The sequence below is a fragment of the Hypanus sabinus genome, chromosome 3 (assembly GCF_030144855.1).
Source record: "Hypanus sabinus isolate sHypSab1 chromosome 3, sHypSab1.hap1, whole genome shotgun sequence".
NCBI classification, from domain to species: domain Eukaryota; kingdom Metazoa; phylum Chordata; class Chondrichthyes; order Myliobatiformes; family Dasyatidae; genus Hypanus; species Hypanus sabinus.
The window spans coordinates 162,257,875-162,519,427 of record NC_082708.1 but is presented as its reverse complement, the minus strand read 5'-3'; the positions used below and the strand labels follow the sequence as shown (position 1 = coordinate 162,519,427).

At 41.9% G+C, this 261,553-nt stretch overlaps 2 protein-coding genes across 12 annotated transcripts; one reads left to right on the top strand and one right to left on the bottom strand.

Moving 5' to 3' along the window:
• Positions 1 to 18,675: 18,675 nt before the first annotated feature.
• bdh2 (3-hydroxybutyrate dehydrogenase, type 2) lies at positions 18,676 to 78,635 on the bottom strand. The gene is made up of 10 exons (XM_059965540.1): positions 78,475 to 78,635; positions 70,670 to 70,744; positions 70,118 to 70,196; positions 46,616 to 46,712; positions 43,596 to 43,704; positions 37,894 to 37,954; positions 35,301 to 35,414; positions 28,022 to 28,080; positions 24,693 to 24,785; positions 18,676 to 20,983 (listed from the first exon to the last, which is right to left on the bottom strand). Exons 2-10 carry the CDS (start codon positions 70,739 to 70,741, stop codon positions 20,930 to 20,932), a joined length of 738 nt encoding a protein of 245 aa, XP_059821523.1. The 5' UTR covers positions 70,742 to 70,744; positions 78,475 to 78,635; the 3' UTR covers positions 18,676 to 20,929.
• LOC132391847 (sodium/hydrogen exchanger 9B2-like) lies at positions 51,969 to 256,919 on the top strand. Of its 11 annotated transcripts, none has more exons than XM_059965529.1 (15): positions 119,898 to 120,098; positions 131,993 to 132,058; positions 134,660 to 134,778; positions 170,485 to 170,581; positions 181,818 to 181,989; positions 189,223 to 189,393; positions 190,449 to 190,591; positions 195,081 to 195,208; positions 197,486 to 197,661; positions 210,945 to 211,051; positions 232,023 to 232,172; positions 233,608 to 233,716; positions 241,094 to 241,230; positions 251,390 to 251,582; positions 255,138 to 256,919. In XM_059965529.1, the coding sequence occupies exons 4-15, from the start codon at positions 170,495 to 170,497 to the stop codon at positions 255,197 to 255,199; spliced, it is 1,635 nt and encodes a 544-aa protein (XP_059821512.1). In that variant the 5' UTR covers positions 119,898 to 120,098; positions 131,993 to 132,058; positions 134,660 to 134,778; positions 170,485 to 170,494; the 3' UTR covers positions 255,200 to 256,919. The 11 variants fall into 11 exon arrangements, with proteins under 11 accessions (XP_059821521.1, XP_059821517.1, XP_059821518.1 ...); XM_059965533.1 differs by lacking the exon at positions 134,660 to 134,778 and adding an exon at positions 133,331 to 133,379; XM_059965530.1 differs by having other exon boundaries at positions 131,993 to 132,062.
• Positions 256,920 to 261,553: the final 4,634 nt, after the last annotated feature.

Below are 261,553 nucleotides of genomic sequence, written 5' to 3'. Positions count from 1 at the left end.
TCCTGAGGAGAGAAGATTCTCAATGGTTGAGATTTTTCAGGAAAAATGATCAGCTTTGCTGGAAAGCGAAGGGAGGGATTTAAATCTAATTTATACATTTTACTCATAACTTCTCGATATTTCTTTCTTTTGGCAAAGATTTCAGGGGGATAATCTTCAACTATACGAATGTGTGTTGAATTAAAGAGTTAACTCAACCTCTTTATGTGCCCACCACTGCCTGTTACAATTCAAGGTCGTACACAGGGCCCATATGTCTAAAACTAAATTATCTTGCATTTACTCAGATATTTGTTGCGACAAATGCAAAAGGGGCGAGGCTTCCCTTATTCACATGTACTAGACATGCCCTGGCTTGGAAAAATACTGGAGAGATGTTTTCCAAACTCTATCCCAAATACTTAATTACAATGTGGAAACTAACCCTTTGATTGCTCTTTTTGGCACCTCTGGAGAGGGGGGACACGCACCTGAGTCCAACCAAACATTGCACACTGTCTTTTGCCTCTCTGTTGGCCAAGCACGCAGTTTTACTCAGGTGGAGGGATGCTGCCCCGCCCACCCACACTCAGTGGCTCAGGGACATCATGTCCAGTCTACACCTTGAGAAGATCCACTACTCATTTTCATTTCATTTTTTCAATCATTTTTATTGATTTTCAAATAAAGAATATACTAATACAAATGGAAAGAGTTTAACAAGTAGATAATATAAAAGACATATAAACAGCAATATTAAAGACAAAAATTATATAATATCAAACTCAAATAGGTAATATATTATGCTGTCATATATACAATGGTCAGAGAGAAATTACAACTCCTCATAGCAATCGTAAAAAAAAAGATTGGAAATTCTATTGATAGAGAAAGAAAAACACCATTAACTAAACTAAAACAAAAAAGAGAGAAAGAAAAAAAAAGAAAGATTGGGCAATCCAAATGAGGATAAACTTAAAAAAGAAAGAGAGAAAAAAAAACACATCCTTCCAGTCATCTCCGAACCTTCATGGACAAGGATATTCTCCAAAGAGAATAAAGAAAAATAAATAAATAAATAAAGATGTTAAATCATGTGAAAATATTAGATAAAGGGTCACCAGACTTGTTCAAAATCAAATGATGTATCAAATGTCCGGCTTCTAATTTTCTCCAAGCTTAAACATGACATGATGGAGGAGAGCCAATAGAAAACAGTAGGTGAGTTAGATTCTTTCCAATGTAGCAAATTAGCTCTCCTAGTCAGTAAAGTTGAAAAGGCTATCACATGTTGGGCAGAGGCAGACACTTTGCTTGCTTCCTCTGGGAAAATCCCAAAAATTGCTCTGTGGATTAGGTTGAACATCCATATCTATAACTTTAGATAATATTCCAAACACATCCCTCCCAAAAATTATTCAAACTTACACATGACCAAAACATATGGGTTAGAGTAGCCACTTCTGCATTACATCTGTCACACTAACTAAACTAATATATTAAAAGAGAGAGAGAGCCACTAGAAACACAACCTACTCCATATGCTGCAAAGATGGAGAATCCGATCCACTACTCAATCCTCAATTCAGACATAAATTTCCAAAAGGTGTGGGGACCCTTTCTTGAATATTTTCAGAATTCCCAGCCAAACTAAAGGTTCATCCCTTCTTCCTTTCTTCTGCACATAACTCCCTGACTTTCAGCATTCTCCGGTAAAATTCTCCGAACTCAGACGGGTAAATATACAACAGTTCATGTTAGGAAAACACACCTTCTTTATACCAATGCAGCTCTGTGGGGATATAGGTTCTGTTTAACCCTTTTTGCAAATGTAATGATGGCTTGGAGATGGGGATTGGGAGGGGTAGGTCGGGGCAGGGAGGCAACCAAAGCATGATTGTACTATGGGTGCATCTCTTCCATGGATGTGAATTGTACATTTGTCATGTACTGCACAAATCTCCTTTGTACTATGCTTTCTTGATTAAAAAAAACAATAAAAATGTTGCTGAGAAAAAACAACTTCACATAACATTCTTTGGCATCCCATGGTCAGTATATGATCAATCGCTTAAAAGACATGTCAATCATCTCTCAGAGCTAGTCTAACAGTACATCCTGCTTTCTGTTATCAGGACTCGTATTTTACCACCGAATGCATCCTCCCTCCTGGTTCCTGGTACTGTGCTTATCACCCAAGGCTATCTCGACACACATCAGCAGACTTCAACCCAGCTGCTCCAGACTGATCAAGTATCCCATCATACACTAGTTTTAACCATTCCTACCACAAACACTAAATGTTGGCTTTGCATTAGTCTTTAATATCTTGTCTCTGAGACTGAAAATTGCTAGCTCATGACATCATGAATTGTTAGAGCACAGAAGACTGCTTATCCCACCAAACCTATGCTGGTTCCTGCAGAACCATGCCAATGGTCATCTTTCCTCAGAGCCCTAATAATCATTCTTTTTTATGAACAATTCCTCTCCCCTCTTCTATGACATACTGGACAAACAGACCTTTCATAACAGACTGATTCCGCCGAGGTGCACCACAAAATTCCAGAGAAGATCCTTTCTTCCTGTGGCTAGAAGACTCCCTCTCCCTTTATGGTTTCATTGCACATCTGTATTTTCACTGTTACTTTTTAATACACTTTTGGTATTTTTTCATACCTCTATGATTACATTAATAAAAAGAAACATAGAAAAAACCTACAGCACAATACAGGCCCTTCGGCCCACAATGTTGTGCCGAACATGTACTTAGTTTAGAAATTACCCAGGGTTACCCATAGCCCTCTATTTTCCTGAGTTCCATCTACCTGTCCAGGAGCCTCTTAAAACACTGTATCGTATCCACCTCCACCACCGTTGCCAGCAGCCCATTTCATGCACTCACCAATTTCTGTGTTTAAAAAAAAACTTACCTTTGATGTCTCCCCTGTGTTATGAAGCCCCGTAACTGGGTCACTTACCAGCAAAGATAGAGAGGTCTGTTGAAGTCTGATGGTACTATTTTTAAAAGTATTTATTGATAAATGGGCACAAGAGTAAGATTAATGCAAACATACAGATAATATATGTCATCAATACTAAATCTAAAAGCGCGGGTATAATAATAACCAATAAGAAATAGCTCTATCGTTGTCTAGGGGATAATGCATTGTCTGATGGAAATATAAAAGTCACTGTTAGTTCGTTCAAGCTGCAGCGTTTTGGGTTTAAGAGAGAGACGGTTTAAACTTGCCCAGATCTTTTATGATGCCAATCCTTTGAGTCGGGGGGAGTTGGTTTCCTTGTTGCTAGCTAAAAGCCATTTTCCGTGGTACCAGCCACCAGTCCCAGGCAACGGAACTGAATGCACGTGGCCTCCTTCAAATGGCTTCCCGCTATTACGGGAGCAATAGTGTTTCTTCTGGGGCATCTGAGGGGCTGTTCCCACAGACCCTCTTTTATCCTGACTCACAGGGTCGCAGATGTCATTCAGGTTGGGGGTGAAGCAATCCCTCCCTCAACCAGCCCACTTTGCTTGAGGGCATTCACATAGCATAGTATCTCAATCCCCAAATTCGTCTCCAAGAGACAATGGCCGTGTCCTGTAGCTTTATGTTGCCGGGGGAATGAGACATTCTGCATGTCTCTCTCTCATTTCCTGGGTCTCCTGACTCAACCCAATAGTGATCTTGCGATTCTCCCAAAGGAGGGGGCTGCGGGCATAACACCTGTTGCTACCCCCGAGCAACTTAAAGCACCTTAAAGCTGTGCCCTCTCGTGTTAGTCATTTCAGCCCTGGGAAAAAGCCCTGTAAACGTTCCAGACCACAACTTGATGTTCAATGGCCCAATCCTCACTTGTAGGCACAGTAGGCGATCTCCACTTCCTCATTAACACGCCATCCTACTGACTCTCTCTGAACCTCCTCTTCTGTGAGAGCTAGCTGTCTCCTTTAATGCAGCAATTTCAGACTCTTGACTTTGTTCTGCTATTGTTACGAAACCCCGTAACTGGGCACTTACCAGCAAAGATAGAGAGGTCCGTTGAAGTCTGATGGTGCTATTTTTAAAAGTATTTATTGATAAAGGGCACAAAAATAAGATTAATGCAAACATACAGATAATATACGTCGTCAATACTAAATCTAAAGCGCAGGTATAATAATAACCAATAAGAAATAGCTCTATCGTTGTCTAGGGGATAATGTATTGTCCGATGGAAAGTTAACAGTCACTGTTAGTTCGTTCAAGCTGCAGCGTTTTTGGGTTTAAGAGCGAGGCGGTTTAAACTTGCCCAGGTCTTTTATGATGCCATTCCGTTGAGTCAGGGGTGTGGGTTTCCCCGTTGTTAGCTAAAAGCCGTTTTCCGTGGTTCCAGCCACGGAACTGAACGCACGTGGCCTCCTTCGGATGACTTCCTGCTGTTACGTGGTCGCTTAACGTTTCTTCTGGTGCGTCTGAGGGGCTGTTCCTACAGACCCTCTTTTATCCTGACTCGCAGGGTCGTAGATGTCAATCAGGTTTGGGGTGTGCAACCTTTCCCTCAACCAGCCCACTTTGCCTGAGGGCGTTCACGTAGCAGAGTCTTCAATCCACAACTTTGTCTACCGGAGACAATGGCCATGTCCCATAGCTTTACATCGCCAGGAAAACGAGGCATTCTGCACGTCTCTCTCTCATTTCCTGGGCCCCTTGACCCAACCCAACAGTGATCTTGCAATTCTCACAAAGGAGGGGGCTACGAATGTAACACTATAAATTCATCCCTGGACAAGGACAAACTTTTCTCATCCTCCTTACTACCCAGATCCTGATGTAACATGGAAGGTAGAAAAGTCCCTGACAAATTCTCATAAGTTAAACCCCTGTCTTTGCTATCTGCATCAGCAGCCTTTTTTGACATGCTTCGGGTCAATGCACATGCGGTGTACGCATCAGTATCTCTGTGTGTCATCAGCCACAAGCTTGCTTGTTAGCTGTACTGCTGAATAAACTTCACCCTGGGTAGGTGCTAGCCTATCACCTATGTTTACCAAACTCAGTACCATCACTAAGCTTATGAAAACCATGGTTACATTATGAAAATTTCTGAACAATCCATCTATTCTGTTCCTACAACTTTAGTTCGACTTGTCTGCATAGAAATGCAAACAGGTGGCTTCTAAAAACCAAAACAATCCTTTTCCCCCACATTACAATCGTGAAAAACAGCTCCACAACCTTGAAGTGGTTTACTTCCTACTGTGAAAACAAAATTCAGAGTTTCACGTACTTCTGCAGGCCATTTTCCTGAAAGCCGGGTCAAAGGTCACAAAACCAGTCCAAACTTCACAAGTTCTTTACTTAACAATTCAGAAACAGCACCTTTCTCAATATTTTCAATAAAATTCACATCACCAGCTTTCAACTAATCACCAACTTTTAGAACACCGTCTAACGCAAGTGACTGGGAATCCTCAATTTCCACTGGCACCAAGGTTAACCCTTTATTCACTGAACCAAGTCCATCTGACTCAAAAAGACTGCATTCCTTTTCAACCGAGTCAGACAGCTCAGACCTTAACTGAGTTTCAACACAAGGTTCAACACCCTGGAAATTCACAGGTGCTTCAACAACCTGAACACAGGCCATTGGGACAGCTGCCTCTTCTAGGCTTTCAATATCTGTCCCAGTTTCAAATTCCAGGTTACCCTGATCCTCCTAGCTACTCTCTGGGAAACTCTCATCCAGAGCAAACTCAACCTCGTGGGTTAAAACAACCTTTTCTGCTAATCTAGCAGATTGCCACAAGGTAGTGGCAACCTTTTCATCTCCATATGCCCTTATATCAATGGAAGCACACTTCTGAAAGTCTTCAATCACAACCAACTCTTTCAAGCTGTAAAAATCATCAGCGTCCAAACTGTCAGTTACCCCTTCCGAGGTATACCAGCGATTGAAATACATAAATTTCTCCCTCTCAAAGTGTCTCTGTCTTCCTGCTTCGTCCCTCTGCTTATCTGCCTCACTTGCCTCATGTATCCTCCACTTTCCTGCTTCATCAGCCTCAAGCCGTTCTAATTGCAACTCATACTCGTACTTCAGTTTTGCTAACTGAAGCTGTACCTCAGCCTCAGTAAGTACTTTACCTTCAGCAAACATTTCCAACACCTCCTCTTCAAACTTCCCCTCAGCTGCATAATGCCATGCTATTAACAGCTGTATCTGAGCCTTCTTCATGCAAGTGTTCACCTTAACTTTTAACTTACAAGCAATTCCCAACAGTACATCCCTCTTAGCATCATCCAACACCTCCGGGGTTGGATCTGCCACAAACTTACTAACCTCAAACTCCATTTCTGCTGATAATCCACTCACACAAATCAAAAGGGAATTTCCCCAATCAAATCAACTAGTCAATCAAACCCCCAACAAATTTTAGAATGGCTCCAAATTGTTCATATCCCAGATGGACCCCCAATTTTGTTACATACCCCATAACAGGTTAAAAAGAACCTGCAGAAAAGGGCACACCTGGAGTCTGAGTCTTCTGTTATGAACACTAGTTTATTAGTAACTACTTGAATAAAGTAATATAAAACAAGATAAAGTAAACAGATTAGAAAAGTATATGCATATATATTAGGTAAATAAGGTTCCCAAGCTATCCTGGCTCAGGTGGTTAGGTGATACAGTCTTACGGTGGGATGGTAAGTTATCAGTTCAATTCTGGAATTTGATTTGAGTAGATTTAGAGAGAGAGAGAGTCGGTTTGTTTTGCCAATGCCTATCTGCCACGTCGTCCTCCTGCTCCCGAAACTTATCAAAAGTCACCAACTGTGACCACAGAAAGAGGATGCCATCTTCTGTGGTTGAGTTATCAACCCAGGCCAGGGTTAAACACACCGATAGCTTCCCACTGGTCACCCCTTGGTCCACACTGTGAGCAAAACTCCACGCTTGTCGTGGGTACACAAAGCTCACCAGTGTCCTCCTTGCCTCTGGCGTCGTGTGTCTCTGGTGGTCTGTCTGATTAAAAAGTCGACTGACCTTGCATATATCTCCAAGTGCTGAACACGAGCTGTCCATCATATAGCTCCACCCTTCAGTTTCCAAGGCAACTCAGACTTTCTCTCCCTGCTGCTGAAATAGCACGCAAGCTCTCTCTCTTGTTTGAAGGAACAGTCCACTTTAGAATAATCCTTCAGATCTCGTCACAACCAGCTCCTGGATTGTTTGCTTTTAACTGTTTTTCTGTCCAAGGGGCTCCAGAACCCGTGGCCCAAAAACACAGAACATCATCTGCTTAATTGCAACAATAAACTAGTTTTGATTACGATGCTCCCCACTATAAAGTGTTTTAATTACCTTATTGAAAAGACTGGAAATCATTAAACAAAAATTGCGGAAAGATTTGCTTCAGTATTCTCTGATCAATCTGTTGAATTAGTTATTATGGCATACCTAAGTACAGTGGAAGCAGCGTCGGAGGCGAGGGAGAAGGGCCGGCGAGGTTGAGACGGTGTGCTAATCAGCAGCTGCTCCTGGCTAACATTCAGGAAACAAAGGATGCAACGTTTTGTGCTTCGTGGACACCTGGCTGACGGAGGAGATACCGGATCATGACATTGAACCCTCTGGGTTCTCCCTGTTCTGGGCAGACAGGTGTAAAATCCTCTCCGGGAAGAGTAAAGGAGGAGGGGTATGCTTCATGCTCAATAATGCCTGGTGTGACCCCGGAATGTATGTGCCCTGAAATCCTTTTGTTCCCCGGATCTGGAGTACCTGGTGCTGCTCTGTAGACCGTTCTGTCTGCCTGGGGAGTTCAGGGCTGTTATTATCACAGCTGTGTGTATTCCGGCTGCAGGCTGATACTGACCTGGCTCTCAAGGAACTGTACGAGACCATCAGCACCCGGAGACTACCCACCTGGAGGCTGCCTTCATCGTCACTGGTGACTTTCATAGAGCATCGCTGTCTGAAGTCTCTTCCAAGTTTTGTCAACACATCCAGGTGAGCACGGAGAGATAGCATACTCAACCACTGCTCCTCTCCCTTCTGCAGTGCTTACAAAGTGCTCCTCTACCCCACCATTTGGAAAATCAGATCAATAAAGTCAATTCAATTCAATTCCACTTCACTCCCATCTGCTCTCACCCCAGACTCCTGCTACCCTACCAGGGATAGGGTTCATCTTATCCTCAACTACCATCCCACCAACATCCGTGTCCAGCACATAATTCTCTGCAACTTCTGCTATCTCCATTGGGAACCCACGCCAAGCACATGTATCCCCCGTCCTCCCCCCCAAACACATTCTGCTTTCCGCAGGGATCACTCACTAAGCGACTCCCTTGTCCATTCATCCCTCCCTACTGATCTCCCTCCTGGCACATCCTTGCACACAGCATGGGTGCTTCACCTGCCCTGACACCTCCTCCCTCACTACCATTCAGCACCCTTCCAGGTGAGGCAACACTTTACCTGTGAATCTATTGGTGTCTTATTCTGTGGCCTGTACTCCCAGTATGGCCTCCTGTATACTGGTGAGACCCGATGTAGATTGAGAGACCACTTCACTGAGCACCTATGCTCCATTGCCAAAACAAACAGGGTCTCACAGTGGCCATCCGTTTTCAGATTCAGATTCAGTTTATTGTCATTTAGAGACCACAAATGCAATGCAGTTAAAAAATGAGACAACGTTCCTCCAGAATGATATCACAAAAGCACGTGACAAAACAGACTACACCAGAAAATCCACATAATGTTTGGCAATCCCCAATCCAGTGTCCGGAGAGGCTGCTGCGTATTTATATCATGCTACCATCTTAGCGCATCCCCAGAAAGGAGCGCCAATACCACCAGACAAAACAAGACCAAAAACTAAAGCTACAAGACCTGCACAAAACCATATAGTTACAACAGTGCAAACAATAGCATAATTGATTAAAAAAAAACCATGGGCACAGTAAAAATAGTCCAAAGATGTTAAAAGACTGTAAGTTCAAAAGAAACCACCACACAGTTTCCAAAAGTCATCAGGGTCCTGATAGACTCGTCATCCCATGCAGGCGGCAGAAGGGAATACCCCTATGTTGAAGGTGACATATTGATGGGAGATTTCTTCAAGCTACGCTAGGTAAAGTCTCCAACGATGATGAGAAAGGAGTTATGGTACATTGTTTTATCCTCATTTCCACAGTTGATAGCCTTACATCTGCTTGAGGTAATATGTAGACTGAAGTCAGAATGACAGTGTAGAACTCTCATAGTAGGTACAACAGTTGGCACTGTTACGTATCCCGTAACTGGATCACTTACCAGCAAAGATAGAGAGGTCCGTTGAAGTCTGATGGCACTATTTTCAAAAGATTTTATTTATAAAGGGGCACAAAAATAAGGTTAATGCAAACATTCAGATAGTATACGTCGTCAATACTCAATCTAAAGCGCAGGTATAGTAATAATCAATAAGAAATAAGCTCTATCGTTATCTAGGGGTAATAATTTGTCCAATGGAAATATAAAAGTCTCTCGAGGTCATGCAGACTTTCTGCCTTTGTGGGGGGGGGGGGCGCTGAGTTTCACGTGTCGGAGAGAGAAAGAGGTTGGTGGTCAGAAAAGAAACTTGCCCTTCCTTTTTGCCACAAACCGTTGAATTGGGAACGTGGGTTCCCCGTTGTCAATTCAAAGTCCTTTTCGATGTTATCAGCCACTCGTTTCCCAGGCAAAAGGGGAACGAAACCACACGTGGCTTCTGAATAGCTTTCCGGTATCACGGGTGCGATGAGCGATGGTGTCTCCTCCTGTTGCGTCGCTGAGGGCCTGCCCCCTTCAGTCCACCTTTTTATCCTTGCTCACGGGGTCTCAAATATCAATCAGGTTGGGATGATGCAATCTCTCTCCGTCACTCCACCCATGTTGCCCTGAGGGTATACACATAGTACAGTTCTCCATTCACAAAGGTGTCTCCAAGAGACAATGACCACAGTCGCCAGCTTTTGCCTCGCTGTGAAACGAGGGACACCGCACGTATCTTTCTTTTCTCTTGGGTCATTGAGCCCCCCTTCACTAGGGCTCTTGCGATTCTCACAAAGGAGGGGGCTGGGATCATAACAGCACTTTACCATTGACATCGCACATTGGGAGAGCAAAAATGGGACAAGAGCACTACCATTTTATTGACCATTTGATACTGCCATCCAGTTCACACAGTGGCACTGAGAAGTCCAGAAGAGGTTTATGAGAATTATTCTAGGAATAAAAGAGTTAATATATGAGGAGCATTTGATGTCTCTGGGCCCGGATTCACTGGAGTTTAGAAAAATGAGGGGAGATCTCATTGAAAACTATCAAATATTGACGAAGGGTCTAGGCCCGAAACATTGACTGCTCATTTCAATGGATGCTGCCCAACCTGCTGAGTTCATCCAGCTTTTGTACGTGTTAATTTGACCACAGCATCTGAAGTATACTTTGTGTTGAATATTGAAAGGCCTTGATAGAGTGGATATGGAGAGCATGCTCCCTATAGCAGGGAAGTCTAGGACCAGAGGGCACAGCCCCAGAATAGCAGGACATCCCTTTAGAACAGAGACGAGAAGGAATTCCTTTAACCAGAGGATGGTAGATCTGTGGAATACTTCGGCACAATAAACTGTGGAGTGCAAGTCATTGAGTATATTTAAAGCAGAGGTTGATAGCTTCTTGATTCGTGGCAATTGTGCTGTGTATATGCATGTGTCAGCTAATTATTATTTCACACACAAAATGCTGGTGGAACACAGCAGGCCAGGCCAAGAAACGTCCCGAAGGGGCTCGGCCCGAAACGTCGACAATGCTTTTCTCTATAGATGCTGCCTGGCCTGCTGTGTTCCACCAGCATTTTGTGTGTGTTGTTTGAATTTCCAGCATCTGCAGATTTCCTCGTGTTTGCTAATTATTATTTCATTGTGATAGTATTTAACTCCATACTTGTTGTTGTAGTGCTTGTGGAGACCTGGACAGAGCACACCAATGCTTTGCTGCCTGTTTGCTTTTGGCCTTCCCTGAGAAATCGGACTTTCAAGTGGACTGACTCTGAAGACTAGCGGCATTCATTTTATACTTTAGTTGTTCTTTTCAGCTACAGTTTAGGCTTCGTTTTTCCATTTGAGAGTATTAGTTAACAGCCCTGTTTAGCCTAGCATTTTTTGTTTTCTTTCCCCTTTAACACTGCTCATATTAAAGTCTGTGAACTAATCAACCCACTGCAGTGTCTCTCACTCCGCACTTGGGCCATGTCACCATTGGTGACATAAGGATTATGGGGAGAAAGCAGGAGAATGGGGTTGAGGGGGATTATAAATCAACTCTGGTGGAATGGTGGAGCAGACTCAATAGGCTGATTGGCCTAATTCTGCTCCTATCTCTTATGGTTTTATGGTCTAATGGCTGGAACACTGAGTTGGAGGAGTTGGGGTAAGGCATGTCTCCCTGAAACAGACAACACAGCTGTCCCTTATGTCCCTCCAATATAGCACTGTTGCTCTTTAGTCTTTTACTTAAGACCATAAGACATGGGAGCAGAATTAGGGCATCTGGCTCATTGAGTCTGCTCCACTGTTCAATCATAGCTGATCCTTTTTTTCTATCTCTTCCTCGACCCCAGTTCCCAGCCTTCTCCCTGTAACCTTTGTTGGCATGTCCAATCAAGAACCTATCAATCTCTGCCCTAAATACACTCAACGACCTGGCCTCCACAGCTCAGCTGCAGGTGGCAACAAATTCCACAAATTCACTATCCTTTGGCTAAAGAAATTTATCCGCATCTCTGTTTTGAAAGGGCGCCCCTCTGTCCTGAGGCTGTGCCCTCTTGTCCTAGACTCTCACACCATGGGAAATATCCTTTCCACATCTACTCTATCTAGGCCTTTCAACATAGGAAAGGTTTCAATGTGATCCCCTACCCCCCACAATTCTTCTGAATTCCAGTGAGTACAGACCCAGAGCCATCAAACATTCCTTGAATGATAACCCTTTCATTTTTGAAATCATTCTTGTGGACCTCCTCTGGACCCTCTCCAATGCTAGCACAACTTTTCTAAGATGAGGGGCCCAAAAAATGTTCACAATACTCAAGGTGAAGCCTCACCAGTGTCTTATAAAGCCTCAGTAATACTGTACATCCTTACTCTGACCCCTCAAAATGAATGCTAACATGGCATTTGCCTTCCTCATCGACTCAACCTGCCAAGTTAACCTTCAGGGTATTCTGCACAAGGACTCCCAAGTCCCTCTGCATCTCAGATTCCTGGATTTTCTCCCCATTTAGAAAATAGTCTGCACATTTATTTCTACTACCAAAGTGCATGACCATGCATTTTCCAACATTGTATTTCACTTACCACTTTCTTGCTCATTCTCCTCATCTAAGTCCTTCTGCATCCTACCTGTTTCCTCAAAACTACCTGCCCCTCCACCTATCTTCATATCATCTGCAAACTTGGCAACAAAAGCCAACTATTCCATCATCTAAATCATTGATATAACAGCATAAAAAGAAGTGGTTCCAACTCCGACCCTTACGGACCACCATTAGTCACTGGCAGCCAACCAGAACAGGAAACTTTTATTCCCACTTGCTGCCTCCTACCAATCAGCCAATGCTCTAACAATGTTAGTAACTTTCCAGTAATACCATGAGCTCTCAACTTGGTAACTAGCCTCATATGTGGCTCCTTTTCAAAGGTCTTCTGAAAGTCCAAATAAACAACATCCACTGCATTGCCTTGATCTATCTTCTTCTCAAGCAATTATACATTGGTCAAAAGAGACAAGGGAGGTCTCAAGCCCCAACACTTCAGTCTTACCAGAAGTTCTCTTCAGCATTGTTTTCTTGGCAGTCTGGAGACCTCACGACGCTGTAGCAACATTCTGGAAGGTCAGCTAAGGTGAGTCATAAGGCAGTCTTTAAGATTGCTATTGCATTTATATGGCTGTGAGCCCATTTGTTACGGCAGTATTTATTCTGCATGTTTGAACTTCAGGAGTTTAGAACATGAATAGAGAAATGTTCTACTGTCTGCATAGTATTGCCTCTCTCTAGCCCCAGATTTTTAGTTGAAACACAGGTGTTGATGAGTCACTGTACAGGGGTGAGACAGATCACCCGGTTGAGTGGTGCCACAATAACCAACTCCACACTTAACATCGACAAAACCAATAAGCTAATCCCACTGTCTTTGGAAAGGAGAAATGAAGAGACTATGTACCAGCTCTCGTTGACGGGCCAGAGGTGGACAGGGTCAGCAGCTTTGAATTCCTGGCTGTTAACAGCTCAGATAACTTGCCCTGGACCCAACCACGTAGATACAATCACAAGGAAGCTACATCAGCCACAGAAAAGAAGCATGAGCCTTTAGAACAGAAATGAGGAAGAATTCCCTTGAGAAAAGAGATGTGGGATTGGAACTCATTGCCACAAGCAGCTGTGCGGGTACTATATATTCAAAACTGAGGTTAGTAGGTTCTTGATTAGTCAGGGTGTTAAAGGTACATGGAGAAGGCAGAAGAATGAGGTTGAAAGGGAAAGTGAATCAGCATGATCAAATGGCAGAACAGATTTGATGGGTGGATTGGCCGCATTCTGTTCTTAGCCAAGAAGGCAGGCATAGCTGAAGCCCTTGGTTACCTCTTGAGTCTGACGGAAGTGAGAGAAGCCAAAGGAACCATTGTTGAGGGTGAGGACAAATTCTGCCAGACAGAGGAGGCTGGTGGTGGAGGGCAGCTGATTAAGCAGCAGAGAGCTTTAAGGCCTTCTTGATGGGGGATAGAAGTGTATAGGAACTGGACATCTGTGGTAAAAATGAGGCAGCCAGGGCCAAAGGACTGAAAATTAGTGAGGATATCAGACAGACAGACAGACAGACATACGTTATTGATCCCGAGGGAAATTGGGTTTCGTTACAATCGCATCAACCAAGTATAGTGTAGAAATATAGCAATATAAAACCATAAATAATTAAATAATAATAAGTAAATTATGCCAAGTGGAATTAAGTCCAGGATCAGCCTATTGGCTCAGGGTGTCTGACACTCCAAGGGAGGAGTTGTAAAGTTTGATGGCCATAGGCAGGAATGTCTTCCTATGACACTCAGTGTTGCATCTCGGTGGTGTTATGAAGGATGAACAGCTCTGACGAGCAGAAGGGTGCAGAGTTGCCCATGTCCCCCCCACCCCCCCGGGAGAGTCACAAACTGTTACTGTTGCTATGCTGCTAATGAGAGAGAGAGAGATGTAAAAGCAAACATGCTGGAACATAAGAGAGAGATAAAGCAGGGGACCGAGACTTGTTGATTTACCGTATTATGACTCCTGAGAGAATTGTGGCTTCTGAGAGGGTTATTTATCTTATACCATTCTGTTCATTAAAATTCCTCAGTGGACAGCCAGAGTGGGCTGGTTTGATGGACACATCCATTCAAAATTGATTGACAACTGAGACCCCGTGAGTAGGGATAAAAGTGAGGTCTGGGGAGACACCCCTCAGACACACCAGGAGACACACTATTGAGCACTGCTTGAGTGTTGGAACCCATGGGAAGGTGTGGGGCATTGGAGACTGAACAAAGAGATCGGTCAGTTAAACTCACAGTGTTATAGCAGGGCAGGTGGGGACTTGTGTGTGTGTCCAGTCATGCCAGAGTGATGAGTCCACCACAGAAGAACGGTCTAGCTGAAGGACAGAGGGGTCATAACTGAATGGCCACAACAACGATACGACGGATCAAGAACGCAAAGGAAGGTTTGCCTGACTGTAGTTGTTACTTCTCTCTCTTTCTCCCCAACGATTACAACACAACAACCAATATCTACCTCAGCATGTATGAACTGAACTGAACTTTATACTTTTATATGACAATTCATTATCCCTGAGACATCGATAGAGCTTGTTTATTATTGCTTATTATTATTCCCACACCTTTAGGTTTATTATTGCTAACATTTATTATTTATCTATTTGAATTATTGATATTGATTTGCTTATTTTACTAATAAACACCTTTGAATATAGTACCACCAGGCTCCAATGGATTCTTTTGTCTTTGCTGGTTAGATACCCAGTTACGGGGTACTTAACAAATTGGGGCCTTGTCTTCCAGGATTTAATTACCAAATGGGGGGGGGGGGGGGCAGTGAAATGGGTTAAAAGTCCCTTATCTGATCTGGTTGCGTGGGTAACCAGACGGGAAACCAGCAGAGATGGAAATAGACAAATTTTTAGAAAACCCAACTTTGAAGGTGCTAGAGGTTGCCACGAAGACGGAATTGGTGAATGTTGCGAAACAATTAGATCTTCCAGAGGTGAAATCGTAGATGAGAAAGGTGGATATACAGAGAGAAATAGCTATGCATTATGTATCCAAGGGTGTGTTCACACCAGATGAATTGGACCTGTTCCCTGGGAGGAAACCAGCCGAGGGGGAGGTTCAGTTAGAGATAGAAAAATTAAAGTTGGCTGAGAAAGAGAAACAGAGGAAGCATGAGCTTCAGATGAGGCAGCTGGAAAGAGGGGAGGAAGAAAGGAAAGCTGAAAGGAAAGAGGCGGCTGAAAGGGAGAAGGAAGAAGCTGAAAGGCAGATGAAGGAAAGGGAGAAAGAGAGGCAGCATGTGCTGGAAATAGAGAGGTTAAAGGTACAGCATGGAAGAGACCGGGTGGCAGACTCAAATGAGGGGTTCAAGATTAGTCAGGAGATCCAGTTGGTACCTCCATTCGAGGAGACAGATGTCGATAAGTTCTTCCTCCATTTTGAGAAAGTGGCTGTGAATCAGAATTGGTCTGAGAGAAAATGGGCTGTTCTGGTACAGAGCGTACTTAGGGGGAAGGCTCAACAAGCGTATTTGGCATTGTCCATAGAGAAGTCTAGGAATTATGAGGAAGTAAAAAGGGCTGTCTTGAGGAGTTACGAGTTGGTGCCAGAGGCATACCGGCAGAAGTTCCGGAATTTGAAGAAGCCCTGGAACCACACGTATTTAGAGTTTGCCCGTGAGATGCAGATGTGTTATGAGCGTTGGTGCGCCTCAAAAGGGGTTGTTGGAGATAATGATAAACTGGTGCAGTTAATGCTGATGGAGCAATTTAAAAGTTGTATCCCTGAAAATATGAAGACGTACTTGGATGAGAAGGAGACGGAGACTCTGTCTGCGACTGCCAAATTAGCAGACGAGTACGCCCTAACCCGCAAGGCAAAGTTTTCCTCAAATAAGAATTACCAGAAAGACCGTAGGGACGGTAGAGAAAGCCCGCCGGCTAAGGTTGAGAATAAGCCGGGAGCTAGTGGTAAAGGTAAGGAGGAGGACAAGCAGGCTGGCAGGAAGGTTCCTGGCTTGACCTGTTATAATTGTGGAAAAGTTGGTCGTATTGCATCTTAGTGCTTTGCTCCGAAGGAGACAGGAAAAGGGAAAACGGCAATCCCTACAGGTTGCATTGAGTCGGTCAGTAGATCGATGAGGGAGGCAAAGGTAGATAGAGTATGAGAGGGGTGTGAGAAATTTATTTTGGAAGGGACGGTGTCTGTGAAAGAAGGAGAAACCCCAGTTCCAGTGAGAATCTGGAGAGATACTGGGGCTGACCAGTTATTGATCCAAACCAGGTTATCCATAAGGCATCTCTCAGACCGATACCCGCTTTTGAGGAGCCCTTTTCACAACAACGACACGACGGATCAAGAACGCAAAGGAAGGTTTGCCTGACTGTAGCTGTTACTGCTCTCTCTCTCTAACAATTACAACACAACCAATATCTACCTCAGCACGTATGAACTGAACTTTATACTTTTATATGACAATTCATTATCCCTAGACATCGATAGAGCTTGTTTATTATTGCTTATTATTATTCCCACACTTTTAGGTTTATTATTGCTAACGTTTATTATCTATCTATTTGCATTATTGATATTGATTTGCTTATTTTACTAATAAACACCTTTGAATATAGTACCACCAGACTCCAACGGATTCTTCTTTCTCTGCTGGTTAGACACTCAGTTACGGGGTATGTAACAGTGGAATGAGTCTCCTGCTGAATGTACTCCTGTGCCTAACCAGTATATTATGGAGTGGATGGGAGACATTGTCCAAGATGGCATGCAACTTGGACAGCATCCTCTTTTCAGACACCACCGTCAGAGAGTCCAGTTCCGCCCCCACGTCACTGGCCTTACGAATGAGTTTGTTGATTCTGTTGGTGTCTGCTACCCTCAGCCTGCTGTCCCAGCACACAACAGCAAACATGATAGCACTGGCCACCACAGACTCATAGAACATCCTCAGCATCGTCCGGCAGATGTTAAAGGACCTCAGTCTCCTCAGGAAGTAGAGGCGGCTCTGTCCCTTCTTGTAGACAGCCTCAGTGTTCTTTGACCAGTCCAGTTTATTGTCAATTCGTATCCCCAGGTATTTGTAATCCTCCACCATGTCCACACTGACCCCTTGAATGGAAACAGGAGTCACCGGTGCCTTAGCCCTTCTCAGGTCCACCACCAGCTCCTTAGTCTTTTTCACATTAAGCTGCAGCTGATTCTGCTCACACCATGTGACAAAGTTTCCCACTGTAGCCCTGTACTCAGCCTCATCCCCCTTGCTGATGCATCTAACTATGGCAGTCATCAGAAAACTTCTGAAGTTAGCAAGACTCTGTGCAGTAGTTGAAGTCCGAGGTGTAGATGGTGAAGAGAAAGGGAGACAGGACAGTCCCCTGTGGAGCCCCAGTGCTGCTGACCACTTTGTCTGACACACAGTGTTGCATGTACTGTGGTCTGCCAGTCAGGTAATCAATAATCCATGACACCAGGGAAGCATTCACCTGCATCACTGTCAGCTTCTCACCCTGCAGAGCAGGGCAGATGGTTTTGAATGCACTGGAGAAGTCAAAAAACATGACCCTCACAGTGTTCGCTGGCTTGTCCAGGTGGGCGTAGACATGTTCTAGCAGGTAGACGATGGCATCCTCAACTCCTAGTCAGGGCTGGTAGGCGAACTGGAGGTGGTCTAAGTGCGGCCTAACCATAGGCCGGAGCTGCTCTAAAACAAGTCTCTCCAGGGTCTTCATGAAGTGGGAGGTCAATGCCATCGGTCTGTAGTCATTGGAGCCACTGGGGCACAGCATCTTCGGTACAGGGATGGGGCAGGACGCCTTCCACAGCACGGGAACCCTCTGGAGACTCAGGCTCAGGCTGAAGACATAGTGAAGTACTCCACATAGCTGGGACACATATTAAGAGCACAAGTGTCATGTACGTAAATGGGAACTTTAAACACCAGCATGGGAAAACTAGGCAGGTTAGCCTGGTGCTGCAGAGTCAGAGTAAAATAATAACCAAGCCTCAACAACTGTAACAGTCAAAAGAAGCAGGTATTAATTTCTTTTCAAATTTCCGTGAGAGGCAGTAAGAGTTTGTGTTATTTATCTTACTGTGTTTTTTTGTGCTACTTTGGATCCAGAGTAAGAATTATTTTGTTCTCCTTTACACTTGTGTACTAGAAATAACATTAAACAATCTTGAAACATCCACTTTGTCATTCATTGGAGAAAGAAATGCTGTTCACATGAACTCTCAGATAAATTCTCATGAACATTAAAAAAAACTTGTTTATTTCATTAGCACACCCTTTAGGAAATTGAGGCCTTTTGAATGCACTAAGCAATGATGTGATCTGTATAAACAGTATTCAAGACTAGGTTTTTATTGTATCTTGATACATATAATAATAATAAATGAATGCCAAACTCATCCAAGCATTTATTTCATCATTCTCGTTACTGTCAAATCACAGGACGTATCACTTTGATCTGCCAGTGACTGGTTTACTTATCTCCTTAAGCAAAATTCCCACTCACAATCTGCACATAGCCTTCTCTCCAAGAACAAGCTAGCCTGCACAATTTCTGATGATTCATGCAGTATCGAGGTCAGGAAACCACTTTATTTCAGTAATAACTTTTATTTACTGTATATCCTGCGGCATTCTCTTGGTGAGGCTGTAAATTGCATTGAAAGGAAATCGTAGTTAAATTAAAGCTTCACAGGGGAGAAAGTGAGTTGGCAGAAGTGGTGGAGCCAATGATATAAAGGAGCAGAAGGCTTAAGCAAGTTGAAGAGATTCACAATGTGCTTTTGGAATGGAATAGTATTTCGTGTCACAGAGAGATGTCAGGTTTCTTGTGGAACACAAGACTGACAACCATCACTGTCCACTTCCTCTCACAATTCAACACATCACTTGTGATATTTCCAGCCAGTTACTTGTGCTGCTTCTGAACAATGGGTGATGGGACGGGCTGTGAGAAAACGCTATGTGGTGTCAAACAGACGGATGGTTGAGACTGTGATGAAGTGGCCACGGGAAGTACAGCACTTAGGTAAGTCTCCGTGCCCACGCCATGGGTGGGTGCTCATTCTCATCTTGCTATCCGCTACTGCTGAAGGATAAATAGCTGAAGCATCCTGTCCCTGTGTGTTGAGTCAGTGACAACATCACTCACCACAAACGCAGGCGAGAGCACTGACCTGAGACACACGGCAGCATGGGTGACGGAGGCAGAGGTTCTTACAACATTTAAAGAATGTCCAGCCAAGCACATGAATCATCAAGGCCCAGATCAGGTGCTGGAAAATGGAATCGGTACATATGAATATTTGATGTTTGGACATGATGGGCATGTTTCTGTGCTGGATGACTCTGTGAGCAGCAGTTCATTACAGAGATAGGGTCGGAGTGGCTGATAAGGCTAGAGACTTGGTGCAGGAGAAGGCTTCAGATTCCTGAGGCCCTGGGATCTATTCTAGGATGGAACGGACCTGTAAAAGTAGACTGGCTATAACTGGGCAGGTCTGGTACCAAGGAGAGTGCTGTGGGTCAAAGTTAAGGTGAATACTGTTATGAAATCCCGTAACTGGATCACTTACTGGCAAACTTACCAACAGAGAGGTCGGTTGAAGTCTGATGGTACTATTTTTAAGAGTCTTTATTTATTAAGGAGCACAAAGATAAGATTAATACAAACATTCAGATAATATACGTCGTCACTACTCAATCTAAAAGCGCAGGTCTAATAATAACCATCAATGAGAAACAGCTCGATCGTTTGTCTAGGGGATAATATATTGTCCGATGGAAATATAAAAGTCACTCAGTTCCTGCAGGCTTCAGCCTTTTGGGGACCGCTGTGTTTTCACTTGTTGGAGAGAGAGAGAGAGTGAGAGCGATTGGTGAGAAAAGAAACTTGCCCGGGTCTTTTATGAAGCAAATCCGTTGAATCAGGGGAGCAGGCTTCCCCATTGTTAGCTAAAAGCTGGTTTCCGTGGTCCCAGTCACCGATTCCAGCCGCGGAATCCAACGCACGTGACTTCCTTCAAATGGCTTCCCGCTACTACGGGATCGTTAGCGTTTCTTCTGGTGCGACTAAAGGGGTTGTTCCCCCAGACCCTCTTTTATACTTCCTCACAGGGTCTCAGATGTCAATCAGGTTGGGATGATGCAATCTCTCTCTCAACCAGCCCACTTTGCCCGAGGGCTTGCACGTCGCATAGTCCCCAATCCACAAATGTTGTCTCCAGGAGACAATGGTCAATGTCGCATTATTTTGCATCGCGGTGGAACAAGGTATTCGGCACGTTTCTCTCTCCCATTTCCTGGGTCTCCTGACCCCCCCTCAACTAGTGCTCTTGTGATTCTCACAAAGGAGGGGGCTGCGGATATAACAATACCTCCTTAGAAGGACATGCATATTAAACTGGAGACATGATCAGGACCAGGAGGAAAAGTGATTCAGTGTCAGGAGGGACACAATATACTGATTTACAATGTAGGAGAGGGGCTACACACAGACAGGAGTCCCATACATAATTAGTTCTCGAATCATGTGGTCAATTAACGATGAATCAGATAATCTGTTATGTGCACCACTTTTACATTCACTAATCACAAGCTCCAGCCTCCATCGATGATAAATTCTTTTCCTGTCACATAGGCAGACTGCAAATACAAATAAACAACGTAAGCATTATGTAAACACCAGAACTGCAGACTCTGAGCATCTGCCCCTCCATATCCATTCTCCATCCTCACCCTCCAGTGTGTTCACTCCTATTCCCAGCTTCTAGCTCCATCATCTCCTAATTTCTTTGTATTTTCACCCTCTATCTGGCCCCATCCCACCAACTAACAGAACATGACAGAACATCAACCCCCATCACCATTCCCTTGCACAATGGGAGGGGTTGTTTGGGGTTCGATGATGCTGTTCTGTTTTGTGCGAGGTGAGGATGGGTTTGATGTTTCTCTCTGAATGACTTTCATGATCTTTCTTTGTTTCATGGCTATCTGAAGAAGACAAATTTCAGAGTTGTATGTGGATACATGCATTGATAATAAATGAATCTTATGATATGAACTGACTCCATTTTCCTGTTCCATGCTGGTAATGTTTGTGTTATCTCAAAGCTCTTTCAATTCTGATTAGTGTATATGAGCAGACAGTCCATACACACAGCCCTTGGGAAGCAGGGGAGACAGATGGTCAGCTAAGCAATTGAAAGCAAATGTCTGATGTGATGAGTGGTATCCATAACGATCAATATTATTGTACAACTGTTAAATGAAGCCAAATGGGGACTGAAGGGAGACTAACATCCTTGCGAGAAGGGTTGCTTGTGCTGCACTGGGGGTTTTAAACTAGGGCTGCAGGGGGTTAGGAACCAAAGTGCCAGCACAAATAGTGGAATGGATATGGAGAAAGATATTGCTAAGCCTAAATATCAGGACTGGAACCAAAATGTTGAATGTGGTGGGAATTATGTTCTGAGTTGCATCTAAAGTGGATTCTAGTTAATCGGGACACATACATTTTGGTCCAATTTAGCGGCTGCTGCAATTTGCTGAAGTTTCATGGAAATAATATAAAACAAGACAAGCTGAGAAACAAATTATATATTTAAATGTAATACAGAACAAATTAGAACACTACCAACAGTACTATAAAACTGTGTATTAATCCCTAATATTTATCCAGTGTAAGCAACAGTGGGGTACAGCATTGTGGCATAAACCTGCTGTAATTGAAAGATGTGGGAGATGGAGAGGGTGGGTGGACAGGATTGATAATCTGGCTGCCACCCGTGGCACTGCCTGTTCATTTCTGGTTTTACAAGTGAAACAACATGATTAGGTGTCATTTAGAAAGATGAGTGTGTAGAGTAACTCTGAGCTGTCATTATAAACATGAGTGGCTAAATTGAAGCCTCAAGAACAGGTTTTGCTGAGCAAAAAATAACAAATTCAAATCTGCCCTGCAACTTTTATTTTAGCCAGGCATGGAACAGAAGACAGAGATGTCAGCTCTCAAGGTGACTGAACATAGAACATAGTAATCTACAGCACATTACAGGCCCTTCGGCCCACAGTGTTGTGCCGACCATGTAACCTGCTCTAGAAACTGCCTAAAATTTCCCTAGCGCATAGCTCCATTACCTATCTAAGAGGCTCTTAAAAGACCCTATCAGGACTGGAACCAAAATGTTGAATGTGGTGGGAGTTATGACCCTAAAGCACTTCCACTGCTGCCAGCAGTACATTCCACGCACCCACCACTCTCTGTGTGAAAAACTTACCCTTGACAACCCCTCGGTACCTATTTCCAAGCATCTTAAAACTATGCCCCCTTGTGTTAGCCATTTCAGCCCTGGGAAAAAGCCTCTGACTATCCACATGATCAATACCCCTCCTCATCTTATATGCCTCTATCAGGTTACCTCTTCTCCTCCGTTGCTCCAAGGAGAAAAGGTCAAGTTCACTCATCCTATTCTCATAAGGCATACACCCCAATCTAGGCAACATCCTTGGAAATCTCCTCTGCGCTCTCTCTATAGTATCTGCATCCTTCCTGCAGTGATGTGACCAGAACTCAACACAGTACTCCAAGTGGGGTCTGACATAGCTGTAGCATTACCTCATGGCTCTTGAATTCAATCCCACAGTTGATTGATGCCTACACACCTTCTTAACAATACTGCCAATCTGCGCAGCAGCTTTGGGTGTCCTATCTACATGGACCCAAGATCTCTCAGATCCTTCACACTGCCAAAGGTCTTCCCATTACTATTATATTCTGTCTTCAAATTTGACCTACCAAAATGAACCACTTCACACTTATCTGTGTTGAAATCCATCTGCCACTTCTCAGCCCACTTCTGCATCCTATCCATGTCCCGCTGTAACCTCTGATGACTCTCCAGACTATCCACAACACCTCCAACCTTTGTGTCTTCAGCAAACTTACTAACCCACCTTCTACTTCTTTGTCCAGGTCATTTATAAAAATCACCAAGACGAGGGGTCCTTCTGTGGGAAGCCGATTCTGGATCCACAAAGCAAGGTCTCCTCGGATCCCATGCCTCCTTACTTTCTGAAGGAGCCTTGCATATGGAACCTTATCAAATGCCTTACTGAAATCCATATACACTACATCCACTGCTCTACCTTCATCAATGTGTTTTGTTACATTCTCAAAGTATCCAATCAGGCTCATAAGGTATGACCTGCCCTTGACAAAGCTATGCTGACTATCCCTAATCAGATTGTGTGTCTCTCCAAATGCTCATAAATCCTGCCTATCAGGATCTTCTCCAACAACTTGCCCATCACTGAAGTGAGACTCACTGGTCAAGAATTTTCTGAGTTATCTCCACTCCCTTTCTTGAAGGGTTATGGGGAGAAGGCAGAAGATGGGGGCTGAGAGGGAAATGGATCAGCCATGATGAAATGGTGGAGCAGACTTGATGGGTTAAATGGCCTAATTCTGCTCCTATATCTTATGCTCTATGGTCTGCTCAGCCACAACCTCCGTCCCAATTAAGCAAAGGGAACCGGCAATTTTCTCAATTTTTTTTGTTCTTTAAGAGTTGTCCTAAATAAGCAGTGCCCCAATTAACCAGAATCTACTGTATTTCAATGCAGAGTACAGAAAGTACAGTGGATGAGCTTAGATTCAAGATTCAAAAACTTTGTCATTCTAACCGTACATCAGCTCTGCAGGGCAGAATGAGATAGCGTTTCCCAGGGGCAGTGCAATCATAACATAACAAATGCAACACTAAATAATTCATGAATAAATAAATCATGAATCAGCACATGAAATTATGACATTATGCCATTATTAAGACTTGGTTGCAGGTGTAGAAATGGCAGATCAACATTCCAGGATTCCTTGGTTTTAGACCTGATAGAGCAGGAGAGGGAAAATGTCACAATAATGCACAGACAGGACAAGACTGGAGAGCTCATCTATTGAGGCTACATGAATGGAACTGAGGAATACGAAAGGCATGACCACATTAATGAGATTATATTATAGACCATACGTTAGTCTGCAGAATTCGGAGGACCAAATTTGTCCACTTTGTCTATGCCTCTTATCATGCTATATAGATGCTACTTACCCTGATGAGTCCTTCCATCTGTTTGTGTATGTTCTAAATGCCCTCCTGATTCTATGTTAACATAAATATATTACATCAGTGTGTAGGAGTCCCCCTGAACTGAGTTGTGAGGGTATTTTTCAGGCTTTAGTCTGAGGGGAAACCTCCCTAACACTGTACACACCCTGGTGACTGTTTACCAGGTGTGATTTTCAGATCAGCATTATCATTGCCTGACACGTTCAGTGTTACGGTGGCCAGCTACTTACTTCATCCGATGCCAAGTACACACAGAGGTGGGCCACCTCCTCAGCAGTAGCCATCCTACCAATTCTCTGTCGCTGCAGGAAACTTTGCAAAGCCTGGAAGGACGGAAAGAATGATTTCCCCATTAATTCAAAACAATATGCATTCCATTAAAATTACTCACAAGGTCTACTGTTACAATGGTGTTGCTAAAGCAGCCAGATGAACCTACTCAGAATGGGAGTACATTCATCTGCAGGATTTAGGCATAAACAATAGACAGTAGGTGCAGGAATAGGCCATTCGGCCCTTCATTCAGCACTGCCATTCACTGTGATCATGGCTGATCATACACAATCAGTACACCGTTCCTGCCCTCTCCCCATATCCTTTGACCCTGCTATCTATAAGAGCTCTATCTAACTCTCTCTTGAATGCATCCAGTGACTTGGCCTCCACTGCCTTCTGGGGCAGAGCATTCCACATACCCACCACTCTCTGGGTGAAAAAGTTTTACCGCATCTCTGTTCTAAATGGCCTACCCCTTATTCTTAAACTGTGGCCTCTAGTTCTGGACTCACCCATCAGCGGGAACATGCTTCCTGCCTCCAGTGTGTCCAATCCCTTAATAATCTTATATGTTTCAATCAGATCCCCTATATGTTTCAAAGCAGAACAGTGGGATTATTTTATCTATGTTCAACACATAGCCACATTGGGCCAAAGGGGATCTACAAGGAGGCAGATTGAACAATTTTCAGAATTAATGTAGATACATACCAGGAGGAACTGCTGGACTCAGTGAAAGATCTGGAGAGTGGGACTAATCAGAGGGCTCTTTCAAAGTCAAGGCACAAGCTCAGTGTGAAGGATGAAAATAAGTACAATAGAATTATATGAAAATGTTAACATAAATAGATAAAGATTGACAAACAACTGTTATGTCCGCAGCCCCCTCCTTTGTGAGAATCGCAAGAGCACTAGTTGAGGGGGGGGGGGTCAGTAGACCCAGGAAGTGGAAGAGAGAGAGACGTGCCGAATAGACACAGGAAATGGGAGAGAGAGAGAGAGACGTGCCGAATACCGCGTTCCACCGCGATGCAAAATAAAGTGACATTGAATATTGTCTCATGGAGACCATGTGTAAAGTCCTTGGGCAAAGTGGGCTGGTTGAGAGAGAGAGATTGCATCATCCCAACCTGATTGACTTTGGAGACCCCGTGAGGAAGTATAAGGGAGGGTCTGGGGGGGAACAACCCCTTCAGACGCACCAGAGGACACTCTAGCGATCCCGTAGTAGCGGGAAGCCATTTTGAAGGAAGACACGTGCGTTAGATTCCGGGCCTGGAATCTGTGGCTGGAATCACGGAAAACCGCTTTTAGCTAACAACGGGGAAGCCCGCTCCCCTGATTCAATGGATTTGCTTCATAAAGACCTGGGCAAGTTTTTCTTTTCTCACCAATCTCTCTTTCTCTCCAACAAGTGAAAACTCAGCGCCCCCCTCCCCCCGAACGCCAGAAGCCTGCAGGAATTTGAGTGACTTTTATATTTCCATCGGACACTATATTATCTCCTAGACAAACGATCGAGCTGTTTCTTATTGATGGTTATTATTAGACCCGCGCTTTTAGATTAAGTAGTGACTCCGTATATTATCTGAGTGTTTGTATTAATCTTACCTTTATGCCCCTTTCATAAATAAAGACTTTTAAAAATAGTACATAAGACTTCAACGGACCTCTCTATCTTTGCTGGTAAGTGATCCAGTTACGGGATTTCGTAACACAACCAACATTTAAAAGATGAACTGTGCAAATTAAAAACAATATTGGAAACAAGAGTTGTAAAGAGCCTTTGAAAGTGAATCTGTAGATAGTCACTCACTCCCATGTCCAGTAAATTCAACTCTTTGGTTTATGTGTCCCTTAAACGCACTGTCGTTGAGACCTTTCATTATTTTGTTGACTGATCAATAATTAGCTGGATTGGAATTTGTTCTGCCATTTTGATCAAGACACAAGATAGGTGCCAATGTGCTATAACCATACTAAAATAACTGACTAAGAATTACTTGCTGGTGCCACAGTGCAGATCTTTAGTACCACAACTGGGATGTTATTTGTTCACCCAGCCTCCATCGTATCCAGTCTCTCAGCAGGAGACAGATTTGGGTGGGATCTTAGGAGGAACCAGGATGGATCATTCCACTCGGCACTTTTGACTGACTGAACGTAGTTGTGAGTGTTACAGCCTCATCCACCTGTCTGTGGTTGAATTGCCCACCACCATTCACAACCAGATGAGGTGGGATATCAAAACTTTGATTTGATCACCTATCGGTGGTGGGGGTCACTTGGTTCCATTTGAGCTGGCAATAGTTCTCTCAGCTACATCCCTGAGTATCACTAGTGCTGCTCCTAGCCCACCCACCTGCCCTCTCGGGTCTCCTGCTTTGACAGCATGGGCATGCCAGGCCACGAGGTGACAAACTGAGGGGTGAACACTTCTGCCAGTGATGGTTCATAGTGCTTCATGGATGTCAGTTTTTGAACTGCCGGGTCTGTCTGAATTTCCTTTGTTTGGTTTGATCGTAGAGTTACACAACGTGATGGTGGGGGGGGGGGGGGGTCCTCCAATCACCTGTTGTGAATATACAGGTGTTATGAGAAGCAGTGGCCATTCTCGTCTCCAGTCATGCCAATAAAATACTTGCTGGACTATGTCCAGATGCTGTCAGTGATCAGTAGATCACTGACACTGTTTTACCCTCTGAACACCACTGACACTGCCCTCCCCACGTTCAGCACTGGCAAACAATATGAGCCATTCTCATCGTCCGCTCTGGGGAAGCCAAGTAAATTGTACAGGAATGTAACCTCAGTTTGAGATCCTCTTCTGATATTTTCATAACTCCTTATTGTACAAGAGAGCCCAATTGAGTCTATGCTGGCTCTGACCGCCACCCCCGTTCTGTTTGTCCACACCTCCCTGTAGTGTACTCTCTCCTACATGTACTAATTTCATGATCTGTTCCTTGATCAAGGGATAACATGGAAACCACCTACATCCCCAATTTGTGTAGATACGTATCTGACCTGCCAGAGGTTGGATCTTGCTTTGTTCCTGCCAACAGGCAGAGTGCAGAATATGCATATTGTATGGGCGAAGCAAACAAATCAACACACAGCAACATCGGCAAAGATTGTGTGTGCACCTGTGCCAAAAATCCTCATTTTCCTTTGACTAAGTCACACCCACCATTAAATATCTCAATGAGGAGTGACTTTTGGTGGTAGTGTGGTTGAAGAGGGGGTAGTAGGAGTCAAGCCTGTAGAGCTGGGATGTACATACCTGTTCAGGGTTTGGCTGGGCTTGAATTCTGCCTCTTAGAGATGGAGTGTCTACTGTACCTGATGGAAGGGAAGATAGAATACAGAATTACTCTCAAGACTCTCTTTTATTAGCCTCTAATGTTGAAAACACACATAATTTGCATGAATTACAGTATGTTTACAACAGAGAAAAGACCTAGTTACCCATCTTCTTACCAATATTCCTTTTCCCTAATGTGCTAATCCAGCCTCTCCTTAAACATCTGCAATTTGCTTTAACTGTTCTCTGTAGTTACAAGCTTCTATGTCAAGAATCAAAACTCAATACTGCCTGCAAATGCTGGAAATTTGATAGAAGACAAAGACAGGACATTGAGCTGAAACATTAGCATTCAGAGTGTCAAAAGCTGAGATGACATGTCCATCCAGTGAAGCCTGTAGTCACTCAGCAATCAGGAGTCCCTGACAATATTCAAGAGTTTGTCATAAGAAACAGAGTGGGGATTCCAGCATGTTCACATGTACAAGATGACGACATTTCTGGGTGAAGTAAGGTAGAAAACACAGAAGTGTCAGCAGCTGCCACACCAATATGACTTTAAATGTAACTATAAATTATAATATACAGTATTTCAATCGTGTTAGTGTTCAGAGTACTTGAGAGATTCAAAATTTTTCCCATAAAGTTACATGCTCTGCCACATTTTCACTTTGCCACTTTGCAAGTGGGGTTTGATGTTCTACCTCCATAGTACTACCTGTGTGTCTATGTACTGACACATCTAGAAGGCTGATCCCTTACCCTGGATCAGCAGACACCTTTGATGACCAAGAAGAATGCAGCAGAATGATCTGTTGACATATCGGAAACTTGCAGCTTATGGAAATGCACCTTCCTCTGCTTCTGGAGAACTGTGAACTCCTCATGTGGATTATCCCTTTGATAATTGGGAACATCTGTCCTGTTCACCACCATAACCCTGGCTCTGAGCCTCTCTCACTTTATTTGCACTTTGCTGCTATTCTTTGGAGAATGCACTGAAGTGAGTAACTTAGGAACAAAGTGCAGTGGCTTGGGACCAGTGAAATATTCAAGAGTGTTGTCAACCTCCAGCTGGATGAGACACCTGTGATTTCTGGAAATGTGTTTTCACTTTTATGGAATACTCCACCAATGCATGTATATTCCCTGTGTGTCCCCATGGTCAGCTGGTGTAATGGCTTAAAATGAACCTCAATTGGAGCCGTAGAACATTTAACTGGCCACTCAGCCCCCAATGCTGTGCTGAGCCAGCTTAAAAGCAAATCAAAAACACCGAAACACAAATCCCTCCTACCTACACCATTTCCATATCCCTCCATCCACCTTATATTAATGTGCCTAGCCAAACATTTCTTAAAAGCCTCTAACGTCTTTCCCTCTACCATCATAACAAGCAGCACATTCTAGCACATAACTCGCTGAGTAAAAACTTAACCCTCACATCCCTTTTGAACTGTTCACATTCAATGCACGTCCTCTGCTATCAGACATTTCAGCCCTGGGAATCAGATACTCTCTGTCCTCTAGATGTAGAAGTCCCAGTATTTCTATGCCTCTCGTAATCCAGTAATCTGTATCGGATCTCCTCTGAGCCTCCAGTACTCCAGAGAAAACAACCTGAGTTTATCCAGCCTCTTGTGGTACATGCCCTCTAAACCAGGAAATGTCCTGATAAATTTCTTTAGCACCCTCTCCAAAGCCTTAACATCCTTCTGACAATGGGGTGACCAGAACTGTATGCAATACTCCAGATTGGCCTAACCAGAGTTTTATAAAGTTTCAACATAACCTGTTGACTTTTGAACTCAATCCCTGGACTAATGAAAGCAAACATTCCATAAGTACTTGGATCACAAGATCTCTCTGCTTGCATTTGCCCTACCAAGGTGCAACAGCTCAGATTTATCTGAGTTAAACTCCACCCATACCTGCAACTGGTCTACATCATGCTGTATTCATTGCCAGTCTTCTACACTATCCACAATTCCACCAATCTTGGGATCATCTGCAAACTTACTAACCCACACATTTACATTTTCATCCAGGTCATTTATATACATTACATACAGGAGAAGTTCCAGTACTGATCCCCGTGGAACTCCACTAATTACAGATCTCCAGCTTGCTTAAGTCCTTTCAACCACTACCCTCTGTCTTCTACACACAAGCCAATTTGCCGCACACCACCATGCATCTTAATCTTCTGGATCCTAGACTTCCTGACTGGGAGACCTCAGTCAGTCTGGATCAGGAGCAGCATCTCAAACACCACCACACTGAGCTCGGGGGACCCCCAGGGCTGTGTGCTCAGTCCACTGCTGTTCACTCTGTTGACCCACGACTGTGCTGCAACACACAGCTCGAACCACATTATCAAGTTCGCTGATGACATGACCATGGTGTGTCTCACCAGCAAGAATGACGAGTCAGCATACAGAGAGGAGGTGCTGCGGCTAACAGACTGGTGCAAAGCCAAAAACCTGTCTCTGAATGTGAACAAAAGAAATGATTGTTGACTTCAGGAGGGCACGGAGCCACCACTCCCCGCTGAACATTGACGGCTTCTCGGTAGAGATCGTTAAGAGCACCAAATTTCTTGGTGTTCACCTGGCGGAGAATCTCACCTGGTCCCTCAACACCAGCTCCATAGCAAAGAAAGCCCAGCAGCATCTCTACTTTCTGCGAAGGCTGAGGAAAGGTAATCTCCCAGCCCCTATCCTCATCACATTCTACAGGGGTTGTATTGAGAGCATCCTGAGCAGCTGCATCACTGCCTGGTTCGGAAATTGTATCATCTTGGATCGCAAGCCCCTGCAGCGGATAGTGAGGTCAGCTGAGAAGATCATTGGGGTCTCTCTTCCTGGCATTACAGACATTTACACTACATGCTGAATCTGCAAGGCAAACAGCATTATGAAGGACCCCACGCACCCCTCATACAAACTCTCCTCCCTCCTGCCATCTGGAAAAAGGCACTGAAGCATTCGGGCTCTCACAACCAGACTACGTAACAGTTTCTTCCCCAAGCTATCAGACTCCTCAATACCCAGAGACTGGACTGAAACCAACTTCCTGTCCTCCACTGTGCCTATTGTCTTGTCTATTATTTATTGTAATGCCTGCACTGTTTTGTGCACTTTATGCAGTCCTGGGTAGGTCTGTAGTCTAGTGTAGTTTATTTTTTTCTGTGTTGTTTTCACGTAGTGCAGTGTAGTTTTTGTATTGTTTCATGTAGCACCATGGTCCTGAAAAACTTTGTCTCATTTTCACTGTGTACTGTACCAGCAATTATGGTCGAAATTACAATAAAAAGTGACTTGACTTGACTTGATTAGCCTTCCTTGAGGGACTTTGTCAAAACGCCGTACTAAAATCAATGTAGACAACATCCACTACCCTACCCTTTTAATCTCTCTCATCACCTTGTCAAAAAACTCAATCAACTTCATAAGGCATGACTTGCCATGCACAAAGCCATGCTGGCTCTCCCTAATTAGGCCATGGGTTTCCAAATGTTCATACATCCCATCCCTAAGAATTTTCTCCAGCAATTTCCCTACAACTGACGTGAGGCTCACCAGTCTGCTGTTCCCAGGATTTTCCTTTGTTCCCTTTTTAAATAGGGGTACAACATTAGCCACTCACTAGACTTCTGGGACCTCGCCTGTGGCTAGGGAGGACACAAAGATACTGGTCAAGGCCCCAGCAATCTCATCTCTCGCCTCCTTCAATAACCTGAAGTAAATCTCATCAGGCCCTGGGGACTTATCCACCTTGATACTCCTTAGGAACTTCCTCCTTCTTGACTTCTAAACACCCTAACGTATTTACACACACAGTACTAATCTCCCAGTCCTCCACATCCTTCTCCTTAGTAAATACTGAAGCAAAGTACTCATTAAGTACCTTACTCACATTCTCTGCATCTAAGCAAATGTTACCCTCTTTATCCTTGAGTGGTCCCACCCTCTCCCTAGTTATCCTTTTATTCTTAATGAATGTATAGAATGTCTTGGGATTCACCTTCATCCTACAGCCAAGGACTTTACTTGGCTCATGCTGGCTTTTCTAATTCCCTTCTTTGGTTCTTTTCTGGTTTGTTTATACTCAACTGCTTTGTTAGATCCCAACTTCCAAAAGCTTTACAAACTATTCCTTTTTCTTCTTGACTAGATATGTAGCCAAGATGTGGGGTTGAGATTGCAAAGGGAGTTGGAAAGGACAGTTGTAATGGGGGACTTCAATATGCAAGGGGATTGGGAAAATCATGTTAGTGTTGAATCTCAAGAGAGGGAATTTGTTGAATGCCTACGAGATGGCTTTGTAGAACAGTTTATGTTTGAGCCTACTCGGGGAAAGGCTATCGTAGATTGGGTGTTGTGTAATAACCCAGATCTTATTAGGGAGCTTAATGTAAAGGAACCCAGAGGAGGCAGTGGTCATAATATGATTGAATTCATACTGCAACTTGAGAGGGAGAAGCATAAATCACATGTATCATTATTGCAATGGAATAAAGGGAAGTACAGAGGCTTGAGAGAGGAGCTTGCCCAGGTGGATTGGAAGCAACTGTGGCTGAAAAGGGTAGTTAATAACTGCATGAAAGCCAAGGAAAGGGTCTATTAGATAGCGAAAGTGGAAGTTGAATGATTGGAAAGCTTTTAAAATCCAACAAAAGACAAATAAAAAAGGAATAAGAGAAAAAATAAAATATGAGGGTAAACTAGCCAATAATATAAAGTAGGATGCTAAAAGTGTTTTCAGTTATGTAAAGAGGAAAAGGGAGGTGAGAGTTGATATTGGACCATTGGAAAATGATGTTGGGGAGGTAGTAATGGGGGACATTGAAATGGCAGATGAACTTCATGGGTACTATGTATCAGTCTTCATTGTGGTGAAAGACACTAGCAGTGTGCCAGAGGTCCATGAGTGTCAGGGAGCAGGAGTGAGTGCCATTGCTATCACAAAGAAAAAAGTGCTAGGCAAGCTTAAAGGTCTTAAGGTGGATAATTCATCTGGACCAGACAGACTACATCTCAGAGTCCCGAGAGAGGTTGCTAAAGAGATACTAGAAGTATTGGACATAATCTTTCACGAATCATTTGATTCTGTCATGGCCCAGGAGGACTGGAAGATTGCAAATGTCACTCCACTCTTTAAGAGGGGAGGTAGGCAAAAGAAAATAAATTATAGCTTAACCTTAATGGTTGGGGAAGTGTTGGAGTCTATTATTAAGTATGAGATTTCTAGATACTTGAAGACTAATGGTAAAATAAGTCAAAGTCAGCATGGTTTCTATAAAGGGAAATCTTGCCCAACAAATCTGTTAGAGTTCTTCGAGGAAGTAAGAAACAGGGTGGACAAAGGAGAGGCAGTAGATTTTCAGAAGGCATTTAATGACGTGCCACATATAAAATCCTATGGTATTACAGGAAAGCTACTGGCTAAGATAGTGGAATGGCTGATATGAAGGAGGTAGCAAGTGGGAATAAAGGGAGCCTTTTCTGGTTGGCTGCTCTTGACTAGTAGTGTTCCACAGGAGTCTGTGTTGGGACCGATTCTTTTTACATTATATGTCAATGATTTAGATGATGGAACTGATGGTTTTGCTGAAAAACTTGTAGACTATATGAAGGTAGGTGGAGGGGTAAGTAGCTTTGGGGAAGTAGAGGCAACTGAAGAATGGGCAAAGAAATAGCAGATGGAATACAGTGTCTGGAAATGTATGGTCATGCACTTTGACAGGAGAAATGAAAGGGTCGACTATTTTCTAAATAGAGAGAAAATGCAAACAAGTCAGACACAAAGGGACTTGGAAGTTCTTGTGCAGAATTCCCTAAAGATTAATTTGCAGGTTAAGTCTGTGGTAAGGAAGGCAAATGTGATGTTAAGAGGACTAGAATATAAAAGCAAGAATGTAATGCTGAGACTTTATAAAGCACAGAGAAAGCCTCACTTGGAGTATTTTGAGCAGTTTTGGGCCCCTCATCTTGGAAAGGATGACTTCACTGAAACCATGTGAATGGTGAAAGGCCTTGATAGAGTGGATTGGAGGGGAGGCTTCCTCTGGTAGGAGTCGAAACCAGAGACTCAAGCCTCAGAATAGAGGAGTGTTATTTTGGAATGGAGATGAGGAAGAATTTCTTTAGCCAGAGAGTGGTGAATCTGTGGAATTCTTTGCTACAGGTAGCTGCGGAAGCTAAATCTTATACATAAATATAAGACTTAAGTATACATAAAGGCAGAGGTTGATAGATTCTTGATTGGTCAGGGCTTGAAGGGATATGGGGAGTAAGCAGGAGATTGGATGAGGTGTGATCAAATGATGGAGCATACTCAATCGACCAAATGGCCTAATTCTGCTCCTATATCTTAGGGTGTGTTTATACATGTACAGTACTTGTGCTTATGACAATAACTCGACTTTGACTTTGCACCTGTGTCTCTAGTGCTCTCTGTTCACTATCTTTATAAACAAAGCACTTCAGATCTACACATTGTGGATCCACTCATGGCATGGGACACAACTGGGCCAGATCATAGTGTCTGGGCATCCCTCAGACAATGCCCATTCCCATCTCTTTGCTAGCCTTTTCTGCAAACATTCTGAGAGTATAAAATTATGATGGGGTATAATTTGCAGGAAACTTTTTCCCTTATCAAAGTTGAATGAAACTGGAGGATATAGTTTTAAAGGGAATCTGAGAAGTCATTCTTTTACCCAGAGAGTGGTAAACATCTGGAACACGCTGTGGAGGAAGCAGAGTCGCTGACAGAAACATCTTAAACACTTAATTTATCTTGGCTTAGATGGCTAAGGGACAAACGTTACAAGATGATTTTAATATGGCTGGGTGTCCATTTGTCAAAGTGGACATGATGGGCCAAATGGCCTGTTTCTCTGCTATAAGATTTGAGGCTCTTCCCAGCAATCGGCATGCAACAATATGATTGCTGTGAGCCATCCATTCAGTTCAAAAAAGTAAACCAGTTTAGTTCTGAAGCGTTTAAATATAGCTCCTTACGTATGGCAATTAATTCAAGAACTGGCACATAAATTTAACTTTATGCAATTAAAAACAGCACTGCGATAAACAGATAAATATAATAATATAGTGTAATTATATCCATACATCAGAGCAAATGTAAGGAATGGAAATATTAAATAACTCTAAGTAAGTGCTCTTGGAGTCTTTTATCAAAGCTTTTAGGAACAGCAATGTCTTTACAAAGTATGCAAAATCATAATGGTTACCAGGGCAGACACAGTTGCATCTTATGCCTTGTTCAATGAAGTCAGCAGCAACAGACTTTGTCAGTCCAATAACAGCTGCCTTGGAGGTACTGTACACACATCTGTTTACAACACCTGAAAGAAAAAGCAATCACAATCAATACATAAATTCTTTCAATTACACACAAAGATTTTTATAAAGTAACCCCTAGACACAGGATCAATGTTACAGAATAGTAAGAAAAAAATAACATTAAAATACAATCCTCAATTAACAGGCGCAATGAACAATCTGCTAGAGGAATTCAGCAGGTTGAGCAGTATCTGTGGGGGAAGAAAGGGAATTGTTAACCTTTCAAATCCAAAAGAGGAGATGGCAGCTATTACAGAGGTATGGCCAGTATAGAGAAGGGGAATGGTGAGGAAAGAACCCCAAGTGGTTAGTGGAGTAAGGAGGAGTGAAAAATGATAACTGGGTTGCACCTGGAAGTGGGAGCTGCAGCCAGGAAATGGTAGGGTAATAAATGGTATGGATGATAAATGGAAAAACATGAGAAGCAGATGGAACAAGGTGGAGAGAGCAGAGAGTGAACACTGGAGACAGCTGCCGGTGAGTGATAAATAGGAATACAAAGAGCTATTGGACTGTGATAATGAAAACCACTGGGGGAAAGATTAATGGCCTGCTGGAACCAGAACTTAATGGAAGGTGGACATGCACAAGATAAGTCCGTAGGTGAACTGTCTAGAGTGGGTAGAACCAGGGGATGGGGAGTGTGGGAAAAGGGGTAAAAATGGAGGATAAGAGGATGACCAGAAAGGAAGGAGAGAAATAAGCAAATGAAGGGGAAGACTACTTAAAACTGGAAAGCTCAATGCGCATGCCATTGGGCTGTAGACTACTCAGGCAGAAAATGAAATGTTGTCCCTTCAATTTGCCTTTGGTCTCACCCTGGCAGTGGAGAAAACTGAGGATAGACAAATCAGTGAGAATGGGAAAGGGAATTGAAATGGGAGCTCAGGCAGGACCGAACACAGGTGTTGTGTGCACTGGCTCCTACGTCTGTAGACTCACCAATGTACTGGAGACCAAATAGGGAATACTGATTGCAAAGGTTTCAGGAGGCCCCACCTGGAAGGTCTCTGGATGGTAGTGAAGGCGGAGTTGGAAATATCCTCTGAGACTGCAGGGAAAGTGTCAGGGGTCAGGGAGAGCTGGGTGGAGAGAAAAATGCATGGACCGGGGAGTCGTGTAGTGTCATAACTCCAATAACATACAGGTGACCCGTGCAATATGGTCATTTAATTCATAGAAATCAACCCTTATAAAATTCACAAATCACCAGCTAAAATTTGAGATGCAGAATAAAATACACTTTCATGGGACTTAAGTCAAAAAAGTAAACCACTAAGATGAATAAAAGTAAACACAATTTCGTTTCAATTCACTTTCCTTGCTGCATATGCAGATGAAGTGGCTTAACTTTATTAAAAATCATGATGTAGCCTATTTTCTGGGAATGCACAATCTCCTCCCAGCCCCACCCCAGTCTGTATTTGCCAAATTATGCAATTGATAACGGACTCTTTTCACCTTGATTTTAAATCTAGGATATACTGTATTTTGCTAGGCTATACTGAAGAATGGAAGACTAATTCATAACTAGAAACACAATGTGTCAGTTCAGCTCTTCCAACCGTACTCTCCTGCACAGAGCCAGAACATGGTTTTAAGCAATAGCCTTTTAGACTGAGTAACAAACAGTTGGTCATGCCTGCTTGGAGACACTAGATTATAGATGTAGAAATCTGGAGCAACGTATAAAATGCTGGAGGAACCCGGCAGGTTAGGCAGCATGTGTAGAGGGAAATGAACGGTGGATGTCTGGATTGAGACCCAGATGAAGGTTCCTTCAGCGTGTTGAGTGTTGGGCATGTAAGGACACTGATCTCGTGAAACTCCTTTTCAGTTTGCTACCTGCAACTTAACTCGTGAAGGCAAAGGAAAAGATTGGGGAGATGAAAAAGATTAAAATGCCCTCATTTAGTTTAGATTGGTTAAATAATCATGAATAATTGACATACAACGATATAATGCATCTTTATATAATTCAAGATGCGTCACAGAGTAAAGTCATGAAAGTACATGCAGAGAAGGAGGCGTGGAGCAGGGAGTAACATAGCGTCATATCTTCAATAACATTCTGGTGACCCATGCAGTATGGTCGTTACACAAGGTAAATTTAGAGGGGCCTTAAGTAAGTTGAAGGATATGAAGAGGTGGAAGTAGATCAATGGCAAGGCTTCCAAAGGAGGTTGCAAAAGAGGTTGATGATAGTGAATTGGAGTGTTCTGAATGAAGAACATAAGTGAGTTAGGCAGGTACTGGGGTGGAGATTACAAGCTTTAGTGCAGTAAATCACGATGGGGTAAACAGATTCTTAAATTTTTAAAAGGTATGAAATGCATCAAGCTTGGCTTGTGATAAATATGGGCAGCAGTTCCATCACTGGGGATCTCAGGCAATAACAGGCAAACGGATTGCATTGAGTGTTTTGTGAGCATGACACTGAAGGAAAGCAAAATAATCTAGGTAAAGAGGTACACCATTCACCTTTGATGCTGGATGCCACAGAGGACATGTTAATGATGTGACCAGACTTCTTTGCAAGCATCTGTATTTCAAAGGAAAATCAATGAAAAGAAAATTACCACGGGATTAGCGTGATTCATGCAGAGTGACTGCTTTAAAATTCAATGTAAATTTATTATGAAAATAAATATGTCACCACTTCCAACCCTGAGACTCATTTTCCTGTGGGCATATTCAATAAATCCATAATACAATAGTAACCAGATTAGAATCAATGAAATATCACACTAAATTGGGGTTCAACCAGTGTGCAAAAGACAACCAACTGTGAAAATACAAAAGGATAAATAATAATAAATATCAAGAACATGAGATGAAGAATCCTTGAGAGTGAGTCCATAGGGTAGTGGCCGAGCAAGTAAAATTGAAACCCTTTTGGTTCATGAGCCTGGTAGTTCCTGTACCACCTTCCTGATGGTAGCAGCAGGAAGAAAGCATGCCCTGGGTGGTGGGAGTCCCTGATGATGGATGCTTCTTTCCTGTGACAACATTTCATGTAGATGTGCTCAATGGTGTGGAGGGCTTTACCCTTGATAGACTGGGCCGTATGTATTACTTTTTGTAGGATTTTCCATTCAAGGGCATTGGTCTTTCCATACCAGGCTGTGACGCAGCCGCTCAATATACTCTTCATTACGCATCTAAAGAGGTTTGTCAGTTTTAGATGTCACGCCGAATCTTCGCAAACTCCTTGGTACAGGTACTTTCCTCATAATTGAAACTGCATGCAGGGCCCAGGACAGGTCCTCTGAAATGGTAACACCGAGGAATTTACAGTTGATGACTCTCTCCACCTCTGATCTCCTAATAAGGACTAGCTCATGGACCTCAGATTTCCTTCTCATGAAGTCACTAATCAGTTCCTTGGTTTTGCTGACATTGAGTGAGCGATTGTTGTCATGGCACTATTTAGCTAGATTTCCGATCTCCCTCCTGTTGACCGATGCATTACTGCCTCTGATACAGTTCACAATATTGGTGTCGTCAGCAAACTCAAGTATGGCATTGTAGTTGTGCTTAACCATGCTTTACATGTAGAGCAGGCAGCTAAGCACAGAGCCTTATGGTGCACTTGTGCTGATGGAGGTCATGGAGGAGATCTTATTGCCAATTCAAACTGAAGTAAGGAAATCGAGAATCCAGTTGCATAAGGAGGTATTGAGGCCAATTAGTTTTGAGGGGATGCTGGTACTGAATGCAGAGCTGCAGTTGATAAGATCATCCTGACGTGTGCACCTTTGTGGTTCAGATGTTCCAGGGTTGAGTGGAGCCAATGAGATGGCATCTGCTTAAAAACAATGGACATTTCCAAATAAAATGCAATCATAATTATATGTGTTGCTGACTCAGCAAGAAATTACCAAGTACTGAAATAAAAACAGTATCTGCTAGAAATACCCTGCATATGAGGTGTGTGCTGAAACAGCACACTGGTAGTGCTCCCAACCCTTTCTGAGCTTGTTAACTTCATCACTTTCATTTGCTTCCAACTTCCACCCTGCCTTTAAATTCACTTGGTCCATTTCTGGTACTTCTCTCCCTTTCTCGACCTCTGTCTTCCTCACTGGAGACAAACTAACTACTGGTATCTTTTATAATCACAAACAAGAGAAAATCTACAGATGCTGGAAATCAAAGTAATACACACAAAATGCCAGAGGAACTCAACAGGCTAGGCAGCATCTATGTAAAAGAGTAAACAGTTGACGTTTCAGGCAGAAAATCTGGACAGAAGAAAAGAACTGGGAATCAGACAGGAGAGAATAGAAGACAATGGAAGAAAGGGAAGGGAAGGAGCACCAGAGGGAGGTGATGGACAGGTAAGAGGATAAGGTGAGGGAGTGAAATGGGAATAGGTAATGGTGAAAGAGAACAGGTGGGGGCATTAACAGAGGTTCAAGAAATCGATGTTTATGCCATTAGGCTGGAGGCTACTGTTCAATTGAAATTATTAACCTGCTCAGTTGAGGAAAAAACACCAGAGACACGAAATTACCTCTGAAGCGGTTTTTATTCAGAGAGGAGTTCGCAGCCCCACGCACTTCGGGCGTAAGGTAGCCAACTCCCAATTTGTCAGTTCACAGAGGTCATACTTATACCCAAAAATGGGGCACTACATTCGCAAATATGGTTACCAATTCAAATTCATCGATTGATTGGCTAACGCTTAGTTAAGCATGCGAGGTACTCGGAATGAGCATAGACGCAAGCGAAATACTTGGAATAAGTATAGACACAAGCAAAACACTCGAAATAGGTATATAGCTCAGATACTTTGCCAGACACATTGTCTTGCGGTGGCAAGGTTCCCCTTTCCTTGTGGTTGCCATATCCGTCTGGCATTCTATTTTAGTTACCTGTTCCCTGTCCTCCTACGCTTCCCCAATTACATACTGTCTCCAGTCCTGTACGCATACTTTGCTACACTTACCTCTTGTCCCCCCCCTTCTACACATACCCCTTACTCTCTTCACATTCTCACTGCCAGCTGGAATATAAGGTGTTGTTCCTCCAACCTGAGTGTGGCCTCACACGGAAGTAGGGGAGGCCATGGACTGTCATGTTGGAATGGGGAAGTTGAATTGAAATGGGTGGCCACTGGGAGATCCCACTTTTTCAGGCAGAACAGAGCATTAGTGCTTGGCAAAGTGGTCTCCCAATCTATGTTGGGTCTCACCAATATACAGGAAGCCACACCAGGAGCACTGGATGCAGTAGATGACCCCAAGTGAAGGGTCGCCTCACCTGGAAGTACCATTTGGGGCCCTGAATGAAGGGTCTCAGCCTGGAAGGTCAACTGTTCACTCTTTTCCAATAGATGCTGCCTGGCCTGCTGAGTTCTTCCAGCACTTTGTGTGTATTTCATTTATAAACCCACCAATTCCCATGCCTGTCTCCTGTAAAAATGTCATTCAATTTTCTCGGTTCTTTTGTCTTGACTGCATCTGTCCCCAGGATGAGGCTTTCCTTGCCAATCAAGAAACTATCAATCTCTGACTTAAATACACCCAACGACCTGGCCTCCACAGCTGCATGTGGCAAAAAAATTCCACAAATTCACCACTCTTTGGCTAAAGAAATTTCTCCACACCTCTGTTTTGAAAGGGTGCCCCACTATCCTGAGGCTATGCCCTCTTGTCCTAGGCTCTCCTACCATGGGAAACACCCTTTCCACATCTACTTTGTCTTGGCCTTTCAACATTTGAAAGGTTTCAATGAGATCCCTCCTCATCCTTCTGAATTCCAGTGAGTACAGACCCAGGGCCATCAAACGTTCCTTGTATGACAACCCTTTCAATCCTGGAATCATTCTTGTAAACCTCCTCTAGACCCTCTCCAATATTAGTGCATCTTTTGGCCCAAAACTGTTCCCAATAATCAAGGTGAGGCCTCACCAGTGCCTTATTAAGCCTCAGCAATACATCATTGCTCTGGTATTCTAGCCGTCTTGAAATGAATGCTAACATGGCATTTGCCTTCCTCACCAACTCAACCTACAAGTTAACCTTCAGGGTGTTCTGCACAAGGACTCCCAAGTCCCTCTACATCTCAGATTCCTGGATTTTCTCCACATTCAGAAAATAGTCCGCACATTTATTTCTACTACCAAAGTGCACAACCATGTATTTTCCAACATTGTAATTCATTTGCCACTTTCTTGCCCATTCTCCTAATCTAAGTCCTTCTGCATCCTACCTGGTTTCTCAACACCATCTGCCCCACCACCAATCTTCATATCATCTGCAAACTTAGCAAAAAAGCCATTATTCCATCATCTAAGTCATTGATATACAGCATAAAAAGAAGTGGTCCCAACACCGACCCCTGTGGAACACCACTAGTCACTGGCAGGCAACCAGAAAAGGATACTTTTATTCCCACTCGTGGCCTCCTACAAATCAGCCAATACTCTAACCATCTTAGTAACTTTCCTGTAAATACCATGGGCTCTTAACTTGGTAAGTAGCCTCATGTGTGGCACCTTGTCAAAGGCCTCCTGAAAGTCCAAATATACAACATCCACTGCATCCCTTTTATCTATCCTCCTTGTAATCTCCTCAAAGAATTTCAACAGGTTCATCAGGCCGGATTACCCCTCAAGGAAACCAAGCTGATTTTGTCCCATCTTGTCCTATGTTACCAAGTACTCCATCACCTCATCCTTAACAATTGACTCCAATATCTTCCCAACCACTGAGGTCAGGCTTACTGGTCTATAATTTCCTTTCTGCTGCCTTCCTCTTTTCTTAAAGAATGGAGTAACATTTGCAATTTTCCAATCCTCTGGCACCATGCCTGAGTCCAAAGATTTTTGAAAGATCATTTCTAATGCCACCACAATCTCTATCGCTACCTCTTTTTGAACCCTAGGGTGCAGTTCCTCTGGTCCATGTGACTTGTGTACCTTTAAGTCTTTCAGCTTTTTGAGCACCTTCTCTCTTGTAACAGTAACTGCACCCACTTCTCTTCTTCACACACTACAACATCAGGCATACTGCTAGTGTCTTCCAGTGAAGAATGACACAAAATACTCATTTAGTTCATCAGCCATCTCCTTGTCCCCTGTTATTATTTCTCCTGCATCATTTTATAGCGGTCCTATATCCACTCTCATAGGCTGTAACCTAGTTGCCCTTGAGAAAGTGGTGGTGAGCTGCCTTCTTGAATCACTGCAAAATCTTGAGGTGTGAGTATACCCACAATGCTGTTAGGGAGAGAATTCCAGGATTTTGTCCTTACAACAGTGAAGGACAGCCATATATTTACAAGTTAGAGTTTGTGTATTTGGAGGATTTTGTCTAAGGAGTTTCAGTGAGTTGCTGCAGTGCATTCTGTAGATGGTATTGTGCATCAGTGGTGGGGTGTGTGAATGTTTGGGGTGGTGTGCCTGTCAAGTGGGCTGCCGTGTCCTATACGGTGCTGTTGAAGCTGCACTTGTCCACACAAGTATCCCTCACCCCGGTCTATCCAGATGCAAACTAAAAACAGAACTGGAAAACTGCTGGATTGTTATTTTTTTTCAAGCAGCATTTAGGTTGAGAAACTCTAAGGTGTTACTTCAGCATAGCTTGTATTATCTATATTGTCTTTCTTCCATTTAAAACCACACAAGTCAGTGGTGTTGAGTTTTTCATTAATTTTTTTCAAAGTGCTTTACTGGTCAACAGGGAATTGGTGAGGTCTTTTCTTTTGGACCCCTTAGCACCTAGTAGAGCATAGCCTAAAAATGACACCCTTTCTCCATCATCCCACAAAGTTGATGGTAAGGTAGAGTTAATCAATGTTTCTATAATCCATTGCATTCACTATATAGGGGATTGGCCTACACAGCTTCATAAGAGCCCTGCTGGCCAGCTATATCCATTTCCACCTTTCACAATGTTGGACTTCGGGCTGGACTTTCAGAGGTGGTGTGGGTCTTTAAGAAAATTAAATTTATGAGGTCACAGAGAAACAGCATTGCTCAACGCTGAATGTTTCTCAACACATAGGCTAAAAAACAGATGTCTCAAAATGATTCTGAGTCCAACCATTCATTAACTGAATTCACACTGTTTGTGTACTCTATTTGTATAGCACTTCATTGTCACTAAGGCGCATAATACATATTTGCATAAATCGCCAGTGCAGGAAGTGTGAACTTCTGAAATTTGTGGGCTTACCTTGGGTAAAAAGGCTTTGATCATCAGGTACATGCTGCGGACATTAAGGTTCATGGTATAATCCCAGTCTTTGTCTTCACAATCCAGAACTGATCCATGATGGACAAAGCTAGACAATAAATGATTTAAAAAAGAAGAAAACTGATTTGAGTTGATCTACAACAGTGAAAAGACAAATAGACAAATAAACAAATGTTAGCAAACACTGGGAACAATGAGCAGCTATGTCACCACATCCAAATTGCTTATATTACTGTACAACAAACTGCAGCTGCAGTTGCAGTGACTCATTTTCTCCTTTTGCACTGTTTGTCCAAGGTGAAATCTGAAGGCCCGGATCACACGTGGTTTAATTCAGTACTGCAGGACATCGGAACTCGGCAAAGCTCCCAACTCTTATCAAGAACAAATGAATTCATCTGGTTTAAATCCCCACATCATGCCTTGCTCAATGTCTCTTTCTTCAGCATGCCTGGCTTTGCTAGTCTAAGGCAGCTCCCACTCAGACAATACCTCACTTTCTTTCTTTCACTTCTCCCCATCTCTTCAACCACTTCACCCCGACAGGACTTAAGATCGCTGCATTTTCAAATTCTGCACTTTGTGTGTTCTCAACTTTAATAGTTTTACTGCAGATAATTTTAGTGCCACAAGTGGCACAGACTAGATGGGCTGAAAGGTCAGCTTCTGTGCTGTACTTTTCTGTGATTCAAAGTGCTGAATGGAGTAAAGGAAGAACCTGATTTACTCATCAATCACAGATACTTTATTCTTCCAAGCAACACACACAAAATGCTAGAGGAACTCAGCAGGCATCTATGGAAGAAGAGTATCAGGCCGAGACCCTTCAGCAGGACTGAAGGAAAAAAACTTCCATCCATGTTTCTGGAAAATGCATTAGTATACGGAAAACCGTATCATAAATCAAAAACAAGATCTCTCTCACTTTTGAATGAATAAATTTTCACACCCTCTTTGTGTTGCTACCACATTCTCATTCTCTTAATTCTGCCTCTCGCAGTTATGCCAGTATTGTTACTTGAGCATTTCTTTTACCCTATTTCACACTGCACAACAGGCTTTGCACCATTCACTGTATGTATTTGTTGTATTTATTTATTACCATGTATGCTCTGTGAGGTTCAGAGTAAGGAATTTCATTGCATCCTGGTGTATATGACAACACACTAATCTGAATTTTAATCTTAATCAAGGACAAGGGTATACAGTCATAGAATACCACAGCACAGATATAGGCCCTTTAGACCATAATACATAGGAGCAAATTTAGGCCATTTGGTCCATCGAGTCTGCTCTGCCATTTCATCTTGGCTCATCCATTTCCCTCTCAGTCCCAATCTCCTGCCTTTCCCCATATCCCTTCATGCCCTGATTAATCAGAATCTATCAACCTCTGCCCCAAATATACCCAATAAGTTGACCTCCAAAGCTACCTGTGTCAATGAATTCCACAGGTTCCCCATTCACTTATAAAGTCAATAAGTCAATAGCATCATAATGTTTTAAGTAACGTTTGGATATTAACCACACAGCACATATTTTCCTCATATAACATAAGAAATCATTGCAATGCACCAGTGAGAGGACAAGGTAAGGGCCAGAGGACCCCGTACCGGGGCCGCAGTCCGGAGAGAGTGACCAACCAAGCAAGGAGTGCGACAGGGCGCGTGTCCACCCCCCCCCCCCCTCCCGGTAGGTAGGATCTATCGTCCGACAAAAGTTTGGTTCGAGGGATGACTTTCAGTAGATCACAGCGAGGTAGCTGCTTTGCTACTTATGAAACCCTGAGCCCGAATTAGGTCATCTGCGAAGATTTTAGTACCACGTTCCCCATGAACATTCAGTTTGCTAAACAGGTTTAGAGGTGGCGCCTATCTGTCCGTGCTCCAGGCCAGTAGCATTGGCACTTCTCGCCAGCCATGCGAGGCCAACCAGTGATCCCTAGCGCTAAGGTATCACTGCGTTTAGGTGACTGATCACCTTGTGTGGGTAATGACTTCGCGCGCATAACGACCTCGTGTGTGTTCAACAGTGGGCGTGACAGGGAATGAGGAAAGGTGCAGCTGACTCATATCGTTTCATATCGACAAATCATATTGTTTCCTTGCGGCCCAGTAGCACATGCTTTGCAGTCTGATGGTTGGGGACCACTGCCTTATAGAGGCCTTTTGATCAGTTTCAATGAGATTTCTTCCCCCCCCCACCCCCATTCTTCTGAATTCCAGTGAGTACAGGCCCAGAGCCATCAAGCACTCCTCATGTGATAAGCCTTTTAATCCCAGAATCATTTTCATGTATCTCCTATGAACCTTTTCCAAGGTCAGCACATTGTTTCTTGGATAAGGGGCCTAAAACTGCTCACAGTACTCCAAGTGCCTTATAAAGCACATTACATCCTTGCTTTAATATTCTAGTCACTATGAAACAAAATGGTCCTTTGGTCCATCTAGTCCATGCTGAACGGTAATTCTGCCTAGCACCTGGACAACAGCCCTCCATACCCCTCTCATCCATATATAGTATTTATCCAAACCTCTTACAAATGTTGCAATCAAACTCTTTGGCTGGCAGTTTGTTCCACAATCTCACCAGAGTGACTTCAGATTCCCCTTAAATATTTTACCTTTCACCCTTAACTTATTACCTCCAGTATGATGATACATTTCAAATATCCTGAATATTTGTCATCAATATTCAGACTAATTAATGCACTCATTCTTCAAGACAGGTACAAACTTAGTGAAAACACAAGTACACCTTCAATGCTTGACCGATGCCATTACTCATTTTTAATACAAACACTGATTTTCATTTTTTAAAATTCCATTAACAAAGTTTAAACAATATTAATGATTTACTGTACAAGCCCATTTTCACTGAAATGGGTTCAATAGTACATCAATGCTATGCAAGAGAATAAGGCTAAGCTGAACTCAAACATCCAATTTCGTCAAAAGAAGCTTCATTGCAAAAATATTTGAAGATTTTATCTTTATTACCCTGCACAGTTGAACAGAACATCAATTCTCTCAGTCTCTCTGGCCAGCTTTTCAATTTGTTCTTTCTGAGTCACATCCAGAACTTTGGTTTGAATACCTATTGGATCACAGAAACATTTGATAGAAATGCAGATTAATGCACACATAGAACATAGAACACTACATCACAACACAGGTCCCTACAGCCCACAAAGTGTGCCGACCTTTTGGTCCACTCTGAGATCAAAGTAACCCTTCCCTCCTACACAGCCCTCTAATGTTCTATCATCCTGCTGCCTATCCTTAAATGCCCCTAATGTGTCTGCCTCTGCCTCTACCACTACCCTTGGCAGGATGTTCCAGACACCCACTACTCTGTGTAAATAAAAAAAAAACTTGCCTCTGACATCCCTCTTACATAATCCTCCAATCACCTTGAAATTATGCCCCCTCATATTGGCCATTTCTACTCTGAGACAAAACCCTGGCTATCTATGTCTCTTATCATATTGAACACCTCTATCAAGTCGTCACTCATCCTTTTTTGGTCCAAAGAGGAAACCCGGTGCAAGAGATGATGCAGAGTAGCTGAGAGAAAATGGAGGAAAAATGGGCTAGAGATTCACTGTAATATTTTCAAGGAAAAACCAGTCTCCCTTAATGTTGCTATACACTCTGCATGAAGAGCCTATTTTCCCAAGATTATTAGAGAAAAGCGGTGATTCAGGAATATTGTTCCCAACTATAATCCAACTGTTGAACCCTGCCCCAACTTAATGCCACAAAATGTGAGGAATTCACAATTTTTTTTTTATCAACAGTTACTTCCACTAGGGAGAATGTAGCTACTGATATTGGTAATCTCTATATCCAATCTCATAAAAAGACAGCAACGTCAACATTTACCAGTACGGTGGATTCCATTTAATTGGGTCACATTGGAACCAGTAAATTTTGACCCAACTAAGCAGCTACCCCGATTAGCCAAAGTTCCATGGAAATGGTTAAAAAGGTATTAAACTCAAACTGAGTAACAGATTATGTATTGAAATGTAGAACAAATTAGAACACCACCAATGTACTTTATAGTACTACAGTCCAATAAAACTGTGCATTTATTCCTAATAGTTTTCAACGGAAGAATTCATCCAGTGTACACAATGAATAAAACACCTAGTGTAGGCAATGCACTGCCTTCATACAATGCTATCGACGATTGCATCCTCCAAATCTTCATTTCATTGTAACATTAAAGATGACTGTCTTGCAACTGCAATACCTTAATTCTTCATAATTCCTAACTTCTTAAAGTAATGAAATTGTTTCATTTTCGCTCCTAGCTGTTTCTGGCATCTCCAAGGATGAATGCTTGAAACCGCAGTGAACAAAACGGTTCTGAATTGTCTCGCTGCTTACTTCTCGCCAACTATCAGTGACAACAGCCACTACTTTTTGAACACAAACACAGGCAACTGACTCTTTAAAAAAACTGTTACTTTAAGCACAGTGTAGCATCTAACAGCTGCACGAGTATGCACATTGGACACTAATTAGAACCTTCTCGGCGAGTCTTCTGCCCCAATTAAGCAGAACAGTGCCTGAAATAAGCAAAGGGAATTGTGCCAATTTTCTCAACTTGTTTTTGTTCTTTAAGAGTTGTCCCCAACAAAGTAGCTATCCTGATTAACCAATGGCCCAATAAACCAGAATCCACTGTATTTCCAATTCAGAACTTCATAAGATTATAATAAAGTGTAAATCGTCTACCTGCTGTCTCAACCATATCCCTACTGCTTTTAATAGCATTTTCAATTCTGTTAGGGAAAGTATTAACACTTTCTTTAAACTGGAATTTTTCCAGATGCCTTCAAAATTGCAGCTGTTAAATACCTACTTAAAAAACCCAAACCCTGAACTATTATGAACTAACTAGACTGACATCAAATCCTCCCTTCCTGGCCAAGATATTGAGAAATTCATTTCGAACCAACTCAACAACTTTCTGAATGAGAACAATATTATGGAAAACTTTCAGTCAGGTTTTAGAGTAAACCACCGAATGCAGATGGCCCTTACAAAATTGTCAGCGACCTTAGGCTCACCACTGATGCCAAGAGTCTCAGTTCTAATTCCTCTAGATCTAGGGAGCTGCCTTCGACACAATTGACCACATTCTCCCAGATCACCTTGCGAACTGGCTTGGCCTCTCGGGTAATGCCCTTAATTAGTTTGGTTTATGCATTTAAGAGAGAATTTTTTTTGTCTGTTTTGGAGACCAATTTTCTAAGAGATATGATGTACCTTTTGGTGTTCCTCAGGGAAACTGTCTTGGTCCCCCATTCATCTCCTTATACATGCTCTCCTTAGGAGACATCATTCGAGAGCATAAACTTCATTTCCACAGTTATGCAGATGACACAAAATTGTATGTCTTGGTTGAGCCTAATGATGATAACACTCTATCTTCTCTGACTTCTGGTATGACAACAATAAACAAATAGATGAGCAATAATTTCCTAAAACTAAATGAAGATAAAACTGAAATACTTCTGGTTAGATCCAAAGCCAGAAGAGATAAACTTGGGAACTTGGCTCCCCTTGTAAATCAGAAGTAACAATTCTGGGTGTTATCCTTGATTCAGATTTGAGTTTTAAGTCCCACATAAAAGTAAGCAGAGCCGCATTTCTACACTTAAGAAATATTGCAATGGTGTGTCCATTTGTCACAAATGACGCTGAAAAACTAATTCAGATCTCTATATCGATTTTACTAGATTACTGCACTCCTCTTCTGAAGCAATCTCTTGACAAACCAGAACTCATTCAGAACTCTGCAACTAGACTTCTAATTAAAACCAGAATGAGGAAACATATCTCTCCTGTTCTAGCTACTCTGCATTGTCTTCCTGTATTTTTTAGAATTAATTTTAAAATTATTTTACTTGTTCTTAAAGCTCTTAATGGTCTGGTACCAGAGTACACCATGGAATCATTTTCTTTTTATAATCCTGCTCGGAGTACATCGCAGAATCATTTTCTCTTTATAGTCCTGCTCAAGCTCACAGGTTTTCTTCCATTAGCCTCTTAAATTTAAATAATCTCCCTTAAAACATACTAAACTGTGGAATTCAATACCTAAAACTATAAGGGATGCAGACTCAGTTGACATTTTTAAACACCAACTCTAAACCTATTTATTTAACCTTGTTTTAACTAACATCTTTTTGGCTTTTATTTTCATGTTTATTTTTATATTTAGTTGTATTCTCATGTTTTCACTTTATCCCATTGTAAAGGATTTGAACTACATGATCTGTATGAAAAGTGCTCTATAAATAAGTTATCATTTAAACTCTGCAAAAATCTTAATGGTTTCACATCACAAATCTTTATGTTTTTATGAAGATTTAAAGAGGAAATGTGAGCAGCTCAGATTCAAACCAGGTAGCAGAAGATGCAGTGGATGTCAATGATGTGGAAGCAGTTGGAATCAGTTGTGAGACAGACTCCGTCTGAGCCAATGCTGTAGAATGGAAGGATATGCAGAATGAGTACAGACACCAGCATGGACGAATGGCCTATTTAACAATCTTCTCTCTCTGGATCCTCTTCAGTTGCTGGTGGGGTGAAGGGCGGGGTTGGGGTTAGTGATTGGAGCTGTGATAGTTGAGGAAGAGATAGTGGCTGATGACTGGGATCAATGACTGGCAAAATTGAAGGTAGGAAGGGGAGTACTGATGCTAAGGTACAGGTACACCCCACATCCAAGCCAGCAACAGTAAGAACTGCTGGGCAGCTGGAAGATTATGTTCATAAAAGCATAATCTACAGCTGACCGAAATCACCCCCCCCCCCAGCTGTTCTGAAGGATTATTTCAATATACAAATCTAATCATGCAAAGGTTTAAATAATACTTATTCATAGAGACAATGCCTTTTAACCATGCTATAGATGAGTTTTATGTATTGTGACAGGACAGGGAACACCCAGAAGACTATTTAACATTCTGGCTCAAAAATAAAATACAAGGTCGATTTTTATGTGCAGGTAAACATCCAGAAATGTCATTAACTGTGCCGCAAGAGAACATGGGTGATAACAGTGTGTCCATGGATGAAAGTCAGGGAAAATGTCGACAAACTTACTACAGGTGATAGCCAGCTGAGGATTGTAGACCCAAAGTTTTAGCTTGAATGGGAAGCTAGATTCACAAGAAACGGCAGTATTGATGATCACAGAGTGTAATGGTGCATTAGATATTGTTAAAGGAGTTGTTAAGCCAAAAGGTGGAACAGAAGCATAAGGGCAGCCTGGTAGTGTATAAGGGCAGCATAATATTACAGCGGTTAGTGCAGCACTTTACGTTAAGGGAAGAAGGTAGAAGCATGGGATTGAGAAGAATAATAAATCAGCTGACTTGATGGGCTAAATGCCTGAATTCTGCTCCTAGCTCTTGTACAATCTCCTTACAAACTATGTGCTCCCCTGGACCTTGTGGGTTTCCTCCGGGTGCTCTGGTTTCCTCCCACATTCCAAGGACGAAAGAGTTAGGGTTAGAAAGTTGTGAGTATTTGGCACCAGAAGCATGGTGACACTTGCAGGCTGCCCCCAGCACATCCTTGGACTGTGATGGTCTTTGATACAAATGGAGAACCTCACTCTATGCTTCAATGTTTTGATATACATCTGACAGATAAAAGTGATCTTTAATTCTTAACCTCAATTATGAAATGACAGAATTTAAATCCAGAATGCCTAATTCCCTCCACACATATCAAACTCAAAGTGCTGAAACAATTTACAAATCTATAGTCAGCAATTGCAAATAATGTAAATTGAAACGGAATTCTGTTAACTCAATCTCAATACAATTCACTGATTCTCACTATGCTAATATGCATTAATTACTTCACTGATTACCACTACAGACTAGCCCATGTCCATTATAATAAAACTGCTTCTTAGGAGTTTAAAAATTGTCAAAATTGGACTTGTTTACAATGTGAAGATCATGGCAGACACTGGCTTACTGATAATTTACTGGTGCACCGGGAGCCACTTACCTGCCCAGGAGATTAATTGTGGAAGAGATACCCTGTGACAATGGACAACCTCTGGCCTGGAGTTGAGTAAAAATTGGATACAGTGCCAGTAGATTAGCAGGTGTCATTGGAATGACCCTGGATAAGACATGTGTTAACTTTTCCTGCCATACTCAGTGCCACTGAAGCCCAACCATGGCTAGGCACCAATAGTCTGTCGGTCCATTTACCTTGTGTATGGTATCTAAGTAAACAAACCTTGCATAAAATGAACCCAAGATGATGTTACCAAGGTGATCTAGTACACACTAGTACACAACCTTCTCAGCAGAGGGGAAGAAAGCACAGAAAATTGAGAACAGAATTGGGATGGAGAGACAAAAAGGAAGAGAACAAGTAAGTGTGTGTGTGTGTGTGTGTGAGAGAGAGAGAGAGAGAGAGAGAGAGAGAGAGCGCGCACAAGCCAACATGAAAAGGGATGATTCCGAGTCTTCTTGCTCAGCACTTTATCCCTCCATCTGACTACCACAGCCGAACTGAATTATAGCTTCCTCACCTTCATTACTTAAACTACAACGCCTTCTAGAGTTAGCATAGGTACTGACAGCTGAAGAAGCATTTGATCATTTGGTGCAGCAAAGCAACTCGTTAAAATAGACTTGATGAAATATTGACTGTTTATTCCCCTCCAGAGATGTTGCCTGACTTGCTTAGTTCCTCCAACGTGTGTGTGTGTGTGTTGTTGAAAATTTCTAGCATCTTATTTTTATAAAGTAGTAATGCAAATTGCCATATAAATCCATAGCAATCATAAAGCCAGGACTACATGGCCTCTTCAGTCGAACATTCTAAGGCACTGCACAAGGAGATTGGCCAATGCAGACCCCAGATTTAGACCAACACTACTCAGAGGCTAATAGATTTGAGATGTCAATTGTATTTCAAGGCACTTACAAATGAGCTCTTTAGACAGAATCATGCAAACCTGGTATACTATATAAATTAAATGAGACATAGAAACAAAATTGGGCCATTTGGCCCATAGAGTCTGGTCTACCGTCTGATCATGGCTGATTTATTTTCCCTCTCAACCTCATTCTGATTTCTTCCTGCAAACTTTGATATCATTACTAATCAAGAACCTATCAATTTCCACTTTAAATATACCCAGTGATGTCAATGGTAATGAATTCCACAGATTCACCACCCTTTGGTAAAGAATTCCCTCCTTATTTCCATTCTACAGGGATGTTTCACTATCCTGTGGCTGTGCCCTCTGGTTCCTACACACTTGTACTACAGGAAACATCCTCTGCATGTACATTCTATCTTGGCCTTTCAATATTTAGCAGGTTAAATGAGAATCTGTGCTTCCCCTCCCCCCTATTCTTTTAAACTTCAGAGAGTACTAGCACGGAGCCATCAAATACTCCTTACCTTTTCATTTCCAGGATCATTCTCGCAAACCTCGTCTAGACCCTCTCCAACTGCAGCGTGTCTACTCTTAGATATGGGGCCTAAAACAGCTCACAATACTCCAAGCAAGGTCTGACCATTGTCTTATCAGGTGTGAAGAAGGAAATGAAGACATTGTACCTGTAGGTAACCAATGGGGAGGTCTTGGGGAAAGTCCGCATTACAGCGAAAAGGTAGTGGATATCTTAAAAGGAATGGAGATAGGCATACCTATCTCTTGGGCCAGATCGGGAATATCCAAGAATACTGGGTGGAGCTAGTAAAGGAATTGTGTGAGACCTGGCTGAGATATCTCATCATTTTTATTCCAGGTGAATCTGGAAGAACGGAGGGTGGCTAATGTTATACCTTTATTTAAGAAAGGTTGCAAAAGAAAACCCTGAGTCCTGATGAAGGGTCTTGGCCCAAAATGTCGAATGGCTATTCCTTTCCATAGATCCTGCCTGACCTGCTGAGTTCCTCCACAATTCTGTGTGTGCTGCCCTGGGAACTATAGAGCAGTAAGGTTAACAAATAAGGTAGAAAGTTACCTGGAGTTTCTGGGGGATAAATTATACATACACTTGGAAAGAAAGGGGTTGAATAGAAAAAGTCAGCACAGCTTTGAACATGAAGATCGCATCTTGCAAATTTGATTTGAGTTCTGTGAAGAGTAACCAAGAAAGTCAAAGAGCAGGGAAGAGTATGTGTTCTAAGTGGACTTTGATAAAGTTCCACATGGTAGAGGTCCATGGAAAGCTAGATTTCTTGAGATCCAGTGAAAGCTAGTTAATTAGACAGAGAATCGGCTTGACTAGGAAAGAGATGATGGTGGAAGGCTGTTCTTTGCAGTGCAGTCCCATAACTAATGGCGTTCCCCAAAACTCAGTACTAGGCCCATTGCGATTTGACATCAATATCAATGACTTGGATGAGATTTAACTAGATATGGTTCATAAATTTACAAATCGCACTAAAATAGGTAATACCATTGACAGTAAGATAGTTTTAGAATTACAAAGGGATCTTGATCCGATAGGAAAATGCACCAAAGAATGGCAAGTGAAGTTTAACTCAGAAAATTGTGAAATATTGCATTTCGGGAAGACAAATGAGGGTAACACTTCCAGAGTACAATAGGATCTTAGGAAGTGTTACAAAACACAGGGACCTAGGAGCACAAGTACATGTTTCCTGCAAGTGGTGTTGCAAATAGAAAGAGTGGTGAAGGTGGCTTTGGGCACCCTGGCTTTCATTAGTCAGGACATTAAGCATAAAAGTTTGGAGGTTGAGGAGCAATTGTACATAATACTGATGAGACCTCAGTGTCGATCAAGCTGTTATAGGAAAGATGTTATTAAACTGGTAAGAGTGCCGAAGAGATTTACAAGAACGTAGGTATTCACTTAAAACCCACCATTTTTTTGAATAAGTATATGGTGAAATGAATGCACTTCATTCTGAGTATGTGCAAATCAACATCTGAGACTTAAAAAAAAGAACAAACAGTCAACATTTCAGGCCAAGATCCTTCTTCAGAACTGGAAAGGAAGGAGGAAGATGCAGAATAAAAAGGTGGAGAGAGAGGAAGGAGGACTAGCTAGAGAGTGATAGGTGAAGCCCGATGGGTAGGAAAGGGCTGGAGAAGAAAGAATCTGTTAGGAGAGGAGAGTGCACCATGGGAGAAAGGGAAGAAAGAGGGGCACTTAGGAAGGTGATGAGAAGATGTAAGAGGCAAGAGTGGGGAAAATAAGAGAGAAGGGAAAGGGTTTTTTTTTAACAGAAGGAGAAATTGATGTTCATGCCATAAAGATGGAGGCTACCCAGACGGAATATGAGGTCTTGTTCCTCCACCCTGGGAGTGAATTCATTGTGGCAAAAAAGGAGGCCAGGGTCTGTCATGTTGAAACGAGCATGGGAATAGGTATTAAAATGGTTGTGCACCATGAAATTCTACTGTTGGCAGATGGAATTTAGATGTTCAACAAAGCAGTTTCCTAATTTTTTCAGGTCACACCAATGTACAGCAGGTCACATTGGACAACCCCAACAGATTGCAGATAAAATGTTGCCTCACCTGTTGAGGCCCTGAATGAATGTAAGGAAGGAGGTAAATGGGCAAGTATTGCTTGCAGGGATGTATGCCAGGAGAAAAATTAGTGGGGAGGGACAAATAGACAAGGGAATCAAAGAGGTCTGTGCTCACCCCATCTTCCCACTGTCTTAACAGGGATATTGTTCCTCTTGTCCTCACCTATAACCCAATAAGCCTCCGCATCCAACACATCATTCTTTGCAACTTCCACCATCTTCAATAGGTTCCCATCACCGAACACATCTTTACCTCCCCCTCCACTCTCCACTTCCCGCAGGGATTGCTCCCTCTGGGATGGGATTCATATGTTTCCATACTGCTTGAGACTAATCACTGCAGTACTTCCCAACTATTGCAGTGGCATCACCTATCCTTACCATCACAGAGATCTGGGCTTGCTTTGGATGGCCACAACAATAACATACAGCATGTTTAATATGATGAAATACCTTAAAGAGCAAAATCTGGCACTGGCCAGCAGAAACAGATGTTAGATAAAGTGATCAAAAACCTGGTCAATGATTGTAGAGTTGAAGATGGCTGCAAAGACAGAGAAAAAGATTATGCAGGAAAATGAAAACAGGGATAAGCATTTTTTTAAACTGCGGCTTTGCTTAATTAGGAACAAAAGAGCAGGATGAACAAAGCGCGCTGAGGCATTGGCTTCAGAATTTGGATTGGCTCATATTTATGTAGTCTGGAAGACAGGAGATTATTCATGGGACTGGAAATAGAGCAGACTAGTTAGGGAACACTTTGGGAAGAATGGGAGGTCAGAAATAGAGGTTCAATGAAAGAAATATCTAGGTGAATTGGAGACGGAGTTAGAGCCCTGCCCGATGAGAAGACTGGCCTCAAGGTTGTCATGGAGATCAGTTATCAATAGAATGGGAGAAGATGGGTGGAAGACATAAGATTGAAGAAAGTTGTGGAGCCCAGCACTTACTTCAGAGCTCCCTAATCCAATAAATAGCTGGCTGGGAGTGGCAGAGAAGCAGTGGACTGGGGAGAACTTGGAGTTTATAGTAAAACCGTTTCAAATGTTGGTAGAGTGGGAACAAGGGGACAGAGACTGAGGATTGCAACTAGAAGATCTGATGGAAAGAGGAATGATTTTGCACAGTGTTATATTTAATTTTTAGGCTTCACTCCCTCTCCTCTGAGACAAAATATGGATGAAGCTCCCTTCCACCCCACTAACCTCTGCATTCGATAGTTCATTCTCCACAACCTCTGTCACCTTCAAAGTGATTCCACTATCACACACATCTTCTTTCAGCAATTTGCAAGGATCATTCTCTCTGGTTCACTTTTCTGTTGCCACAAACCACCCTGTTCTTGCAGCACTAACCATTGCAACTGCAGTTAATGCAACTCTTAACTTTACAGGTTTTTCCTTCTCTCCATTCAGGGACCCAAACTGACTTTACAGATGAACCAGTGGTTCACTCACTCTTCTTCCAATCTAATGTATTGCACCTGGTGTTAACAATTTGGTCTCCCCTACAACAGAGAAACCAAATCAAAAGAAGGTACTGTTTTGTACAATATCTGCATTCAATTCACAGGAGCACTCTAAGCTTCCTGTTGTCAGTCACTTTAATTCTCCATCTCACTCTGACCTCTCTAACTGTGGCCTCCTGCGTTATCACAATAAGGCCCAAGGCAAACTTCAAGAACAGAATCTCATCTTCCATCTGAGCACGTTACAGTCTTCTGGACTTAAGATTCAATTCTACAACTTCAGGTGTCTTGAATTTTCCACCTGTACCAGTCATTCCTGTGATACTGGCTTAGCTTGGTTGTCCCTGCACCTGTCAGCTTTTCGTCACCAAGGTGGAGGTGAGCAGTCTGAATCGGATCAGTCAGATTAGGGTCAAGCAATTTTAAGGGGGGGGGTTGAATAGAGAAGAGTAAAGAGAGACTTGGTAAAAAAACAGAAGGAATAGATCCAAATATTCAATAAGATTACAACTGATCTGATTTTTGTCTTGGCCTCAATTCCTCCTCCTTGATCACCCCCAAAACCCTTCATCAGTGTATCTACACATCTAAACACAAAGTACACTGCAGATGCTGTGGTCAAATCAGGATGTACAAACAAGCTGGATGAACTCAGCAGGTCGGGCAGCATCCGTTGAAAGGAGCAGTCAACGTTTCACAAAATGTTCATCCAGCTTGTATGTACTATCTACACATCTGTTTATCATTATCTTGAAAAAACATTGACTTGACAGAAATGAACATATTCAGAGCTTCCAGAAAGAAGAAATTCCTTTTCATGTTTAATGGTCAATATCTTGATGCTGCCAACAAATGAACTATATTTGAACACAGAAGTCTGCAGGGGCTGGAATCTGGAACAAAAAGTAAATTGTTGGAGAAACTCAATGGGTCAAGCAGCATCTGTGGAGGGAAGTAGATGGTCACTGTTCATACAGATGTTTGCTTTTTACTATAGTACATAAATGATTGTTGTTCAGTTACCATAGTAAATTGCAGGGCCTGTTTCTCTGCTGAAATTTCTGTTCTAAGCATACTGATAATGAGTAAGTACTTGCAATGATTCGTGAGTTGTTTTTTGAAGACAAACAAGAAAGGGAAACTAGCTCCTCTAGTTTGGGAATCAATGGTGGAGGGATTAGAGTGTCATAAGAAATATATTGACAGAAATATTTCAAAAGTCATTACAGACAGAGATGGTGCTGGAGGATTAGCACATTGCTCATGTGGTTCCATTGTTTAAAAAGGGTTCTAAGAGTAAACTTAGCAATTATCGGCCTGTAAGTTTGACATCAGTGAGATGGTGTACAGTATATAATTATCTGGATACACAGGGTCTGATTAGGAACAGTTAACATGGATTTGTGCGTGTAAGGTCATGTTTGACAAACCTTATTGAATTTTTTGAAGAGGTTACTTGGAAAGTTGACGAGGGTAAAGCAGTGGATGTTGTCTATATTGGCTTCAGTAAGGTCTTTGACAAGGTTCCACACGGAAGGTTAATTAGGAAGGTTCAATTGTTAGGTATTAATATTGAAGTAGTAAAATGGATTCAACAGTGGCTGGATGGGATATGCCAGAGAGTAGTAGTTAATAACTGTTTGTCAGGTTGGAGGCCGGTGACTAGTGGTGTGTCTCAGGGATCTGTACTGGGTCCAATGTTGTTTGTCATATACAGGCAGTCCCCGGGTTACGTATGAGTTCCGTTCCTGAATCCATCTTTAAGTCGGATTTGTACAGAAGTCGGAACAAGTACATCCGGTATTATTTAGCTTCAGTTAGTCAAACGTTTGTCTTCATATATAGTATATATTTTACCTTTCTATGCATATAAAACACTTAAGAAACACATGTAGTCTAATAATTAAACCACTGCGTTGCTTAGTAATAATTGTAGCTTTCATCGGGGCAGCGCCTTTCAAATGCTCCATTATTCTCACTTTATCCGTTATCCTTTAAAATTGTTCCGATCGTTGACTGACTGTAGCCTAATGCTTTTCCAATGACCGATGGCATTTCACCTCTTTCCAAACGCTTCATTATTTCCACTTTATTTTCAATCATGATCGCTTCCCATCAATGGAACAGAAACACTGCCGCCGCCAGCTCCTGAGGTCCGCTGGGTCCTAAGGGCCACCGCATTGAGACAGGCTAAATGGGACAAGTGGGGGCTGTGCTGGGTTTCGGTATTTGATCATCCACAATATCCTGCGTGGGAATTTAAACTAGAGGTGGTAGTGTTTTTTTTACGAGGTTGAGTTGCGAGCTGGACATCAACCCAGCGCGGATGGTACGGGGTCACTGGATTGACATCAACCCAACATGGGAATGGTCTATCACTGGATCGAACTCAGGAAACTCCATTCTCCAGCCCGGCACTGATCTTACTGCGCCACCAGCTGACTGGAATGGGGGTGGGGAGGGGCAGGCGGGGTCAGGGTGAATCTTACTAAGAAAAATTTAAGCCAAATATAAAGTTAAAGACTCAACACAGTGTCAACGGCAATGACTTAAAATGGCGGATGGCGTCGCGATCCCACTTAAAATGGTGGACGGCGTTCTCCTTCCTCGGTTCGTAAGTACCAGTTGTCCGTAAGTTGGATGTTCGTAACTTGGGGACTACCTGTACATTAATGATCCGGATTATGGGGTGGTAAATTGGATTAGTAAGTATGCAGATGATACTAAGGTAGGTAGCGTTGTGGATAATGACTGAGGTTTTCAAAGGTTGCAGAGAGATTTAGGCCAGTTAGAAGAGTGGGCTGAAAGATGGCAGATGGAGTTTAATGCTGATAAGTGTCAGGTGCTACATTTTGGTAGGACTAATCAAAATAGGACATACATGGAGTGATCTGGGAATAATGGTGCATAGTTCCCTGAAGGTGGAATCTCATGTGGATAGGGTGGTGAAGAAAGCTTTTGGTCATGCTGGCCTTTATAAATCAGAGCATTGAGTATAGGAGTTGGGATGTAATGTTAAAATTGTACAAGGCATTGGTAAGGCTGAATTTGGAGTATTGTGTACAGTTCTGGTCACCGAATTATAGAAAAGATGTCAACAAAATAGTGAGAGTATAGAGGAGATTTACTAGAATGTTACCTGGGTTTCAGCACCTAAGTTACAGAGAAAGGTCGAACAAGTTAGGTCTTTATTCTTTGGAACGTAGAAGGTTGAGGGGGGACTTGATAGAGGTATTTAAAATTATGAGCAGGATAGATAGAGTTGATGTGGATAGGTTTTTTCCATTGAAAGTACAGGAGATTCAAACAAGAGGACATATGAGTTGAGGGTTAAGGGGCACAAGTTTAAGGGTAAAATGAGGGGGAACTTCTTTACTCAGAGAGTGGTAGCTGTGTGGAACGAGCTTCCAGTAGAAGTGGTACAGGCAGGTTCGATTTTGGTCATTTAAAAGAAAATTGGATAGGTATATGGACAGGAAAGGAATGGAGGGTTATGGGCTGAGTGCAGGTAGGTGGGACTAGGTGAGAGTAAGCTTTTGGCACGGACTAGAAGGGCCCAGGGCCTGTTTCCATACCGTAATGGTTATATGATAAACCTCCTTCCCTACTCAAGGTGCTGGACTTTGTTTGAGAAATATATTCTTCTATTTTTTTACAACATAGGAGTCCATTTGTCCATCGTCCATGTTGGGTCGTAGAGTTATCAATCCCATTCCATCTCTTGCCTCCCTATCACATACCCTCTCTCTGATGCTCCTCAACATTCCTTTGATGCTTTCTCATCATTAAATTAGACTTTCAAAGCTTTTTAACTTGTAGTTCTGCACTCTATTCCCTGTACACTCATGACTTTGTGGTCAGATTCTGGGCTAAATTCATCTACAAAAAATGGGCCATAACTCAAACAGTGATGAGTCGGAGTACAGAAGATAGGGAGCTTAGTTACTTGATGTCATGACAATAACCTTTCCCTCAATGTCAACAAAGCTACAGAGATGGTCAATGACTTCAGAAAGGGAGTGGTGCACGTGTTTCAGTCTTCATCAATGGTGTTGAGGGCAAGAAGCTTGAGAGCTTCAAGTTCCTATAAATGAACATCACAGCCTGTCCTGATCCAACAACACTGATGTCACAGCCAACAAAGCACAATGACTATATTTCTTCAGGAAACTGAAGAAATCTGTTAAGTCCAGTCAATCCTTAGTAATTTTTATTGATAAACTGTAGAAAGCATGCTTGTTAATGCCAAATCTCTGCACATGTTCAAAAGAAATTATAAAGAAATGTGGACACACCTTAGCACATTACAGAATCTATTCTCCAATCAATGGACTGTCTATAACTCTTGCTGCATCGGTAAAGCAGCCAGCATAATCAAAGGCCCACCTACCCTGGACACTTCATATCTTCTATTGAACAGAAGGTACAAAGCCAGAAAGCACATACCACCAGGCTACCCCTCTGTCTTAAGACTATGGAATAGTTCCTAGTACTATAAGATGGGGTCTTGCTCTCGTAATATATATTGTTATGATCTTGTCATTTATTGTCTGTAACTGTAAAACTTTATCCTGCATTCTGCATGCAGCACCTACTCAACAAAAATCTGCTTACGGATGCCCACTTTGGGTTCTGTCAAGGCCACTCAGCTCCTGGCCTCATCACCTCCTTGGTCTAAACATGGACCAAAGAGCTAAATACCAGAGGTGAAGTGAGAGTGATAGCCCTTGACATCAAGGTGGCTTTTGACCGAGTATGGCATCAAGGTGCCCAAGCTAAAATGGAGTTCATGGGAAGGGAATTAGGGCAAAAAACATCCGCTGGTTGGAATCATAACTGACACAAAGGATGATGATTGTGGTGGCTGGAGATCAATCATCTCAACCTTGGGACATCACTGCAGGAGTTCCTCAGGGTGGTGTCCTAAGACCAAACATCTTCAGCTGCTTCATCAATGACCTTTCTTCCCTCATAAAGTCAGAAGTAGGGACGTTTGCAGATGACTGCACAATGTTCTGCACCATTTGTGACTCTTCAGATAGTGATGCAGTTCTAAATGCAGCAGGACCTGGACAATGTCCAGGCTAGGACTGAGAAGTGGCAAGTATCATTCGTGCCACGCAAGTGCCAGGCAATGACCATCTCCAACAAGAGAGGCTCTAACATTCAGTGACATCACTATCACTGAATCCCCTACTGTCAATATCCTGGGGGTGGGGGTTACCATTGATAGGAAACTGAACTGGTCTAGCCATATAAACACTGTGGCTACCAGAGCAGGTCAAAGGCTAGGGATCCTGAAGTTTTTTAACTCACCTCCTGACTCCCCAAAGCCTGTCTACCATCCACAAAGTTCAGATCAGGAGTGTAATGGAATATTCACCACTTGCCTGGATGAGTGCAGCTCTATCAACACTCAAGAAGCTTGACACCATCCAGTACAAGGCAGCCCACTTGGTTTGTATCCCTTCCACAAGAATCCAATCCCTCCACCATCAATGAACATTTACAGCTGTGTGTACTATCTACAAGGTGTACTGCAACAACACACCAAAGTTCCTAAGGCAGCACCTTCCAGACCCACGATCACGACCATCTGGAAGGACGAGTACAGCAGACACCTGGGAACACACCACTTAGAAATCTCCCTCCAAGTCACTCACCACCCTGATCTGGAAACATATCACTGTTCCTTCATTGTTTTTGGGGGGTCAAAATCATGAAATTCCCTCCCTAGCAGCACTGTGGATGTACTTACACCTCAGGGGCTGCAGTGGTTCAAGGAGACAGCTCATCACCACCTTCTCAAGGACAACTAGGGATGGGCAATAAATGCTGGCTTAGCTGGCAATGACCACATGCAGTAAATTAATATTTATTTAATTTTTTTTTTAGGTTGTACCACCTCAATAAACTGTGCAATGAATTGATCTGTATGAACAGTATGCAAAACAAGCTCTTCATTACCACTCTAGGCATAACAATAATAAACCAATTCCCATTCCAATTCCTATATGAGAAATGGCTTGTGGCAGCCAATTAAGCAACCAACCTATCTTTGGGATGACAGCAGAAAGCAGAACTTCTAGAGAATCCCAATGTCACAGGGAAGATGTACAGAACTCCATGGGCATACTCATCATGCTCATACTCAGATCTCTCCATTACCGCCTCTCCTGGTACATGTGCCTATGGCTACCCTAGAAACCTGAGACCAGAGCATCCACTTGGTACCAGTTTCCTGCTAATTCCAGTATAGACTGAACATGGAGAGGAAGTTTCCATTAGTCTATCATCCAAGGGCAAAGCCTCAGAATAATGGGATGAACCTTTAAAACAAAGACAAGGAGGGACCTCTTCAATCAGTGGGTGGTTAATCTGTGGAATTCATTGCAACAGAAGGCTGCAGCTGCTGGTATTGAGTGTATTTAAGGTAGACATTGAAAGCTTCCTGATTAATAAGGACAATTAAGGACTATGGGAAGAAGGTGATGAATAGGATTGAAAAATAATCAGCCATGATTGAATGGTGGAACAGACTCGAGGGGCCAAATAGCCTAATTTTGTTCATATATCTTGTAGTTTTATCTTCCTAGGATCTTAAGAAGTTCAATGAGATAAGTTCTTGTCCTTGTAAAGTCCCAAAGAATATAAACTAAAACAGCTTAATCTACCCTTAAAAGACTGCCTGTTCATACCTGAAATTAATTTAATAAGCCATCTCTTGGCTGCCTCTAACAAAAAAGGAACCTGAGATGATATGCATCTTTGGAGGCTACGTCCACACTAGACTGGATAATTTTGAAAACGCCGCTTTTGCGTAAAAACAATAGATGTCCACAATAGGTGTTTTTGAAAATACCTCCGTCCACATTAAAACTGGTATTTGGGCGAACCTCCTCCTACTGGGCATGCGCAGGACACATCTACAGAAAACAAGCAACATGTTTGGTGTCGAATCTCGCAATGAAAGTGCGCGTTTGTGCAGTTACAGACCAGAAAACTTAAAAGGAAATTGCCAAACAATGGGCAGCTGTACTCTCTCGCGCGGGAGAACTTAAAACTAAAAAAAACAAATACTGGTGTGTATGGAGGCAACCAACAGGGAGTTCATGGACAGTATGACCCAGCTGACGATGAACATTGAAAAATTGACTAACTGTTGCATTAATAAAGTACCTTGTTAAATGTATAAAACATGTCTGCATCAGTGTTATCTTGTATTTCCATACAATGTTACATTAGGCTGTTACACATCTGTTGTCAGAGAAAACCACTTTCATACAAGCAAAGACAAAAAAACAGAGCAAAGTGAGTATACTTATTTATTCAGTAAGTTATGGGTCAAAGAATTTGGTAAGTACATTTCTAACTCTTCTGGCTTCAGTCTCGTTGCTGTTTGTTCTGAAATTGTTAGGTTGTGTGGGGGGTTGCATTCAGGAAAACAATGAAATGCCGCCATCTGTTCCGGCACGTCATGACAGTGTTTCTAGAAATCTCCAGTTACCCCGTCCACACTCCTCTTGCCGAAGTGGCGTTTTCAAATTTATCCACTCTGGAGGGCGTTTTAGAAAAGCTCCATTTTTGGGGGAGGAAAACACCGTTTCAGTGTGGATGGAGGGTCAAAACAAAGAGAAAAAGCTTTGGTTACGGATTTATCCGGTCTAGTGTGGACATTGCCTAAGTGTAACCTTAAAAGATGTAGCAAAACTTCTTTACTTTACTACACCATCCTTGGTGCAATGAAGACCATCAGACCACTCGTCTTACCAATTCAGTGCTATGCCTGTACATTAACTTCCAGTATTTCTTTCATGAAGACTTCAAGGTCTCTCTGAAATATAATTGTGCAGTCGGTCCTCCTTATCCGCGGATTCCACATGCGCGGATTCAACCAACCGCAGATCTGAAAAGCCCAGAAGTTCTCTCTCCAGCACTTGTTGTTTGAGCATTGTTCACCTTGTGCCTTGTTTGGTCACTGTAGTGTTAATGTGACTTGGACACCTCAGTATATTAAACACACACGTTTATTCACCAGACTTCCATTTTACAAAACCCGCGTTCTGACGTCATACGCACTCTGACCTATGAATACTCACATAATACATTACATCCCCCTTCTCAAGTTTTTTTTTACAATACTGTGAATTACCAAAACAATGCCTCTAGGTATGACTTTCTAACATTACAACAGCCATGACATAATCTAATAAAAATCTTAACTTCTTATACTGTATTCTACATTGTATCTTACAATACTAACAGCAGTATATTTTCTTTTACTAACATAGACTAATAAACCTTTTATTTCACACCTTGGAACTTATAACATGTGTGATTTTGTCTCAAACTGTGCGAGACTGTAGTCTCTATCTAGCTGGAAGTTTGACTTGTCTCCCAGACCTTGTGCGATAGAACTGTGACTGTGCTTGTCCTTCAGAGTCAGTCTCTCGAGTAACCTCTGTGTCCACATTTCCACCTTGGTCTGTCTGTGCCGAACTTTCACCGTCATTGCGTCGTGGGGTTTCGTCACACCCCTCACTCTTGGTGTCGTTTGTTTCCATGTCTGTATCCGTGGAAATGTCCTGTGTATCTGTATGTGGAAACACCCTCTCACCTGTCTTCAGCAGATGCTTCCTGTTCCTCCTGTACTCTTCCACCCGGCGTGCGAACTATGAAGGATCTTGGTTGCTGATGCCTGTTCACAACCACAGCTGGCTGCCAAGTGTCTCCTCTCTGTATTCTGACATTTTCACCTATATGCAGATCTGGCAACTGTCTTGTATGTCTGTCATAGTAGCTCTTTTGCTTTATTTGCTTGTACTTTAGCTTGTCATGTACTTGAGCATTACTTTCAGGAGTCAGTAGAGTTGCGGATGTTGGCAGCTTGGACTTCAGACGACGTCCCATCAACAGCTGTGCAGGAGAGAACCCCACACCCTCAATCGGTGTGTTGCGGTATTCAAGCAGAGCAATGTACGGGTCACTGTTGCTGCTTTGAACATTAGTCCTGATGCATAGCTAATTTCCTCTTTAAATGTCCAGGATTTTTGTATTTCTTTTGGAACATCTTTTCTTTCTGTTGACCATCCATTCATTGTTATGTCTCTTAGCATTTGCATTTCAGGATTTTCTGCAGTCGCATTCCTGAACATGTTCAACTTCTCCTCAGAAAGGTAGCTGAGGTGTAACCCAGTTGACCTCCAGCTCTCTTCCTAGCAACTCTTCCTTTTGCTCTTTGAGGTAAGCACGGCTCAAAGCATCAGCGATGTACAGTTCTTTTCCTGGCTTATGGGTAACAGTGAGGGTGTACCTCTGTAGTCTGAGAAGCATCCTTTGCAGCCTCATAGGAGCTTGATGGAGTGGCTTTTTGAAGATGCTCTCAAGTGGTTTGTGATCACTCTCAACCTGGATCTTTGCCATATACATACTGGTGGAACTTCTCACACCCATAAACTATGGCAAGTAATTCCTTCTTGATTTGAGCATATCGGCATGACAGTCTGTAAGTGCTCGTGATCCATACGCCACAGGCCTCCCATCCTGCAGTATAACAGCTCCTATTCCTTCCGAACTGGCATCCACAGACATTGTCACCGGTTTGTTGACATCAGAGAACTTGAGAGCTGGCGCATTGGTAACCAACTGCTTCAATGAGTCAAAACTTTTCTTTTGTTCATCTTCCCAATGCCATTCAGTATTGCTCTCTAGTAACTTTCAAAGTGGAGCACTGATCTCTGATAAGTTGGGAATGAACTTGGCAAGATACTGTATCATGCCCATGAACCTCAAAAGTCCTTGCTTGTCTTCAGGTGGTGGTAACTGTACCACAGCCCTGACCTTTTCATTATCTGGTTTTAGCCCATCAGCGCTGAGTACGTGACCGATGTATTTGATCTCTGTAGTTCTGATCCTACATTTACTTTTGTTCAGTTTTAAGTTGTACTCACCTGCTCTCTCCAGAAGCTTTCTCAATCTCTGATCATGCTCCTCAATGGTGTCACCCCATATCAGCAAATCATCAATGATACTGACCACTCCATCCAGGCCTTCAATCATTTGTGCCACTGACCTCTGGAATACCTCTGATGCAGAAGAAATCCCGAAGGGTAGACACAGGAACGATATCTCCCTATGGGCATGTTGAAAGTGCATAATTTGGAACTTTCCTCATCCAGCTTGATCTGCCAGAAACCTTGATTTGCATCCAATACTGAAAAGTATTTTGCATTAGGCATGCGGGAGACAACCTCTTCAACCGTGAGCAGCGGATAGTGCTCTCTTTTAATGGCTCAGTTGAGATCTTGTGGATTCATGCAAATCCTAATCTTTTGCTCTGTGACCACTGTCACCATACTATTCACCCAGTCAGTCGGTTCTATTTGTCTTGTTATGACTCCCATCTGTTCCATTCTGTGTAGCTCCTCCACTACTTGATCCCTGAGAGCTACTGGAACCTTCCTCGGAGCATGCATGACTGGTGCAACAGTTGGATCAATCTGGATATGGCGTTTCCCTGGTAAACATCCCAGTCCAGAAAACAAGTCAGCAAAGTCTTTGAGAAAGTCATTTTCTTTCTCAACACCATAAATTTGCTTCACCAGGCCTAGCTCTGTGCATGTTGCTCTGCCTAGTATTGCCGAAACATGCTGTTGCACAATTTCACACTCTATCTTGTGTTTCTGTCCTTTATACACACAGGTGAGTGCTTCCTTTCCCAATGATGCTGTCTTGTGGCTGAAATATCCAACAAGCTTGCAGGTGGATTTTCCAAGTTTTCCTCTGATGTCCAGTGAGTTGAATGTTTCTGCTGACATCACATTGCACTTTGCCCCAGTGTCAAGCTTAAATGTCACATTCCTCCTGTTTATTATCAGATCTTGAGTCCATTCATCTTCAACATCCACCTCTGCATTATCAATATTCTTGATGCATACCTCCTGTTCCACTTCAATTGTTTCAATGAACATGTCACTGTTGCACTCACTCTGTTCCACAGCATGCATTTTCCTTGCTTGCTCCTGAGATTTGCACATCTTTGCAAAGTGATTTTTTTCCTGCATAATTTGCATGTCTTACCAAAGGCTGGACATTTTCTGTATCCATGTTTATAACCACATCTGTTGCAGTTAACTTCCTTTTGATTATCCTGTGGAGCTGGCTTTGTCCTACTCTTGTCAGTTTTCACAACTTTTATTTTGTATACTTCAGTCTCTTCATTAAGCATTTTAACCTGACTCGACGTGATCTCGCCAGCACGGCACATATCAATCACTTTTTCCAATGTAAGCTCCGCCTCTCTCAATAGCCTGCCTCTCACATGATCATCTTGTATGCCGCATACAATCCTGTCGCGTATTAAATAATCATGCAGTTGTCCGAACTCAGTTTTTTGCCTTGTTCTTCAAATTTGTTACGTAGGTGTCTATAGTCTCTGTTGGTCCTTGAGCCCTCGTAAAAAATGTGTCGAATGTACGGTAGGTTATTTCTCGGCTCGCAGTAATCTTGAAACTTTTTCTTCAACACTTCAATTTTATCTCGCTCACCCTCTTGGAAGACAAATGTGTTGCAAACCTTTATTAATCTCACTTCTGACACCATGTAGCATTAATGTGACTTGGACACTGCAGTATATTAAACACACACGTTTAGTCACCAGACTTCCACTTTACAAAACCCGCGTTCTGACGTCAAACGCACTCTGACCTACAAATACTCACATAATACATTACAGTCGCTACTTTGCTTCTGTGAAAAAATGGCTCCTAAAAAGCAATTAAGTGGTCAAAGCAATTCCTCAAAGGCTAAGAGGGAGCATAAAGAGCTATCTCTCACCGAAAAAGCAGAAATCTTAGATCTTTTGAAAAGTGGCATGTCGCTTGCCGCAGTGGTTCTCAGCCTTCAACCTCCACAGATCCTAATTAAGTATTATTGATACTCCTCCAAAGCATCCTCATTCCCTAATCAATACAGTGTAACAACTATTTACATAGTATTTCCATTGTATTAGGTATTATAAGTACTGAAATCTAGAGATGATTAAAAGTATTACTTGTTCTTTGATCATTGTTCACCTCGCATCGTGTTCATTTGCTACTTATATTGTGAGTGAGAGGAAGGAGTTTAAAGCTAGTAAGGGAAGGCTGGCTAGTTATGTAAAGTGCTAGAGCCTCAAGAACTTAAAGATCACGGGAGAATCGGGATCAGCTGATGCCAAGGCAGCTTCTGCATTCCCAGAAGAGCTACGATGTACAGACCTTTTTTTCTTGTCATTATTCCCTAAACAACACAGTATAAAAACTATTTACATAACATTTACATTGTATTAGGTATTATAAGTAACCTAGAGATGATTTAAAGTATACGAGAGGATGTGCATGGTGGTGGCATCCTTCGGTCTCGAGAGACCATGGATCTGCACCTGGAGTTTCCAGGGCACGGGCCTGGGCAGGGTTGTATGGGATCTGGCAGTTGCCCAAGCTGCAGGCCTTCCCCTCTCCATGCCACCCATGTTGTCCAAGGGAAGGGCATTATGACCCATGCAGCTTGGCACCAGTGACGTCGCAGAGCAATGTGTTGTTAAGTGCCTTGCTCAAGGACACAAACACGCTGCCTCAGCTGAGGCTTGAACCAGTGACCTTCAGGTTACTAGTCTGATGCCTTGCCCACTAGGTCACGCACCGACACAGGATGTGCGTAGATTATATGCAAATACTACGTCATTTTATATAAGGGACTTGAGCATTCACGTTTTTTTGGTATCCGTGGTGGATCCCGGAACCAAACCCCTGCAGGTAAGGAGGGCAGACTGTGTTACCTTTTGCCCAAATTGAAAATATGAGCATACAGAGACATTTCAGTTGCATTTTTGAAAACTGTTTAGGAATGGAGCAATATTTGGTTACTTAATTATCTCACATTACATCACATAAACATTAGGATGGGAACATAAGTACACTGTTTGGCCTTGCAAGCATGTTTCACCATTCATCAAGTTCTTAAAATATCTTAATATATTTTCTCTGCACTATCTCAATATCTTTCAATTTCCTAATTTTTTTCAGATATATAAAGAGTAAAAGAGAGGCAAGATTGGGTACTAGACCACTGGAAAATGACACTGGAGAGGTAGTAATAGGAGACAAAAAAATGGCAGGCAAACAATAAGTATTTTGCATCATTCTTCTCTGTGGAAGACACCAGCGGTATGGCAGAAATTCAAAATATCAGGAGACAGAAGTGAGTGTAGTTGCTATTACTAGAAAGAAATTACTTGGGAAGCTAAAAGGTATAAAGGCAGATTAGTGACCTGGACCAGATGGACTACACCCTGGGGTTCAGAAAGAGTACGCCAAAGTCAGCATGGTTTTCTTAAGGAGGGTAAAAAAATCAATAATTAGTTCCATTAGGACTATTAACTGTATATTATACAAAACAACATAGTATGGAACAAGTTGCTCAATCACCTGAATATTGCTGCAATTCGATTAATTTCTCTTCATTTATATCTGTAGCAATGACCTTGGCACCTTCCTTACAGAATGCCTCAAAATGTAAAAGAAAATACACATTAATAGAAAAGACATTCTATGCTTTACATAAATTGTAATTGACTTTATGTTGTAACTGCCATACAGAAATAATTTAAATGTATATGCAAAGGAGCTTTGAAAGCAACAGCATTTAATATGCAAACACGAGGAAATCTACAGATGCTGGAAATTCAAGCAACACACACAAAATGCTGGTGGAACACAGCAGGCCAGGCAGCATCTATAGGAAGAAGCACTGTCGATGTCTCCACCCGAAACATCGATGGTGCTTCTTCCTATAGATGCTGCCTGGCCTGCTGCGTTCCACCAGCATTTTGTGTGTGTTGCTCTTAATTTGCTTCATGTCTTCCCTGAGTGGTATTTAATGGATAATTATTTTTTAAACCAAAATCAGACTTAGTGGTTTGAAGTCCCAGTTCAACAGAATAACTTGCTAAATAGTACACATAAAAACTGAGGACTTACGATTGCACACGCTCGTCCAATGCCTTGTGCTGCAGCTGAGAGTATAATGACTTTCCCATCCAGTCGGCCCATCCTCTGTTTGGAGGAAATGAGAAATCACACCCAGGGCAAAACTTACTATTTTCTAAATGGAATAGAGGACTTTTACATTCCATCTAGAGTGTAGACAACAAGTCATTGAAATGAAAGCTGTTTGGGGGGATTCCACAAATATTTATGTTGTTTTGTATTCATATACTGCGGATTCCAATTAATTGGGACATCGGGCAGCTACTTATTTGGGACAAATCTTAAAGAACGATTAAATGAGAAAACAGCCAAGATTCCCTGAGTTTATTTGGGACTCTATGCCACTTAACTGGGACAGAAGATCATGGCCAAGCACAGTTTCTAACTGGTGTCAATCGTGTGAACTTGTGTGGCCATTAGACTCTATACTGTGCCTAGAGCAAACACTCTTTAAGTAGTGCCAGTTATATGTGGTTGTGTTCAAAATGCAATGGTCTTTTGTACTGAATTAATTTTGCTGACCAAATTGTATATGATCCAAGGCAGATCAATAGGTCCCTGAATTTATTCGCCCATTTATTACCATAAATTTGCAGCATATCTAACTGTCTAGTTTTTAGGAGCTAAAAGAATGCTATTGCTTGCTCTAGTGCTGAAGGAAAATCACTCTGTAAGACCATAAGATATAGGAGCAGAATTAGGCCATGAGGCCTAACAATTCTGCTCCGCCATTTCATTATGGCTGATCCATCTCCCTTCTTCCCACCCATATCCCTTCTTGCCCTGACTAATAAAGAAACTATTGGCCTCCGCCTTAAATACATCCAATGACTTGGCCTCCGCGGCCCCTTTTGGCAACAAATTCCACAGATTCACAACACTTTGACTAAAAAAAATTCCTCAACTCCGATCAAAATGGACGTCCCTCTATTCTCAGGCTGTGTCTTAGACTCCTCCATAAGTGGAAGCATGCTCTCCACATCTACTCTATTGAGGCCTTTCAACATTCAATAGGTTTCAATGAGATTCTCCCCCTTTCTTCTGAATTGCAGTGAGAACAAGTTCAGAGCAATCAAATGCTCCTCATAGAATAAGTCTTTCAATCCCAGAATCATTTTCAGGAAGCTCCTTTGAACCCTCTCCGATGTCAGCACAAACTTTCTTATACAAGGGGCCCAAAACTGCTCACAATACTACAAGTGAGTCTCACTAGTGTCTTATAAAATCTCAACATAACATCCTTGCTTTTATATTCTAGTACTCCTGAAACAAATGCTAACATTGTATTTCCCCTCCTCACCACTGACTCAACCTGCAAATTAACATTTAGGAAATCCTACATGAGGGCTCCCAAGTCCCCTTGCAACTCAGATTTTTTAATTTTCTCTTGATTTATAAAATAGTCTATTCTTTTATTTCTTCTACCAAAGTGCATGACCATACACTTCCAGACACTATATACCATCCACAACTTCTTTGTTCATTCTCCGAATCTGTCTTAAGTCATTCTACAGCCTCTCTGCTTCCTCAAAACAACCTGCCCCTCCACCTATCTTTGCATCATCTGCAAAGCCATAAATTCCATCTGCCAAACCATTGACACATAATGTAAAAACAACCATTCCCAACACAACCCTGTTGAACACTACTAGTCACTGGCAGTCAACCAAAAAAGGCTCCCTTTATTCCCATTCTTTGTCTCCTGTCATTATCCACTGCTTTATCCATCCTAGTATCTTTCCTGTAATATCATGGGCTCTTAACTTATTAAGCACCCTCATGTGTGGCACTTCGTCAAGATCTTCTGAAAATACAAGTACACATCCACAGATTCTCCTTTGTCTATCCTGCTTGTTATTTCTTCAAAGAATTCCAACAGAATTGTCAGGCAAGATTTTCCCTAAAGATAACCATGCTGATATTGGCCTATTTTATCATGAGTCTCCTATACCCCAAAACCACATTCTTAACAATCGACTCCAACATCTTCCCAACCGCTGTGCTCAGACTAACTGGCCTATAGTTTCCCTTCTACTGCCTCTCTCTCTTCTTGAAGAGTGGAGTGACATTTGCAATTTTCCAGTCCTTTGGAACCAAGCCAGAAACAATTGATCCTTGGGAAATCATTACTAATGCCTCCACAATTTCCTCAGCCACCTTCATAACCTTTGGGTGTGGACCATCTGGTCCAGATGGTGTATCTTCCTTCAGACCTTTCAGTTTCCCAAGTACCTTCTCCCTAGTAATGGCAACTTCACACACTTCTGCCCCCTGACAGTCTTGGACTCAGGCATACCGTTAGTGAAGACTGATGCAGAATACTTATTCAGTTTGTCCATTATTTCCTTCTCCCCTAATACTACCTCTCCAGTATAATTTCCCAGTGGCCAAATATTTATTCTTGCCTCTCTTTTACACTTCATATATCTAAAGAAACTTCTTCTGTTCTCTTTAATATTATTGGCAAACTTACCTTCTTCATATTCTATCTTTTCCTTCTTTATTACTTTTTTAGTTACCTTCAGTTGGTTTTTAAAAGCTTCCCCATCCTCTAACTTCCCACTAATTTTTGCACTATAATATGCCCTCTCTTTGGCTTTTATGTTGGTTTTGACTTTTCTTGTCAGCCACAGTTGCATCATCTTGTCTTTAGAATATTCCTTCTTTGGGATATATCTATCTTGCACCTTCCCCATTGCTCCCAGAAACTCCAGGCAATGATGCTCTGCCGTCATCCCTGCTAGTGTTCCCTTCCAATCAATTTGGCTAGCTCCTCTCTCATGCCCCTGTAATTCCTTTTACTCCAATGTAATACTGATATATCTGACTTTAGCTTCTCTTCAAACTGCAGGGTGAATTCTATCATATTAGGATCACTGTCCGCTAAGGGTTCCTTTACTTTAAGCTCTCTAATCAATTCCTGTTCATTGCACAACACGCAACCCAGAATAACTGATCATCTAGTGGGCTCAACCACAAGCTGTTCTAAAAAGCATTCTCATAAGGATTCTAGTAATTCCCCCTTGGGATCCAGCACCTACCTGATTTCCCCAATCTACCTGTATATTGAAATTCCCATGACTATCATAACATTGTCCTTTTCTATTTCCTGTTGTAATTTGTAGACCACATCAAAACTACAGTTTGGAGGTCTGTCTATACTGCAACTCCCATCAGCTGTTCCTTAACTCTACCCACAACAATTCAATACCTTCTGATCCTCTTTCTAATGATATGAATTATTTTTTTTAGCAACAGAGCCATGCCACCTATTCTGCCTAACTGCCTGTCCTTCTGAGCCACAGTACCAGACTCAGTGCCAGAGACCCTGGTTGCTATGGGTACCCCCCCCCCCCCCCCGTAGGTAACCCTACACCATTCCTCAACAACATTATCCAAAGCAGTATACTTATTACTGAGGGGAATATCCACAGGAGTACTCTGCACTGGCTGCCCCATTTCCCTTCCTTCTCCCAGTTACCCACCTCCTGGAACCTAAGTGTGATAGCTCGCTGTAGCTCCTATCACATCCTCAGTTTCCCATATGAACTGGAGGTTATCAAGCTACAGCTTCAATTCCTTAATACATTCTCTGAGCAGCTGGAGCTGGTGCAGATGTAGTTATCCAGGGGAACGGAGGTCTTCCAGAATTCCTACATTGGACACACAGTCGTTGATCATTAGCTCGCTAGAAGGCACTTGTTAAGGACTTTGTCAAAACACACTGAGGGCTTTCAGGCTGCATATCCCTGAATAGTTTTTAAAATGCTGTTTTTAGCTCTGGTCTCTCTACTTTGTGCTATTGCACCAGTGTTCTAAAAATGTTGATTTTGAGTTAATCTTTATACAGTCCACAATCAGTTGTTATCTGCAGGCATTTTAGTGATGGCATGGTAGTTTAGTGAATGAAATACGAACAATAATATTTTCTGCACAGCTGATTTAAAAAGAAACTGGAAAAATGTGTCTGGTATGGAAACAGGAACAGGAGGCCTATTTCACCACTCAATCAGATCATTACTGCATCTTAGTTCCACTCTCCACCCTTTTACACAACCCTTGATAACGTAACTCAACAGTAGTCTATCAACCCGGGTTCTGATATCTCTTGTCCGCATACAAGATATCCTCACCCCAGAGGTCCAAACTTTGTCTCAACATATTTTTGGATAAGTAATCTGAGAATCTGATATGGCTGAACAAATTGGACAGGGGAAGGGGCAAATTAGAACGAGGGAAGGGGGCATATTGTTAGGATAAAGACCAAGATTTTCTTCACTGAGCCTGTGGAATACACCACCAAAAATGGCTGTAGAGACCTAGTCACAAAACTTGAGTCTTGACAAGCAGCCAATCCGGACATCAGAAACTTATGAGGAGCGGGACTTCAATCAGGTCCTGTCCAAAGATAAAAAGGCAGCAACACCAGGTTGCGGCAGTGTAATAGAGCTTTGACCAGTAACCAATGGGCGATTGGGATTGATTAGTGAGAGCAAATTAAAGGAAGGCAAGGACAAGCACAGTGGTCATCGTCTGAGTGGACACCGAGTAGTGATCTCAAGGCTTTAACTCTGTGAGGCTTCACTCAGAAAAAGCAAAGGAAAGAAAAGCTCTTTTTTTACATTCTCTTCCTTATATCTGTTCAGCTAGGACAGTAGGGATGACAGGTAGGATAGTGGAATCCTCCTCTTGCAGGATGTGGGAGAGCAGGGAGACCTACACTGTCCTTGACGACTGCAACTGTGAGGAGTGCATCCAGCTACAGCTTCTAACAATTCACATTAAGGGAGTTGGAACTGAATAAACTCTGGATCATTTGGGAGGCTGAAGGGGTGTAGATAGAACATATAAAGAGGTCATTACACCCAAGGTGCAGAACACAGGAACTGGGTGACAGGAAGGGGAAAGGGGTTAAGGAGTCAGTGCAGAGTACCCCCGTGGCATCCCCCTCAAGAGTTATTTCTGGAGGGGATGACCTAACAGAGGAAAGTTGCAGTGGGCGAGTCTCTAGCACTAAATCTGCCTCTGTGACTCAGAAGGGTAGAGAGAAGAAGAGGCATGCTGTGGTAATAGGGACTTTGTTAGTTGGGGGAATGGACAGGAGGTTCTATCGACAAGAACGAGATTCCCAGATGGTATGTTGCCTCCCGGGTGCCAGGGTCCAGGGTATCTCAGAAAGAGCTCTCAGCATTCTTAATCAGAATTAGGTTTATTATCACCAGCATGTGTCATGAAATTTGAATCTCTGAGTATGTACCTTCAGGCTTCTGTACCTCCTAATTGATGGTAACAATGAGAAAAGTCATGCGGGGGGGGGGGGGGGTATGGTCCTTAATAATGGATGCTGCTTTTCTGAGACACTGCTCCTTGAAGATATCCTGGCTACTTTTTAAATTACTACCTAAGATGGAGCCGACTAAATTTACGACCCACTAAATTTAAGTAGGAGGGTGAACAGCCAGAAGTCATGTAGGTCCCAATAACAAACGAGGAAATCTGCAAGATGCTGGAAATTCAAGCAACACACACAAAATACTGGTGGAACACAGCAGGCCAGGCAGCATCTATAAGGAGAAGCACTGTTAACGTTTTGGGCCGAGACCCTTTGTCAGGACGAACTGAAAGGAAAGATAGTAAGAAATTTGAAAGTAGGAGGGGGAGGGGTGAAGCTGACAGCCGGAAAGGTGATTGTCAAAAGGGATACAGAGCTAGAGAAGGGAAAGGATCATGGGATGGGAGGCCTAGGGAGAAAGAAAGGGGGAGGGGAGCATCAGAGGGAGATGGAGAACAGGCAGAGTGATGGGCAGAAAGAAAAAAAAAGGAGGGGGGAAAAAACTAAATATATCAGGGGTGGGGTAAGAAGGGGCATTAATGGAAGTTAGAGAAGTCAATGTTCATGCCATCAGGTTGGAGGCTACCCTGCCGGTATATAAGGTGTTGTTCCTCCAACCTGAGTGTGGCTTCATCTTGACAGTAGAGAAGGCCATGGATAGACACATCAGCACACACAAAATGCTGGTGGAACACAGCAGGCCAGGCAGCATCTATAGGAGAAGCACTGTCGATGTCTCAGCCCAAAACGTTGACAGTGCTTCTCCTATAGATGCTGCCTGGCCTGCTGTGTTCCACCAGCATTTTGTGTGTGTTGTTGTTTGAATTTCCAGCATCTGCAGATTTCCTCGTGTTAGACATATCAGAATGGGAATGGGACGTGAAATTAAAATGTGCGGCCACTGGGAGATCCTGCGTTCTCTGGCGGACAGAGCATAGGTGTTCAGTGAAATGGTCTCCCAGTCTGCGTTGGGTCTCACCAATATATAAAAGGCCACACCGGGAGCACCGGACGCAGTATACCACACCATTTGACTCATGGGTGAAGTGTCACCTCACCTGGAAGGACTGTCTGGGGCCCTGAATGGTGGTGAGGGAGGAAGTGTAAGGCCAGTTGAGGCAGTTGTTCTGCTTACAAGGATGAGTGCCAGGAGGGAGATGGAGGGGGGGGGGAGACGAATGGACAGGGGAGTCGCGTAGGGAGCGATCCCTGCAGAAAGCAGAAAGAGGTGGGGAGGGAAAGATGTGCTTGGTAATGGGATCCTGTTGGAGGTGGCGGAAGTTACGGAGAATTATACGTTGGACCTGGAGGCTGGTGGGGTGGTAGGTGAGGACAAGGGGAATCCTATTCCGAGTGGGGTGGTGGGCAGATGGGGTGAGGGCAGATGTGCAGGAAATGGGAGAGATGCGTTTGAGAGCAGAGTTGATGGTGGAAGAAGGGAAGCCCCTTTGTTTAAAAAAGGAAGACATCTCCTTCATCCTGGAATGAAATAGGTCCCAATAACATGGGTAGGACGAATGACGAGGTTCTGCATAGGGAATTCAGGGAGAGGTGCTAAGTTAAAGGGCAGCACCTCCAGGATTGTGATCTCAGGGTTGCTACCTGTGCCAGGTGCTAGTGAGGTCAGAACTAGGAAGGGTATGCAGTTAAATACGAGGCTAAGGAGTTGGTGTAGGAGGGAGGGCATAAGGTTTCTGGGTCATTGTTCTCTCCTCCAGGGAAGGCGCGACCTGTACAGAAGGGGCAGCTTGCAGCTGAGTAGTACAGCAGATCTGAAGAACCAAGGGATATGCTCCTGCTTCTGTGAGCCATGGTTTAACCCGACTTTTTGATCGCTAACTCAATTCTGGAAATGCCAGTGCTACATATACTAGTAACATTAACGATTGATTTGGAAAATGGCATCCTTATACAATTATAGTCGGCAGGAGCGTGACTGGCCGAAGGGCTTGTTCCGTACTGTACGCCCTAATGTTTCTTTCATACGGAAGCACTCAACGACCGTAATCTTCCGCTCAGCATGTAGGGTTTGCTTCTAGCAGAATCGCTGAAGCAGCCGGAATATGAAATCTAGAGCTATAGGCGAGATAAACACAGCCAAAAACGGAGTGTGCATCCCTAAGGGCCGAGCTGCTGCAAGGAATGCGCGGAGTGGGAACGATGCGGGAGGGAGAGTGGACCACAGGCTCGGACTGTTCCGCCCATTCCACCCCCAATACTTCCTGCGTTAGGGCAGGAGCCAGAAGCATCGGCTCCTGGAAAATAACGCCTCAGGTAACTCTGATCAGTATCAGATTGCGGCAGAAAGGGTGCACCCCGACCACTACCAGGCCGCGCTTTACTCGACTGATTAGTTGGCCAAAAGAGGCCAACAAACATCTGCCAGTGCAATAAGGTGGAGAAATTGCTCTCGTCACGACTACCTTTTCAGACCAACAAAATGAACTGAGTCTCAACAACTTACCGTGCAGGTCTAAAGCTAACTAATATGTCGCGTGCTGCTAGAATGGAGTTTGCTCTGCGTTTATTGAGGGTGTGCGCTGTATAAACTATCCCCGCGGCGAATACGTCGTAGACATTGGTGGCTAGCCTAAAGACTCCACTTGTCAGCAGTCCGGCTCTGCTCAGTTCCGGTTTGGACCCGGGAAGTAAAAGTAAAGGCGGAACTTGGAAAATGAGGCTGGTTTGACAGCTCTTATATACTCCCAATCTCCTTCAGCTTTTGAATGGAGATCCTCGTTGTATCTGAACCTATACCCTCTTATGCTGCATCGAAGTATCGTTTCTACAACTATGTAAGCCTCTATGGACTTTAATGAATGACAGGACAATTTCTCCTAACATGCACTGGACTCTGGTAGTAAAAGTTTTGATAAGATAAGTATGGCTAAGTAACAAAAGAACTTTTAAACAAGAATTTGTAAAAATTAATTAACTTTGTTAAGATTCAGTCCGTAAAATATTTCAATTATCACATGAACTGGAAAAGGATTGTATGATGAGACAATCAGAGATCAAAAACGTAAACATAATAGTGAGGCTAGAAGACATGTCTGAGATGATAAATGAAGACTCACAATTATACTACTCAGAGCCCCTCAGCCCAAAATTCATCTATGCCGACCAAGATCCCAATCTACACAAATCTGTTTCCTGTATTTGGTTTGTATCTCTATTGGGTACCCACCCAAATGAGGTTAAATGTTGTGATTGTATCTGCCTCTACTACCTCTGGCAGCTTGTTCCATACACCCACACCCCTCTCTGTGAAAAACTCAATCCCCTCATGTACCCTTTAAATATTTCCTCTCTCACCTTAAACCTATGTCCTCTAGTTTTAGAGTCCCTTACTTTGAAAAAAGACTATGTATCCTATCGGACTTCTCAATATTTCATAAACCTCTGTAAGGTCACCCTAAAGAAAACCCCAAGGCGTTCTACAAGTATGTGAAGAGCAAGAGGATAAGGTGTGAGAGAAGAGGACCAATCAAGTATGACAGTGGAGAAGTGTGTATAGAACTAGAGAAGATAGCAGAGGTACTTAATGAATACTTTGTTTCAGTATTCACTACAGAAAAGGATTTGGTGATTGTAGGGATGACTTACATTGAATTGAAAAGCTTGAGCATGTAGACACTAAGAAAGAGGATGTGCTGGAGCTTTTGGAAAGCATCAAGTTGGATAAGTCTCTGGGGCCAGACGAGATGTACCCCAGGCTACTGTAGGAGGCAAGGGAGGAAATTGCTGAGCCTCTGGTAATAATCTTTGCATCATCAATGGGGATGGGAGAGGTTCCAGAGGATTGAAGGGTTGCACATGTTGTTCCCTTATTCAAGAAAGGGAGTAGAGATAGCCTAGAAAATTATAGACCAGTGAGTCTTACTTCAATGGTTGGTAAGTTGATAGAAAAGATCCTGAGAGGCAGGACTTATGAACATTTGAAGAGGCTTAATATGATTAGGAATAGTCAGCATGACTTTGTCAAAGGCAGGTCATGCCTTACGAGCCTGAGTGAATTTTTTGAGGATGTAACTAAACATGTTGATGAAGGTAGAGTAGTAGACGTAGTGTCAGGATTTCAGCAAGACATTTGATAAGGTATCCCATGCAAGGCGTATTGAAAAAGTAAGGAGGCATGGGATCCAAGGGGATCTTACTTTGTGGATCCAGAATTGGCTTGCTCACAGAAAGCAAAAGGTGGTTGTAGATGGGCCATATTCTGCATGAAGGTCAGTGACCAGTGGTGTGCTTCAGGGATCTGTTCTGGGACTCCTTCTCTTCGTGGTATTTATAAATGACCTGGATGAGGAAGTGGAGGGATGGGTTAGTAAATTTGCTGATGACACAAAGTTTGGGGGTGTTGTGGATAATGTAGAGGGCTGTCAGAGATTACAGCAGCACATAGATAGGATACAAAACTGGGCTGAGAAGTGGCAGATGGAGTTTGACCCAGATAAGTGAGGTGGTTCATTTTGATCATGTGGATAGTCAGAGGCTTTTTCCCAGGGCTGAAATGGCTAACATGAGAGGGAACAATTTTAAGGTGCTTGGAACTAGGTACAGAGGAAATAGCAGAGATAAGTTTTTTTTACGCAGAGCGTGGTGAGTGTGTGGAATGGGCTGCTGGCAATGGTGGTGGAGGCGAATACGATAGGATCTCTTAAGAGACTCACGTACCTGAAGAGGTACATGAAGCTTAGAAAAATAGTGGGCTATGGGTAACCCCAGGTAATTTCTAAAGTAAGTACATGTTTGGCGCAGCATTGTAGGCCAAAGGGCCTATATTGTGCTGTAGATTTTCTATGTCTGGATATCCTATCTCTAATCGTACACTCTCAGTCTGACTTAGCCTCCTTCAAGTCCTTTTACAATAATCCTATTAACATAAATGTGTGAACTGTTGTACGTGATCCTTCCTGTGGACTGAAACCTTTTTTCATTTCAGGCACATCACGACATATTTCATTTCCTTCTTGAGTGATTCACTTTTTTTCTAGTTAAATTGTACTTCAAAATTTGCCAACCAAATCATGAAACTATTTAAATTGATATAAATGTGAACAGAGGTAATTGAAAACATTTTTTTGTGTGTGGAAAGGTGTTTTTAATGACGTTGACTTTACTAAATTCTAAGGCCAGTCACAAAATCTCCTCCACATGCCATTAAGAGGCACAGAGTTCATTATGCAGGCAGCCATCTAAACTTAATTGATTGTTTCTATGAATTCATTCTCAAGGTTTGGAATCAAGGCAACATTTTCACCAGACATTGTGTTCTTCAAAAAAAAATGCGGCTTGATACTCCATCTTTGCCTGATGTGATAAAAGAGGTTGCTCTGGGCTGGGCATTAGGCTTTCAGTCATGGTTTGCTGTAATCTATGAGGAGCAGGATCCATAAATCCAGAAAATGGAGACAGGCAGAATCAAGATTACTGCAATGTCAGACTAATGTCATCCTTTTCTTATTCATCTTCCTATCTGTAATTATTCAGATACTAATCACACAGGATAGAAAACCAATCCTCTCATTGCATCTGTAACATCTCCAATTAGTCTCATTCCAGTACTCACCACTCAGTCTTAAATCATTTCTTTCTTTCTAAGTATATGTCCAAATATCTTTTGAAATTCATATTTAATCTGCCTTTGTAGAAAAACCAGACTGAGATAAACTTAACTTTGATATTTACATGTTTTATTGCTGTCCCAAGAATATTCTGTTCTAATCCAGACCTCTAGATTCATGGAGAAACTACCTGATAGATGAATGGGATAGAAGGCATTAATGGCACAGGATTGGACATCTGATGTAGCACCAAGATGAGTTTTCAGGCCCAATCTTTCCAACATCAACAATACTAACTTTCACCTCACTCTAACATCATCCGTTTACTCAACCTTTCCTCCTAAAATATAACAGCTTATACTTCTCAGTAAAAAATGTTACATAATAATTATCTGCTGAATCTACAAGCCAGTTTGCAGACTCAGTTCATTCTGGATTCTGGATTTGTAAATCACTATCTGAGTCACTGTACTATCGTTTCTGTATTTGTCTTCTATGCTTTACTTGATCTTTTGATGATCCTGTTATAGCTACTCTATAGATTTGCTGAGTATGTCCACAGGAAAAAAACTCTCAGGGTTGTATGTGGTGATGTATATGTACTCTGATAATAAAATTTACCTTGAATTTTAAGATATTTATAGGGTTTAAGGTCCCAAATCTTTAATGTTTGTTGAACACCTTTCATATATGGTCATATACGATAAAATTTCATATAACAAACACTTCCAGCACACCTTGGGTACTTGATCACAAAACACAAAAAACACTATAAGACATAGGAACAGAATTAGGTCATTCAGCCCATTGAGTCTGCCCTGCCATTCCATCATGGCTGGTCCCGGATCCCACTCAACCCCATACACCTGCCTTCTCGCCATTATCCTTTGATGCCCTGACCAATCAGGAAACAATCAACTTCTGCCTTAAGTATACCCATGGACTTGGCCTCCACCGCAGTTGGTGGCAGAGCATTCCAAAGATTAGCTACAGTCTGGCTAAAAAAAATTCCTCCTTACCTCCGTTCTAAAAGGTCACCCCTCAATTTTGAGGCTGTGCCCTCTAGTTTTGGATACCCCTACCACAGGAAACATCCTCTTCATATCCACCTTATCTAGTCCTTTCAACTTTTGGTAGGTTTCAATGAGATCCCCTTGCATTCTTCTAAATTCCAGTGAGTACAGGCTCAAAGCTGCCAAACGTTCCTCATATGTTAACACTTTCATTCCTGGAATCATCCATGTGAACCTCCTCTGGAGTCTCTCCAATGACAACACATTTTTCTGTTGATAATACTCCAAATATGGCCTGACTAGTGTCTTATAAAGCCTCCGCATTATCTCCTTGCTTTCATATTCTACTCCCCTTGAAATAAATGCCAACATTGCACTTGCCTTCTTTACCACAAACTCAACCTGTAAATTAACCTTATGGGAGTCTTGCATAAGGACTCCTAAGTCTCTCTGTTTGAGTTTTCTCCCCATTTTGATAATAGTCTGCACTCTTGTTCTTTTTACAAAAATGTATTATTGTTGCGGCATGCAACATGCAGTGCTGCAATAAACGACACAAATCGGTGAGATGCAGTTACAAAAGAGGTTTATTCAAACTTCGCAGCCTCGCTTTAAAGCCTTCCTGATCCCGCCCTCTCCGGGCGGGAATACTGTAGGGGGCGCGTATTCACAGTCCCGTCCCACACACGGGCTTTCCCCCTTGCTCATGAAGCAGACTTGGCGCCCTCTTTGGAACCAGCCTCTATGCCGGCATGCGCCACTTTGTGAGCCGGTTCGAGTGCGCTTGGATGTGGGTCGCCGCATAACACCCCCCAGAACCGGCGATACACGGGGTGATGAGTGCCATGTCGTTTTGGGGACATCGTCCGGATGCATCAGGATTTGATGGTATCCCAGGATGAAGTCTACCTTGGAGAAGATTCGTGCGCTGTGCAGGTTTGCTGCAAAGTCCTGAATGTGCGGCACAGAGTAGCGGTCTGGTGTTGTAGCCTCGTTCAGCCTGTGGTAGTCGCCACATGGTCTCCAGCCCCCTGTTGCTTTGGGCACCATGTGCAAGGGGAAGGCCCATGGGCTGTCGGACCGCCCTATGATCCCCAATTCCTCCATCCTCTTGAACTCCTCCTTCGCCAGTCAGAGCTTGTCCGGGGGAAGCCTTCGAGCACAGGCGTGGAGGGGTGGTCCCTGTGTCGGGAGGTGGTGTTGTACGCCGTGTCTGGGCATAGCTGCCGTGAACTGCGGTGCCAGAACTGATGGGAAATCCACCAGGTCTCTGGTGAAGTCGTTGTCGGACAGCGTGATGGAGTCGAGGTGTGGGGCTGGCAACCGGGCTTCACCCAGGGAGAACGTTTGAAAGGTCTTGGCGTGGACCAGTCTCTTGCCTTGCAGGTCGACCGGTAGGCTGTGAGCTCACAAAAAATCCGCACCCAGGAGTGGTTGGGCTACGGCGGCCAGTGAGAGGTCCCATGTGAACTGGCTGGAGCCGAACTGTAGCCATACCATACGGGTGCTGTAGGTCCTTACTGTGCTGCCGTTCGCGGCCCTCAGGGTGGGACCCTGTGCCCTGTTGCGGGTGTCGTAACTCGTCGGAGGTAAGACACTGATCTCGGCTCCGGTGTTGACCAAAAAGCGGCGTCCCGACCACTTGTCCCACACATACATGAGGCTATCCCGATGGCCAGCTGCCACAGCCATCAGTGGTGCTTGGCCCTGGCGTTTCCCGGGAACTTGCAGGGTGGGCTACAGCGGCGGGCTTCTGCGCCCCACCGCTGGTGGTAGAAGCACCATTGTTCATTGGCCTCCTCACCCCTGCCTCTGGGGTTAGCGGGCTCTGCAGTCGGGCCTGGTCTGGTTTGCTGCTGGGAGCGTGGCCTGGTGATCTGTGTGACGGACACCCCACTCTCCTTCTTGGCTTTCCACAGCATGTCTGCCCGGGCCGCCACCTTCCGGGGGTCGCTGAAATCCGCATCGGACAGCAGCAGGCGTATGTCCTCGGGCAGCTGCTCCAGGAATGCCTGCTCAAACATGAGGCAGGGCTTGTGTCCTCCGGCCAGGGACAGCATCTCGTTCATCAAAGCCGACGGTGGCCTGTTCTTCAAACCATCCAGGTGCAGTAAGCGGGCAGCTTGCTCGCGCTGTGAGAGTCCAGAAGTCCTTATGAGCAGGGCTTTGAATTCTGTGTATTTGCCGTCCGCTGGGGGAGACTGTATGAACTCCTCTATCTGGGCCGCTGTTTCCTGGTCGAGGGAGCTCACCACATAGTAGTAACATGTGTCATCCGAGGTTATCTGCCGAATGTGGAATTGGGCTTCTGCTTGCTGGAACCATAGGTGAGATCGCAGCGTCCAGAAGCTTGGCAGTTTTAATGAAACTGCATGAACAGATGCGGCGTCGTTCATCTTCAGCCCAAATATCATTTGGGCCGTCGGGGTCACCAATTGTGGCGGCGTGCTACACGCAGCGCTGAAATAACGACATGAGTCGGTGAGCTGCAGTTGCAAAAGAGGTTTATTCAAACTTTGCGCCTCGCTTTAAAGCCTTCCTGATCCCGCCCTCTCCGGGCAGGAATACTGTAAGGGGCACGTATTCACAGTCCCGTCCTGCGCGCGGGCTTTTCCCCTTGCTCGTGAAGCAGTCTTGGCGCCCTCTTTGGAACCGGCCTCTATGCCAGCGCGTGCCACTTTGTGAGCCGGTTCGAGTGAGCTGGGAAGTGGGTCGCCACATTATCATACATTTGCCAACACTGTATTCCATTTGCCTGGAACGCTGTGTAGAACACTACTCTGAGCTCTACTTGAGGGAAAATGTTGTTGTTAGCTTAGCCATTGATGCCATCGATTGTCTACCAGTCATGGATGAACTCGACTCCATACCAAACATTGAGGACCTCAGGAAGGCAATTGCTGGTTTGCCCCCCAGGAAAGCTCCTGGCAATGATGGGATTCCTCCAGACCTGATCAAACGCTGCAACAGTTCACTCCTCTAACCTTTACACAAGGTCCTCTGTCAGTGCTGGAAGGAAGGAGCCGTACCACAGGATATGCGCGACTCCAAAATCGTCACTTTGTACAAGAACAAGGGTGATAGGAGTGACTACAACCACTACAGGGGTATCTCCCTCCTGAGTATTGTCGGCAAAGTCTTTGCTTGTGTAGCTCTGGATGTCTACAAACTCTGGTAGAACGAGTCTACTGAGTCCCAATGTGGTTTTTGCGCAAGGAGGTCAACTGTGGACATGATTTTCTCACTCCGTTAACTCCAGGAGAAGTGCAGGGAACAACAGAAACCCCTCTATGTTGCCTTCATCGACTTGACCAAGGCATTCGATGTTGTCAGCAAGGATGGGCTCTTTCAGGTTCTCCTCAAGACTGGCTGTCCCCCAAAACTCCAAAGTGTCATCAAATCATTCCATGATGACATGAGGGCTACTGTTCAGTATGATGGCAGCTCATCAGAACCCTTCGCTATTTGTAGTGGAGTCAAACAAAGATGCGTGTTGGCTCCAACATTATTCGGCATTTTCTTCTCAATGCAATTGAAGCACGTGTTTGGAACATCGACAGAAGGCATCTACGTGCACACCAGGTCTGATGGGCGGATGTTCAACCCTGCACGCCTGAGAGCAAGAATAAAGGTGTGAAAGATCTTAATATGTGACATGCTCTTTGCTGATGACGCTGCTATAACCTTGCACACCAAACAGAAACTACAAAATTCTCATGGACCGCTTCTCTAAGGCATGAAGGACTTCGGGCTTACCATCAGCCTAAAGAAAACAAATGTCCTTGCCCAGAACATAGTGGAGACCCCAGTCATTACCATCAACAATTACGATCTAGAAGTGGTCCACCAGTTCTCAAACTAGGGGTCGACTATTAGTACCATGCTGTCCCTCGATGTTGAAATCAATAGGCGTATCGGCAAAGCAACATCGATCCTTGCTCGACTTTCCTCGCGGGTCCAGGAGAATCTGAAACTCGCTACAAAGACCAAGACTGCCTTGAACAGTGCATGCATTATCAGCACCCTCCTGTATGGTAGCGAGACTTGGACCATCTATTCCAAACAGGAGAGGAAACTCAATAGTTTTCACTGTGCAGCCTTCGCCGCATCCTTGGCATCACCTGGAGAGACAAAGTCACAAATTCTGAGGTCCTCTCCCGCGCTGGACTTACCACAATGTTCACACTTTTAAGACAATGCAGACCGTGCTGGCTGGGCCATGTCCGTTGTATGAAGGATGGTAGACTGCCAAAGGACATCCTTTATAGAGAACTAGCAACAGGGAAGAGGAAAGTTGGTAGATCCCAGCTTCACTTCGAGGACCTCTGAAAATGCGACATGAAAGCCTTAAAAATCAGCACAGAGTGCTGGGAGGATACTGCAGATGACCGCAACAAATGGTGAGGTACACTTCAGCAACACCTAGAGCAAGGCGAAACAGTGAACCTGAGTCAGTTTGAGGAGCGGAGGGCTAAACAGAGAGCACAGTGGACAGCAGACAACAATTCCACACATGCAGCAACTGTGGCAAAGCCTACTGTTCCAGAATTGGCCTCAATAGCCACAGTCAATGCTGCTTGACAAACCAATGACTACCAGAGGCACAGTACCCATGGTTAACCACGACCGATGGAGGCCACATATATTCCATTGCCACTTATTTGCTTATTCTTCCAATTTGGCTAAATCCTGTTACAATTGCATTGCTTCCTCAGCACTACCCACTCCTCCACCTATCTTCATATCATCGGTATACTTTGTCAGAAAGCCATCAATTCCATCATTCATGTCATTGACAAACAATGTGAAAAGTAGCAGTCCCAATACTGACTCCTGAGGAACACCACTTGTCATTGGCAGCCAACCAGAAAAGGCCCCCTTTATTCCCATTTGCTGCCTCCTGGCTGTCAGCCATGCCTCTATCCATGCTAGTATCTTTCCTGTAAAGCCATAGGATTTTATCTTGCTAAGCAGCCTCACGTGTGGCACCTCATCAAATGCTTTCTGAAAATCCAAATTAATAATATCCACTGCCTTTCCTTTGTCCACTCTGCTTGTTACTCACTCCTGCTCCCCGACACTGATGGACCTCTGGCACACTGCTAGTGTCTTCCACTGTGAAGACAGATGCAAAGTACTCATTAAGTTCATCTGCCATTTCTTTGTCCCCCATTACTACCTCAGCAGCATTATTTTCCAGTGGTCCAAAATCATCTCTTGCCTCCCTTTTAGTCTTTATACAACTGAAAAAACTTTGCTATCCTGCTTTATATTGACTAGTATATTGCCTTTATATTGCCTTCATATTTCACCTTTTCCCTTCTTATATCTTTTTTAGTTCCCTTTGGTTGGATTTTAAAAGCTTCCTAATCATCCAACTACCCGCTCACTTTTGCTAACTTATAAGCCCCTGGCTTTTATGCTGTCCTTAACTTCCCTTGTCAGCCACAGTTGTCTACCCCCGCCATTTGAGAACTTCTTCTGTGGAACATATCTATTCTGCGCCTTGTGAACTACTCCCAGAGACTTCAGCCACCTCTGCTCTGCTGTCCCTGCCAGTATCCTCCTCCAGTCCACCTGGGCAAGCTCCTCTCGCGTGCCTCTGTAATTCCCTTTATTCCATTGCTATACTGAGACATGTGACTTGTGTTTCTTCCTCTCAAATTGCAGTATGAATTCAATCATATTATGATCACTGCCTCCTAAGGGTTTCTTTGCTGTAAACTGACTAATAAGATCTGGGTTATTACACAACACCCAATCTAAGATAGCCTTTCTCCTACTAGGCTCAAGCACAATCTACTCTAAAAAGCCATTTTGTAGACATTCAACAAATTCCCTCTCTTGCAATCCAGCATCAACACTATTTTCCCAATCCCCTTGCATATTGAAGTCCTTCATCTTAATTGTGACATTCCCCTTATTACATGCCTTTTTCAGCTCCCTTTGCAATCTCAACCCCACATCTAGACTACTATTTGGAGGCCTATATATGAATCCCACAATCGTTTTTTACCTTTGCAGTTTCTTAACTCCACTCACAAAGATTCAACATTCTCTGACCCTATGCCACCTCTTTCTAAAGATGTAATTCCATCTCTTACCAACAGAACCACACCATCGCCGATGCCTTCCTGCCTGTCCTTATTCTTTGATGTTAAGCTCCCAACTATGGCCTTCTTTTAGTCATGACTCAGTGATGCTGACCAATCTCTAATAGTGCAATGAGTTCATCCCAATGCTATGTGCATTTAAATATAGCACCTTTAGTCCTGCATTCTTCACCCTTTTGAGTTGTGCCTCCCTGGTACAATTTACACCCAATCATTGGCTTGTCATTACTGTCACCAACATACTTATTTACTGCCAAGAAATTAATACTTGGTTAACAACATTCTTACAATAATCTAGCTTAACTTTGGGATGCTTGTAACTACTATCTGCAGCCCACACACACTGATGTTATTGTTTGGCTGGCAAATGTCTCAAGCTGAATCAGACCACTAATATCCTTGGCAACCTACTCACTTCTAACTATCAGAACCTGCAACCTCATCTTCATATGGAATCGCCTGCTTTAATCCATATTGCAGGCTATTACTTGAAAATGATCTCATCACTTCAATGCACATTCACTGTTAGACCTCTTGATGATCTCTTATTCTCCAACCTTCAGCTCCTCCAATGATCTGTCTGTCTGTAACCTAACCTGTATGTCCTACTCACAATCACCATTGTTGTTGTTCAGTTGTTAAGTCGAGTCTGACTCTTCGTGACGTCATGAATTCCTGCATACCGAGCCTTCTTGTTGGAAACTGCCTTTCTAAGATCTCCCAAGATCATACACATCTTCTGAGTAATATTATCTATCCATCATAGCCTCTGTCATCTCTTTTTCCTTCTATTTTACCGAACATGAGATCTTCTCCAAGGAGTCCTGTCTTCTCATGATGTGGCCAAAATATTTGAGCTTTTTTCTCATAATCAAGCCTCCTAGAGAGCAGTCTGGCTGTATTTCTTAAAGTATTGACTGTTGGATTTCCTTGCTGTTCAACGAACTCTTAACACTTTCCTCCAGCATCCAAGTTCAAAGGCATTGATTCTTTTGCATTCAGCCTTACTAATAGTCCAGCTCTCACAGCCGTACATCACAAATGGAAATACCATAGACTTGACTAGACAGATCTTTGTAGACAATATTATGTTTCAGCTCTTCAGTATTTTATCTAAATTTGCCATCGCTGCCCCCCCCCCCAGAAGTAAGCAGCATTTACAAGCAGTCCCTGGGTTACATACCAGTTCCATTCATGAGTCCGTCTTTAAGTTGGATTTGTATGTAAGTCAGAATAAGTACATCCGGTATTATTTAGTGTCAGTTTGTCGTTTGTCTTAGTATATAGTATATATTTTACCTTTCTATGCATATAAAACACATAAGAAATGTACGTATTCCAATAATTAAACCACTGCATTGCTTAATAATAATTGTAGCTTTCATAGGGGCAGGGCCTTTCACGTGCTCCATTATTCTCACTTTATCCGTTATCCTTTAAAATTGTTCTGATCGTTGATCGACTGTAGCCTAACGCTTTTCCAATGACTGACAGCATTTCAACTCTTTTCAGACGCTTTATTATTTCCACTTTATTTTCAATTGTGATCGCGTCCCATCAATGGAACAGAAACACTGCGGGCAGCGGGTCCTGAGCTCTGCTGGCTCCCGAGGTCTGCTGGGTCCGAAAGACCACCGCACTGAGATAGGCTAAATGGGACAAGTGGGGGCTATGCTGGGTTTGGGTATTTGATCCTCCACAATATTCCACGTGGGAATTTAAACTGGAGGTGGCAGTGTTTTTTTTACAAGGTCGAGTTTCAAGCTCGACACCAACCGGACACAGATGGTACCGGAGTCACTGGATTGACGTCGACCCGGCACGGGAGTGGTCTGTCACTGGATCGAACTCGAGCCGAACGCTGATCTCACTGTGCCACCAGCCGACCGGAACGGGTGGGGAGGGGGGTCAGGGGCAGGGTGAATCTTACTAAGGAAAATTTAAGCCAAATACAAAGTTAAACATTCAACATAGTGTTAACGGCAACGACTTAAAATGGTGGACGGCATCACGATCCAACTTAAAGTGGCAGATGGCATTCTCCTTCCTCAGTTCGTAAGTACGAGTTGTCCGTAAGTTGGACGTTCGTAACTCGGGGACTACCTGTAATTTTGTGGCTCCAGTTACCATCTATAGAAATCTTTGAACCGAGGAAGACAAAATCCATTATTACTTCCACTGCCTTTGTTTATTACCACAGAGTTAAGAGTGTCGATTGACATAATCTTGGTTCTCTTAATATTGAACAAGCCAGCTTTTGCACTTTCTTCTTTCACTTTGATTAGAAGCTTCATCAGATTCTCCTCACTTTCAGCCATTAAGAGTTAAGTATCATCTGCATATCTGAGGTTGTTAATATTTCATCTGGCAAATTTGATTCTAACATTTGAGTCCTCTAGACTGGCATTCCTCATGGTGTGTTTAGCATTTTGATTAAATAAGTTGTGTTACAGTATGCAGCCTTGTCGTACTCCTTTCTCAATCTTGAACCAGTTTGTAGTTCCATGTTCAGTTTGAACTTTTGCTTCTTTATCTTTGTACAAGTTTTTCATAAGGCAGATCAGATGTCCAGGTATCCCCGTTTCTTTAAGGATTTGCCTTAAAGTTTATTATGGTCCACACTGTCGAAAGCTTTATAGTAGTCAATAAAACAGATAAATACTTTTCTGGAATTCCCTCAATTTCTCCATTATCCAGTGTAGGTTAGCAATTTGATCACTGGTGCCTCTGCCTCTTCTAAAACCAGCTAGTACATCTGACAGTTCTCGTTCTATATATTGCTGGAGACTTGCTTGCATGATCTTTAGCAATACCTTGCTAGAATATGAAATTAGTGAAATTGTTTGGCAATTTGAACATTCCTTTACGTTTCCCTTCTTGGGAATTAGGATATAAACTGATCTTTTCCATTCTAAAGGCCATTGTTGGGTTTTTCAGAGCTGCTGGCAAATTGCATTCAACACTTTTACAGCATCACCTTTTAAAGTTTTACACAATTCAACTGGAATCCTATCACATGCTACAGCCTTATTATTGGCAATGTTTTCTAGTGCCCATTCGACATCACTTTCCAGACTGTCCGGCTCTAGTTTGATGAGGGAGTCATTGCAGGTGTCTTCACTGCTGGGATATTTCCTGTACAATTCTTATGTGTACTCCTGCCATCTCTTTTTGATGTCTTCTGCTTCTGCAAGGTCCTTCCCTTCTTTGTCTTTTACTACACTCATTTTTGCATGAAATGTTCCTTTGATTTCTCTAATATTTTTGAATAGATCTAGTTTTTCCAATTCTGTTGGCTTCTTCAGCTTCTCTGCATAATTCTTTTAAGTTTCCTTATTTTTCCTTGCTACCTTCTTGAACTTTGCATTTAGTTGGAGGTATTTCTTCCAATCTCCATTAGCTTTCACCTCACTTCGCTGCTTGGCCACTTGTAGAGCCTCCGCAGAAAGCCATTTTGCACTATTTTTTGTTGCCACCTCTTATATAATGCTCCTTACTTCTATCCATAGTTCTTCTGGCTTTCTGTTTACTGGGTTTAATCAACTGAATCTGTTAGAAACATAGAAAACCTACAGCACAATACAGGCCCTTTGGCCCACAAAGCTGTGCCAAACATGTCCTTACCTTGGGAATTACCTAGGGTTACCCATAGCCCTCTATTTTTCTAAGCTCCATGTACCTATCCAGGAGTCTCTTAAAAGACCCTATGGTTTCTGCCTCCACCACCATCACTGGCAGCCCATTCCATGCTCTCACCACTCTGCATTAAAAACTTATCCCTGACATCTCCTCTATACCTACTTCCAAGCACCTTAAAACTATGCTCTCTCATGCTAGCCGTTTCAACCCTGGGAAAAAGCCTCTGACTATCCACACGATCAATGCCTCCCATCGTCTTGTACACCTCTATGAGGTCACCTCTCAGCTCCGTCGCTCCAAGGAGAAAAGGTTGAGTTCACTCAACCTATTCTCATAAGGCATGCTCCCTAATCCAGGGAACATCCTTGTAAATCTCCTATGAACCTTTCTATGGTTTCCACATCCTTCCTGTATTGAGGCAACCAGAACTGAGCACAGTACTCCAAGTGGGGTCTGACCAGGCTCCTATATAGCTGCAACATTACCTCTCGGCTCTTAAACTCAGTCTCATGATTGATAAAGGCCAATGCACTGTATGCCTTCTTAACCACAGAATCAACCTGCGCAGCAGCTTTGCATGTCCTACAGACTCATAGAAACATAGAAAATCTACAGCACGATACAGGACCTCCGACTCACAAAGCTGTGCCAAACATGTATTTTAGAAATTATGACTTGAACCCCAAGATCCCTCTGATCCTACACACTGTCAAGAGTCTTACCATTAAAACTATATTCTGCTATCATATTTGACCTACCAAAATGAACCACCTCACACTTATCTGGGTGAAATCCATCTGCCACTTCTCAGCCCAGTTTTACATCCTATTAATGTCCCGCTGTAACTTCTGACAAACCTCCAAACCATCCACAACACCCCCAACCTTTGTGTCATCAGCAAATTTACTAACCCATCCCTCCACTTCCTTATCTAGGTCATTTATAAAAATCACGAAGAATAGAGGTCGCAGAACAGATCCCTGAGGCACACCACTGGTTACCGACCTCCATGCAGAATGTGACCCATCTGCACCCACTCTTTGCCTTCTGTGGCCAGTTCTGAATCCACAAAGCAAGGTCCCCTTGGATCCCATGCCTCCTTACTTTCTCAATAAGCCCTACATGGGGTACCTTATCAAATGCCTTGCTGAAATCCATACACACTACATGTACAGCACTACCTTCGTCAACGTGTTGTCTCATCCTCAAAAAAATTTAATCAGGCTCATAAGGCATGACCTGCCTTTGACAAAGCCATGCTGACTATTCTTAAACATGCCTCTTGAAATGTTAATAAATTCTGCCTCTCAGGATCTTCTCCATCAGCTTACTAACTACTGAAGTAAGACTCACTGGTCTATAATTTCCTGGGCTATCTCTACGCCCTTTCTTGAATAAGGGAACAACATCCGCAACCCTGCAATCCTCTGGAACCTCTCCCAACCCCATTGATGATGCAAAGATCATCACCAGAAAGGCTCAGCAATCTCCACCCTCGCCTCCCACAGTAGCCTGGGATACATCTCATCCGGATCTGTTCTTCACCTCCACGGCATATTCTTGATGGATGCTATCAACATCAAACTTTGCTGGTATGTTGGTTTTCCTGATGCTCTTTGGTTTCATTCTGAATACTGCAACAAGCAGCACATGGTCTGAGCCACAATCTACTCCTAGTCTTGTTTTAGCTGAAAGTATAGAGATCTTCCATCTCTGATTGCAAAGTATATAGTCAATCTGGTTTTGGTGATGACCATCTGATGATGTCAATGTAAGGTATTTGTTATAACCAGAGAGTTCTAACAGTCAATGTCCTGCTTCATTCCGTACTCCAAGGCCAAAGTTGCCTATTACTCCAGATGTTCTGTGATTTCCAAACTTTGGCATTCCAGTCTCCAATTATAAATGTAACATCCTTTTTTGGTGTCATATTCAGGAGGTGCTGCAGTTCTTCACAAAACTGGATAATTTCATCCTCTTTGGCATCTGTGGTTGAAGCATGAATTTGGATCCCTTGGATGTTGAAAGGTTTGCCTTGAAGTCGTATTGTGATCATTCTATCCTTTTTGGGGTTGTATCCAATCTCTGATTTTGATACTCTTTTGACAAAGCCATTCCATTCTTTCTGCCGGTTTCCACAATCACCATCATCTAATTCAATTTCTTTCTAATGTGCAAAATTCTCACATGTTAAGACTCTTCTTTCACTCTGGCTGTCATGGTCTAGTCCAGGGGTCAGCAACCTTTACCACTGAAAGAGCCACTTGGACCCGTTTCCCACAGAAAAGAAAACACTGGGAGCCGCAAAACCCGTTTGACATTTAAAATGAAATAACACTGCATACAACGTTTTGTTTTGCCTTTATGCTATGTATAAACAAACTATAATGTGTTGCATTTATGAAATTGATGAACTCCTGCAGAGAAAACGAAATTACATTTCTGCATGCAACAAAAACATGTTGACCTCCGAAAAAAAGACGTTGGGTTGAAGGTTACTTTTAAGTAAAATACTCAACGTCTATTTGAGTCCTTCTTGTATTTATGAAAAACGCCAAACTTAAATTTGCCGCCAGCAGCAAACCAAAAATAACGTCAGCCAGCTGTCAACCTGAAAAATAAAAGGACTATTTCACTGAACAATGAAAGCATATGAATATACGTAAAATAATAGGCAATTAAAATATTTATCATCCTTGTTCAGGTTGACTCACACCTGACAATGCAGTCGTATTCAGTAGGGATGGATCGATGCTTAGGGGAGTGACCAGGAAGGATAATGTGTTTTTTTCCTCTCTGAACTCACAGAAGCGTTTCCCAAACGATGTTTGCATTGCGATGATTGCCCAATGTAAATACTCCGAATTTATCATGTCGTGACCTTTTTTGAACTCTCTCAAATTGGGGAAGTGAGACAATGTGCCTTTCTGTAAATCTCTGGCAAGCAACGTCAACTTGCGCTCGAATGCCAAAACATCCTCCAACATGTGCAGGGCTGTACGTCCTTACCCCGTTGAAGAGCTGTGTTCAGCGTGTTCAGGTGCGCTGTTATGTCTACCATGAAGTGTAGCTTTTCCAGCCACTCTGGCTGTTCCAGCTCAGGAAAGGTGAGCCCTTTGCTGCCCAGGAAAGTTTTCACTTCTTCCAGACACGCGACAAAGCGTTTCAGCACCTCCCCTCTGGACAGCCAGCGATAAAAACACGTTGTAGCGGTTGCTACACGCAGTCAGTAAACTGCAGTCAAAGATAGCTTTATTCGAACTAAACAGCCTTGCTTTTAAGCCTCCCTCAACCCGCCCCCCATGGGCGCGGATGCTGCAAAAGACACGTACTCACAAACCCCCGTAGGCTATCTCCCTTAGCCTGAACGCTGGCTAATTGTGAGCCGGTTCGGATGTGTCAGGAAATGTGTCGCCACAAAGTCTTATTTAGATTGTACAAGATCACCATAATCTTCAAATTTAGATTTACATTTCAAAAACTAACAAACTAACATAAAATACATTTTAATTAAATACTGACCATGTAGCGGTGTGCTACACGCAGCGCTAAAATTACGACACGGAGTCGGTAACTGCAGTCGAAGGAAAAAACTTTATTCGAAATCTTCAGCCTCACTTTTAAGCCTCCCTCAACCTGCCCCCCATGGCGCAGAGGCTCCAAAGCTCTGTGCTCGCAAACCCCCGTAGGCTATCTAATTGTGAGTCGGTTCGGATGTGCCAGGAAAAGGGTCGCCACAACCAATTATTTCCCAAAGCAACAGGGAGCCGCAGCACAGACGTAAAAGAGCCACATGCGGCTCCGGAGCCGCGGGTTGCCGACCCCCAGTCTAGTCCGTATTCCGGTTCATGGTCCGGTCCATCGATCCTTGTTCTGGGTCTTCTTGTTTTCTCCCCGGTTCCATTGGGTACTTTAATTGAGGCACCTAATTCTCGTTTTGGACTGGCTCCATAAATAGCTTCAGGATTCAACTTCAGGCTGCTGGACTGTTTCCTTCCCTTCCCCTTCTTTCTGAAGCCTTGCCTGTAACCTATGCCTGTCCATGTGCCTCGTCCAGCCCTGTGCTGGAGATTCCTCATTGTGTGCTGGATCATCCCCATTTGAATCCTTGGCAGTTCCTTTGGCAAGTATCCTCGGCAAGCATCCGGGCCCTGCATCCAAGGAAGGGTCCTGGCCCTGCGCTCCAAGGAGGTGTCCCAGCTCCGTATCCAAGAGCCGAGCCAAACCGAGACCAAGAGCAACGTCCTGCCGAGGCCAAGTGGTTCCAGTCTCCCAAGACCTAGGCTCTTTGTTTCCAGTCTCCCAAGACCTAGTCAAGGTCGTGTTCTCGTCCTGTCCATATATCTCCTCCTGTGCAGGAGCTCCACAACCAGTCCTGAAGCCTAGCCTAGACCTGAGTTCCGGTTCTGAGTCAAGACCCAGGTTCCTAGTTCCAACCGACCTAGGTTCCGGAGTACCATGTTCCTGGTCAAAATCTGAGCTCCCTGTCCTCATCTAGTTCTGGTTCCCCACCCAGCCCGATGCTTGGGTACAGCGTCCTGTCCTTGCCAAGATCCTAGTCCCGTGTCCTCGCCTGGATCCGGGTTCCGAGTCCAAGTCAAGACCCATGTTCCGGGTCCCTGTCCAGTGTTACGAATGTGCCACAACTCTGAGGGGCTGAAGGGTACAAAGTAGCCCCCTCCTTTGTGAGAATTGCAAGATCGCTATTAATTTGGGTCTGGGACCCAGGAAATGAGAGAGAGACATCCAGAATACATAAGGCTTGGAATGTGTCCTGGCCTCAGCAAGGCGGAACCATTGATGATGGCTATTGTCTCTTGGAGACGGAATTGTGTATTGAGTACTGTACTATTTATTGAAGCCCTCAGGAAATGACCAGAGTGGGCTGGTTGAGGGATTGCATCATCCCAACCTGATTGACATCTGAGACCCCGTGAGTAAGGATAAAAGAGGGTCTGGGGAACAATCCCTTTAGACGCACCAGGAGAAACATATGAGACCGGTGGGGACTTGTGTGTGTGTCCATCCTTGGCCGGATGACAAGTCTTCCACGGAACGGCCTCGCTAAAGGACGAATACGGATCAAGATCGGATAAAGGAAAGCCGGCAAGTTTCTAAAATCTGTCTCTCTCCAACCAAAAGGCTGCAGCCCGAATGAACTGAGTGACTTTTATATTTCCATCAGACAATACATTATCCCCTAGACAATGATAGAGCTTATTTCTTATTGATTATTATTATACCCACACTTTTAGATTTAGTATTGACGATGTATATTATCTGTATGTTTGCATTGATATTATTTTTGTGTATTTTTACTAATAAATACTATTAAAAATAGTACCATCGGACTTCAACGGACCTCTCTATCTTTGCTGGTAAATGACCCAGTTACGGGGTTAGTAACACCAGTCTCTGTCTCAGAGTCCTAGCCCAGGCATCTAGTTCCAAGTTCCTTGTCCTGGTACTGCTTTCCTTGTTCCTAGTCCTAGCCCTGAATCCTAGTCTCATCCAGGGCCTGTGTGTCCATGTCCAGTGTCGTTTCCTCCTGACTTCCCTTGCCTTCAAAATAAACCTAGTCCTGTTCGCAGTACTTCAGTGCCTGTGTCTTTCATTTGGATCTGCTCCATCAACACCCACTTTATGACACTGGCTGCTTGTCCAACCTAATTTCTCAATGGCCTCTTTAGAGTTCTAAGTATGTTTACAATCAAAACATGTATATGACACCATATATACTACCCTGATTCATTTTCTTACATTCACAGTAAAACAGAGAAATACAGTAGGATAAATGAAAAACTACACACATACTGACAAACAACTGATGTGCAAAAGAAGACAAACTGTGCAAATACAGTACAGTACAATAAATTAAATATATATATTACAGGTCCTGTGCCTCCTTCCTGATGGCAGCAGCGAGAAGAAAGCATGGCCTGGATGGGGTCCTTGATGTTGAAAGTTGCCTTCCTTGTAAATGTGTTCAATGATGAGGAGCCCCTCCTCTCCTCAGCTTTTGGTTCCTTTCTCTCTGATAACTTGAATATCCCTCCCCTACATTATTTCAAGAGTAATAAAAATCTTACCTAGGAGTTCTCTCCCACATTCCTCTTTTTCCTTTCCTCCTTGATTTGGCTTTTACTTGCACCTCAGAATCTTCTCTCCTATTGTACACTTCCATGAAATGTCCTGGAACTTGTTCTGCTTTTCAAGCATTATATAAGCACAGCTTGTTTGATATGTTACTTGTGTTACGGATTCAGCAACAATAAATATATAAGTGAGACAGGGGTTTTTATAACAAATAAAACATTTATTAAACACTGAAAACCAAACCCCCAAAAGTAAACAAACCACTAACGTAACCGGAAGTCAGCTGCTGTGCAGCAGCTTAAACAGTTCTTAAAGCAATGAAGCTTAAACAGTTCTTAAAGCGATGTTGCAAAAACAGTTCTTCAAAGTAGTACTGCAAAAGTTCAAAATGCTTACAGTCCTGTGGCGACCCACTTCCTAGCGCACTTGAACCGGCTCACAAATAGCCAGCGCACCGGCACAAAGGCCAGTCCCAAAAGGCCGCCAGGTCTGCTTCACCAACAAAGGGAAAAGCCTGTGTGGGATTGTGAGTACGTGCCCCCTACAGCATCGGCGGGATCAGGGAGGCTTTAAAGCAAGGCTGTGAAGTTCAAATAAAATCTTTAACTGCAGTTTACCGACTCCATGTCATTATTTTAGCACTGTGTGCAGCACACCACTACAATTGGTGACCCTGATGGTCCAAACGATTTTTGGACCGGAGATGACCGACGCCGCATCTGTTCGTGCGGTTTCGTTGAAACTGCCAAGCTTCTGGACGCTGCGACCTCACCTATGGTTCCAGCAAGCAGAAGCCCAATTCCACGTTCGGCAGATAACCTCAGAGGACACATGTTACTACTACGTGGTGAGCTCCCTCAACCAGGACACAGCGGCCCAGGTTGAGGAATTCGTACAGTCTCCTCCAGCGGACGGCAAGTACATAGAATTCAAAGCCCTGCTCATAAGGACTTTTGGATTCTCACGGTGCAAGCGGGCTGCCCGTTTACTGCACCTGGATGGCTTGGGAGACAGACCTCCATCGGCTTTAATGAATGAGATGTTGTCTCTGGCCGGCGGACACAAACCCTGCCTCATGTTTGAGCAGGCATTCCTGGAGCAGCTGCCCGAGGACATACGCCTGCTCCTGTCCAACGCGGATTTCAACGACCCCTGGAAGGTGGCAGCCCGGGCGGACTTGCTGTAGAACGCCAAGAAGGTGAGTGGGGCGTCCGTCGCACAGATCACCAGGCCATGCTCCCAGCAGCAAACCAGACTAGGCCTGGCCACAGAGCCCACTAACCCCAGAGGCAGGGGTGAGGAGCCCAACGAACAATGGTGTTTCTACCACCAGCGGTGGGGTGCAGAAGCCCGCCGCTGTAGCCCGCCCTGCAAGTTCCCGGGAAACGCCAGGGCCAGCCATTGCTGATGGCTACGGCGGCTGGCCATCGGGATAGCCTCCTGTATGTGTGGGACAAGAGGTTGGGACGCCTTTTTTTGGTCGACACCGGTGCCGAGATCAGCATCTTACCTCTGACGAGTTACGACACCCGCAACAGGGCACCGGGTCCCCCCCGAAGGCCGTGAACGGCAGCACGGTAAGGACCTAAGGCACCTGTATGGTGCAGCTACAGTTCAGCTCCAGCAGGTTCACGTGGGACTTCACACTGGCCGCCATAGCCCAACCGCTTCTGGGTGTGGATTTTTTGTGGGCTCACAGCCTGCTGGTTGACCTGCCAAGGCAGAGACTGGTCCACGCCGAGACCTTTCAGACGTTCTCCCTGGGAGAAGCCCAGTTGCCAGCCCCACACCTCGACTCCATCACGCTGTCCGACAACGACTTCACCAGAGTCCTGGCGGATTTCCCATCGGTTCTGGCACCGCAGTTCATGCCCCGACATGGCGTACAGCACCACATCCCGACCCAGGGACCACCCCTCCACGCCCGTGCTCGGCGGCTTCCCCCGGACAAGCTCCGACTGGCGAAGGAGGAGTTCAAGAGGATGGAGGAATTGGGGATCGTCCGGCGGTCCGACAGCCCATGGGCCTCCCCCCTGCACATGGTGCCCAAAGTGACGGGGCTGGAGACCATGCGGTGACTACCGCAGGTTGAACGAGGTGACCACACCGGACCGCTACCCTGTGCCGCACATTCAGGACTTTGCAGCAAACCTGCACGGTGCACAGATCTTCTCCAAGGTAGACCTTGTCCAGGGATACCATCAAATCCTGATGCATCTGGACGACATCCCCCCAAAATGGCTCTTATCACCCCGTTTGGCCTTTTCGAGTTCCTCCGCATGCCGTTCGGCCTGAAGAATGCCACACAGACATTCCAGCGGTTAATGGACACGGTGAGACGCGACCTGCACTTCGCATTCATCTATTTGGACGACATCCTCATAACCAGCAGCAGTCGTCAGGAGCATCTGTCCCACATCCGTCAACTCTACGCCCGACTGAGTGAGTACGGTCTAACAATCAACCCGGCCAAATGTCAATTCGGGCTCGACACCATCGACTTCCTGGACCACAGGATTAATAAAGACCCCTCTTCCCGCTATTAGACACAGTCTGCCATTTCCCCCGACCCACCACAATCAAAGGCCTTCAGGAATTCATAGGTATGGTCAATTTTTACCACTGCTTCCTCCCTTCAGCTGCCGAATCATGCACCCCCTGTTCGCCCTGATGTCGGGTCCGGGCAAGGACATTACCTGGGACGAGGAGTCCGCCGCCGCTTTCGTTCAAACGAAGGAAGCCTTGGCAAATGCCGCAATGCTAGTGCACCCCAGAACGGACGTCCCTACAGCCCTCACAGTGGACACATCTAACACGGCAGTCAGTGGGGTACTGGAGCAACTCATCGCGGGTCGCAGGCAACCCCTGGCGTTTTTCAGCAAACACCTGCGGCCACCCGAGCTCAAATACAGTGCTTTCGACCGGGAACTGTTGGCGCTATACCTGGCAATCTGGCATTTCATGTAATTCTTAGAAGGTAGGCCCTTCACCGCGTTCACGGACCACAAGATGCTTACCTTTATGTTCACGAAGGTGTCTGATCCCTGGTCGTCCTGCCAGCAGCACCATCTGTCCTAGATCTCTGAATACACGACGGATGTCCGGCACATCTTGGGTAAGGACAATGTCTTGGCGGACGCGCTCTCTTGCCCTAACATTCATGCCCTTTCCCAAGGGGTAGACTTTGAGGCGCCGGCAGAGGCGCAGCAAGAAGACGAGGAGATTCCGAGTTACAGAACCGCAGTCTCCAGTTTGCGGCTCCAGGACCTCCCCGTAGACCCAGGTGAGAGGACCCTACTCTGTGACGTCGCCACCGGCCAGCCCCGTCCCGTCGTCCCAGCACCTTGGCGGCGACGCATTTTCGACTCCATTCATAACTTAGGGCATCCCTCCATCAGGACAACCGTCCGGATGGTCTCCAGCAGGTTCGTTTGGCACGGACTCCACAAGCAGGTCAGTGAATGGGCCAGAACGTGCATGCACTGCCAGACGGCCAAGGTGCAGCGGCACACCAAAGCTCTGCTGCAGCAGTTCCACCCCACCCACCGGCATTTCGACCACATTCATGTGGATATTGTGGGCCCCCTGCCAGTGTCGCGAGGAGCGCGACACCTCCTGACTATCGTGGACCGGTTCACAAGATGGCCAGAGGCGATCCTGCTCACCGACACCACCTCTGAATCTTGCGCCCGGGCACTGATCGCCACCTGGGTGTCCCGCTTTGGTGTACCAGCCCACATTACCTCCGACAGAGGCGCCCAGTTCACCTCCAGCCTGTGGTCAGCTATGGCCAGCCTTTTGGGGACACAGCTGCACCACACCACTGCCTACCACCCACAGTCGAACCCACAGCGTTTCCACCGTCACCTAAAGTCAGCTCTCATGGCCTGCCTGAGAGGAGCTAACTGGGTGGACGAGCTTCCCTGGGTCCTACTTGGCATCCGCATGGCGCCCAAAGACGATCTGCACGCCTCGTCAGCCGAGTTGGTGTACGGCGCATCCCTGGTCGTCCCCGGGGAGTTCATACCAGCCCCAAGGAGGCAAGAGGAAGAACCCAAAGCAGTCCTGGGCAGACTATGCGAGAGGCTCGGTGACCTGGCCCCCATACCCACTTCGCAGCATGGGCAGAACCCGACCTGCGTACCCCAAGACCTGCAGAACTGTAAGTTTGTGTTTGTACGAAGGGGCGGGCATCGGCCCTACGAGGGGTCGTTTACAGTGCTCAGGAACAATGGGTTAAAGTTCGTGCTGGACGTTGGGGGGAGAGAGGAGGTTTTCATGGTGGACCAACTCAAACCGGCCCATGTGGACTTGGTGCAACCGGTCGAGTTTCCGGCACCACGGCGCAGAGGCCAAACTCCCAGTCAGGGTCCGGCCCAGACTGTGGACATTGGGGGGTGTATCGCTGGTTCTGGGGGGGGGGGGTTATTTGGCAACCCACTTCTTAGCGCACTCGAACCGGCTCACGAATAGCCAGCGCGCCGGCACAAAGGCCAGTCCCAAAAGGGCGCCAGGTCTGCTTCACCAACAAAGGGAAAAGCCTGCGCGGGATTGTGAATACATGCCCCCTACAGCATCCGCGCCCGGGGAGGGCGGGATCAGGGAGGCTTTAAAGCAAGGCTGTGAAGTTCGAATAAAATCTTCTTTAACTGCAGTTTACCGACTCAGTGTCGTTATTTTAGCGCTGCGTGTAGCGCACTGCTACAGTCCATTAAAGGAGAGACTTTTTAAGACGATTTAAATTCAACACAGGTTGTTGACATATCATTGTTCTCAATTTTTCAAATGCTTCTTGACAAGGCACTGTCCACACAAACTTCTCATTCTTCTGCAAAAGGTTAGTTAATGGAAGGGCAACATTAGCAAAATTCTTACAAAATTATTGATAATATCCTACCATTCCCAAGAATCTCCTGAGAGTTTTTTTCCCCGTTGGAGTGGGAATCTCTAAAATTGCCCGAACTTTTGCCTGAACAGGAGCTACCTTACCTTGACCCACAACATAACCAAGGTAAGTCATAGTGGCATGTCCAAATTCACTCTTAGCTAAATTAATAGTTAAGTTAGCTTTTGAAAGCCTTTCAAACAATTTCTCCACTGCAATAATGTGTGCTTCCCAAGTATCATTTCCTGTCACCAAATCATCAATATAAGCATCAGTATCTTTCAATCCCTGAATCACAGAGTTAATCAGCCTCTGGAAAGTACCTGGGGCATTCTTCATCCCAAATGGAAGAACATTATATTCATACAGCCCAGATGGAGTTACAAATGCAGAAATCTCTCTACCTCTGTCCGTTAATGGAACACACCAATACCCTTTCAATAAATCAATCTTTGTAAGGAACTTTGTTTTTCCAACTTTATCTACACAATCATCTACTCTACGAATTGGATATGCATCTGTTTTCATTACAGCATTCACCTTCCTATAGTCCGTACAAAACCTAATACTACCATGTGGTTTTGGCACCATAACACAGGGTGAACTCCAATTCGAGTTAGAAGGTCTAATAATATTATTCTCTAACATATATTTAATTTCTTTCTCAGCAAGTTCACATTTTTCTATGTTCATCCTATATGGGTGTTGTTTAATAGGTTTGGCATCTCCAACATCTACATCATGTGAAGCTACAGTAGTCCTTCTCGGAACATCTGGAAACAAATCCTTATATTTAAAAATTAATTTCTTCATCTGCTGTTTCTGCTCTAGCTGTAAATGTGCTAGTTTCTCATCAATATTTTCCAGAATGGTTGAATTTGGTAACCTGACAGAAACAATGTTGGATTTAGGATGAAATTCAGATGAATCATCTATCATGTTCCTAGTTAAATCAAACTCATTATCATTAACCACAGCAGTCACAGTATCAGATTGTTTCTCATAATATGGTTTTATCATATTTATATGGCAAAGTTGTGTTGGCCTTCTCCGATCTGGAGTTTTTATCACATAATCCACATCATTGATTTTAGACACAATTTCATAAGGACCATGGAATCTAGCTTGTAAAGGATTCGTTTGCACTGGGAAAAGAACCAACACCTTATCTCCAGGCTTAAACATCCTCATCCTAGCTTCTTTATCATACCAAGTTTTCATTTTCTCCTGAGCCAATTTTAAATTTTCCTTGGCTAAGCTACAAGCTTTATGTAACCCGTCCTTAAATTTCAAAACATAGTCCAGCAAATTAGTTTGTACTTCCTTACTAATCCACTTCCTCATCAACACTCCTTTTTCCAAGTAATATCCTATTGGCACCTTCTCAATTTCACTATCTGGTAGAGCTTGTTCTCTTAATTTTATAATCTCAGGGTCTCTGCTCTGCTCTGCTATCATCTCCTTCTGAGACAGAGATAAATCTTCATAGTCAGACTTACTCCAAGAATTTTGTTCAAACAATGAAGGTAAGAAAGTCTCTGACACATCCTCAAAACTAGAATCCTGAGTTGAACAGTCATGAGTAACAACCTCATTCTGCACATCAATCTTTTTAGCCATAGCTCTAGTCACAACACAGGAAGAATCTGTGTTGGAATTCATCTCTGGTTTCTCTGACTCCATTGTCAAATGCACTTCAGGAAAAACTTGTCCACCTGCCAAGTCATTACCTAACAATAAAGAAATATCCTTCACAGGTAAACTAGGCTATAATCCTACTTTAACAAATCCTGTAACTAACCCTGACTTTAAATTTACTTTATGCAAATGTACAGGCATAAAAGCACTCCCAACACCTCGTATATAATTTACCTCACCAGTATCAGACTCTTCGTTAAACTTCAATACACTGTCTAACATCAGTGACTGAGAAGCTCCAGTATCCCTAAGGATTTTTATTGGCACCGGAGTAGATCCTTCTTTCAAGGATACAAACCCTTCAGTTATAAAATGATCATATCCCCTTTTAACTTGGTCAGACTCTTAAAAAACCTCATTTGTGTTTATCAAACCCTGTAATTTTACAGGTGCTTCAGTATGTTGCACACAAGCATCTGGAACTGCTTCCTTCTCTTTCTTTTTCAATCGGAAACAGTTAGCTATTACATGGCCAGGTTTCTTACAATAGTTACAAATAGGACCAAACTTCACAGGTTTTCCTTCCTCCTTACCATTCTCATGAACTTCTGATTTAATTTCTGATTTACCTTGATTCTCTGTGTTATTTTTCCTTTTAAAAATTCTGCCCTGAGGAAATTTATTCTTATGGATTAAAACATACTCATCAGCTAATCTAGCATAGTCTTGCAATGTATCAGTATCCCTCTCATTTAAATAGGACCTTACTTCAACAGGGATGCTTCTTTTAAATTCCTCCATTAAAATCAGCTCTTTCAATGTATTATAGTCCCCATTTACATTTTTAGAGGAAACCCATCTCTCAAAACACACAGCTTTATCAAAGGCAAATTCCACATAAGTTTTTCCCACAGACTTCTTCAAACTTCTGAATCTTTCCCTGTACGCTTCTGGGACCAATTCGTATGCTTTCAAAATATGCTTTTCACAATATCATAATCTAGTGCTTGCGCAGCAGTTAAAGCTGTATAAACTTGTTGTGCTTTGCCTTTAATTACACTCTGTAACAACACTGACCATTTATCTTTCGGCCACTCTGAAATCTGAGCAATGGTTTCAAAATGTCGGAAATATCTTTCCACTTCTGTTTCACTAAATGGTAGGACCAATTTAATTTCTTGGCTAGCAACAAATGGTTTTCTAGAACCAGAAGACTGATTCCTAGACCTTAATTCCGCCATCGCATATTCAAATACCCTTTTTTTATTATCAGCTTCTAACCTACAATGCTCCAATTCTGCTTTACTTTGTTCCAACTTCATTTGTTCGATTTGCAACTGCATCTCTATATTACTTATTGGAAACGACTCTAAAATTGATTCACCAAAACCACCCGAGTCCACATAGTGTGACGAGATTTTTCTCTGTATTAGAGCCTTTGATGTAGACTTCAAAATACCTTTAAGTTGCAATCTACTAGCTATCTCAGACACCTCAGTTCTTTTCGCCTTCGCTAACAACTCCACGTCTGGCGAAGCCAGAAACTCATCAATATCCATTGTTGCCGAATACCACTCACAAGCCAATCAAACAACAGAATCAAGTATTCCCCTTTTCCAAAACACCAACTCAAAACTTAACAAGCATTTAAATTCAACAATGATTCATCCTGGACGAGCCCCCATATTTATGTTACGGATTCAGCAACAATAAATATATAAGTGAGACAGGGGTTTTTATAACAAATAAAACATTTATTAAACACTGAAAACCAAACCCCCAAAAATAAACAAACCACTAACATAACCGGAAGTCAGCTACTGTGGGGCAGCTTAAACAGTTCTTAAAGCAATGAAGCTTAAACAGTTCTTAAAGCGATGTTGCAAAAACAGTTCTTCAAAGTAGTACTGCAAAAGTTCAAAATGCTTACAGTCCATTAAAGGAAAAACTTTTTAAGACGATTTAAATGCTCTTTCACGCCGTGTTGTTGTGGTTCCCAGTCGAACTATACTTTTCCCGCTTAGAGTTTAAGATGGAAATGAAACGGCTTAAAGGCACTGACCTTTCCTTGACAAAACTGTTCCCAATCTTTTCTGCTATTCGCAGGGATTAACAAGGGGACAGCCAACGAATTCCTTTCAAATGAGGATCAAACAAGGTCGAACCTTGTTTCACTGTTGAAATCAACTTTCCTTGATCTTTTAGCTCCTGAACTCCGATCTTCACTCTCCACTGATTTTTAACTGGCAGTGTTATAAAGGAACTGCTGGCAATGACCTTTTAAACTTTAGGCATTAAATAAAACTCCATCTTTCAACTAAACTGCATCATAATATTGGACCATGCAGTGGCATGAAGTCAAAATGGCAAATCCAGCCACGAACTGCCCCTCCTCACAGGAAGGGGTCCTCCTTTTATATCCTGTAAAAAAAACCTGTTACATGACCTCTACTGGTGGGAAAATGACGTCACTCCACCATCACAAGACCACTACCTTAAGTCCAGTATAGCTTCAACACCACTGTCATGTGACAAGTACATAACACTTGTAGCTAAGATTATGCCAGAAATCTGAGGAGCATTACCTACTCTGGGAGGCTGCAGAGATTGAGAGAGCTAGACTGTGTGGCATTTGAGTTAGGTTTTACAAATACATCTTCAGGTTATTTACATTCCTAAACAATACCAGATTTTTTTTTTACTCACAAACAAGAGAAAGTCTGCAGATGCTGGAAATCAAAGTAATACATACAAAATGTTGGAGGTATTCAACAGGCCAAGCAGTATCTAGTAAACAGTCAACATTTCAGGCCAAGACCTTTTATCGATGAATGGTGAATATATATATATATATATATCTCCACAATTCCTCAATAAAAGGTCTTATATATGTGTGTGTGTGTGTATATATATATATATATATATATAATCATATTTTGAACTTATGTAACCATGTAACCTCTGGCTGAAGGAATAATTGAGGCTGAACAGGAATTTTTGAACTGAAGTAAGCTCTGTCTTTAGCAGTTTATTCTGGTTCCCTTTTAATTGGCAGTGAGACATTGAGAATTTGGTAAACAATATTTTTTGTGTACCCTTGTTTGAGTAAGGACTCTCTACTAAGGACAGGAATGAACATCTGACTGTAATTAAGTCATGGCCTTGCAAAGGGAATAGCTGTTAAGGACTGGACAGTATATCCATCTTTAATAAAGCTTTGAGTTAGTGGACTCTTTTATCTAAGTAATTAAGTTTTGCACCGACAGACTTGGTGTGCATACCAGTTCTAATAACAGCTTGCAACAGTAATGTATGGGACTTACTATGTACTATATACAGCTGTAACCTGACTGAGTTAGTCCATTTTGTCAGATGGTGGCAGCATTGACATGTTTTCCCTCTAACATCTTAAACTTTCCTGCAGGAGAATGCGCAATAAACTGTGGTGATGAGAAGGAGCTGGTCTCCCGAGTTTTATTCAGATTTGACTTTAACATTATCAGGATCTGATGAAGTGTCTTGGCCCAAAGCAGCAACTGTTTACTTTTTTTCCATAATTTTCTGACTATCATTAAATTAACATTGACATTGAAGTGTGTTGGAGATAATGCCAGAATTATATCTACTGATGGTACTCAAACACTCCCTTGCAAAAATATAAAATTAAATGAAATTATTTTATATCAGTAACTAAAAAAATTGAAGAAAACTGCCTCTAATTCATAACTTTAAAAAATCTCAATTGGAAAATAAAAGGTTTCAATACATCAGTACATTGTTAAAGAAAACATTTACAAAATGTGTTTATCAATTTACCCTTAGAATAATAGTTTGAAAATAATAAATTTACTTAATAGTTTTAATAAAGAATTGCTGATAATATGGATAAAACTAACAAAATAAACATTTAGGACATTTTGGTTGTAATCTCTTTTGACAAGGAGCCAACAGTCTCTGTCAGGTCAAATTAATTAATACACATAATTATTATTATTTTATTAGAACCTGAGAAATTTAATTACTGTACTGACCTCCTAGAATCCATGGGATGTTACACTAGTGCCATTAAATAATATCACATTAATAAAAAGAAATAAGATAGTAATATGTTGTGCAAAATAAAATGTAAGTGAAAAACATATCTTTGGGACAGTTAGTAAAGGTATGAAGGTAATGGGGTAAGAAACTAGAAGTGAACTGTGGCAGATTTTATATTGTGTGTAATCTAACTTCACAGATGGGAAAAATATACTTTATTAATTACCTTCCTTATCATGTCATTCATGCTTTGGGTGGTTTCATGCAATGCCTCTGCAACTGCACACCATGCCTGCCAGTACACTGCTTGTCTGCAGCTGCTGCTCAGGAATTATCCATTACTGACAGGTCCCGAGCAGTGCACCTCCATCCAGTTCAGAAGAGCGAAAAGAATCTTGTGCTCTCTAGCATGTACTCTTTAACTGATTTTGCTCATGTGAAGAACAAATGATCTTCTGTAAATCCAATTGCCTCTCCCTCCATCAGTTGAGTATCTTTACTGCCCCTTGGGCCTACAAAAGATACCTTTGAAGAGAGGGAGTTCCCCTCAGTAGTTGTCATTATGGGAATGTGAGAATTCTCCAAACATGAGAAATAACACAATTGAGTACAATGGAAGTACACATAGTTGCAGTCATCTTTATCACTGTGATCATATTTCAGAGACTATTAACATCAAGTAACAATAACTGAATGTTAAATGCCATGTGGTTGCTTCATATTGAATTCTGACCCAATCCCTGATAGGCTCCCATCACTTCACCTCAGACAGCGAGTCTAGCTGAGTCTTTGATAATAACTAGTGTTTCCTTGGCTGGAAGAACACCTCTAGTTTCTCTGATTTTCCTTAGGATTATTTGCTTACACTCCTAAGAGAAGCAAGATTTGTAAACAACAGCAGCCATCATGAAATGAAATTAGACACAGTATTGTAAAGATAAAAATTAGCTTTGTATATTTCATGGAAACTTCAAAACATACAGTGAACTGTGTAATTTGCGTCTGAATACATGCTGAGGGCAGCCTGCAAGTGTCACTATGCTTCCAGCACCACCACAGCATGCCCATAACTCACTAACCTTAACCCATATGTCTTTGGAATGTGGGAGGAAACTGGAGCACACAGAGGAAACTCATGTAGTCACAGAGAAATCATACAGACTCCTTAGACAGTGGCAGGAATTGAACACCGATTTTCCATTCACTGGCACTCTAAAGCATTATGCTAACCATGGCCATAATATGTCATTAGTGCACAGACAAATGAATAACAGACTCTTCTGCATGGTAAGTTGGTACATGCTGCAAGAGGCTTAATAAGGTGTAAGGAGTTGAATGCTATGTACATCAGCAGTAGGTCAACATGTTATTCTCCCATCTTCTCTGTCTTGCTGAGGTAATTGAGTAGCTTTCTGTACTGTATACAGGAGCACAGCATTACACTCTAGCCCATAGGTGTCAAACTCAAGGCCCGGCGTACAATTATATCCGGCCTGCGAGATTATTTTAGATAGATCTATTATTTTAATTATTAATGGCCCGGTGATATGAAGCCTATGATTGTGAGTTAATACCAATCATAAAAATAATGCTTGCTCAGCAGTCTTCTTCATAAGAAACGGAATTTGTGAAGTGAAACACTTTGTAGTTATAGCAGAGACTGAGACACATGAGAACAGGCTGAAAAAAACGGAGGCAATGAAAGCTGCGTTCGCACGCGCCCGACTGACCCGGCCTGCATGAAGCTGCATTTTGCCCAATCCGGCCCATGACCTAAAATGAGTGACACCCCTGCTTTAACCTGTTGTTCTTGGCAACTCCTAATTGTACCTTTATGTAACTGCTTACTCTGGTGATTAAGACAGGGCATCTATTCCTCAGCCCTTTAAAATTTATACTAAGTTCCATCTTAATGTACATTAACGTTCTAGCAAAACAAGAGCTCTGCAACTGCCCATACCAATTATAACACCAAGAAATTGCCTGGCTAGACCACTGGTTTAAAGAATCATGACAAAACAGAATTGGATGGCAAACTCAGAAATAGTAAGAGAACCAGCTGTCTTAGATAACTTATAATGCATGATCAACACTGGTGCACCTCAGAGGTGTGTGCTTAGTCCACTGCTCTACTCTGTATATACCCATGACTGTGTGGCTATGCATGGTTCAAATACCATCTGTAAATTTGCTTATGATAGAACCATTGTTGGTAGAACAGGAGTGAGATATGCCAACTAGTGCCGCAGCAACAACCTGGCAGTAAGACTAAAGAGCTGATTGTGGACTTCCGGAAGGGTAAGATGAAATAACGTATACCAATCCTCATAGAGGGATCAGAAGTGGAGAGAGTGAGCAGTTTCAAATTCCTGGGTGTCAAGATCTCTGAGGATCTAAACTGGTCCCAACATATCAATGCAGTTATAAAGAAGGCAAGACAGCAGCTATACTTTATTAGGAGTTTGAAGAGATTTGGTATGTCAACAAATACACACAAAAACTTCTATAGATGTACCATGGAGATCATTATGACAGGCTGCATCACTGTCTGGTATGGAGGGGGGGGGGCGCTATTGCACAAGACTGAAAGAAGCTGCAGAAGGTTGTAAATTTAGTCAGCTCATCTTGGGTGCTAGCCTACAAAGTACCGAGGACATCTTCAAGGTGCGGTATCTCAGAAAGGCAGCGTCCATTACTAAGGACCTCCAGCATCCAGGGCATGCACTTTTCTCACTGTTACCATCAGGTAGGAGGTACAGAAGCCTGAAGGCACACACTCAGCAATTCAGGAACAGCTTCTTCCCCTCCTAAATGGACATTGAACCCTGGGCACTACCTCACTTTTAAAAAAAATATAGTAATTCTGTTTTTTGCACGATTTTTAATCCATTCAATATACATATACTGTAATTTATTTATTATTATTTTATTTTGGTTTTTTAATTTTATATTATGAATTGTATTGAAGTGCTGTTGCTAAGTTAACAAATTTCACGTCACATGCCTGTGATAATAAGCCTGATTTTGATTCATACCTAATGTTTTTACTATGCGTGCATATTGAAATTCACAAATCCATCTGTGAACACGTTTCCGCCCTTCTGCAGTTTTCATCATGTTTTTCACCTCGGTACTTATTTCTATATATTTATTTAGAGATACAATGTGGAACAGGCCCTTCTACCCCTTCGCGCCGCGCTGTCCAGGAACCCACCAATTTAACCCCAGCCTAATAACGAGACAATTTACAATAACGAATTAACCTACTAACTGGTACATTTTTGTACTGTAGTGGGAAACTGGAACATCCAGAGGACGCACGCGCACGCACACACACCAGGAAGGAACTTACAAACTTGATTACAAAGGATGCTGGAATTGAACTCCGCACTCCAAGACCCTGAACTGTAATAGCGTAGCACTAACTGCTACGCTGCCATGGCACTCTATAAATGATTCTGCACATCTTTGAAGAAACATAACCTGCTTCTAAGGGAAACCTTTAACCATTATTTTAATATAGTAAAGCATGTTGGGATGTTTCTACATATATAAATACAAGTTGTAGTTAGTGTAAATATCACAAGAAATCTGTGCATATCAAGATCCAAGAAGTAAATGATTTTGGTTATTTCAACTGGAAGAGATCTTTGACCAGGTCCTCAATCAATATTCTTGATTTTGCAACATATTGCATCCACTTGTATCTTGTATACAGATTTAATATTCTCCCTGAAAGATGGCATCACTTTATGATACAGCACTCACTTAACTCACTCACAACCTATGCATCATGAAGAGTGCCTACTGAGACAAAATGATACACCATATTATCCCTTTGATGTTCTCCTCATACTTATTAGAACCTCACTGTATCTCTGAACCTTCCTCTGTATTTAACTGTGTGTGTCTCTCTCTGTATTTATTTACGTCTGTGGGTTTGGGATCGTGCAGTGTTTCTATTTTCGTTCTTTCTCTATCCACGTTCATTCTGCAGTCAGGAAATATGTTACTATGGAGTAGAATTTACCTCAGTGCTGGCATATATATTTATACTTCCTTTCTGTAGAGTATAGTATTTCCATCATAGAATTTATGTTTTACTAGGTTCTCTTTTCCTGTATTTATCACTTTGCATTATTTTACTTTCGTCATCTGTAGTATTGTAGCTTATGTATTTATTTTCCTTGCTCCATGGTTACATACATCTGTGTGTCTATTTTACTTTCCGTGCATTAGTCGTGGAATCTTAGAACAAGGTCAGGGGCCGCTTGGTCCAACATTGCCTCTGCTGGTCTTTGAAATAACTATTGAATTAGCTTCCACCTTCCTACCCTGTTCCTATAATTCTTCAATTCTTTGATGGATTTTATCTTCTATGCCTCATTGTAATAGAACTGGAAGTCTGCATGCAGCAACATCCCTAAGCACTTTTGTGCAGGAGGCCAGAGAAACATACTTAGTTAGCAAATGCACTTCTTAAAGGATGATCACGTTCACCGAATCTCAAAAATGTTTTAATATTGAAGTATAATAGGCTACCCCAGAGTTTCCAATGTATCTGGAAGTGGTCAAAAGCAGAATAGTTGTGTTTTTCTCATAAATGCTAAATAGCATCTCAAAACTTGGCGATGGCATGTCAGGAAATGTATTAAAGAACATCAAAGACTGTGTGTGCTTTCAAAGCAATGAATATCCTTAAACCATATCTCTTATCACCAACTACAAGAGGACACAGCACATGTTAAATGCATTCTACAAAACATGATTCCCACAGGCAGATGGTAAAAAATCCTCATCTCTTCTCTGAACTCCTGCCTTAACCTTCCCACTTTTCCCAGACAATACTTTCCAAACCCCTTGTATATTGCTGTTACCCCCATTTCCATACATTCTATGTTGAAACCTGATACGTTATCTTCTGCAAAGCAAATATCACATCACCAGAGGTAGGGTTGGGTTGGAGAGAAAGAGTGCAGATGAAGCACTCAAGATCATTGCTTTCACTTAGAAGGGGGCACAAAATCTTAGAAATAGAAACAACTGGTATACACCGCACCCAGTGTGCACCAGTGGTGCAGGCAACAATGTTTAGCATGACTAATGGGGTTGTTTTGACTTGGATAGTGCTGAGCTTTGAGTTTATAGGTATTGTACTGTTCCAGGCAAGTGGAGAACACATCATCATGCTTCCGAATTGTGCTTTGGAACAAACTACCTAGTTGTGTAGTTGAGAGTAGTACCTCAGAGACTTTCAGATATAAATTGATAGTTATTTCAACACTATGTGAACTGGAATTTGGCAAGCTTTGTTGGCCGACTGTCATGTACAGATGGACATAATCTCTCTTGTTGAAGATGGTTACTGCCTAGCATATTCATGGTATGAATGTTACACGCCCCTTTATGCCCCTGTCTCAATGTTTTACTGCCTGCTGGCATGGATTTCTTTATTTGCTCAGGAGTTGAAAATGGAATTAAAAATTGTATATTCAACAAATGACCTCATTTCTGACCCGATGAAGGAAGTTCATTAATGAAGCAGCTAAAGATGTCCAGGCCTAGGATATTGCCTTGAGGAATTCCTGCAGTGATATCCTGGGGCTGAGATGATTGATTTCTAACTACTGCCACCATCTTCCTTTGTGCAAGCACTGCATTGTTTTCCTCATCTGCTTTGTGAACATCTTCACGGCAGGATCTGGCATCCTCATCCATGTGATCCACCAATGCAGTTGACTCTTGCTGTCCCTCAATTGGGTAGTAAATCACTCAACTGTTACCAAAATGTCTGCTGTGATTCAAGGTAATGCCTCGCCACTACCTTCTTGACAGCAATTAGACGTGACAATGAATTCTTGGTTTTTCAACCACAGCTAGATTCTAAAAACAGAAAATGAAAAATGTTCCTGCATAGAAACATATTATCCCATCCACCAGATCAAGCAGCACCAAATGTTCTTGCATCTTCTTCAACCAATCCTATTAAAATGAATGCCAGTGCAGGTCCCTGGAGCAACGTAACCTCCTCAAGCTCAACATATTAAAATAAATTATCTGAAGGAGAAGAATCAATACAATTCCTTTCAATTAGGCACTTAATAGCTTTCTGAACTTTATGCAAAAATCAACATTTCAAATCATGACCATTGCTTTTATCTTTTCCAATAAACAAATACTGGTGAATTATTCAACTGTTGTCAGTTTCACCTCCTCTCAACCCATCTTTCTATAGTTAATGTCTTTTGAACGACCTTCATTTCTTAATCACTTCTGAATAGAAAAGGGATAGGATTACTAGATTCACTTAGGAAGATGTGATAGAGGAAGTAATGCTTGGCTTTTGCACATTTGGTTAGCTGGAGTGATGAAGATGGATTTTCTATAGCATTGTCCACGTGCTATCTTTGAGGTGATCGGTTGATAATACCTGGTGCAGAGAACAAAATAATGGAAATGCTCAGCAGATCAGGTAGTGTCTGGAGAGGATATTAACATTTTAGGCTGGTAATATGAAAGGTGTCAGTGAGGTGTAAGTAAAGGCAAGGGGAAAAAATACTAAAAAAGATGAAAAATTACTGTGATAGTGTCCATGTATTTATTGTCCATTCAGAAATTTGAAAGCAGAAGGGAAGAAGCTGTTCCTGAGACATTGAGTATATGTCTTCAGGCTCCAGTACCTCCTCATTGATGATAGCAGTAAGAAGAGGGCATGTCCTGGGTAATGGAGGTCCTTAACGACGGTTGCCAGTCTTTTGAGGTGTTCCCTTTTGAAGGTGTCCTGGATGCTGGGCATGCTCGAGGAAATCTGCAGATGCTGGAAATTCAAGCAACACATACAAAGTGCTGGTGGAACACAGCAGGCCAGGCAGCATCTATAGGAAGAAGTACAGTTGATGTTTTGGGCTGAGACCCTTCGTCAGGACTAACTGAAAGAAGAGATAGTAAGAGATTTGAAAGTGGGAGGGGGAGATCTGAAATGATAGGAGAAGACAGGGGGGGGAGGGATGAAGCTAAGAGCTGGACAGTTGATTGGCAAAGGGGATACAGAGCTGGAGAAGGGAAAGGATCATGGGATGGGAGGCCTTGGGAGAAAGAAAGGGGGAGGGGAGCACCAAAGGGAGATGGAGAGCAGGCAAGGGTAATTCTGAGAGGGACAGAGAGAAAAAAAGAAAACGGGGGTGGGAGGAGGAGGAGGAGGGATAGATAGATAGATAAATAAATAAAGCGGTAAAAGGGGGGAATGAATGAATGAATAAATAAATAGGGATGGGGTAAGAAGGGGAGAGGCATTAACGGAGGTTAGAGAAATCAATGTTCATGCCATCAGGTTGGAGGCTACCCAGACGGAATATAAGGTATTGTTCCTCCAACATGAGTGTGGCTTCATCTTGACAGTAGAGGAGGCCATGGAAAGATGTATCAGAATGGGAATGGGACGTGGAATTAAAATGTGTGGCATGCTAGTGCCCATAACAGAGCTGCTTGAGTTTATGGCTTTCTGCAGCTTTTTCAGATCCTGCGTAATGGGCTCTCCATTCCAGACAGTGATGCAACTAGTTAGAATGCTCTTCATGGTACCTCTGTAGAAATTGTGTTTTTGGTGACATGCCCATGGTTTCATTAAATAAATTATGTATATACATGAAAGTTCAGTAAAGTTAATAAGATGCATCTAGAAGGTTCAAACAGCTGCATGGGATTACAATGTTATGACAAAAGCAAAAACTTGGCTTTAAAATATGGAAAAGAATGCGTTCTAAGTACTACTGTACTGGAATCCAAGAATGATAGAGAAGGGAAGAAAAGAAGGATAGTGGAGAGTACTGTTTGAGAATATTGCAATGCTGGAAAGAGATGAAAAAGGAAATCCATATGTTTAGAAATAAAGTCTAAATCAAAATTACACCATTTTGCAGCCATTTACTGGTAAGGATATTGAGGAGTAAACATATGGGGAATATTACAGTAATGTGCAAAAGGCAAAGAATGGTGATACAGATGTCTTCAGTCATCCCCTATAAATAAGAATAGCAACACCGTATGGGGAGGGGTAAGTTTCCAGCAAGTTCCAAACTTTCTTTATCAGTGCATTTCCATACAATAAGGAAGGTCGAATTGCTAGACTTGGTTCTGAAAGCTCAGCAATAGGGGAACATTGAGGAAATCGCAATCATATAGCACTATGGTTTAGAACATTATGAAAAAGGATATTTCCATAAGGCTTGTGTATTGCATTCTCCAAACTGACAAAAAAAGATAAAGGAGAAAATGAAACAGAAAATAAGAACACCTGACCGGTGCTGGGTGGTTAGCCATAGTGAGAATCAAGCTGATTAAGGTTATTAGGGAGATCAAGCTAATCGAGGAGACTTACAGAGCATGGAAATAGGAGAGGCCAAGAGGGAGCATAAGAAAAGATTGACAGAAATCATAAAAGGGAATTCAGTAGTATAATGGGCAGCACAATCGTAGAACTGGTAATTTGATGCCAGCAATCCAGTCTCAATCCTGGACTACAGTGAATTTTCTCTGTCACTTGTGCCCTACCACTTGGCCCCTTTGCTTCCTTCCCTCTTATCTACTCACCCAGACTCCCTCTTTTCACCACCTCCCCACAACATAACAACTGCTCCCTTCCTTCTTCCAGCTCCAGTTAAGCTATCTAAATTAACTCCATGGCCTACATTTAGATTAAATCTATAATCAGGGATTTGAGCAGATTGGTTCTGGTGAAACCAACAATAAACCTGCTTGCCCTGTAAGTACTACGATTACAAAGGCAAATGGTATATTGGTCTTTACTATGAGAGGATGTGAGTACCAGAGTAAACATATTTCACTGCAATTGTTTTTGGCCTAGGGAGTTTGCAACAATATTGGGTATAGTTTTGGTTTATTTAGCAAAAAGACATATACTTTTCAAAGAAGATTTTGAGTACAGCATTGGGCCCTTTAGTCCTTGCCAACTATGATGGCAATTTAAACTAATCACATGGTCTACATTCCTCTGTAACCTGTCTGTTCATGCTAAGGGCCTCTCTTAGCAGATTGATCTTTGGTTTTCTGTGTGAGGAGAGGTCTGAGATTACTTTTCTAGACTTTAGAAGAATGAGAGTTTATCTCATGGGAACATAACACATTTCTTAAAGGGCTTCTTAGCATTGATGCAAGGAGGACATTTTATGCTGGTTGAAGAATCTAGAATTTAGTGTAGTTTCAGAATAGAATTGTTTTAGAGATTTGCAACAATAACTATTGAATATTAATTGTAAAAACCGATTGTTTCACAAATCGTCCGATTCACAAATGCCCTTTGGGAAGGAGAATGTGCTTTATCTACTGTGGGTTATGTGTGACTCCAAACTATCCCATGAAGTTAATTTAAAAATTACTTACTAAAGCAATCTAGTGCAATCATATTTTTAAAGGACAATTAGAGGCTGGGAAATAATTGCTGATTTTACCGGTGGTGCACAGATTCCAAAGAATGAATTACAATGATACGTGTAGCAGAATTGTAATCCAATGTTGCAGATTCACTAGATTGGGATCCCTGGCATGCCTGTTAGTATTCTGCTTTGATTCAGTATACTGTATATCCTGCATACATTTCTATTTTTCTTCTCCATGGCTATTTGCTATTTGTCTAACATACACAATCCAAGAGCCTTTTTGTTCATTATAGTATGTTGGATACTCCAGGCCATTAGGTTTTGAATTGAGGCCAAACACACCTCCACTCCTGCTATACACTGCCCAGGATAGCCAGCTTTGAACTACGGTTCATTCCTAACTTCTTCAGTCTTTAATGATGATGGTGCCACACTCCACAAAGTGTCTTTGGAGAACTTCCCCTGTGGCCCATCCAATTCTGTCCAGGATAGTTCCCATCATTTTCCTTCTCTTATCAGAAGAAATTCTGATAAAGTATAACTGACATCTTGGTTTCCTTAAGTCTGCTGATTTAAATTATTCAAACATACACCAAAAAATACACATAAAAGCTGGTCTTTTAGATCCATCAACAGTTTGCTTTCCAGGCATTTTAACTAGCAATCAGTGCCCAGCTGTGTGGTCAAAGCCAGAGATGAGGATGTGGGCAGGTGTATAGTTGGACAAGGAGGTTAGTAACATAGGCAGCTATGAGGCTCGGAACACAGTGGGCTTGTAGCTGGGGCTAGAGTTTGTTCCTAATACTCATACCTCATGTCCACATTACCAGAGTCCAGGTATGTTCGTGAAGCAAGGGCTGGAAACATCGGTAAAACTGTGAACACAAAGTACACTGCAGATGTTGTGGTCAAATCAAGACGTACAAAAAAGCTGAATGAACTCAGCAGGTCGGGCAGCAACCGTTGAAAGAAGCAATCAACGCGAAGGGTCTCGACCCGAAACGATGACTGCTTCTTTCAACGGATGCCCGACCTGCTGAGTTCATTGCTTTTTTGTACGTCTTGCTAAAACTGTGGTAGGCTGTTAGAAAAGCTGCAGGTATGCATTCAGAACTGTGTAGTTTCTGTGTGCAGGGGTTACTAAGCATTAACCACGCACGAGTAACCCCCCCACCCCCCACTTAACAATGTAGACTATTCAGCGGCGACAGATCCCAACATCCTGCTCTCAAACATGGGCATCCCGTACCAGGTGAGGCACGGTGGAGCAGAGGTGGCCTTTGGACCACCTTCCGGAGGTTAAACTCGGCGATTCTCCAGCCGGTCCCAAAATGCGAACTTCCGCAGAAGGTAGAAGATGCTAATCGCCTCATAAACCGTCTACGTACCAGAATAGGGACAGCGGCGGCAACACGCAACCACCCCGCCAGTAGACGCTCTTGCGCATGCGCCTTACTTACCTAAACGACCCGGCCGCCGCCCTCCGTTCGCGCACGCGCCAACTACCGGGAGGACAGCAGTTGGCGCACGCGCGTTTCCGCCGGCGCTCTCGGAGTTTGACAGTCGGCGGAGCTGTATTTAGTGAGGCTGCGGGCGCTACTCAGGGAGGGAAGGCAACCGATCATCGGCGCCTTGAATGCCCCGCCATCGCCGATCACCCCTGAGCGGCAGCCTTCGCTTCGTTTGGACGAAGTTTTCAATCAGGTGAGTTCAAGAAACCGTTAGATTTATTTCTCACCTGGAAATGTGTCCCTCCCTTCCTCCCCTTTCCTTCGTCTGCACCCTGCCTCCTCCCCTTCAAACTTGTTCTCCTCCCCATCAGCTCTCCCTCAATTGTCCCAACCCTCTCTCTCCTCCAACATTTCATCTCTTCCACCCTCCCATTCACCCATTCCCCACCCTCACTGTCATTCCCATTTCCCCCACTCTCCCCAAAATTATGGCTTTTGGAAGGCAGGGAGAGAGGATGGCAGTTGTAATGAGTGCAGACAATTCACTGGATACTTTGTTTTAGAGCTAGTTTGGATCTTCTAGCGGTTACTGCAGGCTATTCTGAATGTTTGGATTCTTAAAACTATTGCCAGTCCTGCTAAGTGTTTGCAGCTCTTTCATTATACCAGATTTCAGGAACTGATTTCCATTAGGCAGGTGGAATTGCCTTGGAGTCTTCTGCAATTTAAGAAAGTGCAAGGAAGTCAGGTTTTCTTACATTTTTTGAGGATTTTTTATTTTATTAGAAAGATATTAGATGGGATGGGAAGGAGTAGGAGAAACACCTAGATTGCTGAAGGTTTGTGGTGTTTAGGCAAGAAACGGTGTTGGATAGACTGTTGAGTCTGAAGGCTGATGGTCTACATCCCAGGGTACTTAAAGAGGTGGCTCTAGAAATCGTGGATGCATTGGTAATCATTTTCCAATGTTCTTTCTATTCAGGAACAGTTCCTGCTGATTGGAGGGTGGCTAATGTTGTCCCACTTTTCAAGAAAGGAGGGAGAGAGAAAACAGGGAATTATAGACCGGTTAGCCTAATGTCCGTGGTGGGAAAGATGCTGGAGTCAATTATAAAAGAGGAAATTACGACACGTTTAGATAGCAGTAGAAGGATCAGTCTGAGTCAGCATGGATTTATGAAGGGAAAATCATGCTTGACTAATCTTCTGGAGTTTTTTGAGGAGGTAACTATGAAAATGGACAAGGGAGAGCCAGTGGATGTAGTGTACCTGGACTTCCAGAAAGCTTTTGATAAAGTCCCACATAGGAGATTAGTGGGCAAAATTAGGGCACATGGTATTGGGGGCAGAGTACTGACATGGATTGAAAATTGGCTGGCTGACAGGAAACAAAGAGTAGTAATTAACGGGTCCCTTTCGGAATGGCAGGCGGTGACCAGTGGAGTACCGCAGGGTTCGGTGCTGGGACCGCAGCTGTTTACAATATACATTAATGATTTAGATGAAGGAATTAAAAGTAACATTAGCAAATTTGCTGATGACACAAAGCTGGGTGGCTGTGTGAAATGTCAGGAGGATGTTATGAGAATGCAGGGTGACTTGGACAGGTTGGATGAGTGGGCAAATGTATGGCAGATGCAGTTTAATGAGGATAAATGTGAGGTTATCCACTTTGGTGGCAAGAACAGGAAGGCAGATTATTATCTAAATGGAGTCAAGTTAGGAAAAGGGGAAGTACAACGAGATCAAGGTGTTCTTGTACATCAGTCAATGAAAGCAAGCATGCAGGTACAGCAGGCAGTGAAGAAAGCTAATGGCATGCTGGCTTTTATAACAAGAGGAATTGAGCATAGGAGTAAAGAGGTCCTTCTGCAGCTGTACAGGGCCCTGGTGAGACCCCACCTGGAGTATTGTGGAACACAGCAGGCCAGGCAGCATCTATAGGGAGAAGTGCTGTCGACGTTTCGGGCCAAGACCCTTCATCAGGACTAACCGAAAGGAAAGATAGTAAGAGATTTGAAAGTAGTGGGGGGAATGATAGGAGAAGACCAGAGGGGGTGGGATGAAGCTAAGAGCTGGAAAGGTGATTGGTGAAAGTGATACAGAGCTGGAGACAGGAGGCCTCAGGAGAAAGAAAGGACGGGGGGTGGGGGGGGGGAATGCACCATTGTGTGCAGTTTTGGTCTCCAAATTTGAGGAAGGACATTCTTGCTATTGAGGGAATGCAGCGTAGGTTCACAAGGTTAATTCCCGGAATGGCGGGACTGTCATATGTTGAAAGATTGGAGCGTCTGTGCTTGTATACACTGGAATTTAGAAGGATGAGAGGGGATCTGATTGAAACATATAAGATTATTAAGGGATTGGACACACTGGAGGCAGGAAGCATGTTCCCGCTGATGGGTGAGTCCAGAACTAGAGGCCACAGTTTAAGAATAAGGGGTAAGCCATTTAGAGCAGAGATGCGGAAAAACTTTTTCACCCAGAGAGTGGTGGATATGTGGAATGCTCTGCCCCAGAAGGCAGTGGAGGCCAAGTCTCTGGATGCATTCAAGAGAGAGTTAGATAGAGCTCTCATAGATAGCGGGGTCAAGGGATATGGGGAGAGGGCAGGAACGGGGTACTGATTGTGTATGATCAGTCATGATCACAGTGAATGGCGGTGCTGGCTAGAAGGGCCGAATGGCCTACTCCTGCACCTACCGTCTATTGTCAGACACAGGGCATTTGGCCCATGATTTTTGCTGAACTAATAAAGTAGTAATTAAATGCCTAACTAATTGCTTCTGCTTACACAATGTCCTTATGAAGGACCCTTGCCATCTAGGACATTTCTTCTTCTCATTACTACCATCAGGGAGGGAATGCAGGAGCCTGAAGACCCACACTTAACAGTACCAGTTTCTGAACACTCCATTAAGTCATGATCACTACCTCAATATTCCTGTGTTGCACTTTTTAAAAATTGTAACACATAATTTGTAATGCCTGCACTGTAAATGCTGCTTCAACACAGTTCATGACTTGTATCCCTGGCAATAAACCTGATTCAGCTCTCTCCATTTTCTGTACATGTATTTGATTTTCTAAAAGCATTTTAAACACCTCTATTTTATTTGTCTTTATTACCACCCTAACAGAGCATTCCAGGCACCCACTACATTCCATGTAAAATAAAAACTTGCCTGTTCATCTCCTGTGAACTAACCCTGCAACAGAGTTTACAGAATAATACAAGACAGAAATGGGCCCTTCAGCCCCCAGTTTCCTTGTCAGCTTCGAAGAATGCACCTATACTCATACCGTTTACCAGCACTTCCTCAGCCTTTCATGCTCTTTGTGTTCATTTAAATACTTAAATGAGTGAGAGTATCTGGAATGAATGTTTTAAAGATTGGTGGAAGTGTGCACTCTCACAATCTTTAAGAGATATGTAGTTAACCACTTGAATTGCCAAGGCATAGAAAACTACAGACAAAATGCAGGTAAATTAAGTTACTGTAGATTGGTAATTGATGGTTGCCCTAAGCATGATGGGCCAAAAGATCGACTTCTGTGCTTGAACTCAAGGAACTAACTACGACTAGTGAAGTTTCTGAACTTGAAAAATGCTAGATGTGAATTTGAAGATCTGTCTGCAAGAGGCTTGAAGGAAATAGCTTCAGAGATAGTGAATGGCCTGTTGTCATCTTCCAATGTTATGTAGATTCTGGAATTGTCCATGTGGAATAGAGGGTAGAAAGTGTGAATCCAGTATTTAAGAAAGGAGGGAATCACCAAAAAATTCAAAGTTTGCAAAGTATGAGAATCGAATCAGATTTAGTATCACTGGCATATGTCTTGAAATTTGTTAACTTTATGGTAGCAATACAATGAAATACATGATAGAGGGGAAAATGGGTTACATTAAGTGTAACTATGACTGTTAAATAGTTAAGTTAAAATAAATAGTGCAAAATAACAGAAATAAAAAAGTAGTGAGGTAGTGTTCATCGATGGCAGAGGGAAAGAAGCTGTTCCTAAATTGCTAAGTGTGTGCCTTTAGGATTCTGTACCTCTCTCCCCTGATGGTAACAGTGCAAAGTGGGCATGTCCTGGGTGGTGGGGACCCTTAATGATGGAGGCTACCTTTCAAAGGTACTGTTCTTTGAAGATGTCTTGGATGATATGGAGGCTGGTACCCATGATGGAGCTGACTGACTAATTTTATAATTTTCTTCAACTTCTTTTGATCTTGTTAGATATAAGAAGCAGGAAGTAGGAGGGGCTCATGAGAAATATAGGGTAGCCAGGAAGGAGCTAAAGAAAGGACTTAGGAGAGTTCGAAGGAGGCATGAGAAGGCCTTGGCATGTAGTATTAAGGAGAACCCCAAGGTGTTCTATGTGTATGTGAAGAGCAGGAGGATGACGAGAACGAAGGATAAAGAGGGCAACATGTGGCTGGAGGCGGAGGAGGTTGGGGAGGTCCTAAATGAATACTTAGCTTCAGTATTCACAAATGAAAAGGATCTTGATCAGGGTGAGGTTGAAATAGAGCAGGTCTGTGTGCTGGACAACGTGGAGATTAAAGAAGAAGAAGGTCTGGATCTTCTTAAAAACATCAAGATTGATAAATCCCCAGGGTTAGATATGATACAACCCAGGTTGTTGAGGGAATTGAGAGAAGAGATCGCTGGAGCATTAGCTATGATCTTTGAATCCTCTTTGGCCACAGGGGAAGTGCTGGAGGACTGGATAATGGTAAATGTACTTCCCTTGTTTAAAAAAGATAATAGGGAGAAACCTGGGAACTATAGACTGGTGAGTCTTACATCGATGGTCTGCAAACTAATGGAAAGGATTCTTAAGGATAGGATCTACGAGCATTTGGAGAAGTACAATCTAGTCATGGATAGTCAACGTAACTTTGTGAAGGGAAGATTGTGCCTCACAAGCCTGATAGAGTTTTTTGAAGTGGTAACAAAAGAAATTGATGAGGGTAGGGCAGTTGATGTGGTCTACATGGACTTTAGCAAGCATTTGACAAGGTCCCTCATGAGAGACTCATCCAGAAAGTCATGAGGCATGGGATAAGAAGAACCTTGGCTGTTTGGATAAAAAATTGGCTTAAAGGAAGAAAGCAGAGGGTAGTTGTGGAAGGAAAGTATTCTGCCTGGAGGTCGGTGACTAGTGGAGTGCCATAGGGATCTGTCCTGGGACCCTTGCTATTTGTGATTTTTATAAATGACCTGGATGAAGAGGCAGAAGGATGGGTGAGTAAGTTTGTGAATGAAACAAAGATTGGAGGAGTTGTGGATGGAGCTGCAGGTTGTCGAAGGTTACAAGAGGATATTGACAGGCTGCAGAGTTGGGCAGAAAAATGGCAGATGGAATTCAATCCGGATAAGTGTGAGGTGATGCATTTTGGAAGGACAAACCAGAAGACTGAGTACAGGATTAATGGTCAGTTGCTTAAGAGTGTGGATGAACAAAGAGACCTTGGGGTTCAAATCCATACCTCTCTCAAGGTCACTGTGCAGGTTGATAGGGTAGTTAAGAAGGCCTATGGGATGCTAGGCTTCATTAACAGGGGGATTGAGTTCAAGAGTAGAGAGATCATGTTGCAACTCTACAAATCTCTGGTGAGACCACACTTAGAGTATTGTGTTCAATTCTGGTCACCTCATTATAGGAAGGATGTGGAAGCTATGGAGAGGGTGCAAAGGAGATTTACCAGGATGTTGCCTGGTTTGGAGAACAAGTCATATGAAGCAAGGTTAGCAGAGCTGGGACTTTTCATTCTGGAGCGTAGAAGAATGAGAGGGGACCTGATAGAGGTCTATAAGGTTATGAGAGGCATAGATAGATAGGGTGGATAGTCAGTACCTGTTTCCCAGGGCACCAAAGGCAAACACCAGAGAGCATATATACAAGATTAAGGGAGGGAAGTTTAGGGGAGACATCGGGTAAGTTTTTTACACAGAAGGTTGTGAGTGCCTGGAATGACTTGCCAGGGATGGTGGCAGAGGCTAAAACATTAGGGGTATTTAAGAGCCTCTTGTACAGGCACATGGATGAAAGAAAAATGGAGGGTTATGGGGTAGTGTGGGTTTAGTACTTTTTTTAAGGATTATATGGGTTGACACAACATGGAGGGCTGAAGAGCCTGTACTGTGCTGTAATGTTCTATGGTTCGATGGTTGTGCAGCAGCACTCCCCTCCCCCACCATACCAGATGCTGAAGCAGCCAGTCAGAATGCTCTCTATGGTACATTTGTAGAAATTTACGAGTGTCTTAGTTGACAAACCAAATTTCCACAAACTCCAAATGAAATATAGCTGCTGCCTTGTGGCCTTTATAGCTGCATCTATGTTGTGTGCAGGTTAGGTCCTCAGAGACATTGACACCCAGAAATTTGAAATTTCTCATTCACACCACTTCTCCCTCTATGAGGATTGGTTTGTGTTCCCTGAAGTCCACAATTAGCTCCTTGGTCTTGCTGATGTTGAGTGCAAGGTTTTTGCAACACCATTCAACTAACTGGTATATCTTGTTTCTGTACGCCCTTTGTCACCATCTGAAATTCTGTCAACAATGGTTATATCAACAGCAAATTTATAGATACTGTTTGAATTATGCCTAACCACATAGTTATTGGTGTAGAGAGAGTAGAGCAGTGGGCTAAGCACACATCTCTGTGGTGCGCCAGTGTTAATTGTCAGCGAGATGGAGATGTTATTTCCAATCAGTATAGATCGGGGTATTTCAGTTAGGAAGTTGAGGATCGAATTCCAAAGGAAGGTATAGAGGCTTAGGTTCTATAGATTTTTGATCTGGATTGTAGGAATGATGGTATTAAATGCTGAGCTATAGTCAATAAACAACATCCTGACATAGATATTTGCATTGTCCAGGTGACCCACAGCTGCATGGAGAGCTGTTGAGATCATGTCTGCTATTGTGGCAGGGAAATGTATAGTGGTAGGGAAAATGCTATAGCAAAGGATACAAAACAGTGTGATCAGTGTGGAGCTTTTTGAGAAAAAAGTAGTGTTGAGTCTCTTGAAGAATGTTAAGGTGAACAAGTCCCCAAAGTATGATGGGATATACTGCAGGTTAATGAGAGAGGCGAGAGATGAGAATGCTGGAGCTTTGGCCAGGATCTTTAGACCCTCTCTAGATGAAGGCAAGGGCCTGAATACTGGCAAGTAGTTAATATTGCTTTATTCAAGAAAGAAAGTAGGAATAATTCTGGAAATGACATTGTGTCTCACATCAGTGATAGGGAAGCTATTGGAGAGTGTTTGAGTATTTGTACAAGCATGATCTTATTAGGGACTGACAGCATGATTTTATGTGAGGCAAAGTATGTCTTACTAATTTGATTGAGTTTTTTTAAGGAATTGATGAAAGTGATTGAACATAAGAGCAGTGAATGTTATCTACATGGATTTTAGTAAGGCATCGACAGAGTTCTTTCTGTTAAGCTTATCCGGAAAATTACGATGCATGGGATTCACGTGATGTGACTGATTAGATTCAGAATTGGCTTACCCATGAAGACAGAGGGGAGTGGTCAATGGAGTTTACTCTTAGTGGTGTTTCATAGGGCTGTGTACTGACTCCACTGCTATCTGAGACTTGTATAAATGCCTTTGAATTGGTGAGCTAGTAAGTTTGTAGATGACACAAAAATTGTTTGTCAATGGTGTAGAAGATGGCCAAAGGATACAATGGGATATAGATCAGTTGCAAATATGGGTGGAGAACTGGCAGATGGAATTTAATCCATGCAAATTTGAGGAGTTGCTCTTCAGGAAATGTAAAGGGAAAGTACACTGTTAATGGGAGGGATTTTGATAGTGTTGATGTACAGAGTCTTGGGATCCAAACTTTCAAAGTGATCACAGTTGACGCTGGTAATATGACGTGCTTACTTTGTCAGTCAAGGCAATGAATGTTAATCAGGGTACATTGAAACTTTAGAAAATGCTAGTTAGGTTGCATCTGGAGTATTGCATTAATTTCTGGTTGCCTCATTAGAGAAAGGATGTGGAAGCTTTGGAGAGTGGGAAGTTGTTGCTTGATTAGAGGGCAGGTGCTATAAAGAGAGATTGGATTAACTAGTTATTTTCTTCAAACTGGAAGAGCCCAAGGGCATACATGATGGAAGTTTACAAAATTATGAGAGACATAGAAAGGTATGTCTTTCCCAAGGTCAAAATGGCTGCTACAAGAGGGGGAAATTCAAAGGAGATGTACAGAGCAAGTTTTATTTTACATAGAGTAGTGGGTACGTGGAATGTGCTACCAGGGGTGGTGACGGAGGCAGATATAGTAGGATGTTTAAGTGCCTTTTAGATAGACATGTGAATACCTAGATGGTGGAATATGGGCCATGTGCAGGGTGAAGAGATTAGTGTAATTAGGCAAAATTATTTTACTTGGTTTGGAACAATATCATGGGTTGAATGTTCTATTCCTATTCCTGTTCTATACAGTTATTCGTTCTAATAACTGAACATCTCAAAATATAATATGACTGAGCTGAGTTGATGTGAATGTATAAAAGGAAAATTAGCTTTGACTAATCTGCTGGATTTCTCTTGAGTAAAGCAGAAAAAATGTTCACCTACTTGGATTTTTAGGAAAACTTCCAAGAAATCAGTCAACAAAGTTATAGAACTTGGTATTGGGGATATAATACTGATGTGAATTAACAGCTGATTATCCAGTAGAAAGCAGTATGTGAGAATGTAAGTGGATTCTGATTTGTCGGCAGTGACTAGTGGAGAATGGCAGGGATTAATTCTTGGATCCAACTTTCACAATTAAAATAACATTTTGGCTGGAGATAAAATAGTAAATAGAATTTGAGTGTGGAGGAGAATATAACAAGCAGAATATCCAGCCTTACTGACCGACCTCCTGGTTTGGTCTTCGAAGCCCCCACCTTTCTTGTGGGTTCCAACACTCAATCAGTGTCCACTGGCGTGTCTGGAGGGTGTCTCTCCAGACCTGTCTTTTTATCCCTACCAACGGGGTCTCAGCTATCCATCAATCCTGAATGACTGTGTCCATCAAATCAGGCCAGTCCTTCAGTCCACTGAGGAATGTTTATGAGCAAACTACTGTCCTTGCAGCGAAACAGTAAATAATTCAAAAAGGAGTCACAATACAGTTATCAGCAATTTCCCCCTCTTTCTTATCTGTTGCCGATGTTCTTGGCTGTTTTTCGTCTCTCTTTCTCATGGTCAGCATAGCAACAGTAATAGTTCGTGGTTCTCGGGGGGGGGGTGGTTAACTCTGTACCCCATTGTCCATCAGGTCTGTTCATCATTCATAACAACAAAAGATTTACAATAGAGTTTGATTAAGATAATAAGGGAGCCTTAATGCAATTACCTTCTTTCTTAAACTTGCACAGTGGTTTTGTGGGTTCTGAGGTGGCCAGTGAGTCCAATGTAGGGTCTATAGATTCTTCCACAGACACAAAAGAAAATGGCTGAATCATCAGGTTGGTGTGTAGCTTGAGAATGTACACTTCTACATATACAGAATTTCTATGTGCTCCTAGTGTAAGGCCTTGGGATATGCAATAATCTTCCTTCCAACTTTGGATGGCCATGAGCCATGGGTTCCAGGAGTCAGAGAGGATGTTGCACTTCTTGGAAATGAAGGCTTGTTTTGCACCTAGGAGAGAGACAGCACCAAGGAGTATTGTGTATGGTTTTGTTCTCCTTATCTAACACAGGATTTACAGATACTCAGACTATAGAAATACACCCTTACAGAATTCACAAATCACTACCCAAAAGATATGGAGCCTATTCTGCCTGAAGGTTGGTAACTATTGGCATTCCACATGGATTATTTTCTGGCTGGATGAGTGGGTTAGTAGGTTTGTAAATGACAGATTAGTGGTGTTGTGGATAGTGTAGAAAATTATTGTAGGTTACTGTGTGATATAGACATGATGCAGTGCTGGGCAGAATCGTGGCAGATAGGGTTAAATCTGGGAAAATGTGAAGATCCAACTTGAAGGATGAGTACAAAGTCAATGGCAGGTTTCTTAGTGTGAAAGAACAGAGGGTCTTGGAGTTGAGGTCCCTCAAAGATGCTGCACAGATTGAGAGTGGTTAAGATAGATATGGTGTGTTGGCCTTCATTAGTTGGGGATTAAATTTGAGAGCCATGGCGTAAGGTGGAAGCTCTATAAAAATTTTTGTTAGACCACACTTGGAGTATTGTGTTTAATTCTGGTTGCCCGATTGTATGAAATATATGGCTTTAAAGAGGAGATTTACCAGGATGTTTTCTGGATTAGAGATCATGTCTTATGAGGATAGACTGAGTGAGCTCAGTCTTTTTCTTTGGAGCAGAGGAGAATGAGAGGCAATTTGATAGAACTGTACAAGATTGAGAGACATAAGTAGGGTGTATAGCCAGCACCTTTTTTTTCCCCCAGGGCAACCATGGCCAATACCAGATGACGTCCATTTAAGGTGAATGGAGGACAGTTTAGGCAAGATGTCAGAGGTAGGTTTTTTTTTAAGAGACTGTTAAGTGCCTGGAACACTGCTGGGGGTGGTGGTAGAGGCTCTTGCAATAGAGACAATGAAGAGATTCTTTGACGAGTACATGGATGTAAGAAAATTGGAGTGTTATTGGCTGTGTAGGGGGAAGTTTAGATTTATCATGGAGTAGGATTATATAGGTCAGCACAACATCGTGTTAGAGAGGGAATAAAAATTGCTCTCTCAAATATATTTTTCAAAATTGCTTTTCTTGACATATGTGTGCACAATGCAGCTTTACAGAGAAGATTGGTAAATATTGTTTTCTAAGATCTCAGTCACTTCCCATATGTTGGATTACCTGTATTTGCTTTAGTGGGAGTACAATGACTACTAAGCAAGTCCTAGGGATGATGGATGTGACATGAAGAAAAATTGTGTAGATTGGGGACTGAATTTTCCAGTTTAATAGAATGAAAGAATATTTCATCAAAACTTGTAATATTCCTTTTCAGGCTTGGTAGGCTGGATTCAGGAAGAATGTTTTCCCTGACTGAGGAGTTTAGAACCAAGATCATTTTTGGGCTTGGCAGGCTGGATTCAGAAGGACGTTTCCCCTGTCTAAGGAGTCTAGGATCAACATCTTTTTTTGGGGTAGGCAAGTGGGATTAAGGAATAATGTTTTCCCTGTTTGAGGAGTCCAGGATCAAGTTTGAAAATGAGCCATAAGCAATTAACAACTGAGATGAGGAGAAATCTCTTCTCAGTGTGGTGAATCTTTGGAATTTTCTATCCTGAAGGGCTGTGCAGGTGTGTTCACTTTATGAAGTGCATCCTCATATATTCTTGTACTAAAACCTGTCCAGTCTTATAATATAAAATAAGTGTTACTTGCAGTTTTTTGGTAAATCTCTTCTGCATCCCTCCAAAGATGAAGTGCACACAATTTGGAGATGATATTTCAACTAGGGCCTCATGAACTTAAAAAGTCATAAATTAGCAGGCCATTTTCAAGAATTATAGACCTACATTTAAAAGCATTGTCTGAAGAGCACAAAAGATCAGCTGCATTTAGGAAAGACAGAATGAATAAGCACATTCAAATATACAATATTGCATATCATTTAGGAACTGCAAACTGTAATCATATCAACAAAATGATATTAATGTAATCAAGGTCTTGAAATAGAAAAATCCTTTTTATAGTCCCCTGTTTGATTACAGCTTTATCTATCCATAATAAAAAATTGGGAAATATCATTGGCCAGTGGTAGCTGTAAGAATCTTTATCTGCTGTACACTTCCTTGAAATCTTGTTCATTCAGTGATAGTGACCTTACAAATGTTGATGAGACTTTTAAGCAATTTAGCTGGTAGCTAATTAACAGCCCTATGTTAAAGAAAGAGTAGGTAAGGACTCTGAGTGTTATTATTAGTCTGTGTAATGTTGACAGGGAAAGTATTCCAGTCTTCATCATTAATAACTGCTCCTTATTGGTCTTGGTAACCATTAAGATGAGTGAGCCTGTATGATGATTTCAAGAAGACAATTTCTCCTAGGGTTCTAAACACTGATCACATTCTTACAACATTTATACAAAATCATATACCATATATTGTCCTGTTTGAAAATATCATACTTTGTTACAGATGCAGAGACTTCAAGAAATGCAAGAATCGCTCATTCTCATTTCTTCTGCTGTGATTCAAGAAACAGTAGGTAACCGTTGTATCTTTTTGATCCTAAACTGAATTTTCAACTCAGTATCCCTCCAACATTAAAACATCTTATTTTTATCATGTAATTTGGCTCAAAAAAACAAGAAAAAATCTGCAGGTTGCATCTAAGATGAGATAAACTGTTAACAGTTCAGATCAACAATCTTTGATCAGAATTGGACAAGTGAGAAAAGAAACACGGGGATGGGGATGGGTGGTAATAGTGTTTAGGGATATCAAAAATACAGAGTGGGTGCTTACTTCGTAAGAATGACACTGGTGCTTCAAATACCTTTCAATTTAATTGCTCTTCCCAATCTTGTTCTGATTTTTGTGTTCCTTCTTTTGCTATTCCAACAAGGCTTTATAAAACAACACCAATTTTGTTTCATTTCAGTGGTTTTCAAAATCCACCTTGTTATACCGTTTCAGAAAACAATTCCATAAATCTATTTATATCACATATTTGTTCCATTGAAACACTGTTGTTTTGATTTGATCTCTCACAGACTTTCCCTTTTGTTCTTTAATATCCTTACCCTAGTTATCCTTTTTCCCATCCTGAGCTAAGGCTATTGACTTGAAATATTTAATTCTGAAGATTCTGTCTGAATTGTTATATTATTAGCATATAGCTAATGGTATTATATCACTAGCATATCATTAAATGATCAGCTAGTTAAATAAATTGCTAAACAATATCACTACATAATTTGAGTACAAATCATAAGATATTGTCATGAAACTTTTAGTTTGTGGTTTTGAATATGGTATCCTGTTATGGCTGTTGAGGCACACAGAAAACATGTAGACATTGATTCCTGCCAGATGAGAACTCAGAATTGGAAACGTAAAGCCTTGGAATCGTACAGCACGGAAACAGGCTCTAGGGGCCAACTTGTCCGTACCAACTAAGTTGTCTAGTTGTGTGACTCTCATTTTCCTGCTGCTTGTATCCATTTCAAGTGAAAATGTTGCTGCTCATATCCATCTTAAATCTTTCGTGTCTGTCCTTAAAGCCAATGATTTCCCCTCATGATTTTATAAACCTCTGAGGTTATCCCTCAGCAAGATTTCACTCAAAATTCTGGTTCTCTTGCTCTGTTCCTTCTACCTGAAATGCATTCCTAATCTGACACACCTTGAAAATTTATCTTTTTGAATAGATAATTAATCAAATTCTGTTTAAGCGTCATATCTGTGCAAAAGGCTCTTAATATTGATGCAGGGTCTCGGCCCAAGATGTTGACTGTTTACTCTTTTCTATAGATGCTGCCTGACCTGCTGAGTTCCTCCATTTTGTGTGTGTTGCCTTATGGTAAAGATATTTGGTGTATTTTTACATAGAAAAATATAACTTAGTTTTACGGATTTTAAACTCTGCAGCATTTATAGTCTGGGTAGATTACAAAGCTTAAATTCCGTGCTGCAATGACTTTCACACTGATTTCAGCCTTCATCTTTGAAAGCTATTAACACTTAACCATTATTGATGTATAATAAGACAATGTCTTTCTTATTTGATAGGCTTTCAGGTTGTCTGAGGTATATTTATGTAAACTTTCGAGAGCAAATCTTTGAAGTTTTTAGCTAGTAGGCCACAGGTTTTATCCTATGCCATTACTTTGTAATTTTCTTATTCAAAATGAAAATGGAAAAAGGAGTATCTATCTCTAAAGCAAATCAATAATTTTGCAGATGCTGAAATGGAAACAAAAGCAGAAAATGCTGGATAAAGTCAGCAAGTGTGGTGGCATCTGTGGGAATTACAGTATTTGACCACCTTTAAGCTATCAAGGTAGAAATATTTGAGAAGAACATTCCCTCTAATTTACAGCTGTGTAGACCAATCGTTGCTCTGAGCAAGAAATTTTTACATGAACTGAAAACTGTGTGACACTTAATATTAACATTATATAAAATAAAATTCCAGCTATGTGGCAACAAAAGCCATGTGTGCAAGAGCATTTCAGTTATTGCAGTCATGCATTGGTGCAGGCAAGTAATCAGCAACAAACTTGAGAATCAAGTTTATTATGTCATGAAATTTGTTTTGCCCAGCAGTACAGTGCATTATAAAATATTACTGGAACTTACAAAAAGAAACGTAAAAAAGTAGTGCAAAAACTGAGTGTGTTCATGGTCCATTCAGAAATTTGATGGTGGAGGGGAAGAAGCTGCTCTTAAAATGTTGAGTGTACTGTAGAAATTCAGGCTCCTGTACCTCTTCGATGATGGTAGCAATGAGGAGAGGGCATGTCCTAGATGGCAAGGGTCTTTCATGATGGACACTGCAGTGTGGTCAACAAACTTGATTAACAAGGGAATTATTCAGAAGCTCCATTCTGGTTGGCTATAGGATTGTCAATAAATACAACTGGAAATAATCCAGTTATTTACTGTGAAATTATTTACTGTAATCACAGCAAAACATATTGACAGATAGAGAAAGTTATGGACAGTCTACTGAGTGGTGAACATTGTCTGAGAGCAAAATTAGAGGTGAATGTTCTACCTCCAAAATTCAGAAAACTACTCACAGAAGGTACTGTCGTGTGTCTAAATTCTGCCTTTCATTTGAATCTTCCTTTTGCTTAGCCCAACAGAAAGGCAAAGAGCTATTGGTATATCCAGTTGAAAGAAAAATGTTTATTAACACAGATTTGAGGATCACCATTTGGCCTCACCAGTGAAGAAGGAACCAGCAATATTGGCCGGTAGGAGATAGAGAAGATTTGTTGAAGACTAGGGCGTACTTGGATTAATCTACATTCTTCAGCACTCCATTGTAAAATATATTTATACTGTTAAATAACATTTTGAAACTGTTTTAAAGGAAAAAAGAAAAAGTGCTATGCATTCAGTAATCATTGTCAAGGACAGTACATTGCTTGCACATTTTATCTGTGACCATGTGGGTCTCCTCCAAGTATTCTGGTTTTCTCTCACATCTCAACGACATGCATGTTGGTAGGTTAACTGACCTCTGTAAATTGCTCCTGTAGCATGCAGGTTAATGTGTAGGTAACGGGTAGAAAATGGGATTAATGGATGAGGAAGAAACATGGGGATAATAAAAAAAAGATTAATATAAATGGGTGGTGGATTTTTGGCATAGATTTGGTAGACCAAAAGGCCTACTTTCGTAAGACTCTATGACTTCAGTTGACGTGACTGATGAAAATAGAGCTGTGGATGTTATCTCCATGGGTTTGAGCAAATCTCTCATGGTAGGCTCATCCAAAAGATTACAATGAATTGAATCTTGATAACCTGGCTGCTTTGATTTAGAATTGGCTTGCCAGTAAAATAGAGGCTAGTGACCTTTGTGACTGGAAGTCTGTGACTAATGGTGTTACGCAGGATTCTATACTGGGACCTCTGTTGTGATAAATTTGGTTAGGATAGATGAATAAGATTGCAGGTGATACAAAGTTTGGTGGTGCTTAAGACAGCACAGAAGATTGCTAAAGGATACAACAGGATGTTGATTGGTTGCAAATATAGGTGGAGAAATGGCAGATGAAGTCTAAAGGCCAAATGTGAGATGCTGCGTTTTTGGAAATCAAGTAGGGTGGTTTCCAACTGATTGGACACATTGGGACCAGTACATGTTGGCCCAGTAAACTAGCTGCCCCAATTAGCGAAGTTTCTTGGAAATAGTTAAAGGTATAATAGAACAAAGTAATTTTAATTAAGTAACAAATTATGTATTTAGATAAAATACGGAACAAATTCGAACATTACCAATGCCTCTACAATACTATAAAAGTGTATTAGTTGCTAATAGTCATCAATGGAGGAACTTATCCAGTGTACACGACTGTTATTTTGGCTATAAATGAACAAAATCAGCTCAGGCACCTAGTGCAGGCTTTATAAGAAGGCAGTCTATATTCTGCACTAGGTTGCATCTTCAAAATCTTCACTTACATTGTAACATTCAAGATGATTGTTGATACCTTCAAATTCTTCATAGTACCTTAACTGCTGAAGTATTGAAATCATTTCACATTCATTCCTGATCACTTCTCGGATCTCAAGCCTGAATGCTTGAAGCCTAGTGAGCAAAACAGTTCTTCATTGTCTTACTGCTAATTTCTCACCGAGCATCAGTGACAAAAATCACTGCTTTTTGAACACAAGCACATGCAGTTGGCATTATTTAAAAACTGTTTGCACTAAACACAGTATAGTATCCAACAGCCACTCAAGTGCAGGTGACTTAGAAACTATTTAGCAACAGTCTTCCATCCCAATTAAGCAGTGTCCCAAATAAATAAAGGGAATCCCATCTCTTTTATGGATTCGTTTTTGTGTTTTTTTTAAAAAAGAGTTGTCCCAAATAAGCGGCTGCCCCGATTAAGTGATGGCCCAATTAAGTAGTATCCTTTGTATAAAGGACAATACACTGTTAATAGCAAGGCCCTAACAAGTGTTTATATACGGGGCGATCTTCAGGTCCAAATCAAAAGCTCCTTGAAAGTGGTTGATCTTGCCTTTATTAGTTGAGGCATTGAATTCAAGAGTCAGGAAGTTGTGTTGCAGCTTTAAAAAATTCTAGTTAGGTCACATCTGGACTATAGCATTGAATTTTGATTGCCCTATTATAGAAAGGATATAGAGGCATTGGAAAGGGTGCAGAAGCGATTTACCAGGAAGTTGCTGGATTAGAGGGCATATGCTATGAGGAGAGGTTAGACAACCTTGAGTTGTTTTCTCTGGAGCGGAAGAGATGAAGTGTAGATAGAGTAGGCAGCTGGTATTTTTTTCCCCTAGGGTCAAAATGTCTGTAGAGGGCATGCAGTTAAGGAGAAGGGATAAATTCAAAGGAGATGTGTGCAACACTTTTTTTTATGCTGAGTTGTGGGTGCCTGAAATGCGCTGCTTGGGGTGGTGGCGGAAGCAAATATAATTAGAAGGGTTTAAGAGGCTCTTAGATAGGATATGCAGATAATTGAGAGATATGGACATATAGAGAGAAGAGATTAGTTTAGTTGAACATGTAATGACTAGTTTAATTTAGTTTGGTACAACATTATGGGCTGAAGAACCTAATCCTGTGCTATACTATTCAATGAGTTTGAAGAAGTTGGAGAAATAACAAGCAGGATAGACAAAGGAAGAATCAGTTGATGTTGTGTACTTTGGCAAGGTACCACACATGAGGCAGCTTAAGAAGATACGAACCCATGGTGTTACGGGAAAGATATTAGCATGGATAAAGCAGTGGCTGATTGGCAAGCAGCAAATATAGGAATAAAAGGATCATTTTCTGGTTGGCTGCTGGTGACTAGTGGTGTTCCACAGGGGATCTGTGTTGAGACCAATTCTTTTTATGTTATATGTCAATGATTTGGATGATGGAATTGATGGCTTTGTTGCAAAGTTTGCAGGTGATACAAAGGTAGGTTGAGGAGCGGGTAGCTTTGAGGAAGTAGGAAGGCTATAGATGGACTTTAGGAGAGTGATTAGGAGAATGGCCGAAAAAATGGCAGATGGAATGCAGTAAACAAGTGGTAGATGGAATGCAGTACCAGAAAGTTCATGGTCATGCACTTTGGTAGAAGAAATGAAAAGATAGATTGCTCTCTTAATGGAAAGAAAATACAAAAACTGAGGTGCAACGTGACTTGGGAGTCCTTGTGCAGGATTCCTGAAAGATTAATTTTCAGGTTGAGCCTGTAGTGAATAAGCAAGTGTTAGCATTCATTTCAAGAGGACTAGAATATAAAAGCAAGAATGAAATGTTGAGACTTTATAAAGCACTGGTGAGGCCTCACTTGGAGTATTGTGAGCAGTTTAGGGCCCCTCGTCTTAGAAAGGATGTGCTGAAATTGAAGAGGTTTTAAAGGATGTTTGCAAAAATGATTCCAGGATTGACTGGCATGTCACATGAAGAGTGTTTGATGGCTCTAGGCCTATATTCGGAAGAATTGAAATCTATCAAATGGTGAAAGGCCTTGATAGAGTGCATGTGGAGAAGATGATTTTCCTATGGTGGGACAGTCAAAGACCTGGGGACACAGCCTCAGAGTAGAGGGATGACCTTTTAGAATGGAGATGAGGAGGAATTTCTTTAGCCTGCAAGTGGTGAACCTGTGGAATTCTTTGCCTCAGGCAGCTCCGGAGGCCAAGTCTTTATGTATATTTAAAGCAAAGGTTTATAGATTCTTGATTGGTCAGGGCATGAAGGGATACAGGGAGAAGGCAGGAGATTAGGGCTGAGAGGAAAATTGGATCAGCCATGATGAAATGGTGGAGCAGACCCAATGGGCCAAATGGCCCAATTCTGCTTCTATATCTTGTGGTCATGTATGAAGAGCGATGAGAAGGCTTTGTTTTATTGAATTACCTGAAAAAAATATCAAAATGATCTACATAAAGATGCAAAAATTATTGCTGTAGATAAATGGGAATAATTATTCCTGACAGTCAGTAGGGTTGCCGAGAAAGCACAAATTTTTATAATCGTAGCAGTTTTTTTTTAATTAGTTTTTTTATACATTTTCTACATCGCTACAGATAAAAAAAAACCCAGATCAAAATGAAGAACATTGATAACAGTGCAAAAATAAACATACAATAATAATATAATACAAAAGAAGATAATTGAGAAAGCACCCAAATTGAAGACATGTAAAATTAGTACCCTCCCCAATCCCCGCAACAAGCAGTTTAAAATAAAATAATTTCCAAATGAACTTTGTTACAGTATGAAGTTAACACAATCATTGTTGAAGAAAGTCTATTTATCCTACTGAATGGAAATTGGATAATTGATTCAGAAGGAAGAACATTATCAGGTACATGGAAATTAGATTTGATGATTGATTGAGAGCTGGTGGTGAGAAAGTCTTTCCGTTGACCTATGCTATATTACAGTCATTGGCAAACACACTTCCAGAAACCCTTTTGCTCCAAATTTATGCCCAAAATTCTCTTCTGAAGCTTAATTAATTTAAGGGATAAAAGTGCATGCCCTGTGCCTTGACCATTCACTTAGTTCACAACTGTCCCTCTGCCTTGTGCTCTTCTCATTCAGTCACCATATCCTTAGATTCTTTTGGTACCTGAAAATCTGAGATGATCTTGAATGTTCTCCGAGCATCTGTAAGCCCTCAGAAGGCAAGAATTACAAAGTTTACTGTACTCTGAGAACTTTCTGCTTATCCCAGATAATCAACCTGTGAGACTCCAGAGTCCGGTTTGTGACATATGTCATTAAATTTGTGGTTTTGTGGCAGCAATACAGTGCAATACATAAGAAATTACTATAAATTTCAATAAGAATAAATTTTAAAATGGTGCAAAAGAGAGCAAAATAGTGAATAAGTGTTCATGTATAATTTAGAAATCTGATTGTGGGGGGAAGAAGCTGTTTCTAAAACATTGAGTATGTATTGTTATGAACCCCGTAACTGGGTCACTTACCAGCAAAGATAGAGAGGTCCGTTGAAGTCTGGTGATACTATTTTTAACAGTATTTATTAGTAAAAATACACAAAAATAATATCAATGCAACCATACAGATAATATACGTCGTCAATACTAAATCTAAAAGTGCGGGAATAATAATAATCAATAAGAAATAAGCTCTATCGTTGTCTAGGGGATAATGTATTGTCCGATGGAAATATAAAAGTCACTCAGTTCATTCAGGCTGCAGCCTTTTGGTTGTCGCTGTGTTGCGCTTTGTTGGAGAGAGAGAGAAATAGGAATAGAATGGGAACAGTTACCGCTGCGGGTTTTCCAACCTTTATGATTTCGATCCTTCGGGAGTCCCGTTGGTGTGGCCGCCAATCCCAGGCAAAGGGAAAGGATGCGTGTGAGCCCCCCACCGGCTGTCGCTATTAAACGCTGTCACGGGATTTCTAGCGTTTCTCCTGGTGCGTCTAAAGGGGTTGTTCCCCAGACCCTCTTTTATCCTTATTCACGGGGTCTCTGATGTCAGTCAGGTTGGGATGATGCAATCCTTCAACCAGCCAACTCTGGTCATCCCCTGAGGGGCTTCAATGAATAGTACTCAATACACAATTCCGTCTCCAAGAGACAATAGCCGTTATCAGGGGTTTTGTTTTCGCTGAGGCCAGGACACATTCCAACCCTTGTGGATTCTGCGTGTCTCTCTGTCATTTCCTGGGTCCCAGACCCAAATTAATAGCGATCTTGCGATTCTCAAAAAGGAGGGGGCGACTTTGTACCCTTCGGCCCCTCAGAGTTGTGGCACATTCGTATCAGTATCTTCATTCTCCTGTACATCTTCCCTGATGGTAGTAATGAGAAGAGGACAAGTCCCTGGATGGTGAGGGTCCTTCATGATCGATGCTGCCTTCTTGAGGCATCTCCTTTTGAAGATGCCCTCAATAGTGGTGGGGCAAATGCCCATGATAACTGAGTCTAGCTACCTAAATCACTCTCAAAATCCTTTATATTTCAGTGAATTTCTTCACCATTTTTCTAAGTTTACTTTGAGTTTAGTAATATTTGAGTACATTTGTAAATATATTGTTTGTTTTAAGTATTTTTGTGTACATAACTTATTACAGGTTGTGTGTAAGAAGTACATGAATTACGTAGGTCATTAATGGGTCAGGAATGGGAAGAGGCAGGTACTAGAGAGTACCCCAGTGGCTGTACCCCTTGACAATAAGTACTCATAAGTACTCAGGGATAGAAGAAAGAGGACCATAGTAATAGGGGACTCAATAGTCAGGGGTTCAGACAGGCGGTTCTGTGGAGGTGGTCAGGAGTCCCAGATGGTAGTTTGCCTCCCTGGTGCCAGGGTTCGGGATGTTTCTGATCACGTCCAAGATATCCTGAAGTGGGAGGGTGAGGAGCTAGAGGTCGTGGTACATGTAGGTACCAATGACATGGGTAGGAAAGGGGAAGAGGTCCTGAAACAAGAGTACAGGGATTTAGGAAGGCAGTTAAGAAGAAGGACCGCAAAGGTAGTAATCTCGGGATTACTGCCTGTGCCACGCAACAGTGAGAGTAGGAATGGAATTAGGTGGAGGATGAATGCGTGGCTGTGGGATTGGAGCAGGGGGCAGGGATTCAAGTTTCTGGGTCATTGGGACCTCTTCTGGGGCAGGCGTGACCTGTTCAAGAAGGACGGGTTACACTTGAATCCTGGGGGGACCAATATCCTAGTGGGGAGGTTTGCTAGGGCTACAGGGCAGACTTTAAACTAGTAAGATGGGGGGGGGGGGCGGGAATCAATTTGAGGAAACTATGGGAGAGGAGGTTAGTTCACCAGTAGAGCAAGTAAGTAGACTGTGTGTGAGGGAGGAAAGGCAGGTGATGGAGAAGAGATGCGCTCAGCCTGAAGATGTAGGGGAGAAGAAAGAAAAGGATAATAAATTTGAATGCATTGTTAGGGATGAAAAGAGAGGAGGAGGTGGAGAGTATCTTAAATGTATCTATTTTAATGCTAGGAGCATTGTAAGAAAGGTGGATGAGCTTAAAGCATGGATTGCTACCTGGAATTATGACGTTGTAGCTATTAGTGAAACATAGTTGCAGGAAGGGTGTGATTGGCAACTAAATATTCCTGGATTTTGTTGCTTCAGGTGTGATAGAGTAGGAGGGGCCAGAGGAGGAGGTGTTGCATTGCTTGTCCGAGAAAATCTTATGGTGGTGCTTTGGAAGGATAGATTAGAGAGCTCCTCTAGGGAGACTATTTGGGTGGAATTGAGGAATGGGAAAGGTGTAGTAACACTGATAGGAGTGTATTATAGGCCACCTAATGGGGAGCGTGAGTTGGAAGAGCAAATGTGTAAGGAGATAGCAGATATTTGTAGTAAACACAAGGTGGTGATTGTGGGAGATTTTAATTTTCCACATGTAGACTGGGAAGCTCATTCTGTAAAAGGGCTGGATGGTTTAGAGTTTGTGAAATGTGTGCAGGATAGTTTTTTGCAACAATACATAGAAGTACCGACTAGAGATGGGGCAGTGTTGGATCTCCTGTTAGGGAATGCGATAGGTCAGCTGACAGATGTATGTGTTGGGGAGCACTTCGGGTCCAGTGATCACAATAGCATTAGCTTCAATATAATTATGGAGAAGGATAGGACAGGACCTAGAGTTGAGATTTTTGATTGGAGAAAGGCTAACTTTGAGGAGATGCGAAGGGACTTAGAGAGAGTGGATTGGGTCAAGTTGTTTTATGGGAAGGATGTAATAGAGAAATGGAGGTCATTTAAGGGTGAAGTTATGAGGGTACAGAATCTTTATGTTCCTGTTAGGTTGAAAGGAAAGGTTAAAGGTTTGAAAGCACCATGGTTTTCAAGGGATATTAGAAATTTGATTCGGAAAAAGAGGGATGTCTACAATAGATATAGGCAGCATGGAGTAAAGGAATTGCTCGAGGAATATAAAGAATGTAAAAGGAATCTTAAGAAAGAGATTAGAAAAGCTAAAAGAAGATACGAGGTTGGTTTGGCAAATAAGGTGAAAGTAAATCCGAAAGGTTTCTACAGTTATATTAAAAGCAAGAGGATAGTGAGGGATAAAATTGGCCCCTTAGAGAATCGGAGTGGTCAGCTATGTGTGGAGCCGAGGGAGATGGGAGAGATTTTGAACGATTTTTTCTCTTCGGTATTCACTAAGGAGAAGGATATTGAATTGTGTAAGGTGTGGGAAACAAGGAAGTTATGGAACCTATGACAATTAAAGAGGTGGAAGTACTGGCGCTTTTAAGAAATTTAAAAGTGGATACATCTCCGGGTCCTGACAGGATATCCCCCAGGACCTTGAGGGAAGTTTGTGTAGAGATAGCAGGAGCTCTGACGGAGATCTTTCAGATGTCATTAGAAACGGGGATTGTGCCGGAGGATTGGCGTATTGCTCATGTGGTTCCATTGTTTAAAAAGGGTTCTAGAAGTAAGCATAGCAATTATAGACCTGTCAGTTTGACATCAGTGGTGGGTAAATTAATGGAAAGTATTCTTAGAGATAGTATTAATAATTATCTGGATAGACAGGATCTGATTAGGAGTAGCCAGCATGGATTTGTGCGTGGAAGGTCATGTTTGACAAACCTTATTGAATTTTTTGAAGAAGTTACGAGGAATGTTGACGAGGGTAAGGCAGTGGATGTAGTCTGTATGGACTTCAGCAAAGCATTTGACAAAGTTCCACATAGAAGGTTAGTTAAGAAGGTTCAGTCATTAGGTATTAATGGTGGAGTAATAAAATGGATTCAACAGTGGCTAGATGGGAGATGCCAGAGAGTAGTGGTGGATAATTGTTTATCGGGATGGAGGCCGGTGACTAGCGGGGTGCTTCAGGGATCTGTTTTGGGCCCAATGTTGTTTGTATTATACATAAATGATCTGGATGATGGGGTGGTAAATTGGATTAGTAAGTATGCCGATGATACTAAGGTAGGAGGTGTTGTGGATAATGAGGTAGGTTTTCAAAGCTTGCAGGGAGATTTATGCCGGTTAGAAGAATGAGCTGAACATTGGCAGATGGAGTTTAATGCTGAGAAGTGTGAGGTTCTACATTTTGGCAGGAATAATCCAAATAGAACATACAGGGTAAATGGTAGGGCATTGAGGAATGCAGAGGAACAGAGAGATCTAGGAATAACAGTGCATAGTTCCCTGAAGGTGGAGTCTCATGTAGATAGGGTGGTGAAGAAGGCTTTTGGAACGCTGGCCTTTATAAATCAAAGCATTGAGTACAGAAGTTGGGATGTAATGTTAAAATTGTACAAGGCATTGGTAAGGCCAAATTTAGAATATTGTGTGCAGTTCTGGTCACCGAATTATAGGAAAGATATCAATAAATTAGAGAGAGTGCAGAGACGATTTACTAGGATGTTACCTGGGTTTCAGCACTTAAGTTACAGAGAAAGGTTGAACAAGTTAGGTCTCTATTCATTGGAGCGAAGAAGGTTGAGGGGGTATTTGATCGAGGTATTTAAAATTTTGAGAGGGATAGATAGAGTTGACGTGAATAGGCTGTTTCCATTGAGAGTAGGGGAGATTCAAATGAGAGGACATGATTTGAGAGTTAGGGGGCAGAAGTTTAAGGGAAACACGAATGGGTATTTCTTTACTCGGAGAGTGATAGCTGTGTGGAATGAGCTTCCTGTAGAAGTAGTAGAGGCCAGTTCAGTTGTGTCATTTAAGTTAAAATTGGATAGGTATATGGACAGGAAAGGAGTGGAGGGTTATGGGCTGAGTGCGGGTAGGTGGGACTAGGTGAGATTAAGAGTTCGGCACGGACTAGGAGGGCCGAGATGGCCTGTTTCCGTGCTGTGATTGTTATATGGTTATTACACCACCGTGTCATGTACATAGTGCAGTTCACTAAAGAAAAGGAAAGTAAAATTAAGTAGACCCATTTCCCAGCTCCTGTGTCTTACTTTCAATTACTTTTGGAAGTTACAAAACAAAACAGCTGTGTTATTTAGCCCCTCTTTGTCAAACAAGCTCCTCACAAAAAGTACTATCTCCAGGACTGGGAGCTATAAATTATCCATTAGGTGTAGTTAAGTGGCAAAAGAACCAAAGCAGAGTTGATGGGCGTGTTGGAGAAAGTAAGTTGCAAGGGTAAAGGCAAACGAGGAATAGAGCTGATGGGATTGCTCTGCTCTGGGCTCGCATTGATCTTATAGGCTGAAAGGCTTCCCTGAAGGTTACAATATGTATAAAGAAATCACTCCGAAGATTCTAAATTGCACTAACATCAAGGATGCCCTCAAATGTCCAAGTTTCAACAAATTCCTGTGAAATCTCAGCAAAGATTCCTTCTGTATTTTAAGAAAACTGCATTATAGTTAATCAAAGATCAACTGTATTCGCCATAAATAGTTACATGTATTGGGAAATTGCTGTGGTGTATTGCTGCTACATGGAATAAAATCGACAGCATTCAACAATTATACAGAATAATGAATTGTATAAAAATGAAATTAGTACCGATAGGAAATAAGATGTGTATAAATACATAAATACCAGCACGTATTACAATGAAAACATCATTATAAAATAGTGGCTTAAAAAGTCTACAGTGCAAAGTTTACAATGACTGAGGTGATAGTGGGGCATGGGGCTAATGAGAATGGTCGATCAGCTTAACTCCTTGCAGGAAAATTTTATAAATGACATGAAGCTTTTGTTTTAATAGCAGTATAGCACTTTCCAGAAGGGAGCTTTTAGAAAAGGCAGTTTGCTGGGTGGGTAATATCTGCAATTACTTTTCCTGCCTGCTTCTTTGTCCTACACACACACACAAGCCTTCAAGGGAATACAAGAAAGCAATTGCTTTGAACCTATTTGGTTACAGTGTCTATAGATTTAGAATTAATCTTGGTAAAACTTCTTTTTTGTTTTAAATCTCCCATCAGACAGTGAGCTGCTGCAAATGGCATTTTCATATTTGGAAGTATGCTCAGGACAGTGATACAAAAGGCATTAATCTGCCACTTTTTCAACTGCAGATTTACCAAATTAAAGCCAATAATAATTCAGCGATAGGAATTCCATGGGCAAACTGGAGAAATTACTACATCACTCCAATTGTAACTTGATTTAGTTTATCATCACTTAACATTTCTCTTGATATTCAATACAAAGCAGAAATCTCATTCCAAAGATATATGTGATCCTTTATGTACCTTATATAGGCTTTCACAAACATTTTGATTCATCTTTACAATAATGTGTGAGAGAGAGAGAGAGAGGTAATTTTCCAGATTGCAAAAAATGATTGCCATTAAATCCAATGTGCAATCCATTTGAATATATCATGATTGATGATTTCAGATATAGAGACATAGAGCGTACAGTATGCAAACGGGCCCTTTGGTCTAACTGGTACACCCCAACCAAGATAACCATTTGTCTACGTTTGGCCCATATCCTTCTAAATTCCTATTTACATACCTTTTTAAAATGTTATTGATGTACTCGCCTCAACCTCTGGCAGCTCATTCCATATGTTGACCATTCTTAGGGTGAAAATGTTGCCCTGCAGTTTCCTATTAAATATCTTCCCCTTCACCTAAAATCTACCAAACCTGGGGAAAAGACTACTCATTCACTCTATCTATGCCTCTTGTGATTTTATATCACCCACACATGGGTGGTGGGTTGGAGGCGCATCTCTACCAAAGGAGGTATAAGGCGCTCTTTCCCACTGTTAGCCTGCAGATCACCGTTGGGTAATGTGTAGCACCTGATTAGTCCCCTGAACAGGATCATGTGAAACCATGGGAGCAGGTGGTGGATATCACAAAACCTGGTTATGCAACCACTGATGTCAGGCAGACAATCTCTGAAGTGTATTGATAATGGCCTGGAGTCATTTGTCTTGTGAAGAAGGCAAAGGCAGATCACTTCTGTGGAAAAATTTGCCAGGAACAATCATGGTCACAAGACCATGATTGCTCACATCATATGACACAGCTCATGATGATAAGATCACCCCCACATTCTCGTACACTCTCTCCATAACTCCTCAACTCCCAGGAATTTATGCATTCTTTTTAACCTAATGGCATCTCCCCTACAGCAGGATGATCAAAATTGAACGTATTCCAAATACAAGAGATTCTGCAGATGCAGGAAATTTTGATCAACAATCGCAGGAGGAATTCAAGTCAGGCAGCATCTATGAAGGGGAATAAACAGTCGGCATTTCATGACAAGATCCTGAAGAAGGGTCTTAGCCCAAAACACAATATTCCAAATATGGCCTTACCAATGTTTTGTACAGCTGCAATGCAACATCCCAACTTCTCTACTGAGTGCCCTGACTGATCAAGATTAGCATGCCAAAAAGCTGCCTTTACAACGTTGTGATGACACTTTCAGGGAACCATGTATGTGTACTCTTAGGTCCTTTTATTCTATAACACTTTAAGGGCTCTACCATTCACTGTGAAATCCTTACTCCATATGTCTTCCCAAAATACAATATTTTGCACTTATCCAAATTAAACTCTATTACTATTTCCTGGCTAATTCACCCAGCTGAGCTAGATCCCTCTATAAATCCTGATAATCATCTTCCCTCTTTAACAGCACCATCTATTTTTAGTAACCATGACTTGTTCTTTCTCATCCAAATCATTGATATATGATGACAAATAATATGGTGATCAAAGCCCATCTACTTCAGTACCATTTTCTTTTCTGTATTCCTTGATGTTTAGAACTCTCTTGATCTGTATTTTGATTGAACTCAAATATTGACTATTCACAGCCCTGGGAAACTGAGAATTCCAGAGATTCACCATAGAAACGACATGTTGTGACTAGTTGATTACTGCTGGTATTAGTGCTTGGGTGTCAGTTATTCATGATCTACGTGGAAGATTTGGCTAAAGGGACCACAAGTCTGCTGGCAATACTAAACTAGCTGAAAGGTTGAGCGGAGCAGTACAAATATAATTTTATTCAGACAAATATGAGGTAATACACTTTGGCAGGCCAAATACTGTTAGAACAGTATATACCGAGTATATGCAAGGACCTTTCGGAACACTGAAAAATAGTGAGACCTTGGTGTACAAACTATAGCTCCCTGAAAGCGGCAACACAGATAGATAAGGTAGTTGAAGGAGGCACTTTTTATGATTGACTTTATAGGCCAACATTGAGTATAAGATTTGGGATGTTACCTTAGAGTTGTACCAAGCATTGATTAGAATAACATTGTATACCATTGTGGTCCCCACAAAACAGGAAGAATGAAAGCGTGCTGAAGGTATACAGGATAGTTAGTCGTTTTCCTGAAACAATGGATTCTAGAACTAGAGCACATGGGTTTAAAATGAGAGCAAAAATTTAAAGGAGAACTGACGGAAGTTTTTCATACAATAGACAATAGGTGCAGAAGTAGACCATTCGGCCCTTCGAGTCTGCACCGCCATTTTGAGATCATGGCTGATCAACTACTATCAACACCCGGTTCCTGCCTTGTCCCCATATCCCTTGATTCCCCTATCCATAAGATACCTATCTAGCTCCTTCTTGAAAGCATCCAGAGAATTGGCCTCCACTACCTTCCGAGGCAGTGGATTCCAGACCCCCACAACTCTCTGGGAGAAGTTTTTCCTTAACTCTGTCCTAAATGACCTACCCCTTATTCTTCAACCATGCCCTCTGGTACTGGACTCTCCCAGCATCTGGAACATATTTCCTGCCTCTATCTTGTCCAATCCCTTAATAATCTTATATGTTTCAGTCAGATCCCCTCTCAATCTCCTTAATTCCAGCATGTACAAGCCCAGTCTCTCTAACCTCTCTACGTAAGACAGTCCGGATATCCCAAGAATTAACCTTGTGAATCTACATTGCACTTCCTCTGCAGCCAGGATGTCCTTCCTTAACCCTGGAGACCAAAACTGTACACAATACTCCAGGTGTGGTCTCACCAGTGCTCTGTACAAATGCAAGAGGATTTCTTGCTCTTGTACTCAATTCCCTTTGTAATAAAGGCCAACATTCCATTAGCCTTCTTCACTGCCTGCTGCACTTGCTCATTCACCTTCAGTGACTGATGAACAAGGACTCCTAGATCTCTTTGTATTTCTCCCTTATCTAACTCTACACCATTCAGATAATAATCTACCTTCCTGTTCTTACTCCCAATGTGGATAACCTCACACTTATTCACATTAAACGTCATCTGCCAAGTGTCTGCCCACTCACCCAGCCTATCCAAGTCACCCTGAATTCTCCTGACATCCTCATCACATGTCACACTGTCACCCATTTTAGTATCATCAGCAAATTTCCTGATGTTATTTTCTATGCCTTCTTCCAAATCGTTGACGTAAATCGTAAACAGCTGTGGTCCCAATACCGAGCCCTGTGGCACCCTACTAGTCACCACCTGCCATTCTGAGAAACACCCATTCACCGCTACCCTTTGCTTTCTATCTGCCAACCAGTTTTCTATCCATGTCAATGTCTTTCCCCCGATGCCCTGAGCTTTGATTTTACCCACCAATCTCCTATGTGGGACCTTATCAAATGCCTTCTGAAAAGAGATGGTGATTATCTACAAAGAGCTCCCAGAAGAGATGGTGGAAGCAGATACAATTATAATGTTTAAAGGATGTTTGAACAGCTACTTGAATAGGAAAGCTGGAGAAGGATACAAGTCTAATGCAGGCAAATGGGATTGGCATCGATGAATGAGCTGAATCATAATTTTCTATGATTCTAACTGGGATTTTTAAGTATGGAGGAAGGTGTAAAGGGTTTAATGGATTTATGGACAAGCTGAAAATATAGCACATGGAATGTACTCTGGAAAATAAAGATGTCATCTACTTTGCATGTGACAGAAGTATTTAAGAGGTGAGAGATTGGGTAGATAGACCAGTGGACTCCCCTCACCCACCCACCATATGGTCGGCAAGCCACAGGGTTGGACGAGGGCTAGTACACTGCCTCCCCTCCCCAGTTGATGGCCCAGAGGTTGAAGTCCCTAGGTAGGCTTGTCTGAAGGTCAGAGGCCCAATATCTGTAAGTCCAGGCTAGGGACTGGAGGTTCAAGGCACAATGTCTGAGAGTCCAGAACCAAGGGCTGGAGGTTGTAGGCCTATAGGTGGCCTGTCCTGGGTTGGAGGCCTCTGTGTGTGGGTTTATGGGAAGTACGAAAAGGGGCGTGTTTACTGTTTGGTTTTATTGTTGCTGTTGCTTGTGTTGTTCTGCTGAAAGTTGTGGGCATGCCTCGTTGGTGCTGGAATGTGTGGTGATATTTGTGGGCTGTGTCCGGCACAGCTTTAGGTTGTGTTGGTTATTGAGACAAAACAATGATTCCACTGTATGCTTTGTTGTACATTTGATAAGTAAATCTGAATCTGTTGTCCTCGGTGAACACTGATACCTCACACATCTTCCAAATCCAAGCATAAATTTCCTCCCTTCATCCTTGAATAGTCCTACCCTTTCCATAGTTACATTCTTGTTTTTTAATGCAGGTATAAAGTGCTTTGGAATTCTCCTTAATCTTATTGCCCAGGACATTTCATGATCCCTTTTGACCCTCCTAATCCTCTCATGAGCTTATTTCTGCTATATTTATCTTCTTGAAGGCCCTATCTGATTTAAGTTTCCAAAAGTTTACATATGCTTCTTTTGGGGAATTTGTCTGAATTCATCACCTTCATGTCATCCAAGGTTGTCTTATCTTGCCATTCTTGTTATTCCTCCTTACCAGAATATGGTGTCCTGAGCTTTGATCAACAGCTCCCACAAGCCAGATGTGGAAGCTCTCCTGAATGGACTGGAGAAATTCAGCCCCATGTAACCCTCTTGCACTAAGGAAATCCCAGTCAATATTGGGGAAGTTAAAGTTATGTTATACGACAACCTCACTGCTTTCCATAATCTATCTACCTGTCTGTTCCTCTATCCCCTGGTGGCTATTGGGAGGTCCATAATATAACCCTATCTGTGACTGCACCTTTCTTATTTTTGAACCCTACCCATATTTGCCTCAGTGGATGTCCCCCAGTATGTTCACTGTGAGTGCAGATGTGACATTTGCTCTGACTTAGTAATACAGCTGTCACCTCTTATCTCTTAGACTGAACACCATGACGACATGAGTTTCCTCCAGGTGTTTAGTTTCCTCCCCCATTCCAAAGACGTATGAATTAGTAGATTAATTGATCACATAGGCCCAATTGGGTGGTGTGGCTTTTGTGCTGGAAGGGCCTGTCATTGTGTTGTAGCTCTAAATAAATAAAATATTTAGGGTCTTTCATGACCTCAGAATTCCCAAAGCACTTGACATTAAATGAAAGATTTTGGGGTATAATCATTGGTGAAAAGCAGTGAGATCTTGCAGAGGCCACTTGATAAATTGTTCTGTTTGCTCAATGACTCTTTCCACTAACATGCAGCAGCAGCTTTTGTAATTGTATACCGCAGTTGCCTAATGTTAGTGACATGAAGTAACTATCAGTGTTTATGAAATAATTACTTGTGGATATTTCTGTAGGCAAATAGTTGTCCCTGGAAACTTAATGTTGATCCAGCGACACATAATTGCAACTTAAGTCAGTGTGTTTTATCAGCCTTATACTTTGCATTGGCTCCAACCTCGTCACCCAAATTGTACAGGCCTTTAAGTTACAGGGTGGGGCACTGACAGTCTTGAATAGAGTGGCACACTGTTGCAGTCAGCATTGTAACTCAGCAAGGACAAAAGATTTCCTTCCAGACTTGGATTTAGCTGCACACTATTTACTAGGTGAGAAATGCTGTGCTTGCTTTAGGAAAGAACTGAGAATTTTTTTTCTGAAGGAACCTTATTTGATAAATTTTCTTTGGATTATGTAGGCATTTATTTGATGTGTAACATGATTATTGTTAACTGTGAAATAAGCCTCTGTTTATCAAAAAACCAGTGTGAAAATAATACAATTATTTTACTTTTTTGGGAATGAATTATCTGTACTAGATAATAAAATTCAAATGGAATTTTAATAATATGCTGCTTAAATATTTTTGAGTGTCTGTAACCTTACGTGATTAAAACAAAATTCTTAGAGGACTCCATTCTGTAGTGTACATATGGGGGCAGTGTTTCTTCTGACCAAGTAGTCTCGAACTCCTTGCAGTCTCAAAGTAGCTACTTGGGGCTTAAATGAAGAAAACTTTGTCCATATTTATTTGTATTTCACTAACCTTAACGGGTGATGGAGCCTCAGCACTTAGAACAGATCAACTAATTTCTGAACATTAAACGAAATACAGGATATAAGAATAGAGCAAGATCAACTTTGATCTTGTAGAATAATGGAGTAGGCTTGAAGAGCTGAATAGCCCACTCCACCTGTTTCTTATATTCTGATGTCCATAGCCATTCTAAGATTGATAACATGGTACTTCATCTTCAAAAGAAGAGGAGCATAAGGTTGATAGGTTGATAGCTGGTGCAGGGGAGGAACATATGCTTTGGTTTACCGAGTGATTTCTGAAGTCTTGCAAACTGGAAGGAGAGATTCTGGGGTTCATCAACATTGATGCATCATTGTGGAGGCTGATAGTTTAGAAAAAACCCAAGGCTGTGTAAGAGTTTAAAAAGGTAGGGGCATAGAGCATTGAGTATAGGAGTTGGGATGTAATGTTAAAATTGTACAAGGCATTGGTGAGGCCAAATTTGGAGTATTGTGTTAAGTTCTGGTCACCAAATTATAGGAAAGATGTCAGCAAAATAGAGAGAGTACAGTGGAGATTTACTAGAATGTTAATAGATAGCATTGACGTGGATAGGCTTTTTCCATTGAGAGTAGGGGAGATTCAAACAAGAGGACATGAGTTGAGAGTTAGGAGGCAAAAGTTTAGGGGGTTACACAAGGAGTAACTTCTTTACTCAGAGAGTGGTAGCTGTGTGGAACGAGCTTCCAGTAGAAGTGATAGGAGCAGGTTCGATATTGTCATTTAAAAAAAAATTGGGTAGGTATATGGACAGGAAAGGAATGGAGGGTAATGGGCTGAGTGCAAGTCGATGGGACTAGGTGAGAGCAAGTGTTCGGCACGGACTAGAAGGGCCGTGATGGCCTGTTTCCATGCTGTAATTGTTATATGGTTATAAAAATCTTTATTTAGTCACTGTGAGAGGGGGCTTTTATAGCACTGGAAGGAGTTGGGATTCTGACCATCTGGAATACATGTGAAAGTCCTTGGGATTGTTTTATGGACCTTCTAGATTTTATCAGTGAAGAGTGACAGGGTGTTACAGTGCATTAGCAGTGTTCCTCAGATCTTAAAGTTGGGGGAAATAATGACTTTTGTGAAAAGTGAACTCTGTAGTATGGCAGACAGGGTCTATATGATTTTAGATGGGTGGAAAGGTCCTCTGATTAAGAATCTGAGGTATCTAGGGGTGTTTAGTAACAACTTTACCAAGTATTTTCAATTAGTGCATAAGCAGAGTTGGGAGAAAGGCAGAGAAAATTGGGAGAGTTGGAAGAATTTCTGTTTACTTTTTCCTAAAGAGATTAAAATCTTAAAATATATAAATATCTAGTTTTTCAATTATGAACAATGAGGAAAAAATAAAGGGTGTTTGAATGCGAATAACTGTTATGGCAAAGGGAATAACACCATTTGTGAGGTTTTTGTTAATTATTAGGAAAGAATGATGTCAGAGACAGAATTGTTCAAGAACAGAAATGGACACACTTCAGCCCGCTATGTTCATGCTGAATTTTTTTTTGTCCTTATACAGTAATCTAGCTTGCATGCGTTCAGTACTATCCTTCTGTGTTTCTCTTCAAATTAATGATTTAATCTAATTCCACCACCACCTTTGGCAGCAAGTTTCAGATATCAACCACCCTCTGTTTTAAAAAAAATCCCATCAAATCCCTTTAAAGCTCACTCTTAACATCTTCAACCTATTCCTTTTTGTTTTTGATGCCCCTACCATGTGGGGGGGGGGGGAAGCACTGACAATCAACTCTATCAGAGTTTCTTATAATTTTAAATTCCTATATTATGTTGTCCTTCAGTCTGTATCATTCTCCACTCATAAAGTCCTCCAACCCAGGCAACCCCGTGGAGAATCATCTACATTTCCTCCAGCGCAATAACAATATTGATTATAAAGACTTGATTTTTATTGTTTAGATTTATCTATAAAAGGCATTTATAGAAAGCATTTATTAGAAATGTTTTATTCAAGTAAATGTTGATTGTTCAGTATTGTCCTGGGATTCAGTAAAATAATTGGATTTGGTTGTGAAGAAATGACTGTTTTTCCAAGTCAGGATGGTACTGTCTGTACAGTCTGTATTTTTTTTTAAATCCCATTAAATCCCTTTAAATTGCTTATCATCTTTTAAACCTCTTTCCTCTTGTTTTTCATGCCTCTGTATGGAAAAAGTGACAAAGTTGCAGGTAGTTGGTGACGTTCTTATGAACCTTATACCCTTGCTATTGATGAAATTGTAGGTTTGAAAGGTACTTTAATGAAGCTGGTGAGTTGTTTTGCTACATCTGGATACTTCACACCACAAAAGTGAAATGGTATTGGAAGGAGTTACTGTTTGATAATTATTCTGTTACTTTTTCAACTAATCCATTTGGCCTGTTTAAACATGTACAGCCAAATAATGATTTGGTAAAACATTTCATTAGGAGTTGCTTTTTATTTTACAAACATTGCACACACAATCCCAATAGCCTTGATCAGTGGTGAGTGATTTTTAAGTTGGTTTTAGTAGGTTTGTTTATATTTATCTCATAAGACAATGGAAAAAATTAGGCCATTCAGCCATCTCATCTGATCCACCATTTGATCATGGTTTATTATCCCTCTCAACCCCATTCTTGTCCCTTCTCCACATAACCTTTGACATCCTTCCTAATCAGCCCCTGCTCTAAATATACTCATTGGCTTGGCCTCCACAGCCGTTTGTGGCTATTTATAAATTTGCCAATGACACAACTATTGGCGGAATTTGGGATGATGAGAAGGTGAGAGAGATCAGCTGGTTAAGTGGTGTTACAACAACACCTTGTACTCAACGTCAGTAAGACTGAGGAGTTGCTTGTGGACTTTGGGTAGGGGAAGTCGAGGGAACACAAGATATACCAGTTCTCATTGAGGGTTCGGTAGTGGAAAGGGTGAGTAGTTTCAAGTTCCTGGGTGTCAACATCTCTGAAGATCCTGGGTCCAACATATTGATGTAATTACGGAGAAGGCACAGAATTTGAGAAGAATTGGTATGTCACCAAAGACACTCACAGACTTCTACAAATATGTCACGGAGGGCATTCTAACTGGTTGTATCACCGTCTGATATGGAGGAGCCACTGCACTCTTCTCATTGCTACCATCCAGGAGAAGGTACAGGAGCCTGAAGCCACACTCAACATTTCAGGAACAGCTTCTTCCCCTCCACCGTCAGATTTCTGAATGGAATGAATACATGAACACTACCTCACTATTATTTCCTCTCTTTTTGTACTACTTAATTTTAGTTTTTATATATACTTAACTGTGTACTACTAAAATTCTCATGTTCTGTTTGTCTGCTTGTGACCTCCAATTAGCCCAAATGGTGCATTACCGTGGCACTTTTTTGATTAAATCGACTTAAAATCCGCTAACTCAGAGAATGCATGCAGAGTTCAGGGTTATATATTCGTACAAAATTGCTCATTTGTCTACCAACAGACCCACTTTCCACACCCAAGAACCAATTCTAGCCATCGTAGACACCACGATGCATGCACACGGCCAGCCTCAGCAGCGCCTCACGATGCTCACAGTAGCGACATCAAGCAGAGCAAAAGGGCAGGGCAGCTCTATTTCAAGCAGTCACATTCTGCTAATCACCATCAGCATGTGCAGGATTGGGGCAGATCTGCCACCCATCAATAAGAGATCAATAAATCTTATTGTAATGACGTCATTCGAGACATCCATCAAACCCTTTGCTGCAGTCAAAGGACAGCGGTGACTATATCACATCCATTTAGGAGAGCGCCAATAACATCAACAAGAATAATCAACATCCTGGAGACTTTGGTGTTACTGCTTCATATCTTCCATCCAGCATTAGGGTAAAAGAAACTATGGTCAGCCTAATTATGCCGTGTGGAAAGAGAAGGGGGACATTATGATCAAGAGATGACGCCAAATGTCGTCGGGAAGCAGCAAGGAGAGGGAGAGAACAACAATTGGATGAGGCCAGGGCCGCACAACTCCAGGATCAAAGAGTCAGGACAAAAAAGATGAGAGAAGAAGAGACAGAGGTGGAGAGAAGTGCACATCTCCAAGATCAGAGACAAAGAACAAACAGCGGAAGAGATGAAGAGACGGCACATGAAAGGACTGCACATCTCCAGAATAACAACGAAAGGCACAAGGGTGGCAAATCAACCAGAAATGCTGCCATCAAAAGTGTCCTTCGTTAAATGAGGAGGATCTATATTTGCCTTGCTATCCATCTTTCTTCTTTAATAAACTGAGTTTTTCTTCTTCAATTTCCAAAGCAAAGCAATACCAATAGCATTCAGGAAAATTTAATATTCATTCTGGTCACATCACACTGCACTATCTTTCTCAAAATCACCCGGTTGTCTAGTTGTTTTTATCATTATGTATTGCTGCGCCAACAAATTTCATGGCATATACTAGTGATATTAAACTTGATCCTGAATCAATGAATTCCATAGATTCACCATCCTCTTGAGATACCTTGTGAAGTACTTTGGCATCCATACAGATCATTTAATTAAAACAGTGCATTGAGGTAGTTAAAGGAAAAATAATAACAGAATTCAAAATAAAATGTTAGTTAAAGAGAATGTGCAGTGCAGGCTCACAATAAAATGTAAAGCCATAGGAGCAGGTTATAACATCATGTCCATTATATTACGCTAGAGAACTGTTCTTTAGTTTAATAACAGAATAGAAGCTGTCCTTGAGCTTGGTGGTACTTGCTTTCAAGTTTCTGATTGGAAGGGGGAGAAGAGTGAATGTCTGGGGTAGAAAGAATATTTGATTATACTGGCTGCTTTATCAAGGTGGTGAGAAGTGTAGAGAGTCCATGGAGGGGAGGGTGGTTTCCATGGTGTGCCAAGCTGTTCCCACAACTCTGCAGTTTCTTGTCATGTGCAGAGCAGTTATCATACCAAGCTGTGATGCATTAGTATAATATGCTTTTTATGGTTGATTTTTAAAAAATGTTCAATTCAAAGAGATCTGCAAGATTACTTTAGCTTTTGAAGAGATAATGGCTCTTGTGAGCTCTCCTGGCTGTTCAGCCTATCTGAATGTTCTTGTGTAGTTATAAAATAGAGCTATATATCAATACATGTGTGTGATAGATGTGCCACCATTTTTTCTCTTTTTGCACTATTTAACTTTTTAATATATAAATTTCTTGCTGTAATTTAAAGTTTTTATTATGTATTATGTGCTGGTGCAGCATAACAGTAAATTTGTCATATGCCAGTGATATTAAACCTGATTCTGATCTTTAGCTGTGGTGTCTAATTATTGTTCAGAAGAAAACTGAATTACCATTTTTTTATAAATTTAAGTTGTTTATATTTAAACATAAACTCTGAAAGAGCTGGGCAGTCAAGTAGCACCTGTGGAAAAAGAATCTAGTTAACAAATTGAATAGTTCCAGTGACTCTTCACCAGAACAGTTTGAAAAGCAGAGGAGAAAGTTCTGAAGTGAATAACCTATGATTGAAATCTTAATTTTTTTTTTAAAAAGTCTTGATCTATATACTATAAATTTGTTGAAAAATATCTACTTGAAAAGATTAAAGCTATTACTTTATGAAATCTGATTATAACACAAGGGATCCAGGGCATGTTGGCGAATTAGATCCAAAATTGTCCGATGATAGGAGGCAGAGGGTAGTGGTTGTCACGAAAGAGGTAGTGCTGAGCAAACTTGTTGGCCTGATGATAGGTAAGTCCTCTGGTCCTGATGAAATGGATCCCAGGGAACTAAAAGAAATGGCAGAAGTTACAGTAGAGGCTTTGGTGATTGGTCGCGGAGGTTGCCAGAGTGAAGTTGTAAGCACCATCAAACTGCTTAATTGGGGAAGGGCTAGCTATGAAGTGATGAGGCAGGAACTAGTGAGAGTAAATTGGAAACATGTTCAAGGGTGAAAGTACAGAAGTAATGTGGAGGGAGATTAGGGACCACTTGTGCTGGGTTCAGGATAGGTTTGTCCCACTGAGACAAGGAAAAATGGCAGGAAAAGGGAACCATGGCTGACGAAACATGTGAGGCAACTCATCAAAAGGAAGAAAGAAGCTTATGTTAGATATAAGAAGCAGGAAGCAGGAGGGGCTCATGAGAAATAAAGGGTAGCCAGGAAGAAGCTTAAGAAAGGACTTAGGAGAGCTCGAAGGGGGCATGAGAAGGCCTTGGCATGTAGGATTAAGGAGAACCCCAAGGCATTCTATGCATATGTGAAGAACAGAAGGATGACAAGAATGAAGATGGAGCCACTAAAGGATAAAGATGGCAACATGTGCCTGGAGGCGGAGGAGATTGGGGAGGTCCTAAGTGCTTCAGTATTCACAAGTGAAAAGGACCTTGATCAAAGTGAGATTGAAATAGAACAGGCCTGTGTGCGGACAATGTGGAGATTAAGGAAGAAGAAGCAGTGTTGGATCTTCTTAAAAACATCAAGATTAATAAGTCCCCAGGGCCGAATGTGATATACCCCAGGTTGCTGGGGGAAGTGAGGGAAGAGATTGCTGGAGCAGTAGCTATGATCTTTGAATCCTCTTTGGCTGCAGGGGAGGTGTCAGAGGACTGGAGAATGGCAAATGTAGTTCCTTTGTTTAACAAAGGTAATAGGGAGAATCCTGGGATCCATAGACCGGTGAGTCTTACATCGGTGGTCTGCAAACTGTTGGAAAGGATTCTAAAGGATAGGATCTACGATCATTTGGAGAAGTACATTCTACTCTAGTCAACATGGCTTTACGAAGAGAAGGTCGTGCCTCATGAGCCTAATTGAGTTTTTTGAAGAGGTAACAAAAGAAATTGATGAGGGTAGGGCAGTAGATGTGGTCTACATGGATTTTAGCAAGGTATTTGACAAGATCCCCCATGAGAGATTCATCCAGGTCATGAGGCATGGGATCAGTGGAACCTTGGCTGTTTGAATAAAAAAATTGGCTTACAGGAAGAAAGCAGAGGGTAGTAGTGGAAGGAAAGTATTCTGCCTGGAGGTCAGTGACTAGTGGAGTGCTGTAAGGATCTGTCCTGGGACCCCTGCTCTTTGTGATTTTTTAGAAATGACCCGGATGAAGAGGCGGAAGGATGGGTGAGTAAGTTTTCAGATGGCATGAAGATTGGAGGAGTTGTGGATGGAGCAGTAGGTTGTTGAAGGTTACAAGAGGATATAGACAAGATGCAGAGTTGGGCAGAAAAGTGGCAGATGGTATTTAATCCAGATAAGTGTAAGGTGATGCATTTTGGAAGGACAAACCAGAAGGCTGAGTACAGAGTTAATGGTCGGTTACTTAAGAGTGTGGATGAATGGAGGGACCTTGGGGTTCAAATCCATACATCCCTCAAGGTCGCTGCACTGGTTGATAGGATAGTTAAGAAGGCCTATAGGTTGCTATGCTTCATTAATAGGGGGATTGAGTTCAAGAGTAGAGAGGTCATGTTGCAGCTCTACAAATTTCTGGTGAGACCACACTTAGAGTATTGTGTTCAGTTCTGGTCTCCTCATTATAGGAAGGATGTGGAAGCTCTGGAGAGGGTGCAGAGGAGATTTACCAGGATGTTGCCTGGATTGGAAAACAAGTCTTATGAGGCAAGGTTAGCATAGCTGGGACTTTTCTCTTTGGAGTGTAGAAGGATGAGAGGGGACGATAGAGGTCTACAAGGTTATGAGAGGCATAGGTAGGGTGGATAGTCAGTACCTGTTTCCCATGGCATGGATAACACCAGAGGACATATGTACAAAGTTCAGAGAGGGAAGTTTAGGGGAGACATCAGGGGTAAGTTTTTTACTCAGAGGGTTGTGGTTGCCTGGAATGACTTGCCAGGGATGGTGGTGGAGGCTAAAACATTAGGGGTATTTAAGAGCCTCTTGGACAGGCACATGGATGAAAGAAAAATAGAGGGTTATGGGGTAGTGTGGGTTTAGTACTTTTTTTTAAGGAATATATGGGTCGGTACAACATTGAGTGCTGAAGGGCCTATACTGTGCTGTAGTATTCTAGGGTAATCCGGCCATCCTAATTGGATGGCAAACAACTCTCCTAACTCTTATCTTCAACAGTAACCCAAAAAAACAGCTTGCACAGTACAGCACAAATGAAATACAGAACAGCATAACAGTAAAAAAAAATGAACTAGGGTGTTACAGGAAACGTAAAAAGCTGAAGGGTAACCTTACAGAGGTTTGCAACATGTTGAGGGGCTTAGATAAAATGGATAATTGGAATTCTTCTCTGAGGACAGCTAGAACACAGGTTTCAGTAGAGTGAGGAGAAATTTCAAAGGGCTGAGGAGGTAAATTGTGCTGCACTCAGAGGTAAATACTTGGAATGAGTTGCCAGAAGAACATTTAGGGGCAGATGCTATGACAGTGTTTATAGCATTTGTGCAGGTACATAGATAGAAAAGGAGAAGAGGGATACTAGTCTAATGTGGGCAAAAGGGATCATCTTAGATAGACATCATAGTCAGAATGGACGAGGTAGGATGTAAGGGCCCATTTTCTGTTTGTATGTTCTATAATTTTATGGGGCTGCCTGGAGTTATGTTAAAGAAAGTCTCTTCCGCTGTAGATAAAATCAATGGCACAGGGGAGAGAAAACAAAGTTCAAAGTCATCAGAGTTTCTGTTTCTAGTTGCGCTTATCACTGGATCATTTAATATTCATTCACACAACCTTAGTTACTCAAATATTAGCATTGTATTTCGATAACATATGTATACAAAAGCTATTTTAACATATTCGTCATCGATCCTTTTGTCATATCCCTTCAGTGATTACTTATAAACCAATTAACTTAATCTGTTGTCAACAATCCACACCTTTCAGCTGATATTTTGTGATGTCCTCCATTTTATTTCCTTACCTTGTGTTTTAATCCTGATGTTTAATTAGTAGAATGTGTAACACTCACTTGTTGGGCATCAGAAACCTGGGCAAGAATTAATAAGAATGAAACTAGTCAGAGGGCATTAACATTGAAACAGTAGGGCTAATTTTGTCATGTAGCAGGGTCTGGAAGGCTTGTGAAGCTAGAGAGTAAAATGAATGCAGCAAAATCCTGGAGGAAATCCTGATGCAGTCTTGGAGAAGATGTTTTCCAGCAAGACAATGACCCCAAGCATAAAGCCAAAACAAAACAGGAATAACTGAAAAACAACAAAGTTAATGTCCTGGAGTGACCAAGTCAGAGTCCAGACCTCAATCCAATTGAGAATTTGAGGCTGGACGAAAAAGGCTTTTCCCTCGTGATCTCTGGGCAATCTGAGAGATCTTGAGCAGCTTTGTATGGGGGGAAAAATTGCAGAGTCCAGATGTGCAAAGCTGATAGAAAATTATCTACACAGACTCGAGGCTGTAATTGCTGCCAAAGGTGTATCTACTAAATACTGACTGAAGGGGATGAATACTTATGCAATTATGAGGAAATCTGCAGATGCTGGAAATTCAAACAACACACACAAAATGCTGGTGGAACACAGCAGGCCAGGCAGCATCTATAACGATATATATTTACTGAGGTAGCCTTCACTGCTTCATTGGGCAGAGAATTCTACAAATTCACCACTCTCTGGAAAAAGCAGTTCCTCCTCATCTCCATCCTAAATCTACACCTCCGAATCTTGAAGCTTTGCCCCTAGTTCTAGTTCTGGACTCTGACTTGGACACTCCAGGGTATTACTTTGTAGAGATATGTTTTCACTTTGACAAAAAAGAATCTTTTTCTGTTGATCATCGTCAAAAAGCCAATTAAATCCACTGTGATTCAATGTTGTAAAACAATAAAACATGAAAACTTCCAAAGTGGTGAATGCTTTTTATAGGCACTGAATATATCCACACTCATCCCATTAATTTGTATCTGGCCCACATCTCTTTAAACCTTCCTTATTCGTGTACAGTATCAGCCCAGATGACCTATAAACATTGCAATTTTCCTGTTTCTACCATCTTTAATAAATTGTTTCATACTCTCACCTTCTGTATGGGAAAACCTGCCACTCAGGTCCCTTTAAAATTTTTCCCCCTCATCTTAAACCTATACCCTCTAGTTTTAGTCCCTTTACCATGGTGAAAAATACTGTGATTATCTAGCCTTTCTACACCCCTCATAATTCTAAAAACCTCTGTATGGTCGTCCCTTCATCTTCCTAAGCTCCAGGGAAAACAGTTCTAGCCTATCTATTCTCATTTGACTCAATTCAAACCCTCCATTTCAGGTAATCTTCCTGTGAATATTTTCTGTACCTTCTCTAACTTAATCACATTCTTCAAAAAGTGTGGTGATCAGAACTGCAGATAGTACTCCAGCTGTGGCCTGTATAAATCAATTGCCTGGAACGTGTTTGGAACTTGGTGGAAGCAGATGTAATAACACTTAAGAGGTATCTAGACAGATATACAAACAAGCAGGGAATAGTGGGATACAACCCATGTGCAATGGGGTTGGTTTAAATTTGTCAGCATATACATCATTGGCTGAAGGGTCTATTCTTGTGCTGTACCGTTTTATGTTCTAAATTGACCAGTTCTTCGGTTTTAAAACATTGAATCTTGACTATTATTTAGACATAAAACTACAAATGCTCATATATTGCAGTATCTTTAATGTCTGTTTTTTTTATCAGTTTGCTGCTTGAGGACTGAATGAATATTCATGTTCTATTGCTGTTCCTTAATGATTGACGGTTTTCTTCATATTCCTTAAGAGTAAGACTCTTCAGGTGCCTAATCCCAAATGTCTCATAGTAATAGGTAATTTTTCAGTTAGTACCCTGTTAAAGCTTGGTATTATGTCCCAAATGTTTACTTGTGTAAACAGTCAAACAATTACTACCGCAATTAAAATACACATTCCATTGAACTGAAACCAATCTATTTCTGGCCAAGTTTGAGTTACGTTTGTAAATACAAGTCTGATTCCACAGTTAACCTGGATTTATTATAAATCCTTCAGAAAATTCAGAGATTTTTCTGCTCTAACAGCAGGTAACAGAGCTTATTGTCCAAACGAATGCATTATTTTGAAACTATTTTACTGCTAAGTCTAGCAATATACAGCATAGAAATGAGCCCTTTGATCCACATAGTCCACAAGTAAAAATAAAAATGTCGATCTGTACTAACCCCATTTATCACTGTTAGTCCATAGCCCTTTTGTGTCTTGGCAATTCAAATACTCATCTACCTTCTTAATGGGGTGAGCGCCTCCGTCTCCACTACCCTTCAGGCAGTGTGTTCCAAATTCCAACCTCTCTTTAATGAACAATTCTTGCTTGTTTGGGGGAAAGTTTACATTTGTCTATCCCTGCCAGTGTGCCTGATAATGTTAAATCCTCTATCAACCCCACCCCCTCCTGCTTCTCTGCTGTCAGAATAACAAACTAAGCAAACTAACCTATTTCAGATAACATCTTGGTGAATACCCTCTGTGCTCTCTTCCAGAGCAATCATTCTTTCTTTAGTGTAGTGAGTAAAAGTGTGCATAGTTGATGCAGTATCGCTAATGCTTAATAAAGCCGTAATATAAATTTCTCTTGTTCTTAGATCCTAAGCCTCAGCTGATCAAGGCTGGTTCCTGTATGCCTTCTTTACCACCTTATCAAACTGCACTGATGCTTTCAGGGATCTATAGACTTCTACACCAGGGTTTCTTTGTTCCTCAATATTCACTAGACACTGCTTTTCAGTACGTATGTACTGTATGAAGGAATGACATTCCAAAGTGCATCATTTTGCCTTTATTAGGATTAAGTTCTATCTGCCATTGCTCTGCCAAGGTTACCAGATGATTAACATCTTTCTGTAGAGACTAGTCTCTTCAATGTCCAAATACTGCCAATTTTTGTTATTTGCAAGTGTACTAATCATACGTCCTACGTTAACATCTAAGCCATTACTATATATAGCACACAGTACGAGTTGCAGTACCAATCTTTAACCTGTAGAGATACAGTGGATTCCAGCTAATTGGGGCACATCTGGACCAGTACCTTCTGGCCCAATTGAATGACTGTCCCAATTAGCCAAAGTTTCATGGAAATGGGTATTAAAAAAACTACTGTTTTTGTGAGTAAAAAAAAAAGTTACTGTGTGTATTTAAATAAAATACAGAATAAACTAGAACACTACCATTGTTACTATAGTATAATAAAACCGTATTAGTTCCTAATAATTATTGACAGAGGAATTAATTTGGTGTATGCTGCTATGTATAGGTTATCGGGGTGGGGGGGAGCACCTCTGGTGAAGGGGCATGTCATGCCCATTCTGGAGCAGCTAACTCACTTTTGTCCCCCACTTGGACACTTGGCTCTCACCTGTGGCTCCAGGTAGCTATTTGCACACAACAGCACAACAGCGTCCACACACTGGTTCACTGCTTCAGCAGGCGGGCTAAACCAGGTGAGGGTAGTCTGTAGGCCTCATACTCTGGTGAAATAGGGATATGCCTGTCCTAGCATGTGAAGTGAGATCCAATGACAAAGAAGGCGGTTCTGCAACGCTTTGTGGGGAGCAAATGACATGATGACGACACAACTATTGTTGGCAGAATTTCAGATGGTGACGAGAAGGAGCAAAATACATCAGCTAGTTGAGTGGTGTCACAGCAACATTCTTGCACTCAGCATCAGTAAGACCAATGAATTGATGGTGGACTAAAGAAAGGGTAAGATGAGGGTACACACACCAGTCCTCATAGAGGGATTAGAACTGGAAAGAGTGAGCAATTTCAAGTTCCTGGGTACCATCATTCAGAGGATCTATCCTGAACCCAACATATTGATGCAGTCACAAAGAAGGCACAACAGTAGCTATATTTCAATAGGAGTTTGGTATGTCACCAAAGACGCTTGCAAATTTCTACATCTGCACCCATGCTGGAGCCTTACAGTTTGCCTACTGACCCAATCCATCGTCAGATGATGCAATAGCCACAGCTCTGCACACCATCCTTTCACATCTGGAGGAGAAGGATGGTTATATGAGAATGCTGTTCTTGGACTGTAGTTCAACATTCAACACCATAATTCCCTCTAGGCTGGACAAGAAACTCTGAGAACTCTGCCTTCACTCTGCGTTGGGTAGCTGGATCCTGGACTTCCTGTCAGTTCGCCAGAAGGTGGTAAGAGTGTGCTCCCTCACCTCTGCCCCTTTGACCCTCAACACAGGTGCCCCTCAGGGCTGAGTACTAAGTCCCCTCCTTTACTCTCTGTATACCCATGACTGTGTGTTGCCACCCACAGCTCCAATCTGCTAATTAAATTTGCTAACAACACCACTGATTGGCCTAATCTCAAATAATAATGAGGCAGCCTACAGAGAAGAAGTCATCATCCTGATACAGTGGCGTCAGGAAAGCAACATCTCCCTCAATTTTGTGAAAAAAAGGAGCTGGTTGTGGACTACAGGAGGAATGGAGACAGGCTAGCCCTTATTGACATCAATGGACCTGAGGTTGAAAGGGTGTACAGTTTTAAGTTCCTCAGCATAAACATCACCAAGGACCTCACATGGTCTGTACGTACAGGCTTTGTGTTGAAAATGAGGACATGATCTGAGAGTTAGAGGGCAGAAGTTTAAGGGAAATACGAGGGGGTATTTCTTTACTCAGAGAGTGATAGCTGTGTGGAATGAGCTTCCTGTAGAAGTAGTAGAGGCCAGTTCAGTTGTGTCATTTAAGGTAAAATATGGACAGGAAAGGAGTGGAGGGTTATGGGCTGAGCGCGGGTAGGTGGGACTAGGTGAGATTAAGAGTTCGGCACGGACTAGGAGGGCCGAGATGGCCTGTTTCCGTGCTGTGATTGTTATATGGTTATATGGAAAATGGCAGAACAGCTCCTCTTCTACCTCAGATGGCTGAAGAAGTTTGGTATAGGCCCCCAAATCCTAAGAACTTTCTACAGTTGTACAATTGTGAGCATCCTGACTGGCTACATCACTGCCTGGTATGGGAACTGTACTTCCCTCAATCACAGGACTCTGCAGAGAGTGGTGCAGGCAGACCAGTGCATCTGTAGATGTGAACTTCACACTATTCAGGGCATTTACAAAGACTGGTGTGTAAAAAAAGGGTCCGAAGGATCACTGGGGACCCGAGTCACCCCAACCACAAACTTTTCCAGCTGCTACCATCCAGGAAATGGTACCGCAGCCTAAAAGCCAGGACCAACAGACTCCGGGACAACTTCTTTCACCAGGCCATCAGACTGATTAATTCATGCTGACCCAACTGAATTTCTAAGTTATATTGACTGTCCTGTGTACATACTATTTATTACAAATTACTATAAATTGCTCATTTAGATGGAGACATAATGTAAAGATTTTTACTCCTCATGTATATGAAGGATGTAAGTAATAAAATCAATTCATTTCATCCAGGAGGGTACCAGAAGGTTGGAAAACAGCCATACAACTGTCTTGTTCAGAAAAGGAGAAAGGCAAAAGGCAGAGAACCACAAGCTAATTAGTTTAATAGCTATTATTGAGAAAGTGCTAGAGTAAATAATCAAAGAGGAAATGACTAATCATTGTCATAGAAAGTCATAGAGCAAATCAGTGCAGATACATGCCCTTTGGTCCAAAGAGCTCAGGCCTACCAAGTTGTCCTTCTAAGCTCCATTCTTCCATCTACCTATCCAATTGCTTCTTAAATGACATTATTGTACTTGCCTCTAACAATTCCAGATGCTCACCACCTTCTGTGTGAACTAGTTGCCCCTCAGATCCCTTTTAAATCATTTGCCCCTCACCCTAAATATATGCCACCTAGTTTTGGACTCCCCCACCCTGTGGAAAAGATTAATATCTACCTTATGTACGTGTCTCATAATTTTAAACACTTATATAAGGCTGCCCCTGATTCTCTTACATTCCAAAGAATTAAGACCCAGCCTGGCTAATCTTTCCCAATCTTATGCCATCTAGTCCTGGCAACATCCTTATAGGTCTTTTCTGCTCTTTTTCCAATTTAATACGTCTTTCCTATAACAGAGTGACTAAAACTATCCAAGGCACCCAAGTGCAGCTTCACCAATGACTTGTACAACTGCAACATAATGTCCCAACTCCAATTTCAAAAAAAGCTACTTAAATCTACTCAAAATGGTTTTATGAAAGGTAATATGTTTGACAAATTTTCTCAAATTCTTTGATAATTTGACAGCAAGAATCAATAGAGGGAAGCCGGTAGGTGCTGTGTATTTACATTTTTAAAAGGCATTTGATAAGAGACCACATAAGAGACTTGTGCATAAATTAAAAGTCTATGGAATTGGAGTTTATGTGTTAGATTTGATTGGAAACTGGTTCTTGTATAGAAAACAAGGTTGGAATAAGTGAGTCTTTCTAAAGATTGTAGGAGTTTTTGGCCCTCAGTTGTTCACTATTTATATTAATGATCTATAGGAAGGAACATGGTGTGAAGTTTCTAAACTGTCAATGATACAAAAACAGGTGAAGGGGTGTGTTGTGATAAGGATACTGTGATGGTGCAATAGGATGTAGATAGCGAGTGAGTTGAGAGCCTGGTAAATGCAGATTAATGGGGGAAGTCAAACATGAGGAAATCTGCAGATGCTGGAAATTTAGGCAACACACACAAAATGCTGGTGGAATGCAGCAGGCCAGGCAGCATCTATAGGAAGAAGCGCTGTTGATGTTTTGGACCAAGACCCTTTGTCAGGATTAACTGAAAGGAAAGATAGTAAGAGATTTGAAAATAGGAGGGGGAGGGGAAAATGCAAAATGATAGGAGAAGACCGGAGTGGGTGGGGTGAAGCTGAGAGCCGGAAAGGTGATTGGCAAAAGTGATACAGAGCTAGAGAAGGGAAAGGATCATGGAATGGGAGGCCTAGGGAGAAAGAAAAAGGGAGGGGGGCACCAGAGGGAGATGGAGAACAGGCAGAGTGATGGGCAGAGAGAGAAAAAAACCTAAATATATCAGGGATGGGGTAAGAAGGGAAGGGGCATTAACGGAAGTTAGAGAAGTCAATGTTCATGCCATCAGGTTGGAGGCTACCCAGCCGGTATATGAGGTGTTGTTCCTCCAACCTGAGTGTGGCCTCATCTTGACAGTAAAGAAGGCCATAGATAGACATATCAGAATGGGAATGGGATGTGGAATTAAAATGTGTGGCCACTAGGAGATCCTGCTTTCTCTGGTGGACATGAATGGGGGAAGTGATAGTTCAACCACATCTCCTCCATTCTAATAAGGCTGTGTGCTTAGCCCCTGCTCTACTCACTTTATACTGATGACTGTGAGGCTAAGTACAGCTCCAAAGTTGCATCCAAGTTTCCTGAGGATACCACTATTGTTGGCTGAATCAAAGCTGGTGATGAATCAGCATATAAGAAAGAGATTGAAAATCTGGCTGATCAGTTCCATAACAACAACCTTTCACTCAATGCCAGCAACTGGAGGTACATGTGCCAGTCCACACCAGAGGATTAGAGGTGGAGAGAGTCAACAACTTCCTCGGCATTATCATTTCAGAGGATTTGTCCTGGGTCCAGCACATAACTGCCATTACAAAGAAGGCATGGTAGCATCTCTACTTTCTTAGAAGTTTGTGTAGATTTGACATGTCATCTAAAACATTGACAAATTTATACTGTTGCACAGTGGAGACTATACTGACTGGTTGTATCACAGCCTGGTGTGTGAACACCAGTGCTCTTGAATGGGAAAAAAACTACAAAAAGTACCCAGTCCATCACTATTGAGCACATCTACAAGGAGCATGTCGCAGGAAAGCAGCATCCTTCATCGAGGATCCCCACCATCTGAGCCATGCTCTCTTCTCATTGCTGCCATCAGGAAGGAGGTACTGGAGCCTCAAGCCCCACACCACCAACTTCAGGAACAGTTATTACCCCTCATCTATTGGTCTCATGAACCAGAGGAGATAACTTCACTCACCCCAACACTGAACTGACTCCACAACCTATGGGCTCACTTTTAAGGACCCAACAACTCATGTTCTCAATATTTATTGCTTATTTATTTTTTATTAATTTTTTTCTCTTTTTTTGGTATTTGCACAGCTTGTTGTCTTTTGTATATTAGTTTGTTTATCCATCTCTGTCGTGTGCAGTTTTTCATTGATCTGTTTTGCTTCTTTCTATTTACTGTGAATACCTGCAAGAAAATGAATCTCAGGATAGTGTATGGTGACATATGTGTACTTTGATAGCAGATTTACTTTGAACTTAAAAGAGAAGTCAAAAGGCAGAATATTATTTGAATGGGGAAAAAATGTAAGTGAATGAAGCCCAAAAGGATTTAGGTGATTATTGCATGAATCTAGTTTAACGTGATGAAGGCATTCAGTTACAACTGGGTTGGAATATAAAACTGGAGAGGTTTTGTTGCAATTTTACAGTGTGTTAGTGAGACCTGACTTAGAATAATACTGGGTATCGATTTAGTCCCTTATCCAAAAATAAAAGATATCGTGGCATTGGAAATTCACTAGGAAATTCCTGAGATTAGAGGGTTGTCCTATCAAGAAAGGTTAAATAGTTTGGGTCTGAATTCTTGGGAGTTTAGTAGAATTAGAGATGTTGTACTTAAACATATAATACCCGAATGAAGCTTGACAGGGTAGCTCTTAGGATGCTTTCACTTGTGTGGAGAGTCTTGAACAAGGAGATGTAACTACAAAAGGAGTTGGTCATTGAAAGCTGAAGTACAAAAAAATTTCCTCTCACAGGGGGTATTTAAAAAAGATCACAGAGCACAGAACATTACAGCATACTACATACCCTTCAGCCCACAATGGTTGTACCAACATTTTGACCTAATCTAAGATCAATCTAACCCTTCTCTCCTACATAACCCTCCATTTTTCGATCATCCATGTTCCTGTTTAAGAGTTTCTTAAATGCCCCTAATGTATCAGCCTCTACTACCACCCCGGCAATTCACTGTACGTAAAGAACTTACCTCTAACATCCTCCTATAATTTCGTCCAGTCACCCTAAAATTATGCCCCCTTGTATTAGCCATTTTACCCCCAGGGAAAAAAATCTCTGGTACCCATTCTATCTTTGCCTCTTATCATCTTATGAAAGATGGTGGATGAATATTTGATAGATTAAGGAATAGAGGGTATGGAGAAATAGAACATAAGAGGCATTGAGGTCAGCAATTAAGATCATAGTAAATGTGAGGTGGAGTTGAAAGCTGACCTACCACTGCTCCTATTTACTTTGTTTCTGTGATTGAAAATACCACTGAGTAAAGTGTCCAAAAGTAACAACATTTTTCATGGCATCCTCCGATACTTGCCTTTTCCTTCAGGTCTGACACCTGGAATGCACTGCCAAGGGCGAAGATCTAATAGAAACATTTAAACATTTATTAGGCAGGCACATGAACAGGCAGGGAATGGGGGTGTCTAGACCATGTGCTGGCACGTGGGATTAGTTTAACGGTTGGTACTGACATTGTGATCCAAAGGACCTGTTACTATTCTGTGCTGTTGTATGTTCTAAATCCTCAGGGCTAACATTTCAGTTTTCTTATATTATTTGTTTAAATTAAACTAAAAAACATTGACCAAGGCTCAGAGAGCCTTGTTTCCTTATGGGGTGGAAAGCAGATATTTGAGCAAATTTCAAGGAAGAGAGTCATCAGGGGTAAATCTAGTTTCTGGAGAACTTTATGATAAATTGGTGACTGTTTATATCTCCTTCCTCCTTTTACAGTTTACAGAGAATGGCAAACAGAGGTATTGAACACCTAAATAATGCCTCAAACAACGATAAAACTTCACAGGCAACTCTGAAAATGATAGAGTCACAGGTATGTGTGAATTTATTTACTTCAGTAAATTTATAGATGGCATTTGACCTCTACCTAGCCACACATCTCCAGGCTTATTGGTCTTGAGGTTACATACTGCTCAGAGCCTCACAGACAGCAAATGACAGATTGTTTAATCCTCTGTCTGTGCCATTAATGTTACCCCTAATCTCTTTGTGCATAATATCAAATGCCTTCTGAAAATCCAAATATGCAAATTCCCATTTATTCAGTGAAGTTATTACATCCTTAAAGGATTCCAGCCAAGTTGTTAGACGTAATTCTCCTTCAATGAAACTGTGTTAACTTCATTTGATTGCCTTATGATTTTCTAAAAGTCCTGTTGCATTTCCTTAATATTTTTATTGCAAGTTGACTCTCATACTTCTATTGTAGTCGTGTGCAACGCGCTACTAAAGAAACACAGAGGCAGAGAGAGCTGAACTCAGAATGCCTTTACTGATTCAAAATTGTGCGCGTATATCTCCCCTCCCATGGGCCCCAGCGACCCGCGGGGCAGACGTGGTGTCAGACTGTCCCCGGAAGGTCCGCCCCAAGCGGGTAGTTGTGTGTCTGCCCACGGCTCCTGATGGCGGTTCAAGTCCCGCGTGTGCGGGCTGCCACACTACCCCCCCCAGAAACATCCTTCGGGGGAGTGGAGCCCCCAGTCTGTGTGGCTTGCCTGGGTGGCTGGCCTCACCGGCGCGGTGTGGGTACCCCCACTGGTTGCTCAATGTCCAAGTGCACCAGTTTGAGGCGGTCCACTGTAAAAGACACTTCCTGGCCACCCAGCTGCATGACACACATGGTACCATTGTGCTGGATCACCTCGAAGGGTCCCTCATACGGCCGCTTTAGAGGTGACCTGTGCATGCCCGTGCGAATAAAAATATACTCACAGTCTCGGAGGTCTTTAGGGGTGAAGGATGGTGTGGGACCATGCCTGGAGGTCGGGACCGGTGCCAGTAAGCATATCGACCTCAAGATATGCTTACTGAGTGGAGGCGGGGCAAGGCAGTGTGTCGGCGACAATGTTGTTCTTCCCTGTGATGTGACGGACGTCTGTGGTGAATTCTGAAATAAAGGACAGGTGCCTCTGCTGCTGAGCCAACCATGGGTCCAATACCTTGGCCAGGACGAAGGTGTGGGGCTCGTGGTCCGTATACACAGTGAACTCCCTTCCCTCAAGGAAGTACTGGAAATGCCGGACAGCCAGGTAGAGCGCTAGCAACTCTCTGTCAAAAGTGCTGTACTTCACCTCTAGTGGCTGCAGATGCTGGCTGAAGAAAGTGAGTGGTCGCCACTGGTCTTCGACGAGGTGCTCCAGGACTCCACCGACTGCCGTGTCGGAAGTAACAACTGTGAGTGCCGTGGGTACATTGACTCTCGGGTGCACTAGGAAGGCCACCTTTGCCAGCATCTCCTAGGCCTGCTCGAACACCTCTGTGGACACCGTGTCCCATGCCATTTCTTTGGCCTTGCTGGCCATCAGGCTGAACAAGGGTTTCATGATGTGTGCCACCACCGGCACAAACCGATGATGGAAATTGTCCATCCCTACGAACTCCTGCAGGCCCTTGACCGTGCTGGGCTTGGGGAACTGGCGGATGGACTGGACCTTGTCCGGTAGGGGAACTGCGCCATGTCGGTTGACTCTAAGTTGATCTCCGTCAGTCCAAACTGGCACTTCGCCAGATTGATTGCCAGTCCATGGTTGCTCAGGCATTGGCAGAGCTGCATTCTTGAGACCAAAAGGCATCTTCAGGCATTCAAACAAGCCGAACGGGGTGATGAGGGCTGTCTTGAGCATGTCATCGGGGTGCACTGGGATCTGATGGTATCCCCTGACCAGATCGATTTTCGAGAAGATGGTCACTCCATGCAGGTTTGCCAAGAAGTCCTGAATGTGGGGTACCGGGAATTTGTTGGTGGTTGTGGCGTTGTTGAGCCTTCTGTAATCTCCATCCTCCTGTGGACTTGGGCACCATGTGTAGTGGGGATGTCCACGGGCTGTCTGAGCGGCGTACGATTCCCATCTCTTCCATCTTATGGAACTCCTCCTTGGCGAGGTGGAGCTTGTCGGGTGGGAGCCTGCGAGCTCGGGCGTGCAGCGGTGGTCCTTGCGTGGGGTTGTGGTGCTGAACGCTGTGCTTGGGGTTAGCTGTGGAGAGCTGCGGAGTGACTATGGAGGGGAATTCCACCAACACCCTGGCGAATTCATTACCCGAGAGGGTCACGGAATCCAGGTGGAGGGCCAATAGCTTGGCTTCTCCGAACTGGAACGTCTCGGCGTGGACCAAACGCCGGCCTTTTAGATTGAACAGGAGGCAGTTGGCTCATAGAAAATCTGCTCCTAGTAGTGGCTGTGTGATGCACCATCAATAACTCTTGGAGACGTGAGTCGAGATAGGCTTTTATTAGCTGGAAGAAAGCACCGTCAGCAGCAAGAGATCACCATACAACATCCTGGAGACTGAGGGAGGAGCAGTGCCTCCAATCGCCTTTATACAGGGGTCTGTGGGAGGAGCCACAGGAGCAGTCAGCAGGGTGGGCGTGTCCAGACAGGTATATGTAGTTCACCACATTCACCCCCCCCCCCCCTTTGTTTTAAAAGAGAGTCCCCATGGGGCGAAGTTTCTTACAAGTATATTTACAGGTTAAGTCTATCAGGTGGTCGAATCTGTCGCTGCGATCTACATAGCACCGGCAGTGATTGCACTAGAGACGGTGGTTATGCTGGTTCCGGCCTGACTTGAGGTGTCAGCCCATTAGGCGTCAGTGATCCCTCGCGAGTGCGAGGCGCCCGGTATGGCAGTGTCGCAAGGAGTCTATGTAGGGCTTGGTGTGCGTGGTGTCAGGTAGGTCTACACCTCGGTGGGTACAGGGTTCATATTTACCGTGGAGTGTTCGGGGAAGTGGTCTGCTGCTCCTGCGGGTGCCAGGTTGCGGATGGAGACCATGTCCTCCCACCCATCAGGTAAGACCACGTAGGCATACTGGGGGTTCGCATGTAGTAGGTGAACCCTCTCGACCAGCGGGGAGTATTTATTGCTCCACGCATGTTTCTGGAGCAGCACTGGCCCTGGGGACGTCAGCCAAGCCAGTAGGGTGGTCCCAGTGGCAGACTTCCTGGGGAAAAGAAAAGAGGTGCTCATGAGGGGTGGCATTGGTGGACGTACATAACAGAGAGCGGATGGAGTGGAGTGCCTCGGGGAGGACCTCCTGCCATCGAGAGACCGGCAACCCCTTTGACTTAAGGGCTAAAAGTGTGGCCTTCCACACTGTGGCATTCTCCCTCTCCACCTGTCCATTTCCCCGGGGATTATAGCTGGTGGTCCTACTAGTAGCAATGCCCCTAGCCAGCAGGTACTGGCGCAGCTCGTCACTCATAAAGGAGGACCCTCTATCACTGTGGATATAGCAGGGATATCCAGAGTGAAGAGCTGGTGCAGGGCTTTTATGACGGACGTGGCAGTGGTGTCGGGGCAGGGGATGGCAAAGGGGAACCATGAGTACTCGTCGATAATGTTGAGAAAGTAGACATTGCGGTCGGTGGAGGGAAGGGGGCCCTTAAAGTCAACACTCAGTCTCTCAAAGGGGCGGGTGGCCTTGATAAGTTGCGCCTTTTCAGGACGGTAGAAGTGTGGTTTGCACTCAGCGCAGACTTGGCAGTCCCTGGTCATCGTCCTGATGTCCTCAAGAGAGTGAGGCAGGATCCAGGCTTTCACGAAATGGTAAAATCGGGTGACCCCCGGGTGGCAAAGATCTGCATGGAGGGTGTATAGCTGGTCGAGCTGCGCGCTGGCACACACTCCCCGGGATAGGGCATCAGGGGGCTCATTGAGCCTTCCAGGCCGGTACAGGATATCATAGTTGTGGGTGGAGAGTTCTATTCTCCACTGCAAAATTTTATCATTTTTGATTTTGCCCTGCTGTTGGTTGCTGAACATGAACGCAACTGAGCTCTGGTCGGTCAGCAAGGTGAACCTCTTGCCAGCGAGATAGTGCCTCCAGTGCCTAATAGCTTCCACTATGGCCTGGGCTTCTTTCTCCACTGCGGAGTGCTGAATTTCAGGGCCTTGAAGGGCACGAGAAAAGAATGCTACTGGCCTGCCTGCCTGATTGAGGGTAGCAGCCAGTGCGAAGTCGGAGGCGTCACTCTCTACTTGGAAAGGAATGGTCTCGTCCACCGCATGTATCGTTGCTTTGGCAATGTCCCCTTTAATGCGGCTGAAGGCCGCGTGGGCCTCGGCAGAGAGGGGAAATGTGGTGGACTTGACCGGGGGCAGGCCTTGTCTGCGTAATGAGGGACCCATTGGGCGTAATAGGAAAAGAAGCCCAGGCACCGTCTGAGGGCTTTGAGGGTGGTGGGAAGAGGGAGTTCTAACAGGGGGCGCATACGGTCGGGATCAGGGCCAATGACCCCGTTTTCCACGACACACCCCGGGATAGCGAGTCAGGTGGTTCCGAACACACACTTGTCCCTGTTATAAGTAAGGTTCAGGGCTTTGGCCACTTGGAAAAATCGTTGGAGGTTGGTGTTGTGATCCGGCCAGTCGTGACTGCAGATGGTGATGTTATCCAGATATGGAAATGTGGCCTTCAGTTGGCACTGGTCCACCATCCGGTCCATTTCCCTCTGAAAGACAGAGACACCATTTGTGACACTGAAGGGGACACGCAGGAAGTGATAGAGCCTGCCGCCAGCCTCAAAGGAGGTGTAGGGGCGGTCCTCCGGGTGGATGGGGAGCTGGTGGTAAGCGGATTTCAGATCTATTGTCGAGTACACCTTGTACTGAGCTATCTGGTTGACCATATCCACGATGCGGGGTAGGGGGTACGTGTCAAGCTGCATGACCCTATTGATGGTCTGGCTATAGTCCACGACCATTCCATTTTTCTGCCCGGTCCAAACAACAACCACCTGGGCCCTCCAAGGACTTGTGCTTGGCTCAATGATCCCCTCCCTGAGCAGCCGCTGCACCTCCAACTTAATGAAGGCCCTGTCCCCCTTGCTGTACCTCCTGCTTTTAGTTGCCACAGGTTTACAGTCAGGGGTCAGGTTGGCGAACAATGGTGAGGGAGGGATCTCGAGGGTGGAGAGGCTGCAAGTGGTGTCAGTAGCGCAGCTGTCGGCATGGTGCTGGGTGAGATGTGCGGGTCGGTGTGTGTGTGTGGTCGGTAGCGGGGTATATGACGAAGTCCCACAAAACTGAGGGTTCCTGCCAGTAAGTGGTGGGAGGGGCCCGTCATATGCCATAGTCACACTTTTTAGGTGGCTCTGGCGCACAGGCGCACACAGTTGATGCATGACCAGTAGCACAAAGTCCTGGTATTCTGTGCCCTGCACCACCAACGTCGCTACACAACCCCCCTGGATGTCTGTGGAATGTGACCCAGAAGCCATGGTGACCCTCTGGCTTACCGGCTTTGTCACAAGTCCGCAGCGTTGCACCATGTCCGGGTGAATAAAACTCTCAGTGCTGCCCATGTCAAACAGGCAGCTAGTCCTGTGCCCCTCCACCAGGATGTCCATCATTGACCTTGCAAGCTGGTGTGGGGCGCTTTGGTTGAGGGTCATGGAGGCCAGCGTTGAGTCGCCGTATTGGTGCCCGGTAAGCACCCGTGGGTTCGAGGTGGGGCGAGGTGGCACCGACAAAGATGGCCGCCCCCATGCCTCGCACGAGGCGAGCAGGCAAGACGGCGACCCCTCATGCCTTGCACGCGGCGCTGCTTGACCCTGCTTGTGGTTTAGACTTACAGACCTTGGCGAAATGGCCCTTCTTTCCGCAGCTGGAGCAGGTAGCTTCTCGGGCTCGGCAGCTTTCTCGGGGGTGCTTTTCGAGTATACAGAAGTAACACTGCATGGACTTGCAACTGGCAGCAGCTGTGGTCGCTTCGCCGGAGGGTTTCGGGGAGTTCACGGACTCGCGAGTGGCAGCAGCTGAGGTCGACTGGCTGGGTGGCGGGGTCTGCGGCATCCACGGGGCCAGTGGGAGATCGCGCGGCTGGATAGCATCAGCGTTGTGCAGAGCAGCCTCCATCGTGTCGGCCAGCTCGATCGCCGAGCGTAAGGTAAGATCGGTGTTTTCCAGCAGTCACTGGCACACGTACACTGACCTGATCCCCATAACGAAGGCGTCTTGTACCAGGAGCTCCGCATGCTGTTCCACCGTCAGTCCCCTGCAGTCACAGGCCCGCACGAGTGTCTGTAGGGCCCAGACAAACACAGCGCTCGACTCTCCGGCCCGCTGCCACCGCGTCACTAAGCGATGTCTTGCGTAGACGGTGTTCACCGGCCACAGGTACTGTCTTTTGAGGGCGTCCAGTGCCCCTTGGTAGGTTGGCAGGTCCCTGATAAGGGAGTATACCTTCGGACTGACTCTGGAGAGGAGGATTTCGTGCATGATAGCAGGCTCAGTCACAGGAATCTCTTCCAAGTATGATTGGAAGCATGCAAGCCAGAGTTCAAAGGCAATAGCTGCTTCTGGGGCTTGAGGATCAATATCCAATTTTTCCGGACGTAAAATACTTTCCATGTTTTAAAATTCCAGCTAATAAAATTGATGCACCATCAATAACTCTCAGAGACATGAGTCGAGATAGGCTTTTATTAGCTGGAAGGAAGCAACATCAGCAACAAGAGATCGCCACACAACATCCTGGAGACTGAGGGAGGAGCAGTGCCTCCAATCGCCTTTATACAGGGGTCTGTGGGAGGAGCCACAGGAGCAGTCAGCCGGCGGGGGGGGGGGCATGTCCAGACAGGTATATGTAGTTCACCACACTGTGACACCACTGCCAATGTGAAAGTCCAAGTGAAACGGCTGGACTCGAAATGCAGTGAGATAGTTCACGGGTCGTACGTCGGAATACTAGTGCCATTTGCAGCGGTGAGTTCAGGGCCTGGGACCGCATTACGAGTGTCCATGTTGGGGTGGGGGGGGGGAGTACGCTGACTTCGGCTCCGGTGTCTACCAGGAAGCGCTGCCCGGAGTGTCGTCGGTCGCAGAGGTACAGGAGGCTGTCTCAGTGACCAGCTGTCGTAGCCATTAGCAATGGCTGGCCCCGGCGTTTCCTGGAAAAGCACATGGTGGATGGCAGTGGCACGTGCCTGAGCCCCATCTTTGGTGATAGAAACACCATTGTTCTGAGCTTTCGTCTTTTTCCCCCGTGGGTCTCGATGACCTTGGTTGCGGAGCCTGGGTTTGGGGCGCGCGATCATGGCTAGGCCAATGGACGCTGCTGCACGTTGCTTGCTCTGCCAAAGGACATCTGCTTTAGCCGTAACCACGTGTGGGTCACTGAAATTCTCACTCGCGAGGAGGAGGCAAATGCCCTTTAGCATTTGCTCGAGGAACAACTGTTCAAATAGAAGGCACGGCCTATGGCCATCCATGAGCGGCAACATATCGTTCATGAGCTCGGATGGCGTGCGGTCACCCAGGCCGTCCATGTGTAGGAGCCGCATGGCTTGTTCGTGGCAGGAAAGTCCGAAGGTACAGATCAGGAGCACCTTAAGCTTAGCATACCTGTCCTCCGTTGGTGGCTGGCGTAGGAAGTCGATGATCCGACCTGCTGTCTCCTGGTCGAGCGTGCTGACCACGTAGTAATACCGCGTAGCGTTGGCTGTAATTTCTCTGATATTGAACTGGGCCTCAGCCTGCTCGAACTAAACATAGGGCTGAGTGGCCCAGAAAGTCGGGAGCTTCAGAGAGACCACGCTGTCCGAGTTGCTCGAACTCATGGCTAGTCGCTGAGTCACTGGCTCCAGATGCCGTCTGGAATGTCGGGGTCACCAATGTAGTCGTGCGCAACGCACTGCTAAGGAAACACAGAGGCAGAGAGAGCTGAACTCGGAATGCCTTTAATGATTCAAAATCACGCGCTTAAATCCTCCCTCCCATGGGCCCCTGCGACCCGCGGGGCGGACGTGACGTCAGACTGTCCCTGGAAGGTCTGCCCCAAGCAGATAGTTCCAAACGTGCTACTGCATGTCTGCCCCTGGCTCCCGATGGCGGTTTGAGCCCCACGTGTGTGGGCCGCCACACTATCTCCTTTCTTTATAGTCATCCTTTACCACTTTCTAAAGATTTCCCAGTCTTCTGCTCCAACACTTTTTTGTCCAACATTGTATGCCTTTTTTTTTCAACTTAATGCTATCCTTTCATTATTATTCTTGGGTGGTGTATTCTTCCCATCGAAACTTGCTTTCTCAGTGAAATGTATCTCTGAGATTTACAAATTATTGTTTTAAATGTCTGTTCTGCTCAACTTGTCCCTTGATCCATTTTCCCAGTCTGCCTTAGTCAGCTCTGTCTAACTACTGTAATTATCTTTATGTAATTTAAGGGCACCGGTTTTAGACATGACTTCCTCAAATGGATCCTCGACTTCCTAATCGGAAGACCACAATCTATGCGGATTAGTGATAATATCTCCTCCTGGTTGACAATCAACACTGGTGCACCTCAGGGATGTGTGCTTAGCCCACTACTCTACTCCCTCTCTCCCATGACTGTGTGGCTAGGTATAGCTCAAATGCCATCTGTAAATTTGCTGATGATACAACCATTGTTAGTAGAATCTCAGATGGAGATGAGAGGGCATACAGGGGTTGAGTGGTATCAAAGCAGCAACCATGCACTCAATGTCAGTAAGATGAAAGGGCTGAAAGACGGAACAGCGGAGACAGTGAGCAGTTTTAAGTTCCTGGGTGTCAAGATCTCTGAGTATCTAACCTGATCCCAGCATTTTGATGTGACTATAAAGAAGGCAAGACAGTGGCTATATTTCATTAGGAGTTTGAAAAGTTTTGATTTGTCACCTAAAACACTCTAACTTCTACAGATGTTCCATGGAGAGCATTCTAACAAGCTGCATCAATGACTGGTTATGGGGTGGGGGTGGCGGGCTACTGCAAGGGACCAAAAGAAGGTACTGAAAGTTGAAAAGTTAGTCAGCTCCATCTTGGGTACTAGTCCATTTTGTATATAGTACAAAGTTAAATTGTTTTAGTTTCAACTTTAAAAATGAAAGCTAAAACATTATTCCAAAATGGATGATCTGTATCTAGTACAGTATCTTCATGCAATATTGAAATTATCTTGTTATTAACAATGTTACTATTACATTGTTAACATTATTACATATCCCACATGAAAATTTCGGCCAGCTGTTACGGAAGTGAGGCTGTACAAGTGACTGACCATAATACAAGTGACCAATGGCCATAATACTATTAGCTTTAAAACAGTTATGGAAAAAAGATAGGACTGGCCTCAAGATAAAGTCCTAAACAAGGGTAATTTTGGAGACATTGAGCAAGAACTTGTGAAGGTGTTTGGAAAAGGTTGTTTGCAGTTAAATAAATGTCTGGCAATTGGGAGGCTTTTAAAAGTGAGATGGCAGTTAAGGGCCATTATATTCCTGCTGGAGTGAAGGACATGGGCTGACAGGCTTAGAGAACCTTGGCTGAAGAGGGATATTGAAGTTCTGGTCAGGAAAAGGGAACTATACTGTATGTCATATACATCTGGGATTAAGCAAGTTCATTGACAATATGGGATGTAGGAGGACAAAAGAGAATATAAAATATCATTGGCAAATAAGGTAAAGGAGAATTCTAATCTATAATAATAATGACAGATAAAGAGTAACTATGGAGAGAACAGGCCCCCTTGAGGATAAGTATGTGTGGGATCAGAAAGCTGTTCAGGGTTTTTGTATGAACACTACTTGTCTGTATTTATCAGAGAACAGAACAGTGATGTCCTGAAACATATTGACATTATGAAAGCAGAGACATCGGTGCATAAAGAAGAATGAATCTTTGAGGCCTAGCCCAGGTCACTTTGGAGAGCAAGGGAAGACATTTCTGGGTACTCAACAGAGATAATTGTATCATAATTAGCATGGGTGAGGTACCACAAGGCTGGAGTCATTAATGCTATGTCTTTATTTGAGAAGGGTTGCAAAGGTAAGCCAGGGAACTAAAGGCCAGTGAGCCTAATGGCAATGATGGAAAATTACTGAAGTGGTTTATGAGGGACAGGATCTTACTGAATTTGGAAAGGCGAGGACTGGTGTTGGAGGTCAGCATGGGAAATCATGTTTGAATTTTTAAAGTGATGAACAGGAGGATTGACAAGCATTGGTGTTGAGTACATGGATTTTAGCAAGGCCTTTGACAAGGTCACGCATAGTAGGTTAGATCGCATAAGATCCAGGGTGAGCTAGCAGATTGGATACAGAACTGTTTTAGTAGTAGGAGTCAGAATGTGATAGTAGAGGGTTGTTTTCTTATTGTAAGACTATGAACAGTGGTGTTGTTCTTTTGTATGTGTACCAGCAATTTGGATGAGAAAGTAAATGGACTGATTAGTAAGTTTGTGGATAGCTAAGATGAGTTATCTAAGATTATAGCAGGATCTAGACTGACTGGGAGAGTAAATGGAAATTCAACTCAGACAAGTATGAAGTGATATGTTTAGGGAAGATAAACCAGGGCAGAATATACTCAGTTAATGGCAGGATTTTGTGGGGAGGGTTGTAGAATAGGGAAACCTAGGGTAGAACAAGTACAGGGCTCCCCAAAATTGATCACAGCCGTGTCATTGTGTACAAGAATTGGAACATCATATTGCAACTGTACGACGTGTTGGTGAGATTGCAGGGAGTATTGTGTGCGTTTGAGGATGTGATTAAGCTAAAGGGTGTGTAGAAAAGGTTTACAAGGATGTTGCTGGGACTGGAAAGTTTGGATTATAAAGAGAGACTTGATAGGATGGGAATGTTTTGCATCGATAGAGTAGATAGTCACACTTTTTTTTCCTTAACTCTACAAGTGTCTAAAACTAGAGGGCAGGAGTTTTAAGGTGAGAGGAGAATAACTTAAAGAGGACCTGGGGGGCAATTTTTTTTACACAAAAAGTACTGGGTATATGGAAAGAGCTGCCAAAGGAAGTGGCAGGTACAGTATAATTGCAATACTTAAATGACATTTGATCAGGTGCATAGATAAAGAAAAACTTGAGGATATTGGCCAAATATAGACAAATGGACTAGTGGTTTGGCATCTTGGTCGACCGGGTGAGTTGGGTCAAAGGGCTTGTTAACTTGTGCATCTTAATAGAGTACAGGAATCTCCATTACCTTCAATATATTATTTTAGTTTTCCTTTTACCCAAGGGAATAAATGTCTAACTGTGTCTTCTATTTTTCATCCTTGTTGCAGGACTTCACTGATAAGGCAAATAACATAGAACCTTCAGATCTACCACTAGATGAAAGTACCCTTCTGAATAAAAACGGGCGGAATGAGGAGCCTATCCGAAAACATCGCCATAAACTGTGGAAAATATGTACATGCCCACCTCAAGGAATCATTGCTAGCATACTAACAAAGGGTTAGACCATAATATGCTTTTCAATTTTTTTTGTGTGTGTGCCATACTCTGCAGAGCCTTGGCGACCACTTCTTTTTTTCAGGAGGAAAGATTCTGTGAGTGGTCCCCTACGTCCTTCTCACAGCGCAATGTTTGTTTTTATGAGGCCGAGTTGCAAGCTTGACGCTCAACCCAGCATGGATGGAAAGCATGTCTGGGAGCGGCCCGTCTGGATTTGAACTTGGGAACCTTCACTCCGGAGTCCAGTGCTAATGTCACTGTGCCACCAGCTGGCATATTTTCAATACTAAGCTTTTTTATTATTAATAAAACCTGCATATTACTTGTTTATACATCAATAGAGGCTTCACTACCCATGCCATATCACATAATTGGATGAAACATTTGAGAGGATAGAGCACATAGAACAAAAAACAATCTGCTGGAGGAACTCAACAATCAAGCAAAACGACTGTCAGTGTTTTGGGTTGAAAACCTGCATCATGACAAGCGGAGAGGAGAGATGGCCAGTATAAAGAAGAGAAAGGGAATGGTGAGAAAGGGGTCTTAGGTGATTGGTGGATGAGATAAGAGATGAGAAGCAGGTTGTGCCAGGCAGAGGAGGTGCAGTGGAGCTGGGAAACAGTGGCAGGTGCATGATGGATGGAGGCAGACAAAGTGACAAAGAGAAAAGTATATTGAGGCAGATGGAGCAAGGTAGGCGAGGGATGTGTGAAGATTGGAGGGAGCAGCTAGAGGGAGATAACCAAAACACAATGGACTATCAGTGATGAAAAGTAGACCAACTCCAACTTCCCTCCTCCAACCTTGCTCTCTATGCCTTTCAGTATTTTTTCTCAATCCCTATTCCCCCCCACAGCCATCTTTCATTCATCTGCCACTGTCTCCCAACTTCACTCATGCTCACCTAACTTCCCCTCCTCAATCCACCAATCACCTTGGACCTCTTTCTCACCACTGCCCTTCTCTGGCCATCTTGCCTCACCATTCTCAGTCTTCATGCAGATATTCAACCAAAAACATTAGCAATTCCTCTAAGTTCCTCTAGCAGATTGGTTGTTGCTCTAGAGCATTGAACAGTACAGCACTGGAACAGGTTCTTCAGCCATGTTCTTGCAATCAAAACTAATCTCATCTACCTGAACATGGTCTTTATCCTTCCATTCCTTGCCAGTTGATGTGCTGGCTAAATGCCTCTTTTATGTCTTAATTATGTTGTTTACACCACTTTCCCTTAAAGCCTGTTCCAGGGACCCACTACTGTCTTTGTTAAAAAAGTGTCTCACCCTTCTCCTTTAAATTTTAGATTCAGTACAGAAAGCCATTCAGTGCTGGTCTGAGGAAATAGATGAGTTTCTACATGAGTGCTTTACAGCAGTAAACCGGTCTGTGTCAGTAGCCAGCCTAGATGAGTATGCCACCATCACCATGGACTTTATCAGCAAGTGCATTGAGGACTGTGTACCAAAGGGGACAATATGGGTGTTCCCAAACCAGAAACCATAGATCAACTGGGGATCCAGTCCCCTCTGAAGTCCAAGACTGCAGTATTCAAAACAGCTCACCCTGACCTTTACAAGATATCAAGATACAATCTCCATAAAACCATCAGGAATACCAAGAGACAATGCAAGTCCAAAATTGAGCCTCTGACCAGTTGTGACAGGGCTTACATGCTTTACTGGATCACAAAATGAAATTACAACAGAGTATACTTTTCTCCAGAAGGGGATTGAAATGAAACCACCCTTCAATGCACCTGGATCTGAAATAGTTGTCCCAAATATAAGATGGATCTTCCGGAGAATGTACCTACGGAAAACATCTAGCTAGATGATGTTCCTAGCTATGTCTTACATCCTGCACACATCAGCTGGCAAAGATATTTGCAAACATTTTTTTATCTCTTCCTGCTTCAATTTGAGGTTCCCACCTTCTTTCAGAAGACAATTATCATCTCGGTATCAAAAAAAGCAAGGTAACTTGCCTCAATGCCTACTGCCTGTTGGCTTTCACATCCACCATCATGAAGCATTTCAAGAGACTGGTCATGGCACATAATTCATTCTAGCTTCCCACTTGACCTACTGCATTTCACCTACAGCTGAAACAGGTCTATTGCAGATGCTATCTCCTTGTCACTACATTCATTTAGAGAGCATCTGGACAGTAAAGGCACCTGCATTTGATATCATTTATTAAGTCTAGCTCTACCTTCAGTACTATAATTCCAAGCAAACTTATCTCCAATCTCTTAGACCTGGGACTCAATACCTCTGTTTTCAACTGGATTTTTGATTATCCTTACAAAAGTTTTTATTTCTTGCGCTGTGATGCTCCCACAAAATAAATTTCATGACAGATATTAGTGATAATAAAATTCATTCTGGTTGACTTCCTCACCAGCAGATTACAATCAGTAAGGAGAGGCAGTGACACTTGCCCAACAATTATCTTTCACACTGGTGCCCCTCAAGGCTGTTTCTTCAGCCTCCGACTCTACACCCTATACACTCACAACCGTGTATCCAAAATCTTCCCTAGCTCTATCTACAAGTTTGCAGATAATGTCACCATAGTAATGAGTCAGAGTACAGGAAGGAGATAGAGAGTCTTGTGACACGGTGTCATGATAACAACCCTTTCCTTCAATGTCAGTAAAACATAAAAGCTGGTCATTGACTTCAGGAAGTAGGGATGATGCATGTGCTCCTATTTACTTCAAAGGTGCTGAGGCCAAAAGGGTTGAGAGCTTCAATTACTTAGGAGTGAACATCACCAATAACCTGTCATTGTCCAACCATATAGAGATCACAGGCAAGAAAGCTCATCAGTGCCTCTGCTTCCTCAGGATGCTAAAGAAATTTGGCATGATCCCTTTGACCCTCACCGATTTTCATTGATGCACCATAATAAACTGCCTATCTTGATTTGACCCTCACCATTTTTTATTGATGCACTATGTAAAGCTATCTAGATGCATCATGGCTTAATATGGCATCTGCTTCGTCTGTGCCCACAAGAAACTGTAAAGAGTTGTGGACACAGCTCAGCATATTGTGGAAATCAGCCTCCTCTCCATGGACTCTGCACTTCTTGCTGCTTTGGTACAGCAAAATCGAAGACGCCTTTCCCTGGACATTCTTTCTTCTCCTCCCTCACATTGTGCAGAAGATATAAAAGCCTGAAAGCACTTATCACCAGGTTCAACAATGGCTTATATCCCACTGTTACAAGAATATTGTACAATGCTTAGTACAATGTGATGGACTCATGACCTCACAGTCTGCCTCCTTATGACCTTGCACCTTACTGTCTACATGCACTGCACTTTCTCTGTAAGTGTAACACTACTGCTTTGTTTGACATCAGTACACTATTGTAATTAATTATATGAACAGTATGCAAGACAAGTTTTTCACTGTACCTCGGTATATGTGACAATAATAAACTAATTTACCTTACCTTAAACTTGTGTCCTAATATTTTTACATTTTCATCATGAGGATAAAGATTCTGACTATCTACCTTATCTATGCCTTTTAATATTTTATATACTTCCATCAAGTTGGCCCTCAGACTCAAATCTCCAGGGAAAACAATCCAAGTTTGTCCAACTTCTTTATAGCTAATACACTTCAGATAAGCAATGTCTTGGTTAATTTATTCTGCATCCTCTGATAATCTAGTGGTTAGAACTGCACACAGTACGTCAAATGTAGTTTTGTAGAAATGTAGCATGATTTACTATTGTTTATGCACAATCCTTGATGAAGGTAAGGATATTATGTCTTCTTTACCATCCTACCTTTTGTATTAGCACTTTTAGGAATGATAGACCTGCACCACAAGATCCCTCTGTACATAAATTTTTGTTGTTTGTTTGTCATATACATTAATGATCTGGATGATGGGGTGGTAAATTGGATTAGTAAGTATGCAGATGATACTAAGATAGGTGGCGTTGTACAAATGTAGATAATGAAGTAGGTTTTCAAAGCTTGCAGAGAGATTTAGGCCAGTTAAAAGAGTGAGCTGAAAGATGGCAGATGGAGTTTCATGCTGGTAAGTGTGAGGTGCTACATTTTGGTAGGACTAATCAAAATAGGACATACATGGTAAATGGCAGGGAATTGAAGAATTCAATAGAACAGAGTGATCTAGGAATAATAGTGCATAGTTCCCTGAAGGTGGAGTCTCATGTGGATAGGGTGGTGAAGAAAGCTTTTGGTATGCTGGCCTTTATAAATCAGAGCATTGAGTATAGGAGTTAGGATGTAATGTTAAAATTGTACAAGGCATTGGTGAGGCCAAATTTGGAGTATTGTGTACAGTTCTGCTCACTGAATTGTAGGAAAGATGTCAACAAAATAGAGAGAGTACAGAGGAGATTTACTAGAAAGTTACCTGGGTTTCAGCACCTAAGTTAGAGAAAGGTTGAACAAGTTAGGTCTTTATTCTTTAGAACGTAGAAGGTTGAGGGGAGACTTGATAGAGGTATTTAAAATTATGAGAGGGATAGATAGAGTTGACGTGGATAGGCTTTTTACATTGAGAGTAGGGGAGATTCAAACAAGTAGACATGAGTTAAGAGTTAGGGGGCAAAAGTTTAGGGGTAACACAAGGGGGAACTTCATTACTCAGGGAGTAGTAGTTGTGTGGAATGAGCTTCCAGTAGAAGTGGTAGAGGCAGGTTTGATACTGTAATTTTAAAAAAATTGGATAGGTATATGGACAGGGAAGGACAGAGCTCCATCAAATGTGTGAGTCAGGGCTTCTACCACAGAAAGCCTTACTGACTATCTCTAACAAGTCCATGCTTTTTCATATGCATGTAAACCCTGTCCCTATGAATCTTCTCCAATAATTTACCTACCACTGTAGTAGGCTTCATAGGTCTATAGTTTTTTGAATGATCTGTTACCAAACTTAAATAAAGGAACAACATTGGCCATTCTCCATCTTCTAGGACATTGACTGTGGCCAAAGAGGATACAATGATCTCTTTCAAGACCCTAGAGATCCCCTCCCTTGCCTTCCTCAGTATCCTAGGATAGACTCCACCCAATAACACCTCTTTGACATTGACGTGTCTTAGAAATCAACATAACTCTCTCTGTTCATCTGTTATCCTTGATGAATACAATATAAACATGAGTTATCCAATTTTCTTGTTTCTTGTAGTTCTAGTATTATTTTTTACTGTACTAAATATGATACAGTTTCAATCAAATTATATTTAGAAATGTTGGGTAGAAATTCACAAGAGTAGAATTTCTGACACGGAGTTCCAAGCAAATTCAAAATGCAAGGCTACCTTTCATTCTCACGATTGATCAATTTTGCTTAATAATGAAGTCTCACCACATCTCTCAGCTGTTGATGTGCCAATGTGATTTTCTAAAAAAGAATCAATGGGCAGAAATCCCAAGCTGGTCCAAAAACCCAGGCTATATAGAGCAATAGAGTGCTCTGTCTCCGCAGCTTGCGTATTCTCCCTGTAACCCCCTGGATTTCCCATGTGCTCTGTTTCCTTCCCCCATCCCAAAATTGTGCTGGTTAGTGGATTAATTTACCACTATAAAGTGGAAGATGATGGGAATATGGTCAGACTAAAACACGATTAGCGTAAGATTAAGCAAAATGAGTGTTTGATTGTCTGCATGGACCTTGTGCTTTTACGTTGTATGACCCTATTATCTGACACTGCAGATAGAAGTTCCACCAATGCTCATCAGAAAATAGCTGGAGACAAAAAAAAAACAGCATATTCTTAGGAGGCATTGAGCAAACTGACCTGGCTGATATAAAACTCAAAAGACCTGAAATAAGATTATTTGACGAAGTGATTGCAGTGGGAATAAGTCTATCTTGTCTATCAGTCCTTTACCTATGTATAAGTACCTTAATCACGTTAGTTTTTATGGATCAAATATCATTTGTAAGAGGATTTGGTTTCACATAAGCTGTGACTCAGCAGATGTTTTCATATTTGATCCCTTGTGGAGTATTAGCACCAGAAGGGCTCCAGGCCAGGCACCTAGAAAGTCTGCAGTGGTGTGACCAAATAATTGTTTATGTTGTTCAGTATTACACAAAGAACTTCTTCGGTTTGTGGTATTATTGAAATATGAGGAGCCAACAAACTTGTTCTAGCATCATAAGGCCCCAAATGTATCAGTTCTGGTGTGTAATGTAGACACAAATGGAGGGGGAATGCAAATAGAAGAGGAGTTCAATGCACTCCCTTTCTTTTCTTTATAGTGGCCATCTTCACCTCTCCATTCTCATTCCTGATGCCAGGTTTTGACCTGAATGCTGACAATACTTTTCCTCTAGCAGAATATTGTTGTGTAGCAGATGTGTAGTGCTGTCCATTTCATTGTGAGTTCAAATAGTAAATTATCAACTAGCCAAAGGTCTAATTTGTTTTCTAAGACCTTAAAGATATAGGAACAGAATTAAGATCCTATTCGGCCCATCATGTCTGCTCTACTAGTCAATCTTGACTGTTTTTTCTCAACAACATTCTCCCACCTTCTCCCTATAATCCTTAACCCCTTATCAATCAATCACCTCTGCCTACAGTGCACCCAGTGATTTGGCCTCCACAGTCCTCTTACAAATTCCACAGATTGTGCACCCTCTGGCTGAAGAAGTTCCTTCTCATTTCAATTTTAAAAGAATGTCCTTTTACTCTAAAACTGTGCCTTCAGATCCTAGAAGATCCTAGACCTCTTCCACTAATGGAAGCATTTGCTCTGCTTCCTCTCTATCAGGCCTTTCAGTATTTGGTAGGTCTCAATGCCATTCCACACCTGCATCCCTCCCCACCCCATTTCACCTCATTATTCCCCACCCTTTGTGTTGAACTTTTAGCTATTTTATAGCTTTGGTGACTCAGTTTTGGCAATGTTGTCTTTGCCTCTCCCAAAAAACTGGATCAAAATGGAACACAAATGTATTATAAATGTATTTATGGTTTTAATGTTTGTATGATATATGATGTTACCAAAACAAATACACAAATTTTCTATTGTGTTAGCACCATATTAACAATAGCAACACCAGAGCAAGCATATTTTAGAAGTCTGTATTTACTGAGATTTTATGTTGATACTGTAGTTGTTTTCCAAAAGAAGATATAAAATCTTACTTAGTCTTTGTATACTTCAGAATAAAAGTACAATCTTAAGATCCTTGTATTCACCAGTTTTTACCATTCTTTTACAGTGATTATGGTGATCCTGCTGTGGGCTGTTGTCTGGTCAATTACAGGCCCTGAGTGCCTCCCTGGTGGTAATTTATTTGGAAATCTGATACTGTTCATCTGTGCAGTTCTGGGAGGGAAGCTTGTTGGAATGATCAAATTCCCAAATCTGCCTCCATTACCACCTCTTCTAGGTAAGAAAATGGAAACCATAGTAATTCACGTAGCCAATGGATTGTAAGGGACTCAAACATAATTTGAGGTGTTGTTCTTCTAGTTTGTGTTTCGTTTCACCATGGCAGTAAAGAGGGCCATGGACAGAGAGCTTGGTGTGGGACATGTAACCAAAAGCTAAAAATGCCTGTTGTGGACCAGATGCAGATTCTCCCCTAAATAGTCATCTAGTCTATTGCTGATCTCACTGATACTGAGGAGGCTTCTTCAGGAGTACCAAATACAATAAACCAAGTTGAAGTGACAGTATAAAGGATTATCAAATAGAATAGGAAACAGAGTTACAGATATGGACTGAGAAATGGTAGATAAAGTTTAATCTAGCAAATGTGAGGTGTTGCACATTGGGAGGTCAAGTTCAGAGAAAGTTTGTTGTTAATGGTTGGTCTCTTACCAACATTGAGGACACTTGGGGACAAAGTCCATAGTTCACAGAAAGTGGCTACACTAGTGGATAAGGTGGTGAGGAAGGCACTTGACATGTTTGCCTTCATTGGTAGGGCTGTTTTGTATGAGAGTAAATAAGCCAAGCTGCAACTACGTAAAACCTCAGTAACATTTAGAGTAAGTGTGCAGTTATGACTACCTCATTATAGTGAGGATGGGGAGTCTGCGGAAAGGGTGCAGAAGAGTTACGTAATTACCAGGTTTTTCTTTTCTGCCTTTCTTGAAAAAGGGGATCGCCTTGCCATCTAGCAGAACTCTGTTACCTCATTTGTGGTCAGTAAAATGTAAAAATCTCAGCTGAAGCCCTAGTGAACTCTCTACTTGTCTCTCAGCTACTTGAAATAAATCTCACCAGGTCCTGAGGGTTTATCTACCTTCAAGTCTACCAAGGCATTGAATGCCTCCTCTGTATTTAAGGAGAAATGCATTAGAGAAGGAAACTTGCACTACTATCGTTGGCCATATGTATTAAAATTTTGATTCATAGCAGTGTTTTCTCTTGAGATTTAAGACAACAGCTGTTTAATCTGAAATGTTTTCTTTGCTCTTATGCCTGTATGTGTATTAGGAATGCTGCTTGCTGGATTTGTACTACGAAATATTCCTGTGGTTAATGATGCTATTTACATTGACTACAAGTGGTCATCATCCTTGAGAAGTATCGCCCTTGCAATTATTCTCACCCGAGCTGGACTTGGGCTAGATGCAAAGGTATAAACAGTGTATTCTGCATCTCTGTTTAACATATGTAAAACTGATAATGTTATTCAAATTAGTATTTCATTTACTGTTGTGCTGATTCAATCTTTGTTAGCTATTCTTAACCAATGTTGCTATGGTATTCATGGTCAGAGAATGGAGAATACGTAGGAGCAGCAGAAGGCAACTTGGTCCTTTGTCTATTCTTCAGGATGATCATATATTATATTTTACTTTGTCTGCACTAACTATCTCTTAATTCTCTTCATTCCTATTGTGTGAAAGAATTTTTCTCATCTCTCTCCTGAATAGCCAACTAATTCCTAATTTTACACGGCCTTACCAAGGGAAGCATTTACTCTTGTCAAGTCTCTTAACATTTTTCATATATTCCAATAGAATCACACCTCATTCTAAACTTGAGTATACTGTACTATTTAATCTGTGCTTTTAGGATAGGCCAACATCCCTGAATCAGTCCAGTAAAACTTTTACTGCTTCCCTTTCATTGTAAACAAGAGGACATGATTTGAGAGTTAGGGGGCAGAGGTTTAAGGGAAACTCGAGGGGGTATTTCTTTACTCAGAGAGTGATAGCTGTGTGGAATGAGCTTCCTGTAGAAGTAGTAGAGGCCAGTTCAGTTGTGTCATTTAAGGTATAATTGGATAGGTATATGGACAGGAAAGGAGTGGAGGGTTATGGGCTGAGTGCGGGTAGGTGGGACCTGTTTCCGTGCTGTGATTGTTATATATGTTATAAACATATACAGTGCCTATAAAAATTATTCAGCACACCCCCCCCCCCAGAAGTTTTCATGTTTTATTGCTTTAGAACATTGAATCACAGTGGATTTAATTTGGCTTTTTTGACACTGATCAACAGAAAAAGACTCTTTAGTGTCAAAATGAAAACAGATCTGTACTAAGTGATCAAAATTAATTACAAATATAAAATACAAGATTATTGATTGCATAAGTATTCACCCCCTTCAAGTCAGTATTTAGTTGATGATGCACTTCTGGCAGCAATTACAGCTTTGAGTCTGCGTGGATAGGTCTCTATCAGCTTTGTACATCTGGACACTGCATTTTTTCCCCATTCTTCTTGACAAAACTGCTCAAGCTTTGTCAGATTGCATCGTGACTGAATAGCCCTTTTCAAGTCCAACCACAAATTCTCAATTGGATTTTGGTCTAGACTTTATCATAAACAAGAGAAAATCTGTAAATACTGGAAGTTGAAGCAACACACACAAAATGCTGCAGGAACTCAGCTGGCTAGGCAGCATCTATGGAAAAGGGTACATTCAACGTTTTGGGTAACATTTATGGAAAAGAGCATATTCAACGTTTCAGACAACATCTATGAAAAAGAATAGTCAACGTTTCAGACCGAAACCCTTCATTAGGATAGGTTTCAGCCCGAAACGTCGACTGTACTCTTTTCCATAGATGCTGCCTGGCCTGCTGAGTTCCTCCAGCATTTTGTGTGGGTGGTCTAGACTCTGACTAGGCCACTGCAGGATGTTAACTTTGTGCTTTTAAGCTATTCCTATGTAATATTGGCTTTATGCTTGGGTTCATTGTCTTAATGGAAAATAAATATTCTCCCAGGTTGCAGATCTTTTGCTGACTGCATCAGGTTTTCCTCCAGGATTTCCCTGTATTTTGCTGCATTCATTTTACCCTCTACCTTCAGAATCCTTCCAAGGCCTGCTAGAGTGAAGCATCCCCACAGCATGATGCAGCCACTACTATGTTTCATGGTAGGGATGGTGTGTTTTTGATCATGTGAGGTGTTTGGCTTATGCCAAATGTAGCATTTAGTCTAATGGCCAAAAAGCTCAATTTTGGTTTCATCAGACCTTAGAATCTTCTTCCACTGATTTCAGAGTCTCACACATGCCTTCAGGCAAACTCTAGCTAAGATTTTGTGTGAGTTTTTTCAACAGTGGCTTTCTCTTTGCCCCTCTCCAATAAAGGTGCAACTGGTGAAGCACCCGGGCAACAGTTGTATCTGCAGTGTCTCCCATCTCAGTGACTGAAGCTTGTAACTCCTCCAGAGTTGTTACTACAGTCAATTGAAACATGTTGACTCCACACAGATCCCCAAAACAGATCTCCATTTAGCAAATTATGTGACTTCTAAAACCAGTTGGCTGCACCAGTGATGATTTGGTGTGTCATATTGAAAGGGGGTGAATACTTATGCAGTCAATTATTTTGTCTTTTATAGTTATAATTAACTTAGTTCATTTTGTAGAGATCTGGTTTCACTTTGACACGGAAGAGTCTTTTTCTGTTGATCAGTGTCAAAAAAGCAAAATTAAATCCATTGTGATTCAATGTTGTGGCACAATAAAACCTGAAAACTTCCAAGGGGTGAATACTTGTTATAGACCCTGTATTTCTTTGGGTAGAGGTCCAGATTTGTACACAGTATTCCAACAAGATGCTTCTACACGTTCTCAAATCCTTTTACAATAAAGATGAATCGACTCTTTGCCTTCCTAATTATCACTATATTTACTTTCAGCATTTTATGTTTTAGGACTCCAATTTCCCTCTGGACACCAGAACTTTGCAATATCCACTGCTTTTCTGCTTTTGCTACTGTAGTGAGTGCCCTAGCATTTTTTATATTATGTTCCATCTGCCATGCCCATTCACTAACCCACCTTCTAACCCTTGAAGCTTCCTTCATCCTCTTCACACTTCCACTGTGCTTAAAGTTATTAAAAACTAGGATGTATTATACTCATCTCTTGATTGAAATTATTAATATAAGTTCTGAATAGCTGGGACCCCAATACTAGTTACACCCTCCCAACCTGAAAATTACAAGTTATTCTTATCCTATCTTCTGTCCATTAACCAATTCTTAATCATTGTCAATATCACCCCTTTCCCATACAGTGCTTTAATTCTGAGTAAGCATTTCTTGTGTGACACCTTATCAAAATGTACCATATCAACTCATTCACTCTTACCTATTTTGCTAGTTACATTTTCAAGACACTTCAGATTGCTGAAAATGATTTTATTTCACACTGCTAAATCCTATTATTATTCAACTGCCCTGCTATCATTTCCAAATAGATTTCAGAATATTCCCTGTTACTGATGTGAGGCTAACTACCTATAGCTCCCTTTTTTTGATATTTTGTAAGATGGTAACTAGTGCTTCCATTATTTGCAAGTCCATTTCTTTCAAAACCTTAGGATACAGGTCATCAAGTCCTGGGTGGTTATTGCCTTTAAGTTCTATTAATTTTTTCTGTATTAGTCTTTTAGTAATTCTAATTACCTTGAGCTCCTCATTCACTAGAGACCTGTATTTGTTCTGTTTTTCATGAGGTTTTCTATGCCTTTTATGAAGACAAAATTAACTATATTTGAACAATGATATTGCATTGATTGTGCTCAATTTTCATGGTGCAGTTTACTTAAGAAAAGGCTGAAAAATTGGAGACAGATCTCTTTGCTCTTTGAGCAGTCCTCAGCCAGATGACATGTATCATTGTTTCTTTACTAATTATTATGTCCAACAATTATTAATACTGTTGTGTTCATCATTGCTTTGATAATCATTAGTAGAAACTGATTTGAAACCTGATATTTTCATATTTTCAACAACTGAGATTCTTCATTCATTCTGATTTTAGCAACTCATTCTGGTATCTATTTAAAGTGATGGAGTCATACAGCATGGATACAGGCCCTTTAGCCCAATAAGTCCATGCCAACCTCATTTCCTGCATCTGGTCCATATTCCTCTAAGCTCCTCATCTCCATGAACCTATCCAAGTGCTTTTTAAATGATACTATATTACCTGCCTCAATCTGTTCCTCTGAGAGCTCATTCCATATACTCACCACCCTCTGCATGAAAATGTTGGTTCTCAGATTCTTTTAACTCCCTCCCCAAGTTTATGCCTCTTAGTTTTGGACTTCCCTATCCTGCCTATCCTGTGGAGAAGACTTACCATCCATCCTCTCATATTTTAAACATTAGGAGTAAAATGCTTTTCATTTTCACGTAACATTATTAATAACCTTTAGTTTAGAATCCCTTTCACCTTTTTTTCTCGATTTGTCCTTGAAGTTTATGTACTATGAATACCATCCATCCAGTATTTCAGATTTATTGCAGCTAAGTTACTTCCCTATATTTCAACCCTCTTATTTTGAGTTAAGCATTTACTTTTATTACTAAATGTTTTTACAGCCTAGCCTCAATATTCAGGTCTTCTTTATTTTCCTTTTCATTTTTTTCATGCAACCTTAGTATGATTGTTGCTTTCCAACTGTGCTGCCTGCCAGCAGCCCCTGATCACAAGGCATGGTTAAGGAGTTCTCTGGGCTCTGATTGACAGCCATGTTGCCTGAAGCAACAGCAAGAGTATGACCATATCTAGGAGGGTTAATATTAAGCCCATTGACTTTGTTATGGATAAAATGACATTTTTTCTATTTGAGTTAACACATACTTTTGTTATTAGGCTCTTCGAAAGTTGAAGGCCGTATGTCTTAGGCTGGCATTTGGCCCTTGTCTTGTTGAAGCTTGTGTTTGTGCTGTTCTTGGACACTACCTACTGAAGTTGCCCTGGTCTTGGAGTTTTATTCTGGGGTAAGTACCTCTTAAAAATTGGAATGGGTGAAAGCTACAAATACTAACTTCCAGATAATTTTCTAAGACACTTGAATTTATGTTCCAGTAAAGTGGTTTTTAATGTAATAATTGCTTTTCTGTTTAAGTAAAAGCTTAAGAACTTAGCTCAGAAACCAAGTAATGGTTTCCTGTAGAATTTTAGAGGTTTATGATGGAAAAAGCACGTGTCATGAAATACTTAATGGACAATATTAGTTTAAATTTTGAAGTATAGTTATGTTTTATAATGGCTTTGCTTGTAATGAAATAATTCAATTTTGTAACATTTACTAAGATACAGTGAAAAGCTCTTGCATACTGTTCATATCAATCAGATCATTGCACAGTACATTGTCATAGAACAAAATAAAACAAATAAAAGGCGGAATAAAGTGTTACAGTTACAGGAAAAGTGCTGTTCAGGTAGACAGTAAGGTGTGAAGTCATAATGAGGTAGATTGTGAGATTAAGAGCCCATCTTGTCATATTAGGGAACCATTCAATAGTCACATAACAGCGGGGTAGAAGCTGTCTTTGAGCCTGGTAGAATGTACTTTTAGCCTTTTGTACTTTCTGCCTTATGGGGGGAGAGTGAAGAGAGAATGTCTAGGGTACAGTAGATCGGAATCTTTGATTACGTTTTCTGCTTTCCTGCGGTAGTGGGAAGTATAGACAGAATCCATAAATAGGGGAATGTTTTCCATGATGTGCCAAGATGTGTCCACAACTCAACTAGGCATTACAGTAGCATTGTAGTTAGCACGATGCTACTAAAGCTCAGAGCATTGGAGTTCAGAGTTCAATCCCGGTATCCTCTGTAAGGAGTCTCTGTGTATCCTCCCTGTGAAATAGGTAGGTTTTCTCCAGGTCCTCTGGTTTCCTCCCACGGTCCTATGATTAGGTTAGGGGTAAATAGGGGCTGTCGGGGTACCTGGACAGTACAGCTCGAAGGGCTGGAATGGCCTATTCTGTGCTGTATCTCTAAATTTAAAAATAAATAAAGAAATTCCACAGTTTTTTTGCGGTCAAGAGCAGTAGTTGCCAATACAAAGCTGTGATGCATCCAGATGAGATGTTTTCTAAGGTGCATTGATAAAAATTGGTAAATATCAAATGGGATGTGTCAAATTTCTTTAGCCACTTTACCATGTAGAGGAATTGGTGAGCTGTTTTGGCTGTGGCATCGAAGTTTTCTTAATTTGTTAATATAAATGAAAACTGAAATAGTGGGGGATTATTAAAGGCAATGAAATTAAAGGGAAACAAATAAAATTCCAGATACTGGAATCTAAAGCAAAAAGGAAATGCAGTAAGAACTCAGCCAGAATATCAGCATCTATGGAAGGAAAAAAAACAGTTTAACATTTCTTCAAAATTTGGGGAAGAGTCCTCAGAGCTGAGAAAGGGTCTCTGACCAGAAATGTTAACTGGTTTCTCTTGTTACAGATGCTGCTTGACTGCTGAGTTCTTCCAGCAATCCTGTTTGTCTTTAAAATTATAAAGGATCTTGTAGTTTTCACAGTTTTGTATAAAAATCATTTGGAAGGTATGAACAACAACAGATACCTCTTAATCCTCAGCCAGCTCTCTTGTTTCTGCTTAGTCTTCATTAGTTTCAGACAACAAAAAATATGAGCGGCATCACCTCCTCATTTACGTGTAGATGGGGAAACAGTAGAGGGGGCAAGGGGGAACTGTGTGGGTTAAGTGGTCGACTGTTGTCTATGAGCGTAAGAACAGGAGAAGGACTTTCAGTCCCTTGTGTCTGCTCATAATCAGTGAGATCATGAACTTTTACATAAAGCATCTTCGTACACATATCCCATCTTCTCAACTTCCCTTAATATCTTTAAAAAATATGTTGATCTCTTTTCACATTCATACATTTAGCAATGGAGCCTTCACAATTTCACAACTTCACAATTGCAGCATTCTGAAGGTTCACTATCCCCTTCTTCTCATCTCTATGCCTTCCTTATAAAATGCCCAAGGCCTGACAAAATGTCCACATTATTTCTTGTTGTCAGTGATTAGTTCTGATTAAGATGTGTTTGTTCTGAACATAATGTTAGGTTTTATGCTGATGTTTTTACAACGTAAGATAATTGAGAGGTCTCATCAATTGTGGAATCTCTTTCAAGGGACTAAAAAACACTTATAGCCATCCCAGAAATCAGGTTGACATTATTTTAATGTTAATAATATAAGTTTTTAACTTATTAAATGCTCTATATGTTATTATTTTCCTCTTTCCAGGTTTGTGATTGGTGCAGTATCTCCTGCTGTGGTTGTCCCATGTATGTTGCTCCTTCAGAAAGAACGCTATGGGGTTGAGAAAGGAATCCCAACACTACTAATGGCTGCAGGCAGCTTTGATGATATCCTGGCTATTACAGGCTTCAACACGTGTCTTGGGATAGCTTTTTCATCAGGTATGTTATTATACTAAACAAAGACTTGTCAGCTGTAAACAAAGGTCATATAGAGCCCCAAACTCTCGAATAATGGCTATTGGTGTTGAGTAAGGCTGTAGAAGGCTGTCATAGGTTAGAATGGGACATTGAAAGGATATAGGTCTGTGCTGAGAAGTGGCAAATGGAGTTCAATCTGAAGAAGTGTACAGCGATACACTTTGAAAGGTCAAACTTAAGGGCAGATTGCTCAAAGTTGATACAGTGGTTAAGATGGCAAATGGTTTGTTAGCTTTCATTAGTCAGGGGGTGTTAGAGAGAGGGTTTTTTAATCAGAGAGTGAAGAGTGCATTGAACATGCTGCCCAGAGTGTTAGTAGAGGCAGATACATTAGGGACATTAAGGCACATGAATGAAATAACACTCTGGAACCAAAGGTGATAACTTCACAACAATTGTTCCATCTCTGAAACGTTCCCACAAGCTAATAGCCTCACCTTCAAGGATTCTTCATTTCATGTTGTCAATATTTATTGCTTATTTATTTATTATTAATTCTTTCTTTTTGTATTTGCACAGTTTGAAGTCTTTTGAACACTGGTTGAATGCCCAAGTTGGTGTAGTCTTTCATTGATTCTACCATGGTTATTATTCTATTATAGAATTATTGAATATGCCCAAAAGAGAATGAATCTCAGGGGTGTACAGTATATGGTGACATATATATATTTTGATAATGAATTTACTTTGTATTATAAACAAGACTGAAAAAACAACCAATGTAAAAAAGATATCAAACTCTATAAATAGAAAAACAAACATAATAATAAATAATTAAGCAATAAATATCGAGAACAAAAGATGAAGAGTCCTTGAAAGTAAGTTCATAGGTTGTGGGAACAGTTAAGTGTTAGGGTGAGTCAAGTTGAGGGGTATTAATTGTTCCTGAACCAGCGGTGTGGGTCTGAGGCTCCTGTACCTCCTTCCAGATGACAGCAGCAAGAAGAGAGCATGGCCCAGATGATGGAGATTCTTGATGATGGACGTTGCTTTCCTGCGACACTTATCCTTGTAGATGTGCTTAATGGTGGGAAGTACCATGAAGTACTAGACTGTATGCACTACTTTTTGCAGGTTTTTCCATTCAAGGACACTGGTGTTTCCATATCAGGCTGTGATGTAACCAGTCACTATACTCTCCACTGCACATCCATAGAAGTTTGTCAGAGTTTTAGATGGCATGCCAAATCTTTACACATTTCTAAAAAAAATTAGAGGTGCTGCTGTTTAATGGATCCAAGACAGACTCTTTGAAATGATGATGGTGAGGAATTTAAAGTCATTGACGCTCTTGAGCTCTGATCCTCCAATGAGGACTAGCTAATGGACACTGTTCCCTGCAGGCTACACAGGCACACCGCTACACAGTACATAGCCTTTGTTGCCATGCCGCTGGAATTTTTTTTTATATAATGAAATGGTAACATAATTTTGAAATTATACTAATAGAATTTTGAAATCTATATTAATTTAATTGTGGGATACTCTATAATTAATTGTGTTAATGAACATACTCCATAAATTTTCTAAATAGTAATCATACCATAAAGTTTACTTTGAACCATTTTAGAGCTTCAATGTATCTACATTGTCAGTGTTTCAAGTTACACTGTTACAAATTGTAACAATAAACAGTGAATGGTAGTCGGTAGCTCATCGTCAGTAAACCACCCGCCCACTGAGCACAAACGCTGACAAATTACAGTCACAGTATCTTTGCAATACTATTTATTGGAGTGTCAAAGTGAAAGATCTGCTTGTATCTATAATTACTGATGTCAATTATGTGCCTGTTATTTGATTCATTCAGTGTGTATGCAGTCACTTGAATAATAGATTTCCTGATGATGAGTTAAGAGAATGACAGGCTTTTGACCCTGTTGCTATTGAAAATACAACCAATTTTGAATTTAGAAAAGAGAATGTTTTATGACTGACAAAAAATACTCAGCTACTATTACAAACCACGACAAAAGTGTTGCCTCAAAAATATCATAGTAATACTGTGATTTCAAATTTGTCATTTCTGAGAGAGTTAAGTTTGGTTCAATTAAGGAAATCACTGATATGTTGAACTATGTGCTTATAAACAAAGAATTTGAAGAATTGTCCATTCCTGCTGACATCATTGGAATATTTGAAGCTTCTAGTGCTGACTGTGAACATGGATTCAGTCTTATGAATTCAATCAAACGTAATCCAGAAACAGACTAGAAGTTGAACATTTCATTATACCCTTCAATTAATAAATAAAATCAAGAGTATGTGATTTTTCAATTTTCATTCCAAATATTTAAAGTATGCATATTTCAAAAAATATTTAAAATATCACGCAGCTTTCAGGCCATGTAACAATTTCCTGCTCAGAGCAATGGTTGGTCCGCGTAGCTGCAAAAGAAATTAGAGGGAACATATGCTCATGGACCTCCTGTTTCCTCCTCTTGTAGTCAGTAATCAGCTCCTTGGTCTTGCAGATATTGAGTGAGAGATTATTCTGGCACCACTCAGCCAGGACTTCATTCTCCCCACTGTATAATGATTGTGATTTGGCCAATGACAGTGGTTTCCTGGCAAACTTAAATTCAGTTTTGGAGTTGTGCTTAGCCTTAAGTCCATAAGTATAAAGTGTAGAGCAGGGAGCTAAGCACACAGCCTGTGGTGCACCTGTGCTGATCGTGATTATGGAGGAGATGTTATTACCATTCCGAACTAACTGGGGTCTGCAAATGAGGAAATTGAAGGTCCAGGTCCACAAGGAGGCATTGAGGCCTAGGACTTAGAGCTGATCGATTAGTTTTGAGGGGATGATGGTATTGAATGCAGAGCTGTAAGCAATGAAGAATATTCTGATATATACATCTGCAGAGCCAATGTGATGGCATCTGCTATTGAACTATTGTGACAGTAGGCAAATTGGAGTGGATCCAAGTTGCTCCTCAGGTAGGAGTTGATATGTTTCATCATCAACCTCTCAAAGCACTTCATCATAGTGGATGTAAGCGTTACTGGACAATAGTCATTGAGACAGTATACCATGTTCTTCTTGGGCACCGGTATAATTGAAGCCTGCTCGAAGCAGATGGGTACCTCTGACTGCCAAAGTGAGAGGTTAAAGATATCAGAGAACACTCCATCCATTTGATCAGCATGTCTTCAGTACTTGGCTAGGTACACTATCTGAACCAGATGCTTTCCGTGGGTTCACCCTCCTGAAGGATGGTCTCACGTCAGCCCTCAGAGACTAACATCACAAGGTCGTCAGGGTCTGTGGTAGTTCATGAAGGTACTTCCATGTTTTGTTGGTCAAAGCATGCATAAAAGGTATTGAGCTCATCTGGGAGCAAAACCTTGTTGTCACATATGTTACTTAGTTTTACTTTGTGGAGGTAATAGCATTCAAACTCAACAATGACTGTCTAGCATCCTTCTTTGATTCCAGTTCAGTCCAGAATTGCCACTTCGCATGTGAAATAGCTTTCTGGAGGTCGTACCTGGATCTCTTGTATTTGGTTGCCACAGTGAATGCCATTGATCTGGCCTTCAGTAGATTGAGGATCTCTTGGTATATCCAAGGTTTCTGGTTAGGGTCGACTCTAACTGATATTGTGGTGACACACTTGTCCATGACAGACTTTATAAAGTCTGTGATTTGTTTCAAATGTTTTTATTGTGAAGCAACATCAGTTTAACCAAAACAGACAATGTCCTAAAGTACAATGCTTTTTTCTGTTCTTTCTTATAACAACATAGTGAAAATCAAATGAATGTATGTATAGTAAACAAACAAAAAGAAAAGGAAACACTACCACCCCACCTCCTTTCCCCTTCCCAGCCCTTCCCTCCCCTTGCCCCTCCCGTATGTGCTGGTTGGGTCCTACCGCCCTCCACACTTAGTTCAGCTGTCGGTCTCTTCTAAATACAACAGTAATGGTTGCCAAGTTTTTTCAAATTCCTTGAGTCTATCCTTGATAACATATCTTATCCTCTGTAGATGCAGAGTATCCATTAATGCAGCCAGCCATTGTCTGAGTGATGGAGCTTCCTCCTTTTTCCAGAATATCAGTATGAGTTTCTTTCCATTAAGTATGCTATAGGTCAGGAGTTGTTGCTGGGTAGCCTGGAATTTATTTGACCTCGCAGAAGTTCCTAAAATTATTAAAATGGGGTCTGGTATCATAAAGTCTGTGACTTAAGATGAAACAGAGGATACAAGCACAATTTTAAGTTAATACATCACATTCCAGTTCACCTTGGATCTTTATCTTTAAGGCATGCAAAATCCAAAGTGAGCTGGTTAATTGGATTCAAAATTTGTGATAGGAGATACAGTATCATGGTTGAATGCTGCTTGCCTGATTGGTGTGATCAATGATAATCTGAGGGATTAGAGCTGGGGCCGTTGTTGTTTGTGATACACATATATTAACCATTCGGATATGAATGAAGCAGATGATGAACACAGTTACAAGAAACATTTTGTAAACCCTTTGCAATTACCTGGTTTTCTGTATTAATTATTCATAAAATGTGGTCTGATCTTCTTCTAAGTCTGCCTAAACTAATAACAAACAATTGTACTTCTCGTCAATACTGAGTACACCATTTAAACAATCACAGACTAGGTTCAAAAATGTATGTGAACCTCTGAGCTTCGACAAAAGCTATTTGGAGTTAGGTGTTCCAATCAGTGCATGCTGGAGGTAAAAAAGAACCCAAGGGTAACCGCAAAGGTCCTGCAGAAACTCTCTAGAACTATAGAAAATCTCTGTTCATGTGTCCACTATAAGAAAAATACTGATCAAGAATGGTGTGATCAAGAAAGACATCGCAGAGGAAACCACTGCTTTCCAAAATAAAAACATTGCTGCACGTCTCAAGTTTGCAAAAGACCACCTGGGTGTTCCACAATGCTTCTAGGACAGTGTTCTGTAGAAAGATGAGACAAAAGTTGAACTTTTTTGGAGAAGTGTTTTTTGGAGGAGAAAGGGCACTGCATACCAACATCATCCCAAAACCTCATCCCAACCATGAAGCATGGTGGAAAGGGCATCCTGGTTTGAGACTGCTTTGCTGCCTCAGGGCCTGGACAGCTTGCAATTGTTGAGGGAACAGTGAATTCAAAATTATATCAAGACATTTTACAAGAGAATGTCAGGGTAGTGTTCCATCACCTGAAGCTTAATAGAAGTTATGGATGATGCAACAAGACAATGTTCCAAAACACTAGAGAAAATCAACAACAGAATGGTTTTAAGAAAAGAAAATTAATGTTTTAGAATGGCCATGTCAGAGTCTAGATTGAGATGCTGTGGCTTGACCTGAAGAGGGCTGTTCACGTAAGGTATCCCAGAAATATTGATAAACTGAAACAGTTTTTATGGCAGAATGGTCTAAAATTCCTCACCGCCATTGTGCAAGTTTAATCAGCAGCTATAGGAAATGTTTGGTGGAGGTTATTGTTGTTAGAGGAGGTTCTACCAGTTATTAAATACAAGGGTTCACATACTATTTCCAGCCTGGACTGTGAATGATTAAAAAAATGCGTTCAATAAAGGCGTGAAAGGTACAATTTTTTGTTATTGGTTTCGGCATTTGTCTATTATTGTGACTTAGATGAAGAATAGACCACATTTAGTGAGTAATTAATGCAGAAAACCAGGTAATTGCAAAAGGTTTACAAACTTTTTCTTGCAACTGTGTGTATGTGAGTGACATGAAAGTTGTTGGTGGTGTGGAAAATGAAGAATATCTAATCCCACAGCAAGATATGGATCAGATGGAAAGTTTGGTGGGCATTGATAGATGGAATTTAACTCAGACAAGAGCAAACTGATTTCAGTCATTGGATTGCGCAGAGGGAGAGATAGTTTAAAAGAAGTGAGCAGGGACAATTGGTGCATTTTCTGTGCCACAGTTCTTGAGGAGATACTGGATTGTGCATAATTAGGCACTTGGCAAGATTCAATAAAAATAAGTTAGGTTTAAGCAGACCGGCCATTGTGTGAGTAGGGAGTTGAGGCGTTGGCTCATCAAGGCTTCAACAAGAGGCGTAGACTGTAAGTAGACTTTTATTTTCATTATTTATTCTTTCTTTCTTTCTTATTGCACATTTAGAACAGTGAAAATGCCAGGAAAGTTAATGGAATACTCCTCCTGCAGGTTGTGGGAAGGCAGGGAGACCTCCAGTGTCTTTGATACACCTGCAACAAGTGCATCTAGCTGCAGCTTCTTACAGACTCTATTAAGGAATTATATCTGGAACTGGATGAACTTCAAATCATTCAAGAGGCTGAGGAATTGATAGAGAAAATATACAGAGAGATAATAGATGCAGGATTCAAGTAACTGATGACCATCAGGAAAGGGAAAGGGAATAGGTAGCTAGTACAGAGTACCGCTGTAGCCGTTCCCCTCAGCAACAGGTATATCACTTTGGATACCTGGCCTAGCAGAGGAAAACTACAGTGATCAGATCTCTGGCACTGAGTTTGGCTCTATGGCTCAGAAGGGAGGGTGGATCAGCACATGGAATTATGACATTGTAGCTACTTGGTTGCAGGAGGGGCAGAACTAGCTCAATATTCCAAGGTTCTGTTATTTTAGATATGATAGAGCAGAAGGGATTAAAGGTGGGAGGTGACATTACTAGTCAGGGAAAATGTCACGGCAGTGCTTAGTCAGGACAGACTGGAGGGCTCATCTAGTGAGTCTTTATGGGTAGAACTGCAGAATAAGAAAGGAATGACTTTGGTAATGGGATTATATTATAGCTCACCCAAGAATTCATGGGATTTAGAGGAAAAAATCTGTAGGGAGATCGCAGACTTTTGCAAGAAACAGAAGTTTGTGATAGCAGGTGATTTTAACTTTCCACATACTAATTGGGACTCCCATACTATAAAAGGGCTGGATGGGAAAGAGTTTGTCAAATGTGTTCAGGAAAGTTTCCTTAATCAGTGCATAGAAATCTCAACTAGAGAAGTGTAATACTAGATGTCTTATTAGGAAATGAGATAGGGCAGGTGACAGAAGTTTGTGTAGAGGAACACTTTGCATCTAGTGATCATAATGCCAAGGTAATTATGGAAAAGGATAGGAATGGAGAAAGCCCAATTTTGATGGAACCAGAAAGGATCTGACAAGTATGGATTGGGATAGGCTTTCTGGCAAAGGTGTACATGATAAATGGGAGGCCTTTCAAATGTGAAATTTTGAGAGTACAGAGTTTGTATGTTCGTCAGAATAAAATGCAAGGATAACAGGTTCATGGAACCTTAGTTTTCAAGAGATACTGAGACTCTGGTTAAGAAAAGAAAGGAGGTGTATAGCACATTTAGGCAGGCAGGAACAAATCAGGTACCTGAGAAATGCAAGAGAACACTTACAAAAGAAATCAGGTGGACTAAAAGAAGACATGAGATTCCCCTGGCAGACTAGGAGAATCATAAGGGCTTCTACAGATACATTAAGAGCAAAAGGATAGCAAGGGACAAAATTGGTTTACTGGAAGATTAGAATGATAATCTATGTGTGGAGATGAAAGAGATGGGGGAAATCTTTAATTTTTTGCATCTGTATTTACTTGGGAACAAAAACGGAGTTGTGAGGCAATGTGACAGTGAGTTCACAGACCATATACAGATTATAGAGGAGGAAGAGTTTGCTGTCTCAAGGAAAATTAGGGTGGACAAATCCCCAGGGCCTGACAAAGTGTTCCCTCAGACTCTGTGGGAGGCTAGTGCAGAAATTACAGGGGCTCTAGCAGTGATATCCTTAGCAACAGGTGAGGTGTGGAGGATAGCTGGTGTTCCATTGTTTAAGAGGGGCTGTAAGAATAAGCCATGAAATTATAGGCCTGTGAGCCTGACATCAGTTTTGGCAAAGTTATTGGAAAGTATTCTAAAGGACTGATCAAGTACTTGGATAGACAGACATAGTTGACATGACTTAGTGTGTAGTAAATCATGTCTAGCTAGTCTTATAGAGTTTTTTGAGGAAGTTACCAGGCAAGTTGATGAAGGCAAGGGCAGTGGAAGTTGTCTACATGGACTGTGGCAAGGCCTTTGACATAGTCCTGTATGGAAGGTTAGTTAAGATGGTTCAGTCGCTTGACATTCAAGATGAGGTAGTAAATTGGATTAGACGTTGGCTTCGTGAAAGAAGCCAGAGAGTGGTAGTAGATGGTTGCCTTTCTGACTGGAAGCCCTTGACTGGTGGTATGCTGCAGGGATCAGTGCTTGGTCTGTTGTTGTTTGTCATCTATATCAACAATCTGGATGATAATGTAGTAAACGGGATCAGCAAATTTGCAAATGACACAAAGATTGCAGATGTAGTAGACAGCCAAGAAGACTATCAAAGTCTTCAGTGGGATCTGGGCCAGCTGGAAAAATGGGTTGAAAAATGGTAAATGGAATTTAATGCAGACAAGAGGGAGGTGTTGCACTTTGGGGAAACAACCAAAGTAGGTTTTTCACAGTGAGCAGTGAGGATTGCAGTAGAACAGAGGGATTTGAGAATACAGATCAATAATTCCTTGAAAATAGCATTACAGGTAGGGTCATAAAGAAAGCTTTTCGCACTTTGGACTTCAAAAATCAATATATTGAGTACAGGAGTGGGAATGTTATGTTGAAATTGTACAAGATGTTGGTGAGGTCTATTTTGGAGTATCGTGCAGTTTTGGTCACCTACCTACAGAAAAGGTACAGAGTAAGATTGAAAGAGTGCAGAGAAAATTCACAAGGATGTTGCCGGGACTTGAGGACCTGACTTATGGGGAAAGGCTAAATAGGTTAGGACTTTATTCCCTAGAATGTAGAAGATTGAGGGGAGATTTGATAGAAGGATATAGATAGGGTAAATGCAAACAGACTTTTTCCACAGAGGTTAGGGTGAGACTACAACTAGAGGTCATGGGTTAAAGGTGAAAGATGAAATGTGTAAGGGCTACATGAGGGGGAACTTATTCGGTCAGAGAGAGGTGAGAATGTGGAACAGCATGCCAACGTAAATGGGGAATGGGGGGGATGGGTAAGGCATTCTTGCCTTCATAGGCTAGGGCATAGAATATTAAAGTCGGGATGCCATGTTGCAACTTTACAAAATACTGGTTAGACCACATTTGCAGTATTATGGGCTGTCTTGGTCATGATGCTATAGGAAAGGTATAAACATGTTGGAGAGAGTGTAGAGGTAATTCACCAGCATGGTGAAAGATCTCTGAACATAGCACATAGCTAGGTGTTTACAGTGGTTAAAAAGGCAGATGGGATACTTGACTTCATCAGTTCAGGTTCAAGTTCAAGTTTAATTGTCATGCACCCCTAGAATAACACCCATGAATACAGCCAAATGAAACAGCGTTCCTCCAGGACCAACAATCATGTATAGCACAAGGTATATATCACACATATAATTTAACAAGTAAACATACAGTCACACAAAAAAGTAAAAATGTATTATATTATACATTAACCAGGGGACATAATATAACAGCGGGGAGATAATTATATAAACTTAAAAAAAAACAAGTTGGTCAATCCACATCTGGCTTAACGTGTGCAGTTCTGGAAGGTCATGATTATTCAAAGTACATTTATTATCAAGTACGTGCACGTATACAACCCTGAGATTCACCTTCCCCACAGACAGCCATGAAACAAAAGAAGGGAAAACCACAGAACCTGTTCAAAGAAAAACATCAACACACCGATGCACAAAAAAAATCATACGGCAACAAAAGAAACAAAAAACACAGCACATAAAATTCAAAAGTGTCCAGGCATATTCAGTTCAGCTAAGTTTGTTAGTTGCTGCTTAACCTGCAGTGTTTTTAGCACCTTCAGATTTTATTTTAGGCATCCAGCAACAGCCATACCTTGCTTTTAGGTTTTTGGAATTATATGCTCGATCTCTACTTCACGTTGAACATCCACACTTGCTCTGTAAACGGGCCCCACATGTATGTGTGTGAAAGTCTAATTTATTGGTAAATATGGCACGCCAAAGTCAAGAAGAAGATCTCTGATATCAAGAGGTTTCCTGGACTAAATAAACCTTAGATAAATATTGACCACTTTTTTGTAATCTGCTTACCAGTTCAAATTGGGTACCTGTTGGCCACAGAGTTGACTCATTGCTTCCTTCTGTTTTTTCAGAATATTGCTGTTTCAGCGTTATTCCCCAGGTTTCTGACAGAGGAGGAAATCGTTAGCCCACTGTGTGGAAGTGTTTTCTGCTGCTTATTGTTCTTTTACTAGACAAAGCTGTGATCAATTGCAGAAACTTGCAACTAATGTCTGTGTTAGCTGAAATAACTTGGCTCAATGTGAGCATTCAGTTGTGACAGGAAAAGGATGTCTTGGATCTGGATGAGCAGGGGTTCTCAAATGGTATTTATATGGTGTCTTAAAACTTAATATCCCAAAACGTTTCACAGAAATTTGATTGGGCATTATATAGCATCAAACCATGCAAACGACAATGGTATTTTAATGTCTAACAAACAGACTGTCAAAACTAGAGGATATTGGGCATAAAATCCCAGAACATCTGTTCCAGGTTGTTGTTGGTGCTTATGTGCAAGAGGCCAGAATCAGAGGGACTTTTCAGTGTAACCAGGAAAAACCAGAGGTTTAGTGAAAAGGAATTATAGGTAGTTAACCAATTTATTCTTGACCTTTAAAGTGATGCAGATAGAAATGTGGGCCAGGATGAGAGAGGAAGCACTCCCTTTGGAATGCTGAAGGGGAAGGAAAGGGAGATATGTCAGGTTTATGTTCATGATGATAGCAGAAATTCAATGGAATGTGGAAGCTGGTGGAATGGAAGGTTGGAACCCCAATCTTGCTTTGAATAGAAGGGGAAAGAGTGAGGGCAGTAATGCAGGATGTGGTTGAGAGAACCCCGTCAACCAAGACTGTTCCATGTAGGCAGCAAATAGGCATAGCTTGGGCCTATGTAAGTTCTTGTAACTCTGCCTTTGATTTGAAGAAAGGTAAAGTTATTCGAAGGAAGAACAAGTTTAACCATATGAATGAGGATAATGGTTGGGGGGGGGGGTGCTGATTTGTCCTCTGCTCCTTAAGAACATAACAAAATAGGAAAAGAAGAAGATTACTTAATCTTCTAGTCTGCCCTGCCATCATGGCTGAAGTGCCCCAGGGCTCATTTCCTCTATGTTGAAAGAAGTGAAGAACCATAAGACCACCATGGTGTGGATGGAGGCATTGAACAATTGAACATCTTTGATGAAAATGGATCTGTTGGGACCAAGGAACTAAAAGCCATCAAAGTTGCATAGGGCAGTGGGGTATCAAAGGGTAGATATAAGTGGGAGGGGTATAAACAAGGTCAAAAGAATAGACTGAATAGAAGCAGACAGTTTGGTCCCTCGTGTCTGATGTGCAATTCATAAGATCATGGAAAAAATTCTGTATTAATTTCACTTCCTTCACCTATCCCTATAACTGTTGATTCAGGCATATGTGTCCAGAAATCCACCGACCTCAATCTTGATTGTATTCATTGACTGAACATTCACAGCGGGCTGGTAAAAACACAAGGCAACCTGTGTATTATAAGCTGGATATTACACTGAAAGGATTAGATTTCATATGACATAAGAAATAAATGTCAAAACAGACAGCATGGCTCATACAATAAGATAGACTCCCTGTATGATAAGATAGACTCTTAACCTTCCAATCTACCTTGTCATGGCCTCGCATCTTATTATTTGTGGGTAGTGCACTTTCTCTGTAACTGTAACATTTTATTCTACGTTCTGTTATTGTTTTCCCTTGCACTGCCTCAATGCACATTTGTGATGAAATGATCTGTATGGGTGGCATATATAACCATATAACAATTACAACATGGAAACAGACCATCTCGGCCCTTCTAGTCCGTGCCCAGCGCTTACTCTCACCTAGTCCCACCTACCTGCACTCAGCCCATAACCCTCCATTCCTTTCCTGTCCATATACCTATACAATTTTTTTTAATGACAAAAGGTACAAAATGAAGAAAGGTTTTTCACCATATCCTGGTACATTTTACAGCAATAAACCAATTTACCATCACTCCGTAAAACTGCTCCCAATTTCACTAAAACCACTGCCCAATTTTAGAACATTGAACAGTACAGCACAAGAACAGAGCGTCACATTGACTCTGCTGACCAGTGATATCAATTTATGATAACCCTACCTACCTGCATGTGGTTGATACCCCTATGGCCTGCCTGTTCATTTGTCTGTCTAATGTCTCTTAAACGTGCTATCGTATTTGCTTCCACCACTTCTCATGGCAGCATGTTCCAAACACTTATCATTCACTATGTAAAAAAACCTGCCTCAAGAATCTTCTTTAAACATCCCCCTCTTACCTAAAAGCCATAGAACATAGAACCTTACAGAACAATATAGGTCCTTCGGCCTTGATGTTACACTGACCTTTTAACCTACATAAGATCAATCTAACCCTTCCCTCCTATGTGCTTCTATCATCCATGTGCCTAATTAAGAGTTTCTTAGAAGTCCATAATGTATCTACCACCACCCCTGGCATCTCGCTCCGAACACTTAATCCTCTCTGTGTAAAATACTTAGCTCTGATATCCCCCATACTTACCTCCAATCACTATAAAATTATGCCCCCTCATATTAACCACTCTGCTCCCCCCCCCCTTGAGAAATAGTCTGTGGCTGTCCACATGATCTATGTTTCTTACTCTCGTAAGTTTTGACACATACATCCTGAGGGGAAAAAATTGACTGTCTACCCTGTCTATGGCTCTCATAATTTTAAATACTTCTATCTCAGTATTGAGGGTAGGGTGATTATATTTTGTAATTTTCAAAATATGTGTATCTAAAATAATGCATTTATAATTTTAAACAGAAGAGAATTATTCAACTATCACATAGGACATTTATTAATATTTAGGGAAGAATTCCTTTTTGAAACATGACCAACTCCAAAATAAATCTAAGGCCATGCCTTGTATTTTTCTACTGATATTTATGAAAATTCATTTATTTTAAATAAGCAACTGCAAGGGAAATAGTTTATAGATCACATATTTGAAAGAAAATTATAATGTATAATATAATTTAAGCTGTAAAACTCTTGATGTAGAAGTGCCAACTATGTGGCTAATTCTGCTATTAATTTTGGTATTCAAGGTATGTATAATTTAATTTGGAAGTGAATTAATTGAATTCCACTTGTTTCTTAAGGTTCAATGATTTCCAATATTCTCAGGGGATTCCTTGAAGTTCTCATTGGGGTGGCAGCAGGAGCTGCAATTGGATTGTTCCTTCGATATTTTCCTAGCAAAGACCAGGTAATGCAAAGTAGGATTATTATAATCCTAAGATAATATTACAATCATTATATAACTGTTCATAAAAGATATTGCAACTGTTCCTATACCTTATGGTCTTATGGAACTGGAGAAGCAGATAAATTAGGTATGGAACAGTAGTTATTTTACCCGTGTTGCTCTTAGCATAATTAAGGGCTTGCAGGAGACCATAATAATGAACCAGCCATTCCTTCTTCTGTACTTGCAGAAAATGTGCTCCTGAGCACATTGCTTTATTAAAACAAAAATCTGCTAACAAAATACAGGCAGTCCCCGGGCTACGTACGAGTTCTGTTCCTGAGTCCGTCTTTAAGTCGGATTTGCACGTACGTCAGAACAAGTACATCGGGTATTATTTAGTGTCTGTCAAACATTTGTCTTAGTATATAGTATATATTTTACCTTTCTATGCATATAAAACACTTAAGAAATGTATGTATTCCAATAATTAAACCACTGTGTTGCTTAGTAATAATTGTAGCTTTCATCGGGGCAGGGCCTTTCAAATGCTCCATTATTCTCACTTTATCGTTTATCCTTTAAAATTGTTCTGTTCGTTGACCGACTGTAGCCTAATGCTTTTCCAATGACCGATGGCATTTCACCTCTTTCCAAACGCTTTATTATTTCCACTTTATTTTCAATCGCGATCGCTTCCCACCAATGGAACAGAAACACTGTGGGCGGCAAGTCCCGAACTGCACCGGCTCCCAAGATCCGCTGGGTCCTAAGGACCACTGTACACAGTCAATGGAACAGAAACATTGTCGGCAGTGGGTCCCGAGCTGTGCCGGCTCCCGAGGTCCACTGGGTCCTAAAGACCACCGCACTGAGACAGGCCAAATGGGACAAGTGGGGGCTGTGCTGGGTTTGGGTTTTTGATCCTCCACAATATTCCTCATGGGAATTTAAACAGGAGGTGGCTGTGTTTTTTTTTTAAGCGGTCGAGTTGCGAGGTCGAAATCAACCCGGCACAGATGGTATGGGAGTCACTGGATCGACAACAACCCGGCATGGGAGCGGTCTGTGAATAGATGGAACTCGCGAACCTCCATTCTCCAGCCTGGCGCTGATCTCACTGTGCCACCAGACGACTGGAATGAATGGGTGGGGGGGGGGGGGCTGGTGGTCGGGGTCAGGGTCAATCTTACTAAGAACAACTTAAGCCAAATACAAAGTTAAACACTCAACACAGTGTCAACGCCAACTAATTAAAATGGCGGGCGGCATCGCGATCCGACTTAAAATGGCAGACGGGGTTCTCCTTCCTCACTTCATAAGTACGAGTTGTCCGTAAGTTGGACATTCATAACTGGGAACTGCCTGTATATTATTTTAAACATTGAAGGTCTTCCTGCATCTTGCTGACAAAGACAATTAAGCAGGATCAATAAGGTTCATGAAATGGTTTGATGCAATTTGCTTGACTTCTCTGAGGATAAAAGGTGAATAAAGAGGAGCTAGTTGTGATTTATTTGGATTTCCAGAAGGCACTTAATAAGATGCCACATAGAACTTACTATACAATAATTTAATGTGAAAAGGTGACTGGGCAGGACATGGAATGTAACGTGAGAACATGTGAGATTATCCTCTTTAGAAGGGAGAATGTAAAAGCAAGTTATAATTTTTAAAGTGTAAGATTACAAACTGTTATGATATGGGGATCCTAGTGCAAGTTCTGTTCCTGTGAACTGTTCATAACCTGAACACTTTGCTAGTTGCAAATCAAATTTCTACAGGGCAGAAAATGCCTGCAGAATCTCACCAGCTGGCAAACTGCAAATTGAATCAGATAGTCTCCCAAATACTCATTCATATGTGCAGGCTGTACATACATCATGCGCTTATAAACTAACATGACCTGTATTATGAAGCACAAAAAGGCTGGTATGTAGGTACATCAGACAATTAGGAAAGCTAATGTAATATTGGCAGTTATTGCACGGGGCATAAAAAATACGAACAGGGAAGTATTGATGCAACCTTCAGGGTACCGGTGAGACAGCATCTTGACAATTCAGTCTCAAGTATTATCATATTTAAGGAATGATATGTACCCACTGCAAGCAGTATAGGCAAGATTCAATAAGTTGATCCCTGGGATAAAAGTGGATGAAAAATAATTCAGCTGGTTGGGACTATGTTCATTGGAGTTCAGCAGAATGAGAAGTGATCTTACTGGGTAGATGGTTTGGATAATTTGGATAGACAGACTCTGATTAGGAAGCGAGATCGGCCACACGAGGTCTTTATTTCTTGGAATGTAGGAGAATGAGAGGCAAACATATAGAAATGTTTAAAATTATAAAGACATAAATAAAGTGGATAGTAACAGTCTTTTCCCCACGTTAGGGGTGACCCAAACTAGTGGGCATAGATGTAGGATGAGAGAGAAAAGATTTAAAAGAGACCTGAGGAGCTGCTTTATCACCAGTGAGTGGTTACTATATGGAACAAGCTGTGAGAAGTGGTTGAGGCAGGTATGATAATATTCAAGACGCACTTGGATAGATAATTGGAGGAGTGGCGATTAGATGGATATGGGCCAAATCCAGGATATTGGGACTAGCTGAGTGGGCACCTTATAACCATATAACAATTACAGGTCGGAAACAGGCCATCTCGGCCCTTCTAGTCCACGCTGAACACTTACTCTCACCTAGTCCCACCTACGTGCACTCAGCCCATAACCCTCCATTCCTTTCCTGTCCATATACCTATCCAATAGAATAAATAATAATAATGATGATAATAATAATACCACTTCTATAGAAGCTTGTTCTACACAGCTACTACTCTCTGAGTAAAGAAGTCCCCCCCCCCGTGTTACCCCTAAACTTTTGCCCCCTCTCAACTCATGTCCTCTTGTTTGAATCTCCCCTACTCTCAATGGAAAAGCCTATCCATGTCAACTCTATCTATCCCCCTCATCAGGTCCCCCCTCAACCTTCTATGCTCCAAAGAATAAAGACCTAACTTGTTCAACCTTTCTCAGTAACTTAGGTGCTGAAACCCAGGTAACATTCTAGTAAATCTCCATTGTACTCTCTCTATTTTGTTGACATCTTTCCTACAATTCAGTGACCAGAACTGTACACAATACTCCAAATTTGGCCTCACCAATGCGTTGTACAATTTTAACATTACATCCAAACTTCTATACTCAGTGCTCTGATTTATAAAGGCCAGCATACCGAAAGCTTTCTTCACCACCCTATCCGCATGAGATTCCACCTTCAGGGAACTATGCACCATTATTCCTAGGTCACTCTGTTCTACTGCATTCTTCAATGCCCTACCATTTACCATGTATGTCCTATTTTGATTATTCCTACCAAAATGTAGCACCTCACACTTATCAGCATTAAACTCCATCTGCCATCTTTCAACCCACTCTTCTAACTGGCCTAAATCTCTCTGCAAGCTTTGAAAACCTACCTCATTATCTACAACACCACCTATCTTAGTACCTTGATCAGCATAGACTCATTGGGCCAAAAGTATTAGTCTATGACTCTAATTCTGAGGTGCTTCGAATGTGTTGATTTCCTCAAGAAGGGTATCTAGAATTAGAAAATGTCAATTCCAAAATAATGGTTACCTATTTAAGGCCGAGACAAGGAGGGTTTCTTCTGAAGGTAGAAAATCTTTGAAACATTTCTACTGAAAGCTCTGAAAGCCAGGAAGAAGATGTTTTCAGCCTTACAGTGCATGAAGGTAGACAAATTCTCAGGGCCTGACTATATACATATTTAGACGTCATGAGAGGCTAGAGAGGAAACTGCAGAGTTCCTTTTAAAGATATGTACTTCATTGTTAGCCGCTGGTGAAGCTCCTACAGACTGGAAGATGGTTTATATATTTCCATTGTTTAAAAAGGGTAACAAGGACAAGAAAGGAAACTGGAGGCCAGCCAGGCTTACGCCAGTAGTGGGGCAGCTATGGAGGGACTGAATCTACTGGCATCTGATTAGGAGGATACAGCATGTCTTTGGATGTGGGAAGCTGTGCTTGTTGAACCATTTAGATTTTACTAAAGAAGTAAATGGAAAATGGGAGGTCGGGCAGTGGATATTGTCTATTTGGAATTTAGCAAGGCCTTCAACAAGGTCCTGTCTGGTAGGCTGGCCCAGGGAAACCTAGTTAGGTGGATACAAAATTGATTCAGAGGTAAGAAGCAAAGGGTGCTGTTTGAGGATTGTTACTTGTAATGGAGGCCGGTGACTAGTGGTGGTCTGCAGAGGTCGATGTTGGGATCTTTGTTATTTGTTACTTAAATTAAGAATTTGAATGTGAATTCACAAGACTTAATCAGTAAGTTAAATAAATGATGCAGAAGCATTATTTAAGAAGCACTTGGATAAGTCCATAGAGGAGTAAGGCTTAGAGAGATTCAGGCCAAATGCAGGAAGCTGGAATTGGATAGGTGGGCCTGTTAGGCCAAAGGGCCTGTATGCATGCTGCATTGCTCATACTCTATGATTGCTTCACCGCTCCTCCCTCCTTTACTCTGCATCTTTAACTTTAATTTAGCTCCAACTTCTGTAAAATGAAGGTCTTAGATTTGAAACATAGTGGACCAGGCCTGCTGCCTAAAATTAATGCCCCTTTGCCTGGGTCTGATGCAGAGGCCAATATCATTGATGTTCTGTATCGTCAAGTCAGATATGTTTCCAGTATTTTCTGTTTTTATTTCTGATTTTCAGTATCTACAACATTCAGCCTTTGTAGTAAGCAGAAAGCAATATTGGTATTATATTGTGAATGGTCTGAATCTTGCAGGAAATATATACCCCATTAGTATCCCAGAAATTTTCCCACAAATGGAAGAGTGCAAATTCTCAAAATACGCAGAATGGTTTCTATCACTTCACTCTTTGTTATGCACACAGCCACCTTGTTCAAGTCTCCTGGTTACTATTTTAAAATTATTAGAATGATAGTCTTGTACATGACAGTGAAATTTTGCCTATCATCTGGTTTGTTTATAGTGCTCTAGGTCATCCTCTAGGTCAGAATGCAAAAAATTTTAACAAATCAATTTCATTCCTACAGGTAGCCAGTTAATAAAGATTTGAATGATGGCAAATTTTCATATTTTTTAGTTATTTCATTATTTATTATTATTTCTCTCTTCTTCGCCCCTCCCTTTCTATCTCTCTATCTCCCTCTCTCTCTCTCCCCATCCCCTCCCCTTCCCCCTCTCTCCCCTCGCGCGCTCTCTCTCTCTCTACTCTCTCTATCTTTCTCTCTACCTCTCTGATGCACTATCAAATACTCCAAAAGACTTTAGAAGTAGAGTAAGTACTGAAAGGCTTTTAATAACAGTAAAATGGATCCACATCCGTGCTGTATGTCTATCCGGGACTGTGGGAGGAGCAGTGACACAATCACCTTTATTCAGGGGTCTGTGGGAGGAGCCACAGGAGCAGTCAGCAGAGGGATGTGTCCAGGCATGTCCAGATAGATAACCCAGTTACAACCTATATACATGGTTTACCACACTCTATCTTCTTTTGGATTTTAAATCATCCTTTTTCACTATTGTTCCCCTTTTTTATTAATTAGTAAGATTAAAGAGACTTAACAAAAGCAGAATGAGGTGTCAGATGTGTCATTATTCTTGTAGAACCATTATGACCTGTGCTTTTAATATGTTGCAAAACAAAATACTTTCAAGCTGATAAGTGGTGTAAGGAAGTCTAACAGGTCACAAATAGATTGTTTTGTTTTATTAGCATATGTACGAAGGTACAATGAAAAGCTACAGTGCATTGAGTAGTAAAGATAAAACAATAGCAGAGTTCAGAATAAAGTGTAACCGCCACAGAGAAAAAGCAGTGTAGGTAGGGAGTAAGGTACAAGGTCATAATGAGATAGATTCTGAGGTCAGGAGTCCAACCCAACAAACTACTCAGTAGTCCTTCACAGTGAGTATACTGACACTGTCCTTGAAACTGGTGCTACATGCTTTCAGGATTTAATCTGCTTTCTAACAAGGTTCTTCTCCTTGTGTTGAAAAGGATATATAAGTTTATAATGGCTCGGAATTTGCAATGACAAAAACAAAGAAGCTAATAGAGTATTTCTGATGGCATCATCTGGAGTACACATTTAATGCAAAAGCCCAAAAGTTACTAATGGTAATAGTCAACAGTGCAATCAGTGTAGATTGCCATATGTTTGTTAGGAAATTTGCTTGTTGAAAAAGTATTCTAACTCATGCTTTGTTGTATGAGATATTACATGTTTGAAAAAAGAAAAAACATAGTTTAGTATGTTGTCTACATGGACATTAGCAAGCCATTTGACAAGGTCCTGCTTGGGAGGTTGGTCAAGAAGGTTTAGCCACTTGGCATTCAATATGAGGTACTAAATTGAAGTAGATATTGGCTTTGTGGGAGAAGCCAGAGAGTGGTAGGAGATGATTGCCTGTCTAATTGGAGACCTGTGAGTAGTGGTGTGCCGCAGGGATCGGTGCTGGGTCTATTGTTGTTTGTCATCTTATCAACGATCTGGATGATAATGCATTTTAACTGGATCAGCAGGTTTGTGGATGACACCAAGATTGGGGGTGTTGTGGAGAACAAGGAAGGCTATCATGTCTTGCAGTGGGATCTGAACCAGCATGAAAAATGGCAGATGGAATTTAATGCAAACAATGCAAGGTGTCGCACTTCAGTAGGGCTCACAAGGGTGGCTCTTACGTAGTGAATGTTAGGACACCGAGGAGTGCGGTGGAACAAAGGGATCTGGGAATACACCATCATTGAAAGTGGCATCACAGGTAGATAGGTTCGTAAAGAAAGCTTTTGTCACATTGTCCTTCATAAGTTAAAGTATTGAGTACAGGAAATGGGATGTTATGTTGAAGTTGCATAAGACATTGGTGAGGCCTAATTCAGAATATTGTGTGCAGTTTTGGTCACCTACCTACAAGAAAGATGTAAGTAAGATTGAAAGAGTACAGGGAAAATTTTAAAGGATTTTGTTGGGACTTGAGGATCTGAGTTATAAGGAAAGATTGAAAATAGGTCAGGACTTTATTCCCTAGACTGTAGAAGATTGGGGGTAAATTTGATAAAGGTATACAAAATTATGAGGGTATAGATAGGGTAGTTTTTTTCCACTGAGGCTGGGTGGGACTAGAACTAGAGGTCTTGGGGTAAAGGTGAAAGGTAAAAAGTTTAAGGGGAAGATGAGTGGAAACTTCTTCATTCAGAGGGTCTTGAGAGTGTGGAATGAGCTACCAGCACAAGTGGTGTATTCAAGCTCCATTTCACAGTTTGAGAAGATTGGTTAGGTACATGGATGATAAGGGATATGGAGGGTTTTGGTCCCACAGCAGGTCAATGGGTGTAGGCAGTTTAAATGGTTTCAGCATATTATATGGACTGAAGGGCCTTTTTCTGTGCTGCACTTTTCTATGACTCTACAACTCTGTATGTAGTCTATTTCATTACTCCATGCATTATAAAATTAGATGTTAAAGTACCTATTTTATTTACAAGTTAGTCTCAAAAATTATGTTTGAGAAATTTCTAAAAATTAGAACTTTGCATTTTCTAATTTGCTGATTGTTAGAATTCTACAGTGTGGTTGAATCCTGAGCCATCTTGAAGTCATGACATTGTGAATGCCAGAGGTCATTCACAAAACTGCATCTCCAAGTTTGCGGATGACACGAAGCTGGGCGGCGGTATTAGCTGTGAGGAGGATGCCAAGAGGATGCAGGGTGACTTGGATAGGTTAGGTGAGTGGGCAAATTCATGGCAGAAGCAATTTAATGTGGATAAATGTGAGGTTATTCACTTTGGTTGCAAGAACGGGAAAACAGATTATTATCTGAACGGTGGCCGATTAGGAAAAGGGGGGGGGGGTGCATTGACCTGGGTGTCATTGTACACCAGTCATTGAAGGTGGGCATGCAGGTACAGCAGGTGGTGAAAAAGGCAAATCGTATGTTGGCATTCATAGCAAAAGGATTTGAGTACAGGAGCAGGGAGGTTCTACTGCAGTTGTACAAAGCCTTGGTGAGACCACACCTAGAATATTGTGTGCAGTTTTGGTCCCCTAATCTGAGGAAAGACATTCTTGCCATAGAGGGAGTACAGAGAAGGTTCACCAGATTGATTCCTGGGATGGCAGGACTTTCATATGAAGAAAGACTGGATCGACTAGGCTTATTCTCACTGGAATTTAGAAGATTGATGGCGGGATCTTATTGAAACGTATAAAATTCTAAAGGGAATGGACAGGCTAGATGCAGGAAGATTGTTTCTGATGTTGGGGAAGTCCAGAACAAGGGGTCACAGTTTAAGGATAAAGGGGAAGCCTTTTTAGGACCGAGATGAGGAAAAACTTCTTCACACAGAGAGTGGTGAATCTATGGAATTCTCTGCCACAGGAAACAATTGAGGCCGGTTCATTGGCTACATTTAAGAGGAAGTTAGATATGGCCCTTGTGGCTAAAAGGATCAGTGGGTATGGAGAGAAAGCAGGTACAGGGTTCTGAGTTGGATGATCAGCCATGATCATTCTGAATGGCAGTACAGGCTCGAAGGGCCAAATGCACCTATTTTCTATGTTTCTATGACAACAAAATGACACCAGTAAAGGGGAAGTTCACACCATAAACACAACAAAAGCTTTGAGGACAGATTTCTTTGAGGTCAGCATGTGCACAATTCTTTTTTCATGTACTACAAAGCTCAGCTTGTTATTAACTTATTATTTCTCATTTTCAGTGTGTGTTCTTCATTGTATTATATAACCTATAAACAACAAGGAGAGATTTTCCCTAAGTGTTGAAAGCTTTTGAATAGTTTTACATTATGTAGGTCACTTAACAGTGCCTTGAGAATGATTTCCATGACTCAGTAATGCATTGTGTACTTTCTGCCTGTTTTTTTCGAACATCGGAACATTCTGTGGTTTAGCTGGAATTTTGTAATAAAGCAAGGTGTGCAATTATGTGATGTTGACAAATCATTTCACCTAATGGGAGTTGCCCTATGTGCAAAGTAATAATTTGTGTAAGGTCTATAGCAATTTGGATCTATGCATTTTACAATAATTGATAGTCAGCAAACCAAGTACATCTGAAATAGATTAATGAATGATGATTAAATTGCATTGACGCCTAATGTCTCATAAATGTTTTAGAGATTCTGTTGTAAACACGTTGGCACAGAGTGGAAAGTGAGTGCTTGCAAACACCCTGCCAGTGGGTCACACTACGCTAAGGATCATTCAGCTAATGACGAAGCATTTCCAGATCTAATCAACAGAAAACAACAAAAACACTGTTATAAGTTAGAGGCAAAGAGTTAGACAACACAGAAACAGACCCTTCAGCCTACCAATTTTAAGCAGAGCATCAAACACTCATTTGTAGTGAGCAAAGAATATAAAACAGTACAACACAGGAACGGGTCCTTTGTCCAATGTTGTGCCAAACTAGTTAAACTAATAAACCTAGTAATAGGGGACAGTATAGCTAGGGGGGCAGATAGGCGATTCTGTGGATGCGGAGAAGAAAGTTGGATGGTAGATTGAAGGGAGGGTGAATAACCGGAAGTCATGCTACATATTGGTATCAACAACATAGCTAGAACCAAGGGAGGAGGTCCTGAAAACAGAATACAGGGAGTTAGGGTGGAAGCTGTAAAGCAGGATGTCAAGTAATCTTGGGCTTTCTGCCTGTGCCATGCGACAGAGGACAGGAATAGAATGAGGTGGCGTTTAAATCCCGGTTGAAGAATTGGAGCAAGAGGCAGGAATTCATATTTCTGGATAATTAGGACCTGTAGAAAAGGGATGGATTGCATTTGAATTCGAGGGGGGCCAATATTGTTGCAGGCAGTTTTACTAGAGGTGTTGGGAGTGGTTTAAACTAATACGGTGTTACGTATCCCGTAACTGGATAACTTACCAGCAAAGATAGAGAGGTCTGTTGAAGTCTGATGTCACTATTTTCAAACGTTTTTATTTATAAAGGGGCACAAAAGAAAGGTTAATACAAACATTCAGATAATGCACGTCACCAATTCTCAATCTAAAGCGCGGGTATAGCAATAATCATCATTAAGAAGTAATCTCGACTGTTGTCTAGGGGATAATATTTTGTCCGTTGGAAATATAAAAGTCATTCAGAAGTCTGCAGACCTTAGCCTTTCGGGGAATCGCTGGGTTTCATGTGTTTTAGAGGGATCGGTGAAAAACGAAAGAAAACTTGCCCGGGTCTTTATGAAGCCACTCCGTAAAATCAGGGGAACGTTGTTTCCCCATTGTTAGTTCGAAGTCCTTCTCGGTATTATCAGCCACCCGCTCCCCAGGCAAAGGAGTTAGGAGCGCACGTGGCATTGAGTGGATTCCAGCCACGGGAGCACTGAGCGAGGGTGTCCTTCTGGTGCGTTGCTGGGGTACTGCCTCCTGCAGTCCGCTTTTATCTTTACTTGCAGAGTTGTAGATGTCTGTCAAAGTAGGGTGATGCAATCTCCACCCCCACATTGCCCGAGGGTGTCCATATCCATGGTAGCTGTCACGTAGCAGGGACATGCACGTCACACAGGTGCCTCTAAGAACAATGGCCAAAACCGTTGCATTGTCTCTCACTTCCGAGACCCGAATTAATAGCGATCTTGCGATTCTCCGGAAGGAGGGGGCTGCTCCCGCTCCTTCGGCCCCTCAGAGCTGTGGTACATTTTTAACAACGGAAAGGGGGGTTGGAACCAGTATGATAGAGGTGAAGATGAACCAGTAGGTTTACAAGTAGATGATAGGTGTAACATGAATGTAAGGAAGGACAAGCCAATGATTGGGTACAAATACAGACAGAGCAAAGAGTTAAATTGTACACAGAGACAACATTCAAAAGAGCGAAGAATGTGAGACTGAGGTGCTGTACTTAAATGGCCGTAGCATTCAGAATAAGGTGCCTGAACTTGTGGCGCAATTAGAGATTGGTCAGTATGACGTTCATGGTCATCACTGAGTCATGGCTGAAAGAAGGCTGGAAATTAGGAGCTTAACATCAAAGGATATACTTTGTATCAAAAGGACAGGCAGGAAGGCATAGGCGGTGATTTGGCTTTGTTGGTAAGAGATGAAATGACATCTTTAGAAAGAGGTGACATAGAGTCAGAGACTGTTGAATCTTTGTTGGTAGAAGTTAGGAAATTGTAAGGGTGAAAAAATACATTATGGGAATCATATATAGACCTCCAAATAGTTGTCAAGTTGTGGGGTTGAGATTGCAAAGGGAGCTGGAAAAGGCATGTAATGAGGATAATGTTACAATTGTAGGGGACTTCAATATGCAAGGGATTGCAAGAGAGGGAATTTGTTGAATGCCTACAAGATGGCATTGTACAGCAGCTTGTGCTTGAGCCTACTGGGTGAAAGGTTCTCTTAGATTGTTGTGTTATAATCCAGATTTTATTAGGAAGCTTAAAGTAAAGAAACCCTTAGGAGGCAGTGATCATAATATAATTAAATCCCTACTACAATTTGAGATGGAGAAGCATAAGTCACATGTATCAGTATTGCAATGGAATAAAGGGAATTAGAGGCATGAGGGAGGAGCTTGCCCATGTGAAGTGGAGAAGGATACTGGCAGGGATGACAATAGAGTAGAGGTGGCTGAAATTTCTGGGAATAGTTCAGAAGGCACAGATCCCACAAAAGTAAGAAGTTCTTAGATGGCAGGGGTAGGCAGTTCTTAAGGGAAGTTAAGGACTGCATTAAAGCCAGGGAAAGGGCAAATAAGGGAGCAAAAGTGAGTGACAAGTTTAATGATTAGGAACCTTTTAAAATCCAACAAAAGGCAATTTAAAAAGATGTAAGAAGGGAAAAGATGAAATATGAGGGCAAACTAGCCAATAATATAAAGCAGGATACCAAAAAAAATTTTTTTTCAGTTATATAAAGGGTGGAGGTGAGAGTTGAAGTTGGACTATTAGAAAATGATGCTGTTGAGGTAATAATGGGGGACAAAGAAATGGCGGATGAACTTAATGAGTACTTTGCATCAGTCTTCACTGTGAAAGACACTAGAAGTGTGCCAGAGGTCTGTGAGTGTCGGTGAGCAGGAGTGAGTGCTATTGTTATTACAGAGGAAAAATGCTAGGCAAACTCAAAGATCTTAAGGTGTTAAGTCACCTGGACCAGATGGACTACATCCCAGAGTCCTGAGAGAGGTTGTTGAAGAGATAATGGATGCATTGGTCATGATCTTTCAAGAATCATTTGATTCTGGCATGGTCTTGGAGGATTGGGTAATTACAAATGTTACTCCACTCTTTAAAGGGAGGAAGGCAAAAGAAAGGAAATTATAGACCAGTTGGCCTAACCTCAATGGTTGGGAAAGTGCTAGAGTTTTTATTAAGGATGAAGTTTTGGGGTATGTGGAGACTAATGATAAAATAAGTCAAAATTAGCATGGTTTCTGTAAAGGGAAATCATTCCTGACAAAAATATTAGTGTTCTTCAAGGAAGTAACAAGCAGGGTGGACAAAGCAGAGGCAGTGGATGCCATTTACTGTAGATGCTTAACAGGTTAGAATTCTGTGGCATCACAGGAAAGGTACTGGCATGGATAGAGGAATGGCTGACAGGCAGGATGCAGTGAGTGGGAATAAAGGGGACCTTTTCTGGTTGGTTGCCAGTGACTAGTGGTATACCTCAGGGGTTAGTACTGGGACCCCTACTTTTCACATTTTTTGTCAGTGATTTAGATAATGGAATTGATGGCTTTGTGGCAAAGTTTGCGAATGATACAAAGATAGGTGGAGGGGTAGGTAGTGCTGAGGAAGCAATGTGATTGCAGGTAGACTTAGATAAAATGGAAAAATGAGCAGAAAAGTGGCAAATGAAATACAGTGTTGGCAAATGTACAATAATGCATTTTAGTAAAAGGAACAACAGTGCAGACTTTTATCTAAATGGGGAGAAAATTCAAACATCAGAAGTGCAGAAAGCCTTAGGCGTTCCTGTGCAAGACTCCCAGAAGATTAATTTACAGGTTGTGTCTGTGGTAAAGAAGGCAAATGCAATGTGGCATTTATTTCAAGGGGAATAGAATATAAAAGCAATGAGATAATGCTGAAACTTTATAAGACACTAGTCAGGCTGCACTTGGAGTCTTGTCGACTCTTTTAGGCCCCATATCTCAGAAAAGGTGTGTTATCACTGAAGAGACTCCAGAGAAGGTTCACAAGGATGATTCTGGGAATGAAAGGGTTAACATATGAGTAGTGTTTGGCAGCTTTGGGCCTGTACTCATTGGAATTTAGAAAAACGTGGGGTGGGGGGGGAATCTCATTGAAACCTACCAAATGTTGAAAGGATTAGATAAGGTGGTTGTAGAGAGGATGTTTTCTATGGTGAGGGTATCTAGAACTAGAGGGCACAACCTCAAAATTGAGGGGTGACTTTTTAGAACAGAGATAAGGAGGAATTTGCTTTAGCCAGAGGGTAGTGAATCTGTGGAATGTTCTACCACAGACAGCTGAGGAGGCCAAGTCCATGAGTATTTTTAAAGCAGAAGTTGATAGTTTCCTGATTGATCAGAGCATCAAAGGATATGGTGAGAAGGCAGGTGTATTGGAGTGGAATCCTGGATCGGCCATGGTGAATTGGTGGACCAGACTCAATGGGCTGAATGGCCTAATTCTACTCCCATGTCTTATGGTCTTATGGAAATGTTGACTATTTATTATTTTCCATAGATGCTGCCTGGTCTACTGAGTTCCTCCAACATTTTGAGTGTGTACCTTCTTCAAGACACTTTTTCATTGGGAGTGAATGTTTTGCAACAGCCCTCTGTTCGTTATTGATATGCTGGCCACTGAATGATCAGAAGCACATGAGACCTTGATATGTTCAAGCTCAAGTTCAAGTTTAATTATCATTCAACCATACATGAATATAGACAAACGAAACAGTGTTCCTCTGGGGCCAAGATGCAAAACACATTACCAACATCACATAGCACAAATAGCATATATGGTTAAGATTTCAGAAAAACATACATTCACAAAGAAGAATTATAATATAGTCCAAGTCCTTGAATGGCATGACTGTAGACTGTCCTGGTCCAGCTTGCTCTTTCACTGAGCAAACACTGGAGGGTAGCACCAAATAAACATAGAAGAGTAGCACTGAGTGAATGCTGGAGGGCATCACTGACAGGAGGGGCCAGCCCCTAGCCCTACACGATGCTGGTATGCCCTCAGAGGCTTCTACTCTCTCCCCTGGCCAGCTGCAACAGGCCACTGTGTCCAAGATGACCCTGCGGCCAAAGCCTAGTCCTTGTCACAGTAAAGACAACACAGTACTCCCGCAATTAGTCTCACCAATGAACAGTGTTGTGATATTCTATGTTAACAAAGTCCAATGGGGTCTTGTAATCCAATAAAAATGTGCAAGCTATTCACTCGCTCCATTTGTTGCATGGTACTCCACCTCAGCACAAGAATACGCAGCAAGTCCAGGCGACAACTCAACAATGATACAAAGTAAGTCCAGTTTCATGTAACACACACAAAATGCTGGAGGAGCTCAGCAGGCCTGGGATCATCTATGGAAAAAAGTACGTCGACATTTCAGGCTGAAAACCTTTGGCAGGACTGGAGAAAAAAAGCTGAGGAGAGGATTTGAAAAGTGGGGGAGGGGAGAGAGAAAAGCCCAACTGATAGGTGAAACTTGGAGGGGGAGGGATGAAGCAAAGAGCTAGGAAGTTGATTGGTGAAAGAGACTGAAGGCCATGGAAGAAAGTAAAAAAGTTGGGGGGGAGGAGCACCATAGGGAGGCAATGGGTGGACAAGGAGATAACATAGGAGAGGGACAAGGGGATGGGAAATGGTGAAGAGGAGAAGGCATTACTGGAAATTTGAGAAATTGATGTTCATGCCATCAGGTTGGAGGCTACCCAAATGGAATATAAGGTGTTGTTCCTCCAATCTAAGTGTGGCTTTATCCCGACAGTGGAGGAGGCCATCAATGGATATATCAGAATGGAAATGGGAAATGGAATTAAAATGGGTGGCCACTGGAAGATTCCACTTGTTCTGGCAGATGGAGCATAGCTGCTCAGCAAAGCGGCCTCCCAATTTACGTTGGGTCTCACAATCTATGTCAGGTGTCACCAATATACAAGAGGCCACATCAGGAGCACCAAACACAGTATATCATCCTAACAGACTCACAGGGGAAGTGTCGTCTCACCTGGAAGGACTGCTTGGGCCCCTGAATGGTAGTGAGGGAGGAGGTGTAGGGGCAGATGTAGCACTTGTTCCACTTACAAGGGTAAGTGCCAGGAGGGAAATCAGTGGAGAGGGACGAATGGACAAGGGAGTTGCATAGGGAATGTCAGAAAGCCGGATTGGGGGGGGGGGGGGGGGTAGATGTGTTTGGTGGTGGAAGTTTCAGAGAATTATGTTCTGGACGTGGAGGCTGGTGTGGTAGGTGAGGACATGAGGAACCCTGATAGCTTGGTGGGAGGATGGGGTAAGAGCAGACATGCATGAAATGGCAGAGATATGGTTGAGGGCAGCATTGATGGTGGAAGAAAGGAAGCCCCTTTCTTTGAAAAAGGAGGATATCTCCTTTGTTCTAGAATGAAAAGCCTCACCCTGAAAGCAGATGTGATGGAGGGGGAGGAATTGAGAGAAGGGATGTGGTGGAGAGGGAGAAATTGAGAGAAGGATGCAGCGGAGATGGAGGAATTGAGAAAAGTCCAGTTCCATTGCTATCAAGCAAGTCGTTGATGGATTAGTTCTGCAATACTTAATGTTCTTAGTATCCAGCAGTGACTTGTGATCACAAAAAAGACTTAGAATTCAAACAAATGCACCTTTGGACCCCAAGTGGCTACTACATCTGAGTGCGCCACCATTCTACCAGAAGGTGCAATGGATTATTAAACTGAGGATGACAGCAGGTGGATTTTCCTTTCACTCTGCCTGTACTTCGCTTATTTCAGATGATTCCATTGAGCAGAATTTGCTAGTTCAGCTCTGGGCTTCAATTGCTGTATCATATGGAAATGATGATTCAGAATTAGCCCAGAAGTGATCTGTTAATTCAAACCTGACATTAATAACAGGTAAAGTGCTTAAAGATTTGGATAGGAATGTGATGTAGGATTATTTGGATCAAAGAAACCATATCAGGTATAGCCAACTTACCTTTGAGATTGAGAGTGCATTTTGTGAAGATGTTCCAGGACAATGGATCGGGATTCAGAAGGTCACACACCATTTCCCTGTGTTTGGCCCATATATCTGAGGGTGCTCCTTAAAAGCTGCCAGACCATTTGCTTCAATGCCTTTTGTGATGCTCCAGATTCTGGTATTTGTTGTCGATTGTGTCTCCTGCTCTACCTTGAGATTCAGAAATTTTTCAATAATGTTTTCGAATGACTCCAACAACAGGTTATAACCTATTCAACTTGGGAGTAATCTGCTGCACTAAATTGAGTATTGAATGATAGCCTGTAGGCAAAAAGTGCTTATTAATGGATTTGGACACAGGCAGCAGTGATTGTTCATACCTTTTGGTACTGGGACACTTGTTATCTGCTATTTGTGTGCTCGGAAATTGATTAAGTTTGTAAATAAACTAAGATATAGATGAGAGTCAGGATTTTGAAAAATGTTCAACCATCAGGGACAGATCTAGATGAATTATGAGATTGATCTGAGATCTGGGAAGTGGCTTTTAACTTGGAAAAGTTGCAGGGTGAAAGGTGCATAAACACCTAAACTTCAGTGACAATAATGAAAGCCAATGATGAGAAGGATCTAATAGTATTCTTGCATCTTTGTGCAGTGACACATCAAGTTTGTTAAACAGCAGTTAAACCAAAAAGGCTAGAGGTGGTTTCACTGAAACACAACACCTTTGTTGTTGTTGTTCAATTTTAATTCCCAATGTAACATTTTATTTACATACCTATATTTTCCAACCTCAAACCTTAATTATATTATGTGTAAGAACTTACATCCATTGTTGAACGAAGGTGAACTTATTAAGACCAGGCTGTTTTTTGCCACAGTGAAGATCTTATCATTTTGTCAGAATCAGGTTTATTATCCATGGCATGTGTTGTGAAATTATTTTACTAATGAAATAGTTGTCCATCTTTTGCCTAACTGAGCTTTCTGAAGTAATTCTGTTATTATTCAAACTAGCGCTGACATCCATAATGAGCACATGAATGATCATTATATATATTATCATATATATACAACATAATAATAGGAATAAAACCTGTAGGATTTTTAACCACTACCTGAGCCTTGAAATGAGACTGCTGCCTTGAAATTACTATGACTAACATAGAGTCATAGAGTAATACAGCACAGTAACAGGTCCTTCTGCCCACCTGGTACATGAAGACCAAGATTCCCATCTAAGTTAGTCCCATTTGCCTAAGTTTGGCCCATACCTTTAAAAACCTTTCCTATCCTTTTAAATTTAGAACAACACACACAAAATGCTGAAAGAATTCAGCAAGACAGACAGCATTTTTGGAGAGGAATAAATAGTCATTGTTCCAGCCCAAAACCTGTCATCAGGACTAGACAGGAAGGGGGCAGAAGCTAAAATAAGAAGGTAGGGGGAGGGGAAGGAGTGCAAGCTAGCAGGTGATATGTGAGGGGGAAGATGGGTTGGTGGGGAAGAGGGGGATGAAGAAAGAAGCTTGGAGGTGATAGATGGAAGAGGTACAGGGCAGAAGAAAAGGTAATTGAATAGGAGAGTACAGTAGACCATGAAAGAAAGGGAAGGAGGAGGGGCAGTAGAAGGAAGGGATGGGTAAGTGAGGTGAAGAGAAAGGGAATAAAAAAGAGAGGGAAGGAGGGGGAGAAATTACCTGAAGGTGGAGAAATAGATGTTTGTGGCATTAGGTTGGAGGTTATCCAGATGGAATATGAGTGTATTGATTCTCCAACCTGAGTTTGGCCTTATCATTACAGTAGAGGAGGTAATGTGCAGACATATCAGAATGGGAATGCAAAGTCAAATTGTAATGGTTAGTCACTGGCAGATCCTATATTTGGTGGCAGATAGAGCGAAGCCACTCAACAGCAATCTCCTTATTCTGGCTTCTGCCCCTTCCTTTCCAGTCCTAATGAAGGATCTCACCCCAAAACATCAACTACTCCACTCAGTAGATGCTGTCTGACTTGCTGAGTTCCTCCAACATTTTGTGTGTGTGTTGTTCAAGATTTCCAACATCTGCAAAATCTATTGTGTTTACCTATTAAGTACTTCTAAATTATCTGCTGCAACCACTTCTCCTAGCAGTTCATACCATATACTGGCCACTCTGGGTGAAAAGGTTGCCCCTGAGGTTCTGTTTATTCTCTCCTTCTGCACTTATCCACTAGTTCTTGATTCACCAACCCTATCTATTTATGCTACCCATAATTTTATACATCTCTATAAATTCACTGTTCATTCTCCTATGCCCCAATAATAAAAATCCCATTCTCCTCAAACTCTCCCTACTTCAGTCCCTCAAGCACCAGCAACATCCTTGTAAATCTCCTTTGCACTCTCTCCAGCTTAATGGTATTTTTTTCTATAGCACAGTGACTAAAACTGAACACAATATTCCAAGTGCAGCCTCACCAATGTCCTGTACAACTGCAACATAACAGCACAACATAGCATCTCAACTCAGTGCCCTGTCTGATGAAGATCAGTGTGCTGACTGCCACCTTCACCACTCTGTCTATGTGCAATGTTTCTTTCAGGGCACATTGTACTTGTGCACCTAGGCCCTTATGTTCTAAAACACTCCCAGGGCTCTACCATTTTCTTTGAAAGCTGTACTATTATCTGTCCTGCAAAAATGCAATATCTTGTACTTATTTGAATTAAACCTCATTTGCCATTCCTTTGCCCACTAACCAAGCTGGTCAGAATCCCTCTGTTAATCCTGATAACTATATTCACCAAACGATAAACAACCACACCTATTTTAGTGTCATCTGCAAAGGTGGATGAAATGCCATTTGTTATTAATGTGGACCTGGAAACTTGTCTAGACTGTACAATTTATATTAGTATTCATGCCAACAGTAACTATCAGGAAGAAAATAATAGTATGCTTCAGATGATTAAATTTAATACAATGTCATTAATACTGAGAAGAATATTGTAATACATACGTTTAGATAGATAAACTGGATGAAAATACAGCTGTTATCTAGATTCATAATGCTATACAGCTCAGAAACAGATGTTTCAGCCCAATTCATCCAGTTTGAATAATATTGTTAAAAGTGTATAAAAAAAACACTCCAAAAGTGAAATCTGGTAGATGTTGAAAATCTGAAAAAAAAACAAAATGCTTTAAATATTTAACAGATGTTACAACATTTTTGTGAGAATAAAAAAGTTAATATCACTTTAATACTCCATCTTACTTATATAGGGATCTCGTTGACTTTGGCCTCCAACATTGTTCTAGCAAAGTTCAACATAAGTTTGTGAAGCAATGCCTCATCTTTTAATTTGCTGCCTTCAGCATTCAATGTAAAATTACTGAATATCATATAATTAACCTTTCCAGATTTACATCTCATATCCAACATGCTTTTCTTTCTTTTCTGTCTTCTGGTATTTCAGATTTAATTTGCCTTCCACGCCGCAACAAACATACCATTATCAACATCTTTGTGATAATATTATTTAACCTCTCTGGCTCTCCATACTGTCATGATATTTTATTTTTCCTCTTACTTTCTCCCTATTTCCACTACAATCTCAAACTTGCCTTATTTCTAACTTTTCCTATTTATGATGACAGGTCTTCAACCTGAAAGGTTATCCTTGTTTCTCACTCCATCAACAATGCCTGAACAAATGAGTATTTATAACATTTTTCATTTTTATTTTTAAAAAATCTAGTGGCTATTCTTGGTTTTCTTAAACAAAAATTACCATGATGTGGAAAGCAGTGAGGATCTTTGAGAAGGATATTAGATCATTAAGTAGCCCAGTGGAAATTATTCCAATCATATGAAATGTATCGGACAGAATATTAGAGACTATTGCAGTACTGGAAGTTAAATGTCTGAAGCACAGGAATCCATATTTCTGACTCCCACAACAGCCAGAGCAGCACACATTTGCAAATTGACTTTACCTAACAAAATATACACACATAAATGGCACCACTTCAGTTCTAGAGTATTTGTGTACAACTTTAGACAATGAAATATTTAAGGGTCCTACTTAAGTACAAAACACTCAAAAACTTATATAGATGTTCTATGGAGAGCAATCTGACAGGCTGTATCACTGTCTGGGGGTGAAGGGGCGCTACTGCACAGGACCAAAAGAAGCTGTGGAGTGTTGTAAATTTAGTTGGCTCCATCTTGCGTACTAGCCTACAAAGTACCCAGGACATCTTCAAGGAGCGGTGTTTCAGGAAGGCAGAGTCCATTATTAAGGACCCCCAGCACCCAGGGCATGCCCTTTTCTCACTGTTACCATCAGGTAGAAGGTACAGAAATCTGAAGGCACACACTCAGTGATTCAGGAACAGCTTCTCCCCTTCTGCCATCTGATTCCAAAATGGACATTGAATCCGTGAACACTACCTCACTTTGTTAATATATATTACTTCAGTTTTTGAACAATTTTAAACTATTCAGTATACATGTATTCAAATTATTTATTTATTATTGTTTTTCTTCTATATTACATATTGCATTGAACTGCTTCTGCTGTTAACAATTTTCATGACACATGCCAGTGATAATAAACCTGATTTTGATTCTAACAGCAAGAATATAACCTAAACAATACAATTTTAGTTTCAACACAATGTTTTATTTACTGTTTTCCATAGAAACAATATGTGCATTCTTGTTTACTCATGCTGTAAGACAAAAGCAAGAATTTGATTGAACTTTATCTTTCTTTGTAGGAAGATCTTGTGATGAAGCGTTCCTACCTCCTTCTGGGTTTGGCTGTGTTTGCTATTTTTGCTACAGGCCTCTTCGGTTTCCCTGGTTCTGGAGGACTCTGCACCATTGTCATGGCTTTTCTTGCTGGAGTTGGATGGGTTGATGGCAAGGTAGTGTAACAAGAGATGAATTTAATGTAATGGAAGCAGATGGTTTGATTAGTTGCATAATTTCCAAATGAAGAATTAACAAGTGGGCTTTGCATCTGACATAATTATTGTTTGTTTACTGAAAACTTACAGTTGCTGTGAAGTATGCTTAATATGTAATGACTGCATTTGTTTAAAAATTACAACAAATTACTCAAATAACATACATTGTCCCATTGGTGGGACCAGAACACTTCATTATTGTAGATCTAACTTCAAAATGGAATCTTTCATTATACATTAATGTAAATTTGGAGAACTGGGAGAATACTGTGTAACCCTCAGGCTCGGCCAGCATGTGTTTGTCTAGGGGAAGACAGCTTCTGGCCCGCCAAACTGAGAAATCTCATTTGTGTGGATGCTGCGTGATGTGTTGCCCAGTTACAAATCCGCACCACAAAATATTAGACATATGCAATTCACTGATTAAACTTTATAAATCTTAATCTGAATATAGGGTTAATAAAGAAAATAAAAAGAAAAAGGGTCCATTTTAAGAGAAAAGTCAAAAGTGCACATTGGAGCTCACAAATATGGCCATGCATCAACCATCAACTTCCTCCAAGCGTTGCTGACCTTGAGACCCTCACTCCCAGTCCACTGGTGGTCTACCAGTTTTCTCCAGACGCATCTTCCTTCTTTGCTGACCAAAGACCGCGAAAATCTCTCTTCCACAAGAAACAACAACAGCATTCCAAACCCCGTTATCTCTAGTCATAACCCAAACATTGCTGTTACAGAGAAGCCATTACATTAGCAGTGAAACATTACAGAGAGGCCTTACATTAGCAATGCAACCTTACAGCGCACTACAATTATTGCTGATGTTGGAAATCCAGTGCAAGACAAACATTTCTTTAGCATCCTGAGGAGGTAGAGGCATTGGTAAACTTTTTTGGCCATGGCATCTACATGGTTGGATCCGGACAGGCTATTGGTGATGTTCAGTCCTAGGTACTTAAAGTTCTCAACCCTCCCAACCACAACATTATTGATATACACAGGAACATGTACACCACCACCCCTCTCCTTCCTGAAGCTCTTCTGTTTTGCTGACATTGAGGGAAACGTTGTTGTCATGACATCAAGTCACAAAGTTCTCTACCTCCCTCCTGTACACTGACTCATTGTTATTTGAAATATGGCCCACTATGGTGGTATCACCTGCAAACTTGTAGATGGAGTTGAAAGCAAAATCTCACCACACAGTAGTGTACAGGGAGTAGAGAAAGGGGCTGAAGAGTCCTATGGGGCACCAGTGCTGATGATGATTGTAGTGGAAGTGTTAAAATCTCTGTTACGACTTCTGTTGTTTGATGTGATATTTAAAGGTGACTCAATGCCTTTTTGCTCCTGCAAATTTACAAGTGTTTGAAACTGCTTGCCTTTGCCTTAGGGGGGAGCTGAAGCTATCACTGCCCATGCCTGGGCCATTTTTCAACCATTACTCTTCGGATTGATTGGTGCAGAAATATCGATTACTTCTCTAAACCCATATACAGTTGGTAAGAAAATTAAATATTAAGAATGGTGATTGAAATCTCATTTACTTAATTGTTTTATAATTTAATTACACACACTTTTACTGCTGTGCTTTACTACTGTATATTCAGGTTTAATATTACTGGAAATGAAAGTTTCTGCTCGGATTAAATGTGGGGAATTAGGTTATATTTTCATTTGTGGTTCTGGTAGTTTCATGACACAGGCATGCACCAGAATTAAAATTGGGTCAATTTTGGAAGGGCAGTATGAGCTTGTATATATTTTGCACCTAGACTATTCTGTATATAACTAATGTGCTGTAGGTGGAGTGAGTGCCCTTGCTATCCCCCATCCACTATCCCTGGGTGTACTCTACTGGCCATTATTGTAAAGGCAGTAGATGCTTCATCCATAAAGGAAGAACTAAGTCAGTTTGTCCAGAAGAAAGATGGCAGTGTCAGCTCGGAGGTCTTGGAACCAGTGGCTGTAGAATGCTATGCATGGAATATGAATTATATCATTTCGTGTCATTGGCAATGAAGGAATATAGATTTCCATTCTTGAGACATTATTGCAGTAATGGATGATCTTGTTGTGATATGATCTTTGATTTTTTCTTATTTCTTTATTATTTTTGTTTTCTTCTTTCAACTGTGCACATGCTGTTTGAGAACTTGCTTTGGCAAATGAATAGTTAACATAGTTTCTTGTCTGACAGTAGGAAAACTGACTTTTTTCAGGCAATGAAAAAGAGTGAACATGCTGAAGCTGCTACGAGGATATTTGATGGCAGGCTTTTATAAGGAGCATCATCTCCAGATGACCAAAACAATTTCCACCCACAAATGAATCAAACTTCAAGTTTAGGCAGTGTTAAATGCTAAATGTTTCTGAAATATTCAAACTTCAAAGGGAACCTAAAAGTTACAAAATATTTTTAAACATCTTTGTTTACTTAACAAGCCAATAGAAAACTTCTATTAGAAAGAATTACTTGAGCCTTTCCAAATGTTCACTTAGACAGGTACAGAATTCTCCAACAAGACCATAAGATATTGAAGCAGAATTAGGCTATTTGGCTCATTGACTCTGCTGCACATTTCATTGTTTCCTTTCCTTTCAGCCGCAATCTCCTGCCTTCTCCCTGTATCCCTTCATGTTCTGACCAATCAACAATCTATCAACCTCTGCCTTAAATATACGTAAAGACTTGGCCTCCACAGCTGCCTGTGGCAAAGAATTCCACAGATTCACCACACTCTGGCTAAAGAGTTGTTCAAGAAGTATAAAGCTTTAGGCCAGGTTTTCTCACCCACCAAAGGGTTGTTTACCATCAGAGTGCTGATTGCTTTCCAGCAGTGAATCAGTGCTTGTAGCTGGATTTCTGCAATTGCACCCAGGCAAATGGACATCCCAGATTTGTTGTTGGTTACAGAGGAAAATTATGGCAAGTCAACTCATTACCTGGCAAAATCTGGACCAATACCATATGGCTATCAGGCCACAGTTTGTCAAATATAACTGTTTCAAGTTGATAGTCTGGGTTTGTTGCATTTTGACATGTGCCTTTCCTATTGTTACTAGTATTTAAATAATTGAAATTCTATTTCTTTTCTCCTATTTACATAAGACCATAAGATATAGGAGCAGAATTGGGCCATTCAGCCCATTGAGTCTGCTCCACCATTCCATCATGGCTGATCTATACATCATAAATTAAAAAAATAAAAAGGGAAAGTAAGGTAGTGCAAAAAAAAACCGAGAGACGAGTCCAGATATTTGGAATGTACGGTCCAGAGCCGGGACAGGATCCGTTCAGCAGTCTTATCACAGTTGGAAAGAAGCTGTTCCCAAATCTGGCTGTACGAGTCTTCAAGCTCCTGAACCTTCTCCCGGAGGGAAGAGGGACAAGAAGTGTGTTGGCTGGGTGGGTCGTGTCCTTGATTATCCTGATAGCACTGCTCCAACAGCATGCAGTGTAAAGTGAGTCCAAGGATGAAAGATTGGTTTGTGTGATGTGCTGGGCTATGTTCACGATCTTCTGCGGCTTCTTCTGGTCTTGGACAGGACAACTTCCATACCAGGTTGTGATGCACCCTAGAAGAATGCTTTCTACAGTGCACCTATAAAAATTAGTGAGGGTTTTAGGGGACAGGCCAAATTTCTTCAGCTTTCTCAGGAAGTAAAGGCACTGGTGGGCCTTCTTGGCAGTTAGACCGTCAGGTCATTTGTGATATTGACCCCGAGGAACTTAAAGCTTTTGGCCTGTTCCACCTACGCATCACTGATGTAGATGGGGTTGTGTGGTCCACTACTCCTTATGAAATTAACAACCAATTCCATCGTCTTGCTGACATTGAGGGATAGGTTATTGTCTTCGCACAAAACCACCAGGTTCTTAATTTTCTGTCTTTACTCGAACTCATCATTATCTGAGATACGGCCTACAATTGTGGTGTCATCAGCAAACTTGTATACTGAATTCGATGGAAACTTGGCTACACAATCATGGGTGTACAGTGAGTACAGCAGGGGGCTGAGTACACAGCCTTGTGGGCACCGGTGCTCAGAGTGATTGTAGAGGAGAGCTTGCCCCCTATCTTTACAGCCTGGTCCTGTCTGTGAGGAAGTTGAGGATCCAGCTGCTGATCTGAGTGCTAAGACCCAGGTTCCGGAGCTTAGGAATCAGTTTATTTGGAATGATGGTATTAAAAGCAGAGCTGTAGTCAATGAAAAGGAGCCTTACATATGCGTCTTTATTCTCCAGGTGTTCTAAAGAGGAATGTAGTGCCAGAGAAATGGCATCTGCCATTGACCTGTTGCCGTAGTAGACGAATTGCAAAGTGTTGAGGTTGACCGGTAGGCTATGGTTGATGTGTGCCATAACCAATCGTTCGAAGCACTTCATAGCAATTGATGTTAGAGCCACAGGTCGATAGTCATTCAGGCATGCCACCTTACTCTTCTTTGGCACCAGGATTATTGTTGCCTTCTTAAAACACAAGGGGATCTTAGACTGAAGCAGGGAGCAGTTGAAGATGTCAGCAAACACTCCAGCTAGCTCGCTTGCACAGGCCCAGAGAACCCGTCCCGGGACACCATCTGGGCCTGTTGCCGTCCTTGGATCTATCTTCAAAAGGGCCCTTCTAAAGTCCTCCTCAGTGACGATGAATCTCGATGCCAGCAGGTCCGGTTCATCCAGTGGGGCGGGACGTTCCTCTTCTGTTCGAATCTTGCGTAGAATATGTTAAGTTCGTCAGGAAGAGAAGCGCTACAGTTATTGATATTCCCAGCCTTTTCTTTGTGCCTAGTGATCTCATTTAGACCCTGCCATAGTCTACAGGCATCCCTCTGGTTAGCCTGGGCTTCCAACTTGGCTCGATATTGCCTCTTGGCACTCTTAATGGCTTTCCAGAGTTCACGCCTGGATTCCATGTAGCGACTGGTATCCCCGGACCTAAAAGCTGCAGCTCTAGCCTTCAAAAGGGACTGGACATCATAATTCATCCGAGTTTTCCAGTTATGGAATACCCGGATCATTTTGCGGGACACACAGTCCTCTGTGCTTTTCCAGATAAAGTCTGTAACAGCTGAGGCATACTCATCGAGGTTAGCTGCTGAGTCCTTGAATACTAACCAGTCCACCGATTCAAAGCAGTCACAGAGGACCTCATCCATTTTCTCTGTCCAACACGGCACCACTTTTGACACTGTGACTTCCCGCTTCAGTTTCTGTTTGTAAGCCGGGAGGAGGAGTATGGCCTGATGGTCCAATTTTCCGAAGTGAGGTCGTGGGACGGAACAGCAGGCATCCTTGACCACTGTGTAGCCGAGGTAAAATATATTTGGGGCTCTAGTGGAGCAGGAGACATGTTGGTATAACTGGCAGTGCTTTTCTGAGGTTGGCCTGGTTAAAGTCCCGGCTGTAATGAGCAAAGCCTCCGGATACCGGGTCTCAAGTTCACTGATGTTGGCACACAGTGTGTTCAGAGCACACTCCATGTCTGCCTGGGGGGGAATGTAGACCGCTGACACTATGACTGAGGTGAATTCCCGAGGCAGATAATAGGGACGACACTTCACTGACAGGCGTTCCAGGTGCGGGCTGCAGGAGCTTGTCAGTGCCACTGTGTCTGAGCACCACGCAGTGTTGATCAGTAGGCAGACACTACCTCCCCTTGTCTTATCCGAAGACGCTGTGCGGTCCATCCGATGAATCAAAAATCTCTCCGGTCGGATGGCACAGTCAGGGGAGAATGCTTCATCCTTGAGATACATCTATCCTGTATCTTCTGAATTGCCCCCAGAAACTCTGGTCATTTTGTGTATGTATCTCCAGCCATTACTGTTCCGCCATCATCTCTGCTAGTGTTCCCTTCCAATAAGCTTTGGCCAGCTCCTTTCTCATATCTCTGTAATTCCCTTTACTCTACTGGAATACTGATACATCTGTCTTTAGCTTCTCCCTCTCAAACTGCAGGTGAATTCCTTCATATTATGATTACTGGGTCCTAAGGGCTCCTTTACCTTAAGCTCCCTAATCAAATCTGCATAACACCAAATTCAGAATTGTCTTTCCCCTAGTGGGCTCAACCAAAAACAGCTGTAAAAAGTTATCTCATAGCCACCCTACCAACTTCCTCACTTGGGATCCAGCCTGATTTTCCCAATCTACCTGCATATTGAAATCCTGCATCACTATTGTAACATTGCCCTGTTTACATGCCTTTTCAATCTCCCATTGTAATTTGTATCCCACTGCTTTATTACTGTTTGGAGGTCTGTAAATAACTCCTATATTTTTTACCCTTGCAGTTTCTTAACTCTACCCACAAGGATCCTACATCTTCCAATCCTATGTCATCTCCTTCTAAGGATTTGATTTCATTTTTTTACAAACAGGGCTACTCCACTCCCTCTGCCTACCTGCCTGTCCTTTCGATACTTTGTGTATCGTTGAATGTAAAGCTCCCAACTATGATCTTGTTTTAGCCTCGACTCACTGATGCCCACAATGTCTTACCTGCCAATCTCTAACTGCGCTGAAAGATCATCCACCTTATTCCATATACTGTGTGCTTTTAATTATACTGTAATGCCTTCAGTCCTGTATTCATCATCCTTTTCAATTTTGCCCTATGTTACACTTCAACTCATCCCACTAAGTGCAATTGTTCCCTTACATATGCCTAACTTCCTCACAACCTCACTACACACTACATCTACTTGTATATCGACTGCCCCATCTTCAGCCCTATCACTCTGGTTCCCATCCCCCCTGCCAAATTAGTTTAAACCCTCAACAGCTTTGCACATCTGGACTGTAATTTTTCCCCATTCTTCTTTACAAAACTGCTCAAGCTCAGCCAGACCACATGGGGATTGTGAGTGAACAGCTCTTTTCAAGTCTAGCCACAAATTCTTAATTGGATTGAGGTCTGGACTCTGACTAGGCCACTCCAGGATATTAGCATTGTTATTTTTAAGCCATTTCTGTGTAGCTTTGGCTTTATGCTTGGAGTCATTGTCTAGGTGGAAAACAGATCTTCTCCCAAGTTGAGTTCTTTTGCAGCCTGTATCAGGTTTTCCTCCAGGATTTGCTTGTATTTTGCTGCATTCTTTTTACCCTCTACCTTCACAAGCCTTCCAGGGCCTGCAGCAGTGAAGCATCCCCACAGCATGATGCAGCCACCACCACGCTTCACGGTAGGGATGGTGTGTTTTGATGCTGTGCATTGTTTGGTTAACGCCAAACATAGGGTTTAGTCTGATGGCCAGAAAGCTCAATTTGGTTTCATCAGACCATAGGACTTCCTTCCAGCTGACCTCAGAGTCTCCCACAAGACTTCTGGCAAACTCTAGCCAAGATTTCATACAAGTTTTTTCAACAGTAGCTTTCTCTTTGCCACTCTCTTATATAGCTGCAACCGGGTAACAGTTGTTGTACGCACAGTCTCTCCCATCTCAGCCACTGAAGCTTGTACCTCCTCCAGATTTGTCATAGATCTCTAGGTGGCTTCCCTCACTAGTCTCCTTCTTGCCCGGTCACTCAGTTTTTGAGGACAACCTGCTCAAGGTAGATTTATATTCTTTCTATGTTGTAGCACAATAAAACATGAAAACTTCCAAGGAGGGTGAATACTTTTTATAGGCACTGTATATTGGGGAAAATAAGGCATTGAAGGGCAGATGTTGCATGGGCATGGGAAGGAAAGTGAGTTTTAATGCGGATAGAAAATAAATCAGAACATTGAGGGGAGCTGTCCTTCAGAATGCTTGGAAATGAAGGGAAATATCTCTAATGCTGGTATTGCATTGAAGTTGGTGGAAATGATTGAGAATCAGCTGTTGAACATGGAGGCTGGTCGGATGGACAGTGAGAACAAAGGGGCCTTGTTTTTAATCGGGATGGTGGGGGACGGGGTGCGAAGATTGAGGGCAGAAAAACAGGAAATTGAATCAAGCATAAACTAAGAAACAGTGTATCGTCTTCCAGTCATAAGCATTCCTACTAGTTTGTATCAAATTAGCTAGTTTTCAAGAAATATCATCAACTTCTAACATTAGTTTTGTCTTTTTCCCTCCACAGATGCTGCCAGACACACTGATTATTTCCTGTCCTTTATTTCAGTCTGTTGCCTCTCATAATTTTAACAGTTACTTTGTTTACTGTTCTCATTCAGTTACTTCTTTTAGCATGTGTTTTTCTCCCTCTCCCTCTGTCTCATGAGCTCTCTCTCCATCCCTCCCCCTCCCCCTCCTTGTCTCTATCACCTGCACCCAGCATCACCATCACTTGCATCATTAATATTGTCCTCAAGTTCATCCTATCAATTCAAGTTCAAATTTATCCTTATCATTTGCACTCAATGCCCTGTAAATAGCTTTTCGCGGCAGCAGCGCAATAAGAAAAGGATAAGCAGAAGTTAACGGAAGCTTAAATTAACATAAATTATACTTAATTTATATGAGTCCAAAATAACATAACAAAACTAATGCAAGATTGAGAGAGAGAAAAGATGTATAGACTGAAGTAGTATTAAGGGTTTTCAGGTTAGTTTAAAAATCCGATGCAATGGGGAAAGTTGTTGTTGAATCATGAGGTGTGAGTCTTCAGCTCTCTCAAGCTGTCTGATGGCAGCATCCTAACACAGTTCTTATGAAAAGTCATTGATCTGAAACATAGTTCTGTTTCTCTAACCATACGTGCTTTCTCACCTACTGAGAAAGTTTCAAGTGCTTTCTATTTTTATTTCAGCTCTGACGGTTACTAGTTGTCAACTTGTGTGTCAAATTGTAATGAATGTTGGAGATCATGTTTGTTCAGCAGTTCTGCATAGGTTATTAACATCTGTAATCTGAACTTGTTGAATAATGTGCTCGATCTTTCCCTCTAGGACTTGGAATCGCAACTCTAACCATTGCTCTTGTAATCAGAATCTTGGTAACATTTTTAATGGTAAACTGCTCTGGATTTAACTTAAAGGAAAAAATATTTATTGCTTTGGCTTGGGTTCCTAAAGCCACAGTTCAGGTTAGTCTACTGGTTTTACATGAATTATTATTACCTGAATGTCAAGAATTGACCCTTTTTAATACTAGTTGACTTGAACTAGCATAATTTCCAGTTGCTTTGTACAAACCTGTTCCATTGCTTTGGAACGAGCTTACTGTATTTGGTGGTCCAAGATTCCATATTCTGTACCTCTGAAAATGAACAATAGAATATATATCATAGAAAGTGACAGGGTAGGTTATGAAGGTGGTTAAAAACCTTAAGGGATCCTGTGCTTTATAAATACACAGAGCTGAAGAGCAATTAAGTCATGATGAACCTTCCCTAAAATTAGTTTGATCTGCTCTTCAAAACAAATTGTACCTCTAGCTAAGCTATTCCAGAATAGTTACAACATTGCCATCACCTGACCACACAGAGCATTGTCCCAGTGTGTTCTGTTCACTAAAAAAAAGACTAGACAAATCTCATCTGGTCAATCACATCTACAATTTCACCAGGAAAATTCAGGTTCAGGTATCTTCACAGTCTTGGTTCCAATGTTGACTGAATTCCAGAGTTGAGGTGAGAGAAGCTTCTCTAGACATCAAAGGAACATCTGAATGAGTGTGGCATCACAGAGTCCTGGTAAAACTGTAATCAGTGGACATGAGAGGTTTTAAAGGATAAAGAAAGAAGATTCCGCTTATAAAGTCAGAGACCCAGCATGAAAACAATCTATGCCAGTCATCAAATATCCAATTACACTTATTCTACATTCCCCTCAACCAACCCCAGAAACTGCCACCCTCTTACATATTACACTGGTCAACTTTGGGTGTGGGAGGGAATAGGAGCAGCTTAAGAAACCCTACAGTTATAGGGAGAGTATGTAAACACTGGTCAGAGAGCACCAGAGGTTGATTGTCCCAGCTGCAGTACATCGATGTAGAAATTCGTCAGTAATGATCCTCAAGTATTTTAACAACCTTCACAACCTGGGAATTGCAGGAAAAGCCAGTTTGCACTACTCCAATGTTAACTACCTGTGATTAGGCAGTGATAAGTCCTTTTTTTGAATTACTACAGTAATTCTGATGAAAGTGCACCCGCAGTACTGTTGTAAAGGGAGTTTCAGAACTTAGAACCAGTGATTTGAAGGGCTGACAATATACACTCAGTGATCACTTTATTAGTTACAGGATTGTAACCCAGTTTGGTCTGCTGCTGTAGCCCATCCTCTTTAAAGTTTAACATGTGTGTTGAGAGCTGCTCTTCCCAGTCTGGCACCAACAATGATTCCATGCTCAAATTCATTTAGATCACATTTCTTCTTCGTTCTGATATTTGATCTGAACACCAACTGAACCTGCGTGCTTTTATACTGCCACACGGTTAGCTGATTAGATATTTGCATTAACACGCAGGTGTATAGGTGTTCCTAATAAAGTGACAACTGAGTGTATTTCCATGTCAGGATTGTGTGTGACTTGTAGAGGTAACACCAGACAATGGTGTTTCTCTGCATCTGTAACCCTTCCCCTATTTGTAGAGTGTAAGGTTTCTAGAGATGCTGTTGGTGAACTCTGAATGATTAACTGTAGTGCAGTTTGTAGATGAGGCATACAAGAGCCACTACATGTACTGCAGACCGAAGCAATTGATATTCGACGTGATTGGTGAGCTGCGAATCAAGGTGGTTTCTCTCCCCTGGATGGTGACAGGTTTCTTGAGAGGAGTTGCCACTGCACTCATCCACATAGGTTGAGAATCAGAATCAGGTGTATTATCAGTGACATATGATATGAAATCTGTTGTTTTGTGGCAGCAGTACAATGTAATACATAAAGAATAACTACAAGTTACAATAATAAATACAAAATAATAAATCAATAGGAGGACTTCCAGGTTACCAAAGGAATGGCAGCATAGGGAAAGGTCTCTCAACAAAAAAGAATATAAACTGCCCCAAAGCTGAAATTAGACAAATATTTAGTATCATATAACTGTATCAACAAAAGGAGCAAGGATGATGTCTAAGTATAAGAACAAAAAGTCTGCTCAGAATGCTGATAAATACGAGTTGCAGCAACTCGAAGGGGCTAGCTTCTCCATGACTAGCCAGGACAGAGGTAATGAGGAAGAGTCGGTGAACCTGACTTTGATTCTCAAAGAGATTCATGATTTCTGACAAGATAACAACAAACAGCTGGAAGATATTAAAGCAGCAATAGTAAAAACTAATTTGAGGTTAGATGAAGCCGAAGCAAGGATTGTAGGGACTGCAAAACTCAGAGGAAGTGATTCAGAAATGCTAAAGCTATAAGAGCAGCTCCAGTGGAAGCTAATAGACCAAGAAGGGAAAATGTGAGGATCCATGGTGTTCCTGAAGGAGCTGAAGGTAAACTCGGATTGGTGATTCCCTTTATGGAGAAGTTGCTTAGAGAGAACCTTGACATACCAGACGCAAAAGACCTACAGATAGAAAGGGCCCACCGCGCATTAGTACCACAGCCTCTGGCAGGCGCCCAGCCCAGATCGACTCTATTCAGATTTCTTAGCTACAGAACGAAGGAAGAAGTGCTTAAACTGGCATGGCAAAAGAAAGGTTTTACATGGAGCAACTGTAAAATCAGCTTTGACCACGATTAAGCACCGGGGATTCTTGCCAGACAGAAGGAATACGTGGAAGCACGGAGGGTCCTGAAGGAAAACGAAATCAGATTCCAGGCCCTGTACCTAGCTCGGCTAAGAGTCTTTTACAATGAAGGGACAAAAACCTATGCTACAGTGGAGGAGGCAACGTCGGACCTGGCGGACCGGGGACTACCCATAAAAGTTATCACCTAACTGGAGTCGCTACTGGAGAAGATTCAGCGGAAGTCATGGCAGCCAGTGCAGCAAGGACGCTCCACTCAAACCAGAGTGTCAAGCTACAGGGAAAAGCTGCAAGTATTCAGACGCGAACGTACAGAGAGTACAGATTAGTTAAGAGAAATGACTGGAAAGAGTAAATCGGACTTAAAGGTAAAATTAAAGCTGGTAACTGAAAATAAACTAGACGGAATAATTTGAATGATAGCAATATGGTTGAGACATAAAAAGAAGAGAATTCTCCATGATTGTTCACACCGCAGAGGGCCCTCTAACACAGGGTGCCGATAGAGGTTATCCCTCTGAGCTGAGGCAGGTCAGTGCTCAGGCCTCACTGATGGAAGTCGGGGAAAAATTTCAAATGTTCTACGTTCAAAAAAGCCTAGGGTTTGGTTTTGCATTCTGGTTTACTGTTGCGAAGGGATTGCTTACTGTTTGTTTAGAAAAGGAGAGTGTTTTCTTTTCTACTAGAGAAAAATACAAATTGAACCTGTAAAAATAATTACCTATAATGTTAATTGGGTTTTGAATCCAATTAAGAGAAATAAGATTATGTCTAAATTAAAAAAAAGAGAGGGCACAAATAGCTTTCCTTCAGGAAATGCACATGAGCCAGTCCGAACATGCAAAATTAAAAGGAATGGGCTTTAGGTAGGTATTTTATTCATCATATAAACTGAGCCACAAAAGAGGAGTAGCTACTTTAATACCAAGTGCTCTTAACTATGAACATATTTCAGAGATTAAAGACAAGGATGAACGATTTGTAAGGATGACAGGAAGAGTAGAAGGTACTGAAATAACATTGCTAAATGTTTATGCTCCACCAGGGAGTGAATGGTCATTCTGTAAACACGTTTTTGACCTAATGGCCAGCTCTCAAGGGGTAGTGATCTGCAGAGGGGATTTTAATATTAGGTTAAACCCTGCATTAGATTCTTCAGGAACAGTTATTCAGAACAAACTCTGATTAGAAAAGTGAAATCATTGATTGAGGAGTTGGGAATAATAGATGTATGGAGGGAATTACACCTCACCAGTAAAGACTATACACATTGCTCTTCCCCTCATTCAGATTCAAGGATAGGCTTTTTATATTTAACATGGATAGATTCAGGATAAAAGAGTGTAACATTGCAACAATTGATTTGTTGTACCATAGCCCAGTCTCTGTGTCTCTAATTCTGGAAAGGAAACCGAGAAAAACCATTATGGAGGTTAAATTCACATATACTCAATAACCCAAAAATAATAGAGAGATTAAGGGGAGAAATCAAAGAATACCTAGACCTAAATGACACGGGAGAAACATCACCAGTGGTCTTATGGGATACATTGAAAGCTGCACTGAGAGGAAAAATTATTTCCATTACTACTCACATGAAAAAATTTAAAGCACAAAAATTAGCAGACCTTCAAGGAAAATTAAAACAGTTTCAAGTTGTAGATAGCAACAAAATTAATTCTAATTTAAAACAGGAAATTAAGAAATTTATGATATTTATACATTGGAAACTCAAAGAAATTTTCTTTACTTGAGACAAAAGAATTATGAAGTAGGAGGTAAATCAGCTAGATTATTAGGATATAAGTTACATAAACAACAAGCAGACAATACAATTCATAAAATAAAGAATCCAAAAACAAAGCTTGTTGAGAGTACAATAGGGAAAATTCAAGAGAGTTTTGAAACATATTTTGAGAGCTGTACTCTCAACCCCGGGCCTCCAATGAGTCCCATATAGACACTTTTCTGAATTCTTTAGAACTACCCAAGCTCACAGATTTACAAAATGAATGCCTATTAGAACCAGTAACTGCCAAAGACCTGAACGTGACCATCTGTAGATTAAGGGCCGGAAAGTCTCCAGGCTCTGATGGGTATACCTCAGAGTGGTACAAAATGCTGAAATCACAGTTAGCTCCTTTATTACTCAACACCCTTAATTGGATCTTACAGAGAGGAGAAATTCCACCTTCCTGATTATCTCAGTTATTACTAAAGAAGGTAAAGATAAACTAGAATGCAGTAATTACCAGTCAGTCAGTGCCCTTAATTTGGATTATAAATTATTTACATCTATATTAGCTTGTAGACTGGAAAAGCTTCTACCTGACCTCATCCACTTAGACCAGACTGGATTCATCCAGTAAAGACAAATGTATAGCTTGCAGAGAGATTTAGGTCAGTTAGAAGAGTGGACTGAAAGATGGCAGATGGAGCTTAATGCTGATAAATGTGAGGTGCTACATTTTGGTATGACTAATCAAAATAGGACATACATGGTAAATGGTAGGGCATTGAAGAATGCAGTGGAACAGAGTGATCTTGGAATAATGGTGCATAGTTCCCTGAAGGTGGAATCTCATGTGGATAGGGTGGTGAAGAAAGCTTTTGGTATGCTGGCCTTTATAAATCAGAGCATTGAGTATAGTAGTTGGGATGTAATGTTAAAATTGTGCAAGGCATTGGTAAGGCCAAATTGGAGTATTGTGTATAGTTCTGGTCACCAAATTATAGGAAAGATGTCAACAAAATAGAGAGAGTACAGAGAAGATTTACTAGAATGTTACCTGGGTTTCAGCACCTAAGTTACTGAGAAAGGTTGAACAAGTTAGGTCTTTATTCTTTGGAGCGTAGAAGGTTGAGGGGGGACTTGATAGAGGTATTTAAAATTATGAGGGGGATAGATAGAGTTGACGTGGATAGGCTTTTTCCATTGAGAGTAGGGGAGATTCAAACAAGTAGACATGAGTTGAGAGTTAGGGGGCAAAAGTTTAGGGGTAACATGAGGGGTAACTTTACTCAGAGAGTGGTAGCTGTGTGAAACAAACTTCCAGTAGAAGTGGTAGAGTTTCAATATTGTCATTTAAAGTAAAATTGGATAGGTATATAGACAGGAAAGGAATAGAGGGTTATGGGCTTTGTGCAGGTCAGTAGGACTAGGTGAGAGTTAGCGTTTGGTATTCCTATACAAAGTGTTAGGAAGAATTGGCTTTCAAGAAAAGTTTATTAAAGTAATCCAGACTTTATATGACAGCCCTACAACTCGAATTAAGATAAACGGGGACCTCTCTGACTAATATTGTAGGGAGAGGAACTAGACAGGGATGCCCAATTTCCCTTCTCCTCTTTGCACTAGACATTGAACCTCTTGCCCAACTAATAAAACCGAGCGAAATTGTAAAAGGTATCAAGGTGGCAGGGATTGAACAGACGGTGGCGCTATTCACAGATGATGTCTTGGTCAGAAAATCATTCATAGGATTGTTTACATGAGAAAATCTGCAGATGCTGGAAATTCAAGCAACACACATAAAATGGGGAACAACCTGCCCTTACACTTCCTCCGTCACCACCATTCCTTCCAAGTGAGACGACATTTCATCTGTGACTTGGCTGGTGTGGTATACTGCGTCCGGTGCTCCCAGTGCGGCCTTTTATATATTGGTGAGATCTGACGCAGACTGGGAGACCGTTTCGCTGAACACCTATGCTCTGTCTGCCAGAGAAAGCAGGATCACCCACTGGCCACACATTTTAATTCCACGCCCCATTCCTGTTATGATATATCTATTCATGGCCTCCCCAACTGTCAAGATGAAGCCATACTCAGGTTGGAGGAACAATACCTTATATTCCTTCTGGGTAGCCTCCAACCTGATGGCATGAACATTGACTTCAATAACTTCCGTTAATGCCCTTCCTCCTCTTCTTACCCCTTCCCTGATATATTTATTTTCCCCCTCCCCCTTTTTTTCTCTCTCTGCCCATCACTCTGCCTGTTCTCCATCTCCCTCTGGTGCTCCCCTCCCCCTTTCTTTCTCCCTAGGCTTCCTGTCCCATGATCCTTTCCCTTCTCTAGCTCTGTATCCCTTTTGCCAATCACCTTTCCAGCTCTTAGCTTCACCCCACCCACTCTGGTCTTCTCCTATCATTTTGCATTTCCCCCTCCCCTCCTACTTTCAAATCTCTTACTATCTGTTCTTTCAGTTAGTCCTGACAAAGGGTCTCAGCCCAAAACGTTGACAGTGCTTCTTCCTATAGATGCTGCCTGGCCTGCTGCATTCCATAGGATTGTTTACATTGTTGGATGAGTTCAGGAAAATATCAGGTTATAAAATTAATGTAAAAAAAACACACATTATGTCCCTAAATTATCCAAAAAAACAGCATCCAAAAAACTGCAGGATACATATGATCTTAAGTTGGAAGCTAAATCATTAAAATATTTTAATGATTTAAATATCATTAAAATAACCATGCCAAAAGAGCTTTCAACGTTGTCACAGGTAAATTATGGACCATTAATTTCAGTGATAAAAGCAGATATACATAGATGGAATTTTATCCCCTTTTAAAGTCTAAATTCAAGGATAAGTACCATAAAAATGAATATTCTCCCTCGGTTACTTTACTTTTTCTGGACTTTACCTGTGGAGGTAGACGATAATCAATTCAGGGAATGGGGCAAATTGATTTCCCACTTTATCTGGCAAGGAAAGAAACTTAGAATCACATTTAACACTTTACAGTTAGGAAAAGAAGGAGGAGGTATGGCACTTAATTGCTTGAGAAACTGTTTTTATGCTTCACAGATAACCCCTCTTTTATATTGGTGTAATGGGGAATACAAGGCTAGATGGAAGAAAATAGAATTTAGATTGATTGACAGTTTTCCTCTACAGGCCTCAATTGTGGACAAAGGATTGATGGCCCAATTGGAAAAGATTAAAAACAACTGGAAAATCTCACACTAAAAGTATGGCAGAAAGTGGCTAATTCATGTGGAATCTACAATATGTTAAAACTTTTCAGATGGTGTGCTAATGATACTGAATTCCTTCCCAGCAGAGGAGATAAAGGATTTGAACTATGGATAAAGAAAGGTCTTACAACCTACCTCTCATTCACACATAAAAGTGCATTACAAAGTTTTCAATCCCTGCAGGACAAATACGGCCTAGAACACACTGACATTTTTAGGTACAACGCTACTTTAACCAGAATTGTAGATATACAGACTTAACAACAGCAGAATTTGAATGTTTCAAGATTCTGAAATCAGCTTACAGCTCAATACCAAGTACAGGGGTCCCCCGCTTTACGAATGTTCGCTTTACGTCACTTCGCTTTACAAAAGACCTACATTTGTAACCTGTTTTCGCATTACAAAGAGGATTTTCACTTTTACGCAAAAAATTTCCCATATAAATTAATGGTTCTTCGCTTTACACCATTTCGGCTTAATTGTTTCATAGGAACGCTCTACCTATTTAAAGGGAGGACACCTGTAAATCAATTTCTTGATTATATAATGCCCTCTCTCATGCCAAAAATGAGAACAGATTGTATATTAAAGAGAAGTGGGAGAAAGAAGTGGGGTTGGTACTTTCAGAGGAGGTTTGGGGGAAAATATGCAGCTTTCAGTGTCTTCAACTAACTCTTTGGTTTGGAGAGAACATTACTGGAAAAATATTATACGATTCTTCAAGACCCCATACCAGGAAAAATATAAAAACACAAACGTGGCGTGTTGGAGAAAGTGTGGCTCAAAGGAGGCAAATTATTTCCATATTTTTTGGGATTGCCCTAAATTAAGTTTATATTAGAAAGGTATTCACAGGACATTAGTTAAGGTATTTAAGACTCAGATACCTCTGAACTTGGACACTCTCTATTTGGGGCATGTATTGTTTTTGGAACAGAAGAAAGATATAAAACTGCTGCAGGCCTTTTTAGCGGCAAGTAAGAAATCAATCACCAGAAAGTGGCTAAATCCAGCATCAGCTACTTTAGAAGATTGGCATGAAATTATTTTGGAAATATTTAAAATGGAAAAGATGACTTACTCTCTGAGAAATCAAAAAGAAAAATTTTATCAAATTTGGAATAAATGGATTGAATTTATAACCCCAATGCGAGCAGACTTTAGAGGACTCTCCTAATGGTTCATACTGCTTTTCTCATGAACATAGTAATAGTGTTAACGTAAGCTCCTTGGTTCAAATGTTCACCGTTCTATTTCTGGAAAACGTGGAATTAATAGAAGTAAAGAAAAATTTGGGAAAAAATGATAAAATGAAGTAAATAAGTACACAGGGATTGAATAAGTATCTCTGTGAGTAGGAGCAGACATGAACGTGTTAGGATTCAAACACCTACGGTGGAAGTTACATAGGGTTACACACAATATTTTGGACTAGAAAGAAATGAACCAGAAGAGATACATGGAAATTATTATTCAACCACTATTATTACTATTTTAATAATAATAATAATAATAATAATAATAATTATTATTATTATTATTATTATTATTATTATTATTATTATTATTATCATCATCATCATCATCATCTAGTTTAATAGTGTGGAATTACAATTGTACATAAATATCTATTTAAGTGCCTATTTATATATTTTTTATTTCCACTATGTTACTTACCTTGTTATGCCCCCTTTCTTTTTTTATTATTTTTCTCTTAATATCTCAGTGTGTACTTGTGAATGTATAAATATATATAGATTTATACATATATAAAGAATGGGAAAGGTTTTATATGTAAAAAGGTTTGTGTAATACTTGTGAATACCTTATCCAAATAAAAATAAAATAAAATCTTTAAAAAAATAATAAATAAATAAATAAATAATGTGAAAAGGGAGCAAAATAGTGAGGTAGTGTTCATGGGTTCATGGATTGTATGGTATGTTCAGGCTTGTATAGAGAGGAATAACTATGGAGTATGATGAGATCAGCTGCCCTTCTCAGGATACACAGACTGACCAGTTCTTGTAATAATGGCTAGTCCAGTTGAGTTTCTGGTCACTGCTGACCCAAGGAATATTGATGATGGGAGACTTAGTGATGGGAATGTTGTAGAATGTGAAGGGTAGTGGGTAATTCCTCAGTAAATCCTCAGATCAGACTGATCAACAACAAGTAAACCCAAGTGGCAGTCAATTGCCATTTCTGACAAATATCTGAGATGTAATGACATCACCACTGGCATTATCAAATTAAGCATGGAATTGAGCAATGCCCTGGGAAGTAACACATTCTGATCCAGGAATTGAAACAAGCTTCTCTCAGCTGAAATGAAACCACAGCCAGGGTTATCACTATTCATTAGACAGGCTGATGAAAGGAGAACTGACATTCAATGAGTAGATTCACTAACAGATCCTCCAGGAGCCAATGGGGAGTGGGCTGGAAAGTTTTGTTATAGATAATGTGATCTTCCTTATGTATCATAATGTGTTGTGTTCTCAAAATAAATGAATGTTTTGCATTAAATATTGTCCTTTGTGCTGATTCAGGCTGCCATTGGGTCTGTAGCTTTGGACATGGCCCGAATCCGAAATGAAAAGACTGCGGTAGAGTATGGCATGATTATTCTCACTGTGGCCTTTCTGGGAATCCTGATCACAGCTCCAATTGGAGCAGTAATTATTGGTTTGCTTGGGCCAAAGCTACTGCAGAAAGAGAAGCAGCAGAGACCAGAGAACACAGGTCAGTCCTAAACCACAGTGCTTTTCTATAATTTTGAGTGTTACATCTTCTCAGTGAAGAAAATTCATTCAATAAGTATGAGCAATGGTTAAATCAAATAAACATGAACATTCTGTAAATATGGTTGGGTGGCAGATGCGCAAAGGTATTACTAGTAATGCCGTTTAGACTGCACTGCTTTGTTCAGAGATTACTGTTCCTCTTTGTATTTTATAAATATTGTCGCACTGAGGCTTTCTGAAGTACCTTTAGGCATGGATGTAGTAGGCTGGAGGGCCTGTATCTATGCTGGGCAAATCTGTGACTTGGTGACTTAATTGGGCAGAGTTGTCAAGTTAGTGTGCACTTTCACTTAATGACGATTCAAACTCCAGCCCTTTCCCCTTTCTCCTTGGTTTTCCTTCATAAGTTTCTTGATGACCATGTCTGAAAATGAACCTAAATTAAAACTATATGTATTATTTCACCCTGGGGGCACATTTGGAACTTCCTAGGTACTGTTCAGGGACTTAATTCAAATGGAGACAGGAGGTGACTGATGGCAGCATGAGTATTGACAGCAGGCATGTGGCGCCAAAGTCCATGTTAGATTCAGAACAAATGCTCACAGGCAAACAGAAGGGATGAGTAAATCAGTTGAAAAGAAATCGGATATTTATTCTGATAAAAAGTAACACGTGCAAAATACTGAAGGAACTCAGCGTGTCAGACAGCATATATGGAAAAGAATAAAAAATCGATGCTTCGAGCCAAGACACTTCATCGGGTCTGGAAAGGAAAGGGAAGAAACCAGAATAAGGAGCTGCGGGGAGGTAAAGGAGTATAAGTTAGAAGGTGATTGTTGAAGCCAGGTGAATGGGGCAGGTGATGAAGTAAGAGGCGGGGAGGTAACAGGTGGAAAAGGTAAAGGGCTAAAGAGGAGAGAGGACCATAGGAGAAAGGGAAAAGAGGAGAAACATCAGGGGGAAGTGATAGGTAGGGAAGGAGAAGAGGTATTATGGGAGCCAGAGTGGTAACTGGAAGAAGAGGGAGGGGGAATAACTACCAGAAGCTAGAGTAATTGATGTTCATGCCATTAGGTTGACAACTACCCAGACAGAATATGAGGTATTATTCCTCCACCCTTAGGTGGCCTCATCATGGCAGTAAAGGAGACCATGAACCAGCATGTTGGAATGTGAATTCAAAGGTTCATTTAATGTCAGAGTAATGTATATAATATACAATCTGAAAAGCTTTTACTTTACAACCATCTACGAAAATAAAGGAGTGCCCCAAAAAATGAACGACAGTTAAATGTTAGAACCCCAAAGTTCCCCCCAGCTCCTCCCTCCCATGCATAAGCGGCAGCAAAGCAATGATCCCCCTTCCCCACCGGCAAAAATAAAGTACACCTGCTACTAGCACGCAAGCGTGAGCAAAGCAATAGCAAAGACACAGATTTGCAGTTACCTCAAAGACTGCATTGTTCACCTGATAATTTGACATGCTGCAGGCTCTCTCTCTCCTAATAAGAGAGAAAGAAGTGACTCCATTCCATTTTCCAGTGAGCGTCGAGACATAACAAACAACTTGCTGGTTTATGATGTTAAAAGTCCGTTACGTCGCTTTTTCCGAGCCCTGTGCCTGGAGATCGCAAAGGTCTCGGGGTCCCCAGGTACACAGTAGATGTTCTCACTCCCCCAACGACACGTGGATCTCCTGTGGCAACACCGACCCCTGATTCTCCCGTCTCCAGTTACTCGAGATCCTAGGCTTCTGAAACCATGCCAAAATCTTGGGCCGAGACTTTGGCATGCCGAATAGTGGCCAATCGTGGAACCCAAGAGCAGGGATTGGATTGAAATTAAAATGGTTGGCTACCAGGAAATCCTATTTACTGCAGGTGGAGCAAAGGTGCTTCTCTATGTTGGGTCTCCCTAATGTAGATGAAACTGCATCAGGAGCACCGGATACAGTAGACAACCAAAAATATTTCAAAAGTGAAGTGTGGCCTCACCCGGAAGGACTGTTTGGGGCCCTGAATGGAGATGACAGAGGAGATGAATGGGGGTGGTATAGCACTCCTTTGACTTGCAGAAGTAAGTGCCAGAAGGGAGATTAGTGGGGAGGGCCGAATGGACAAGAGAATTGCAGAGACAGCGATCCCTGCGGAAAATGGTGTGTGGGGGGGGGAAGAAAAGATGTGCTTGGTGGTAGGATCATATAGAAGATGGCGGAAACTGCAGAGAATAATGTGCTGAATGTGGAGGCTGATGGGGTTGTAGGTAAGGATAAGAGGAACACTATCCTTGTTAGCTATTAGGGTGGCAGGAAGATGGGAAATGGATGTCTGGGAAATGGTGGAGATGTGGAAGAGGGCAGCATCAATGGAGGAGGAAAGGAAACATCTTTCTTCGAAGAAGGAAGACATCTCTGATGTTCTGGAAAGGAAAGCCTCATCCTTGGAACATATGCATCAGAGATGAAGAAACTGAGAAAAGAACAGGTGACAGGTTGGGAAGAAGTATAATCAAGATAGCCATGAGAGTTGGTAGGTTTATAAAAGATATCGATATGGTTTGTCCCCAGAGATCCAGAAAGGGGAGAGAGGCGTCATAAATGGACCAAGTTAATCTAAAGGCAGGGAGAAACTTGAAAGCAGTTGATGAAATTAATGAACTCAGCATGGGTGCTTGAGCAGCTTTAATGCAGTTGGCAATGTAGCACAGAGAGCTGGGGAGTGCTACCAAAGAAGGCTTGGAACACAGACTATTCCATGTAACCAATAAAAAGACAGGCATAGTTGGGGCCCATGCAGAACCTAATTCTGATAGAATTTTATTCATAGATGTTGAAGAAACTGATTTGGAAATATTGTGGAAGATGTTGAAAATAATATTCGCAGTGTTTCTCAGGAGCTGTTCAATGAAGTTTTGAAAATACTAGAAATCATCAAAGGGTCTGGTGGTATATGTGGAGGGTGACACAGTTAATGTTTCATGTTGGTGACTTTCCAGTAAAAGTGACTGTGTACAAACAGAATCTTATCAAATTAAGCAAATCTAATCTTGTTCAACAATCCATTTAGTTTCAGAAATTGAGATGCTGCAGATACCAGAATCATCCGAAACATCAATAATTTCTCTTTCCCCCTCCCCCACAGATATAGCTTGACCCACTGAGTTCCTACAGCAAATTGTTTGTTGCTCCAGATTCCAGCATCTAGTCTCCTTATCAACCTTCTGAATGTGATCCGTTTATACATTTATATAGTATTTGATGCAAGTATTCAAAATAGATCTCGATGAGTTAGCTTTTAACTACAGGATCATTTGAAAGGTAGAAGGGATATTGAGTGGTATATCTGAAGGGTTTACCAGTGTGAGCCCCTGTAATTTTATTCACCTTCAGGTATTAGAGAAGAATTTCCTTAAGTGTTTTTGTTTCTTTGAATTGGCCTAGGTTGGTGGGTTTGCTGGGGTACTGGGGCTTACTGTCCATGACTACATGAGAATGCCTTTGATTGTTGTCTATATTGGTTCATATTCCTGATGTTTTAATCCATTGGTACAGAATCACGGACCATTTTAACACATGGATCTGCACAAGGAATGGAAAATGACATTGAGATCTGAGGTGCTCACTGAAGACTCGTGCCCATATTATTCTCCCAAAAGAACATCTGCAACAAGTTTCACCTGAAATTTGTTTCCTGGAAGTAGTTCTGCTGATAGTGGAGGAAACAGCTTTTAAAAGGTTTTTTAATTAATGGCTGTACAATGTGTAATTTATTTTTAAAAGAAACTATCAAAAATTTACCAAAAAAAAGTATATCTGAAACTTTTATTTGTGTAGAAATCAACAACACTTAGCAATTTGCTTGATACTGAGGATACATTTGTGCAATGATCTTGATACTACTGTTGCCAGGATGTGACCAGTATCTTGGAAGGACCCTGGGTATTCAATAACTCAGCCAGGTAATCCATGCGGCTTGATCATACTTTGTTCCTTATTCAAATACCACTCAATGATAAGTCAACACATGTTCCTAGAACATAGCACAGGTGAATCCCAGTTTTCACTTTGTGCAGTACAATTGCTGTGGACTACTCCAAAACTGCTATTTTACCAGTGTAATGCAGCTACCAGAGTAGTGCAAAGTCTGAAGATTGGCGTTGCAGCACATCCAGGCCTGAGGATAAGCAGGCTAGAATTAATCCAAACTTTGCATACTTTAATTACTTTCCCCTTTTTCTTTGTAAAGTTTAGGCACCTGTGTCACAAAGGGATGCTATACTTATCCATCTTTTCCTCTGAGTGGAACCTGCAGTTTTGACTTTTGGGAAATGCGCAGGTTGAATTTCACCCTCAAGGTTACGTGCCTCTCATTTGACACACCAATGCACAAAATGTTGCAGAATCCCCCAATTCTTCTTCCTTGACTGAATGTAATTTGAATTAATGTTATGGATTATCAGTAAATGCCTTCATGGATTACTTCTGTGCAAAGGCCATGAAATAAATCAATGGAAAGGTTTTGAAGTTTCTGATGATTCTACCTTTAGAACTCAGCTTAAAATTAACAGAGTTGCAGAAGCAGTCACAATAAGTTATAAACTGTAGTTCCAATTATACACCACTGATCACTCTGATGCAAGTAATTAAATCACTGTGAAATAGTTTGTTGAATCATATAAAGCATCAGAACACAAAGATATGCTGGCCAGTGTTCACTGCTCAGAATCTAAGCTGACAGGGTGTATTTTTCCAGAGACTGCTGTGTGGTACAGGTCATTAATAGATGATGAATGGCCTTTATTTAAAATGCATTCAATATGGTAACTATACCTTCATGCAGCATCAAAAACACATAAAACTGATTGGAAAGAACAATTACTAAAAGTGGAGAGAGAAAACTAGTTCTGTCATTTGCAGGAATTGGATGTATACACTTATACCAGATTATCTATTTAATATTATGGAAGTTCATTATCATGTAGGGGTGACCATAAATCAAGCTTTTGTAACCTAGGAACAGCCTGTCTATTATACACAACCCCATTCAACATACGTTATTGAAATTCAGAAATGTAACTCATAAATGTATTATTTATTAAAGAGAAGCTTATTGCTGAGAATATAGAACTTGCTACCACATGGACTGGTTGAGGCAAATACTGCTGATGCATTGAAAGGAAGCTGGATAAACACAACAAGGGGAGCAGGAATAGAAGAATCATATTATGAGATGGAAAAAAATCTTGTAGAACTGGTGTAGATCAGTTGGATCAAAAAGCTGATGCTTACAAAGGTAAGCAATAAAGATCCTGAATGTCGTGTGAAAACATTAAACTTAGATTTTTCTATACAAAAGGGAAACGATTAAGGATTAGCTTTATTTGTTACATGTATATCGAAACATCAAAATATAAAGTGAAATGTTTGTGTCAATGACCACAGTCCAAGGTTGTGCTGAGGGCAGCCTTAAAGTGTCACCATGCTTCCAGCCCAACACAGCATGTCCGCAATTTAACTGCCCACACATCGTTGGAATTAATGTGGGAGTAAACTGGAGCACCCAGAGGAAACGCATGTGGTCATGGGGAGAACATACACATTCTATTCTGCTGCCAAACTAACTTTTAAGATTGCTAAAGTTGGTCAGATATTCTATTTACTGCAGTGAAGGTTCAAGTGTCACAAGAGGCAACAATTAGAAATGAAATAGAAAATTATACAAAAGATGTTAAATGTATGAAATGTATTAGAGAAATCATTATAGATGTGTGTGTTTCAGATCAGCTGCAGTGAAATTATTGAAAAAAATCAGAGACAGGATTATTGATTGCTTGCAAAGGCAGGGACAAATCACAGATAGTCAACATGGCTGTGTCAAGTGCAGATCCTGTATGACCTATCTAATTGTGTTTTTTTTTAATGTATATTGATGAGGGTTGTGTAATTGATGTTATTTACATAGACTTGAGTAACAAGGTTCCCCAGTGGAGACTGATCCAAAAAGTTATGGCCCATGGGATCCAGGGCAAGTTGGCAAATTTATTTTTAAAAAAATAACTGATGGTAGGTTTTTGTTGTTGGCTTGCCCATGACCAGTGGTGTTCCACAGGGATCAGTGCTGAGACTTATGCTGTTAGTAATTTACAGTATGGGAATGTACATGATAAGATCACCAAGTACACAGATGACACAAAGACTGATATTGAGAGTGTACAGGATAGACTAGGCTACAGGGAGATAGTCAAATGGTCTGAGAAATGGCAGAGTTTAACATTGAACAGTACAAAACTAATCTTGATGCCATTTTATACTATATGTCTTCCATTTCCTTCATATTCATGTGTCTATCTAAAAGCCTCTTAATCTCCAACAAACTACCTGCTTCCTGAACTACTTCCAGTACCCCATTCCCAGCACCTACAATTCTGCATTTTAAAAAATCCCCTCACAATACTTTTAAACTCCCTAACTCTAACCATAAAAGCATACCCTTTGGTGTTTGACATTTCTACCCTGGGAAAAGGATTCTGTCTACTGCCTTTCATTATTTTTAAAAACCCCTATCAGGTCTTTAGGGAAAACAACCTAAGTTCATCCACCCTTTCTTTATAGCTCATACCTTCTAATCCAGGCACCATTTTGGTAAGCCTCTTCTGCACCCTTTCCACATTCCTCACCATAATGGGGTAACTACAACTGGCATGCAAATGTGGTCTGGGTAATGTTTTACATAGCTGCAGCATGACTTCTTTACTCTTATAACCAACACCTCTAATAAGGGCAAGCATGCCATATGCCTTCTTTACCACCTTATCCACTTGCATATCGAGGGTATTGAGTTCACTTCCAGTGAACTCGATACCCTACATACTTTAATGGTATTAAAGGGCTTAACGTTAACCGTGTACTTTCTCCTTTTATTTGACCTGCCAAAGTGCAATACCTAACTTGCTGGATTGCTGGCCACAACTCCACCATTCTGAACTCTCTCCCACAAATTTGCTAATCAACCAAATAACTTAATGTAATAAAGTGGCCACTTCATTAGGTACACCTGCTTGTAATGCAAATATCTAATCATGTGGCACCAACTTAATGTATAAAAGCATGCAGACATGGTCAAGAGGTTTAGTTGTTCATACCAAACATCAGAATGGAGAAGAAATGTGATCTACGTGACTTTGACCTTGGAATAATTAATGATGACAAATGGGTTGGTTTGAGTATCTCAGAAACTACTGATCTCAAGTTCGTCTAATTGTCATTTGACCATACACGTGTACAAAATTAAACAAAACATCATTTCTCTGGTGCCAAGGTGCAAAGCACAGCACATATCGTTATGATAGAACATACGGACAAAAATAATATTAGCACACATTCCTAAGATTGATGGTGCATGATATGTCATCCTGGAGCCATATTTCTGCAAAAACAAGCACACAGCAGTTCCCCATCTCACATTGAATCAGCTGCAGACAAAGAGGAATTTTCACACACTAATCTCTAGATTTTACAGAGACTAGTGTGGAAAACGAAAATCATCCAGTGAGCAGCAGTCCTGTGAGCAAAATCATCTTATTGATGAGAGAGCTCTGAGGAGAATGGCCATACTGGTTCAAGCTGACAGGAAGGTGACAGTAACTTAAATAAGCACACATTACAACAGTGATGTGCAGAAGAGCATCTCTGAACATCGAACCTTGCAGTGCACCCTTGAAGGGCTATAACATACACTCAGTGGCCACTTTATGAAGTGCCTAATAAATTGCCCACTGAGTGTATAATCACAAACAATGGACATCCTCCAGTTGGACTCTCCATGTAGTTTCAAGAACCCATCTTCGATGCACTGAAGAAATCCTGCCCCATCTAAATTACTTGTATTGAGGAAGATCCAATCACAACAAGGGAAGTTAAAATCCCCCACCATGACAAACTTGTTTCTTCACTTTTCCTTAATCAGTCTACTGCTCCACCTCTCAGTGGCCTGAGGTGTAACCCTATCAACATTGATGCACTTATTTCTGAGTTCCATCCAAATAGTTTCTGTGAATGAGCTCTCCAATGTCTTCTGTGACATTTTCCCTTATGAGTAGGACCCCTCCACTTCTTTTACCCCCTCTCTATCATGTATTTGAAAATAAGAAAATCGAAGAATGTTGAGCTACCAGTCTTGTGTCTTTTACAACCTGGCCTCTGTGATGGCAATTCATGTACTGATCCAGGTTCCAAGTTCATCCTCAGACTACAACAGGACTTAAATCAATTGCAAGCGTGGGCCAAGGAATAACATTTGGAATTCATTTCTGACAAATGCTAAATGATGCAATAATGAAATCGAAGCAAGGGGAAGAGGGAAGAACTAAAGGCATCTCGGAGAGAAGCCTTTTTTTAACTAATCGGGGGGGGGAGGAGGTTAGACTGCGCAGGCGTGTGACGTAGCGCGCCAAAGGTTTAAAAAAAAAGACCGCCATATACAGCTGCCATCGTTGGAGTAGACTGAGGCGGAGTGGGATGGCTTTGGCTCAACAGAGGCGAGGTTTGAATGGGGCACGACTGCGCAAGCACGTGAAAGTCGGCCTGTGAGGCAGCAGGAGAATTTAAAAAGCGAGCAGAGGCTGAGGATGAGCTTCACTCCAAGTGAGGTAAGGCCAGGTAAGCTCCTTAAATTAATTTAATTACCTTAGGAGTAGGTAATGAAGGCAGCAGTTAGGGCAGTTGAGTGCTCCGTTTGCAATTTGCGGCAAGTCAGGGTGAGCACAATTATCCCAGATGACTACACCTGCAAAAGGTGCATCCAGCAGCAGCTCCTGATGAACCGTGTTAGGGAACTGGAACTGGCGCTGGATGAACTTCGAATCATTCGGGAGGCAGAGGCAGAAGTAAACAGGAGTTACAGGGAGATAGTCACCCCTAAGAGTCAGGAGACAGGTAGCTGGGTGACTGTCAGGAGAGGGAAGGGGATTAGACAGAATGAGCAGAGCACCCCTGTGGCCTTCCCATCAATAATAAGTATACTGTTTTGGATTCTGTTGGTCGGGATGACCTACCAGGGACAAGTTGCAGTCGTTGCATCTCTGACACTGAGACTGGACTCTCAGCTCAGAAGGGAAGGAGGGAAAAGGGGAGAGCAGTGGTGATAGGAGATTCGATAGTTAGGGGGGGGCAGATAGGAGGTTCTGTGGAAGAGGTCAAGAATCCAGGATGGTCTGTTGCCTCCCTGGTGCCAGGGTCCGCGATATCTTAGATCAAGTTCTTAGTATTCTCAAGAGGGAGGGTGAGCAGCCGGATGTCGTGGTCGATGTAGGGACCAATGACGTGGCTAGGAAGAGTGAGGAGGTCCTGAAAGGTGAGTTTAGGGAGTTAGGTGCCAAGTTAAAGGACAGGACCTCCAGGATAGCAATCGCAGGATTGCTACCAGTGCCACGTGCAGGGGGGTTTAGAAATAGTAAGATAGCGCAGATCAACATGTTGATGAAGACATGGTTCAGGAGGGAGGGCTTCAGATTTATAGATAATTGGACAGTTTTCCAGGGAAGGTGGGACCTGTTCCGGCAGGACAGTTTACATCTGAACTGGAGAGGGACAGATATTCTTGCAGGTAGGTTTGCTAGAGAGGCTCCAGTGGATTTAAACTAGATACAAGGGGGGAGGGGAACCAGAGTGTAGGAACAGATGTATGGGAGAAGAAAGCAAAAGAAGATAGTAAAGTTGTTTGCACCATTAAAGATAAACAGAGAGGAAGAGGTGGAGAATTTCTTAAATGCATTTATTTTAATGCTAGGAGCATTGTAAGAAAGGTGGATGCGCTTGGAGCATGTATTGATACCTGGAAATATGATGTTGTAGCTATTAGTGAAACATGGTTGCAGGAGGGGTGTGATTGGCAACTCAATATTCCTGGATTTCGTTGCTTCAGGTGTGATAGAATTGGAGGGACAAGAGGGGGAGGTGTTGCATTGCTT

Coding starts and splice junctions, on each gene's coding strand:
- bdh2 (XM_059965540.1), bottom strand. CDS start 70,741: ATGGGCCGACTGGATGGGAAAGTCATTATACTCTCAGCTGCAGCACAA. Junction 46,713..70,117: donor CGAATTGCAGCAATATTCAG/GTGATTGAGCAA, acceptor GTGATCCAATAG/GTATTCAAACCAAAGTTCTG. Junction 24,786..28,021: donor CCCAGCCAAACCCTGAACAG/GTATGTACATCC, acceptor CCGTCCTTCCAG/GCTTTGCAAAGTTTCCTGCA.
- LOC132391847 (XM_059965538.1), top strand. CDS start 170,495: ATGGCAAACAGAGGTATTGAACACCTAAATAATGCCTCAAACAACGAT. Junction 189,394..190,448: donor TCCATTACCACCTCTTCTAG/GTAAGAAAATGG, acceptor TATGTGTATTAG/GAATGCTGCTTGCTGGATTT. Junction 232,173..233,607: donor TTGGATGGGTTGATGGCAAG/GTAGTGTAACAA, acceptor CCTTTGCCTTAG/GGGGGAGCTGAAGCTATCAC.